Here is a 288358-nt window from a genome sequence, read left to right on the forward strand (position 1 = left end):
TTTATTTGTAAAAATGTTTTCAATTGGAGTCACATAATGCCATGCAAGAAGCAGACGTGTAGGCGACGAGCTCTGCGTACTTTGCTAGTTTTTAGTTATTTAGTGTTATAATCCGGTGAGATTTGTTACACCCTGCTACATATTTGCACTTTCAAGTCAACATGTAAAACAATCCCAATCATCGTGCTCTGGAGATTTTATAAGACACTTACGTGCTCAAGCTGAAACCACTGATGGGACTGCAGACCGGGGACTCTGTTTGAATGGTGCGGCTGGGGAAAATACAGCATCAACTGTCCGACATGTTTGTGATGCTGACGAAAGTTGTCACTGACTTTGAAGGTCTCATTGTAATACGTCAATCAATTACGGTGATAGAAACAAAATTCTCTGAGTTGGTTACAAGAGTGGCAGATGTTGAGAAGCAGATCGATTATCTGGAGTCATCAGAGAGGGAATTTTCTGATAATCCGCTGGTGACCAAAGTTGATTTGGAATACATTTGTGAAAGACTTGAAGATCTTCAGAATAGGAGCCGCAGGAATAACATCCGAATTGTTGGAATTCCTGAGCATTCCAGAGGATTGCAAGAAACTCTTACTTCAACTTAAGATTGCTCTTGAACCGATGTTCATTGGCGTGAGTAAGCTATTTGGTGTTTCTCATCTGAGTGGATTGACTTACTGTACTTACTCTTGACTGTCTGAGGAAGCTGGGTGCCATTTTTGTGTTGGTTCCACCTAGCGGCTGGAGTTTGTTTTGTGGAGTGACACTCATTCAAGAAACTTTTGCATTGAGAGAAGATCGCTTTTACACTGAAGTTCCCGGCCAGTGATAAGGATGACCGCAAAATATATACATGCCTACAACAAGTGATGTCTTTTATAGAGTTGATGGACTTAGGAAATCATGGTGTTTCTTATGTGGCCTCTGATTCAACTTGACCCGTTAAATATCACTTGATTGTCCGAGGAACCGGGACACCTGTTTTGTTTCTTTTTGTGCTGGTTCCGCCTAGCGGCTGGAGATTGTTTTATTGAGGAACATACCTTCGGTACTACTGTGGATGAATCTGCTTGTTCTTTGTGCTTATGCCTTCTATTGGCTGGAGTTTGTTTTACAAAGTATTTTCTGTTATGTAATTTTGCCTCAAAATTTGTATAGTAGCACTGGGATTGAGCAATCTGATGGAAAAGTTGTTGCGGGGACTCTCGTAGGCGTGCATTGACTCTTTGAGTTTAGAGGGATCAGCACCAGTTGTGCTGTCATGTGCAGGGTTAATGTGCACTTTTTTCTTTTTTCTGTTTGTTTTGTTCGGGGGGAAATTGGGGGTTTTATTGTTGCACTAATTCTGAAATGTGGTCTTTATAATTTTGTTTTTGACACACAATTAATTTTTTTTATATTATATCAAAATGGTAAATGTTAATATGAGTGGATTGTCTCTCTCCTCATGGAATGTGAATGGGTTGGGACACCCTATAAAAAGAAGGAAGGTTATTTCTTTTCTTAAGCGTAAGAAATATTATATTGTGTTTCTTCAAGAAACTCATCTTTCCCCACAGGAAGCTGGAAAAATTGGGAACATATGGGGTGGACATTTTTTCTTTAGTGCTGGCTCAAGTAAAAGCAGGGGAGTCATTATATTGATAAATAATCATCTACAATTCAAATTTCTCAAACAGAATAATGATAAATTAGGAAGAGTCATTATTGTTTTAGCTGAAATTCAGGGGCAAAGGTTGATTTTGGCTAATATTTATGCACCTAATGCTGATGATCAGGGATTTTTTTATTGATCTTGAAGGGATGTTGGAAGCTGCTGGCACTCCTCATGATATAATATTGGGAGGAGTCTTTTAATCTATTGATGGCATCATAGTGAAGCAAAAAGAGTGCAAGCCCCCTAGAGCAGCATTGACGCTTCACAGGATGTGTAAAAATATTTTGTTTCTTCTAGATTTTATATATATATATATATATATATATATATATATATATATATATAAAATCTAGAAGAAACAAAATATTTTTACACATCCTGTGAAGCCAATTTTCTACAACAGCGATCAACAACAGATATATATATACATATATATATATATATATATATATATATATATATATATATATATATATATATATATATATATCCCTAATTTCATCTGTTGTTGATCGCTCAATTGGTAACGTTTTAACTCAAATCATGCGTAAATCGTGAGTTTAGAGTTGTTGGAGAAAATATGGAGAAAATAAATCATATAGTTGGTGCTTTAATGTATCCCTTTTGCAAAATCCTGATCCCAAATTGGCCCGGTTGCTAGGGAGGTTAGAGTTACACGGGGTAACCTCCTCATGATCACTATGATGTGGTTTGCTCTCGGTGGGGCACGTGGTGAGTTGTGTGTGGATGCCACGGTGGATGGCGTGAAGCCTCCACATGCGCAATGTCCGCGGTAACGTGATCAACAAGCCACGTGTTAAGATGCGCTGGTTGATGTCTCAGATGCGGAGGGAACTGAGATTCACCCTCCGCCACCCAGATTGAGGTGAGTCACTATGCCACCATGAGGACTTAGAGCACATTGGGAATTGGGCATTCCAAATTGGGAGAAAAAGGGGAATCATAATAATTATTAAAAAAAGCACCAAAGTACGAGAACTCATGGAATTGGAAGTGAATATTAAAAGTGCTGAGGCAGAGCTGAAGCGCCAAACGTTGTCTGATGGCCTCAGAGAAATGACCCGATTGAAATACAGATATAATATTATTTTGAAGGTGGAGTTTTGGCTATTCAGAGCAAGACATACTTTGAGTAGGGGGACAAATCAGGAAAACGTTTGGCTAGATATATAAAACAGAGAGAGTCTTTTTCTACCATTCCCTCAGTGAAATCTGCTGGTGGTGAAATATTTACCTCGGCCATTGATAATAATAATGCTTTTAAAGAATTCTATCTTGATTTCTATAGTTCCGCATCTTTATCTACTAATAAAGATATTAGAAACTTTGTGGAGCCAATAGAACTCCCTAAATTGATGACTGAGCAAAAAATTATCTTGTTTCTGAGATAAGCTTGGAGGAGCCAAAGAGAACTGGCTCCACTTTTGTTAGAAGTTTATACGGAATCATTAAAGAATGGAAAGCTTCCTCCAACCATGACACAACCCCAGATCATTCAGATTTTTTTTAAATACTAGTGAGTGTAAAAGTGTCCATCCAATTTGCCTGATCAAGCTAGATGTAAAAATGTTGTCAAAAATTCTGGCTAACCGATTAAGTAAAGTTATGACTTGTCTTATACATATAGATCAGGTTGGGTTTATTTGGGGCCGAAGGTCTTCTGATAACATCAGGCATCTTATTAATATCATGCAGTTAGTGGCGAACGATCAGACTCCGGTCGTTGCCACCTCACTTGACACCGAAAAGGCATTTGACATGGTAGAATGGGATTATCTATTTAAGTAAAACATTTTTTTTATTAATTTCAGATTATTTTACTCTGGATAGGGGCACCCGGCAGGGTTGCCCTCATTCCCCAATATTGTTCTGTCTTGCCCTGGAACCATTAGCAACCGCAATAAGAAAGGAGGATGATTTTCCAGGAGTGATGGCGGGAGGTCTGGCGTATAAGCTTTTGCTTTACACAGATTGCATTTTATTATTCATCTCCGACCCTACTAGATCTATGCCTTGCCTCCACAGAATTATTAATTCCTTTTATAAGTTCTCAGGATACAGAGTCAACTGGTCTAAATCCAAAGCTTTGGCTCTGACTGCGTACTTTCCAATAACAGCCTTCCATCCGGGCGACTTCCAGCGGCCCAAACAGGACATTAAGTATTTGGGCATTCTATTCCCAGCAAATCTGTGTGATTTAGTTAGAGTTAATTTCGACCCCTTAATAAAATGGTTTTCGAACGATTTGGTTAGGTGGGCTTCATTACATTTATCTGTGATTAGAAAAGTTAAAGTTATTAAAATGAACTATATTCCAAAATTCAACTACCTGCTACAATCTCTCCCTGTAGATGTCCCCCTCTTATTTCAAGCAATTTGATAGCATAGCGAAGTCCTTCATTTGGAATTGTAAGTGTCCCAGGTTACATTTCAATAAGTTACATTAGCCGATTGACAAATGTGGGCTAGACTTACCCCTATTTTGCCACTCCAAAGCCTATCTATTAAACTAACTGGAGAAGTTAAGTCACACCCGTTTTCTCACATTTTCACGCAGTATGGACAAAAGTGTCCTGAATGTTTAATTTGGACATTTATTTAAATGTTGCCTCGAACATATGGTGGAACCTAAAATTATGCATTAATAAGTCCCCTTTCTGCTGGTCAGAGTGAATTGTGAGGGAGGTTAATTCACTCGGTGACCTATATGAGGGTGGAGTGCTGAGATCTTTTGAAAACATGGTTCAACATTTTAGGACTCCCAGATCTCAGTTCTTTAGGTATTTACAGCTGCACCATCTGCTCTGAACTATTTTTGGGAGTAGCATACACCCCCTAAAGCGGCATATACTCTGGAAATGGTGATTATTGCTTTTGGAAAAGGTCTTGAGGCATCAGTGCATTATTCCCTGCTAATTCAGAGTCTGGGTGATGAGCTTTAACTTCTCGCAAGAGAGTGTGGAAGAAAGATTTAAACTTGGTATTGGAGGAGGGATCGTGGGCTAAGATTCAAGAACAGTTATGAATTGATGTGGTTTGATGTTGCATTTTCTTTTATGTCTATGTGATTTGCTGCATGGAATCAATAAAAATTGTTAATAACAAAAACTCTCTCTCTCTCTCTCTCTCTTGTGTTTACATATTTGATGCCACATAACACAAATTATCCAGTAAAATGGTTCTCAATTAGAGTTCTCCGGACATCATTTCCATTTACAGTGGCAGTGCTGCACTCCTACTGTGCATCCTCTCGGTCCTCATTTGGGTAATCTTCTTCAGACCCCTGTAGCAGCTCATCACCAAGTCTTTCGACCAAAGTTGTGTAATACAGCCCCTGCAACAATGATCATCAGTGATGTGTCAAGCTTTGTTCGAAGCCCAATCTGCATGCAAGAAAACCTTTTTTTCCAAACATCAAACACTCTCTCCACAAGACCTCTTGCTGCAATGTGGCAGGAGTTGTAGCGTTTCTACTCTGGTGTTATAGTGTTCAAGAGGGGGGTCATCAGACGACAGGGTTAGCCATTATCGCCTACCAGGTGACTCTGGAATGCATGGCTTTCAAGCAAAGCACACAGGCAGCTATTGTCAAAGATCTTGCTATCATGTGTTGATCGTGGCCATCGAGCCACTATGTTGGTGATTTGGGCATTCTCATCACAAATGACTTAAACATTGCTGAAAAGTAGCCCTTCCTGTTACAAAACAACTCTCAATTTTCTCCAGTGTGCAGTGTGTAATAAAGCCTAATAGTATTTTCATTCGCAGATCCCAGAGTGCTGTACGTCACACTGCTTTGAGGCAGATTGTATTCTACTGCCTAATGGATAGAGAACATGAGATCCCTCCCGCACAGTCTCTCTCTTTTTGCTTCTCTGTCACTCATTTACCATGTCACACTATCCATTTAGCTATGACATCACCACACCATAGCCCAGTTCTCAAATCCCCTTGTCATCAATCCCTCCTCATGCAGCTTTGACCAGTCAGACCTTAGCATTGACAGTCCTGGCCTCACCTGAGGAGTCAGAGATGAAAGCATTCATGGTATCCACATGATTCACAAAATAATCATCCATAACCCCTTTCATAGCACATTATTTAGTTTGTATACACCAGATGTGCGTCATGCCATACACACACCTTGTAATTACTAAATGCTTATGTTGTTACTTATCTGTCATCATAGGCTTAGTGACAAACCCACATGTGAAAGAGAGAAACATCACAAGGCACACTAAGGCTTGGTAGATTATTTTTGTTGTATTATTTTGATATATTCACATTATGGCTGATATAGGCTCATTATAAATGATGCTGTGTTGAAGTTGTGCCTTTTTTTTTTTTACTACCTGTAAGTAATGGGCTATATATACTTTCATGGGTGGATGAAATGTAAAGAAGAAATCTAATTTGCATTGCTAAGTTACATGCTGCTGTGTTGTGTGAAGAACTTGATTAGCAGTGGGCTGTTCTGATGAATTTGGCCTAAACAAACTGGTTCAGTGAGTGCCACACACACACACACACACACACTCACAACCATGAACCAACCTCCTTGTTTGTACAAAAACAATTTTTGCTGGTATGTTTTATTGTTTTTAATACAGTATATACACACAAGAAATCACTGATTTTAGATGTGTTTATGTAATATAATAATATACATAACACACTGTTCTTCAAGTGTGCACAGGCTGAATACCTACAAATTAGCAAACAGAAAGCAGACTGACACCATGGCCCGGATTGTAATTTGGTTTTACAATAAGATTGATCTTAAACCTAATGAATTTTGCTGAAAAAGACCTTGTAACTCTTGATCTCAGATTAGTTTTCTGAGTCAGCATGCTGTACCCACAGCAAACACACCTTGAATACACACATGCACACCCCTGAACCACAGTATTGTCAAAACAGATTTGCCCTTACAGTTATGTAACAACCCCTTGACCTTTGGGTGCGGCGGACAGTGAGTGTGTCTGTGTTTGAGTGGGACAGGTGGGGATTCCAGACATTTATGGCTCCGGCAGGGAGGGACAGTCAACACACTGTTAAGCATTTATCATATATATTGTTGTGAAAGCATTTATTGGCATGTACATACAAGAGATTTATGAACAGGGGGACAACATTTTCCAAATTGGGGGTGCGACAGACTTTGACTGTGCGGGGTGCTTTTACGCTGCTTTCACATGCTCATTGCCAACCTGAATATGAAAAACTAATATTATAATAAAGAGTGTTTTCTTACTCTTAATGATTTTTGTTTTATTTATTTAAAAAAAAAAAAACAGCAACCCCTACTTACCGTGGCACTGCCCTCATCCACACCCACTCCAGCAATGTCCACCACCCACCCATCCTTGTGTTACTCACTCAACCACTGTTTAAGGAAGCTAGTCTCTCCCTCAGTAGACCTGCTCTGCGGGATGCTCGTCTCTCCCTCAGTTTCTGATAGAGGGTGATATCGTATTTTTGATTATTTTTTAGCTGACTTCAGGCCTAAAAATTAGCTAATTGCAAGCTTTAGTAATTCCAGCAGGTTGCAATATAATTGCCTTATAAGTAGGGATGGGTATCATTAGGATTTTATCAATACTATTACTCTGATCGATACTCCTTATCGGTTTGTTTTTGATAAATTATTAAATAATTGATAAAAATATATAATTTTTTAAAAAAATGTTGTTTCTAGAGTAGCAACAGTAATGTTTACAACAGCAAAGTCGCTATATAAACTCAACATCTCACTGGAAACAAATCTAAAATGTCAATAAAATAATTGTATCCAATGGCTGTGAAGCAGGGAAGGCTGTCATCAAGGGGCTGTGTTTGATATCAACTGTGGCGCAACAGACAAAGATGTCCCTCTAGCATGTTTAAAAACAGCAGTTATGTGTGTCATCCGTTACAATCGTTGCACTGTGTCTAGTTTTTTTATGCAATATAGTATGTTCTGGACACATGTGGGTCAAGTTCAGGTGGACCTGTCACTGTCTTTGCTGCCTACATAGCGCCGGGGAAAATTGCGTTGTTTATTTTTTCATTTAGATAGATGTCATATAAAACATTTAAACTTCTCAGCATTGGTAATGTGTCCCACATTAACATAGCTACTCTTTGTCCCACATTTGGTTTGTTGGGATCTGGTCAGCCCTAGAGAGTTTGTGTGTGTGTGTGTGGCACGCAGCTCTGAAACAGAGTAGAGAGGCTGCAGCAGCGTGATTATAAATTACACCAAAACATAAAAAAAAAACGTAATGTCGGAGCTTATTAATACTATGATTTTTAATAAATTAACACCGGGGCCTGTTTAATACCGGGTTTTGGTACCCATCCCTACTTATAAGGGCATTTATATCTATCTATTATATTGATATCTAGTTAAGTGAATGTGCTAACTTTATTTAAATGTTAAACTAGCTAGCTGCAGTTTTATTTGCCAGTCTACACTAGCTCCTCACGTTTGCCTGTCATAACTAGTTCTTCATACTTGTCAATAAATTTGGCCATCGCCTCTGCTTTTTTCGTTCACTTTTGCTCTCTGTTTGCTCGCATTTCTTTTTTGTGCCCCTGATTTTAGCCTTTTGTGAGGCATTTTGACTCTCTAGTCAATCCCCGCTTTGCACAATGCACATTGTGTGTGTTCCGCACATTGATTGGCCAGGTGTTTCAAAATTTTTTTTCGATCAATGTTGATTATCAATTGTATTGAAACTATATTGCAGTGCATTGATATGTACATAGTTTCTCTCTCTCTCTCTCTCTCTCTCTCTCTCTCGTGTTTACATAGTTGACATGCCACATAACACAAATTATCCAGTAAAATGGTTCTCAATTAGAGTTCTCCAGACATAATTTCACTTTTGCTGCCCGCCCCCTAAAATAAAATTTAGCAAACATATTATTTCTTAAAGAATATCGCAAAAGGTCATACCTGTTGTTTACACAGTCAATGAAAATAAGCCAACAGCAAAAACATGCATAGTGTAACAAAATGTGTGCATTTCAAACAAAAGCCACAAAATAGCCTACGAGGAAGCAGTAATATAAATCCATCATGTTGGGACTTGTTGGATGTATAATTTGATGCTTACATTTTAAATAACCACAGCAGACACATATAGCTCAACCAAGCTTTATTTACATATGCACCATTTTTTTTATAAACTAGATTAGAATTCAAAATGGAGTACATAGGAACAAATAAGCACAAACATCTCACAGAGAAACCATATGACTATACGATAAAGAGGTCAAAAAGCAAATGTAATAAGCAGAAGAAGATGCAAAAAGGAAGGCTACGATCAGGGTGATAAGATGCAGGAATTATCACCATGGGTAATCTAAATAACACCTGTAATGTTTAAGGATGCGGCTGGTTGTAAATGGGAAGACAAGTCTCTGTCTCATTATTTGGAAAAACAAGAACTTTGGATTTTTAATTTTTTTTAAAAGGTTCAGCTGTCCTCTATGGATGATTTCCCGACCTATGAATTTATTGCATAAGTTACGTTGTGATTGTGTGCCTGGAAAATGTAATGAATATTAAGGCAGAAGCTGTAGGATGTAGGATCATGCTATAAACCAGGGGTGTCAAACACATGGCTTTGAGAGATGATTTAGGGGGGGAAAAAAAGATTATGTTAAAACAAATTAATTCATTATACCCATATTATGTACTCATATTTATTCTAGCTACAGCAGGATCTTAAAGTGGTAGAGCCTTTCTTTTAATTATGTTCAGCATTAGTAACTCACGCTTACGCACTGTATTTGCGGGTGACAAAACTGTCCCAGGGCAATTCACTTTATTTTCCCACAATTATGTGAGTTGCTTATGGCACTAATGACAACATGGACAGCTGCAAACTAAATTTGGGGGTGATTAATTAATTTTTCAATTGTATTATAAGTCTACACTGAATAATCTAATTATTAGATAGGCTATGAGACATTAATACTGATTTGATGTTGTTATTATAATTATTATTACCAATTTTGTATTTATGGCATCAAAAGGCCTCTTGTAAAGGACATTTGTAAATTCCATGTGCTATATTTTGTTTTACATTAATGTTCATTATCAAAGCAGCACAAAGTTAATTCTGGACTATATTAGCTCAAGAATAGCATGTATTGTGCATGCTATCTCCATGCGTACACCAAGGTTTATCAAATTAAAAGAAAAAATCAGCCCACATAAGGGCTGACATTTAGTCTGATCTGTCCCCTGACTTAAAATGAGATTGACACCCCTGCTATAACCTTATATGGCCAACTCCCAGTGTAACAATTGCATGGTTTTGTTCAGTACATGGATTTTGCCAAATATTTCTGCATTATCAATACATTACATAAGTATAGCAGGATGTACAGTGCTGTGAAAAAGTATTTGCCCCATCCTGATTTCTTCTGTTTTTGTGTACAGTATATCTCATACTAAATTGTTTTAGATCTACAAACGAGATATAACATAAAACAAAGGCAAAATTATCCAATGCAAACAAGGCATGTGTGAAAAAGTATTTGCCCCCTTAGTTACTAAATCCCCAAATCTATAAACTGCATTCATATTGGGGTTCAGCTGAAATAGACACACCCAGGCCTGATTACTGCCAGCCCTGTTCAATCAAATCAACACCAAAATATAACTTTTTCAGCAGCATGAAGTTGGCTAAAAGGTCTCACCCAGTAGCACACTATGCCAAGGTCGAAAGAAATTCCAGAAATGATGAGGAAAAAGGTGATTGAAATACATCAGTCTGGGAAGGGTTACAATGCGATTTCAAAGGCTCTGGGACTCCAAAGAACCACAGAGAGAGCCCTTTTATCCAAATGGAGAAAACTTGGCACAGTAGTGAACCTTCCCACTAGTGGTTAACCTTCTAAAATTTCTCTAAGAGCACAGCGATAAATCATCCAGGAAGTCACAAAAAAACAAGGACAACATCCAAGGAACTGCAGGCCTCTCTCGCATGTTCATGTCTCCATTATCAGAAAGACACTGGCCAAAAATGCCATTAATGAAATAGTGGCAAGTCACAAAAGGACAACATCCAAGGAACAGCAGGCCTCTCGTGCGCATACATAAAGGTCACTGTTCATGTCTCAACTATCAGAAAGACACTGGCCAAAAATGCCATTCATGGAAGAGTGGCAAGGCAAAAACCACTGCTAACCCAGAAGAACATTAAGGCTCATCTGAATTTTGCCAAAACACACCTTGATGATCCTCAAAGCCTTTGGGAGAATGTTTTGTGGACTGATGATTCGAAAGTGGAACTGTTTGGAAGTCAGGTGTCCTGTTACATCTGCCCCAAATCAAACATAGAATTCCACAAAAAGAACATCATACCTACAGTCAAGCATGGTGGTGGTAGTGTGATGGTTTGGGGATGCTTTGCTGCTTCAGGGCCAGGGCAACTTGAAATAATTTAGGGAAACATGAATTCTGCTCTCTCCCAGAAAATCCTAAAGGAGAATGATCGATCATCAGTCTGTGAGTTGAAGCTCATGTGCAACTGGATTATGCAGCAAGACAATGATCCAAAGCACAGAAGTAAGTCCAACTCTGAGTCCAACCCAATTGAGATGCTGTGGCAGGACCTTAAATGGGCTCGAAAACCCTCCAATGTGGCTGAACTAAAGCAGTGCTGTAAAGAAGAGTGGGACAAAATTCCAAAACTGTGAAAGACTGATCTCCAGTTATCGAAGTGTTTGCTTGCAGCTGTTGCTGCTAAAGGTGGCACAACCAGCTATTAAGTTTAAAGGGGCAGTTAGTATTTCACATTGGTGATATTGGTGTTGGATTATATTTTTGCTATAAAAATATATATATTTGTTTACTCGGGTTGCCTTTGTTTTATGTTATATCTCGTTTGTAGATCTAAAACAATAAAAAATGAAAAATACACAACAATAGAAGAAATCAGGAAATATTTTTCACAGCACACTATACATATATATGCATTTCACATTATGCATATGTACATTTACATGCATGCATACATGGCAGTGAAGGGTAAACCTCTTTGAGGAACAAAACACAGAAAATTAGAATTTGTACATGTTGTGATAATTGTGATAATAGTGAGCACAAATGAACAAAAAAAAAAAAACATTTAATAAAGAGACAACCCCCAATAAACACATCAAAAAATTGACAATACAGGATGGATTCCTGTTGTTTTATCTTCTTGCTTTAGAAGAATGTTGTTCATGTTCAAATGTTCATAAAACACTTTTGAAATTGTGTACAGTCAGGTTGCAGTAAATTCAAAGAGTAGGCCCTGATGTTGAAATGGAGGCCCAACTCTCCCCTGAGCAATAGTGATGCATTTTGCATACAGGGACCAAAACGTCCCAGAATTTCACTGTGTTTTGTGATTTTGGCTGCCAGCATCTACAAATTTCAAGTAATTTGGCAAATACACAAAATATAGCTTATTGTTTTTGCTCAGTAAAGATAGCTTCCAGAGGAAAGGCATTTCCACCAATGAATGCTCCCATTATGCTAATAATTTATGTTATGTCCTTGTGGCCAGGGAAACACAGATGCCTTAATAAAGGACAGGGCTCAACACTGATAATTTAGCACCTGTTATGGCATGGAAATGTCCACAAATGCAAGTAAATTTTTATTTATTCATTACTTTTGGCTACATTTAAATGTGAAAATTCCATAGCTTTGCTTTCAAAATAAGATGCCTCCACCTGATAAGCTATCAATTTACCAGCATTTTTTGTACAGTTACAGACATTACACACACGTAATCACTCCTTATCTGGTTATATCCTGCCACAAAATGTATTACTTCAATATTGTTACGAGGCAACTATATTTCAGATTTGGAAATAACTACTGCATGGTAACAGTAAATTAAACACAAAAGCACAGGATGAAGTGCTCTACATTACTCCACCTGAGCTCGGAAATTTTCAAGGATAACTTTCGACCTCCAAGTTGTATTTATATACTGATCAAAGACAACACAGTAAGTGCTTAGAGGATGACAAAACGAACCAATTCTTTAACAAATATGTTAGGTAAAACAGAAAGAGTATAGAGACCCCACCCAAGGAAACTACTTTAATGAAAGAAAAGTTACAACATGCCTCAGTTACTCATTTAAAAATATTTTTTTCTTCTTCACTAACAATGGGATTATTTTAAACACTGCATGTTGTTGCATAATGATCTGTGAGTTCACTGTTAGTTTTTGTTTCTCCATTGGGCAGTCTATTGTTTGAGTCTATGTCTGCTGAACTGTTGGTCCAGTTCTTCAGGGTGTTGCAGTCAGATAGACCTGTAAACAGGAGTATCATCCAGTGCTTAACGCAGACAGCAAACTTGACAAAAAGGGTAGTTCAAGTCTCTGTTTGATTGGTTTTTGTGCAGAATTTTTTTGTAGTTGTCATTCTTATATTTGTTGTTTTCTCTGCAGTTCGGAGCCCAGACAAGAGATAGAGAGAAAGATAAGTAATCTCTGAATTAAATAAATGTTATAACAAACATAATACAAGTCCTGTAGTACAACACAATTTGCAGTAATCTAAAAAGACCAAGAAAAAAAAACACATCAATTTAACAGTGACTCTTGATTATTCATGTCTGTCACCATCACAGTTCTTCATAGTAATATATGATATTAATTTGCCTTTTGTTTCTTCATGACATGTACAGCTATGACTTTGCATTTTTGCTTACCTATGTGACAGCTGTCAGCCGGGTACCCAGCTTTGATTGGACTGCTTTGTCCCGGTGAAGTTTCCCACAGGATTCAGACTAACAGCATTTTGCACCAATGCATCAAAGTTAAAATCCAGTCCATCAGAGTCCATTAGTTCTGAACGGATTATTGAATCCACGTCACAATCCAGACTCCCGTTAAAAATGTCAAGGTCCAAGTCTGAGGGAAAACGGTCTGTTCCTGAGGGGTGACAGATCCCCATCCCATTACTTCCATTCAGCCCACAGTAAAGTGAAGTCTCAGTCATCATCATGGAGGACTGTGGCTGTAAATGCTGCTTTGCAGAGACTAAATTATTAGCATTATTAGCAAGACTTTGCACCCTGTTGTTGGAGAGGGAACACAAAGAACCCTGGGCACTGGACCCCTGATGATGTTGCTTGTTCTGGAGATGGCTGCTTCGCCCATTTAGCACAGAACTGAATGATGACATCATGGGATCATTACGGAGCATGAGGCCATTGCGAAGGCGGGCATTTTGAGAGGTGACTGCAGCACTGGCCTGTGATATGAGTGGGTCTGACTGCGTCATCATGACATCACTATGACTGTGAGAGACCAACAAATCAGAGTTCAGCAGCTCTTGAAGAGAGTTCCCAAAACAAGAAATGCTAGAGAATGATGTTTGCTTGTTTTCCTGGATGGTCTGCATAGGTGTCTGACGTAGCCCTCCAGTCGAAGGCCCAAAAATGGGGTTAGTGAATCCTCCACTGTGGTTGCCCACAGTTTGGGATGAAGTGCAGCTGGGGGGAGATGCTGCATTTTTAGATCCAAAACTAAAAGCAGAAGAACTTTGAACTGCCTGCACTTGTGTAGTGATATTGTCCAAAAGATCGTCCATTAGGTTGTCAGCCTCATTGAGATTCATTGTTCCAGTCAGGTCCGCTAGCCCTGGAAGTTCAGCTGGGCAGGTTTTGGAGTTGGATGAGGAGTACGAGGGAGGAGAGAGGCTGCTGGGGCTGGAGTAGAGCATTGGAGAAAGGGGTGGACCATCTGGGACATCATCAAGCTCTGGGTTGGCCAGAATGGGTGACAGACGTCCACTCAGTGTGCTAGCATTGGAGTTAGTTCGAGAGCGGAAGTCAGTCCAACATGATTCCAGTTCATCACTGCTACGGGAAGTGGGACTTCCTGGCCACTTGGAAAGACCACCACCAGAAACATTCTCCAGTGAACCCTCTCGGGCAGCCTGAAGTGCTGCCTTTTTCTTAGCCGCACGCCCTCGTGCACTCTTGGTGTATTTGTTACCATTGTCCATGGAGACTGCCCGTCGCCTTGGTGCTTTGCCTCCCCGCCCCCCTTCAGGATTGATCATCCACCAAGAGCTCTTTCCAGTTCCCTCATTTTGTACACGGATGAAACGGCTGTGCAAGGACAGATTATGCCGGATAGAGTTCTATAGAGAGAGCAACAGAGACCACAGAAAAAAAGGTGGTTATGAATCAGTCACCAACACATGATTCATAAAATAAGCAATTTCCATTTTATTATTCCATTTATCAGGCATTTCTTTTTTGTTTTCTCTCCAAAGTGACTTTTAGAACTTCCATTAACCTCTTTTGCCTCCTCAGATCTTCCTTCAGCTTTATACTGGTACACAAACAGACACTCTCATATATAGCTTACATCTCAAGTCTTGCGTACGCCTAGAACTGCATGTGTTACTACACAAGTCAGCTTTGTTGAGGAAAGACATTAAGATCTTTACAGATCATACAGACCATTGATGAAGCACAAAAGAGACCAAAATAATGCTCCTTTCATGGCAGCCAAAGTCATCTGAAGAACAGTTACTTTTCAGTGCTAGTGAATAGGAAACCAGTGGAAAATAGATGCCATTGTGTATTAAGTATACAATGTGATCTCGAGAGGCTGAGAAAGCATAATGTGCCCTGTAACTATAGTAACTTAGCAGAGGAAACGTTTTACAGCCAGTAACCTTGGCAGAACAGACGGGTTGCATTTTCTAAAATCTATTTTTCCCTTAGTGATGGGGTAGGCTGCACAGGGCTACACTTTTTTCATTCACTTTGAAATGAAACTGAACAATAGTGATTCAATATATTAGAGTATCATATATTTTAGTATCATTCTATACATTCCAAATTCTAAAAAGTACTAAAAATGAACTAAACTTCAGCTTAGTTCATGTCACCCGATGAATACATTTCATGCTAAACCAAAGTACCATTACATGTCTCACAAGATATGTGTTTGTGTGTGTTGAGCTAAGATGAGTGATGCCACGGATACTAGTGTTTACTGTGCCAAGTCTCTCTAGAGTTTAATGACATAATGTTTGTGTGCATGAGCATGTGTGTGAGGGAAAAGAGGTGGAAGGGTATGACTTAAACCTCAATGGAGCAACATGTTGTGAATGAAGTAATTAAGAACTATTCATTATCTTGCTCCGCTTGTTTGGCAGCTCTAAATGAACGTATGCCAATGACATTCATTTTTCCTTATATTCCACTACTTTGAATGCCTTTACCTTCCCTTTTTTAACTGCTTATTTATCTTTATTACGTTATCCTTTTCTGGGTAGGGCCCTCAGGAGAAGAGCTTTTTAATTGCTTAAGAGTGTGTTTATTATTATTGTGTGTGTGTGTGTGTGTGTGCATGTGTGTGTGTGTTAATTGCCAATGTATCAGTCTCTGTGCCTTTTCTGATAGCAACACTTGCTGTCTTAAAGGAACTCAACTGCCCTGCACTACCATAAAATATAGCATAGCATGCAGAAGCTGCAAAAGGCTTGGATTCCTATCCCTCCTCTCACTCCATTTGTACATCTACATGACATATTGTGTAAGTAGCCCTCCAGCTCAAAATAAATAAATAAATAAAATACATACACAGTACATAGTCAATCAAATTAATGTGCTCAATGTGGTCTACATAAAAATTATGAGATGCAAAAGAGCACACACCGTGCTAAACCTATTATTATCCTCTCATTTGGAAAACAATACTCACTCTTTCCTTAATCTACAAAGCTCATCCCTTTCACCCTGAAACTAATGAGGTTCTAACACATTGCCTTTTTGTAATCCTAAAAGGATTACATCAAATCTAAACAATACCAGTTTTCACATATTATGTTTACATTTCACCCATGTTTTGTGTAAATGTCTAATCAGTTTGAATGTAAAGTATCTTTCTGTGTGTGTGTGTGTTGGGGAGGTTGTTAACTGAGCGCCCAGCTGCACACCGAATCTCTCTGGAACACAGAGACCTTTTTGTCCGTCAGCAACATGTGGTAACAATCCATCAATGTCAGCAGCCACGCAAATGCACACACATGCAACTATGCCTTCACTCACATTATTTTTTCTGCATGAGAGATGAAGAGTAGTGAGTATGTTTTGGTTATCTGGAGCTCTCTGTGAATATATTATTGTGTTATGGCTAGAAATGTAAATATATATATATATATATATATATATATATATATATATATATATATATATATATATTTAATGTTAGGAAGCCAGTGCCTCCACAAATCCGAGAAGGCACTTGCAGATAATTCAACCAAAGCGAACCAAAACTGCAGCAGCCCTTTAAATTGTGAGTAAATCACTCACATTTGTGACCAAAATGCGTGTTATGCGACTAAAATGGTGCAACTAAAATTGGTAAAATTGTTCAAACTTTTCTACGGACTGTTTTCACAACATTCTCAGTTTTAAAGCATAGCTTTCAGTAATGCACCTGTTGGATGTCTGTTAGATGGAAAAAGTGTTGCAAAACTTGAGCAGTTGTATATCTGAATTTGAAGACGTGTATAATAAATATTTGTACAAGCAAGTCAACAGTGACATGCACAGACCTTAGCAGGGGTGAAAGGACATGGACAGAGTGTGAACAGAAATCTGCCGTCAATAGTTGTTGAGTGGTGGGTGGGGGAAAGGGTGGTGCGGCAATAGTTGTTGGGGGGGTTAAAGACACTGTAGTAAAGACACCTCCGCTTAAATCTCTGTACTTTTAAAGGCACCTCCGCTTAAAAGGGTACCGTTAGATTTGTAGCCCCCGTTCTCTGCATGGCAGTGCAAGTCAATACACATTATACAAATAATATTTTCCTTTTGCTTTATTCTGTGTATTGTGTGTCCAAAGACAAGACCCAGGCACTTAAATTTTATGTCTCTTTCTGTTATTTACAGTCAGCTGGTGATCAAAAATATAAAAAGAAACATCAATTCTGATCAAAAAGAAACATCAATTCAAATCATACATTGCAAAGACGAGGGAACGACAACCATGCAAGTTCTCTCTCGTGCACTGTGCTCATTCAACCGTATATATTCTCTCTGAAGCTGCTGGTTCTTTTTAACTCTTTCCCCGCCAAACACGGAATTTTCCGTGTTTTATGAAAAAACGCTTCCCCGCCAAACACGGAATTTTCCGTGTTTTATGAAAAAACGCTTCCCCGCCAAACACGGAATTTTCCGGGTTTCCGTGTTTTAGGTGTTATACGGTAAGGAAGACCCCTCCGCATGTTTTGAAAGAGTACGCAACTCTTTGATCAAAGAAACAGACTGCGATCGTCTCAAACATGAAGAAGTGGAGTATTGAGAAGCTCAAAATATCAGACATAAACATGCCTTTTTATCAGCTTTTTGTCTGAAATGTTTTTTGACAAAACCGACCTCTGTTCAAGTCGCAATAAAAAAAGAACAAATGAAGATAAAATAAAATCGTTTTTTTTGCCTAAAAGCAGAGGCTCAGCTCTTTATTGTGATTTATAGCATCTTCATATATTCATGGAAGAAAATATTCTGCGGGCCATTAAAGTTTAGCGAAAATCGTCAAAAACCCTGGCGGTGGCTGGCAACTTTTTTTTTTTTACCATTTTAGCGCTTGTTATACATATCAAGGTAAGCTCAATGTAAATCGCACAAGTGTATATAAACAAACATGTTAAACATTTTTGTAATGTTGTAAGTATAATCATTGTAAATACATGCATATTTAAAAGGTACAATCATACATTGTGAAATATTTAACTTCAGAAAACACTGTAAATATTAAAGAGTTTATTATTAAGGTTTTGGTAATTTAATTTATTAATTTATTGCATAGTGGTTTTCATATAGTAGCAATTAAATTATAATTTTTCTAATATAATTATTGAATAATTATAATGTGTAATTTTATTTTCATTATTAGGTTCCAACCTTGTGAATATTTTGATAAAAATGTGTATGAAATTTAAAACAGTGACAACAGCTTGTGACATTATTCAAAATGCAATTTCATGACATCATATACACTGATCAGACACAACATTAAAACCACTGACAGATGAAGTGAATAACATTTATCATCTCATTATATTGGTACCTGTCAAGGGGTGGGATATATTAGGCAGCAAATGAACAGTCAGTTCTTGTATTTCATGTGTTGGAAGCAGGAAAAATTGTTAATCGTAAGGATCTGAGCGACTTTGACAAGAGCAAAATTATGATGGCTTGATGACTGGGTCAGAGAATCTCCAAAATGGCAGGTCTTGTGGGTTGTTCCCGGAATGCAGTGGTTATTACCTACCAAAAGTGGTCCAAAGAAGGACAACCAGTGAACCAGTGAAGGCTAGCCCGTCTGGTCCAATCCCACAGAAGACCTACTGTAGCACAAATTGCTGAAAAACATTTTTCTGGCCATGATAGAAAGGTGTCAGAACACACAGTGCATCATAGCTTACATCATATGGGGTTGCGTAGCAGCAGACTGATAAGAGTGCCCATGCTGACTCTTGTCCACTGCTGAAAGCACAGACAATGGGCATGTGAGCGTCAGAACTGGATGATGGAGCAATGGAAGAAGGTGGCCTGGTCTGATGAATCACGTTTTCTTTTAGATCATGTGGACGGCCAGATGCGTGTGCGTCATTTACCTGGGGAAGAGATGGCCTCTTTCAGCAGGATAATGTGCCCTGCCACACTGCAAAAAATTTTCAGGAATGGTTTGAGGAACATGACAAAGAGTTCAAGGTGTTGACTTGGCCTCCAAATTCCCCAGATCTCAATCTGATTGAGTATCTATGAGATGTGCTGGACCAACAAGTCCGATCCATCGAGGCCCCACTTCGCAACTTACAGGACTTAAAGGATCTGCTGCTAACGTCTTGGTGCCAGATACCAGAGGACACCTTTAGAAGTCTTATGGACTCCATGACTTGAGGGGTCAGAGCTGTTTTGGCACAACATGATATTAGGCAGGTGGTTTTAATGTTGTGGCTGATCGGTGTAAATTGATAGAATGTGAAATTTGTGCATCTTTACACAAGCTAAAATGTGATTAAAATGATCAAAAGTGAAATATAAAATAAAATGTACAATATTGCATACTATATTGCGTAAAGTAATATATATGAAAACGATATATATGTGAAGATGCCCCCTTCTCTAGTTAATTAATATCTTTTTCAGTTTTCTGTTTCATTACACTAACTGTTCATGTTGTCAAAAGTCTGGTGAAAATAAAATTTACTAGCTAATAGTGATTCCCCCCCCCCATTTGAATATTGAGATCTAATTGAATAAAGAATAGGGGTGTAACAATCCATTGATCTGCATCAATGCATTGATCAATTAACCAACAATGAAATCTCATTGATACAAAGATCGATGTTTATTTTTTTAAGATGCACCTTTATTTTAACACTCTAATACCAGCCACATCTGTACGCATTTCTGTCAAGCGATACAGCAACCTTATGATATTCATCTCACTTTATAAGTGCTAAATATGCTTCTCATGTGGGACATGGATGGCACGTAGCAGCTCACATACACAATTAAATCGGGCTTCCCTCAATATGGAGGTGCACGCAACACATTTGAATTCTACATGAGAATTTTCGCTTTTAAAATGCTTTGGAGCAATTCAACCATGTCAAATGACTAAAGAGCCCTGATATTCTGAACAGCGCTGAAGGAGAGAGAAAACGCCTGCCTTGTTGCACCAACATCAATTACAAGACTTTTCACATCTTCACGTCAACACCCTTACTAACATTTATCACAGTAAACTAACAGAATTTTTCAATACAACCGTGGAAGATGTAGCCAAGAAAAAACACGGATAGCATAGCACATTCTTCCTGTCATGGGTATGCAAGTATTTTGGATCGAAAGACTTGCTTGACTATCGCATATGGCAAATTGTCACAGTAGTGTTTACCTCATTCAACAAGGCAATGAGCTGTCATCAAATTATTGATGATCACTTGTATGTGATTGTATGACTAATATATATATATATATATATATATATATATATATATATATATATATATATATATATATATATATTTATATTACATTACACATATACATATAGAGTCAGGTCCATAAATATTGGGACATCGACACAATTCTAATCTTTTTGGCTCTATACACCACCACAATGGATTTGAAATGAAACTAAGAAACAACAAGATGTGCTTTAACTGCAGACTTTCAGCTTTAATTTGAGGGTATCTACATCCAAATCAGGTGAATGGTGTAGGAATTACAACAGTTTGTATATGTGCCTCCCACTTTTTAAGAGACTTCAAGACTGAAGTCTGGAACGCATAGACATCACCAGATGCTGGATTTCATCCCTGGTGATGCTCTGCCAGGCCTCTACTGCAACTGTCTTCAGTTCCTGCTTGTTCTTGGGGCATTTTCCCTTCAGTTTTGTCTTCAGCAAGTGAAATGCATGCTCAATCTGATTCAGGTCAGGTGATTGACTTGGCCATTGCATAACATTCCACTTCTTTCCCTTAAAAAACTATTTGGTTGCTTTCACAGTATGCTTCGGGTCATTGTCCATCTGTACTGTGAAGCGCCGTCCAATGAGTTCTGAAGCATTTGGCTGAATATGAGCAGATAATATTGCCCGAAACACTTCAGAATTCATCCTGCTGCTTTTGTCAGCAGTCACATCATCAATAAATACAAGAGAACCAGTTCCATTGGCAGCCATACATGCCCACGCCATGACACTACCACCACCATGCTTCACTGATGAGGTGGTATGCTTTGGATCATGAGCAGTTCCTTTCCTTCTCCATACTCTTCTCTTCCCATCACTCTGGTACAAGTTGATCTTTATCTCATCTGTCCATAGGATGTTGTTCCAGAACTGTGAAGGCTTTTTTAGATGTTGTTTGGCAAACTCTAATCTGGCCTTCCTGTTTTTGAGGCTCACCAATGGTTTACATCTTGTGGTGAACCCTCTGTATTCACTCTGGTGAAGTCTTCTCTTGATTGTTGACTTTGACACACATACACTTACCTCCTGGAGAGTGTTCTTGATCTGGCCAACTGTTGTGAAGGGTGTTTTCTTCACCAGGGAATGAATTCTTCGGTCATCCACCACAGTTGTTTTCTGTGGTCTTCCGGGTCGTTTGGTGTTGCTGAACTCACCGGTGCGTTCTTTCTTTTTAAGAATGTTCCAAACAGTTGATTTGGCCACACCTAATGTTTTTGCTATCTCTCTGATGGGTTTGTTTTGATTTTTCAGCCTAATGATGGCTTGCTTCACTGATAGTGACAGCTCTTTGGATCTCATATTGAGAGTTGACAGCAACAGATTCCAAATGCAAATAGCACACTTGAAATGAACTCTGGACCTTTTATCTGCTCCTTGTAAATGGGATAATGAGGGAATAACACACACCTGGCCATGGAACAGCTGAGCAGCCAATTGTCCCATTACTTTTGGTCCCTTAAAAAGTGGGAGGGACATATACAAACTGTTGTAATTCCTACACCGTTCACCTAATTTGGATGTAAATACCCTCAAATTAAAGCTGACAGTCTGCAGTTAAAGCACATCTTGTTTATTTCATTTCAAATCCATTGTGGTGGTGTATAGAGCCAAAAAGATTAGAATTGTGTCAATGTCCCAATATTTATGGACCTGACTGTATATAAAGTTTACATACACCTTAGCCAAATACATATAAACTCATCGTTTTTCACAATTCCTGATATTTAATCATATACAATATTCTCTGTCTTAGGTCAGTTAGGGTCACTACTTTATTTTAAGAATGTGAAATGTCAGAATAATAGTAGAGAGAATGATTTATTTCAGCTTTTATTGCTTTCATCACATTCCCAGTGGGTCAGAAGCTTACATACACTTTGTTAGTATTTGGTAGCATTGCCTTTAAATTGTTCAATTTAAAACGTTTTTTTTTTTTTTTTTACATTTTGGGTAGCCTTCCACAGGCTTTTCATTTCTTCCAAAATGTTGCTGGAATTTTGGCCCATTCCTCCAGACAGAACTGGTGTAACGGAGTCAGGTTTGTAGGCCTCCTTGCTTGCACGCTTTTTCTGTTCTGCCCACAAATTTTCTATCGGATTGAGGTCAAAGATTTGTGATGGCCACTCCAATACCTTGACTTTGTTGTCCTTAAGCTATTTTGCCACAACTTCAGAGGTATGCTTCATGTCATCCATTTGGAAGACCCATTTGCAACCGAGATTTAACCTCCTGGCTGATGTTTTGAAATTTTGCTTCAACATATCCACATAATTTTCCTTCCTCGTGATGCCACCTATTTTGTAAAGTGCACCAGTCCCTCCTGCAGCTAAGCACCCCCACAACATGATGCTGCCATGCTTCATGGTTTGGATAGTGTTCTTCGCCTCGCAAGCCTCACCACTTTTCCTCCAAACATAACGATGGTTATTATGGCCAAACAGTGAAATATTTGTTTCATCAGACCAGAGATAATTTTTCCAAAAAGTAAGATCTTTGTCCCTATGTGCACATGCAAACTGTAGTCTGGCTTTTTCCTTGCTGAGCACCCTTTCAGGTTATATCGATATAGGACTCGTTTTACTGTGGATATAGATACTTGTCTACCTGTTTCCTCCAGCATCTTCACACGGTTCTTTGCTGTTGTTCTGGGATTGATTTGCACTTTTCACACCAAACACAATTTTTCACCAAACCACATTCATCTCTAGGAGACAGAATGCATCTCCTTCCTGAGCAGTATGATGTCTTTGTGGCCTCATGGTGTTTATACTTGCATACTATTGTTTGTACAGATGAAAATGGCTCCTTCAGACGTTTGGAAATTGCTACCAAGGATGAACCAGACTTGAGGAGGTCCAAAAAAAAAATTTGAGGTCTTGGCTGAATTCTTTTGATTTTCCCATGATGTCAAGCAAACTGAGTTTGAATGTAGGCCTTCAGAAGCTAATTAGTTAATTTCCTAAAGGCTTGACGTGGAATTTTGTGGGAGTTTCCAAGCTGCTTAAATGTACAGTTAACTTGATGTATGTAAACTTCTGACCCACTGGATAGATGGGGATAGATCACCAAAAAATGAAATTTCTCTCATGATTTACTCAGCCTCCTGGCATCCCAGATATGTATGAATTTCTTTCATCTGCAGAACACAAAGATTTTTAGAAGAATATCTCAGCTCTGTAGATCCATACAATGCAAGTGAATAGGTGCCAAAAAGTTGAACCTCCAAAATCCATATGACTCCAGTGGTTAAATCCATGTGTTCAGAGATGATATTATAGGAGTGGGTTTGAAACAGATCAATATTTAAGTAATTTTTATTACTTAATCATAAATTCTTCTCCCTGCTTAGTAGGAGATGATATGCACAAAGCATGAGAATCACCAAAAACAGAAGAAGGAGAAAGTGAAAGTGAAGGAAAAAGGACTTAAATAATGATCATCTGGATTACTTTTATGTTGCCCTTATTAGGATTTTGGAGCTTAAACATGTTTGCACTCATTCACTTGCATTGTATGGACCCACAGAGCTGATATATTCTTCTATAAATCTTTGTTTGTGTTCAGCAGATGAAAGAAAGTCATACACATCTGGGGTGTCATGAGGGTGAATAAATGATGAGAGAATTACAATTTTGGGGTGAACTAACCCTTTAAACACAGCTCAGCTCTCACCACCGTTTTGAAAAATGCAGAAAAAAGTGGGCATTTTAAGCAGTGGAGTTAAAAGGGGGGAAGACAACATGCCAGCTGTCATTTCTCATTCAGTCAGTTTTATTTAGCTTTAACTGAGTTAACAGTATCAAAGTTTCCCACATATACACACTGTACTTTCACAGCTACACATAACAACATGCACAAATTATTCTACACCATTTTTAAGTTCACAATACCATCCACAAATACACACAGGTACATTTATCTCTGTAACTTAATGCACATATAAATGACAAGTCATTTAAAATGTATTTGAATGCGCTTTTGCATCTTTAAAAAATTTAAAGACTGTTATTATCTGCAATGTTGGATTAACAATATAAGTGGTTTGATCGGTTAACGCTCACTGTTACGCCCGTTTCGCACATACTCCGTGTGCAGTGCGTATGCAGTGCGTATACGGTACAGGAGCAGCACGCGCTATAGTGCTTTCACATATGCTGCGTTTGTAGTGCGCTACTGATCAGTTTCTGTGTGCCACAAAATAAAAAATGTGTAAGGAATTTTGATTTTAAATCCAAACGTTAACTTTGAGATTGTTTATGGCATTGAAACAGTATGACAATTAATTTTAAATCATTGTTATTCTTTGTTTTACATGTACAGGTGAAACTCGAAAAATTAGAATATCGTGCAAAAGTTCATTAATTTCAGTAATTCAACTTAAAAGGTGAAACTAATATATTATATAGACTCATTACAAGCAAAGTAAGATATTTCAAGCCTTTATTTGATATAATTTTGATGATTATGGCTTACAGCTTATGAAAACCCCAAATTCAGATTCTCAGAAAATTAGAATATTGTGAAAAGGTTCAGTATTGTAGGCTCAAAGTGTCACACTCTAATCAGCTAAACACCTGCAAAGGGTTCCTGAGCCTTTAAATGGTCTCTCAGTCTGGTTCAGTTGAATTCACAATCATGGGGAAGACTGCTGACCTGACAGTTGTGCAGAAAACCATCATTGACACCCTCCACAAGGAGGGAAAGCCTCAAAAGGTAATTGCAAAAGAAGTTGGATGTTCTCAAAGTGCTGTATCAAAGCACATTAATAGAAAGTTAAGTGGAAGGGAAAAGTGTGGAAGAAAAAGGTGCACAAGCAGCAGGGATGACCGTAGCCTGGAGAGGATTGTCAGGAAAAGGCCATTCAAATGTGTGGGGAGCTTCACAAGGAGTGGACTGAGGCTGGAGTTACTGCATCAAGAGCCACCACACACAGAGCGGGTCCTGGACATGGGCTTCAAATGTCAAACGTCTTACCTGGGCTAAAGAAAAAAAGAACTGGTCTGTTGCTCAGTGGTCCAAAGTCCTCTTTTCTGATGAGAGCAAATTTTGCATCTCATTTGGAAACCAAGGTCCCAGAGTCTGGAGGAAGAATGGAGAGGCACACAATCCAAGATGCTTGAAGTCCAGTGTGAAGTTTCCACAGTCTGTGTTGGTTTGGGGAGCCATGTCATCGGCTGGTGTTGGTCCACTGTGCTTTATTAAGTCCAGAGTCAACGCAGCCGTCTACCGGGACATTTTAGAGCACTTCATGCTTCCTTCAGCAGACAAACTTTATGGAGATGCTGACTTCATTTTCCAGCAGGACTTGGCACCTGCCCACACTGCCAAAAGTACCAAAACCTGGTTAAATGACCATGGTATTACTGTGCTTGATTGTCCAGCAAAATCGCCTGACCTGAAACCCATAGAGAATCTATGGGGCATTGCCAAGAGAAAGATGAGAGACATGAGACCAAATAATGCAGAAGAGCTGAAGGCCGCTATTGAAGCATCTTGGTCTTCCATAACACCTCAGCAGTGCCACAGGCTGATAGCATCCATGCCACGCCGCATTGAGGCAGTAATTAATGCAAAAGGGGCCCAAACCAAGTACTGAGTACATATGCATGATTATACTTTTCAATACGACATTTCTGTATTTAAAATCCTTTTTTTTATTGATTTCATGTAATATTCTAATATTCTGAGATTCTGAATTTGGGGTTTTCATAAGCTGTAAGCCATAATCATCAAAATTATATCAAATAAAGGCTTGAAATATCTTAATTTGCTTGTAATGAGTCTATATAATATATTAGTTTCACCTTTTAAGTTGAATTACTGAAATTAATGAACTTTTGCACGATATTCTAATTTTTCGAGTTTCACCTGTAGTTTGAGTTGTTGACAGAAGAAATGCTATAGCGCTATATCTGTTGCTAATAAGGAGAAGAATGAGATGCATTTGGGTTCACTCTGTCTTTTTTAGGGTAAAAAAATCATATATGATGGCATTTTGCAACTTTTGGGACTATAATCATACTTTTTTGTTTTTCTTGACCCTGTAATTTAGTAACTGTAGAACACATTAACTGTAATTATGCGTATATGATGAAATTATTACAGTTTCTTGACAATCTATGTCTATTTTAATCTGAACAATGCGCTGCCACTTTAATTCAGTGCGGTGCAGCACAGCAAAAATAGACTTGGTCCGTAAACCATCGCTGCACTGCTGTATACGCACCGCAACTGGAACGGATCGACGGACTGCATCTGCATGCAGTGTAAAAGCTCTAACCTGTTAACATGGGTATGGAAAAAAATACGCACAGCATACGCACTGCAAATGGAGTATGTGTGAAACGGCGTAAGGATTGTCAGGCCACGTCTTTCAAACGAGCTCTGATCGGTCTAGCAGTTCAAATCTATTAGCTCTCCCATTAAAACCACTTGTTGCACACACACTTATGATGAAGAGCATGTTGCTGTAAGCTTTGGAGTGGAAAACATGCAGTTCTCTAACACTTTTGGATCATGCAATTGCATATTCACCACCAGCACTTCTGGCTGGCTGAGAAAGCACCATCTCATTAATAATATCAAGAGTAACCAATGATGTGCGATTAAATCTATTGTAAATCTAAAATAGACAAACCAGTCTAATTATATGTGCTTAGGACACTTAATGGCCAAATAAAAAACTATTTTAACTCATTGTGATATTCATAATGTTGCTTAAATTTATATTGCCAACAAAATCATCACAAATAAATATTGTGGATGTGCGATATGTCACCTAGCCCCTGTAGGGATGAAATGCTAAATCCTTACATGTGGAACTGCATATCACATGCGTGCGTCCCTTTTGAAAGGGAGTAGGAAGCGATGAAACGTATACCTTTCTCTTATTTGTGATCACATACTATGCCATTTAACAACAAAGCACAATTCACATCTTCATAAACTCATTTTAGTTTAAAACTCATACTGTACACAAACATAATTCAGTAGTAGGGGCAGTGTATTAGGGGATAAACATTTTTTTTTTTTTTACATGGTCAGAATTTTCCAGGAATCATTTATAGAGTTTAGTTCTTAGCAAGCCAAGTGTTCGCCTTTTGTACATTTTATTTAAGGGTTGTGTCTTTGTGACCAAAAGAAAAGAAAAAAAAAAAAAACACATTCAAAGCAAACTTCAATGTTTATGTATTCTGGAAAATGCCACAACAGGGGAAGTGAGAGAGTTAGAAAGGGACTAAATAAGTTAGAGAGGGAGGCAGAGAGTGAATGAGAGAGGGAGGGAGTACCAGGGCACTTGAGCACAGTTTAGAAAGAAACTGAGACCAGCTGCTGATACAGCAAAGGTGAGGGGAGAGGGAGTTTATCCTCACACGCACACAAAGAATCTTACCCACACTTACTTATACCCTCCTACTTTTGCCAGAGTATGTGAATGGAGCGGAGTGGGAGAAGAGCGAGGAATGGAGCGGCGTGATTTTGCCTGGAGCTAGGACCAGGTTTTTAAAACAGCGGAGCGTAATTTTTTACTCTCGCACCAAGAGCACTACACTAATGCTCTATCATGGGCAAAACACCTGTTAATGGACCTTAATGCAGTAATTCACCATGTGTTAAGCAGTGTTAAACACTATTGGGATGAAGGAAAGATGGAATTTCTGATATAACCAGAAAGAATGTGATAAAAAAAATACTATTTTAAAATCTAGTTTTAACGACGTAAAACACCAACTGAACTAATCAACATGTTAATATTGCGTAGTTTGACTAATCCATTGCCATCTAAATTTATTTTAGTGCTGTAGGCTAAATTATGAATTATATACATTTGCAGATGAAAAAGCTCAGCAAATGTGAATAGAGGAAAAAAAAAAGTGTAGAACTTTCTGAGAATTTTTCTTTTTTCATTCACAGAATTATAGGGCAAGGTTAATTAAAAGAAGTGCAATAATAGAAACTAATAGGCAATAATTAGGCAATAATACATGGGCCTAATAATGTTTTTTTGCTTTTGTTTGATTGTTTGTTTTATTTGGTCATTTATTTAATGTTTTGTTTTTGTTCTGGTAATTTATAAAAATCTATATTTTTAATATAATCTTTTTTTTTTTTTTGCATCTAGCAATTTATTTAATTGATCAAACCCAGATAATGCTGCCGATATGTTTCAAAAGTAAGCTATACAAATATTTAATTTAGTCATGGGCTAATGTTATTGTTCTAATAAAGCACATTGTAGCTTTTCTTCTAGTATTGCGTATTTATTTGTCATTTAATACACCTTCTGCATGGAAGGTTGATTTATTAAAAAGCATACTGAAATAACTTTACAGAGGAGAGGTAGTTAGGCGCTAATTTTGCCATGGAGCGAACACAGAGTGGGGTTTCTCTAATCCAGGAGCAAGGAGTGAGCAATGAGTGGGAAATGGACAACCCGGAGTGGAGCTGGAGGGGAGTGATTAAAGAATGCTTTGAGCACGGAGGGGAAATTGTTGCCACTCCGCTCCACTCACATACTCTGACTCTCGCCTCATTCTATTCCCAGCTGCCTTGACTGCTGGATACAAGGAGAGAACATTCCATTCCATCCTACCAAAATCTACATTTTCCGGCCAGCACAGGATGTCTCTCCTTGTGTGCGTGCATCTTTGGGTGCAGAAGTGTTTGTGTTTGAGAGAAGAGAGAGAGAGAGGTGTGTTTGTATTTAAATTGACTGAAAACTGGAATGGATTGCATGTGGAGTGGGGCTCCAGTTCACACTGAAAGTACATTGAGTGTGTTTTCTGTTCTCTTGTCTGTTATGTTCCTTCAGAGGTCTATAGTGTATGTAATCTACCATGCACAATATACAGTATATGAAAGCAGTGTTGTCAATACCAAAAGTTTAATTTAAAATATCAAATACAAACTGTACAGCTTTAATTCCCAATGCGATCCAAGTCCTTGAGGTGGACGTCCCCTCAATCTGGGTGGAGGAGGACGAATCTCAGTTGCCTCCGCGTCTGAGACCGTCAACCCACGCATCTTATCATGTGGCTTGTTGAGCGTGATACTGTGGAGACATAACACGTGTGGAGGCCCACTCTATTCTCTGCTCCATCCACACACAACTCACCATGCGCCCCACCGAGAGTGAACCATGTTATAGAAAACATGAGGAGGTTACCCCATGTAACTCTACCCTCCTTAGCAACCAGGCCATTTTTGTTGCTTAGGAGACCTGGCTGGAGTCACTCAGCACACCCTGGATTTGAACTCGTGACTCCAGGGGTGGTAGTCAGCGTCTTTACTCGCTGAGCTACCCAGGCCTCAAAACAGAGCTTTACAGTATTAATGAAAACAATCTCATTACCTGAAGGCTGCCATGGTTGAATCACAACATGCTGATATTCAGTACACTTGCTTATTTAACATTGCTTACAGATAACAATACTAATAATCTAACCATTTAATATTATATTATTGTTACTATGAGTATTATTGCGACTGTTTGAATATTACACCTTTATACAGTAGTAGGCTCAGCAAACGGATACTATTGGACACAATGTATGAAAATCAAGCATTAGTGGTGTGTGTTGCATTTGTGTGTGTGTGAGTGTGTTTGTGTGTGGCGATGACAGGGCAAAGAGGTGCCTCTTATTTATACTGTGGCGTGCAGCACATCTGACTGTATATTATTTAATGAAATGACATCCTTCTTGGCCATATAGCGGCTTTTTTATTATTATTTTCAAATGGCCTTTGTTTTTTTTTGATGTCGTAAGGAAGTTAAACCATGTAATATGGAAAATTCAGTATTGCTAGTAAATCCCTGATTTTATATAATACAAATGCAAACGGGGCAACAACAAAAAAAAGCTTGGTGTCCCCTTCAAAAATTGCTCTTGAGAATTGTTATGTTTATTGTCCCCCCAACATTTTGATGAATTTTCGCCCCTGATTGAACCTGGAACATTCCTTTAATAACTAAAATATTTATTTTATTTGAAAATTATATTATTTATTTATTTACATGTTATCTAATTTATGTTAATAAACAAATTGTTGACAAGTTGTAGTGTTAAATCCATACTGTATGGCCTTTCAGAAACCTATTTAACCAAACCAGTGGAAAAAATTATCTCCTCCCTCTAATCAGGAAGTACTGAAGGTGGTAATGAATGACTGAGAGAAATGTCTGGACTAAATCAAAAGCTTGTATATTTAGGATGATGGACTATGTAGGAAAATGGGGATGGAAAGGAGTTAAACAAGAGAAAGTTGATTATGGAAATGTATGCTTGGCCATAGATTTGAAGTTCACTATCATAGTAAACACCTGACACATGTGACATTCCTTTAAACTGATGTATCGTGTTTTGCTTTTCGCTGCTTAACCAACTCCCAACGTGTCTAACCTCTAGGTCCACACCCTCTTTGGCATCACTCTTGGAATACGAAAGACCCAAGACTGACTCGTGCACATAAACAAAACTGAACACACATTGGCCACACATGTGATATTTTTAGCTGCAATGTGGAACACTGTGTCCCTTGATGTCCTAGGTAAACCTGGTCAAATTGATAGAGTAGATTTGTTTATACATTTGGTTTGCTAAATGTTATAATATAGAAGCTTTTTCAAATGTTATTATAGATAACTTTTTCAGAAAATGCAATAATGCAAGCTTACATGGCTTCATAAAATCTGTTCTCAGTTATGGCTGTATTTGGTTCACCACTTTATTGTGCCAGGAACCTGTTTGTCTAGCAAAATGCAAGCAGCATGTATTGGACAAACAATACATATTTGGACAGTTACAACTGCTATATTTACACTAATATAATGGGAGAAAGCTTGTGACATTTCAGTGAATAATTGGTTGTAATCTCTGATACTGTGACATGCACAGTATTCTGTGACACTTTGTGGGTGACTCACTTACTGGATACTGGAAATGCAGTGTAATTTAACAAAGAATCAAATGAGAACAGGTTTCTCTTCTTCTTTTTTTTTTTTTTTTCTAATGTAATAATACTGTCATAATAAATCTGTTCATAGTGGCATCACATTGCTGGCTCTCAGGACTGCATGAAAACAACTCTATCACAGTTTGGCTGAGTCTCTATGCGAATGTTTGTCACTCTTGCACATCTGGGCTTGATTAAAAAATAGGACCTGTTCTGTTATATTTTTGTGGGTGTTTGGGAATATGTGTTTAAAAATCACAGGGGTGCGGCTTGCTCAAGGTCCAAGCCTGTGATTAATTTGGTTTTTCCATTTTAGTGTACATTATTCGGCTACATGTATTTTATGAATTGGTGTTGAAGTGGATTTTTGTTAAGACTGGATAATTTGCAAAGCTCACAAGGTCACCGTTTTATAGGAAAGTGCATTGTTCAATATAAGTTAAGTTCAATGAACTGCATTTGTGGCATAATGTTGATTACCACTAAAAAAAATTTAAAAAAATAAAGTTACAGTAAGGCACTTACCATAGAAGTATATAGGGCTATACATAAATGTCTAAATACACACTTTTTCAAAAGTATAGCCACAAGACATAAGCTTAAACACGTTAACATGATTTTTGTTTGGAAAAATTGCTTACTAACCTTATCTTTGTGAAGTTATATCCAACTTGATTACAGGGTTTTGTAGTTATGACAATGAAGTTATGATATTGGATATAACTTTAGAGATAAGTAAGCAATTTTATCACACTAAAATCGTTAACATGAATAATGTTTATGTCTGTGTATATCTGTGAAACTGTGTATTTTATGGTTTTTGTAACTGTCTTACTGCTATTTATCTTTTCTTTTTTTTTTTCTTTTTTTAAATAAAGGAGGATCGAGTCTATTTTTTTGGTTGAAATCAACATTATGTCACAAATGCTGTTAATTGAGCTTCAATGTATTGAACCCAGAACATTCCATTAAGAGCAAACATGACTTCTCTGAGCTCAAATTTTCACTGAGCTCACTAAACATCATCAGAAACTTATGTTGAAACTGACCCTTAGCCTTTTTCTTCTGTCCGTATGCTTGTGAGATATTTGCGTACAAACACACATTTTTACTTTTCTGAGTTCAGTAGTGTAGGGAGAGCCAGAGCTCACCCTCACACACATTTTCCTGCAAAACGTAGATAACTACAGAGTAGCATTTCTTTATCACTTGCCTTCATGCAACACTAGTGAATAATACTGTATGATGACCATGCACAGTAACACCAGCACTGCAGTAAACATGACAGAGTGTCATGACAGACACAAAAAAGTGACAAAGAAAGTAGTGTTGTTGCCTAAAGTGTGTCATAGGGTTTTGCTGTACCAGCAATTCTCACAGCCCTTGTTTAGGCACACTATACCAAAAATACACTCACAGTATTGCATGTGCATGCAAACACACACAAGCAAATATGGATACAATAATGCTTGATCTTTGATGAAACACTTGTTCTGTGACCAAGTGACCTACTTCTACTGTTAAATCACACAAGCAGCACATAGTCAGCTGTGGATAATCCCCAGGATATATTTACCTAAACTACCAAATATGAATCAAAATAATTTAGGAATTTACTTCACTGACTCTTTTGACATTCTTGCACTTTTAGAGCCTCTGTTCAGCATGTTACCGCTATTCCGTATGTATGCATGTGTTTGGGGCAGTTAATGCGAAAAGGACAGGGAGGATATCAGTGGTTGGTGCAACATGACTTCAGATAAGATAACAAGTTCATGTTCTTTTTTGCAAACAGTGCCGAGTACACACTGAAGAGTTTGAATCTGTCTGCCCTCATCTTTAACCTCTCTGATATTGAAAACAGTTGAGAGTGGTGTGTGCTAATGTCTTCCTTTAAGATAAACAAGCCTGATTAGGTGATTAAGGCTGAGATCATTTTTGCTGTGTATATGTGTGAGTGTGTGTGTGTTTGGATAAAAAGGAGATTAAAGTTCTAAACATAGAAATACTGAGACGTGCAGGAATATGCATAACACACAGACATCGTTCCTCTCCCTTTCTGACTTTTCCTTTCCCATTTCACGCTCTCTCTTTCTTTATGCGTCTTTGTTCTAGTTCTCTGAGGCACAAAAGGCTTAAACACACTCTCACCACTGCTGCAACTCCCCATCATGACAAAATACACTGAAACACACTGTGCAGACATGTCCTCTGAGCTGTGCTTGTCTATCGATTTCCCCCTCCCAGTCCACACTTTCCCTCTTGCTCTCACTCTTCTTCTTTCTCACAGATCTACGATGATCCCCTGTGCCATATTTTTTAACAGCAGTGTATCTACTCTGTGTACATAAACACAGTCTTACAGGTGTGGGTATCAACAGCAGGTTTTTAAGTAGGAGCTTTAACCACTTAACGCTGCTAAGTAACACAAGTGTCATTAACATTGTACAGACCTCTGCCCTTAAATTCATTAGTGTGTCACAGGTCTGGTGTTGCTCTTAGAGCTTACTTCAACAACCATCAAGAGCTCTTTCTCAAACTACTTCCTGTTACAGAGCTCATATATATTATCATATACATTATCCTCTGTATGTGCTGTGGCCCCAAAAAGTATTTGGACATTTCTCCACATCTAAAAATATATGAATCTCATTGTATTAGATAACTAAATTTCAAATCAAGTGACATTTATTTTATGGAAAGATAGCACAATTGTCAAGCAACCCAACTCTTTAGTAAAGTCAATGCCAGGTGTATGCGCAGATTATTCACACAAGGGGTGTAATGATCCATCAATCTGGATCGATGCATCAATCAAATAGCCAAGCAATGTTATCTATGCGATGCGTAAACATTGATGCTATGTATAACTTTAAAGATGTATATTTATTTTGACACGCTAATGCCAGCCATGTCCGCACTTCCCGATTTCATCAGGCGATGCATCAACCTTATGATATTCACTTGGATTTATAAGCGTTAAATATGCTTCTCATGTGGGACATGGATGTGTACGGAGTGATTGAAGCCTGAAGTTGTGCTTTGCTCTATCTATACACGCCTGTCAACAGGGCTGCGAGCTCCACTGACAGGATAGCGTAGAGCTGTTAACATGAGCGATTAAATCCGGCTTCCCTTATGGTAAATGGTCTGCATTATATAGAGCGTTTTTAACCTTAGTGGTTTTCCAAGCACTTTACACAGTGACTCATTGACCCATTCACACCCCCCCCCCCCCCAACTGAGTTGTACATGACAATTTTCTATTTTAAAGTGCTATGTAGCAGTTCAACTATGTCAAACTGCTAAACAGCCACAATATTCTAAACAGTGCTGATGAGGGAAAGAGAAAAAACTTGCACTGAACCAACATAAATTCCAAAACACCCTTACTAACTTGTACCACAGTAAATTGTAACAGAATTTTTCAATACAACTGTGGAATTTGTGGCCAAGAAAAAACACAGATAGCACCATACTGTCCTGTTGTGAGTGTTTTGCATTGAAAGACTTGTTTGACTGTTGAAGAGATGACAAATTGTCAAAACTGACAGACTATGAGGTATCGGCAAACATCAGATTGATGGCTGAGAGAATCTATATAAAGTCGTATTGTGATGAAAGTTGCAATTTGCAACCCTTGTAGACCTTGTTCATGCTAGCGCCATCTTTGATTTTTAATGGGAATTACAACAAGACTGTGACTTACCATCTCTTCAATGGCACGCACGGTAAACCAGTAAAAAGCTCCTTGATCACATCTGATTTTCCACAACTCATGTGGTCTGGAGTTTGTTGTCTAATGAATGTTCTAAGAAAGATAGCTTTTCAATGTTTTTTCTGTGGAACGATCCAAAAACACATTTAAACTGCAATACAGCCCATTGAAGAGACCGTTCAGCCTCGTTGTCATTCCTATTAAAAATCAAAGATGGTGCTGCTGTGAATAAGGTCTATGCACACAGGTGTGAATAATCTACATATGTACAAATTTTGGGCTTCACACAGACAGTATGTGTGGACGGAGCATGAACAAATTTACATCACATGCACTGAGTAACACAATGCAGTATGCAGACAACCGAAATATACTTTAACGTTAAGTGTCCAAATACAATATGGGGGCCACTGTATATGCATACCACAAGACTTAAGAACTTAGAATGGAGCTCATACTTACTAAAGTTGGAAAAACCCATTTTACTTTCATATTTGTTCTGTTCACACAGTGTTATGCCCCTATTGCATTAAATCACAGATCTCTGAATCTAGGTACATAATTAGCCCTGAGATTCCAGGGCAAGCCAGAGTTCCTAGAAGACTGTTTGGCGTAATTTTGGCTGATTACTCTCTGAAATGCATTTCTCCATGGCAGCAGTATCTCAACGGATGTTATTAAAGTTCTCAATAATAAGTCTCACAAGTAGCACATTTGAATTTTTATCTCTTTTCCCCTTTTGCCATTTTGATTGGCTGACTCCTGTAAAGGGCTTTTCTCTAGTGGAACCCAGAACAAAAGCCTTCCAGTAACAACTCACCTACTGCGCTGACCTCTCTGGCAAAGCGCCAATGCATTCACACTCTCTCTGGCAAATTGGACTCCTGCCAGAATCATCACACACACACACACACACACACACACACACACACACACACACACACACACACACACACACACACAAACAAACACACGAACAAACACACGAACTGGGCCTCTCTCTGGAATTATAAAAACGAGGTCTAGCTGAGTGCTTTGGAACTCCACAGACAATCAAGGAATACGTGATTGAACGCATAGCACTGGCACCCATCCACTAAAGAAGACTGATACATGAGCAGGGTGCCAATCCAAGGGATCAATCTCACCATAAAACCCCTTCTTAAGGAGGTAATCCCTTCAGAAATTTAGAAAGAAGGGGGTTTGCTGGGGTAAAAAGTGCCGACAAGTTCTTCAGTTGAGAACTGGAGCACAACTCTCAGACAACTTGAAAAACCTGCATAGCAACCTTCCACCTGATACATACAACCATCCACACATGTCTACCCCATCACCAATCTTCACCCTACTTAAAATGTAACAAAGTAGTGTGTTTATTTAAAAAGTGTAATGTCATTTGTATGCTTATGTTGACCACATCCCTCTAGTCAAGGTTATATATGTACATTTGGTATAAGTGCATTAACTGGATTTGAACTGACCTTTGACACTCATGCACAAATATGATGTAAGAAAGCCGGTGCATTTGCACAGCTGTCAATAAGCTTGCTCAGTTCACACTTTCCCTGTAACAAAGCCATATTTAAACATTCTGTGAATTCATCAGTTTTGCATTCATTGCATCACAAATGCAATGTACTCTGCATTTGCACCCACAGATGTGGCTATTTAAATAGTCATTAGAAAAAGGAAGTGAATTTATGTTCTATTTTTGTTTGCAGACAGACAGAAGTGACGGTTGGATCACGAGACAGACGAAAGCCAACAGAGGTGTGCAGGATGTATATTCTTTGGTTCCTCTTCATCCATCTACTTGCAAGGTCCAAAAGGACTGGCGTAATGAGGTGTCAGTGAAACTCCTGATTAAACATCATGCGAGTATTTGACACAAATATTATGAGGACCTGACTGCTTTTGTATACACACACACATAGATATGCATTCTATAATATGCATACAGGGATGGGGAGAACGGACTCTGAACTACACTTTGTGATTTCTAGAGAAAGGGCTTCTTTAGCTGCGATGTCTGCTTTCTCATTGCCTGACAGTCCAAAATGACCAGGGATCCAGGAAACAAAACTGAAGTTCCTGTAAGTTGTCTACTTTAGTTAAAATACTCAAAATAATGAATTGATCAGTCTCTACAGATTCCAGAGCTTGAAGGCAAGATTTTGAGTCTACGAAGATTACAACATTTTGTCCTTGTTCATTCTTAAAATTTCCCAGGGCTAAAAGCAGAGCACAAGCTTCAGCAGTAAAGATGGAGCATTGTCCAGGAATACAGATTCCATAGTGTTGATCTACGAGAACTGTTGCAGACGAAACTTTATTATCTGCTTTTAATCCATCAGTGAAAAGAGGTTTATGAAGAGGGAAATCACATCTTATATCTAAAAATTGCTGGTGGGACTCATTTGCGGCTGTCTTTGTTTTTTGTGTTGGGTCATTGTCAAAATTATATTTGGCCTTTTCACATCCCACGGTGGAAAAGGACAAATATGAGCTTGGGTTAATAGATATCCAGGTTTTTATATATATATATATATATATATATATATATATATATATATATATATATATATATATATGTGCCTATACATTTTTTTATCATGGTATTTTGAAATACTGACATTCGGTCTATCGTCTAAGAGAAAGGTAGCGTTTGTTAATTGCATTTTTGGCAGGATTATTCTAATAAAGTTGATAATTTATTTATTTGATGTGTCATTTTATTTCTACATTTAGATTTTTTATGTGTAGGTTTAAATACTCTGTAGTTCAAATTAGAAGCATGTCGCATCTGGATGCATGCCTTATCAGCAGGGATGACCGTGGATCGAATACCGTTGTGAGCAGGGAATAATGATCGCATAATCAGTGACGGCTGCTCAGCTGATCTTGCATTTTCACATCTAACATAAAATGTTTCCTACACTATGGTTAAAGTTAGGTTTGGGTTGGGTTGTAGAGTTTATAAAACAGGCATCCCTCAAATGTGCCTGTTCAGCAGAAAACAACTCGCTTCACAGACATAACACCCAGAAAATGGCAATCACACTCACACATACGCCAAACAACACTTACCAATTTGGCCACAGGGGGCAGTGTTCCGGATTTCGGTAAGTATACAACGATTTTATCTAAAGAAATGTCGACCTACTCTTTCCGATCTCTGTTTTGATGATTTTGACAGTTTTTTGCACACAAAGGTTATAGTTGTTAAGTTTATTTATTTTTTGTATAGCCTATTGGTTATCCTACTGAGGTGATTTGCTAAGCGACTGTAGCCTATTATTAAGAAACATGTCTTATTGGTGTCTTGTGGAAGTTACTTTAGCCTAATTATACAGGGCTTTATTGACCGACTAGTCGACTACTGTCAACATAATCCACCGACTAGTTGATTTTTTAAATTATGTCATTTTGCACATTCCTAGTTATGAGTGGTTAGTTCATTCAATGTGGGTAAGCTAAGCAGTTCAGCACATTTTCAGTGCTTTTTGTGGCAAGCCGTAGAGACTAGAAATTCCTCACTGTGCCAAAGGGAAGTGCTTTATAAGTACATGGGGCACACTCAGGGCACAGTCATTAAAGACTGATAGAAAAAAAAGTGTAGTTTTGGACAGCACATAAAGCCCGCTCTTTCCTCTAACCACCCTGGCATTCCTGTTCACTCTACACTTTGATTTTCATTGTAAATTAATTTCCTTCAAAAACACTACAGCATTCCAAGTGTTGGGCTGTTGAAGTGGCCAAAGCTATGGCTGGTTATTAAAGAGCAAGAAACACTGAAAGAGACAGATTGATGTTTGTGTCCTTATGCATATATATATGTAATGGTTTAAGCTAATTTTGGTGCAGAGGTGTTGCAATAGCAACTTGCCATTGTTGACAATCTCTGTGGCAACAAAATACTTTTTATAGTATTACAAGAGTAAGTCTGGCCCCTAGAAAAGTTGTTCCAATGTTTGTCACCAATCGGGACCTTCTCTGAAGTGCAGACTGGATAGAAGAGACCTCACAGTCTTCTACTCCCTCTGTCCTTTCGATCTCTCTCGCCTCCTCTGCTCTCTTCTCTCATGCTGAAAGAGAGAGCTGGAAGACTGCCAGCGTATGGGACCGCACAGTACACACACACACACACACACACACACAAACAAGCCATGCAGCACAGCTACACACTGACCTAGAAATGCTTCCACTGCCCTGATTGAGTGCCCCACTGAACCTTTAAGCCAATCACAGATGAGGGAGGAGTGCTAGTTTGCCAATAGCATTTGCTGCTCTCAGCACAAGATCTCTCAGTGTCTGTACAGTTTGAAAACAAAAAAAAAAGGAAATTGTATGCGACCACATTTTTTTCAGCTTCAGCACAATCATATACTATTTCTTATTTCATGATCCAGGGTTGGTTGCACTGATGTCAAATCTGCCTCTTCGTTCTCCACTCAAGATTCATCTCAATGGTGAAGAGTGTAGTATTGCCCAATCAAATATACACTCAGTATACCCTAACACACAACAACAAACATGAACTCCTGGTTAAACTTTCACACAACTGCATAGATTTGGCAAATGCCAAAACAGGGTCATCAGGAGGTCATAGCATAGAGCCTGAACTGAAATGGTCAGTATGAGTCCTGAAATCCTCAGAAATTCATTCTGGTCAGCCACTAAGAAAAAATCTAAGTGCATCCTTCATCGTCTTTCATCTTTTCTGTTTTATCTGCATGCCTTTTCTCTTCCATGAATATCTCCTCCTCTTTGTCTTTTTCTTTATCCTGGTTTCATTTCTCTCTGCATTAAGCAGTCTGGTGTTATGCATGGTGTGATAGTGAAGCTGATGTAATCGCACATAGAAGATTACAGTGCGATTTGCAGCTTTCTCTATCCTGTTTAATCTCACGTCACTCTCTGTGTACACACACACACACACACACACACGATTTAGCACACTGTATGTGTACATACACACACATTGTACACTCAGTCAAATCATATGACCAGCCACCTGACTAAGTATAGAGATTAATCCTCTCACTGCACCACCTAACACCACTGAGAAATCATATTTACAACAGATAATGTATAAAGCATATTTTTTTTTAAACACAAGTCCTGTAAAAAATAACATCAGTTATATTAAAGGAATATTCCTGGTTCAATACAAGGTAAATTCAATTGACAGCATTTTTGGCATAATGTTGATTATCACAAAAAAAATTCAACTCGTCCCTTTAGTTGAACTCGAGGTTGCATTGAGGTACTTAAAATGGAAGTGAATGGAGCCAATTTTAGGAGTAATGTGAATCTTGTAATTTTATAAAAGCACTTACATTCATTCTTTTATTAAAACTTTTGTGTGTGAACTGTAAAGTTGTTAAATCTTTGTTTTTACAGTCATTTTAGGATTTTACGCCATTATGTCATCATGGCAACAAAGTTGTCAAATTGGATATAACTTTACACAGATAAGGTTATTAAGCAACTTAATCGCACTACAATTATGCTTCCATGTAAATTGCCTATATTCCCAGAATATTCCTTTAAACACAATTGTTGCACCTGAGACAAATGCAATGCTTTCCTGGTAATTACACAGATTGTAAGTGTATGCAGACAAACACTGCAACTCTCAGAAATCTGCTGTGTGTCAAAAAGTCTGAAGAGAGAGAAAAACAGAGCAAACACCTTGGAAGAAAATGAAAAGTAAAACAAACAGGAGTAAGAAGTGGGGAGAGGAGAGACAGGAACGGTACACTAACCCATATTTACGGAGCAGCGCTGAGAATAAAGAAAAATGTGTGCCAAAAAAGGCAAGGGCTTTAAGACCAATAATACACTCATTTTTATAGAGTATATGGTACTGATACTAAGAGCGTCAATACATGGCGATGCCATTCTCACTCGCATATGTGCAAAATTAATCAATCAGTCTAAAAGCCTTTTCAGTCGAGCAGTGATGTCATCCTCAACTAGATCATCAGCAATCCCCTCCCACTGGACCTATCTCTGTCTATCCATCATCTCTCTCTCTCTCTGCGATTTTCTCTTTCTTTTTAATTTAGCTTTATCAGGAGAGTGCATAGTGTGGGCAGAGTACTTCTTAGCATTAATTATGAATTGTTTCACAGAAGGACTCTTATGTACAGCTATTTTTCCGAGTTTGAAGAGCTTGACCTACACTAGCAATAACACTTTGCAAAACTTTGCATACATCACTCAATGCTTTTTTTTACATCATAACACCACAGAGCTCTGACCAGAGTTTTTTTTTATCTATCACTGGATCCAAATAACACACAAGTTACAGTGCGGTCATATTTATAATCTCTTGGACCCAAGGAGATTAAGCCTAGATGGTGAACTTATAACATTCTGCCAGATGAAGATCATGCTAGAGCAAGCCACTTTTTTAAACCACTTTATATACCATGCAATGTCTACACTGAGCCATTCGTATTCAAAGCAATGCAAAGACTTAATATTTCCCTCAAGGTCTACATATAACACAAGAGAGTGTAACCTCACACCCCCACCCACCATTTGGCAGTAATCTGAGAGAAAAAGGAGGGAAACTGAGATAAAGAAAAGAAGGAAGAGAGAGTGAGAGAGACAGCAAGAAAGATAGATAGATAGAGAGCGAGAGAGAGAGAGAGAGAGAGAGAGTGTGTGTGTGTGTGTGGGGGGTGCATTTGGTCACATATGCGCAAATGCTTTCATCCACACTCACATAAATGAAATGCCATATCTTTGAAGCAAATGTAGATATGAGCAAGGAAATGCATCACTGTTACAAGCAAAGGGGGTGTGTGCCTGTCAGGGCCAGCCTAGACTCTGTTGGAGACCTAGGCAAGATTTTAGATTGGCACCCCCCAACCCTATTATGTTAAGGCACAGTATGCAAAATGACATGCAAACTCCATTTGGTAATTTCAAAACTAATATGGTTGTAATTCATGAATACTTTGGACTACCGGCCTAATAATGCTCTCTTTTGAAAGACGACACTTTGGAGTTTATTGTTGAAGGAAAAGCAGCAACAAGTGATATTTATATTAAGGTAATATAAACGTTAATTATTTTATGTGTTTTTTTATTTAATAGGGGGCACACCCTTTTTCCTCAAGTGACTATTTCTCAGGGTAGGTGGTAAATTATTCAACATAATCTAGCAACATTTTTAAAAGTAAAACATTTATAAAGAAAAAAATTCTGAAACAACCATTTTGGTGATTTAATGTTATTGATAAAATACATAATTATTTTTTACATTAAATATTATTGCATAATATTTATGACATATTAAAATATATTATTATAATAAAGTTATTAAATATATATATTAAAATAAAGTGATGCACCTGATATTACCTGTCCTGAGTAAATTTGCCTGAACAGATGCCAATGTGGTTTCATTGTGAAATTACTTGTTTAAAATGACTAAATAATTGCCCAATGCTATATAGCACAGCAAAAGACACTTCACTGCCCACTGCCAAAAGCTTTTAATCTATAGTCTTGCAATTTAATAATTATCAGGACAGTTGCCTTGTTATAACACTGCTACAGACATATAAAAAAATTAGATAACTTAATCTACTCAATGATGAATACATGATCTCTATCAAACATTCTATAGTCAGGCCTAAATAAAATAAATTGTATGGATAATTTTAATTACATGTGTCTAGGTCAAACTCCAACAGCAGTCTACTATCATATAAAATAACTATCCAACTTCTTTACCTTTAATTTTTTTCTTGTATCATGTTGTCGTTGTTTGGCTTGTGTCACTCACTGAACCACTTTTCAGTGTAGGTTCTAGCGTAAGTGCTAGACGACCAGTGTTGCACTTTTCGGTTTGGACTCTTCCATTAACCTTATGATTGACATGCCTGATGTAGAGTGCAGCTTCAACAGGTGGGGATTTTTGACAGCTGCTATTAGTGGTGGGTCATACTTAGCAAGCCCCCCAAAAACAAAAATGGTGACTGAATACTGAAAATAAGCTAATGTTGGGATCCTTCAGAAGTATTTGCTACTCCTTGCTCCTTTGTGCTGTTCAGACCTTTTTTCCAGACTTTTTTTTGTTGAATGCTTATTGTTTTATTCTAGTGTGAGGAATAACAGTATCTATACTTTCTCCACATACAGCACAATGACTGGATGGGTCAAGGTGGAATTGAACCAATAGAAAAAATAGAAAAATAAATAAATAAATATTCAGAATAAAGAACAGAATCCGCAGTGCCAGGACTTGAGTAGTGCCTCACAAATCAAGATTATTTTGAGGACTTGATTCATTGAAGCCAGCGCAAGATGGTGTTTATGGATTGTCTGCTTGTCCTGCTGTACTTAACTGCTTATATCAGGATCATTGTTTTTATATTAATATTAGGTTACTTTGCATTGGAGCTACATTAACTAGCTTGAACATTGTGCTCATTTGTTTCCAGGAACGAATAATTGGCACAAGCAAAGACAGAGAATAATGGGGTTTTTTTTAGCTGAAGAAGGTATATTAAAAGGAAGTACAAATGAGAAACAGACTAATGTAAAAATACAGATAGAGAGAGAGAAATTAACCCTTGTGCATCAATTAAAAAAAGTTACACATAGGTTCATTATGGACAAAAATGTCCATGTCCAAAAACTGTCATAAAAATATTATAGATTTATATTTTTTTCCACTTTCACTGACATAATTTTTTTAACCAGCATCAGCTCTAATCATAATGACCAAACATTCATTCATTTTTAGAATTTTAACCCTTTAAACGCTGGTTTGTTTACATAATGCCACTGTTGTTTTTTTAGGAAAAAATGAAAAATAGTAATTATTTTCAATTTAATAGATGCTAAGCAGAATTTTTTTTCTTTGATTATTAGAGCCTCGGATATGTCAATGATTAACAACAACATTCATTTTGATGCTTTCATATTTTTTATGCAGTATCAGATTTAAAAAAAAGCTACCACTCAGGTCCATAATGGACAAAAATGGCCATGTCAAAAAGTGTCATAAAAATATTATAGAATAATATTTTTTCTACTTTCACTGACTTATATTTTAACCAGCATCAGTTCTAATCATAATTACCAAACATTCATTTATTTTCAGAATTTTAACACTTTAAACGCGGTTTGTTTACATAATGCCACTGTTGTTTTTTAAAAAATATAATAATTATAATTATTTTCAATTTAATAAATGCTAAACAGAATTTTTTTATTTTTATTAATAGAGCCTCAGACACATACAAACCACACTCTGAAATCCATACCAACACACTCACACAATTATATATTCATAATGTATCTAATTGGCTCTATATTATGCATAAGCCAAAAACAGCAGAAAACAACAACAAAAGCGATGATATGCCAAACCTGAAAAAATGGCACGATCTGGTAAAAAATATTTAAAATGTACATTTTGAAGCCTTGCCAACATAATGAAAGCATGTTAAACAAGATTGCATAATTTTATAGTTAAATGGCACTGGGATTAAAAATCGCAGTTTTAATGGGTTTCAATGTGCCATTTTTGTCCAAAACGACGCTAAGAGGGAGTATTTTGTGTAACTAGTGCAAAAAATATATTTTTAAAGAAAATAGGGTGAAATATTAAAATTCCAATAAAAATTCACACCTGTGGAAATTTTTATGCAGTTAGCATTAACACAGACAAAGTTATCAAAAAAACAAAACTGAAAAAGCCAAAAATGTCCACAAGGATGCACAAGAGTTAAGAGAGAGCAATGTGTCAGTGATGGCATTCTGAGTAAGACAGCACACGAGATGCCCTGGAGCTGTGGAGCGATTTCATGCCCCCATAAACACTCTAGCACACATTGGATGGGAGTATAAAAAGAGAGAGAAAGGCAAGCAGAGGTAAATGGGAAAAAACTGAGCTGAATCTAACTAAAAGACAGACAGCTTTATTTAGAGATTCAAATGTTTGTTTCAGATGCGTGCCAAAAGGCATGTGCCACATTACTTCCTAATTTTCCTGATAGACTGCTACCTCACTCTGACTGAGCTGACTGATAACAAACTGCTGACGTATCCAGCAGCTGGAACCATTGCCGACTTTACTGCCAAGTCAGCATTCTGCCCCTATTCAACCTGATCCGCTGGCCTCCTCTGACATCCATATCACCAGAGCTGTCCCCAGGGCAGGTTAACGACAGGTATGTAAACACTGAAGTTGCAGTGAAAAGAGATAAGTCTCTGCTGATAGCGTGCAAGGCAATGGGCTCTTAAAACAGATAATAGGCATGTGCTGATGACCTCACCATCTGTGGAAATTTTGATTGACCCCTTACTTAGAAAATGCTGTATTGGTAAGAGATGCTAGATTGCAGCAGGTTGACAACTTCTTGGAAAAGACTTTCACTTTAGAGAAATTCAGTTTGAGAGAAATTAAAGGAATATTCCAGGATCAATACAAGTTAAGCTCAATAGACAGCATTTGCGGCACAGTATTGATTAAAACAAAAATAGTTTTAGTTGCCCCTCACATTCAAAAATGAGCCCCATTCACTTCCATTGTAAGCTCCTCACTGTATCCCAGATGTTTGCTTTTTTTTAAAAAAGAAATTAATTTAGGTGGTAATCAACATTGCCACAAATGCTGTCAATTTAGCTTAACTTGTATTGAACCCGGAATATTCCTATAAGAACAAGTAATATTTGTACAGTATAAGTGAGCAATCCTAACTGAAATCTTCACCCTGCAAATATACATACACATTTAGATTTTGTCTTGGGCCCAGAATTTACGTGATGACCCTGTTAGGTACACAAGCCATCACAAATTTGATTACCAAATGCTCTGTGCAATGTGGTCACTGCTTTATGTCACAGAAAATAATTTGTTTAGTCAAGAAGGCTAAGCTGTGTAGATCTGAAAGTCTTACATCATCACATACCCATATTTATCACCTGCTTCACAATACACATATATGGGCTGAAATATGTGCCACCAGAAACTGAATTTGAACCATTTATATTTGAATTTGAATGGCTAAACTTGAATAATTGCATTGAAAAACTGAATTTGAATCACATAATTTGAAATTGTATTGTTTAATTAAAATTGAATTTATTCAAAAACTGAATCTGAATTGTATCATTTGAAATTGAATTTATTCGTTTGGAACTGAAGTCCAATAAAATTTGATCCTCACTGAAAATTAAACTCTCTATATATCTTCACATTCACTTCTCACAATTCAGATTCAGTTCTCAATTTCAAGTTACTGAGACAGACATCCGGGTAGTTGGAGGATGAAGGAAGAGCAATCGAGCGCAGATCGATAGATAGCGTTCATTGGCGCACAGGACTCCTCTTGGGCCAATCAGCACCAATGTTTTGGAGCACAGTACGTTACCCGCCATGAAACTATGGAATTACGATTGTGTCAATAATAATGAATGTAACTTTATAAAACTGAACGTAACTTTATAAAACTGAACGTAACTTTTTCAGAAACTATCACAAATATTCCATTACAAAAGACGAAAAACACAATTAAAATTAAAAAAATGAACTCAGTCGCAATTTAACAGGCTCTTCAAATATGCTTCATTTTTTGTTAATGTTTTTCAAAGATTCGTTTTCGCAAATCGTGGATTCTGAATACATTGCCACAGATTTCACTTACGCTTCGCAGTTTTTCGTTTGCTGTTTTGAGACAAACCTCTCGTGGGGGTGGGCTTAACAGTGATCTACTCTGATTGGATAGTGAGCTTTTGATGGACAGGTGCTCTCTGACCCGGATGTACAGACGTCACTCAGTGGCGCGCATATTGGAAAGCTCTCGCGGTGATTTGTAGTTATGCAATACGTCGTGCTTTGTTGTATTACTTACTAACAATATGTAAATAATATTTGACCTATAATTATATAATTTAATATTATATGAGACCTTCGATCGTCTAATAATCGTCTTCGATCAGTCTGTAAAGATGAGCTCTCAGGAGAGACACGGAGCGGCATCATCTTCCTCCTCCTCTTGTCCTTCAAGGCAGCTTGAAGTAAGTTCGTGTTACTGAAGTAACCAATAACATCGATAAAAGTTTTATTCATGTAACGTTACAGTGTGCAACAGTTCTGGCTTTATTTTGCAAATTTATTGTTGTATTGTAAATGCATGCTAAATAAAATGTTGCTGTTTTGTCATTGTCATGACTGCAAAACTGAAACCTGGCCATATCTTGGTCCACTGTTTGACTCTGCCCCGACTGCTGAACGGACTGCTGCTGACCCTGCCTTGTGCTGGTATTGCCGAGCGACTGGTTAAGAATTTCAAGGTTGTTATGTACAGCTGCAGATGCAGCATCTGCACCAAGATTTAAAGACCAGTTTGATTTCTGCCAATAAAGACCAGTTTGATATCTGCACTGTCTACATTGACAGGTCCTTGAATATAATAACTGTGCAAAAGTGCAAACAATCAAACTACATAACATCATGACATGACATCAGTGCATTGCAAACTTGTGAATGACAATAAAAAAATTATTAAAAAATATATAAAAATATGATATTTTATATGTGTTTATCAAAACATTGTGAATAAATATAATAAAATATATGCAATATTCCACCACTGTGTTGAAGCTGTAAAATTAGACAATTTCTATCCATTTACTCCAATGTATGTGGGAATACCAAATACCAGTAACCCCAAAAGAATTTGCTACAGTAATGGGTGCTATTCCCTCTGGTTTATGTATGCTTTTTAAAAACCGTAATTACTTCACCCCAGTATCTACTGCATCCTTTCCTAAACCTTGTGATACTTCTGTTGGTCAAATCTGTTTTTCAGAGTCGAAAACTAAAAACTATAAGATCTTTATTTCTTAAGGATTTGATTTCTGTTCCACCTGTTATTTCCTTTTGGAATAATTTGTTTGGAAAACAATCTGGTCTTTACAGCAGAAATTCATTCTCACAAATAAAGTGAAAGACATTTCCTTTAAGTTGATACACAGGTTCTATTCCGTTAAGAAATGTATACAAAGATTTAAATCTGACATTGAGCTAACATGCTCTTTTTGTGTGAATTCTGATGAAACAGTGGTTCATTTATTTTGGTCGTGTCATTACACTCAGAAGCTCTGGAATGATATTGATGTTTTTATCAAGTGTAAGATTTTGCCAGGCTTCTCAATACATATGAGAAACATTATATTTGGGTATTTTGATTCAGACCCCACAAACGAAAATGTCTGTTTTGTTATTAATTTAATTATTATCCTAAGCAAATTCTATATTCACAAATGCAAATTTTTAAACTGTAAACCTATCTTCTCTGTCTTCTTAAAAGAAATAGAAAATTATCTAAATTTGATTTCAGTATCTACTAATAAGAAAGCCATAAGGACTGTTAGAATCTGCACTGCATTTGATCTCTTCATGTGAACATTTTTGTGTGATGTAATGGCCCTACCTCTTCATTTATTGTTATATACATTATTATTATTATTTTTTTTTAATTATTATTTTTTTTTCCTATTTATTTTTGTCTTCTTTATTGTTTTGGTTGATATTATGTGATGTACGTATGCTTTCTCTTTTGTATGTTCCTGTTCTTTGCATTAAAAAAAATAATACATTTTTTTTTTTTAAATAAATAAAAAACAAGAGGAGGAGGAAGATGATGCCGCTCCGTGTCTCTCCTGAGAGCTCATCTTTACAGACTGATCGAAGACGATTATTAGACGATCGAAGGTCTCATATAATATTAAATTATATAATTATAGGTCAAATATTATTTACATATTGTTAGTAAGTAATACAACAAAGCACGACGTATTGCATAACTACAAATCACCGCGAGAGCTTTCCAATATGCGCGCCACTGAGTGACGTCTGTACATTCGGGTCAGAGAGCACCTGTCCATCAAAAGCTCACTATCCAATCAGAGTAGATCACTGTTAAGCCCACCCCCACGAGAGGTTTGTCTCAAAACAGCAAACGAGAAACTGCGAAGCGTAAGTGAATCTGTGGCAATGTATTCAGAATCCACGATTTGCGAAAACGAATCTTTGAAAAACATTAACAAAAAATGAAGCATATTTGAAGAGCCTGTTAAATTCGTGCGACTGAGTTCATTTTTTTTTATTTTAATTGTGTTTTTCGTCTTTTGTAATGGAATATTTGTGATAGTTTCTGAAAAAGTTACGTTCAGTTTTATAAAGTTACGTTCAGTTTTATAAAGTTACATTCATTATTATTGACACAATCGTAATTCCATAGTTTCATGGCGGGTAACGTACTGTGCTCCAAAACATTGGTGCTGATTGGCCCAAGAGGAGTCCTGTGCTCAATGAACGCTATCTATCGATCTGCGCTCGATTGCTCTTCCTTCATCCTCAAACTACCCGGATGTCTGTCTCAGTAACTTGAAATTGAGAACTGAATCTGAATTGTGAGAAGTGAATGTGAAGATATATAGAGTGTTTAATTTTCAGTGAGGATCAAATTTTATTGGACTTCAGTTCCAAATGAATAAATTCAATTTCAAATGATACAATTCAGATTCAGTTTTTGAATAAATTCAATTTTAATTAAACAATACAATTTCAAATTATGTGATTCAAATTCAGTTTTTCAATGCAATTATTCAAGTTTAGCCATTCAAATTCAAATATAAATGGTTCAAATTCAGTTTCTGGTGGCACATATTTCAGCCCATACACATACAGTAACCGTAACACTCAATATACCATAATCTAAATCTAATCTGGGTGAATCAATCTGATCCTGTGGCTAATCAAAAGTCGACACACACCCCCACACACAAACACTAAAATAAACCACCTGCACCCCAACTAGGCTAATAATCGCCCAATCTTGTCTGGTAATGTTTCTCTATTACCTCTCAAAGGGCTGATATACGACACTGTCAGTAAGGACATGTTTCTTTAAAACTAGAATTTCCCTCTGTTCACTGTAATAATCACTCATTACAAAGCCCCATCTCCTTCCATTATTGCTGGCTATGTCTGCCAAAAGCTCCTGACACAGAAAGCTAGCTTTATTGTACTCAATTAAATTTGAACTGAGAACACTTTATTCGCCCCTGCTCAGCACTCAGGTCAGACAGACATAATTGGAAATGATGGGCCGAGAAGAAAACAGATTAAACTTTCAAAAGCCTCAGGTCAGAGCTGCAAGAAAGCACACCTTTACATAGAGAGAGATAGAGGGATGGGAGGAAATTAATAATATTACAGAAGTGTCTCACATACCCAGTAATTCAAAAAGTCTAGAAGAACTTGGTGTAATAACAGAAAATATAAATACAGTCTTCTCTAGCACTCTTGATATTGTCACCCACCTTTGATTAAAGAAAATAAAAGAAAAAAGCTTGCACCATGGTACAATTATCACACTCATGCTCTCAAGAGAGCAGCTCAGAAAATGGAGCACAAGTGGAAGAATACAAAATTAGTGGAATTTTGCGGTGCATGGAAGGGTCTATAGCTACAGACAGGCACTAAAAGCTGCCAGGTTAGCATATTTTAGCAAACTCAAACTAACCACAACAATCCTAGGTGTTTATTCAGTACTATGGCTAAATTGGTTAGGAATAAAGCCTCGACTGAACTAGATATTCCATCGCAGCACAATAGAAATGACTTCATGAATTTAATTACTGATAAAATAGAAATCATCATAAATAAAATTGGAATTATGCAACCTCAGCACCTCAGAAAACAGTGTCTCATAATTTTCCTCATGAGCAAGTTCAATCATTTGCTGTCATAGATCATGAAGAGCTAACAAAACTAGCTAAAAAAAAAGCCACAATATGTACGGTTGAAGTCAGAAGTTTACATACACTTAGGTTGACGTCATTAAAACTAATTTTTTAATCACTCGACAGATTTAATATTAGCTACAGTTTTGGGAAGTCATTTAGGACATCTGCTTTGTGCATGAAACAAGTAATTTTTCTAAAACAAATTTACAAACAGATTGTTTCACTTTTAATTGACTATCACAATTCCAGTGGGTCAGAAGTTTACATACCTGAAGTTAACTGTGCCTTTAAGCAGTTTGGACAATTCCAGAAAATTATGTCATGTCTTTAGACAATTAGCTTCCGAGAGGAGGTGTTCTGAATTGGAGGTGTACCTGTGGATGTATTTTAAGGCTCAAACTCAGTGACTCCTTGCTTGACATCATGGGAAAATTAAAATGAATCAGCCAAGACCTCACAAAAACAATTAAGGACCTCCACAAGTCTGGTTCATCCTTGGAAGCAATTTCCAAATGACTGAAGGTAAAATGTTCATTTGTACAAACAATAGTACGCGAGTATAAACACCATGGGACCATGCAGCCATCATACAACTCAGGAAGGAGACAAATTCTGTCTCCTAGAGATGAAAATAGTTTTGAGTTAAAAGCAAATCAATCCCAGAACAACAGCAAAGGACCTTGTGAAGATGCTGGAGGAAACAGGTAGACATGTATCTATATCAACAGTAAAACTAATCCTATATTGATATAACCTGTAAGACTGCTCGGCAAGGAAGAAGTCACTGCTCTAAAACCACCATAAAAAATCCAGACTACAGTTTGCAAGTGCACGTGGGTACAAAGATCTTACTTTTTGGAGAAATGTCCTCTACTAATGAAACAAAAATGGAACTGTTTGGCCATAATGACCATTGTTATTTTTGAAGGAAAAAGGGTGAGGCTTGCAAGCCAAAGAACACCATCTCAACCGTGAAGCATGGGGGTGGCAGCATGTTGTGGGGGTGCTTTGCTACAGCAGGGACTGGTGCACTTCACAAAAGGTGAATTATAAAAGGAAATTATATATATATATATAATATATATTATATATATATATTAGGGCTGTCGATTTAAAGCGTTAATTCAGTGCGATTCGTTTTACAAAAATAACGCGTTAAAAATAATTAACGCATTTAAATCGCACTTCCCCCAGACCATAATTTGGAAGATTCCTGAGAAATTCAAGCTTGTAGTACCACCTGTTTAAGTGAAACTTCAGCTGTATGAGCAACGAGAAGTTTATTACAGGGAAGAAAACACTTCAGTAGGGGTTCTTGCGTTCAAAACACACGTAGGGCTGGGACAACGCGACGCAAAAAATACATCGACGCAAAATATGCGCGTCGATTCGTCAGACCCAAAACAAAGATGGCGGCGACGGAGAGTAGTAGCAACACGAGTGGCTCCAGGAGACTATCAGAAGTGCAAGGCACTCGTTCCTCTAAAGTATGGGAATTCTTTTAAATTAAAGGAAACAACTCCGTGATATGTCGTCTTTGCAAAATGGAGATGGCCTTCCATTCTAGCACCACGGTAATGCACCAGCACCTGAAGAGGCCCCGCACACACACACACACACACACACACACACACACACACACACACAGTATTCTTAAGGTGAAAGGAAAGTGTCAGAGTGTAAGTTGTTATTTGCATGTGAATGAAGATGCTTTTTTTTCAGTATGTTCAACATAAATGTTGAATTCTGAATGTTTATTTTCATTATTTATTTTTTGTTGGAAAAGCACTTTCTGTATTAGCTTAAAGCCCTCAAGTTTACAATAGTTACTGTATTCTTTCAATTGCTCTAAACAAGTATTTTGGGTGACCTTTTTATTTTTTTATTGAATGCTAGACATCAAGTTGTTGTTATTTTATTCTGAAAGAAGAATTACAAGATGCACTTTTTTTCAGTAAGCTAGGCCTATGTGGTTTCAAGGCTTCAAGGTTTTATTGAATGCTACCTCTGACTAAGAATGCATTACTTTGCACTTGTATAGTCTTTTATTTTGGAATTTTAAGAGCAATAAACATATATTGCAATGTTAAGGAATTCATTTTTTTTTCCATTCAGATATGTAAATCAACATGTATAAATTGCTATTAGTCAATTAATGGGGAGATAATCGAAATCGAATCGGACTGGGAAAATGAATCGTTAGATTAATCGATGCATCGAAAAAATAATCGCTAGATTAATCGTTTAAAAAATAATAGTTTATCCCAGCCCTAGAAGGGATCTCAAGATGGTTTAAAGATTGAGTATTAAACTATATTTAACTTAACACAGTGACTTAAACATTTTATGTTTATGATGCAACACACCTGAGACGCGACGCAAGCATGTCTAACGCAGGGTGTGGCTGGATTGAGATGGTGCAAAATTTGGAAATTACCCCATAAAAATCTAATCACAATTAAAATCAAAGAAATTTCCTTCAAACTTATTTAAGTACTACCTCACTAATTATTTTCTTGTAGATAGATTTAATTGTGATGTCGATATATTCTGTACATTTTGTGGTCTGCAGGCAGAAACATTTTTTCATTTATTTTGGAGTTGTCTCTACTCGACTTGTTTTGGTCTGATTTCTGCAAGATTGTTAAAGATCATATTATTCCCAGCTTTCAACTTTGTTTTGAAAATGTTTTATTCGTTTTTTTTTAGCTATGACATGTCTCTTCATAAGGAATATTATTTGATTCATTTTCTGCTTTAGTTGGCAACAGGCCCGCCTGCTTTTTATTTGTTTTCTTCCTAATTGTCCTTGAAATAGTGGTCAAGAACCCCCGCCCACCCCCAAAACAAAAATGGTTTGGCCACTGATCAAAATTTGATGTTGTCATTTGATTTGAAGTTCAGTAGACTAACGTTACGATCAAAATGTCCGGTCAGCACAAGTCTGGTGCTCAGAAAAGAAAAGAAAAGAGAAGAAGGGAAGAAGAAAATAGAGGCCTTCGAGATGTCCTAAACAAATATTTTAAAAAAGGTGGTGACGGAGAAGCTGGAACTAACGTTAGTAAAGTCAACGTAGAGCAAGGTAAGAAACAGCGCAGCCAACGTTTATGAGTGTTGTCAACTTGGCAAAGTTTAGTATTCATTAATGTAAGAATGGTGGTTATAAACCAATAGTTTTAATTCAGATGTTTAGCAATACCTAAGAACAATTTCCAGTTTGAGTAACAAGAAAGCTGTAAAGTGTATTGAAATATGTAAACAATTTGATATTTTTATTTAAACTGTTTATTTATTTTCCTTTTTGATGTTGTTTGTTTTAATATACCTCTTGGCTCTAGATGTAAAAGTTTTGTAAGCATTAATTTAAAGAAATCATAATAAATCCCCAACTGATTGACAAATTCACTTGTGTAATGGATTGTTGTGAACTGTATGCCAATGATTGACTTATGATCAATAATATGGTAGTAAACAATACATTGTATTCTAAAGCTACTTTTTATATTGTCTTATCAATGATTAACTCTTCTGCTACAAGAATGTCATGCATTTTAATTATCTGAATATTTTATATATATAATATATAATTTTAAAATATTTAAAGATAACTATGTATAATTATATATTGATATAAATATGTATAATCATTATATATTGAATTATTGTTATATGAGGGGCTTTCTCAGCAAATATTTGTATATGCGATTAATCAAGCGGGTGACAATATAATTAATTCGATTAAAAATTTTAATCGATTGACAGCCCTAATATATATATATATATATATATTTATATATTGAAGCAACATCTCAAGACACAGCCAATAAGCTAAAGCTTGGTCGCAAATGGTCCTTCCAAATGGACAATAACTACAAGCATATCTCCAAAGTTGTGGCAAAATGGCTTTAGGACAACAAAGTCAAGCTATTGGAGTGGCCATCACAAAGCCCTGACCTCAATCCGACAGAAATTTTCTGGGGAGAACTGACAAAGCGTAAGCGAGCAAGGAGGCCTACAAACCTGAGTTAGTTACACCAGTTCTGTCTGGAGGAATGGGCCAAAATTCCAGCAACTTAATGTGAGAAGCTTGTGGAAGGCTACCCAAAATGTTTGACCCAAGTTAAACAATTTAAAGGCAATGCTACCATATACTAACAAAGTGTATGTAAACATCTGACCCACCTGGGAATATGATGAAAGAAATAAAACTGAAATAAAGAATTCTCTCTACTATTATTCTGATATTTCACATTCTTAAAATAAAGTAGTGATCCTAACTATCATTAGGACATGTCCCAAAAAACTTTAAAATAGCAGTTATCAAACTGCTTATTAAGAGGCTACAGTTTGATTGTGCTGAATTGGCTAATACATACAGATTTCAAATCACCCATTTATGTCAAAAATACTAGAAAATATAGTGTCCTCCCAACTATGTTAATTTCTACAGAGAAATGGTATATATGAACAAGTTCAGTCAGTATTTAGGCTCCATCACAGTACACAGACTGCACTTATCAGAGTTAGAAATTACTTGCTCTTATCATCTGATCGTGGCTGCATTTCATTTCTAGTGCTTTTAGATCTTAGTGCTGCCTTCGACAACATAGATCACACCATTCCATTGAATAGGCTGGAGAATTATGTTGGCATTATTGGACTTGCATTAGCATGGTTTAGGTCCTATTTATCAGACAGCTACCACTTTGTATGTGTAAACGAGGAATCAAACAAAACAAAAGTCAAGTATGGAGTGCCATGAGGATCAGTTTTAGGGCCTCTGCTTTTCTCCTTATGCTGCGTTCACACCGGACGCGAATAGCGCGTCAAATTCGCGCCTACCGCGTCTAGTTATACGCTTGACCACTTTGAATCCATTCAGCGTCAAGAGCTGAAATTGACGCTGCGTAAAAACAAAAGTTTGAAGCGAAATTTACGCCGCGTGACGCCGGCCAGAGGCTGAAATCCGTTGACGGCCATCTTTTTACAAGATGGCTGATGTTGATCGAAGCATTCGTGGAGAGAGTCACCGCTCTGTATTTGCTCTGGAGAGCAGAACAGCGGCGTATGGGTCGTCGTCGCCGTACTTGGGTCCACCAGACCCTCCGGAGGCGTTCCCAGTTCGGCGAATTTCATCATTTGCTCCAGGAGCTGCGCCTGGATGACGGCCGCTTTCAGCGGTACTTCCGCTTGTCCCGCTCCAGTTTGATGACCTGTTGTCCCGCGATCGGAGCGAGGATACAGGCGCTCTATCCCAGCCGCGGAGCTCCTGTCCATCTGTCTTCGGTTAGTAAATGTATATAAAATGTTAAATACAGTATATTAAATATATGTTAATTTACGCTATGCTAGCAATGTTTTTCAAACTGTGTGGTACGGATACCACTGTTGGTGCTCTTTCTAGTGATACTCAGTTAACTGCTGTAACGTTAACCAAAAAAATAAAATATTATTTTGGCAGACGTGATAATGTCTCTATCTGTAAGCAATATGTAGTGCTCTTTCTAGTGATAACGCTACTCGGTTAACTGCTATAACCTAAAAATGATACTGTCATGTCTCTATCTGTAAGCAATATGTAGTAACATTACTCTTTCTTTTGATAATCAGTTGGTTATTGGCACACTAGTGATTTAAACCATATACACATATACCCTTTTGTTTTGAAGATTCAAAACTTTGTTAAATTGCTTGCAAAATTGCTAGCAAACAAACAAATATGGTGCATTAAAGTAAAACAGACTGGTTATTGTATATAGTTGAATATGTAACTACAAGTGTACTTATAAAAATATTTTCTAGGTTTCTTGCCACAGGGGACTCATTCAGGACCATAGCGTCCAGCTTCAGGGTTGGTGTCTCAACAGTGAGCCAGATCGTCCACCAGGTTGTGACTGCAATCTGGGACTGTCTTGTGGAGCAGTACATGGCTGTGCCCACCACTGATGACTGGAGGTCCATCGCAGAAGGATTCCAGGAGAGGTGGAACTACCCTCTATGCTGTCCTCCAGAGAGGCGTGTCTTCAACTACCGCCTCTCAGAGCCAGGCTGGTGGTGGAGAACGCTTTGGCATCCTCTCCTCACAGTGGAGGATGTACCGCCGCCTCATCGAGGTCCACCCAGAAGTTGCGGAGAAGTGTGTGAAGGCGACGTGTCTTCTCCACAACTTTCTGAGGTGTTCGGAGGGAGAGAGGCACCTGCTGCGAGGGGCGGGACATGCTGGAGAGGAGCCACTGCCAGGTCTGGGTCGGGTTGCGGCCAACAACTCCTCCAGAGAGGCACTCCGGGTGAGGGATGTCTTCATGGCACACTTCTCGGCGGAGGGAGCAGTACCATGGCAGCCGACGGAGTAGCGCTTGAAGTCCTCCTCATGACTTCCCCACAACGGCTCTTTTAAGAGCCACCCACAAACCTATAAAGAGCTAAACTATCTAAAAATAGTCCATTATTATTATATATATATTTTTTTTTCCCAGGTTGTCAGCCCCAGTTCCAGGATGTCAGGTCCACAACATGCACATTTATTAAGTTGAGACTTTTTAAAAATGTCAGGTTTTCCATGGTAGTATATCAGGTTAAATTATTTATTTATTTTTGTTTTGATGATAAATGGAGCCAGCCTCAAAAAGTAATTAACCTGTCCTGTGTTTTTTCCTTATTCAACACTGTCCAGACACTAATGTTGGTTGTCTTTACATTACAATAATAATGTTTCATATAATCTAGATTTAGATATGGAATAAATAGCAATCAATACAAAATCAAAATGTCTCATATATTGAAATCAAGTTATGTGATAAAAGATTTGCTTTGTTTGTGCATTAGAACCACACCAGGCATTTAGTCATATTACAAAATAATTTATTGAGGCCAAACATATGAAGTAATTTTAGGTATAACATTAAAAAACATATTTAGGCAAAACGTAAAAAAAATTATTTAGGCAAAACATATAAAATAACAATATGAACTGAAAAAAATGAACAATATGTGCAAACTATTTACATTAAGAGACAGGAACAAAAAGGACCTCGCTTGGAAGGTGGAAGAGCCACAGGAACGGCATAGGAGAAGAGGAAGGAGGGCAGCAGGCAGCTAGGCTCCTGATTGGTTAACGCGGCGAATTGACGCCAAAGTTCAGATTTTTCAACTCGGGCGGCAGACGCGAATTGCGTCAAACGCGTGAATGCACAAAATGCACCATTCGCGCGTAACGCCAGACGCTCAATTCGCGCAATTGCGCGAACTTGACGCTGCGAATGAGGCGTATTCGCGTCTACCGCGCACGCTCTACGCCTCATTCGCGCCGCAGGAATTTTTTACGCGCGTAACGCGTCTTTGCATTGACTTAACATTGAAATCACTCGCGCCTGACGCGCTATTCGCGTCCGGTGTGAACGTAGCATTATACATGTTACCCCTGGGAGATATTATCCAGGATCGTGAAATAAGTTTCCATTGTTATGCTGGTTATACCCAACTTGATATTTCTTCTAAACCCAACATAACTCACAATTCTCCAAATTAGCAGAGCGTATCAATGAAATCAAAATTGGATGACCAGAAATGTCCTTCTACTTAATTCCGACAAAACAGAGGTACTAATTATGGGACCAAAAACCTCTAGAAATAAGCTGCTAAAATATTATTTGACTCGTGATGGATGTACTGTTTTGTCGTCTTCTACAGCGTAGAACTTAGGTGTTATATTTGATACCAATCTGTCCTTTGAAAATTTAATTTACAACTTCCACCTCAGAAATATAACTAGTTACGACACATGCTCTCTGTTGCTGATTCCAAAAAACGAATTCTAGACTAGATGATTGTAATGCATTACTGGGAGGATGCACTACATGTTCAATAAATAAACTTTAATTGGTTCAAAATGCAGCTGCCAGTGTGCTGACTAGAACAAGTAATTTTTCTATCATTACATTGGCTACCTGTTCAATTTCATATTCATTTTAAAATTCTGTCAACTACATACAAAGCTTTGAATGGTCTAGCTCCACAGTAATTAAGTGACCTTCCACCATGCTATATTCCATCACGTTCATTACGATGACATAATTCTGGCCTGTTAATAGTTCCTAGAATATCTAAATCCACAAAAAGAGGTAGATCATTTTCCTATTTGGCTCCAAAACTATGGAAGTCTCCCTAACACTGTTTGGGACACAGACACACTCGCTCAGTTTAGCCAGGCATACACCTAATTTATCCATCAACTCACAATTATGGGGCTTTTCCACTGCACAGTACAACTCGACTCAACTCGGCTCTGCTCACTTTTTGGGGGTTTTCCACTGTGGATAGTACCTGGTACTTAGTACCACGTCGGTTTGGGTTCCAAGCGAGCAGAGCCGATCCTAAATGTGATGTCAAAACCCTGCAGATTACTGATTGGTCAGAGAGAATCGTCACTACCAGCATCACTGGATTTGGGACACGGAACATCATCCCGCTAGTTTTAAAGTTAGCTACAGTGATATCAGTCTCATTTGTTCATGCGACTTTCGAATTGTAAAAAGAAATGGCTGTGCGAAAAACCACGCCATGATCAATAAACGAGGTGCAGACGTTCCTCTCGTTAGCGACGAAGCAACGCAAAACGAAAAAGTCTTTCAGGAAGTGTCTCAGCTTTGGCCGCACACGGCTACCGCTGGACCTACAAACAGTGTAGGGAAAAGTAAAAAAAAAACTTAAACGTGACTACAGAACCATCAAGGAAAAGTGTAAGTGGTTCGACCAAATGGACGATATCTACACCAGTGAGCAATGGGAGGGAGAGTGCCCTGGACTCAGCCATGGCAGGAGTCCACAATGGAGGATGGCACGTTAACTCTATAATCTGCTTGAAAGCTTCACTTTATTTAGTTGACTAGCTACTGGAAAGCTTGCTTCTAAAACAACGACGCCAATTTAAATGTTACACTTGTGTAAAATCACCATGCAACAACTGCTTTATGCAGCACAATGAGTTAGTAGCTAACAGCTAGCGGTCATGTTATTGTTTATTGTTTTGTGTCCCGTTTAAGAAGATGTCACGGCAGTAGAGGCAGCACAACTATGACGATCAGCCTATAATCCCACCCATGTTGAGGCGGCATTAAACAGCAGTGGAAAAGCAAGCTCAGTAAAGTGAGTAGAGTCGAGTCGAACTGTAATGTGCAGTGGAAAAGTGCCATTAGGCTGCTTTAGTTAGGTCTGCCAGAACCAGAATTATTTCTCATAATCTATAACTCTGCAATAAATTGAATGGCATCTACGCTAATATTATTCTATTTGCTTCCCTGTCTCAACCTCCGGATTCATATCCAAAGGTTACCAGAGCTGGCCAGATCCAGCCACGTTCCTGCTTGTGTCGGACTCCACTGCTACATGTTACTGAATGATGATGACAATGATGTCTTTTACAATGGACTTCAGAGGATGAACTGATGCCAACTAGAACTGGAAGACATTGGATACTTTATTTGATACATTGGATTTAGGATGGACCTCACCGAAATGACCAGCCGGTTGAACTGCGATGCACCTCATTGATCTCTGCCTGCATCACCTTTATTTATTGATGGACTACACTCTTGAAATGGAATACAAATACTATCAATTAATTGCCAACAAAAGCCTTCATCAGCGAACAATGTGTCCATGTGAACGTCTGCAGTTAATCCCGGATGGACATCAAAGACATTAGTCATTAATCTTCCAGTTTATACAAAATCTTTGTTTAAACACTCACACTTAACACTTACTTAGTTTGAACATTTTAAACCATGACTTGCACTGCACACAAATAACTAATATTGGCATTATATTCATGCTGTTTAGCCAGAGGGGAACTGGCCCCCACAGTGAGCATGGTTTCTCCCAAGGTTATTTTTCTCCATTAACCAACATCGTGTGGAGTTTTGTGTTCCTTGTCACAGTCACCTATGGCTTGCTCACTGGAGTTCTAAATAAAATTATTATTTAACAATTTAATTATTTATTTTTATACACAATTTACAATTATATAATGATGACTAAGACTTTAGAGATATTATGGTTTAATTTTCTGTTAAAGCACGATTTCATGCAAATTTGTTTTGAAACGATGTGTGTTGTGAAAAGTGCTGTAAAAAAAAAAACATTATGAGTTGAACTGTGATGAAATATGGGCTAAACTAGAAAGGCATTCAAATGTCCTTACCACAGCATAGCTGCATCTGATGGGCCGCTGTAGTCGCCACCCAGTCAGGAAGTCTGTGTTTTAATGAAATGTTCTCAAATATGAAAATGTCTGCATGTTGAGGGGAAGAAAAAGATTGTATGCATTTGTAAGAGTTAGAGTGAGTGTAAGTGGTCATGGTTGAATCCATCAAGCTTTGGTCCATATGCTTATCAGGCTTATCAGTGGTGTGTTCTGTCAGTGCAGTGTAAGGAGAAGAAAGCAAGCAGGCTTTCACCTTATCAAACAACACTCAGCCTACCTGTGCATCCATGTCAACAGCCTTGCATGTAACCATAGCGAATCATCTACAACTCCTTATCAACAACCTTCACTTAAATGTATTTCAATCATGCCCCTAAACACACAGAATGCCTCATCATCTGTACTTTCCTGGCCTGTCTCTCTGGCACTCATACTGTATTTGTAGATTCAGTACTAGACAGAGAAGTATACAAACCATCTCAGCATTTTGTAACATTACACAGCACGAAGATTCATGCCAGCCATGCACACATAAAAGCACTTAACACCAGTATTCACAATGATTCAACAGAAGAATCAAACACACTAAGTGGATTCCATGAGTGGACAATTATAGGAATTGCAGTGTGTTGGCAATCATACAGCCCACACATTTCCTTTGTGCTTTGGATGAAATAGCCTTTAAAGATACAGATTTAATGTATGGTACTTCTTCTAGTGTAATGCTGCTTGCATCTGTGCATTTATTAAATTAATGTTGCATCTTTAAACGGTTTACCCCACCCTCTTGACAATAAATGGATAACAAGAAACACTTAAAATAGCCCCAATCTACACCCTGGAACTTTACCAAGTGTAATTTTCTTAATATGGACCTTCTGGAAGGTGATCCTTCTATTCTCATTGCCGTTACTGAAACATTTCAACTAGGTCTAGCACAGCTGCTCAGAATTGTAAGTGTTCCAGGAACAAGAATATTGCAAAATGTTACAATTGTAGTTTGTTATATATATGTTGCATAATCATATTATTTTTAAATGTGAGATAAACAGAGGGGTTATACATGATAATAACATAGGTAAGAGGATACAGATGAATGTGTATGTGTGCGAGTGTGTGTGACTGTGAGATACTCTCAGCCAAGAGCTGACTCTTAAAAATGTAATAAAATGACCTGAATTAATGCTTGAATCATTAAATAATTAAAGGATAGACTATTTAGAAAGAGTAAAGTACATAATTTGGCAGTGGATGTGCAATCTGCCACTGCTGGAGCACATTGTGAAGAGGAATGCATTTCTGACTGTACAGCCAAATCATTAAATTAATACATAGCATTTTCATATGGTCACCTTTGCAGTAACAGTCAATCCACCTCTTTTTCTCATGCAGTCACAACAGTATGTTCTACAGGAACAAAGGAACCTCTTTATGAGATCAAATGAAATTCAAACCCTCTCATTAGAACAGAGAAATGACCAACGATCTGGTAGCCATAGTGATGCAGTTTCTTGTATTTTTTTTCATCTGTATCTGGCCATTCCAATCTTTGTGCTTGTATAAGCCATTTTAAGCCTACTAATCTTTTGTTCTTCCAGTGTTGCTGCAGAGTTTTTAAAATCAAATTTAAGACTTTTTAAGACCTTTTTCAAGATCTGAAAAAATAAAATTAATACTGTATCCCCATACCAAAATAAACCAACACAATCTCAAAATAAATCATGTTTCACAGACGGTTGCTTAAACAGGCAGTCACACATTCAACATGGCCTTAACATTGCTTATCAGTAAAACAGGGTAGGCTATATGCTAGACTAAAATACTCTAGACTTTTTTTCCACATATATATCAAATTAATATTGGTTTATGTATCATTATATAAATAAATACAAATTAGAAGTTGACCAATACTAATTGTGATGATTCCATAATGTGTTGAAAGAAAGCCAGTTAGACTACCAATAGTTTTTTTTTAATTGGTAGCCAATGATGGAGAGGGCCAGACAGAGGCTACAAAAGACCAAATTTATTTAAATTCCAGATGCACTTTATGGGGGTTTTGGGGATTTGATTCATAGCATGGAACTTTAAAGGCAATTTAACTTTGAAACACACCAGGGACAAATGTTTGCACTTTACATTTTCCAGCTGCTCATTCAAACAAATAAGGGAAATAAAGGGCGAATTCCAATCTAAAGTGATCATCCCTATGCCCTACTCACTACAAAGGACAAAGCTCTTGATGTGGGCTCTCTATAGATAGCATGGCTTTACAGTTTGAATTTACTCTTCACAAAAAGTCCCTTTGTTTAAAAAAAAAACTTCTTATTTTTGTTTGGAACAACACTTCAAGGGTGCAAAAATGCAGTTTGTAAAACACCCACAATGTGCACTCCTACAATAATCAACAACATATTACAATAAAAGCAATAAAAACTAAACATTGTCAAATTTCATCAGCACTACATCATCAACAATTGATCACTAGCTTGTCATAAATTTGATTCCGGTATGGCTTAATGATTGTGAACCTCGCCGCAACAGTTGAAAACGCTCACAAGCCCCTGCGTGCTTGGAGAAAATACAACAGTCATGTTTTCACTTTGAAAGACACATGCATTTATTTTATTAAATCGTATTCTTTTGAAGTTTGATAATCACATTAGGTCATATCACGATTCCTGTCTTTCTGCCACAAAATGTAATACTTTTTTTGACTTAAGGATCCACGGGATCCCTATCTTCTTTCAGTATACATTTTTTGTTTCTCAATTTAATCTGCTTGCTTACTCTTTTTTGTCTTTCCTTTATTTTCCTCACTGCAGTCCTAATTAGACAAGCTGGCACAAAGCCAGCCCTGTGTTACAGGTTTTGCAAACATGTCCTAAAATGCATAGGGCATCACTTTGGTGTTCTCATATGTTCTCTCGCATTGCTATTGAGATTACAATCTGCTCACAGTCAAGCAAACATAGTATTTTACTTTTATAAAATACAGACATGAATAAATTGTAATACATAATTTCAGGGGGTTATGGACCTGTGAAATCTTTATTTATTTATTATTAATGATTATCCAATTGCATTGGTTTTGATAGATATATATTAAATAATGTTTGTATTTGTGTGCACATATCTGCATACTGTGTACATATCAGTTAAAAATTATTACATTTGTATTTAAATGTGAATCTACATGTGAGCAGTTTTCTCAGTGTATTACAGCATTGTTTATCTGTGGCTGTGAACACAGGTACACTCACTTTGTACAGAGATCTGCTCAGAGTCCATCAAACGTGTGCTGGAATGTGTCTCATATTTACAGCTTGAGTTAAATAAGACAGGAGAGTAAAGTTCAGTGGAACATGGTTAGAGATTTTTCTAGATGACAGAAATGGGAACAGGCACTGTACAACTCGTCTGGCAAAAAGAAGAGGGGAAGGTAACCAATGTTGAAGAAAAATCTAAGACCTTGAAAAGTTTATTTGTGTGTATTCATGCTAGAATTGTGGTTATAGTATTTGATCATAAAACATGTTTGACTGTTGAATAATGTTTTGCATAGCTGTTTGAGAAATATGATCATTTTGGCTGGGGTGCATAAAAGATCCTGTATGCTAGAGGAGTCGATTTGCAAACAGTTCCACAATGAGATGGAGTCCAAATAGTTTGCTGTTGCCATAGTCCTAGCAGTAACTCATCTTTCTCTATTATAATTCATTGCTATTTACAGCCAATGGGACAGGCGAGCTGGGCCTCCTGCAGCAAACTCAGCCCTTGACCTTGGACCCACTACCCCACCTCAGCCCCATCCATATAACCCCTCCCCCAAGCCACCCTGTCTCTGTCAGTGAAAGGCCCATATGTCTTGTGTTGGCACTGGCCCATGGCCATAACACTGCCTTTGAAGGCAGTTGTGCACACTGACTGCTCAGGAGAACCTTGCACCATTCTGAGTTGTTACGCAATTCCTAATGCCATTCAACACCTACATAAACAATCTGGGCAGCTTCTATCTCAGGTAAATTTACTATGGCAAGTTTTACGTAAGCAGTAGTGTGTGTGTGTGTGTATATGTGTGTGAGCGCGCGCATATGAACATAGGCGTGTTTAAATATATGGACATGTTTTAGGCGTGGCACTGTGGATATTTTTAAGGTTTTAAACATAATCACACGAATGCCCTGTCTATTCCACAGGACATGTTATGTTTCTACAAAATAACAGGGTGACGTATTGCACGAGCCCATCTAAATAAACTTTTCAGTTGAGCACAATGTTTTGTTAGACGGAATCTCCATACCGACAATGGGTAATTCGCTATTTATTTTACGCTGGCGTTCGGAGAAATTGTTTGTTTACTGGTGACATCATTAAGCCCGCTACACCATTCAGTCATGTGCACGCGAACACAAGAAACCTCTTCCGGTACTGCTTCTATGCGCGTGAGCACGCGTGGCCAAACATGTGCGAACACGCCAGGACATGTGTTTCTTGTTGCTATATAGAGTGACATCAGTTCAAAATTGAAGAAAAACACAGAAACATAAACACATGCATTCCTTTTCACACGCGAGCCCACATAGACACGCGCATGCGCGCGCGCGCGCGCACACACACACACACACATTCTCTCTTATTCTAGCGGAGCGCTTACCTTCCAACCAGCTGAGCTGTTGCTGTCGCCTTTGTCCTTAAAGTACGGGACGCTTCTGACCATCCACTCATAGATCTGGGACAGTGTCAGTCTCTTGTCCGGGGTGCTCTCTATGGCTTTAGTAATAAGGTCTGCGTAGGACAGGTTGCCCCAAGCGTTCCTACGCGCGGATGACTTTCGGGGAGTTTGCTGTTGGCTGCCCTGGCCGTTTACCCCCGGGCTCGCTGTGGTCGTGGGTGAGGACTGAGAGGAGAGCGGGGAACCCATGTTCTCCTGACCGATTGTGGCAAGCAGTCCCTCGACCATGCTTGGACTGCCGCTGTCCTCTCCTGTACCCGTGCCATTGGCGTGTATTGCCATCGCGCTGTCATCCTCATCATCCTCTTCCTCGGGGATTATGTCAGTGTCGTTGGACGCAGGCTTCACCGAGCTGGACTCTGGCAGCGGCCAAGTGCATGATCTCGGCCGTTTTTGCGGCTCAAAGTCCGGATCAATGGCAACGTCCATCGCGGACAGTGGCTCCAGGCTCGTCTCCGCCATCGCTTAGTTAAAGCTTTCTCCGTCTCTCCCCGGTACTCACAAGTTCACAAGTTAGATAAGCAGTGGGACGCGGTCACAGTCGCATTCCATTAATGCGTTTTTTCTACTCTAAATGGTGCTGAACGTTTCTTGAGCGTCTAGTGCAAATATCAACGAACAATAACACCTCTCCCTGTGTTTCAGAAAGACAAAAATACAATATGCAATTAAGAAATATATCATAATTATCATAAGCAATTGAATATTATATTGACAAATTACTAAATCAGTTATTAATTTACCTCATGGAAACATCATTCTCCGTGCAATATTAATTAACTACATGCGTGAGTATATATAATAATGCAATAACGTTTACACTCACACCATTAACCCAGACCTGGTCAGATACCGCTGTCTTCCTCCTCTCTGTGTCGCACTCCCAGTCACTTGGTGCACTGATGTAATACAACTATCTCTCCAGCGAACCTCGCCAATAGCCACGGACAAAGCGCCACAACGTCACCGCACACAATCATCACAAGCAGTAAGTCACTATAGTGACAAAAGAATGGTCAGAACCACAGCACATACAACGGGGCTATGAATCAAAACGCTGTTATGTCAAGTCATGAGCAACACGAGCGCGAACAAACAACGCGTACTCACAGAATGCAGTGATATTTTGTTGTCAGTTGTCAGATTGACCCGATGTCCCTTCTAATTCCAGAGTCTCTTTAACCGTTAAAGGTAGAGACGCAACTCCCGCTCATTGTCAGTGTCTTGTTAGAGCGCGCGCGTGAACCGCTCGATGTCACGCAGAGTTTTGTTGTAGCCTACTTTGCAGAAATGGCCCTTCCAAAAAGTCCCTAGCTATCTGCAGACACAGGAGGGCTATCAGCTTTAATTGTCTGTCAGCATTCGAGCGAGCTCAACTTTGGACTGACTGTGGTGGAGGAGGGCGAGAAGAGAAACGCAGCTTCTACTACTGAGAGGGATCTGCCCCCTAGAGTCCGCGCGTGGGATCGCCTCTTAAAGGGCCCCTGCTCCTCAAGTACAGCTGCCAAAAAGCGAGAGGACATGTTCGAACAAGTCACACAAGTGCCGGTATAAATTTAAAGCATTTCCAAATATAGATTCAGTTGTTAGAAATTATTGTTGCAATCAGCCTTATCTAGAAATATGACGAGGAATATACTATTGGAGACAAAATTTCAAGGTATAGTCAACATGTTGGCACAGAGTTGAAAGAGTTAGTGTTTCAAATGCAGTAGCAATTACAAGTCTGAAAAATATTATCTCTTTTTTTTTTTATCATAATCTCAGTGTAGTAGAATTAAAATGTTTGTTTACAGCAATTAAACAAATTCTACTTTTTATTACAAGATGGTCAAATAAAAAAACCACTCATACACAGACACTCTGAAATTATCATAACAACAGTTAGTGGTATAAAGTTGCATATTGAAAATCATAGCTTGCTAAAGTCACACAATAGTCAGGAATATTCTGAGTTCAATACAAATTAAGATCAATCCACAGCGTTGGTGGCATAATATTGATTACAACAATTATCAATTTAGATTTTCCCTCCTTTAAAAAAAAGCAAACATCTGGGTTACAGTGAGACACTTACAATGGAAGATATGTGGCCAATCTGTAAACATAAAATACTAATTGTTTTAAAAGTATAGCCACAAGAAGTAATATGCGGGTTAACATGATTTAGTGTGATAAAATCACTTGCTTAGTAACCTTTTCTGTATAGTTTCAAATCAAATCAAATGTTATAACTTAGCAGTTATGCCAACATAATTCCTTAAATCCTGTTATCTTGCAGTTTAAACAAATTTACAGTTAAAATAATAAACAAGTTTTTACAGAAAATGGATGTAAGTGTTTTTATAAAATTATAAACTTAATTTGCCTTTAAACCCTTTAAAAAATTGACGAATTCACTTCGATTGTAAGTGCTTCTCTATAACCTTGATTTTAGCTCCTTTTTTTATTTGTTAAAGAAAGAGGATGAGTCGACATTCATTTTTGTGGTAATCAACATTATGCCACAAATGCTGTCAAATTAATCTTAAATATTCCTTTAAAAATCAAGATTTTCCCGTGGACTGCCACTGTTTTCTAAAGTCACAAAATTCACCTCAAAACAAAATATGGTAAATAATCTCTATTTTAAAATCAGTGGATGGTACACAGTGGACTGTCTAGTACTAGTGGAAATAGCAGCAGTAATGATGAGAGTCATTTAATAAAATTCGGTCTACTACAGTATGTAATAGAGTTATGTTCATCAAATAAAACTGTTAATAGTGGGACCTCTTTCAGAACACTCGCAGTTTTAGATGTACGACACATGTAGATGTACACAGTATGACATATATTTATTTGTCTTCATGTCTTAGCCAAGTTCCCCACGTTGGCCCTTTAATCCTGTGTGGGGGCATGACACGCCCCCTGCTGTCAGCATGATTTTATTCAAACACATGACGTAATTCATAATCAAAATATGTTATACGCCTTTCTCTGCTCTCTCCTTTCCTGTGGCGCTTCACTTCTACAGTGACGTTCATTCCCGCCTCCCTCGTCACAAGTCTTACCAAAACACCAGCACGTCTTTGTTCTTACAGAGATGCGTGTTTCTGAATGACGCAGTGATGTCGACGGTGCGCGCTACTGAGGTTTCTGAAGGAATGCGCGCCCATATTACACCTGTGCGCATCAGCGAACAATAGCATTAATTCAGAGGTTAATCATGCTACATTTATGCGAATTTTGTAAATATTATGCTTTAGACTCAAATATCTGTAAAACAAGCATATATAACCCATATTCCATTTGTGTGCATGCATATGAATTGTGTGTTCATGCACCCACCAATCTGATATTTGAATGTTACAATTCTGTGATACTATTGCATGTCCAACTACAAGTAGCTCTATGACAGAAAAATACTGTTGCTCATCCACTCACAAAAGATTTCACTGCATTCATTGTGTGGACGAACAAGTACAGGTTTCGGCTTAAGACCCCTCCTTTATTCACACCATATCTTTTCAAAATCAACCCTCCCCCCTCCTGTTTTTCTAGTGCCGTCTTCTCTCTCTCTATCCTTTGTTCCTACCTAACCCTGTAAAGATGGGAAAGACTGCAGGTGAACCCTTACTTTGCAGACCTAAAAGCTCCCAAATGACCCTTCCAGAAGACTATTATTCAGTTCCTGAACTATTATTCATCTTATTTTCCTTTTATTTCACTGTAGAGATCAGTGCACCTGTTGTCATGCACAGTAGATGATATAAAATCAGCCCAAAGTCTCTTGTTTAATATCTTATTGTATGATTTCATTTGGAACCCATTCCCCTTATGTCTTAATATTGGTTAATATTCATGAACATGAGGATATAGATGGAAAAAGGGGGAACACACAAAGAGCTGCCTGTGCTTTACTAATGCCATCTTAAAATAAAAACATAGAGCATTTGAGTATACAAACAATAGAACTATCTTCTGCTGCCAATTTGAGACCAAAAAGATAAATGACAAGAAAGAGTCCTTATGATGAGTTGTGTTGCAGTGACCCTAGTGGTCTCAGAGGAAATGCCCAGATTTTATGCTCATCGTCATCAAGGCTGGTCCAAAGAAGACATATACATGAATTTAAAATAATTGCAACCATTTTATTTTCCAGTCTAGAATTAAACATTTTCAAAACAAGTGCAAGATGATGTCTTAATTAAACCATTTCTACAATTTACTGTAAGCAAGCATAACAGCAGAAATTCACATTTGTATATTATATTTATATTTTGCCTTTACATTTTAAATACCATTTCCCTCATATATCCTTGAATGTTGGGACTCTGTTTTTCCAAACTAAAACCACAAATTGCACAATCCACAAGAGGGTGCTAGACATCTTCCCATTTTCCACGTGTATCCCTCTACAACTATGCAACTGTGCTTTAGATTTGCATATTAATAGAACTGTGAGCATATGGATGTTTCCAATTGCTTTTATGATGTGGAAGCAATAAAACAATCCATAAAGTTTGCATCTATTTATGGTGATATATCTGTACTAAATGTTTTGGGAGGTCATAATAAGGGTGATATAAAGATGTTTAATCTGGGTTCTGTTATTAAGTGGTAGTTGACAGCAGGGGAGTTATAGTATACATTTGACTCCGATCCCCACCAATCCAATATTGTTCAGTTTGCATCTCTGTGAGTCGAGACAGCGTCCTCTGGGAAGAAAAAATCTCCTCCTCTGCTGTGAACAGTGTCAACCGCTCACTGGCCTCCTGAACACAATAGAAAAGAAATTAATGAATATTAAGAAAATTATATACAAGAAATCAATAGTAGCTGATTATAAGCCTTATTCAAGTAGCCTTTAAGTAGCTGTATAAGCTGATTACAATAATATCTGCATTAAATTTGATGAGCTATGCTCATTAATTTGATGAGCTATGCTCATTATTTTAAGGCTAAATCTAAAGCAAACCTACCATCTATATGACAACTATCTAAAATCCAGGCAACATTTTGTTTACAGAATGTGGGACATGAATACACTTTCATGTTTTGATTGCGAATGTAAGTAATGAATCAATATTTCTAAATAATCATATATCTTTAAAGGAATAGTTCACTCAAAAATGTAAAATCTCATCATTTATTCACCCTCATTCCATCCCAGATGTGTATGACTTTCTTTCTTCTACTGAGCACAAATGAATATATCAGCTCTGTTGGTCCTCACAATGCAAGTGAATGGTGGCCAGAGCTGTAAAGTTCCAAATGTCTCATAAAGGCACCATAAAAGTAATCCATCCAATTCCAGTGGTTTAATCAATGTCTTCTGAAGCAATCCAACCGGTTTAAGGTGAGAACAGAACTAAATGTAATTCCTTATTCACAATAAATCTTGACAACAGTCTCCTTGGCAATCATGATTTCAAGCTCGATTACACTTCCTATAGCGCCATCTAATACTCTGTGCATACTTCAAGCACTAGGAAATATAATCAAGCAGGAAATCATGACTGTTTGTTAAAGCAATTTTATGAAATCTTCTATTTTTATGAAATCTTCTAATTTAAATATAAAATTGATTAACTTATGCATTGTCAATGTAATTCCTGTGGGCAGAGCTGGCCCAATGTAAACAGCACTTTGGGTTTTTACATGGTCATGACACAAGTTGAAATATTGGATAGATTTTTAAACCACACTCTGAAGTGACTATACTTTTGAAACAGTGTATATTTCAAATATTTATTCTGGTGCAATACGTTGCCCTTTAAACTTCCATTGTTAGTTCATTACTGTACACATTATTTGTATTTGTTTGTACAAAACAAATGTTGATAGAGTGTAGCTTGTATTAAACATGTAACATTCCCTTTAATCTATTTGTGCTATTGTTATTGTAATAGGTTATAATGTAATGTCTGCAGGTGGCATTGTTTGGTTGTCATTACATCTGTTAGGCCGAGTTCATCTAGCATTAAGCGATCTCTCGCCTCCTCTCCAGTCATCGGTGCCTGATTGAAGAGACGGTCTAATGGTGCATCAGCCAACATTACCACTCTAACCTGAACAAGAGAGTTTTGGGCAAAGGCTGAGTTAGTTAGTGTAGATGTTTTGGTCCTGACCTGATTTTACACAGGAGATTATGATAAAAAGATTAGGAAACTGAAAAGATATTATGGAAACAAATGTATTTTATGATTGCACATGAATCTTAAGTGTTTTTAATTTTGTTGCAGAAATTAATGTCAGTATGTGCTACAGAGAGTCAATGTTACCTTTTGGTTATAAAAGCTGTCAATGAGAGTGATGAGGCGTCTGGCTTGGTCCTTCATCGCAAGTCGAAGTTGAGGAACATGCCGTATGATGACCGTGTCAAACTGCCGTGCGATTTCTATATAATCCCCAGCACCCAATGGCTTTAACAACAAACAAATACACACACACACAAATTATGTAACATGAAATATGGTGATGATAGTTAGTGGGTTCTCTTGCTTAAAACATAACATACACATAAAGGCATAAATTAATTTGTTTTGGCATCAGAGCCTCTCCTTCTTGACAGTGAATAAGGAAACTTCACTGAGGTTGTCTCTGAAGCCTAGGCGCATACATTTTTACCCATCCATCTCTCTTATCTCCTGTGCTCATTCCCTCTTCAAATTCTGTCTCTAATCTTCTATTTTACCCTATATTCTGTATCTTCTCGGGGTAACATGTCTCTCTGTGGTAACTAAGTGGAAAGGCACATTAACACATGCTTACATAGTCCCAACTGCATTAGTCTGACCATGAAGATGAAGAAGTTGAGGACTCTTCAGACAAACATACACACGCACACACTCTCAGTACATTGAAGTGAACAGCGCTCTCAAAAAGCACTGAAGGACACAGAGACAGTGCCTCACCTCCATTAGAGAGCAGCATGCTTGTTCTTTCTTTTCCTCACAAACAAAAAAGAGCATCAAACTGGTAAACCAAATCCAAGGTTACATACATAAACAAGCACACACACAAGTTGGCTTAGACTGGCCATTGACAGGGCTGCAATGATAAAATGAAAAGTGCAGATGGACGGATGGATAATACCTTCTACATTGATCAGGGATTAGCCTTGCCTACCAGAACCCACATCCAAAACTTTTTTTTTTGGTAAAGATACCACAAAAAAAGATCTCAGATCAGTGTTTTACATCAAATTCTGACTCACTCTCTCGCACAACTCTTGGAAGGTGCAGTCTGCGATGGTTCCACAGGTCCGGCTAAGGGTTACTTCTCTTCCCTGCACATTCAACACTCTTGGCCTGGTTACTTTAAACACAAATATAGTTAGACATACAGGTACTACGTTGAATGGTTAAATGATCAGGCAAAAGAAAGATCTTCCAGTGTAACACCAAAATGATAGGGACTACACATAAAGACAGTCATGACTAAAAGATCAAAACCTCACACATCCACCCACAAACCAAGTCAAGGAAACATACACACTTAACCTGAAAACCCCATCTATGCAAAGGCAAATGAACTTACTTACCATCATTTTGTCTGTAAGCCAGTTCCTCAAATAGCGTATTGACAGCATTCTCAGCATCAGGCTCACTTGATCTATGGAAAGCGAGTGAAAGAGAGAGATAATGGAATATGAAATTAACCAGGTTTGAAGTGTTCACATCAAACAGTGCGTGCTGATGGCCTGTGTTTGAATTTTCACGGCCCCTCAATGGAACAGGATGTTGGATTCAAAACACAAACATTAAGAGAGTGTGAATAAGAGTGAGCAACAATCAGGTGTCAACACAAACATATGCATATTAACAACCCCTAAAAAGGCAGCTGTTGAGATAAAGGGTTTATAATAAGCCATCAGAAGACACGGTGTATATTTTATATGCACTCATGACATGTGAATATTTTCTTTGCCTGTTATTATCATTTCCATTTTCTCTTCTTTCAGGCAGAACAGCTTTTTTTAATTACCACTTTACTGTTTTGTTGTTTTGCTCTGATACTTTTATTAAATCACTTTTTCACTCATCTCTTGTGCAATGGTCCAAAGTAGATTGAGTTTTCTTACATGTAGTATAGTCTTCCTGCAAGCTCCATTTCTCTCGTCCGGTAATCTATTCCAGTGTCAAGATTTATTGCATGACAGTGCTCCTGTATACCAAAGGCAGAAATATGGGAAAAGAGACTGCTTAAAATTAAGGACAGGGAAAGGTTAAGAGTAAGTTGTAAATGACACCACTGTTTTGTTGGTGTGGCATCTGTATTGGTTGGCAAAACAGAGCCACCCCTAGGGGGTGACAATGCCACATGTAGGTCACTAATACCAACTGGTATAACAAAATAATAGGTCACATCATGGGATCCATACTGAACTGTTTAAGACAAGTTGAGCTCAATCGATAGCATTTGTGGAATGATATTGATAACCCGAAAACTTTTTTAGACTTTTGAAGCTAAATTGATATTACAGTGAGGCACTTACAATGGAAGTGAATGGGGCCCATTTTTGGAAGGTTTAAAAGATAAAAAGTGAATCTTATAATTTTATAAAAGCACTTACATAATTTCTTGTTAAAACTTGTGTATTATTTAAGCGGTATATTTAAAGTAGCGCTTTGGCAGGATTACAGGTTTAATGGTGTTATATCGTCATGGCAACAAACTGTATTATCAAATTATAAATAATAAATATAAGGTTAGTAAGCGATTTGATTACACTAAGTCACACTAACACTCATATTGTTTACGTTTTGTGGCTATACTTTTGAAACAGTGTGTATTTTAATGTTTACAGATTGGCCACATTCACTTCCATTGTAAGTGCCTCACTTAAACCAAAATGTTTGCTTATTTTTTTAAGAAAAGGAGAGACAAGTCGACATTCATTTCTGGGTTAATCAACATTATGCCACAAATGCTGTCAAATGTGCTTAACTTGTTTTGAACACCGAATTTTTCACTTTTTCTATGACTCTGAACTACTGTAAACATATATTAGCCAGTTAAAGGATTACCTAATATGTGACCTTATATAGATTGAACAATAAATACATTCTTACAACTTCCTTTTAAAATACAACTTATTGAGAGATTAAGGCAAAACATTTCAGTCATAATGAAAAAAAAATCTATTTTTTTTATTTTATGAAATTGTTTTACTGCTTAACTAAACTTGACAAACAACAATTAACAGATATTTAGGTAAGGGTAAAAAAAAAAAAAGCACAAATTCTAACTTTTTTACTACATTTAGACCGGTCAGCGACTCTGTATGTGGAACCAGTGTATCAAAATGACAAAAAAATAATATAAAACATTCAAACTGAACAAAATGCTAGAGGCACAATAACTAAAATGACTGATGAAAAGGAAGGTAGATTATTTTTATCAGGATGTGGATATTATGAGGTATTTAGGCGAGAGGCCTTTGCCTGGATCAGTCCTCAATGACAGCTCCAGCGAATTATGAAATCAGTGAATTTTCCGCTACCCTCCTCCTTGAACTAAAGATAATTAGCAATCACCACACAGAGTGAGAGAGGAGCGATCTATTCCTCTTCTTCCTGGATCTCTCGCCTCTTCCCCCATTCTCCAGCGCTGTCAACTTTTCTCTCTCGAGCACAGAGTTCCGCGTCCGAGCCAATTGGCTGAATCAGCCTTAATGACAGGCTGACAAACCATGAGCAGAAGAACACAAAAGGAAAAGTGTCACTTCATCAACCCCGCTCGACCTCATCACCAGGCCGCCATGTAAACAGCCACCACGACCACGGCAACCACACTTCCCCAACAACCATCAAACTGGGTTATACATCTGCGTGCCCCATTCTGTCTATTTTTTTTCTTTTCATAAAACTTTCATCTCCATGAGTATATCTTAACGGTTGATGGGCCATCTCAAGGGAAGGTAATAGTGAGGAGGGAGAGGGGGAGAGAAATACAATCAGTAATGATGCCAGCGCTTGGTTCTGTATAATCAGTTGAAGACACGTCCTCTTGTGGATCATTGCATGATTATGGCCTTTGATGGGTTCATTAAAGACTCATAACTCCTCAAAGATCTTCTTCGTCAGCCCTTCACGACTCAGAATGCACTTTGCCACACACAACTCTAATGCACATCATTAGCCTTCAACAATAATTGGGTGTCGCCAGACACCCAACCAATGTGCAGATTCTCCTAACTGACTGACCTTTTAATAAAATAAGTAGAAATTTATATTTATCAAAATGTGTGTTCCTATGGATTTAAAATTGAAACCAAAAATGATGGTTGGCAGTCAGCTAAGCAGTTATGATAAGTTATGTATGGCTATTGTTTAGTGGACATCTTAACTGAATATTGAAATTATGTAATCAGGTCACAACCTCATTCTTGCATCAGCTTAGATTTAAAAATGCAATTATTACAGACAACAAACTATGTTCAAATTTAAAATCAGTGATGGAACCTACACATGCAGAAGTATGCAACCTCAGCAGATTTCTGCAGAACTGCAATATCTGTCATTCATAAAAGTTCTACGCATCCCTCACCAATGCATGTTTGTTTATTGTATATTTTGGCAAATTTCATGATACTTTCAGCTACAAATAAGAGTATAGTACTACAGTTTCATATAATTCACAGCTGCATGTACTGGATGCCCACAGCTTCCCTGCACAACAATTTAGAATAAGAATGTAGTGTGGAAAAAGTCTCTCTATCTGTCTGTCTTCCTCTCTTCTACACTCCTCAAAAAAGTTGCCTTTGAGTTTTTCAAAGCAAGGGTTGCCATTGAGCTCCAACAAAAGCCAAGGATAGCTGGCGATTGGACCCTGATGAGGTCCACTACCTCATTACTGACAGCCGAAAACATTTGATGATTTTTTTCCCTCCTGTTTGTGAGGAGTGGTTTGACAGAGCCTGGCTTAAGGAGTGTGCGCTGGGAGACTGAAAAAGAGAGGTGGCAGAGGGGGACGGGAGGAAAGGTTGTAGTCCATTCATCTTTGTGTGTCTTACATCCTCTGTGCTAGCAGAAAAGAAATGGGAGGGTGGAAGTAGGGACGGGGTAAAAAGAGAACGGGAGACAGCTTAAAACAGTGCCTTTATGCTTTGAGTCCAGGACGACTCCTCTTACATCAAAGTGTTTTACCACTGTGGAGTGTGATTTTGTCTCTCTCAATGTGTGTGTGTGTATTGTGAGATTAGGTGACTAGTGAGTGTGTGTGTGTGTGTGGGTGTGTGTATGTGTGAGAGAGAGAGAGAGCACTATGGAGGTGGTTAACGACGTGAACGCACTAATTACGCCTAATTATCTATTCCCTTTACATGTAACCGTCTTTGTTATTTACTCAGAACACTCTCAAAACATACTCCAAATGTTCTCACAACCTCTCCAGGACTCAGCGTAACATCTCCTTAGGAACATCTGTCTTGCTTTGAAAGCATGGACCCCCTCACAGAACTCCACAGAGGCCAGAGGCCACAGCCCTCATCCACTCCATCACAATCACTCTCTCCTTAGTCTTTCCTAAAACATGACTGACCAACTTTAGTGATAACTTGGCAAAACAAGATCTTTTGAGTTAATGGTGTAGTAGACTGTTAACGAGTGCCAAGACACCTCTAATTTTGGTTTTAATGCTTATAAGTAATCCAATTAGTAATCCAATACATTTTCAATTATTGGATTACATTTTTCAGACGTCGTCTGTCCTTATTAACTGCCTCCTCTAATTAAATCAGCCACAAAAAGAAAAAGCCAGTCTAGCGAAATATTCATAAAAATATATATATTGAGTTTAAGTTTCTTTCTTAATATTCTCCATGCAGAAAGACACATTTATTTGGGAAAACTGGTTTCAAAGGAAAGGATAGAGAAATAAATACTAGAAATTGGAGGTTAACCAAAGGTCAGGGGAACAAAAGCAGCCATCCAACATAAATTGCCTCTTTTCATTTTTGTTCCATCTTCATGTCATTCAATCATCATCATACAAACATCCTTATCCAACAGAGACCTTCACCATGAAAACACACACACACACACACACACACACACACACACACACACACACACACACACACACACACACACACCCTAGCTAAACCAATGTAGGGAACAGCAAGTATAAGCTATTAGGCAAAACGAAGTGAGTCATTTAACCAAAATTAAGGTTATGGAATCTCTAAGATCTCATTTAAATGTGTCTGTCAGTGCAAAAGGTGCATGCAAACAGGTTAAAGCACAACTAGAGTTGGATTTTTACATAGATAAATGAGTAGAAAAGCAGAATGTGGTGTTAGAATTACAAAAAGTGTACCATCCCAAAGAGAGGTAAGTGATAAAGATGTAGAGGGATTCACACACAAGCCAGTGTACCCCCACCCCCACCCATCACACATTATTAGGGTTGATCAGACATAAGAGGAGGCACTTGGGCCACCCCAGTTACCCTGAACTGGGATCCTGCGTTGCCCCAAAACCAGATGGCTTAACAAAGACGCTTGAGCAGTAGAGGTGCAAGGCAGGGCAAGGGGTATTCAACACTCTTACCAGGCAAGATTATCAGAGGCCAGAATAGAGGGTGACTTTAAGGACCCCAGGGATTTAACAGAGACTATGTGAACCAGAGTGACTGTGCTGGGCCACTGATCATAAAAGATCCAGGGGTCAAACTTAGAAAAATCACAACCTGAATGAAGCATATAGCAGCTTTTTAGCAAAGTCTGTGGACCAGCACCCTGGTCTATGAGGGTGAATACTGACACTCAATATAATGTGCATTATAAAAAGGCATTACACTGGCAGTAAAAATCTTCTAAATGTATTGTTTTTCAAAATCACAGAGAGAAAATAACAGTGGGACTAACTTGTTTTATCATTTGTGGTTTAACTGTTTCCCTTTCCACTCAAACAACTGAAACATAAAGGAATAGGTTACCCCAAAAGGATTTGTTTTTTAAATATCTGATTCATCTTTTTCATACAATTGCAGTTATAAGGACTCAATTTAAAGCTTTATAAAGGACCCAAAAGTATAATAAATGTAGTCCAGGTGCCTGGGTAGCTCAGCGAGTATTGACGCTGACTACAACCATGGAGTCACGAGGGCATGCTGAGTGACTCCAACAAGGTCTCCTAAGAACCAAAATAGCCTGGTTGCTAGGGAGGGTAGAGTCACATGGGGTAACCTCCTCATGGTTGCTATAATGTGTGGTTCTCGCTCTCACTGGGGCGCGTGGTGAGTTGTGCATGGATGCAGCGGAGAATAGAGTGGGCCTCCACATGTCTCCAGGGCAACGCGTTCAACAAGCTACGTGATAAGATGCGCGGATTGACCATCTCAGACGCAGAGGCAACTGAGATTCTTCCTGCACCACCCGGATTGAGGTGAGTCACTATGCCACCATGAGGACTTAGAGCACATAAACAACTTGGCGAACACAAATAAATAAATAAATAAAAGTAGTCTATGCAGCTTTTGCATCATTTTCCAAGTCCTCTGAATGCATTCAGTATTTTGGTGAGGAACACTCAAAATTAGATATTTTTCAGAGAAAATCTTGACATCCATTGCACATTCATGTGTGCACGAGAGAAACTTGTTCACAGTGGTATACGTTCACCCGAGAACTTGTTTAGCCCTAAAAACTAAGCAAATTTTCACGTGAACATGCATGCCACTGTGAACGAGCCTTTCTCATAATGCACATGAAGATACAAAGTGCCCTTTTTTGATAATTTTGTGTCTTTTATTAGCTTTAAAGTGAGTCCCGATAATCTGCTACTGTATTGAAAAGATGGATCAGAATAGTCATTAAAATGTGTACTTTTGTGTTCTACATAAGAAAGTAAGTCCTACTGGTTTGGAACTACATAGGGTGAGTAAATTATGACACAATTTAAATTTTTAAGAGAACTAATTTAACAGCATGCTCAATATCTAACAAGCTGTATGTGTGTGTTACAGAACCAAAAGAGGGCGAGACTGAGAGAAAGAGGGGGAAAGTATGTTACCTGTCCTATAGTTACCGTGTCACTGCCACAAACAAGTTCTTCCTCTGAACCTTCAAGTTTCAACTCATTTAGCTTTTGCTTTAGCTCAGTGTGCCGATATCAATCAAATGTACAAGAATGTGGGCAGCTGTAAAATGCCTGAAAATGATTGTCTGATTATTTATGATGGAAAGCTGTCACAGGATGATGGTAATTGCCCAGACAGCACACAGGATAATACCAATACCTGCTTAAAATAATACAATTAACTTGCAAAGCAGATCAGAGCATTGCTGGCGTCCAAGGCTGGGCTCACTTTGAAATGCAAGCAGCTTCATGTAATACCGTCTCATTCCAGCCAACCCACGCCAGTCATTAAATGGCCTCCTCTCTCTACCTCAATGTCTGTCTCACACTCTTTCTCAGTCTTTTGCTCTCCAGGTATGATCAAAGCTGCCTTTTCTGTTTTGTGCGTTTTTGCAAACACATGGGGTTGTGTGTTTTTACCTGCGGATAAAATACATCAAAAACCAGACAGAGAGGAGGAGGAAACATAAAGAGCTAGGGAGTAAGATAGAATGAAAGGATAAATAAATTAACAGAGAGAATGACTTTGTCTTTACCTTGAGTACACCAATGAAAGGCACAAAAGCAGCCCTCTGAAGCCCATTTTTGTACAGTTCTGAGAGATAGAGAGAGAGAGAGAGAGAGAGAGAGAGAGAGAGATGCTAGTTAGATTCACTCTTTAGCCTCCCCATAATGTCATTTTCCATCTGTGATTGGCAAATAAAGTGTCTATTGATGAAATGAGGGATAGGAAGGGAGGAGGGACAAAAGAGACTAGGAGAGACGAGGAGAGGCAGAAATTGATTTCTGTGGGCAGCACAGGAGAAAAGCAGTACATGAAATTCATTACATTCCCAAACAATGAGCTCAAGAGAAGAAGTCTCTCTCTTTCTGCACATACAATAAACCAGCATTACAGTGAATAGAGGCATCTTCAATTAGCCACACAGGCATGATAAGCCACACACACAAATGTAAAGAGACGATGAGGCGTATATGCTTCTCTCAGTGATGTAAAAGCTTGTTTAAAGCTGCAGTGAGCAAAAAACTTTAAGGAAACAGAAATGGCAAAACAGACAGATGTTGAGTGGTAAACATTCCATTGAGAGGCATTCAGCGGTTTTGTAAAAAAAATCCAGTTCTCACCTAAGAAAATCAAATTTCATCACAACTCACACGCTGTTGGCAAACAGATGAAAATTTACCCCAGGGATATGTTTCACTTCTTTAGGGAGACCACTTAAGGTATGCAGTTATAAAAAGGGTAAAGCTGGGTCCAAATTAGTGTAATGATTGTCAGACAGATAATTCTTAGAGGATGGAAGTCAATTGGCACTCCCTCATTTCAAGAATGTTTCACCGAATTGAACAGGGTGGCATTTGAAAAGATGCCATATAAACAGCTTGGCAAAACAGACATCCATGTTAAGAAATAGATATTTGGCCTTTCTGGAGGGCTCTCCATGTGAGAGAGAAACAGAATTGTGGTGGTAATTGTAAATGTTATTCTTTTTTTTTCTCAGTTGGAATGCCCAATTCCCACTACTTCTACTCACCTCAATCCAGGTGGCAGAGGACAAGTCTCAGTTGCCTATGCTTCTGAGACCATCAATCTGTGCATCTTATCACGTGGCTCACTGTGCATGACACCGCAGAGTCTCACAACATGTGGAGGCTCATGCTAAACTCAGCGATTCACGCACAATTTACCACGCGCCCCATTGAGAGCAAGAACCATTTAATTGCAAAGCACACCCAAGATTCATTTTAACCAATCATTGACATTCTTTGGACTTGTATGGAACTAAATGAAGCCTGTTCGACCAATAAGTAAAAATAAGCCATTTTCAGGGACCAAAACGTAATTTTAGTCTAGTGGAAAGGAAGCATTTCAGTTCTGAATGTTATTTATTTTCATAGTAAATTTAACTCATACAGTATTTCAAGAGATTAGGGAAAAATACCTCTCATTTCATGACTCCTGTAAGTTGACTGCAGTATGTATAATATTACATAATAAATCTTAAAATGCATTTGACCCCCATATGTTTGGATCATCCTTTCTACCCATTCAATAGTACAATAATGTTTATTATGGCGAACATACTGTAATTACTATAATAATGATCATCATTTAAGAGTTTTTATCAAATATTTGTCACGTTATGTCTTTAGTGACTCATTTATTCAAGAGCATCTAGACAAATTTTCCATGTTTATAAAAATGGACCAACACTTTCAGATGCTCCAGTACAAATTCTACAAGATATTCTTTATAAGTTTATTGAACCATTTTCTCCCAGTTCATAACTAAAGCTTTAATATGTAATTTAAAGATTAGGAAGTGAAGTACATCCTCTTTCACTTTTGTTCATCCATTTCCCTCACTTCACCTGAGATACATCTTTGTATCAATAAGCGAGCAATCTCTTTCTGTCACATCTCTCTCTCTACCATCTTTCATGTGTACCCGTCCATCCATTAGTCACTTAATTAAAATGGAATAAGATGCCTATTAAGTTTTAGCGTAGGCTTTGTTCTCAGTGGCTGGTTAATGTTAGGAGGGGGTCTCTTTATGTAACTGCCGCTCACCGTTTTGTACTCAGCACACAAGGCCACTTCAAGCAATGAGACATTTGCAGCACGACAGAGATGGAGAGTAGAAAGGCAGAGAAGGACTGTCTTATCTCTACCCTTATCACTCTCTTTTACATGCTCACTCTCCAGTTTAATGTAACATCATAGCAATTGCAAAAAAACGGCATCTGTTTAATCAACAATGAGGCAGTGGAAGAAAAAAGTGGGATTGGTGTCGAGAGATAAGAGTAACTGCGCACGTTCAAGCGGGTATCAAATTAAGTTGTCTTGTTTAATGACGAACGGCGTTCAGGTGAGAAATCGTTGATGTTACAATATGATTTAAGGTTAAATGAAGATAACAGACAAGCTCTGTGTGTGCACCTTGAAAGCTTTACGAGCAAAAACGAGCCAGTTTTCTCCATTCTCTCTGTTTCGCTTTAACAGTCACCTCTAGCATACACCAAAAAGCACATTGAAAACAAATTCTATAGTTTATTAAAAAAAACAAAGAGGTCGAAGATCAGATGGCATCCTCACTGTATTTTAACCCTCAACACTCCTCAGATTAGTTTTGCGTAACCCACCGCAGAATAGCAGCCAATGGCAGGTGTTTGTGTGCGAGTAAGAGAGGGAGAGAGCAATGAAAAGGCAGAAAAGGAGTTAAACACTTTTCTCGGACTCTCAATCGACTTAAAATATCACGGCATCAAAATACACAGATTTTCCAATTATCTGTTGTCCAATGTCTGTGATTCTGTCCACTCGGACCTTTTCTTTTTGTTTTTCTGTTTCAAAGTGGCTTTTTCTTTGCAATTCTTCCCATAAGGCCTGCACCCCTGAGTCTTCTCTTTACTGTTGTACATGAAACTGATGTTGAGTGGGTTGAATTCAATGAAGCTGTCAGTTCAGGACATGTGAGGTGTCTATTTCTCAAACTAGAGACTCTGATGTACTTATCCTCTTGTTTAGTTGTACATCTGGCCTTCCACATCTCTTTCTGTCCTTGTTAGAGCCACTTGTCCTTTGTCTTTTAAGACTGTAGTGTAAACCTTTGTATGAAACCTTCCGTTTTTTGGCAATTTCAAGCATTGTATAGCCTTCATTCCTCAAAACAATGATTGACTGATGAGTTTCTAGAGAAAGCCGTTTCTTTTTTTTTTTTGCCATTTTTGACCTAAAATTGACCTGAAGACATGCCAGTCTATTGAATACTGTGGCAACTCAAAAACAAACAAAGACAAGGTTAAGCTTCGTATGAACCAAATAGCTTTCAACTGTGTTTGATATAATGCAAGTGAATCGCTCCCGCTCCAGAGTACAGGCCTCGGTGAAACGCTCATTCCTTCGTCAATAAACACGAGTCCGACCATCAACCCCGTTGAGACAGAACCGCGAATTGTCAGAGAAGAGCACTTTTTGCCAATCCCGTCTGGTCCAGTGAAGGTGGGTTTGTGCCCATAGGTGATGTTGTTACCGGTGATGTCCGGTAAGGACCTGCCTTACAACAGGCCTACAAGCCCTCAGTCCAGCCTCTCAGCCTATTGCGGACAGTTTGAGCACTGATGGAGGGATTATGCAGTTGTTGTTGCTAGGGCTGAAACGATTAGTAGACATTATCGACAATGTCGACAATAAAAACTTGCCGACAAAAATTTTAATTGCAAATAGTCGTCTGATTTAATTTAACACAAATTGAGATCTATGAAACGCTAATGATGACGTGGGAGAGCTGCACCTCAGATCGCACTTCATTGAGCAGAGGAAGAAGGAACAGCTCACAGTCCAGACACACTCCAAACTTTCCAAACAGATTAAGGTCATGTAGATCGCAGAGTATTCTAATACTCAATACTAATGCTTATATGTGTCACATGAAAAACAGCGCGAGAGAGTGTCAAAATTCTCCCAGTTGATACACTGCCTCGTGCGGAGACACTCATCACTGGCGCACGCTTGCTGAAGATAGATTTTGTTTATCGTGATTGCTCACGACATAGTAAATTATGAGTGTCACGGTGTGTATCTTATGGTGAAGAAAATCGGCGAAACACAGCTCTATAAAAAAGAAAGAGTTTGTTTTTTGTGAGTTAAAGATGGATCGAAATCAAGTGAACAAAAAGGTGAGAGAGGGTGTAGTCTTAGCCCATTATACAATGCAACATTTGTATCTTTTTGGTTTGTTTTCTAATATAATATCTAAATCTCCTTACGTACATTTACTTTAGCAGCTATACTGCAGAAGAAAATTTTTTTAATTAAATAATATTTAATTCATTTTAATATTTTAAAATATCGAAAAATCCTTAAAACAAGATACATTTACATGAGAAGCAACATATAAGATATTTAGACTTGCTTTTAGAGCAAATATCTTGAATATGAGTATATTTTTTCTTGTCTGCACTGACAGAAGTATGAACAAATGAAAAAATTCACTTATATTTAAGATACATTCTCTTAAAGCAAGTCTAAATATCTTATATGTTGCTTCTCAAGTAAACGTATCTTGTTTTTTAGACAATGTTATATGGAAAACAAGACACAAACATTTGATAACAATAGGATTTTCTGCAGTGAAATGTTTAATTAATAAAACAATAAAAATCTAAGTAGTTTTTCCCCTTTAATTCAATGATTGTCATTTAGAGGTAAAAGTAAAGAGAGGAGAGTTGTGGCGAGTCGAGTTGTACCGTGCAGTGGCAAAATGCCTTAAGGCATGTTCATGCAGATGAGCAGGGACCATGTGCATCTTTCTATTGGCGAGTCAGCAGAAAGGTCTCTTTAGTGTTCTAAATTTTTATAACTGACCTTAATTGCTCACCGTCTGAAAGCAACACAGGTGCGTGTTCATTCATTGTTTTTGGTTCATTTAAAAAGCATGGAAAACATTGTTTAAACCTTTTACAACTTGTTATTTTGATATATATATTTTAGTATGCATGATATTTTATATATTATATTTAAAATGTGTAACAAAAATATTACATTTTATATAAAAAAAAATGTAGATATTTATCATTATCACAATATATGTATTTTAATAATAATGTCATACTGAATTTCAGAATAGTACAGCTAAACATGTATATTAATAACCGTAATTCCTTCAACATTACCCAGACTGTCTGGGACAGACACCCCACTCACCTTCAGGTGGTCGGTTTGAGGTGGCAACAACTACGACCCCACACTTGAACAACCCCTCAAATAACTGCTTCAGAATCATAGCATCTGCTATGTCCACCACCTGAAAGGCAAAAGACATTGTTCTTTTCACTTTGCATGGAGGACAGTTTCATTTGGTTTGCATATGATCACCATCAGCAATTCCTTCTTTCCTGCTCATGTGATATACTGTATAGCATACCATCAGTGCATTTCACAGGATTAACTGCAGTTGAGTTCTTAACATTTATCGACTAAAACCCAAATATTTTAGCACAGATTTCTGAAAAAAAAGCTGAATTCCATTAAGGTCTGTAATCAGCCAAACTGACTGAATTGTCCCCAGTCTTGTATACTGTCACAATGTACATTGAGATTGACAATAGAGCAAGATGATTCATTTTAAAATCAACACGTACTGGTGTTCACAACCCATTTTTTTTTTTATCCATTGGCAATTGATTGATTGGTTTGTAGACTGGTCGATGGATTGGTTTGTGGAAACCAGTCTCTATATGACAGGTGGTTGAAGGGGAGGGGCTGAAATATAAGTGGACTTGGAGAGAAAAGTCCTTCAGAGGCAGAGCAAGTTATTACATTTTGATTAAAGATTACAAATTTGGAATGCCATTCACCAATGAATCATTCACAATAAGACAAGGAATGTGTATTAATAAAGTAAATGAGGTCAAATTGGTTTTCATGCTGACTTAAAAGATGGCTATTGCTGCTGTCATTTCAATTCTGTCCTCTCAGCATGTCTGTCAGAGACTATGGGAGCAGGCACAGGTGTACGAGCTAAAGATGAGCAAGGCACAACACTCTCCCCTTTGCCCTTCCTCTGCCTGGAGCTAATTACCACAATTGTGTGCATGTATGTGTACTTGTGCATTTGTGTACATGCGAATGAATGAATGAAAACCAGGTGTCATTACATTTTAAAACCGAAACATCGGCCAAGGTCCTTTGACATCACCCTCCCCGACACGCTCATGCATACACGCAGAACACACACAAAGCCACTCCACCTGACTGTAAAATGGCCAGAGCCGCGGCTTTCTGCTGGAGACAAGGACAAGTGGCCAATGCAGCTTGAAAAAAGTAAATAAATGAATACATAAATAAATAAATAACTAAACAGCGTTTCGAGGTAAAATCAGTGGCAAAATGACAGCCAGATGGCCACCCAGAAACAAATACACACACACAGATGCGCTCCCATTGTGCTCTTGAGGGCCTGGCATGGCTGTCCCTGAATCTCAGAAGCGAGAGGACGAGTGGTTCTTTCATTATTATCATTTTCATCATCATCATTCATTATTATCATTTAAACGTTGCCTTTTTCACAGCAGCGAGCTGTTGCCTCACACACATCTGCAGCAACACAGGGGCTGCTGACCTTCCCTGACAAAAGGAGCCCTTTAGTCAATAACACTCAATGAGATCTTCCTTCCATCATTCTCTCTTATCTTTGACCATGTTTTTACTACTTTTTAAGGGTTCCTCAGAGTTGACATAAATGTAAACATTTAGGCAAAAGACTGATCTTAATGCTTTACACAGTATATGGCCTTATTAGCATTTTGATAGTACATTGTTGCATATTTGTGAGGTGCAATGAAGAGCCAAATGTGGGGCCAGGATGTTTTTGTCATGTAGAAGATCTCTTTCAGAGCTCTACTATTCTTAGATGGAGACACTTATGACTGCCATACCCCCAGCATATGCTGTTTTTCTTATATTGAAGTGTTTCCCTTTTTTGCATATTAAACCTTCGGCCTCATCAAACCCAATTAGCATGTCCTATAGTGGCCTTACTTGCAGAAAAGACAGGACGTGCATATGTGTGCATGTTGTTGGAAGGGTGGTCTGTTACAAAGACGAGGTTCTATCGCATAAATTGGATCACATTTCCTTTAACTGTCCGCTTCTATTCTTCAATTCAAAGGAGTTATTTAACTATGACCTTTTCATCTACCCTGTATTTGTTTTTTGTTTGTATGCAGGCACTGCGACACTTGTGCACGTGTGTACACACACACACACACACACACACTCAAAGTCTTGGGGTATTGATTGCCAGGTTGAGCGCAAGAAAGCCCTCTGTGTTGCTCATTGGCGTTGTTGTGGACAACAGTGAAAACAACGCCGTGGATATTCAAATGAGCATCCAATTACGCCAGCAAAGAGTCACTTTTGTGTGGTGCACACGGGTGCCAAATTGCACTCTTTTGATCTTAAATCTTTACTTACACAACTGTGTCGATGAGTAATTTCACCCGGCGACTGACAGGGGCCTGAGACAATGCCTCAAGCATTTTCTACTCTCTCTTCCTCTCCCTCCTGCTCTTTCTATATCTCTCTTGGTGCTTCTCTCAATAGCTTGCATTCATTAAGGGAGTGGAGAGGGACAAAGGGGGAAGGCTACAAATTACTGATAATGATGCCGGACTAATGAAGAGAATGGAGAAATTTCATTAGCATTTAAGAGGCATGGATGCATGCGACCCACCATAGTCGCTCTCCATTACCCCTCACTCAAGGAAGCAAGAGGGGCTTCGATGCCTCATCTGCATGCTTAAGTGGCAGTGGCTCCTGATTGGTAAGGGGCTGTCAGCTCCTCATTTATGCATCATAAACAAAATGTGTGTGCTTTCCTTTTTGCTGCTAGCAACGATTTGCAAGCACATTGATGGAAAGCTCCCAAGCAATAAGATGCATAGATAAAATAAAAGCGATCACATCTGAGGTAAGCATTTCAGATTTAAAAGCCATTAATAAAAGGAGCTGCCCTTGATCCTTAAACAGTGAGAGAATGTACAATGAGACTCTTGATTAGTAGAAATTAGTCTACACACATGTTAGTTGCATACTGTGTGTAAACATCATAGACCTTCTGAGAGCGGAGATTAATGACTGACACCTTGTTAAAGTGCAAATATCAGTATCAGCCCTGATACAGAATTTATTATTTTACAGAAAGACTATAAAGAGTTATAAATACTATTCTTTCCTATAATTATATAGATTAAGGAGTGGGTTTATAGACTAACGCAATTTGTTGCTGCAAAATGTGTTGAAAAAAATATATGTACTGTATTGCTATCCATCAATGACTTCATGATTCTTGGGTAACTTAAAATGCAAACTGGTTTTCTAAATACTGTTTTCTGCTTAATTATCTCCATCTTCCTTGGTGGGTGGTCACAGCTTGTGTGAAGGTATCTGACTCCACTAGATGGCTCCAAAATGAACAAACCTTATATCTTTGAAATGCTGGTAGACACTTCGATCAGATGAACAGTAGAACACATGTATTTTGTGGACTGGAGTAGAGTGAAAAGGTGTCTATGTTATAAACATACAGTACACATTTTGAAAACTCACTAAATATCTTTCTCTACTCCTGTTCTTACCTGAAACTCATCAAAGCATATGAGACAGGTTTCCTCAGCGATCTCCATGGCAACCGGAAAGATGGGGTCATACATTGTCATTTTACCTATTCTTCGATTTGGCAGGCTCCGTTTCAGTTTGTGGATCCCTGAATGGAACGCACATATATTTAAGTCAACTGCTCTCAAACTAAACATTCATGTACAAAAAAAAACTATTTTGATCTTAGAGGAAAGCATTTAACTTCTATTTTATTCTGTAACATGCCTTACATTTTGTTTATAGATTATAAATAGCACTATTAATAATAATGCTAATCTAACTCTACTCAGTTGGTAGAGCGGGTCGGCCACTAATCGCCGGCCCACACGACTCCACATGTTGAAGTGTCTTTGGGCAAGACACTGAACCCCAAGTTGCTCCCAATGGCAGGATACCTTACATAGCAGCTCTGCTGCCATTGTTGTATGAATGTGTGTGTGTGTGTGTGTATGGGTGAATGAGAAGCAGTGTAATGCGCTGTGAATACCGTTAAGGCTTAAAAAGTCGCTATATAAGTGCAGACCATTTAACAATATGAAATGAACACAGAACACATGAAAACCGATTTCCGATTTTTCCTGAAATTGTCCCACATTTGAGCAACTTTATCCTGGTCTTAGAGAACTTACTTCTATGAACATCTAACATGAATGCATTGAAATGAACCCTCTTTTTTCTGCTGTTTTTCACAAATGAGTAAAAAAGATCCATCAGCATTGTTTTTCCAGTACCTGTTAATTACAAAAAGCAAACATTAAGTTGCCATGATTAAATTCAATCGTGATGAAAGTTGTTACTTTACAGAAGCTAACTGTAACTTACCAACATCACCATGAATATAGAAACCACGGGGAGGAGGTGACTTTGGAGACTCCTGTAAAACAGAATCATGAAATAGGTTTGTATTGTAAATGTGTTGAGAATCCTTCTGGTAACCCCTGAAAATAGTACTTATCATGTAAAGCTAAAGAGTCATGTTTACTCAAAGTTTCCAAATAATGTGTGCAGTGCATTGAAGTCTCAGGGGTACACGGCATTTGATGAGCCTGTACAGAACGGTCTGTTACTGCAGACAAAAGAATATTCAGGGAAGACAGAGTCAACACCTCTATGCCCTGATTCACCTCTTACTCACTCTTTTTTTGGGTGAATGCTCTTTGAGCAGTGAGGCACAGCGTCCTTGGATGACAGCGTGTGACTTCGCACTGACTTCCAGATCTCTCTGTAGCTCATTATTGTGGCTGGTGGCAGTGGTCTAGTCATGGTATTGAACAAACACAGAGAAGAGACTGAGCAAGAGAGGACACAGGCCCTGTCTGGGACGGATCCACAAGGTGGAGTCATGCTCTACTCTTTCACAGGGGGAAAAAGTTCACATGCCAACACTCTTAGCCATAAAGGCTTTGTTTTACACTCTTTAACTCACAAATGAACTGTTGTTTGCTCTGGTAATGCTTTAACAATGACAGCTCAATCATAGCTACCTCTTATCATCTCAACATAACAACAACCACATTATAAGTTATTAAACTTAAAAATATGAATAGATTGTTCATTCCATATGCAGTACTCTGTTCAAGACACTTTACGCTCTATGCAAGTGTTTTTCCACTTTTCTGCTTGAGAAGTGAAAAAGAGAAAAGACTGAAGGTAAATAAAGACAGTAACACATAACTGTACATGTTTGTGTTTGTGGAGCTGAGAATCTCTCTCCCAGACAATGGTGACCCCTCATTACTGAATCGAGGGATGAGCTGCATGTCCTGACTCAGTAGGGGGCTGTGCTGTGATCCAGCAAGTTGCGAGTCTGGTCTTTCCTCCCACTCTCCACAAGCACAAAAACACAAACAGGTTGAAGCTCCTTTGACCTAGAATTAATCAGCCCCCCTCATATTAGGCAATGCCAGGGTGAAAGTTCTGAAGCCTGACTGAATATTAGATTCCCAAGCCTTTTCTTTTACAGAGTGCACAGCTCAACTTAACACACAACCATACCTCCTCTGTGTCATTAGCATCATGTCCTTTTTCCTTTGACACAATTTCTTCTGGACTGCAAACTATTCTGTCTGCCCCCCTTCTCCTTGACTTTCCTTTATTCTCCAGTTCTGAGTCATTGTTGAATTGACTCTTTAAAATACAGTCTTTAGGATGAGGGAGAGAGATAGGGATGTTGGTATAGGCTCCCATCACTCCATTTAACTGTTCTAATTGAAAAAGTGCAGCTCTCTGCTGGGCATCCTTTCGAAGTGACCCAGACTGCACCAGGCTTTCATAGTGGCTGACCAGTCCACTGTGTCTATGGGCAGCCCAAGGTCCTGACAGGGATGAATGTCCCAGAGATAATGTTGAACAACCTTAATAAAGAAAGATATGATAGTTGTTGAACAAGTATTTGACATCTGTTTAGTAAAAATAATTTTTTTATGAAGCAGAACACAGTTAAAATGTAAAAAATAGTTGATTTTTAAACTTTTTTATTCCTGTATAAATATAAATATATATATATATATTTAAAATAAATAATATAGGGGAAAAAAACAGGATACAGCCAAGGACAAATAAAAGAGGTCATGACAAGAGGAATCAACATTTATTTGATCTTTTCACATGTTAGAGTTCACTGTACTATAAAAACATATGGTAAGTTTCAGAACTCAAAACTTCCTCCTTACAACAAAAAGAGCATTTGTTGAAACAAAGCTGCAAAAATGATTCATTCTCTACTTCCTCTTCATTGTGATGTCACACTGTGGTATACATTTGCATTTCACTGCCTCCACAACAACACACCAATGACTACTTTACCTTATTACTTCAGTAGCCCCGCCCAGTAGTGGTAAACAGTGAGATCTACAGTGCGACCGAAAATTATTGTGTGCGACTGTGAAAAAATATTTAGGAGCACCAGTGTAAGTAACTCGACTGAAGGGGTGGGAAAAAATATATATTCTGTGATTCATGGATTCTGAGAATGCGGCGTCGCAGTGGCACTTATGCACACGCCAGAGACAGATGTTAGAAACAGGCACGTATACTAAAGCCAAGCACATCCTACAAAACTGATCGTAGACTGGCTGAATCAACCACAACATGAACCAAACAATTTGTCTCCTAATGAAACTACTATTCCGAAATAAATTCACAAACTTGTTAACATGGCAAAGGGAGAATTGATTTTGTGATTACATATCAACAAAGAACATAAAATATGAGCTTGCACCTGTTATTGCACTAATGAAAATAACACCTGAAAATAATGATGAGACAGCGGTTCGGGAGACGTGGGTGATGTTTATACTTATTTTTTCAAATAATTTTTTGCCTGCTGCTTCCCAATGTCTTTTACTCCTCTTGAGCTCTTTCATTTGCTGTTGCTCATTGCCGGTGTTACAATATATTCAGTTCCTAAGACATTTGGTTCCAGTGGGCGGAGCATACATGAATATTCATGAATTATCCTGACATGCGTGTTGAAGTGGAACTGAAAATGTTAGCGCACTACCATCGTGGCTTAAGTTCAACATGTCTGAAGGATTATTTTGAAACGGTAATTCAATGTTAATAAAGTTAGACTAAACTACAACATTTACATTTCTGTAACATTTGATCATTTGTGCTTTTGATTAGTCTGTGCGCTTTGCATTCTTGCACGAATGATTACAGCCACTTAAGGATACAGGAGAGCAAGCTTAAGCCACTAAACCGCCCCGTAGCTTATTAAATTCTTAATTATGTTCTTCTGTTGTATATTAAGTTATTTCTTGCAAAAATGTATAGGTTGTGTAAAAAGTTTTAATGCTACTGTAATTGGCTGTCAGAAAACAAGAAATAAAAATAAATCAAGTTGTACTTTCAGTGAGTCGTAACACTTTATGGCAAATTTGCTTTATAAAGGATGTTTAAATATTTCTACTGGATACAAGAAACAAGTTTCTGCCTTTATCACAGTTAATAACCTGATTGCAATTCATGTGGGTCACTTATCAATATATGCCATAATATAATGTTGCAACAAAAATTTTTGATTTATGCTTTGTTTTTGTGGCATGTTTATTATTATTATTGTAGTGTGTAGAGGCACCAGTTCTCATGGGAACTGATGCAAAAAAAAAAAAACACAAACAAAACGTATGATAGGAAAAAGTACATCAGTTATCATTACTAATATTATGAATGTTATGTTTTAGTTTTGTGTTTGTGATGCACTTGTTTCAACTAAAGACAACAGATTTGTTTAGTATTTTGGTACAAATATAATTTCACAGAAGACACAGTGAGTGGACATTTTAGTGTGTTAATATGAAAACTAATTTGGAATTTCAGTTTGCTTTACAAAATTCAAATGTGTATCAGCCTGACATGATCTTGTATGAATAAATTCATACTCATGTGATGTCATTGTCATTGTCTCAGATTGAATGTAAGAGCTGCAGTGGCTGGTACCACTGGCAATATGTTATCCAAGCAAATATGGAGGCCATTTCATTTGTTCAGTGTGCCAAGTTCATGTTTTAATAAACACATTTCTGGGGCACTCGATAATCTTGTGTTTAATATCATGATAATAATATTTTTTAAGCTTTCATTATCTTACCAAGAACAGCTATGCTCATTGTGACAGCTTCCTTAAATTGTTAGGCTTTGGTAACATTGTTTCATGCAACTAATATTTACATGACTTATAATACAGAGGCAGAAATTGGTGCACCATGCCTTTGGTGTGTGCAGCAGATAATATTGTCATTGTACATAGAGTAGGCTAAACTTGAAAATAAGAGATGAGAAGAACACCAGTGAATGAGATCTGAGTATCGTTTTGGATCATGTATTTAATCATTTATTGCTTGCTAGTCACTATCAATTATTTTCCTAGGAAAAGTGCAGTGCTTAAATTACTTTCACAGCTAGATTATTGAAGCCATTCTTTCTGTGATCACTTGTAGCAATGTCTGTAAGTGTTTCTGATAATTGCTGTTTTTATTGTTTATATAGCTATATGTAATTAAATATTTAAACCATTTCAACATATTCATTGTGATGTTGAATAAAAGGAATGTTCACTCACAAGCATATGTGTGAAGAAGTTTACCTATTTGTCTAACTGAGGAAAAGTACTGCAAAGTGAGGACAGAATCAGTATTTTAAACAAGTCAGAACAGGGTAAGGACCCCATCACCTTGGATCACTAAAAGTTGGAAGCTATCATCAAACAACATTCCACAACAGTATATATACACCTATATATATGTGTGCCACATTTATGGCAAATGCTACTGGAAGCATGGGGTGAGATGTCGCCTGAGTATCTGGACAAACTAACAGCTGGAAAGCCAAGGATCTGCAAAGCTGTTATTGCTGCACAAGGATTTTTTTTTAGGTGAACTCATTGTAGTTTAAGAAATTTGAAAAAGAAATTCAAATTGTAATAGTACATTTTCACGTTATTAATGTCCTGACTATACTGTACATTGTGAACAGTTGAATGCAACTTTGGTGAATAAAAGTACAAATTTATTTCCATAAGTGCAAAATCTGTACATTATTCCAAAATTTTGGACATCAGTGTGTGTGTGTGTGTGTGTATATATATATATATATATATTGATGAAGACCTTTTTAAATGTAATGACTGACAGAGGTTGTGTATATTGTCCTCAGTGCAACACAAAGGACAGACAACAGGGTTTAATTCATGTTTGCATGTGGTACTAAACTATTAGCCCTATAGTCATAGCCTGTTTACAAAATGAGCAAGAAATAAAGTGTGACACAGAGTAATCACACCAAGGTAGGTTACGAACATTTTATTAAATCACAGATACTTCTGCAGGTTTATTTTAGTCGTTGTTGATAATGATAACAACTAATAGAAACACAAAATTAAAGGTATGAAAGAAAAAAAAATGCATGACAACTGTAGACTACTATTTGTATTTGCTAAAGTTTGATGTTCAACTCTAATTTAGCCTAATACCTAATTCAGTAAATGCTGTATTCAGGAACACAAAACTAATCAAAACACATACTGCACTTATAAACTGCAAACTGTTATGAGAATCTGAATATTGTAGTTATTACAGCGGTCGACACTAAAACTTAAATACCTTTTCATAATAATCCTTTATACAAGTTGAACTTGAGCCATGATGGTGGTGCACTAACATTATCAGTTCCACTTCAACACATGTGTCAGGATAATTAATGAATATTCATGTATGCTCCGCCCACTGGAACCAAATATCTCAGGAACTGAATATATTGTAACACCGGTCTCTTGCTCTTCGGCAAGTGTGCGCACACCTGACGGCTCATTAAATACATGTTAAGCAGGTGAGACTTCTACTCGCAGAGCAAACAGCGCATAGTTATAGTTCAAATAAAAATAATCAAAAGGCCTTGGATTGTTTTATTCTAATTAAAAATGTAATACTATTAAATAAAAATTATTAACATATAAATATAACATATAAATGAAAAACATATAAAAGTTATTTAACATAATCAGTTGAATTATTTAATAGTATTGTTTTTTGAAAACCAATAGGCCTATTTATTTTCTTTATTTTCTTGTGTAAAGAGGTCAGTGTTTATCACTTTTTATGATGACAATACTGCCATACAAAGGCTGCACACAACAACAAAACAGTTACTTGATTTTAGAGGGGATTTTGTAGTTACTGCAATTTTTTCAAAACCTGGTTATGGTGACAGCGAGACCTGTCTGTCACAGGGCAACTTACGGTCAAAGTGAATATGTGAAGTTACAGTGTTTTGCCTTTGCACAGCAGAATAATAAGAAAAACATGTAGATGCATCAGGAATTGTTTTGAAATCAGATCTTGACTCTCAGAATCGAATCGTGAGGTGCCTAAAGATTCCTGACCCTAGATTGAAGCTCATGAAGTGTTGCATTTTACAATCGGAATAAATATTACAACTCCCTGCGCAATAGTTATGTTTCACACCGCAATTGGCTGCTTTTCATCCCTTCAGTCAACCAAGCAAGCATGAAAAACTTATGAGAATTTTAGTCAGCTTGAATGAAATGGGAAGCATCAAATTTTACTTTAAAAGTTTACAAAGCCTGGCCAACTGAAATATGCAGCATCTGATTGTTGTACATTGTGAGACAGGAACATTAATTGTGTTCAGCGGTGCAATTTAGAATTCTTATATACATTTAAGAGGACCACATTTCAAAGACTGAACATTGTGTTTTTGTATATTTATGTTCACAAGGTAAAACAGGTTAACATGAGCGGGTTTTTTTTGTTGTTGTTTTTGCAGAGAGTCAAATTAACAGAAAATTGTAAATTTGGTTTATAAGAATGTAAACTCCTTTGTCATGACTTGCACTATGTTCCCGAATTTTGTTAATATTGATGAGCTCAGTTTTCTCATGCCTTTTTGTGCATGTTATAATGTGGCACATTAATGTTACATCTCTAAAACAAACTGGTCAACTGTACGCATAAATTTGTGCCTGTGCTCTTAATTATTATTATTATTATTTTAATTACGAGCATTTAAGAGTACAGTGCTCTTAAAAAAGTGCTCCTAAAAAGCTGAGCCCTGCAAGGAGAGAGCAGGTCAGTCATAACAGTGGGTTTACTGCCATGTCTTAAAAGGAGAAACAGCACCAAAACTGAGCGTTTCTGACAGAGGGTCACAATGAGGGTGGAAAATGATCAGGTTTTACAAATTGTACTTTTTTTTTAATAAAAACCTTCATAATATTATAATTGACACCGAGTAAAGACAACTCCAAAATAAATGAAAAATTGTTTCTGGATGCCATACACAAAATTCCCAAGATACATCAAGGAAAGCGTTCCCTAAAGTATTGTGACGTGTATGACAGGAGAATATTCATACTCACCTCTAACAGCACAGCAAACGCCTTTCGACCAACATGACCCTTTTAATATAAATCTTAAAACTCGTCCCGTTGTCAAGCGCGAAGCGTACGCCGCCATGTTGATTCAAAACTGATAACTTTATTGATCTCTGTACATAGACATTAAGTGAGATTTCAGCCATAGATTTCAGCCCTGCATGTTAGTCTTACATATTTTAGGTTTACTTTTGCTACATTACATTAGAAATATATATGGATCACATTTATATTTTAAAAAAACATATAAATTACTGAAATGTATACGCAATCAAAAACGAGAATGGCATTGCATAAATGCTAGATATTACTCAACGGAAGGTTATAAATAGTACATTTAGAACCTATCAATAAATAAATAAATACATATTTTTTATCGTTTTTAAACATTACCGTCGTACACCACAATTACCCAATCACATCTCTGCATATTGGCACGTGACAGTGTTGGTATGTCACGTGTCAGCTGTTCCTCAGCTGATCGGAAGGGAAATCGATAGCTGCTTGTTTGCCTAAATCTGTAACTGTGAGCGATGGCTGATGCCATAGCAGATACGAGAAGGCTGTATACCAAACCACAAAACCTGAACGATGCGTACGGGCCTCCGAATAACTTTCTCGAAATTGATGTGTCCAACCCCGAGACTGTTGGCGTCGGTCGGAACAGGTTTACGACATATGAGATCAGATTGAAGGTGAGCAACGAATGCTGGCCTGATCAGACTAACATTGGGCACACTGATCTGTCCTTGTTGGTGCTTAAAATGTCTCTTAATACGACTAAAATGAGCACTAACGACATATATCACAGGTACAATATGTTGTAACAGTGTAGCCATTCTCATGTCAGTTAGTAACCATATGTCTCTTACACAGCTGGTAGGCTTCAACTTTGTTGATGGCTGTCAAAACATTTGCATCGCAGAGTAGCAAGTTTTATGTTCATCTTTGTTTTGATTCAGGTTCATTGAAAGCAAAGTATTAGTCAGCAGGTCTCTTTTTTTTAAGGTAAATTGACACTGATCTTTAATAACTGTCAACTTGACAGTTTAATGATCAACTGCATTTTGTACGGTGGAGTACACAGTTTAATTTGGAGGCAACAACGGCAGATTTTTTTAAGAGAACCACATAAGTGTCCAGCAGTTTTCACTTCTCAAGTCTATAATTTGGCTGACCACACCCATTGTGCAAGGCCAAGATGATAGTGCTTATAACAGTAATGATGAACCTGATTAACATTACAGTACTTAACTATACACATTATGCTACCTATTATTTTGGCTATATAGAATTTTATGTGTGTGTGTGTGTGTATATATATATATATGTATATATATATATATATATATATATATATATATGACAGTTATTGTATTATCAAATTCTTCTGAGTTAACTGAGTAGATTCAGTTTATTGCTTAAGTGAATTTCCCATGCTTACGCATGGCATTCCTTAACATGGCACAGCTTGCCCAGATTTGCAAAGACAAAATGCTTGCACTCATGAGTTGACCAAATATTAGGACGTTTTTAACAATCAGTGGAAGGCACATGGCTTTCATTCTCTTTGCATTTTTTTGTGCGTGCTTGTCAAGGAGTCACAGGAGCTATGAATAGCTATGTATATAGTGCCTCACTTTAAAGCTTAAAAAGGACCAAAAAGTGTCATAAAATTATCTATGCAACTCCTGCTTCATATTCCAAGAATTCTGAAGGCATACGATTAGGGATGTGACGATACCACTTTTTCTCTCCCGATCTGATTCCGTTACCTGGACTCTTAGTAATGGGCTGTCGGCACTGTCGATACCAATGTTGTTGTTTTTTTCTTAACCAGTTTAGAATATTTTTACTTCACTGTGTGGAACTAGTTGGGCTTACTCTTTTATATGTAAAGAACCGCAAATGTCTAACTGCACATTATTTCATAATAAATGGACAGCCTATTAAGAAAAACGTTTACTAGCCTACTGAGTAATGTAGTGGCAAAATAAACAGTAATTCCAATGAAAATCTTCAGTTAAGGAAAAGAAGACAGTTTTCTTTGCACATTTTATTTTCAGCTTGTATCTGGGCTTAAAAAAGATTTCAGATCTCTTGTTTTATTCAATTTAGTTGGAAGATATCAGTCCACTTTTCATTCACACAGCTATTTTTTGGAACCCAGTCAACTTAAATATTGCTATAGTTTGTACATGGCCGGCTGTGGCTCAGGTGGTAGAGCGGGTCAGCCTCTAATCGCAGGGTTGGCGGTTCGATTCCTGGCCCACATGACTCTACATAATAATAGTTATTATTAACTTTTTTACATTTTTTCAAGCAATAGTAATATATTTCATTTGTACATCTTGAACTAATTTTCATGGTCTGAACACTCCAGGAAGGCCTGTAAGTGTCTGAATGTAGGCTGGTATTTCACAGTAGTTTAATTAGCTTCTTATTTAAAATCTGGAGAAATGTATTGCGTGCCACTCTGAGGACGGAAAATAGCAGTCTATCACAAGCGTGTGTGTGTGTGTGTGTGTGTGTGTGTGTGTGTGTGTGTGTGTGTGTGTGTGTGTGTGTCAACAGCTGTGCCATTCACTGCATAGTGCTGCGCATGCACTTTAGGGCTGGGTGATATACAAGAAATATTTAAAAAAAAAAATTTATGAAAAAGATATTGCGGTATCCGATTACATCGTCTACCCCCGATTGGAGATAATCTTTTGATTTTGTTTTAAAAATTAGATTAATTTAATTTATTGAAACACCAAAGATATTTCTATATTAAAATTGCTCGTTAAACAGAATGAAAAAGCAGTTAAAATTGGTTCAAATCTTTTTTTTTTTTTATTACCACTTCCCCAAATTCAAACATTTACCGACTACAAACAAACTTCCTCCAGTATGGAGGTGTCACGCAAGTATCCACCTACGACAACAGATGGAAAATTACTGATACAAATTGACAACTAAAGACAAGAGGTTGACCGATATAATGGTTTTACTGATTAATCGGCACCGTTAACAGATTTCTGGAACTATCAGTTATCTGAAAAAATCCACACCGATAGTTTTTGCACCTTTGCGGTGCTGGAGCGGCTGGGAGGGGTTCGCTGTCGCTATACAGTATGAAAGCGGCCTCTAGAGGCGAAATAAAAACTATCACTTCACTAATGCCTTGTGCTGTTTGTTTTGACACGTGAGACTACACTGCATTGAGCGGAACACTTCAGATGCAGATTTAAACCATCAAAAATGAAAAGGTATGTATACAGTACACTACAGTTAACATTGTCATATCATTATAAAGTAATACATTTGTTGACTAGATGCTGCATTAGTAGAGAACAGCAGTTTGTTTTCAGACAAGGCTGAGAGGACAGTAACATTAAAGCTAACCTCAAGCGGTTAGAACAATGTGACAAAAATACACGCATGTCCTACCCAAATGTTTAAATGTCACGATAGTTACCATCTATTTGCATTCGTTTATATACAGCTGGTCACATTTATGCATTCATTAGCCAGCAGTTGCATATTTAAAGTTAGTGATGTGGCCAATTAAAATGTATAAACAAATCGTATACACATCTGATTTCAGTTAAACATTTTTAATCCTCACTATAATACAATGGCTTCAGATCGATCATATTCTTGCACTAAAAAATGCTAGACACAGTGCAACAAATACAGTTTAACAGAAAGCATGTGTCAATAAGCTTTTAAAGTTCTAAAAAACAATAAGCTTTTTCATCTAAAAAACAGTGTTCCTGCACGAGTGCTGAATGAGCATAAACTAAGGGAAACATAGACATTAGTCTAGCGCACGTTTAAAGAAAAACAAATGGATGGTTGCAAAAGCGTTCGGTATGAACAGCCCCTTACAGTTGTTGGAGATCTTTGACCGTTGCGTCTTGCGCTCTTCTAAGCAGTTGTTTAAATGCTTGTCAGGAAAGATGTTCAACATGGAAATATGTGTTTCGAGATCCTGAGCTCATATTCTGAGCTGCTTTACCACGAGTTCAGCTGAATACCACTGTTATCTGGGAATATTGCTACTCTACAGACAACTGTACTGAATAAAAACAATGTGGTATTTCACTGTTGTTATTATGAAGATTGAATCTGGAGGAGTAGGAATCAATGCAAGTCTAACACCATGTGAACTCTGTATTGAAGCATTTTCTCCCCTCATTTTACTTTTGACTTAACATTTGAGAACATGGACCAACTAAAGATTTTATTTAGTTTATGTTCATTAGTTTATAAAGATATGCTCTTTTTTTTGTTTAACTGCCGAGATTGGAATGTCCTATGCAGTAATAAAATGGGGCTGAATGGTTTATGTATTTATTGTGGCCTCTTGTGGACTAAGGAGACAACGTCGATTTAAAAATCAGCTGCTTTAAAATTCAAATATTAGTTCATATATATTTTATATACAGTACAGTGCAAAAGTCTTAGGCACATAAGATGTTTCACAAAAACATTCATTTTAAAATGGTTATTTATATCTTAAGCTTTAGTGGGTCAATAGGAAAAATACATTTTAGACTCCCAAACATTCCTTTTGCAAATAGAAAAGATTAGAATAGAAGAACAAGGTGCTCTGCAAGAGATGGTATTGCCACCACAGATTTTTCACAAGTGCCTAAAACTTTTGCACAGTTCTGTATTTATTTCATTAAAAACTTTAAAGTACTGTTTATTTTTGTAATAAAGTTCAACACTCGGCAGTTACTGCCCACTTGGTTATCGCTATCGGTAAAAATCCTCTGTCGGTCGACCTCTAAAAGACAGTTATAAATGTAAACATAATAGTAATAATAACAATGATAATTACACTGTAAAAAATGTCAATAATTTTAACAGTAAAATAGTGTAAAAATGCTACAGAAATAAAATGTTAATTGAGTAACAAATATTAACTGTAAAATATACAGTAAAATGTTTTAATATATTTTAAAAGTCAATACAGTAGCTTTTACAATAAAATTATGTAAAAATTAAAAAATGTAAATGTAAAAAGAACGATTTTCCTGTATAATTAATGGTACAAAGAACAAGAGAGTACATTTACTTTTTTACAGTAAATTATTGTTAATATTACAGTAAAAAACAGTAATCGGGCATTCCCACAATTCCCTGCATGGCCCATTACATTTTATTATATTTTATGGGAATAGTTATGTTTCTTCTTGTTTTTAATATCAGTTATGTACACTGGGGTATTCTGTGTTATATTTTATGTAGTTTAGTTCATGTTTACTGCATTATTTAAATCTCACATGTGTTACCATGATGGTGTTTAGTGTTTGTGTGAGTGATACTGAGCACTATGCCTAAGCCTAAGAAATTCCCTTGTGTTCCCCAATTATTACTTTTTTTATTTTTATTTTACTTCTTTAACCACGGCCATCTTTGTATCATGACACACTTGGATTTTGGTTATAGAAATGTTTGCAGAAACCTCAATAACTCAGCACAGTATGGTCCTTACTCCTGGGAACAAAAACTGATCTCTAGAGCACATTTCAAGGTACATGTATAATCATTTTGCTCATTCTTGTTCCTTAGGCTTAGAACTTAATTCCTAATGTAATGGTCGCTGAAAGTTCCACTTTTAGGGTAAATTTATAATGGGAAGGGCTCCAGTCTCAGTCCTGATGTTTTTAGGGGGTACCTAGGTAAGTATAGTGTGTACACAGAACATTTAATGGTTGAGACTTTTCTTTTTGTATTGGAGTGAGAGAGTGATTTTTTTTTACTTTTCCCTTACTTTTGGGGGACAAGGTAGGAACCTGACATTTTCACAGATATAAGTCCTTTGTGGTAGCATTCTGCTGTAAAAAATTTGAAAAAATTGAGTTTGAGATTCCACTGGTTACAGAGCTAGGGCTAGTAGAAACTACTTTATTAATGTATTTTGAGAAATTAACAGAGGCAATATAAGCATAACATATAAAAAGAAATTACAGTATTTTACAGTAATTATGTTTATGATTGCCACCACAATTTCAAGTAAGTACATTTTATATATAGCACCTTTCAAGAACAGACGTCACAAAGTGCTTCAAAATAAAATACTAAAAAAACAATTAAGACACTAGTAACAGATATTAAATGCAGACAACCAGATAAAAACATGAAACAAGACAAACAATATTTAAACAAAAGTAATTCTAAAAAGTGGATCTTTAGCTGCTTTTTAAGAGTGCCAACAGATCTTAAGTCCAAGGGGAGAGAGTTTCAGATTTTAGGAGCTACAACCTCAAAAGCACAGTCTCCCTTTTTCTTTAGCCTAGAGTGAGGAACAACCAGCAAACCCTGATCAGTGGACCTCAGATTCCTAATGTTATTGTATGGCTGCAGTAGCTCTTTAATATAGGCAGGTGCCTGACCATGCAAGGCTCTAAATGTAATCACAAGAATCTTAAACTGGATTCTAAATTTAATAGGAAGCCAGTGTAAAGAAATCAGGATTGGTGTTACATGGGACCTTCTAGATGACTTGGTCTAGAAGGTCCCAAAGCTAAATTTTTGACCACTTGTAATTGGTTCAGTGATGTATTGCTAAGATGGCAGAAGATGGAATTACAATAGTCAAGGTGGGAGAACATGGGAACCCACGCTTTGTCTTCAGAAGATAACTGGAATGATGTTCTTGGTCCATGTGGGTGGAACAATTTTACATAACATCACAGTTATCCTCGCTGATGTCCTCAACCAAGCCTAACCACCACTGGTCATCATAGACACAAGAGACAGTCATTATTCAGTCAGATCAGGGGGACAGATTTCATCGCTGCATGTTCTTCAATCTCTTGTGATGCAGATGTAAAGAAGCACCTGATAGTACTCCCTGAAACTACTCAGCCTCAAAACGGATAGTACTCAGCCTCAAAATGCTGAAATATTCTTGTATCTGGAATTCTCTCACACTTATTGAACCTGTCCTTGATTTTCAGTTCATGAAGTTCAGTTACTGCCTTGCTTTTGACTTGGGTGTATGTAACCCCTTAATCTTCTCATTGCAAAAGCGGAACTTCTCTTCAGGTGTGAGGATTTTACCCTCTGTTTGTCCTCTGTTTCCCACTTTGTTGTTCCTCCAACCCTGGCACACACATTTTTGCCAATGAATACTGTTCACTTTTGTTATTTGTAATGCTTATTACATCTGTTCATTTCTCAAAACCCATGAATAAAGTAGGCTTTTCCCCAGATTTCTACAAGGCTCTGTAACAGTGGAATCTTAATTTTTACATCAGAATGCTACCATAGAGGACTTATATCTGTGACATTTTCAGGTTCCTATCTGATCCCCCACCAGAGATAATCAACCCGAAAGTGAGAGAAATATTGAAAAATTCACCCCCATAAAAACAAAAAACCCATCCCATTATAAATTGACCCTAAAAGTGGAACTGCGATCAGTGATCTTCATCATTACATTAAGACCTTTGTTCTAAGTCTAAGGAACAAGAATGTGCAAAATGTTTATACATGTACATTGTAATGCGCTCTAGAGGTCAGTTTTTTGTTCCAAGGAACTAGGACCATCCTAAGGTGAGATATTGAGGTTTCTGTATACATCTGTATAACCAAATGTTTCATATGCCATGACACAAAGATGGCCGCTGTGGTTAAACCAAGTAAAATACAAATTAAAAACTGGTGGTTTTGCAATACTAATACATTGAGGTAATCACTCAAAAATTTTTGGAAAATTACAAATGTCAAGCAAACAACTTATTGGACCTGTAGTATTGTGTTTTGTTGATGCAATAGTGGTGCCTAAAATGAAATGGAACTTAATTTTAGGTTTATGGGGAACATGTTTTTGTATTATTTTATGATTTAATATATTTAATCTTTGTTTCTTTAATACAAAGATGAATATTAAAAATATAAATGTATACAGTATACAAAGAGACATTTCTAGCAATAAGTGTGATAAGCACTTAAAATTTTGGATTTCGTTTAGGTCCCCTATATGCTCAGAAACAGCCCTGCAAAGATTTATATGAAGTTAACCTGCAGAGTTGCATTCACAATGCATGTGAACTGTGAACTGCTCCATGGAAATAAAGTGAACTAAACTCAAAGCTCCTCCTTATGTGATCTGAGGTCATTTACTGCTTTCTCATAGACAACACTATTCTTAACCTTTTTTCAGATTACTAAAACAGAAAAAGGGACTGGGATGGCCATGGCAGAACCTTGATTTTGTGGTCAGTGAACCATTTTTGTGTTGATTTTGATGTTTGTTTTGGATCATTGTCCTGCTGGAAGATACAACCACAGTCCATTTTAAGCTTTCTGGTAGAGACAGTCAGGTTTTGATTTTTATATCTGGTGGTATCTGGTGATGCCATGTATCCAAACAAGATGTCCAGGACCTCTAGCATAAAAACAGCCCCACAGCGTTAAAGATTCATCATATACTTATCAATACTGGCTACTTCTCTGTGTGCACCAAACCCATCTCTGGTGTTTGCTGACAGAAAGCTCTGTTTTTGTTTTATCTGACAGTAGAACCAGGTCCCTTTTGAAGTTCCAATAGTGTCTGACAAACTGAAGATGCTTGAGTTTGTTGTTGGATGAGAGCAAAGGCTTTTTTCTTGAAGCCCTTCCAAGCAACTTGTGGTGATGTAGGAAACATCTTATTGTAGTTTTGGATGATATTCAGAATTTTTTTAATTATCACAGCGTCCAATATTTTTTCCTCTTTGGACGATTTGTTTCTTGTGGGAGCTAAGATTCACCTGCTTGCATGAGAAGCGACTGCGACATGTAAACGACCAGTCATGGTTTGTTTTGTTGTTGCCATCGTGTTACTACAATAATAGACTGTGTAACACAGTGGCATTTAAATGGTCTGCATATCAGAGCCACTCCAGGCGCGTTTGAGCTCCTAATGTTAGTGTTCACCTGTTTCATTCTCTCTCTCTCTCTCCTCAACAGTTCCCTGTAACTTTTAACTGTCTTGTCTAATGATAAAAATACAAATATCAATAAAACTAATATCATATACCATCTAAAATGCACATATCTTGTTTAAACCGATGCAATAAACCAACCTCACACAACTTCAGCAGATCCAGCATCCTGTGGAGCACTTATTTATTTACCTCTAAAGCACGTATTCTAACAGTCTCTTCTCAATAGTTCCCTGTAAATTTTCTAATGATAAAAAGCAAATATCAATAAAACTTCTATTATATACCGTCTGCAGATATCTCTTTAAAAAAATGTAATTACGAACCTCATGAAATCCAGCATTTTCTTCCCGTCGAGCGCTCATCTAATATCTTCCTCTGAAATGTGTATTCCATCAGCCAGAATCAAAACTTCAGGATCAAGAGACGGTCAAAAGACAAATCATGACGGTCACGCCATGACGATCCAGGCTGTTTAAACTTTCAGGAGATTGCTGCTCACGCTGGATCTGCGTGAGTGCATCTTCAAAGTAAAAGTGCTTCACGTTGTGCTATAATTATTAAATGTCTTATTCACTATGCACTGTATGTACAATTGGTTTTATTTGGTGTTTGAGAAAATGCGATTGCTAACATGGACAAACATCCATGGTTGCTGTACTACTGTGTGTACTGTTATTTCCTTCCTGATATATTAACAATTTCCTCATGTGCAAATAAATTACTAAAATTTGATGATTAAACAGAAATCAGAAGAAACAATTAAATTTGTTCGAAGTTTGGTGACATTTACAAAAAAATAAATGCAATTTGCAAAACTATCTTCGAGACTTTGAATAAAATGCACAAGTCTTATGGACTACTTTAATGGTGCTTTTATGCTTTTTTTATGTCATTTTTTGAGCTTGACAGTAACGATCATGACTACCACTCAGTATCGAGTTTGGATTGGGCTCATCGAACGGATACCCTATCCATCTAAAAACGTTCTACATTCAACAGAGTTTGGGGAGAAACGACCACAAATCATTTAAGTAATTTAAATGAATACATTTTTTATGTCCGTTTCACATTCATGAGCGTTGAGAGAAGCTCGTTCACAGTGACACAAATTTTCACGCTAGAACTTTGTTTTTAACGCTAAATAAACCATAAAGAGTCAGTCACACTACAATTTGTGCTTCATTCACTCCTATAAATATGCATCCGAGTACTGAAGTGAACAGAAATGCAAGCTCATGTGAAGAAATTTTGCTCTGAACGGTGAATCTGGATGTCGAGAGGACGAGTGACCAATAGAAGATTGAAAAGTCACACAATGACCTCTTGGCTCAATTCAAAGGATATATATTTCAAAGCTGTGTTTTTTATTATTGTTAGAAAGTTAGTAGACTGTACTGTATATTTTAACATTTTAAAGTAGCCCTTCCACATGACATAATGTCCTGGTCCATTGCAAAGCCTAGTGACCCTTTATATGGGTTTTGGACAGTGCTCTAGTGGTGGTGCTAAGTTACAAGTTCAAAGTTTTACAAGTTTTCCTTGAACTTCACCATTGTGTGTTTAAACAAGGCACATAACCTCAGGTTGCTTCAGGATTGGCCCTGTCCCTGTAACTTAACATTGTAAAATTGTTTGAAAGTTGTCTTTCTATTCTATAACTGTCACGGTCTTGTCAGTCTGGGTTTTGGTCTGGACCGTGGCATTATACTCCCATGTCTGTCCTGTGTTTCGTTGTCTGTCTTTGAGTGAGCACGCAGTTTTGGTTGTATTCCTTGCCATGTCATGTGCTCTTCAGTCTGTCTTGTTTCATGTCTTGAATGTGGTGTCTATGTCCTGACGTCCTGTCTGGTTCAGTTTCTGTCTGTGTAGGGATCTGGACACTCATGCTCCATGTCTGTCTATTATTGATGTGGGTGCATCGTGCTTATGTCATCTTGGCATGCTCTCACGTCAATAGTTATACCTGAAAACCAAGAACAAACTATGCAAGATAAAAGGAAATGCAACCCAGGGTACATTAAATACAGGTTGCGTTTTACTATGGTGGGTCACCACTTGATTTTCAACATAAAATCTGGGTCCCGAAGCAAAACTAGTTGAGAGCCTCTTTGTTTGCCCATTAATAGTTTATTAGTCACACCTGCCCTGTTTTGTTAACCTGTTGATTTCTCTCCCTATTTCAGTCTCTTCGTGTTTGCTGTCCAGTGCCAGTTTGTTTTGTATCCAGTCTTGTGTTCTTGTTTTCTAGTTGGTCAAGATGTTTATTATTCCCATACCTACCTCGGTCCAGCTTCTTGTTTCCCCTGCCATAGCCTGGATTATATTTCCTTTGCTTTTCCCCTTCAGGTAGTTTATGTTTATTGTTTTCCCCCCTTGTGGGAGTTTAATAGGCCAGTGTCTTCCCAGCTTTCCTATAGTATTTATAGCTTCCCCTACATACAGAGTGAGCCACCGCCTGCCATTAACCCAAATCTAAAGCTACTGTACTTGATTAGCCTATAATAATTAGCATATGCGTGTAATCAGTATTATTGTGTGTCTCGGAGTCGGCGGTGACCCTGCTTTACATAAGGAAACACCCCACTCATCCGTCTCACGCTATCACTTTCTCGCTCTAGCCCTCAAGACGGAGAGAAAGAGAGGAGCTGTCAAATTTTGATTTGCTTCTGAAGTAGACCAATCCCAACAATGAGAAGAGAAAAAGAGATTCTGTTTGTATTTGTCATAGTAACTGTGCCTGTGTTGATTAAATGCTTTTGTGTGCCAAGGGTACCATCTTTCTTTTAAACTCTTTTCGCACCATCCACGCACACTTTTTCTCTCTCATTCGGTGTCCAACCATTATCCTTTCCATCACCAAATCCCGCATCCCATGGATGATTCTGGCATGGTGTGTAAGAGAAAGAAGCCAAGCCATATTTTTGTTCTTGGAGAGGGAGAGAGAAGCTTCTTAATCCCTTCATTGAGAGTGGAATGTGTGAATGACGATGGGGGTGCAGACCTCATTTTAACCCCCTGCCAAATGCCCCCCCTCCGGATGGCACAAAAAGTGCCCATCCCCCTTGATCTGCTCCTCTGGTCTTGTCTCAAGATGGGCACATGTCTTCCTCAGTTTTTGATAGTGAGAGATTCTTACAGTTCTGTAGTGTTATTTTTAGTCTGTAATATTGCATTATCTTAAGAGGCCTGTTGACTCAACACAGGTGTTTCATTTCACTTGAATGTGTCACTAACTACGTTTACATGCACTAAACATTTTATTCCAAATTTTGTGCAAAAAGTGGCATTCTGAAACTTCATGTGAACAAGAAAGCTGTTTTATTAATTTAAGAGATTAGGAGGAGGCAGTTAAACACACTTTGGCTTCTCTTGTAGAACACAGCCTTTGTGGCCATGTAAATGCATTAGCTTACAGGTTTTTGAAGAGTATGCATGCACGTGGAACAGACCGGATAACATCATAGGAAGGAGGCCTACATCATATCAACACAGCGAAAAGAATTCAAAATTTCTCGGAGTACAACTGGAAAAGCCCATACATTATAAACTATACCCATTTATGCACACCCGTTTAAAATGTGTGGGAAACCCCACTAAATTAGCGCAATTCTGCTGCAGGTCGTGATGAAAAGTTAAGGAAACAAACATGGCCGCAACTCTGGAATATCTGTAAATAAAATGAAGAAATCAAATGAAAATCAAAATATATTGTATGACTTTGCTCATACAAAAAGATGTGACTTTTATCAACCTAGAGAATTTTCATAACTGATAAAATACAGGAAGACCAGATTGCTTGAAATCATATGTTTAGGTAAGTAATTGAAAACGCTTAATATTGCCCTCTTCTAATCGTTCTCTTTATGGATTATGCCATTTTTAAACTGTGGCTCTGGCTCTGCCTCCGTAGTTTTATTGGGTTTGTCACAGACAGTTAGAGCTAATGTTTTATATTCAAATGACTGGAGAATGCAACTGTAACCAAAGCAAATCAAATGTCAGTGCAATACAGTAACTTGTATTGTTTGCGCATGTATGTTAGTGTAAAATTTCATATAAATTCCACTTTGTTATATTTTCTCTATGCTCATTGTCTGTGGCATTGGCTCTCTATTTGTGGTCAACTTGTTTACAGTGCTAAAGTTAAGTGTCATGAGACCACTGACCATAATAATAATATCCATCTTTGGATTCAGTGTTGTTTACAGACAGGAGAATTCTTTTATATACACCACTCTCTTTCCATACCCATCTTTCACTCCCCATCTCCCTGCTTCACCACCTCCTCTTCATCCCCCTTTCATTCTCTTTTTCTGTTTCCAAAAACCCTCTATCCCTGTCTGCCATTAATAAAAATGGCTTGCTTGCCTGGTTGTCAGTCCCAGTCAAGTGTAATCCAAAGTCTACAGCATCCTCCCCGACAACTATTTTAATGGTAATGGGTAGCATATTGTATCAAGTCTACCATATCCTACTTGAGATGACAGTATCAGAAGTGGGAGTTGATGCTGTGGGAACAAAGACGGGGGGCAGCTTTTTGCCAGAGTGAGGGTGTTGGGGTGCTGGGCGGGTGCGTTTGCGTGCATGTGTGTGTGTTAGAGAGACTTGTGTGTAGAATGTGGAGGGGGGTGATGGTGGTGGGGCGTGAGTGCTCTTATTGTCCCCCTGTCCTCTTCTCTTTGGAGCTATGATGCGATGAGATGGCATTGTGCTTCCATTTTCTTCTACTTTTATTTTGAAAACGAGTAAGCAGGGCGGAGAGATGAAATGCTCGCTCTTAAACTTGACTTGATCCGACTCGCTAAAAGCTAATGCATAGCTGGTGCAGAGCCCTTACGGTGGGTGAGGTGACCTCTCTCTGCTGTTTTTTCACTGCCCTCTCTCTCCTCCTAATGAAGATGCACCATTGTCCCCAGCACACACATGCATCTGAAAAAGAGGAGAGAGGCCTGGATTCTGCCATCTCCTCATATCGGCATAAGCCATGTGAAAGCTTTTTACAGTGCTTTTAGTGCACCTTTCACACAATTGACTATTTTTGGGTGATGTGCATAACGTGGACCTGGTCTCTCTCTCTCTCTCTCTTTCTCCTTCATGCTTTTCCTCACTGACTCACTCATTCTGCCCCACTCTGTCCAGGTTGGTTTGCTTTTATTTTGATGTTTTTCTCCACTGTCGTGTTGTCTTATAGACTTTAGGAGACTTCAAGATTCACGTCCTACTCTAGAAGAGCTACCTATGTTCGTTTTTTAACAATATTTATATTGTTAAAAAAGTGTTTGGAGTGCAACAGGTCCAGTTTATGGGTAGGTGCAGGATGTTGATTTTATATATAAAGAACTTTCATATTTTTTGTGGCTGTGCTTTTAAAGGGAAGGAATTAAAAGACACAACCTTACAGAGTGGGTTTAAGCTTGTCTATCCAAACTATAAGCAAGATAAAGCCCTCTCAGAGAAGTATTGTCTCTAATTTCATCTCCTTTAAAACACTGTTGCTACAACCATCCAAGCACCGCTCAATTCATTTTGTATTATTTTTGTTTTATTTTATACGTACAAACACATCCCTCCCTCTAAGAAATGCATCTGAATATGCTGTTTCCTTAAAAGAACATTCCAGGTTCAATACAAGTTATCAACATCAATTGTGGCATAATGTTGATTACCACAAAAATATTCAAACTTTATTGGCCCATCCTTTTCTTAAAAACAAAAAAAATACAATCATGCACTTAGAATGGGTGTGAAAGTGGCCAGTTCTTTAGAAGGTTTAAAGGCAAGCATTTTACATTTATACATTGAGTATTTTATTTTAAATGCCTCATTAGATTCTATCCACTTTTCAAGCTGTTTTGTGAAAATGTGAAAACAAATACTTGCAAAATTTGCCGTCTTCTGCCTGTTTCGATTCAAATGGACATTTATCGATAAAAATTGTGTGCGTGATGACGTCATGCTTTAAAGAACACTTCATCGCATTAGTTGTGTTTATCGCAAAAGAAATCTTCCCTTAAGCCGTTTCCATACAGAAATGTGTGTATATCCCTAATAGTGTACCTTTCACCTCCAAGATGTCCCTATTTCCCCCCCTATTTGTTAAAATGGGGAGAGTATTGAGACAATTCATTGAAATTAGCCAGCTTACTGTCATTTTAATTTTGCAAATAAATGCAATCAGAAGACGAGGAATTGCAATCAAAAGGGAGCAGTTGCCTTTTTGATAGGACTGTAATATTAGTCCTGATGTTGCGCCTATCGCAGGTTTCCACCGATTCTGACCCAAAAGGGAATCGTCATGGCCCTGTTCAAGCTGGCAACCTGCACCAAGTATTGAGGGGAAACTATCGGCCTTAGTATAAGTACCATCCATTGATATTTATATGCTGTGTGCACAGCTATTAAAGAAAAATCGTGATACATTCCTGATATTCAATAGGCTATTTTGAACAATCATCCAATCTAAAGCATTGCCATCACAACTGCATTATGTCCCACTAACAGTCTAAAAATGGGCAAGGAGGAGGCGGAACTGGTTGAACAATAAACTTTAATTATATAAATGAACTTAAAACAACATAAGGACACAGACGCACATCTCTCTCTCGAACCGGCATCTCCAGCTGCCGCTTATCTTGCTCTGCCGCTGATCACCTAATTCGGGCCGGCCATGTTCCATCGTGGCCCTGCCACACCCTCCTCCTCGTCACACTCCTCCCCCACCCGATTCAGGCTGGGGTGCCACTGGTCTGATTTACTGTTAACCTTGGTTATCGGTATCAGCTAAATTTTATTTCGGACTACCTCTAATTCAGACAATCCAAAAACTATTTATTTTGATTTTGAAAATGTGTAGTTTTGCATCTCTAGACCTGTTAGTTGCTGACTATAAATAATTTATTAAATAGACATCATTAAAATGGCCTGTAGCTTACACTATTAATATAAAAACCACATAATAGAACATAGCTGACCATCAGAGAGTCTCTTAGCATTTGTTTGTCTTGTTTAGCCCTGTGTCTCATTACCTGCCATCATACCATTCCCCTCTCTTATCAGCTCACCAGTATGCACCCAGGTATTGATGGACCTCTTGAAAAGCCCCGTCTTTGCCGCAGCACGAGGCTGCTGTCTTAATGAATTGGGCTGTTTTCATCTGCTCGTTGAGTGTTTGATGTGTAAGGGCTTCCGTCTGTGTGGTTAACTTTGGTTGCCACGGTAATCAGGGCCTTTGTTGGGCTGTTTTGTTTGCTTGTCTTATGTTTGATTGAGATCATTAGCAGTGAGAAGAGGACAGTCAAACTCCTCAGAGTTTACATCTGCAGCTGTATACAATGTGATGCACCCCCCCCACACACATGCACATACAACACACAAGTGTGATCAATGGTACTTGCATCACTTTATGGAATTAGAACAAACCCTTTACCCTACGTATTAAACTCAATCTCATAACAAGAATTGCAGTGTTTGTGCTGTGTGACTGATACTTAAAGTCTTGTTGAGGAGGGGAGTGCTATTACTTTCCCGAGCAAATTAAATCCAATCCATATGTAAGGACCAGAATATCATGAAGATTTTGGGGAGTGTTATTTGGGGAGTGTTATATACTTGGCCAGTAAACATCTACCCATAAAAGCCTAACTAGCACATTGCAATGCCCCAACGCACTAGCAACCGCATGGAAACCATCCAACCCAATACCTAATATCTTGGTGTCTATTTTTAAAAGGGCAAGCACCACAAGTCATATTTTCTTCATGAAAATGTAGAAGTTATTGTTGTAATTTTAGATAGGCTTGTGTATTATCTGTTCAACAATGAATAACTACTCAACAATGAAAGACAGGGAAAGTGTTTGGAAAATCTCTAAAATAATCTTTATTATTACAATTCTACTTGGTGCTGCTATAGGTGCAGAAATTTCACCTGCAAGATATAGATGGCCCAATTTTACAATATCAGTTAGGTCAATTTCATATCCCAATGGTACATTTTTATTAAAAAGAGCTGATATTCTGAAAAAGAGCTGATTGTCTATTTGTTGTATGAAGGTCACATTAAATCCTGATTAGAATGTTTTTTACAAGCCTTTTCCCTTAATTTTTGGTACTTTTCAAATGCCTTTTATGAGTAAATTTTATTGTTTTACCCTTGTCCCAGACCGAGACTTAAATCCATTATAACATTTATTTTTTTACATGTTTAATACTCGGATGATCTAAACAAGAGTGAAATAACCATTGTAATATTTAACGTGTGAAAATAATAATAAATGTAAACTACGTCCGTCCCACAGTTTACTTTTTTTCTCAAGTCCATACCAAACAAGTTTGCCTCTAATAAACTTTTTTTTTTTCCTACAATTAGTGTACTTTCAACAAATTGCCAGTGAAGATTATGCTTTACATGAGAAATGAGACGTGATATTTGGAGAAAACAATTAAAAATCAAGTGAGCAGAATTCTTTTACTAGGCGTCTTTACCATCAAGATGTTAATTATGTCAAATTATGTAAAAAGTGTGCCAAATATCATTTAAATGTGTGTTTTTGGAATAAAACAGTATGTTAGCTATAATATTAGCATTAGCAAGACTTTAAATAGGTCATTTCCACCTGGGTATTCTATCAAACACGATTATGAATTTGAGATATGGTGGAAAATTTCAGAAAAATGTACAGATCTTCTGTGTTGCATGTACATACACTGTTGGATAACGTTAGTTGACAAAATTAAAAAAAACTTTTGAGACTCTTCACAGAAATTCACAGGGATAAAAGAGTCTGAAGTTGAACAAACACCCATATATAACTCTTGCCACTATGTTCTCTCACAAAACATCCTGTTTAGGACTTGACAGGCTTGTTCTTTGACCTGGAATGCAAGTGCCACTGGAATACTTAAAATATAATTATAGGCTTTCCACTATTATGAGCATTGAACTTATGTGTTTGCAGTGACCTCTTGTGTCTTGGACTTCATGACTTTAAAATAGCTAATCTATTTGAAGGTAATGAAAGGCTGATGAATTTGTTTGCCAGGAAGGGGAGGAGATGACTAACCTATTTGGATGTTTTAAATATTATCCCCTCCTTCCCCTTGTTATTACAACCTATTGACACCTTAATAGTTCTTTATCGTGTGCGTGCGTGTGTTTTAGTTTAATAACAAGTTTTCAAGATTAATGGGCTTTCAACTTTGGCCCAAGAGCTAATCCTGCTCAGTAACTAACTGTTCTTCCAGTGTGACCACATACTAGTTCAAACCCATGACATTATTATCAAAAGTGTGTGTATTAAATTACCTGTAACCATGATCATTTGACATGGAAATTATACATTGACATTTCATTATACGTTGATATTTCATTTGACATTGTATATTGGAACCCAAACCCAGCGGTCCAACCATTTACAAAGTATTAGCAAGTTACTCCGCAAGGTTACCGTGCTAACATATTTATTGTGTTATTCCCCATTTCATATGACTGTGCTGGTGGGGAATGGGCTAGATCAGGGTTAAAAAGATGTAAATGGGATTGGAGATTGCAGAAATACATAGTATTTGGAGAAGTGGTACCATGGGTTGTTTGAGGAAGTTACAGCAAAGAGAAACTCAATATTAATGAAACCTTTCAAACAAAGTTCACTCAAGTGATAAATGTATATGTTTAGAGAAGGGTAGGTTTGTGAAACTGTTTTAATGAGAATGGAAGAAAAAGCTGGATTTGGGTCATATAGATAGAGAGGGAGAGGGTCTGGAAGAATAGAGATGGGAAGGGATTGGGGAAAATTGAAGAGGTTGGTATTTCATTAATGTTCCTCATTGTGAGGCGAGATCTGCACTTTCTGAAGGGGCCCTCTCAAGGCTAAGACCTGACTTGAAGCAGCTGAAAGACGGAGGCAGGGAATAAGCGATTGAAAAGGAAGGGGCTGGGGGTAATCGGAGATCGATGAGAATTTCCACTCTTCATCTCCAATTAGGGCCCACATAAGACATTTTCCTCAAAGCACACATTCATTTATTCGTTTAACTTACTGTCTCTTCCATCTTTTCATTCATTCATCGGTTTTATGAGTCTGGGTTGAGCAGATATGCGAATGTAGGTGTATTGATCTGTACTTTTATTTCTGTCTGCGTGTTGCTGTTCCTGCCTTTTGCCTCTTCAGCCTCTCCTTGAATGCTGTCATCAGGCTCTTCTTTTATTTGATAAACATCTACCTCTCCAGTGACCCTGTTATAGTGTCTCTGTGGGCCTTTTTGTGGACTTCACTAATGTGATGTTGAATGAAGTGTTGCTTACATCGGTTTTATCGGATTTAATGCTTTGCTTTAATACCGAGCTCAGTTATATTGAAGCATTGGTGGTGTTCAGCTGCACAGTAAGTATATAACTGTCCATACAGTACCGTCCATGAGCTCATCTGGTGTATCACAAATGCATTTGTCTTCAGATGGTTATTGATATCTTCTGCTTTAGTGTGTCAATAGAAAATATAAATTTTACACTCCCAAACATTACTTTTGCAAATAGAAAAGGTTAGAATAGAAGAACAGGGAGCCCTGCAACAGATGCCATGGTCTCACAGAGCCCCCCAATTAAACATTGTGTCTGTCTGAGATTACATAAAGAGACAGAAGCAATTGAGACTGCCTAACTAGATAGAAGAACTGTGGTAAATTCTACAAGAAGCTTGGAACATCCTATCTGCCAACAACCAAGAAAAACAGTGTCACGTATAAGTAGGAGAATTGGTGCTGTTTTTGAAGACATCCTCACTATGCAACATTTTTCACAAGTGCCTAAAACTTTTGCACAGTACTATATATATTTTCAAAATGTCTTTCTTAATCTGAGATGAATCTGAGATGGTCGATCATGCTGAACATCATGTACTGATTGTTATTTGTTCTTGATCTCCTCAGACAAACCTCCCTATCTTCAAGCTGAAGGAATCCCGTGTCCGAAGGAGGTACAGCGACTTTGAGTGGCTGAGAGGGGAACTCGAGAGGGAGAGTAAGGTGAAGAATTGGAGAAGAATGGATTTAATGAAATAGTACTGTGGGTATGAATAGTTGGTCAGAAATTGCACAATTTCTCCAACTGTAGTAGTTTGTTCTCCCTTTTACTGCATAATGCCTGTGTTATTGTAAGGGTCCATTTCAACAACATCGATTTAAGAATAATGATTTTTGATCATTGGATGCTTCAGATTATCTCTTATATAATTCTCAGGGTTCCCACGCATCCTGGAAAACCTGGAATTTTGCAATGCAGTTGTCCAGTCATGGAAAATTAGAAAAATACCTAAATGTCATGGAAAATAATGATTTGTCCTGGAAAATATTAATATAACCATTTGACTGTGTTGCTAGCAATATTTCCGTTACAAGCACAAAACCTAGTAACGATCTGACTCGGAATAGAAGTCAAATACACACATTTGTATAGTTTTTCACTGCTGGTGGCTGCGCATTGTGAAACAACATCTGCGGTTAAGGGCGCTTACACCCTCATGATTGATTACAGCAGCAGCCAATCGTGTGCTTGGCAATCATGGTCCAACCGAGGCAGATCTCTTGATTGGTTACAGCTATGACCAATCACGTGCTTTACTTCAGCGGCGCATGCAAAGTAAGAAGGGGCATTCGTGAAAATTCTTATTCATAAACAAACTGAATGACCTGGTACTTGTACAGACCGGCTGAATGAGAGGTGATGTTGTTCCTTTACTTCAGCATCGGCGTGTGAGTCTACCTTGTTCATCTTGGAGAGAAAAGGGCGGAAGAGCTATTAATGTGTAAAAGTGACTGATGTTTCTGCACGTTGAAGGGATGCTACATGACTTGTTTGAGTGCTGCCAAATACATCGAAGTCTATGAAGTAACGCGTCAGCACAACCTCGGTTCCAACTTCACGTCAAAGTGTTTTTCACTCACGTTTTATCTCACAAATGATGTCTTTGAGAGTACAAAGCTACATTAAATATTTTAAATGGTTTAAATTTATGAAGAGATGTTGAATGTCTCATAATTTCCCTCTTCGTCCTTCGTCCATTCCCTTTAAAATCAATGCATTCGCAGCATTCTCTGAAGCAGCATAAACTCTAGGCACCTTAATGTGGAGGATGAAGCGCCGCTTGATGCTGGTGTTTAGCGGATTTGACGCCTCAATTCATGTGAAATGCATTTCACAATGACGAAGAGACATCATTGAAACTCAAAATGATTGTTATTACGCTATTGTTGTTGACTTTTCTGATAAAAGTTATGTCAACAGTTAAAATACTGTAGGAGAATGATACAGTACATCTACTTTCTTCTTATAATGCTTAAACATTCTACTGAAGTCAGTAGATTTGACATGCACATTTTAATAATTATTAGTTATTGATACTCATTATTATTATTATTAGACTATTATTGTTGTCTTTTTGGATGTAAAGTTATGCTCGGCCATTCACAAACTGAGTGGAAATTATAGATCTGCTTTGTTCTTATAATACTTAAACACTATTAAGTCTCTTGGCAGATTTCGGTCGTTAACATTTAAAATGATTCAATGACTCACTCAAAGCACATTAGACTTTCATTTTTTTCCACCTAGTTGCATCTCCAGAAGCTGTCACTATTACACTATGTAACACAATTTTTGTTCCTGGGTAGTAAGTGTTTACCTAATTGCTTATGCCTCAGAAGTATAGAAAATGTCAATTATTCCCCACAAACTTTGCTTTTGTGACCAGGACAGTGATATTTTGAAATGTACTTATTTCCAATGAGAAAACGGGTGAATTTATGTCTTTTCGATCACATGAAGTCATTGAGCATAATGCCTATCTGGAGGTGAGGAACTTCTATCAAAAACACACAGAAACTGCTAAATTAAAGCTCGATTTAAATTGCAACATGTTTTTGCTTAAATATTACACTTGTTGGGCGCATAAAATGTCCTGGATATGTCCTGGAAAATTGTGGCTTGAAAAGAGTGGGAACCCTGATTCTGCAGTACAGGCAATGACATTTGACAGGTCTTGTTTTTCAAATAGGTGGTAGTGCCCCCCCTTCCTGGAAAAGCTTTTATCAGGCAGCTCCCATTCCGTGGGGATGATGGTATATTTGATGACTCTTTTATTGAGGAACGGCGGGAAAGCCTGGAGCAGTTCCTTAACAAGTAAGTCACAAAATCTTCCAAAAATCTTGCAAATCTCTTCACCTGAATATAAATGGCTACGGGTGCATCAACCAATCGGCCACCGACTGAAATTGGCCGATATCTTAAATCTATGATCGGCAGTTGGCCGATTGTGCCTAGAATCAGGGCAGATCTTTTTTGCAACACACAGGGAATCACATATTCACGGCACCTCAAATGAATGAACGTTTGCTCAGCCATTGAAGCATGAGAGAGTGGCCTTTGGAGGGTGAGTTGTGAGTTGGCAGATCTAAGCATTCACGTATTTAAACTTTCAAACATGATTTAATTAACATGAATATTGTGTTTTTCTTTTTTTTTTTATGTATTAGAATTAGACGTGTATGTATATTAAGTTGACCATTTTCTAGAGACTTTACGATAGTTATTCTGTTCATCTGTATTAACAATAGTATGCAAGTATAAACACCATGGGATCATGCAGCCATCATACAGCTCAGGAAGCAGACACATTCTGTCTCCTAGAGGTGTAGTTTGGTGCGAAAAGTGCAGATCAATCCCAGAACAACAGTGAATATTCTGGAGGACACAGGTAGACAATTATCTATATCCACAGTAAAACGAGCCCTATAACAACATAACCTGAAAGGCTGCTCTGCAAGGAAGAAGCTGTTGCTTCAAAAGCACTATAAAAAAAGCCAGACAACAGTTTGCAAGTGCACATGCGAACAAAGATCTTACTTTTTGGAGAAATTTTCTCTGGTCTAATAAAAAATAAAAGCTGAAGTTCAAATGTATTTGGCTAAGGTGTATCTAAACTACTGACTTCAGCTGTAAAAACTATAAAAGGGGAAGGAGATGTATACTTAGTTTTATAACAAAGGCAATTTTAATGTGGATTTGAAATATTTAGGCTACAGGATTTTATTTTTCTTTAAAAAAACAAAAACAAACAAACATTGACCTATTCAATAATGATGATGGTCAAACATGTGGTAATTCTTACAAATAAATAAAAGAAAATCAAGGGCTTTAAAGCCTTGATATTTTTGAAGTATGAACCAAGCCATCAGTTTTTCTTTTTACCTGTATAAAATCTGTTTTAATCTAATGGGGGAAAAATATTGGTCTTGTTTGCCTTAAGATAAGAATGACTTAACCCTAGAATGCATATGTAACTTCTCCCCTCTTTAATACATTTGTGAAGAGGTGATATCTAGGGTCTTATTCTTTATAAATCGATTTTTTTTTTTTTTTTAAGGAAAATTATCTCCAATTATAATTTTATAGGTAATTACAAATTTTTAATAAGCAATTTATGTTTTGTGTAATGCTGAAGACTGTCATGGAAATTATCTTATAAAAAAATTCAAATACATTTTTAAAAAGTTAGTTCACATGATAGAAGACACCTTAAAAAGACCACATCATTTATGTTGCGTTTTAAAAACTAGACGCTGCATTTTTTAACCATATGCATTCTAGGGTTAAATCAACATTTAAAACAGTAAAAAGAAATCCAATATTTCCATTAAAAACACAGTCCCAACTCAATAAATTTACATTCAAACATTCTAATATATATGAGTGTATATATATACACTGATGAGCTTAAACATTGACCACTCACAGGTGAAGCAAATAATGTTGATCATCTCTTAACAAGTGCACATGTCAAGGGCTGGATAGATTAGATGGTCAGCGAACAATCAGTTCTCAAAGTCAACATGTTGGATGCAGAAGAAATGAGCAGGAGTAAATACCTGAGCATCTTTGACAAGGGCCAAATTGTAATGGCAAAACGACTGGGTCAGAGCATCTCTGAAACGGCAAGGTTTGTGAAGTTCTCCCGGTCAGCAATGGTGAGAACCTACCGACAGTGGTCCGAAGAGGGACAAACCTCAAAATGCCAACAAGGTGTTGGAGCGCCCAAGGCTTGTCGATGCGCGAGGGGCAACAAAGGCTATCCCGTCTGGTATAAACCAACAGAAGGTCAAATGTGGCACAAGTCATAGAAAATTGTAATTATGGTTATGGTAGGAATGTGTCACACCGCGCAGTGCATTGCACCCTGCTGTGTATGGGACTGTGTAGACGCAGACCAGTCAGAGTGTCCATGATGACACCTGTCTACCCTCGAAAGAGCCTACAATGGGCATGCGAGCGTCTGAACTGGACATTGGAACAGTTAAAAAAGGTTTTCTGGTCCAATGAGTCCCCTTTTCTTTACATCACGTGGACGGCCATGTACGTGTGCACAGTTTACCTGGGGAAGTGATGGCACCAGGAAGCACTGTTCTGCTGGAAAACCCTAGGTCCAGCCATTCATGTGCAGGTAAATTTGACATGTGCCACCTACCTAAACATTGTTGCAGACCAGGTACACCCCTTCATGGCAATGGTATTCCCTGTGGCCTCTTTCAACAGGATAATGCGCCCTGCCACACAGAACACACAGTTCGGGAATGGTTTCAGAACATGATGAAGAGTTCCAAGGTGTTACAGGACTTGAAGGTTCTGCTGCTAATATCTTGGTGCCAGATTTCTTTTAATGAAAAAAAAAAAATGTGCGGGTTGCAATAAGATATGGGCCCAAAATGCCTTAGGAAAAATCCTAATGCCGCTCCTGCCTCTGGATAAAGACTGTGCCAATAATGTATGTGTAAATATGTCCGATAAAATCATTAATGTGTGATTTTGTTCTCAAGTGTATCTGATTTAATTTTGAAAAGGTATTAGGTATTGCCCATTTACGTAGAGTCCCCTACAGTATGTCTTTATTCTTCTTCTGGCCGACGCACATCTGAACTTTTTTTGAAAAGAACAGTGAAGCGGTTACCACAACAAAATACAATAGTTTTTCCTCTCTGTTAATTTTAAGTTTTTAGGTTAAGGTACTTCAGTAAAAGAGAAAATCAGACACTTGCCAGCCTGTGTGTCATCCGATATCTTTAACACTTTTTTTTTCCATCCTTCTCTCATAATTACCCACAGAATGATCAAAACTGATGAGAGGCCGCAAGTGCACCAGCTTTACTTTTTACATTTGTTTTATTTTTGATGTGTAATTTATGATAATTGCGAGTGAAATTACAGGCATGCATACATTTTTTCCCTAAAAGATTTTGTGTGCACTCCTGCTTATTTTTGATCCGTGGTGCCTTTCCCTCGCCAACTAAGACAATAAAAGTTACAGTTCGATTGTAATTATTTGCTGTGATTGCAGACTTTGCCATTATCTTTGTTTCATGTGCAAATGTGCCTGCTCTACCTGTTTGAATTTTAATACGAGACGAACAGCTGTAAATTAGGTTTGAAGAAAGACAGGATATGGAGGTAATTAAGATTTGTTTTTTCTTTTACCAAAAATTCCTGAATTAAATGTCATTGTTCAGTGCCTGGGGAGCAGGGTGGGGGGTGTGTGTGTGGGGGGGGGGGTGGGTGGGTATCCTCGCTCTGTCATACTTCTATACTATGTGTGAGTGGATTTGTACAGCATGTCTCTACTTTGCTTGTCTCAAACTTGAAAATGATCTTCCATCATCTTGACTCGTAACATTGTGAGCTGTATAATTTAAGAGGTATGCAGGTTTTTTTATACACCAGAACACTGGAATAGATTGAATGGTTAAATGAATGCGTCAATTTATCATGGTGGGTCACAGATTCCGCAAAATGTCATAATTTCCTAATAATATCCAAAGGTTGCATCTTGATTGGGGTTAAAGTTGATTCCGCCTCCACTCTCTCATTCTCTTTTTCTTTATAGTATGCGTCCTAGCCTTATATCTTTATGATTTCATACCATTGTAGCTAATGTGCCTTTTTATGGTCTTTTTTTTTCCAGAGTGGCTGGTCATCCATTGGCCCAAAATGAGCGCTGTCTGCACATGTTCCTACAGGATGAATCTGTGGATAAAAACTACACCCCTTCCAAAATTAGACAAGCCTAAACCAGTCTGGACTCACACTTTAAAAATTCTGGCCCACAAGCAATGAGAGAGATTTGAATCATTTGTAACTGGAAAAGAATCTTAGCATGATCCATAGGACATCCAAAACAGTTACCCTGAGCACAACAGATCTTAAAAAGAAAACAAATGTGATTTTGAAAACGAACTCTTGAATTAGTCATGTCATTGGATCCTTTCACTCATAATCTGTCCTCTCTCTCTTTATAAATCGCCTTTTTGCTTTGAGTTATAAAACCATAACGTGAATTATTAGTCAATACCACTCGAAGTCTGATCAAACATGTTCTTGTGTGTAATTAATTGTGACTAACAATTATTTATGATAGTTTTGTCTAAGAGCACCACTTTAATATTTTTATTGCAGGATTTGAAAAGCAAAACAAATCAAAACAAACCAAATATTTATATCACAATGATGCAAGCATTATCTTACATTATCAAGCATTATATCTCACACTGACATGTGTTTTTGCTACTACCTGCTGGTGTCGCTTTTAATGCTGAAGAACACATACTGCAGCCTCACAGCCAAAGTGCAGGATTAACTTAATTGGGAACCTCCTTGAAATATGATGGTTGTTTGTATGCTGTGTGTCCCAGTTAGTTGCAGACAAGCCTGTTTTTACTGTATTATTACACAGAAACACAGGGAGGTGTTGCCTATAAAGCATGTTTCCAGATTTGTATACTGCTGTGTCATTTGTTTTGTTTATGAACATTTTCCAATAAAACAGATCAAACACACATCTGTATGATCAGATTTGAAAGACTTCTCTGCTTGGTTTCCCTAAATATCTTGCCATTTGAGATTGTTGTTCAACTAATAGAATAAGCATAATCTTAGCACTAGAGCACCTGTGCGATTTTAGTCTGACAACCCTGTAAAAAAATGTTTAATATCTCTTCAACCACCAGTAGTTTATAAAGTGATTAACCTTTTGATTAGTTGCCGTGTTAGATAATGTGGACAATCTCAGTTCCATTTAAAATAACTTTTGTTACTTCTATTGGATATGTTTTTCTTATAATAAATAGCATGCCATTAAAATAACGGAAACATTTAGGGGCAAGTGCTAATACTTTTCAGTAGTCTTTCTCATTGTGCAATTCTAAATACATTCTTATAATGCGATTAAGTATAGGACAAAGCAACAAAATAAATGAAACCTTAAAATGCACTTTGTGCTTTTGTTGTTATTTGAGAGCACTCAGTAATCCATTACTCTAAAAAACATTAAGTAATGATAACAGACCACTGACAAATTAATTTACACCCATCAAATGATGTTCTACGAAAAAAGAGCCATAACCACCGTGAACAGTGAGGACATGCTCTCAACCAGTATTCAGATTACAGTAGTCGATCAATATTTTACATTTGTGCTGAAATCATCAAAATGACCATATTCTCCAATGATAATGAATTATGCCCAGGTAGTAATAGATGGGGTGCATGGCCTCATAAAATGTTTTAATTATTGCATGTTTGTTACTTGTCCTTGACCTTTTTAATCAAAAGTGATTTGATACACAAGCTAGGATGTTTTGTGGGATTGATTTAGATCTTACATGATAACACCAAATTCAACTTGTCAATAGTGCTTTATTGATATTCTAAATAAGACTGAGACTGGTGGTTCTGAGAGGGACAAAATAGTTTCATTAAAAGCATTTACTTGGAGTAGAAAGAGGACTGGAGGGAGGAATGACAGAGGTCATTGGGTCCAGGATGCTTGGGTATAGAAAAGGAATCTTTGTCTTTAAATAATGAAAAATACTGCGCTGTGAAGGTCAAGTGCTTGAATGTCCTCAAGAGCAGTCTCTCCCAGATGGAAAGAGCCTTATCTGATACTAGTGTGAAGTGAGTGTGTCCAGTTTATGCTATGAAGCAGCTATGATGATATCAGAGATGCTTCTCCCAAGCCTCTTTTTTTTTTTTTTTTTGGCTTGGTTCTTTAGAGAACATTTTGTGTCTGATAATAATTTGTCTGGACTCTCGATTATTAACACAAAAGCATTCTTAATTGTCGTTGACCAGTCATTTGCCTAATTTGTGATTGTACATCAGGGGTTGTATTACAGAATGGCCTTAAGTTAAAGGGATAGTTCACCCAAAATTTGTAATGAATATTTTACACACCCTTATGTTGTGCCAAACCTCATATTACTTTTTATCTTCTGTGGAACATGTGTAGAAATTTTGAAGAATGTTGTCACTGCTTCTCTTTCTTCACAATGAATGTGAATGGTGACTGAGGCTGTTAGTTTCTAACATTGAGCCTTAAGTACATACGGATATATACTGACATGAAGATGAGTAAATTATAAATTGAATTTTCATTTTGGGCCAACTATCCCTTTAAATTAAAATTCCCTTTAATATCTGACATATCTAGGGTTCTAATATACAGGCTATTTAGCATTTATGTGGTCTACTCGCACTGTAAAAATTGTTTTTATCATTTTAACGGTAAAAGAATGTAAAAATGCTAAAGTAATGAAACATTGATTTGTTAAAAGGTAGTACAGAATACTGTAAAAATTATAATAGATTTTACAAGGCAATCCATGTTATTTTACGGTAAATTATTGTAACAATTTTGTCTTTTTAGATTGAAAATGTATAAAGGGTAAATATTTATATTATGTTTAACAAGAGAATGTGAAAACTATTGTTAAACAATATGGCAATAAATTAATAAATAACCGGGCATTCCCAGAAGTTCCTGCATGACCCATATGCTTCTTTTTATTTATACATTCCTTTTATGCTTTACATTTGGGTGTTCTGTGTTATATTTCAATTTATGTTTATTACGTTATTTTAGTGTCACATGTGTTACCTTGATGGAGTTTTGTGTTTTGGTGACATCATGTACATTTGTAATTTGTAGTTACTAGATAAAGACTTTTATTGTTCTAGGAGGTATATCACGTTTATATCATCTAATAATATAAATGGTAGTGAACCCTAAAATACACAGGCAACAAAATTAGACCCCTTAAAGAAACATGGACACCATATTTTTTATGGTAAATTTCTGTCAACCTCAGATGCCGGTGTTTTACCATAAATGTAAAAAATAAAAAATAAATTATACATTTGCAGTATAGAATAGGCCTACACATTTTCAATGAATAGCTAAATTTTTACGATAACATTCAGTGATTTAACAACTAGGTGAAATATTAATAATTGGTAGGCACTAATTGGTATCCATTCAGCACCTCTGAACCTGAAAGCTCCTTTTACATTTATACTTTTTAGAAATATATAGTACTATACTTTCATATACAGCAGGCAAATATGCACAGTTACGTATACAGTAATCTTAACTGCATGGTCAGCAATGTCATTGGGAAACAGCTGTGTTTGCATTGTTTAATTGTTGTATAAGACGTTGCAATCTCATACATTTTTATTTTATTTTGCTTGTGAATCTAACATTGTCTGATTCATGGATTATTATTTGGTCTTCATTGACGGATCGTGCTGAAATGATTTTTGATGTGATGCAAATATTGTAGAGAGTAACCGTGTGACATTACTGGCGAAGGTAAAGAGAAGGGCACAGTTGCTTGGCTCATGTAACCTTGGAGTTCATTCCACGTCAGTGCAGCACATTAAAAAGAAACTAGGCATAACTGGATTAAAAGTTGTCATTGCAATCATATTTTTTTCTCTATTGTACCCTCTTGATAAAAAAAAAAAATGCAATTTAGGCAAAGAAAGCCCTTGATTTATAAAAGAGTGCTTGAAACCCTGAGCTGTGCTAGGCACAGCAACTTCACTCAAGGTCCAGTGTATTGTATCGGCAATGGTTCAATATGCACTTACGCACAGGCATGAACCTCTCTCTATCCCCATTTAGTACCCTGTTTGGGGTGAAATAGACCTTTTTCTGCAGTAGAAGGAAGCCATAGAACACCTCCCCAAAAAAAACATTGCAGTGGTTGAAGTCCCAAGCGAACAATATTCAATATTTATTCTAATATTTTAGAACAACTTTCACAAAAATTATCACTGTACAACAAGAAATGTATTTACAAACTAAAACAAAAATCCAAGTGCTGATTGTGTTTCTTTTCCAGAGTTAGTAACTACTCAAAGAAAGGTTTTAAATGGTGACCTCTGATATGGCCTCTTATCCAGCAGAAACAGGTTTTAAACATCAATTTAATTACATTTGTTGTGTGGCTGCACAGAAAACACAATTGCAACAGAAATATCCAGAGTATTTCAAATGCCCTGTCTGTGAACCCTAATCTTATGTTAAGGTCACAAGGGTGCTGTGGCCTCCCAGTCACCTGAATATGTAATTACGTGATGCATGAAGTCAGTGGTGCTCAGTCCTTCAGAGTTTAATTCCAACCCTCTATACTCCTGCCTGTACCTTTCAAGTAACCCCAAGACTTTGATTGGCTGCTCAGGTGTATTTGATTGGAGCTGGAACTGCTGGAGGAATGACCTTAACATGTTCTTATAACAGTTCTGACTCATGGGCCTTTGGTTTTCAGCACTATGTCAAAGGGACAGCAACCTACTTCCCTGCAATGCTAGTTCATGGTTTATTTATTTTTGGTTTCCTTCAAAGTTTGTGTGGACAGAATATTAATCATGAAAGTAATGCTGAAATAAAACACCATTGGTCATAATGGTAGCCGGTCAACTGGACACAATGATACATCCCATCATAGTGAATGATTGTACATTATATCACGGACACTCCATTTAAACTGTATGACAACAAACTAAGATTATTTTGTATTTAATCTTGATAGAACGAGAACAGATTAAACTTGTTAAGTTACTTCCATAAACGAACTTAAATAGATTCATAATAAATCAGTTAGAAAATTACTGTTTAGAATTCGGTTAAATTTTCTTTTTTTTTTTTCCCCTAACCAGAGATTCAGTCTTTTCTTAAATTCCCTGCGAAATAACATCTGGACATTGGTAGAGCTTTATTATCCAAACAAGTGCCTGTAGTATCACATTAGGGCTTCAACTGACATCCACAGCGTCTCAGCGTCCATGCGAATGCCAAGGTCAAAGATACATTTGTTTCTTTCTCGGTCGTCGGTAGCTCATATATCACTAGACTTGTACATATCGGAGAGCAATCGTGTGATTGGGACATTTCCAATGGTCTTTTTGAAGAACACCTCTTCAATGGTGGATGGACTAATTGAACGTAGAGCAGGCAAGAGTAACAACAGTTTCCCAAAGCGACATGGCTGAGTGGGGTACCTGAAACGCAAACATTACGTTAAAACCAAGGGCGTAGCCACGGGTGCGCTGCACTGGACCCAGGCCCACCCAGAATATAGATTGTTCTCTGGCTTCAAATATTTAGGCTATATAATGTGAAATATATATATATATATATATATATATATATATATATATATATATATATATATATATATATATATAGCCAATGATAGTTTAGAGTTATTTTACTAATTTATTTACATTTAAAATACTGGACAGAATTGTGTGTGTGTGTGTGTGTGTGTGTGTGTGTGTGTGTGTGTGTGTGTGTGTGTGTGTGTGTGTGTGTGTGTGTGTGTGAGTGTGTGGAGTGTGTGAGTGAGTGAGTGAGTGAGTGAGTGAGTGAGTGAGAGTTTCACAAAGTATTAGCCATACCTGCTATGAATGTAGCTGTTCAGAGTCAGCTGGGCCTCGTCTTGCAGGGCTGCAATGGCACTTGCGTTGCGAAAGCTTCTTAGTTCCGTACCACTGTGTGTTGGAACTGCAAGAACGAAAGTAGGCCTATGTTTTAAACTGATTGGTTTCAGCTGTCATTCGCGTAGTAAAAATAATAAAAAGCTATTAACTTTAAATAAACTATCATGCAAAACATGTTTTGAATATTAGGCCTATATATCGTCCGTTTTATTAAAGCTACTGTGTTTTTATATTTTCGGGGTTTTGCAGAAGTCTACCTGCTTTGAAAGTGACGATGCACTTTAGGCACGCAAACTCCGTTGCATCCAGTCTAAGCTGTCTGAAACGCGTCACTACCTCCTGCAGCGCCTGGATCTCAGAGATGATCTTGTTTAGCCTTTGGGAATCGGTGTTCTCTGTGTTCATTCCTAAGAGATGACCAAACATGTTGGAAAATCAAAGTATGAAAACATGCTTGCTAATAACAGAAGCCTAAAATTGTAACGACAATTGCCCTTTGTCGAGTATTTAAAAAGATGCCTGTTTTAACTTTGATAAAGGCCAAGCTACATCATTGCTGGTGACATCACATGTTGTATGGCCTACCTGAAACAGCTAGGAGAGTGCTGGAGTCCACTGGAATGGCCCATTGCGCTATGCCCAGTACGAATAGTTCCCTCCATGCGTCTTCTAATAGGATCAACTACAAAAATAAATAACAATAATAATAATAATGGATGAAATTTAAAACACTTGTTTCGCTCTTGAGAATAGTCTATAATTAAGCTGTACTTAAATAATGAGTGAAAAAACACATAATTTAATCGCTTTAAATTTGTGTAAAGATGCAAAATGGTGGCGTAAATTTCACCCGAATCATCCAATTTTAAAACACTAATGCTTTAATATAGAGGGACTTGTTTACCTGGTCAGGTAAAGGGAGCGTGGAAAAGGCCGGGACACTCTTGGCCCATTTAATGCTCATGAAGAGCAGGCGCGCGGCTGACTCGCACACAGACTCAGTTGCCACTTCATACAGGTACATGGGAGTGCCACTAACTTCATGAGGATACTGCAAAGCAATCCGATAATCATAGGGATTAAGTTGACTATCGAAATAAATTAATAAACATTTGCTAATTAAAAATACTACATTGTTGTATTTGTATACGCAACGTGTTTTACCTTCGGTGTGGGCTGTGCGAGACCCACAATGGCCTGTCGCTCCGGTGTACTTGCAACCGTATTTAAATCCAGATTGTGCGGCTCCAGTTGCGTGACTGTGGTGAAAAATGGCGGCCCCGGGATAGACGTGGATGGAAAGTGAGCTGACGAACCGTTCACCTCTTTATGCCCTCGGAAATACAGTGCCACCTGCTTCCGAATGGTTGAGGTCCTCGGTCCTCTCTCATGCTGCACTGCTGTTTTGATACATTTACGAGTGAATAAAAACTTAGGTTAATTTGAATCGTATGGAGAGAACAAAAGGGTCTTGCAACGGGGGAAAAAGATCTCAGCGTCTATCAAAGGAGGTTACAGCCATCAAATAGGCAAAAACAAAATGTATGTTAGCATACTTGTGTCTTGATAAGAGAAAAAGAATAAATGCACTCACCATCTTTATTCATATTCACTTCTAGGCACTTTTTCAAGCGACAAGCACGACACTGATTTCTGTGTGTCTTGTCTACTGGACAACCGCCCTGAGGAAAAAAAGTGAAGAAAAGACCGAAAGAATAAGAAAATACAGAAGGTTTCGTTTAGCTGTAACAACACACAAATAGGCTACAGCCTGCTATATTCTCCAATGGCCTCCACTCCACAGGTATGTGGGAATTGCAGAGTAATGACGGCTATTGACTTGCTCCCCCGCCGCACGACCAATAGTCGCATTCCCGCCTACCGCTCTCCAAATCCACCCATTCCTGCCGGTGCGTTAGATTGGATTACACCTGTTACACTAGACGGGGCAAAGGGCCCTCAAAGGCGCGGGAGGGGGCTCACTTCTGGGATAATCTTTCAATTATGAAAATCACCGGAGATGTAATCTAGTCCTTAGACGCGCTTGCTTAGATCAAATTAGCTGATGCTGTTATGGTTCAAACACGTCGCTGTATTTGATTAGTGTAGCTCACCTGTGTACCAGATTTGCAGACATACGTTCTGTTCCTCCTGATGCTTCTCTTGAAAAATCCCGAGCAGCCATCACACGCGTAAACACCGTAGTGCTTTCCAGAACTTCGGTCGCCACACACTTTACATGGAATGTCCAGAATCCGACCTGGGATAGAATATATAATTCAGTCATGTCATAGGCCTAACACGTAGCTGTGCTGAAATGTATCCTCTTTTTCTTTTTAACTTTTCCTTTTTATTTTATTTTTTTATTTTTTTTCAAAAGACGGTCAACACATGCATCACATTAGGCGATTTTCAAAAACTCTAAAAATAAATAAATAAATAACTTCTAAAAAAGTTTTTAGAAATCCCTATTAAAACCCTTTCTGGACCGCCCTCAAGCATTGGCCCAAAACTAATCGTGCTAAATATTGTGTTAAAGGACACACTTTTAATGAGTCAGTCCATTGGGATTTGTAAACCACAGGCCTGCGTTGGTGGAAGCGTCATATCGCAGGTCTCATAAAACAATGTTCAGTAGACGCGCACAATAGCAACATTAGGGAGAGTGTTAACTTAATGATTTCCCCATTGAGCCTCGTCTGACTGGCCTGGTCTCGACAAGCTGCCAACCCCGCTTCATAATGAAGCTCGTCAACTGCTTTCTTCGCGCCGTCTATAGGCTCGCGGATTAGGGAGTGACACGGGAGAGGAGAATAATACGCACCAGTGCGTTTCAGCGACTCAAATGAAGTGTATGCAAATTAACTTGGGAGTAAATGAAAATTGTGATTTTTCTTGTGTGTGCAGAACACTTTTTTTTCTGTATTTAAGTCTGTCAATAGAGGTATATTTGCATGTATATGGGGGAGTCGTTTAGAGACACGGCTATGTAATTACACTGACATATGTCCACCTGCTCATTGATTTTCCAGTGACCCGTCAGAAAGGGTAGCATGGGAATTCGGATATATAGACCAGTAACGTCAGAGCAGGAAAACGACTTCATGCACTCTGGCTTGTTTTAACAAGAAAGAACGATTGAGCATTTTTAGGGGGGAAACATGTTTTGTAGGCTTTTTAGTATGCCATTGTAGATCCTCGTAGTGTTTTTTTCCCCCCCTTCCATTTCAGAGTTCAATATATATAATGTCGTTTTGTTTCATAATATGACTTTACTGATCACTTAACAGGAAAGTGACAGAAGATTTGCATAAGTGTACATATAACCTATTTTGAAATGCCAGAGATTTGGGAAGCTCTCCCATGTGACAGTTAAAAACAATAGATTAAATTGACCTTAATGTTTCATCAGCAACATTTTGCATGGCCGAATAAAGAGAACCTCTCTTGAGATGGAGACAACTTGTTGCTTTGTCACTGGATCATTTGGAAGTTGAATAGGCCTACTACTCCAGACACACGATTTCAAATTATAAAGTGCTCAAAATCCGTGAGCGCTTTCTATTTTAAAATGCATTTAAAGCTACGGTTGGTCTGTTTTATAACATAGTCTCAATATATGTTATTCATATCTGTTTATTTGTGACGGTAAGTAAATGCATTAAACCAGACAGCTAAGTCACAAATCATCCTCATCCACGCCAGTGCAATCATCGCATAATTTGACAATGTTGGAACAAGGTGTAAAATTTAAATGGCTAAATGAGTTAGTAAGAAACGCACAGATTAATTGACGGCGGATTTACTTAAGCGAAGGGTACACATTTGTAACTTTGTTCCTGTGGGGGGCCCAGTGTGTTGCACTGTGCGCTGTAATTGTTTAAAGACATGGCATATTTCATTACTGTAATCAGCATCAACCATGGAACCTGCTGCACTGGGTTGCGTACAGTTGTGAGAAACTCTGAACTTAATGGGCCTTCGACCACCCAAACAGTGCAAGTGCGTGCACATTTACCCCCATAATATAAAGATTTAGACATAATGCCACCGTTAATTATAATATAATTTCTATTTGATTATATAAAGTGAAATACGCGTTAAATGTCACCAGAAAGTTGAACTTGGCTAGATGTTCGAAATAATGGACGAAAAGTTTAGGCCTCAAAGAAATCTTTTTTTTTTTTTTTTTATGGTAGGTTATAAATTAAACTGGCCTACTAATTTGGGCTAATATAGTAGACTACATAAAAGATCGTGTTCTATTTAATCTAAAATAATTCAAATTCTGTAAATTGGAAAGTATTACTAATTAGTGTGCTTTAGAAATAATTGTGATTGAGTTGCATAATTTGAATGCCTTACCCTTGACATTTTTGAGCTATTTAAAGGTTTCTATTCACGTACATTCAAACTTTCAACATGTTTCTAAATTTCATTCAAGGCTAATAAAAAGCCAAAAAGAAGTGCACCTATTTTTTTTATGAGCACAAACATTGACTATATGATTACCGTCCTCAATGATCATCATTTTCCAAAAAAATTTACCCTGTCATGCAATTTTGAGAAATGTATCTGCAATTGTAATAGAATGATTTGCCAACACAATATTTATTATAGCTGAATATTAGAGCACTTCCCTTGACATTAATTGAGACCCATAGAAATGCCAAAAGAGATGCTCAGAATAGCCTAATGAGGAAAACTAAACAGTGCTTTGCTGTCACATTATGCTACACAGGCATAGTTTACGCATGCCTTTAGAACAAATTATGACATTTTAGAACTGTATAGTCGGTTAAAATTTTAACTGTTAAGTTTTCAGAATTTAAATAACGCGCAATTTATTTGTTGCAAAGCAATTTTGACGGTACAAAAAAGTCTGTCAAGAGATATTAGGAACAGGATAACTAAACACTATACTTTTATTTATGTATTTATATTTATTCATTTGTTTATTTATTTATTTTTGCGGCTAATTTCAATTGTATTTTTATTTGTCACGTTTTCACATCTCAGTTTTAGAAAAATATTAATATATGGAGTGTTTTGCCTGATTCGAGATGCTTACAGAGATTTGACAGTTTACAAACATTTCGATTTGCGATTGACATCTCTGAGTTGGGGTGTCTTTTGTCAGCGAACATTTTACACAACGATTTTACTTACATTACTTATTTCCTATACAAAAAATGCTAACAACATTATACTCGCGAAAGTAAAGACAAACTACTCACTAGATTTGACATTTAAAATATCCAAACAACCACTTGTTGAACCAGCAGGCTTGCTCATATTGAAGACTTCTGCTCCAAGAAAACTGCGTTGAAAAGTGAAACTTTTCAGGCCCAGGAAGTGTAAAACTTTTAACGGTGATTAAAAAAAAATTACGAGCATGAATGAAACATCAGATTTGCGGTGACCGACGGGTGCGCTGGTTTCTATTAGTGTGTCCTATAATTGTGTCCAAGTCGCTCCTCTTCAGCAAATAGAATCCAGATTTCGTCTGACTGTTGATTGAGGAGACAGATGCAGTCCCAGTGACAAGATGCCCAAGCCGGTCCCTGGTCGCTCAGTGCCACGGAAAGTTGGTGCACCTTATGATGAAACACCCACACTGTAGACTACAGTTAAAAACAGTAGCCTACAACATGAATTGTGTCTCAGCCCTGAGCCTTGGTGAGTGACTTTGTGATGTGTACCGTCAGATTAAAGGTTTGGTAATATGTATGAGATGTATTAGAGTAGGAGGGCGGGAGAGAGGGTGTGCGGGAGGAGAGCCCAACTTCCTTTGACCACTTAGCTTTTCCCTGCCTTCTGCTTCAACTCCTGCTCACGCATGACGTCACGGAGGCGAATAAAGTGATATTCCATACACAGTGAGTACGACACTGTCAGAGGCTAATGGTGCGCTGTATAGGAATTGATTAGTCGGGTTTAAAATCTGCAAGGCTGTTTAAATGACAGAATCAAACGTTTGCGTATAGCCTCTTGCCTGCACTTCATTTCCACTGATTGGATAAGAGGCTTCCGCTGAGCGTTCAGTGACTGCTCACAGACTATAGTAAATAATGTAAACTATTCTATTTTAATAACTCATATAAACTATTAGGCTTCTTTTAATTTCAGCGAAGTTACTTTCTGTTTGGCGATCGTTCTGTATTCGCTCGTGCTTCCCTCTCCATCACGCTCGAGCACCTGTTGCGTTTTTAGTATAACTTTTAGAAATCACTACAAGCAAGAACTACCGAATGACTCTCTCTACCTATTCCAAATATTACACATGGCGTTCCCATCTTGAGAGATTTAAAATAGAGTATTAAAAAATATATATTTTGTTTAAATATATATAGTTTGTTTTCATATTTAGATAATCGTTTGCCGAATAATTAATATCATTAATATCCTATATCTTTTGCACTGTAGGCTAATGATGCGAACCCTTTCTCTTATTTATATATAGCTATAGTACAGTATATATATACTGTCTTTAGCCCTAAAAGTATTCTTATTTATCTGAGGATGTTTAAATATTTATATAATATCAAGGAGAATGAAGAATAAATGTAGTTTACTTTTTACTTTTATTCTAAAAAGTAGCTTATTATGGAAAACAACAATACGACAAGCCTTTTTGAATTAGGGCTCCTTGTTTCTAGTGGTTAAGAGAAGAAGCACACAAAAAAAATCACTATTAAAACAAGTGGTTGGTTTTCGTGCGCGCTCTGGGTTGAAGGGGACACATGCGTGCGACTTTCCCTGGTGGACCGGGAGAATCACAACTGTACCCCTTTGAGAGCGTGCGCGCGATGACATCTTGACCTTAACAGCGTGCCGTGTTTTGGCCGCCGCCAGTAGACACCCATATTTTAGGTTTAATTATGAACATTCCCACGGTAGCTCTGAGCCATATGGGAGCCCTAAATCTCGGTCTAAACGTGGCGAACGGGGGCGTAGCTAATCGCAATTAGTAATTGTCATGTCCTCCTTTAAATGGTGGTCTCGGTGCACTGAAAATAAATTAGGATTTTGGACAGGTGAATGACTGCACATCCAAATGTTAGTTTTTCAGGACGTTTTGTGACAGTCTGAAAAAAAAAATAATAAAAAAAATGGATTTCTCTCTATGGGGCATCACCAGCTAAATCAATGCCATGAGAGAGTGAATCAAAAGTGAATTTGAGTCAGTTGACTTTTAGATAGGCCCATATGATCTGTAAAGAGCTTATAATGTTATTTTTTTAAATTATGCATTTGATTGTAAACATATTAATTTGTCTTATTCTGTCCCATCTCTCATTTTCTCTAACTGTGTGTGTGTGTGTGTGTGTGTGTGTGTGTGTGTGTGTGTGTGTGTGTGTGTGTGTGTGTGTGTGTGTGTGTGTGTCAGGGGTGGGGTGGTCTGCTCCTAGTAATCTGCTTAACTCACTCTAATCCTGTCATTCATAGATAGTCTTTACACAAACATAACGAACATCATGGTTGCCCTGGCTGCTTGCTTTCACTTTTTGTGTTTGTGACTCTCCTCTCAATAACAGTCAATGAAAATCTCTGACAAAGATTTATCTGATTGTGAATCTAGTTGTTGGCTTGACAGAATCGGTATGCAACTACTTACTTAGCCCTTAAAGTGGAGAGGGACAGCAACACCATCTCTTATCCGTAACCACTCCTGTAACAGCATGTTAGAATAGTATGTCTTTGAGACAAACACATGCAGTACAGCATGTCTCAAAAAGGCAGCATCCAACCACGGGAAAGATGAAAGGACATGTAGATTGCTGTCACCCAGAGTGTTTATGTCACTAAACCATATTTATATCACTAGGCTAAATATATCTAATATTTTGGCCACTCTCAGTGCACTTCAGTCCCACACTTGACTTTATCAACTAGAACAACATTTAGAGAATTTAACTACTACAAGAATGTACCAGAACAAAAATTATCGTGTATTTAATATTTATATTTCTGTTATGAATTAATCTGTTTTCAATGAGTTGGAATTCTTTTTAAAAAAATAGCAGAAATATGATTTAGAATAAAGAATAAAATATCTCATGAGCAAACCAATCATTTATTATGAACATAAGAATAAATGTTTCCTTTCTAATCCTTGATTTGGCAGGACAAATGTAACCCAAACACAAGTTATTGCCATTCAATGAATTAAAAAATGACTCATCGTTATTAGGTCACTAAACATTATATTACCAGGGCCATTAGTTCACCTCTTCACATTTTCAGAGCAGTTTTATGTTCAGAGGATATAAATGAGGTTCATGACTCATGAAAATGTCACGTTGTTGGAGTGTTGTCATTACACAAATCCATGTGTACGTATGTGATGTATGTTAATTTGGCTAGAAATATGTTGGATGTCTAGTGGACACCTGATTTTGGTAAATAAATAAATTCATTCTGAAAAACATTAATCTTACATAATACTTTTTGTTCTCATTCAAGAGATGTGAGATGTTTTTCAATCTGATGTTTCTAGTATTATCTTATTTCTTTAAATTATGTTATGGCTGCGTTTATGGCTAGTGTTATGAAATATGCATGTATGATCAATACGTTTTGTACGCATTGGTGAGAAATCAGAACAGGCTGAAGTGCAGCCTTCTGCATTTTCAAGTGAAGTTAGTATATTTTATATTAAAGAAAGAGCCTCTTAAACCTGACATCAAGAGCCAAATTTTATTTAACTAGAATATTTTGGCTCGCTTTCTGTTCTGTATGTATGGCACTATCATTTTCTTAGTGAAGCTCACATGTGATTACTTCTGGCTATGGCATTCAGTCACACATACACTTTTTCACAAACTTGGACAGTATATTGTATTTCCTCATTATACTGCTTACATTTCCAAAATAATAATAATAATAGTAATAAAGGCCCAACAACACAACCTCACCCTGTCTAACTGGCAGGTCGATGGATGCTTTCTGACAAATCTATTTGGGGCAAATTGTCAGTGAGAAACTTCCGCCTGAGCTGGCCCGGACAAAACTGGCTGTTGGACGGACTAAATCCTACTGCAGGAGAATCGGGACAATGGGCTCTGAATGTGTTGATGTGCTGGCAGTGGCTTGGGCCTGACAATGGCCGGATTAATTGGTCCCTTGGCTGACTGATTTGAGATGGCTTCACTCTGGTCCTCTCCATGGGGAGCCCCATTGTCCTTCTCCTGATTCCCACTTTTCACAAACTCCAAACAAAAGTCAATTTCTTTCTCAAGGGGGTTTGGGAGAAGAGGAGAAATATCAAGACCTCATGGTTCGACTTCACGAGAGGTGACTTTAAAAGAGAGCTCTTTTCTCCCCTCATCGTCTAAGTTTTTAAATGGATGACTTAACTCATTCCATTTCCATTTCTCCCTGCCCTCCCTCTCTTTAAGGCATGGTGCTCCTCCTGAGACTTAGAGGTGTTATCATACAAGTGTATGCAAGGCTCCTTCAGCAGGACAGGGCAGAGGTTGCCGTCCTATGCGGAGAGGAGCAGAGGCACCTGTTGAGAGTGCTGGCAGGCTGAGCTGAGGAGCTCTCGCTCATTAATATTAAAACATCAGAGATGCCATCATGTTGGAGCGCTGAAATCGGTCTGATGTTGCCCCCCCGACGCGACTCCCTGGGGATCGACTCTCCGCTTCCACAGTCACTCACGAAGGGCACCCCCTCTACCCTCTCTCACTGCCTGTCTCTTTTTTTCTGTCCTCTCATTATCATTCTGTTTTTTTATGAAAAGGCTCGTTAACAAATTATGACAGCTGGCTAGAGAAGCTTTGGCCGTTCACACCATTTTGACAAACAGTTAAGGGGCTCAAAATGACAAACTTACTTTTGCTGGGACATCAAATTTCTTATTTGTCTCTTCAAGTGACATCTCATCAATTAAAATATTTAACTAATCATTTGCCTGCCAAAACCCATCAGATCCTTTTATGGCTATAAAAGCTTTTATGTTATCAGGATGGCTCTGTATACTGATTTCTTTTATGTTTTTGACCTGTGCTTTTAGTTTACTCATAGTAAGACTTAAGGAGTTGGATCAAGTTCACTGAATTAGATCATAGTTATATTAAAATCTGTATAACTTTCTGCTGACTTTGAAGCATGTACAAACAACAACAAATATTGGGAATTAAAATGATAAAAAAAAATATATATATATATTTTTTTTTAAGATTTAAAGATTATTTTACATGGGCCAAAGCCTTCTCTCTAAAGATCAAAATGCAGACATCCCTGCCCTACTGATTTTAGCCTTATTTAACTTTCATCTGAGTGCATTTCTAGTGAGTGGATTTGATTTAGTGCATTACATATAGATTTATTACCATTCAGTATAAGCCTAATTACATCTAATTTTGCAAATTTTAGCCAAATTAGATGTATTTAGGCTTGGTGAATGGTATTTCGGTACTTATCATCACTGACTATCATATTTATCTTGATACTTTATACCTCTCACAAGAATTTTTTGGGACATTCATTCAAATTTTCATGACATTTCTGTTGTTTATTTATCAACATTTAATCAAATTTGTTAATAAGTAATTGACAATGTCCTCTGCACAGGCATGGTAGTGTTTACACAGATAATGAGAGATACTGGGAACAATTATAATAATAAATTAATATTACATTTATTTTAAAATTAAATGAATAAATTCTTTAAAATTCTGATAATATAAATATTATTTTCTGATAATATAAATATAAATATTATTAAATATATTTATTATTTATAAACGTATTTATGCACTGTAATATTTTATATTTGACAAGTCAAATAAAGTGCACAGCTATAAATAAAATACAGAGAAGAGAAAGTAATGATTTAAATGAAAGATTATTTAAACATTAAGTTTTGAACTGTACACCTACAGACTGTATTTTCTAGAATGTTTGAAATTGTGTTGTCACAAAGAACTGATGACCTATTATTATTTCTTACTCTTGTCTAGTGCATTTAATTGTTTCATGTCACCAATTATGGAAATTATTATTGGATAATAAATGCATTTAACTGAACTGAACATACATAAGTTGAATTAAAACTGAGCTAACAGTTAATATATATTGTATTGTGCATGTAATGTATTTTGGATGGATGCATATTGATTGGATGTTGTCAAATTAAAGGTAAACAGCTTAAATAGCTGGCTGTACATGAATGATGTTATGATGTTGAAGCTGGCCTCACTGACTGTGGGAAGATCACACCCCACTCATTACATGAGAAGGCTTCATTTTTGGGATCAGGGAGAGGGAGGGAGGTAAGGGGTGGTGAGACGATATCGGGGTGGATGGTGTGCAGGGGGTTGGGGGCATTGGGGGATAAGGTGTAACTAAGGAATTCTTTGTTTTCCATAAAAGTTATTTGGGTTATTATATTCATTCTCCATGACTGACATTATGTTCATTAAGCTCCTTGGTTGCAATTAATGATATTCTTATGTTGCATTTATGTAAATTGCAACCGACAACAATTACTGTTGCCATTGTAGGCTGTGGGGAAGAGAGTTGGGTTTGTCTGTAGGTGGCCAACCTGAAAGAGATAATAAGGCTATAGTCCAATAAGTGTAATTATAGTAACATTTAAAACTTTGAATTTCTTGTCTTCGTAGTGAGAAACGATAAATACAGTTGCCAGACAGACTAGAAAGACCCCATCCACCCCCAACTCGGACTTTCTCAAATGGTTCAAACATAAATGGTACACTGAAGACTGGCCCTTGCCCCTCACTCCTTAGACCCCAAACTATCATTCATAACCTTTCTGCTTTGCTCCAAAAAGGAAAAGAGAAGAGAAGAGAAGAGAGAGGGAGGGGAGAGGAGGACTGTGGGGAGGACCATGAACGCTTATTTAAAAAGACTTCCTTTATTGGACCATGTGCAGGCAGTTCACTCACAAAGGCCTTAAATAGGATATTTTCTGTTCCCTATAGTTGCTTTCCCTTTTAAGTGCCGAGGCAAAAAAAGTAAGTTTACAACTCCTCTTACAATAAAGCTCTTCACTCCCAGGTTGCTGAGACCCGGGCTGACCTGGGAAAGTTAATTAGGAGGCCAACAATGAGCGAGCCCGAGCAAAATACCTCGCCTCTCCTCTAGCCAAAGATGTCATCCATTAATTAGGCAAATCTTTAAGGTGGGCTTATTGAATTTACAGAAAGGCCGCAGTTTGGGCGGGCCGCGTTTTTTGATCAGGCCCTCGCCCTAAACAATGCCTTCTCCTGGTTACAGAAAAAGGGAGGGGATTGGTGGAAGAAGAGGAGGAAGAGAAAGAGGAGGGGAAAAAGGAGAGGGAGAGAAAGAAACATATGGGTTGCAGAGGCTCAATGGGAATAAGGATGGGGAGATTCACAGGGGCTTGGAGGGCATGCTTCAAAGATGATGTCATGCAAAGGCAACCTGGAGGCTTGGGAAGAGTGGGAAAGGGGGGCTTCAGCCATGGGGGCCACTCAAAGTTAACATGGCTGCATCTGGGCCAAGTCCTCTCTCTAAAGGACCAAAATCCCTACACACCCCTGCTGATCAGAGCCTTCTTTCACCTAACATCTGTTTTCCACCATTTTCTAAAGTCAGTGTATTTGCTTCAGTTAATTAATTATTGGTTAATTACCACAGAACTAACACTAAATACATCTCATTCAGCTCAAATTAATTCAGTTGGAAAAAACATTTTGGATCAATAAGGTATTACCAACAAAGGCTTCTGCACAGGTGTGGTAGCTCTCTTCACACAGATTTTTAAGAAAATTGACTTTGTTTCTATTTCAGTTTTTGTCCATATGTGATTAGCAATCTAATCACATCATGATATTGAAAATCAAAGAGAGTTTATTATCCAGAAATGTGAAGAAATAATACATTCTATTAATTTATAGAAGAATGTGTTCAAAAAATGTAGATCGGAGGAATAACATGTTTCATTTTATTAGTCTTGATTAATCCCTTAAGTTTCAGATATTGACATGCATACATACATTAGAATTGCAGCAGAATTAGATGGCATTTGTCTGACTAACATTACAGGTCATATGGGGGAATTTCCTCCAAAAAGTATTTATGCCAAGCTACTCTCTAATTTGATGCTTGAAGACAAAATCGCAAACCAAAGCTTTATATTAGTCTTAATAGTCACATAATAATATCTTATGCTAAGTCTTTAGGTAGTATTTTTTCTGCATCTATGTTGAGATCCAGCTCTCTTGGAATGTGATTGATTCAGGAATTCCAGGTTGTGATAAATAGCTTTTATGCTGACTATTGTATAGAATCAGGCAGTGGTATAGTTTGTAGAAAGTCTTGAGCAAGAGGATTCTTGAGCTCCTCCTTTTTGACATGACCAGTCTTTGTAAGCATAAAAAACTTCTCTTGAAGGCCAGATCCCCTCTCATAGTACCCCCCATCCTAATCGGTGGGGAGGATCTATGGGTTTTGTTGCACGTCAGAAACAATCACTCTTCGGACCATTACAGTTGGTGCACGTCCTCCTTTAATTGGTGTAACGCACGGAGGAATGAAAGCGAGGGCGGCCCACAAAAGCCAGGCAGTGAATGAGAGCCGACTCGCACTAAACTGCTCTTCAGGGCAAAAAAAGTTCATAGTTGGCAACTAACAAGGAGTTGTAGGGGGGTCTTTCATTTGGTGATATCACAGGAGAAGCTGTCAGCCACCAACCCCCCAAACATTTGGGCCTATAGGTGTGGGTAAAAGCAAACATAGTTTCAGTCATGTGCAAACAAGAATTTGATAAATGGTAAAAATATTGGAGGCCATGTCCACTGTCTGGAATACTGGTGTACCTCTTAGTTTATAAATGTTCCTGACGAGGCTTTCTTTAAATGTACTTAGTAGGTTACACTCTAAACTGCTGTGAAACTCAAGGGTGAAGCAGAGAAAGTTAACCGTGAGCCCCTTTCCCCTCTCTGTTCTGCCTGTGCTGGATGTTGTCAGCCAGGTTTTATATCCGGTTCGCTGGAGCTGAAAGAAGTCAGCATCGTGTCTTGTTATGAAACAAGATGTCCTTGCCTCCCGTTCCGGGTGAACGATGCCTGGGCTGACTTGTGTGGAGCGACGGCCACGCCGTGGCGCTCCACAGAGGCAACCAACAGTGAGGAAGTCAATGCGGCATTGTGCATCGAGCTCGCCGGCTACATTTTTGATAATTATCCCGTCTGTTCGTTGGAAACTTGGATCTGTGAGCCAAGCGGGCCGAAGTGGAGCACAACACATTCAACAAAGATGAACTTCTTCATGAATCGTTGACATGTAGTCGAGGGAGACAAGCTCAAAACGTCACTGTTTAGTGCTAGGTGTTAACAGTGAATTAATTAACAGAATCCACTGTGTGTTTTGTGTGTGCGCGTGCGCGTGCTTTTTAAGGAGACATAATGCTTTTCTTATTTTCATTGGCGGTAAATTACATTTCTCCGTTGAAAGGCAGATTGCCTGTAAATGCCTTTTTTGTTGAGTAACGCCATATTTAGCTGCCCAACTAACCTATTGTGTTCTTAAAACATTTTACATACGTTACATTGTGGTTGTGGGAACATGGAAATGGCCTCTTTTCACTAGAATGCACTTAAAGAAAACTTAATTTGACTTTATACTAATAAAATTAAAATTATTTTCCTTATCATACTTGGGGATGTTCCATTAACTTTATTTAAACATCCTTTGTCCCTAACCTTTATATAGGCCTAATGTTAGCCAAAGTTGTTGTAATGTTCCCAGTTAGGAGGGTAATTTTGACGGGAATGAAGACTGTGAGGGATATCGTTTCTTCAAATATTTGTACTACAATGCTCCCAGATAGCATCTCATTTGAACAATTCATGCTTTATGGAGTTTTTTTTGACTGCTGATTTTTTTTTTTTTTTTTTTTTTTAAAGATAGGCCTACTTTTCAATGTTTTGTCCGCAGAACGATCAATTCCAGTTTAAACAACAATAAAGAGAGTGTAAAGTTTATCTTTCACAGCCTCGTTTTCATTCCTGTCAAAAAATTAAATAAGGCGCTATAAGGTCCATCAGGGAAGCACAGGACACAAATCCAAGTCTATATTTTATTTCCTGACATTTTAGGATAGTCATCCCCGCCATTTATTTCATGCAAATTAGTGAGGTCCTTATATTCAAGTTTTAACGAGAAAGTTAGGCGTATAGGCCTAATTAATTAGGCCGCAGGGCTCTCAAGGCTATTTAGGGGCATCCGTTTATTGAACACTGAGAGCGCGTTTCTCCTGTCCAAGAGCTTTTCTTCTGTCCAGCTCTTCTCGGTTCACATCGGCTCTCAGAGGGTAGAATAGCCCAAGCCTTGATCCTCATCAGTTGTCATCCCCAGTTCTGACCACTTTGGCCGCTGCTAGTGGGGAAGTCAGGCCTAATCCCTGGACGGAATCAGGGCAAAAGAAAAGTAACAATAACCAAGTCAACCGTAAAAAATGAAAGCGAAATCTCTATTATCAGTCTCAACATTTCCCAGCGATGCAGTGAAATCGGGCTGGTTTGTCATTCGAGTCAGACACCGGGGGGACAATCTGGGGTCGCTTTGGGTTGGTAGACTCACACGACGTTTAGAGAGCAATATTTCGGCGAAAGGGGGCCTCGCATTTGCAAAATCCCCCTCACATCCCGCCATAAGCATTAAATGCAGTCTGACTTTATGTTGTATAGGCAGCGCAAAACAAGAAAAGAGGCACAGTTCTCGCATAAAAGAACGCGTTTTGGGGGGATTAGGGACGGCCCAAAGGACGGAGAATAACTTCTGCATAACTTTACAGCTCCTCTCTGTCGTATTTCGGGAGGGAGCCAGGTTTAATCTACGACTAAAAGCGCACAATCTTTAGTTAACCCTTAACTGGTAGTCTATGTCACGAATTACCAAAAGCAAAAAAATAGCGAAGCGTAATACAGAGGCCTAATGGAAAAAGAGTCCAAACACACTTTTTTACTTATTTTCTTTGATTTTATTTTAAAAGACATATTGAAAAGTCATAGTGTAACAACAACATTTGCACAACACATTTTAATCACAAGCGCATGCCCAGTTTGAACAAATCTCTACATGTGTTATTAAAAGAATAAACCGTCTTTCATACAAATTAAACTCAATCAACAGCATTTTTGGCAATACATTGATTACGACTCCTCCCTCTTTTTCTTAGGCTCTACTGGAAGTGAATGGGGCCACATTTTAGAGGGTTTAAAAGCAGAAATGTGAATCTTAGAATTTAAAAAGCATAGGCTGCATTCATTCTTCTGTTAAAACTTGTATATCATTTGTGCTGGAAAGTTGTTTTAGACAAATGTTTTGGTGGATAACTCTTAAGTTGTCAACAAAGTTGTAAATTTCGATATACTTTTACACGAAAATGATGGTAACATGTATATTGTTTATGTTTATACTATTAAAACAGTGAGTACTTAATGTGGATTTGCCCCATTCACTTCCATTGTAAGTGCCTTACTGTAACCCAGATTTATTATCATTTTTTAAATTTAAGAATAAGAAGAATTAATCTATATCAATTTTTGTGGCAATCAACATTATGCCACACATACTGTTGATTGAGCTTACATTTTATTAATCCCGAAATATTCCTTTACGCATAATGTTCCTCAAGTGATTTGAAGAGATAATCAAAATTGCTAAATTCAATTTAACTGGAGTATAAAATAGGAAATGTTTTCGGCTACTTTATTTTAAACGGCAAATTGGAAGAACAAAATAACTGACCCAAAGATAATATCATCACACCCCTCTATACAGGCATAATTTACCTCAGAATTTATTGTGATGGTTAGCTGACCCATGAAATAATTGTCTCTTGTAGTTCATTGAAAGCATGCATTTCGTTTTAAAATTGAATCGTGAGTCACACACGTTTACATTTTCAAAATTGAAACAAAGTTACCCAGGCTCATGCTCTTGCTTAAGAGCTCTCCAGTCGATGAAGTTTCTTCACGTACACCGGCTAATTAGTGATTTTTGTCCTCGCTCAATTACCTGTCTCTGTTGTGCATTCAAATGAAGCCTTAATGCGCTCAGTAATTGTACGCCTACCTGTGTGAAACCTGAATAGTTTGACTCTGATCAATAACCTTATTTGTCTTTTTTTTTATTTTTCTATTTTATTTATTTTTCCAGTGCTAAAAATAAAGGCCTTTTTTTTTTTTTTTTTTTTTTAACCAATAATATACTTCTGTGCCTGGTGTCACAATAACCAAACATTTTGAATGGCCTACTAAACTCTGCTTGTAAACCCTTGAAATCAGCTGCTGGAGGAGGGGTATGACTTGGATCATCCAATTTAAGGCTATCACAGTAACATAGCTGCTATACTAGTAGCGGCGAGCTAATGCCACAATCCACGACATAAAACCTGCGAATTTACCCTCAGACATCACATCAGCTCGTGCAGAATAGCCCTTAATGCAAGGCATTCTGAGTCTCCCATTTCCATTAGGCTCTCATGACTGCAGAATTGCTGCGGACTGCAAGTTATCAAGAGGCACTAATTTCACATTAAAGACCATTGACTGCAGTGGCTTGATTCGAGTGTTTGCGACAATTAACACAATCAGAATCGGAGCCCAGATCGTTTACCTTCACTCCGTAATTATTTATTTTTTTTGGCCGCACGCCCTCACACATTCGAAAATTCAAACTGAATACGGTGTCAAAAACCGGAGCTGCGTGATGAGAAAAGAGAAGATGCTACTCTTTTTGTTATCAAACCACTGTCTACACACACACGCACGCACTCATTCGTTAGTGCAGCTATCTTTATGAGGACTCTCCATAGACATAATGATTTTATGTACGAACTATAGATTCAATCCCCTAACCCTATACCCCTAAACCTAACCCTCACAAAAAAAACTTTCAGCATTTCAAAACTTTTACATTTTCAAAAAACAAAAGCAAAGATCGTTTAGTATGTTTTTTTTAATGATTTGAAACCCCCTCTAGACCCTTGCTCATAAAACTACATTTATAGAATGATACCCTTGTAATTACCAGTTGTAAGAAAAATAAATTTGAGTCTATTTAATTTTTATTTGGCCAACAATAAAAAATTTATTAACAGTAAAAATGTATTCCCAAACGCCCATATATATAGGCCCATACACTCTCTCTTCTCCTTTTTATATTAATAATATATATATATATATATATATATATATATATATATATATATATATATATATATATATATATATATATATATATATATTTAAAACATTACACATTATATCAACATAAACACAATAAAAGAAACAGAAAAAGAATACAATTAAAATAAACAAAACGGCATTACACAAACATGATATGCGATTTCCATTTGATCAAATAAAAACAATACAAATAAACTGTCAGGAATGGGGTGAAATTGGGTTTAAGCACCCAGCTTTGCTTGATTAGACGCATAAATCTGGACAGCATTGGCGCGCCTGTGAGTTTAAATCCCGTCCATCGCGAGATTACTCTAGCCATGTGACCGAGACGTAGGGGAAAAAAAAAGAAAACAAGAAGCTGTGCAGAGTCTGGAAAGGCAAAAGCGTATTGTATTTGTGATTAAAAAACAAAACAAGAAATGGGTATTTGTACGAAATTTGCATTTATAGTATCATGTCTATTTTCAGGATGGGCTACTGTGCAAATAACATTTGTTAAGTGCTCTGTTTACCCACCGGAGACGAGTGGTGGTGAAGGTGCACTAAAGCTTCCATCTCCAGTCATTCCGATGCCACCGGTTTTCCAAGCAAACCGTTTGGGATTCTTCTACTCTCTCAGTCTTTCATCTAACTATCCAGAGAACTTGGAGGTTAACGAACATTGCATTGAACGGCTCCACATCTTTGGTGAACGCTACGTGACTTATACGAACTGTCTGGTGACTAATGCAAGACCCGTCAAAATCTGTCAGAACTGTTATATTGGCTTCAACAGTCTGGAGGAAATATATACAAATATATCATCTGACGAAGTAAGTGCTGGCTGTTCAGTTTCGGGTCTATAGATGTTCTTCTATCATTTAAAGGTTGTTTGGCAGAATGTCCACACGGCTGGTCACATGCACTCATGTCTCGTGATTGTGTGTGGTCTGTCTATATCAACAGGCCTGGCTCAGACGAATCTGGAGTGTTTTAGTGAGCTTAAAGCACGTTCAAGGTTATTTTAAATAAATGAAGTGCAGTTATAGAAAGCTTTTATGTCATGACACTACATAGCACGTAGGTTTTATCTTTGTAGATATGTTGTACTGTGCAAAAAAATTAGGGACTTGCGAATAATATTGCATAGTCAGGATGTCTTCTAAAATAATGCTATAAATAGTTCTCATTTATCAATTGGTATCATACAAAGTCCAGTAAACATAAAAAAGCTAAATCATTATTTGGTGTGACAACCTTTGCCTGCAAAACAGCAACAATTCTCCTAGGTACACCAGGAAACAGTCTTTCTTTGTTGTTGGCAGATAGGATGTTCCAAGCTTCTTGGATAACTTGCCACAGTTCTTCTATATATTTAGGCTGTCTCAATTGCTTCTGTCTCTTCATGTAATGCCAGACTGATGCAATGATGATGAGATCCGGGCTCTTGGGGGGCCATATAATCTGTTGCAGAATTCCTTGTTGTTCTTCAATTCTATTTGCAAAGGCAATGTTGAAATCTAAAATTGATATTTCATATAACGGTATAACCTATATACTGTACAAAATAACTATTTTAAGACAAGATTTTGTGAAAAATATAATTAGCCTAAGACTTTTGCTTAATGTATTTGTTTCTTTCCGTATTACTGTAAATTAATCAGTAATTGATTAATTAATTTGAAAATAATTTCCATCTGATTATGTGTTGTTTCCTTAGCTGGGCCCTGGAAATGTCAGTTGCCATGACAGCTTGATGCGTTCTGATAGGCTGATGCTTCTCTATACCCTTTACAGTAAATTAGATGAGATTTGGACATCAGCAGGATGCAAACGTAAGTAAAATGACACAGCATAAAACACTGGCATTGTGCTGTTTCATTGAGACCAAAAATTCTCTAATAATTTTATTTCCCTAATGCCATCCCAGATGTGTATGACTTTCTTCTGCTGAATACAAAGTTTTTTAGAAGAATATTTCAGCTCTGTAGGTCTTCACAATGCAAGAGAATGGGTACCAACATTTTGAAGCTCCAAAAAGCACATAAATGAAGCATAAAACTAATCCATAAGACTAGTGCAGAGGTATTAAATTAAAGTTCAAAGAGGTCCGGTCTCAACATTTCCTTCCCAGCAAAGGTCTGGATAATGCATAGTTTTCATGGTGTCAGTAGTCATGTGGCTATGAATTTATATTATATATATTTTTGAATAGTTTGCAACAGCAGCCTTCTTTGTAAAGAAATAAAAAATAAATCCTAAAAAGTCAAAACTGGGCAGGAATGAGGACTTTGGGGCCCAGAGACAGCCAAAGTAAAGGGGGTCTGAGGGATCTTCGATAAAAGGATTAAAATATATTTATCAATACTTCAATAGTTGAGGGCACTTGGATAGGAATTTCTGTTCTCCCCTTTTCTCCGCAATTTGGAATGCCAAATGCGCTCTAAGTCCTCGTGGTGGCGTAGTGACTCGCCTCAATCTGGATGTCAGAGGACGAATCTTAGTTGCCTCCGCATCTGAGACCGTCAATCTGCGCATTTTATCACGTGGCTTGTTGCGTGCGTTACTGCAGAGACATTGCGCGTGTGGAGGCTTCACGCTATTCTCCACGGCATCCAAACACAACTCACCGCTCGCCCCACCGAGAACCACATAATAGCGACCACGAGGAGGTTACCCCATGTGACTCTACCCTCCCTAGCAACCGGGCCAGTTTGGATGCATATGAGACCTGGCTGGAGTCACTCAGCATGACCTGGATTCAACCTCGCGACTCCAGGGGTGGTAGTCAACATTTTTCCTTGCTGAGCACTTGGATATGAATATTAAAAGATAATATCAACAGTTAGTTTGAAGCTGAATGACAGCAGTCCAGTTTCTGTTTAAATATTTTTACATTCAGAATATATAGTATGTGTATGGGATATAAGAGGACTTTTTAAGGATAAAACTACTGTATGTCGGTTCAGGGTTGTCCCATGAAAGAAAATGTATAAAAATGTAAAAGTCTGAATTGACCATTTTTATATTTTACTTTAATTGAGACTCTACACTGGCGGCAAATGTTTGGAATAATTTACAGATTTTGCTGTTTCGGAAAGAAATTGGTACTTTAATTCACCAAAGTGGCATTCAACTGATCACAAAGTATAGTCGGGACATTACTGATGTAAAAAGCAGCACCATTACTATTTGAAAAAAATTATATTGCTCAAATCTAAACAGGCCCCATTTCTAGCAGCCATCACTCCAATACCTTATCCTTGAATAATCATGCTAATTTGGTAATAGAAAATCACTTGCCATTATATCAAACACAGCTGAAAGATATTTGGTTTGTTAAATTAAGCTTAACATTGTCTTTGTGTTTGATTTTGATTTGCTACAGTATGCAATAGACTGGCATGTCTTAAGGTCAATATTAGGTAAACAAAATGCAAAAAAGAAACTTTTCAGTCAATCATTGTTTTGAGGAATGAAGGCATCAGCTTGAAATTGCCCAAAAAAGAAGATTTCATACCAAGATGTACACTACAGTCTTCAAAGACAAAGGGCAACTGGCTCTAACAAGGACAGAAAGTGATGTGGAAGGCCAGATGTACAACTAAACAAGAGGATAAGTACATCAGAGTCCCTAGTTTGAGAAATAGACACCTTACATGTCCTCAACTGACAGCTTCATTGAATTCTACCAGCTCAACACCAATTTCATGTACAACAGTAAAGAGAAGACTAAGGGGTGCAGGCCTTATGGGAAGAATTGCAAAGAAAAAGCCACTTTTGAAATGGAAAATCAAAAAGAAAGGGTTTGAAACTCAGACATTTGACAACAGAAAATAGTGTTATGGATCTTAACCTCATTGAGCTTTTGTGGTTCAGCTAGACAGCGTGAGTGCCCGACAAGCCTGAATTGCTACAGGAAGTGTGCTGTGAAATGTCTCCTGGGTATCTGGACAAACTGACAGCTAGAATGAGAAAAAAAAAGAAATCTTTCTTTGCTGCACATGGAGGATTTTTTGATGAGAATTCTTTGAATTTTTTTTCAAATTGTAATAGTAAATTTTCATGTTATTAATGTCCTGACTATACATTGTGATCAGTTGAATGCCACTTTGGTGAAGAAAAGTACCAATTTCTTTCCATAAGAGCAAAATGTGTACATTATTCCAAACGTTTGGCTGCCAGTGTACTAACAAACAAAAATTTACATGACAGTGAAGCATTAAAATACTGTTTGCTTGAAGTGTAAATAGACTTTTGTTGCCATCCATGCCATGATAACATATGATTTATTTTCACAAAATTAGAACAAAAATTAGATTTTTATTATAAAAAAGGCTCAAAACATACTTATCAATGAAGCTAAATTTAGACAGAAAAAGCATCTTGACACAGACCTTGTTTAGCTGAACTTTCAAATTCACATTTCAGACAGATGAAGGTTGTTTCACTTTGCTTCATTTTCGTTTTCTACTGGGCGTTTAAGCAAAAGATGGCAGTATCTGTAGCAGGGTTTCTGCTGAAATAAATAACCTGCAACTACATAATGTAAATCAGGCTTTATGGTGCATCTCATGTCTATAGCAGGGAGAGAGGCAATGCATGGAGAGCAGGAATAAGCGCGTAGCGCTGGATGCTCTTGAAAATGCATATGCTTACAAAATCACTTAGCCAGGTGTCGGATAACTAGCACAAAGATTTAGATCACGGTCGTTTGGTCCGGATCAGGACCGGAGTCCACCTATTGAATAACTGTTCTAGTGGTTAAATCCATGTCTACAGAAGTGATATGATAATTGTGGGTGAGAAAAAGATCAATGTTTATGTCCTTTTTACTATAAATTCTCCCTGCCCATTTGGAGGCAATATGCATGGAAAAAAAGGACTTACCGTAAATATTTATCTTTTTCTCATCCACACATCTCATATGTCGCTTCTGTAACCATGGATTATACCGCTGGAGTGATATGGATTACTTTAATGCTGCCTTTATTTGCTTTTGGAGATTTAAAAATTCTAGCCACCATTCACTTGCATTGTGAGGAAAACCAACAAAGCTGAGATATTCTTCTAAAAATCTTCATTTGTGTTCCGCAGAAGAAAGGATCTCATGCCAACTCTCTACAGACACGTTTGAGAAAGAATCACCATTTGCTATAAAATTTGTGTTCTGACTCCCCAGACTTTTGACAACATGTAAGCATAATGCAACTGAAAACTAGATAAGATGTTAAGAAAACAGAGAAGGAATAGTTTTCAAAAATATGATTTAATGCAATATAGTATGCAAGATTGTACATTTTATTTTCATATTTCGCTTTTGATCCATTAATCACATTTTAGCTTGTGTGCAAATGTACAAATTTCACATTCTATCTATATATACATGATGTCATAATTATAGAAGCTGTTGAAATTTCATATTCATTTTTTTTCCTATTAACATTTTTTATTTATTCAAATAGTTGACAAATACAAACAAAACATATATACACTGAATAAATATTTAACTCCCTCTACTACCCCTCCACAATCACCAACCCCACCCTGACCCTCAACGAACATCCCTGTGTTCATACTGAAGTACACACACAAAAATGTTTAATAATAAGAACAAAATAAATAATATTATAATCATACACATCTAAAAATATGCCTCTGTCTCCACAGCCCCACCCCAAGAGTCCCCCAAAAACTCAAAATAACTGCCTCATTTCCATCAAATGAATACCAGATCCCTAGCCTTCTATATGACACCTCCTCGAAAGCAGCCAACATCCCCATCTCCATGCCCCTCTCCTGAAATGAGTGCGCTCCAGCCGACTTCCATCCCCTCATAACACTGGCCAGAACCACATTTTTTATGTGTTTATCCCCTATTTTGTTGACCGCCCCATCGCCTAAAATACAGAGTCTAGAGCTAAACGAAACCCGAGTGCCCAACACGTCATACACAACACTCTGAACCTTCAACCAAAATTCTTGGCTCTTATATAAATTCTTGGAATCTATGTAAAATCTTAAATTGCATAAGGCACAACCTTGCATCTCTAGAGACAGATGCATTTTTTGAATCTTAGCCCACACTCCCTCCTCCAATGCTAAGTTTAATTCTTTCTCCCATAATCACTTTATAGAAGTTAAAACTCTGTCCCCCAGACCCCAGAGCAGGAAGTAATACACTGATGCCTCATGAACTTTTCCAAAAGCAGTAATCACCACTAGAGTATCTGCCGCTTTAGGGGGCTGTGTGCTACTCCCAAAAATAGTACAGAGTAGATTTGTGGATCCAAAATGTTGAACAAAATTTTCAAAGGATTTCAACATTCCACTCTCATATGGGTCACCGAGCATATTAACCTCCAAGAGGTTAAAAGAGCCAAATGTCTGAGATCAAATGCATAATAATAAAAATAAATCTTGGGTAGGCCTAGCCCACCTTTGTCAATCGGTCTATGTAACTTATTGAAGTATGCTTACCATTCCACATGAAGGAATTTGTTTTGCTATCAAGTTTTTTGCTGAGAGGATTATTGGTTGCCTCCTGCCCCCCCCTTCAAGAACTATACACTTCCAGAGTGAGGGAAAAAGGCTGGAAAAATCAATCTGGACCCCACTCACCCAGTCATTACCTTTTTTAACTGTTGCCTTCTGGCTGACGCTTCAGAGCTATGAGCACCAGAACCGTCAGGCACAGGAACAGTATTTTTTCCCACAAGCTATCCATCTCATGAACAGTTAAAATTGCCCCATTGAGAATAATTATGTGCAATACACAGTTTAGTCTTTTTATATTTATCCAACACATCTACCTCTTCTCTTTCGCCATTTCTGCCATTTTATTCCTATTTAAAAAAGAATTTGCGCTGTACATAACAGATTTGTATTTTTCACTGTACATAACAGATAACAGATTTGTATTAGAATTGCACTATGTATGTGTGTATCCATATAAGTGTGTGTGTGTGTGTGTGTATGTGTATGTACATATGTGTATAATTATTTTATATAATTGTAATTTTTTTATCTATGTCTTGCTGCTGTTTTTGTATTGTTGTGCACTGGAAGCTCCTGTCACCGAGACAAATTCCTTGTATGTGTAAGCATACTTGGCAATAAAGCTGATTCTGAATCTGGATTGCTTGAAACAAGAGAGGGGACATCTACAGGGAAAGTGTGACAGGGTTTAAAATGGGAAAGGAGGCGGTGGGAACTGGACAAAGCATCAAAGTATTATTTTAATGAAAACGTAAACAAAAAGACAAACATAAACACATGGCAGCTGCTTGTGGCTCTCTCTCTCTGCCGTACTGCCACATCCAGCTCGGCTTTATCGCTCCACGTCTAATTAGCACTATTAGTGAATGACGTACATTCCCCCAGAAATTACCCTGCCTTTCGAGACCTGAGAGGGAGACAAGGGGAAGGAAAAGAGCAGAGGGAAAGGGCAAGGCACAGCGACAGTGAGAGCAAGAGAAAAAAATTACTCGCTGGTTCCCAGTCACGCCGTCACCTGGTCCTCGACCACTCCTCCACCATCTGGCGGACGACTGCCACTCCTCCCTGGGTGGACAGCAGCAAGTCCTCCAACCCCTGTTAGATGGAATGCCCCTCCGCGTTCTGGCAGCCGGTAGCGAGCTCCTCCGCCCCTGGCAGTGGCTCCACCGCTCCAGATGGCCGGCAGCGAGCCCCTCCTCCCCTCGCGGATGGCGGCTGTCCCTCCACATCCAGGCGGCTGGCAGCGGCGACTCCATCCCCCGGCGGACCGCCGCGGTTGCTCCTTTGGGCTCCACGATGGTGCATCCCTCCTCCTTCCCGGGTTTCAGAACCAATGTAACGGTTTTTAAATGGGCAAGGAGAAGGCGGGAACTGGATGATGCATCAAAGTAACATATTAATGAAAACTTAAACAAGAAGACACAAACAAAAACGCACATACGGCAGCTGCGTGTGTCTCTCTCTCTGCCGAACTGCAGCATCCGGCTCTGCTTTATCCCTCTCCTCGGCTGATTAGCCCGATTGGGGGCTGGCTGTGCGCCCTCACAGCCCAGCCCCACCCTCCTCCTCATCACAGAGAGATTGTAGCAGGTAGTTGAATTTTGAAATACAATACATTTTAATAACATTAACCTTACCAATCATAGATAAATGTAATGAAGCCCACCTGCCCAAATTGCTCGAAAAACTTAACTTAAAATGAACTGGGCAATACACTGTCAGAGCCAAAGCTTTGGATTTAGACCAATTGACTTTATCCTGAGAATTTAGAAAAGGAATTAATAATTCTGTGGAAGCAAAGCATAGATCTAGTAGGGTCAAAGACAAATAATAAAATATCATCTACGTAGAGCAAAAGCTTATGAGCCATACCTCCTGCAAACACCCCTGGAAAATCATCTTACTTTCTTATCATGGCTGATAATGGTTCCAGAGCAAGCCAGAACAATAATGGGGAATGAGGGCATCCCTGCCAGGTGGCCTTATCCAGAGTAAAATAATCAGAAATTAATATTTTTTTTTTGTACTGCCACTACCGGGTGTCTGTAAAGTAACTTAATTCTTCCAATAAAAGTATTCCCAAACGCGTATATTTCCAAAATCTAAAAAAAGATAATCCCATTCTACCATATTAAACACCTTTCGGGATCAAGTGAGATTCGCCACTGACAACATGATGTTATCAGAAGAGCTACAGCCCCAAATAAATCCCACCTGATCTTTATGTATAAGAGATGTCATAACTTAACCGGTTAGCCAGAATTTCTGACAATATTTTTACGTCTAGCTGGATCAGGGAAATTGAATGGTAACTCTTACACTCGCTTGGATCTTTGTCCTTTTTAAGAATCAGACTGATCCGAGCTTGTGTCATGGTTGGCGGAAGTTTTCCATTCTTTAATGATTCCGGATAAACCTCTAACAAAAGTGGATCCAATTCTATAGTATTAAGATCTGAAAAATCCGGTGGCAAAGCCATCTGGCACCGGAGCCTTGCCTGTAGGCAAAGCCTTAATTACCTCGCAAAGATCTTCCAAGTTTATCTCAGAATCAAGATAATTTTTTGGCTCAGTTGTCAGTTTAGGGATTTCTAATGGTTCCACAAAGTTTCTAATATCTTCATCAGTAGACAAAGACATGGAACTATAGAGATCAAGATAGAATTCTTTAAAAGCATTATTATTATCAATGGCCGAGGTAAATATTTTACCACCAGCAGATTTCACTGAGGGAATGGTTGAAAAGACTCACACTGCTTTATGTATCTAGCCAAAAGCTTCCCTTCTTGTCCCCTGACTCAAAGTATGACTGTCTTGCTCTGAATAGCCAAACTCCACCTTCGTGACAAAATAGTTTTATATCTGTATTTCAATCGGGTCACTTCTCTGAGGCCATCAGATGACATTCGGTGCTTCAGCTCTGCCTCGGCACTTTTAATATTCTCTTCCAACTCAACGAGTTCTCGTGCTTTGGATTTTTTGGTGAATGAGAAATAACATATGATCTGACTCCTAAGAACCTCCTTAAGTGTCTTCCAAGCCACGCCCACAGAGGATACTGAGGACCAGTTGATCTCCATATAAACATTTATTTCAGCCTTTAACATTTGTTGGAATTTTTCAAAAGGGATACATTAAAGTGCCAACTATATGATTTATTTTTCTCTGTATGTGTCAACATTTCTAAACTCACCAGGGCATGATCTGAGAATAAGATGTTTCCAACTGAGCAATCAACAAATGAAATTAGGGACTTAAATATATATATATATATATATATATATATATATATATATATATATATATATATATATATAACAATTATATTTTAGAATAAATCTTATGGACTGGTGGAAAAATAATGCGTAGACCCTACCAGATGGGTTCAAAAGTCTCCAAATATATGTAAGACCAAGATTTTTACTCATCCTGTGAAGCGTCAGTGTTGCTATAGGGAACTTACACACTTTTGCTTCACTAAGAACGAGGACTGAGTCCATCAATAGATAAAAGTCTCCTCCCAATATCATAAAATGAGGGGTGCCAGTGGCTTGCAACATCCCTTCAAGATTTATAAAAAAGCCCTGATCATCAGTGTTAGCTGCGTAAATATTAGCCAAAATCAACCTTTGCCCCTGAATTTCTGCTAAAACAATAATGACTCTTCCTAATTTATCTTTAGTATGTTTGAGACATTTGAATTGTAGATGCTTATCAATGTAGTAACTCCCCTGCTCTTACTTGAGCCAGCACTAAAGAAAAAATGTCCATCCCATATCTTTTCAGCTTCCTGCGGGGAAAGATGCATTTCATGAAGAAACTCCATATCATATTTCTTTCGTTTAAGAAATGAAATTACCTTCCTTTTTATGGGGTGCCCCAACCCATTCACATTCCATGTAGAGAGACAATCCACTCATATTAACATTTGACATATTAGTAAAACTTGTGTGTCAAAAAGAAAATGATAAATATCTCATTCCAGCATTAGTGCAACAATAAAAACCTCAAACTTCCCACAAACCAAACAAACAGAAAAAAGAAAAACGTGCGCATTATCCCCACACACGACAGCGCCAACCGGTGTCCATCCCTCTAAATGCAAACAGTCCACATACGCCTACGAGAGCCCCTGTGAAACCTTTGCCATCAGATTGCTCAAGTCTAGTGTTTATATACAAATTTTGTGAGACAGAATAAAAGAACAGAAGATAATCTATTAAACAATGTCCAGCCAATAGGCGGAATAAAAACACGGAACGTGTAGATTCGTCCACATAATTGTCCCAAAGGTGTGTTCCTCCACAAAACAAGCTCCAGCTAGCGGAACAGCACAAAAAAAAAAAAAAGCTGTTCTGTTTCGTCAGGCAGTCAAACGAAAGTTCAGTGAGACGGCCCATTCAACTGCTACGTGAGTGCAACAAATTAACCAATTACTCTAATGTCCTGCAAGAAATACTCCACAAAACAAACTCCAACCAATAGGAGGCATAAGCACAAAGAATGTGCAGGTTCATCCACAACACTATCCCTAATGAGTGCTATTGCACAAAACAAACTCCAGCCGCTAGGTGGAACCAGCACAAAAAGAAACCAAAAAGGCGCCCAGTTTCCTCGGATGGTCAAGTGAATGTTCAGTGATTCAGGCCACTCTGCTGCACTTTTAGTATGGCAAAATAACTTACGCCATTGACTTTATGAATGACATGGCTTGCTGGGGACATGTAAATATTTTGCGGCCATCCTTAGCATCTATTCTCAATTTGGCCGGGAACATCAGTGCAAAAGCGACCTTCCGGTGAAGTAAGAGTGTGACAAGGAGGAGAATAATGGCAGCCGAATGTGGCAGTTCAGGAGAGAGGGATCCACACGCAGCTGCCGCGTGTGCATTTGTGTTTTGTGTCTTTTTGTTTAAGTTTACATTAAATATTACTTTGACTGTTCAGCCGCTTCCCGTCTCCTCCTTGACCATCCTTATACTGTTACAAAGAGTTTCTTGCATTCCTTGAATTGACCACGTTTCTCTCTTGACGAAATTGCAAAGTCTGGGAAAAAGAAAATGTTGTGGTTCTTCTAAGAAAGCCTTCCTTTACTCCTTGCCTCACATAACACAAGATCTTTATCGGATGATCTCCGAAATTTGGCCAGAATTGATCGGGGCCTGTCTCCCTCAGCAGATCACTGAGCCGGAACTCTGTGAGCTTGCTCGATTTCCAGCTTATGGCCTGTTATGTTGAGCAGACTAGGTAAGGGCCCTTCCAGGAATTCCACCATATTCTGACCCTCTGCTCCCTGAGGAATTCCAACTATTCTTACGTTATTCTGCCGTTTACTATTCTCCATATCTTGCAACTTTTCCCAGATGTGCTCCAAATCCGCCTTGGTCACTATCATATTAGCAGCTAATTCCCTTTCTGATGACTCCAGATAATCGATCCGTTTTTCAACGTCCGCCACTTTTCTATGTTTTTAAACAGGGGAACCACTCTGAATTGTGTTAAGACTGTAAAGACACATACAAAAGTTTGAATGAGCTCTATGGAAGCATGGAGAAAAACCAAACACTCTGCATTGATATACAGGATGCAGTAAGTCTTTTTGTATGCACTAACATATACAGGTTCAAATCTACAACCTCTCGATTTTAACAACAGGTTACTGGTCTGTAGCCATGCTGTAAAATGGAGAATTTTGTATGAATCGTTCAAGGAACCTAAATTAGACTTGACTTAAATGCAGTGTCAATGCCATTTCATGGCTGAAATAAAGCGATGGTGACAGCGTGATCACAAACTCCAGTCAAACAAGGTACATTTCCATCAGGGTGTGCACTCACGAGATGCAACAAGCAGTAAAAGACAAGACTGTTTCCAACTTCTTATTCGCCAGCTTCTTATTCAGTAAAAGGATCACTGCGCTTAAGTTCTTCTTCGCCACTACACAACTCAATCTCTGGCTAGTAAATATGAATATTTGTTGAATAAAATGCATATTTATTCATATAGCATGAAATTGAGCCTGAGGATGAGTAAATGATTTTTCATTTAGAGTTTACATTTTTGGGTGATCTATTTCTACTTAGACTGTTACCTTTCACTTTCAGTCTTAAAGGAATGGACCTTATTTAACTTATATTAGATTTTTGATGAATGAAAATGAGGATGTGAGGGATAGACTTGCAGTCTCCAGTGGCATGCGCTGTGTAAAGCTGAATAAAGCTTCATAGAGTTTTTTGGTCTGCTGAAATTTTTGGGAAATTTGTTTATTTTTCAGTGTTTCGTCAGCAGAGTGATCCACAACACGGTACAGCCCATTGAAGAGACTAAGGCTATGCCTCGGCCTCATTGTCATTACTGTAAAAAAAAAAAAAGATGGTGCTACTGTGTATAATGTCCAGAGTTCATCCAAAAAGGAAACTTCTCTCAACATTTACTAACCTTCATGTCATTCCATGACATCCATTCTTCATGTCATCTGTTTCACTTTCTTCTGCAGAACACAAAAAGAGAATTAAAATGAACATCCCAGTTCATCTTGTCAATACAATGGCACTGGATAGGGATCCACTTTCAAGCTTCAAAAAGAATGCAAATGTACCATAAAAATAGTCCATGCATCATGACTCATTCATCATATTCCAAGTCTTCTGAAGAGATATGATATGGTTTTATGAACAAGTTTCTCTCATTCACTCATGAATGCAAAACAGATGTCAAGTAATGACAAAGAAATTTGTCATCCTGTAACATCATGGCTTTTTCATTTAATTTGATTAATTCGACATTATGGTTATTTTGAGAATGGTTGTAATATTTTATTTTTTTTTCTCATTAGAATGCCTAAGTGGAGATCAACAGACTCTGTCCAATGATACCATCTACTTCATGATTAATCTGAATAAGTCACTGACCTGCTTTGAGAAATATCAGGTAACATTAAGCGACTCGTATAGAAACATACAAGCTCTGCTCAGTTAATTATATTGAAATCATTCGACAGTTGAGTATAAAAGTATACTTCATTTTCAATGTTTTTAAACAGGGCAACCACTCTGAATTGTGCAAAGACTGTAAGGACTCATACAGAAGTTTGAACGAGCTTTATGGAAGCATGGCGAAAAACCAAACACTCTGCATTGATATAGAGGATGCAGTAAGTCTCTTTGTGTGCACTAACATACACAACCCTTCTATTGCTCATGAATGAAGCACGAATATAGTAATTTTTATTTAATGTTTGAATAGTTTTTTTTTTTTTTTAAATGAATAACAAAAATGCTTTCCCATTTTAGGCCAGATATTTGCAAGAACATGCATCAACTAAAATGCTTATCATAACGAATGCTATCTGTACTATAAAGCTGGAGTGTGTAACTTTTTTTGGTCTTAAAATATTTTCTCCAATGCCAATTTTACATGCGGAGACAACCATAAGTAAGCCATTCGTAAGTAAGACTGTTTTTGTAGCGCTATGAAAATTCCTCAACAACAATGACCATTTTGCTTGTGAATTGGGGGAGGGACTATCTGTTTGGTTGATGAACAGTAGAAGGGTGGCGTATTCGGAATGTTGTTTGAAAACTATGTTTATTTTTACAATTCCATTCGGTGGCGCAGAAATGACTCACTTCAGCTGTAAGAGTTATTAGCCAATATAGCTGGGCATTAATACAGATTTACCGATTTCACAAGCTCTCGATTCAATTCCGATTTCCTTTCGATGTCTATTCATATGGGTGTATTTCAGTTATGTCGCTTTTCAGGGTTTTCCCTGCATTGAAAAAAATTTTGGAAGCCGCCGAAGCAAATTTTATGAAATTCATCTTTCTTTTGCACTTTATAAGCGCTAAATATGCTTCAAATGTGAAACACAGATGATTGCAGGGAGAATGAAGACTGGTTTCACGTATGTGTTGCGAGAATGAAAATCCCAGGAGATCAGCAGTTACAGAAATACTCAAACCAGCCCATCTGGCTCCAACAGTCGTGCCACAATCCAAATCACAGAGATCACATTTTCCGCCATTCCGATGGTTGATGTGAACATTAACTGAAACTCCTGACCTGTAGCTGCATGATTTTATGCACTGCAGCCACACGATTCGCTTATTAGATAATCACATTGTTGGTGCCAGATGGGCTGGTTTGAGTATTTCTGTAACTGCTGATCTCCTGGTATTTTCATGCACAACAGTCTCTAGAATTTACTCAGAATGGTGTCAAAAACAAAAAACATCCAGTGAGCGGCAGTTCTGTGGATGGAAATGCCTTGTTGATGAGAGAGGTTAACAGAGAATGGCCAGACTGTTTCGAACTGACAGTCAGATAACCACTCTGTACAATTGCGGTGAGAAGAATAGCATCTCAGCTATTCTTCTCGCATCTTGGTGGCACAAGTGGAACCTACACTTACCTATATACCCCTTAAACTTTTTTTCGAATTTTTTTGAACCCTTCCCATTATAAACTGATCCTAAAAGTGGAACTTTCAGCAATCTTGATCAATGCATCAAGACTGTTGACTTAAGGTCAAAGTCTAAGGAACAAGAGTAGCAAAATGTTTATATATGTACAGTATATGTACCTTGTAATGTGCTCTAGAGATCAGTTTTTGTTCCAAGGAGCTAGGACCAAGTAAAATAAAATGTATTAAAAAAAATGGTGGTTTTGCAATACCAATATGTAGAGGTCACTCAAAAAAAAAAAATTATAATTATTTATATATATATATTATATATTTCTGACGCTACACTCGGTGCTTTACACAGTGAACATGGGACACTCCTCAACCACCACCAGTGTGCAGCTTCCACCTGATGATGCGACAGCAGCCATAGGGCACCAGTACGCTCACCACACACCAGCTATTGGTGGAGAGTTGAGAGTAGAGTGATGCAATCAAGTCTGTTAAAATGAAATGATATCTGTCAATCTGTAGGAAACAAACATTTTCTCTATAGAAGAACAGTCCCAAATCAGTAATGTGTTTTACACATGAAAAATATATATTTAGGCCTATAGAAATAAGGTGTTAAATTAATTTGATTTCACACAGCACCTTGAAGTACAAAAATAGTTGAATTCAGAAGTATTTAGATGGTCAGATGATTTCTACTCATTGTAGTGGAGGGTTGCGCATAGAGTAAAAGATCGATCTTAGGATTTAAGAATTTAAATGAAGATCATGATGCATCAGAAAATCTATATTTTTACCCAGTCCTATTAGCTAATAATTACGACTCATAGGTTTTAGAGAACCTTAAAATGGTGCCCTCTACACCTGTACAAACTGTCTAAACAGATGGAAATAGATAAGCCTTCATAGAAGACGTAATGCAATGAAAAGCAGGACAGAGGGAGAGTAATGGTTCATAACAACAAAACTATCAGAAACATCCTAATCATCACCTTGTGTATTCCTCAGATGAACACGACAAGGCAGTTATGGAGTAAAAACTTTGGTTGCTCATTCCCTCGTGAAGAGACCGTGCCTGTCATTGCGGTGTCCTGCTTCATGCTCTTCCTTCCCATCATCTTCTACTTAAGCAGCTTCCTGCACTCAGAACAAAAGAAACGCAAGCTCATACACCGTGAGTGACACACCTAGCCATCCCAGTTGTCTCTGCAGAAGGTTGTAGGAAAAGGGCAGAGGTATCATACTTTGTTAATTTTGCAGCAGAGTAATGAGGGACCTCTGAATAGTTGGGAAATAGCTGTATACTTTGTGTTTGCTATCTGTACGTTTGAACAAATTGTTCCCACCAGAGCCAGAAATTAACAGGGCAAAATGGAAATTATGATTCCATTTTCCGTAATTAATTCCTAAATTGAACTTAACTCATGTAGTTCCAAACACTTGATGCACTTTCATCCGCGGATAACAAAACAAGATGGAGACTGAGACTTCCATTCTGCCTAACATCTCCTTTTGTGTCCACCATAGAGGGAAAGTCTTACAAGTTTGTAACTTGATGAGTATATTATTGAATTTTCACTTTTGGGTTAACTTTCCCTTTAACATTCTATTATGCACTTTATTGCATAAAATGAGTCAGAGTTTATTTTTATATATACATTTTAAAAGGTATTTATATTTAAAATGATATAGTAATTTATTTATATGTATTTTAATAGGTACTTTAATAGATAACAGCCTATAACAGCCTCCTAAAATTGAGAATTTATTTTAATAAATGTATTACATTTAATTATTTACAATGAAATGGCCCTGTATATGTTTGTTGTTAGAAAAAAAAATGGCCTCATAAAGGTAACAAATGTCCTTGGAAAAAACAACTTCAGGTGCAGATAATGCCCCTCAATGAAAAACACTGACACTGGTTCCTACTCACAAACTGTATTTGATCCTTACTGCTAGAGGCTTCTTGTTCAATCACTTTCAGACAGTCCTTAACCAAGCAGCCTCAGATCAATGGTACTACTAATTTTTGCATTCTTTAAAGAGTATAGTAAACAAACTGTGCTCTTAATGCTCTGAGTGAAGTCTCTGCATTGAGCTATGCATTGGATATTCTGTTATATCCCCTGACAACTGATTTAATCTATTCCATTATCCTGATCCACAGCCAAGAGAGCCAAGTCCAGCAGCAGCCTAATGAATATCCAGGACAAATTCAGCTGAGTGGGGAAGATGGAAATTGGGGGCACTGACTGAATCTTAAGGCACTTTCTGCATGGATGGGTGGGGTGTTTTTCTTGAACTCCAAGGACATCCTGGATCAAAGATTTTACAATGCTGCCCCACTGCTGCGATCACATTCTAGCATTCTATTCAAGTAGGATTGTTTTGCACTATAAGATTTGCACAATTCATTTGAATATGCTAATAGGCAATTTTTCACTGATGTGTTAAAAAAGAGCTGTTTTTCCAGTGAGGATTTATAATAATCAATATTATGAAGGATGTTTGTATTATATTGTTGTTTTTAATGAATTAAAGATTCAGGGAGGTTTAACTTTTACATGAGACTGGTTATGCTGCCTTTTTACTGCACTAAGAGAGCATGTTACATTTTAAATTCTCTATTTTGCTAGGAAACAGTGAATTAAAACCGAATGCACAACATGGCAATGGTACCACTTCTGAAAGCACTCCATGGACATTAGATAAAAATCTGGTAACAAATACTTGATTCAAGGTTAGTGGTGTATGCATTTAGTAGAGGAGAAAAGCAAAGGAAAAAAATACAAATTAAGTGAAAATGAAAACGTTAACAGGTTTTAGGTAGTTGTTTTCATTATATAAATGGAGTTAACATAGTCTGGCCAATTATTCTAAGAGAGTTAGACAAGGAAAATGTAAGTATAAATTATAGTGTTGAATCAGAAAAATCTTTTATTTGCTCAGCCAAGATTTTGGCCATTTCTGAAAGTATTATATAAAGTGTAATTTTAGTAACTTGCAGTAATTCGACTCTGAATCCAGTATGTTTATTCTTAAGATCTGTTCAGTTTAATATGTACAGCAAAGTAGGACAACACCTTTGATATCATTTTCTACCCAAAGCTTCCTCATACCTCTCTATTAAAATATGTTATTTAACTTAACTTAATCATTTCCTTGGTGCGATTGACAGGCTCGTTGTTTTCAGGGTTGTATGGACTTACCTTGGATTGCAAAGAGCCCGTTTCCCCCATCATTAGCAGCTAATCTAAATGTAGGATAAAGTTACTTGGCCAAATAATCGTAACAACACATCCGCTTAAGCTGCCTTGGCTTTTTGGTCTTATGGAGCCAAGCCATTGCCTATAACACTGGCCGTTAAGCGCATTTCACTTGATTTGTTCAATCATATGATCATGCAGGAAGATGTGGGAAAAATAGCCTTTTCATATTGGCTCAAGAATGCAACGTGTATCAAGAATGACAGCTTTCGTCGCTGAAATGCTGTATCCGTTAAGCGGTGGTGAAAGTCATTACTCCTGACCTGACTGGAAATTGTTGTGAGTAGGGTAATTTTAAGGCCACGTGTTGGAGGAACTGAAAGAAAAGCCGAAATACCTTTGAGGCGCATGACCCAAGCTCTACTTTACCTGACAAGAACCTTAGAGAGGATGAGGGGAAACTGGTGGGGGATATGAGATTATCCCTCATCACGTTTTGCCTCAGCAAGAATCAGAGCAGTGACTTTGGACCTTAAGCAATGAGCCTATTATGAAATATCCCTCTTCGCCTGAAACTCAACAGGGGCTTAGAAATCCACCAAACCAAGGTCTTCAGTAGAGTTAAGGAACTCTTTTGGAAGTTGCCATTACATTTTAGCCATTTTACATTTCTGTCATGATGAATATCATCGACTTCTTAAATTATATTATTTTGCTATCTGTTTGTGCTCCTTCAGAAGAACTTTCACACTTCTCAAAAGTCTGATTGTACTTTTTTAATGCTGTGATTTTATTATTAATAAAATGACATACTAATTCTAAAGCTACTTGGTGTTTTATTGACTTTAATAATTTCATTAAAAAGAGTTGAGAATATGCAATTTCAAACCATTCTGTCCCCTTATAATTCACCCTCTGGCCTGTTTCCATTCCCCATAATCTACCCACAAGGAGCTTTAATAGGAATTGACTGTGAACATAAGTCTTTGTTAAGTGTGTGGGGTGGGGGGAGTATTTGCTGTTTTGCTAGAAATAGGTTTAGTAGAATTTTTTTTTTTTATTTGTAACAATTTACAATAAAGATAAATGTAGTCATGTTAGTTAATGCATTAGGTATTATGAACTAACAAACTATTTTATAGCATTTATTTATCTTAGCTGATGTTAATTCAGCAAAATACTAATGCTCATTATTTGTTCATTTAGTTCATAATGCATAAAGTAATGTTAACGGTAACACTTCACAATATGGTTCCATTCGTTAACATCAGTTAATGCATTACGTATCATGAATATTACGTATCATGAATAAACAATCAACAATATTGTTTTGGGGCCTGGATAGCTCAGCGAGTATTGACACTGACTACCACCCCTGGAGTCACTATTTCGAATCCATGGTGTGCTGAGTGACTCCAGCCAGGTCCACATGGGGTTTGTTCATGATTAGTGGTTCTCACTCTCAAAGGGGATCACGGAGAATAGCATGAGACTCCACATGCCGTGAGTCTCTGCGGTGTCATGCATGGCCAGCCAGGTGATAAGATGCGCAGATTGACAGTCTCCGAAACAGAGGCAACTGAGACTTGTCCTCCACCACCTGGTTTGAAGTGAGTAACTGCACCACCACGAGGACCTAGTAAGTAGTGGGAATTGGGCATTCCAAATTGGGGAGAAGATTTTAAATAAATAAAAAAACAATCTATTTTTTTAATCATTTATTAATCTTTGTTAATGTCAGTAAAAAAATGCAGTTGTTCATTGTTAGTTCATGTATGTTCATAGTGCATTAACTTATGTGAACAAAAACAACTTTTGATTTAAAAATGCATTGGTTCTGTGCATTAATGTTGAAATTAACATTATCAAAGATTAATAAATGCTGTAAAAGTAGTGTTTCATAGCTCATGTTAACTGATGTTAACAAATACAACCTTATTGTATAGTATTACCAAATCATTAGTTAGAAAATAATGTTATAGATAAGTAGCTACAAAATATTGCAAGTATCATCAAATGATGTTGAATATTGTTGTTGTAGCATGTTTAAATAATTATTTAGAGGTTAGGTGTTACGTTGGACACAGTTTTACTTGGGTCAGAGTATTAAAGCACAAGAAAAAGTTCAACTGTCTGACTCCATTATTTCCTTGTGCAATTTATTGTTCCTTCACCTATATATATCTGCTTTTCCATTCAACAACTATCACACATGTATTGTTTTTTTGTGCTGCTTTAGTAGTTATGCAAACTTTGTAACTCATTTTAACCCCTTTAAAATTCAGTTAACTCTGAAAATTAACATGGGTCACTGTTGAAGAAATATAACACATTGAACTATAATTGGAGAACTCTCAGTAAGGAGTCAACATGTGTTACTGAATGAAAGGGGAGCATTATGATCTCATGAGGGTCAAAGTCTGAAGATCATGGGATTATGGTATTATGATAGATTAGAGAAACACTTCATCAAGATAGATACTTAGCAAGCCTGATTACTGCAGAACTTTCAAAACCTAGCTCCATTTGCTGCTGACCATTCTCAAATGCTCCACCCCTGTAACAAAGGTCGTTTGAGAGGTCAGCTGGAGGAGACATCGCAGATGCTGATTGGTGTGTCAGAAACCTAAGGTGGATAACTTCTGTCCTCTGTAGCTGTGGTCTTTTAACAAGAGGACAGGATCACAGCCTGAAAACCTTACATATACCCAGGGGTCTGACAGAATAAAGCATTTGAAAAAAAGAGACCATGGCATAAGGGCAGAAAAACATCTGACCCTGTTGTGCACCCCTGCCCACTCAGCTCTGGGTACAGTGCATGGCCCATCAGCTGGATAAGACGGCTATAAAGCTTCTTGAGGAGGATAATGGACAAGGGTTCATGGAGGCAATAGGTGCCCACTGTGGTGCTTTGTGTATCAGAGATTCAGTTATCATCTAACGATAGGTAAAAAAATAACAAAGACTAGATAACAAAAAACACTGCATAAAGTAAAACCAATAACAGTTTACATTAGTGTTCCCTTTAAGGGTTATGAAGGGGGTTATTAACGACTAATAGGTCATTTACAAATGCATTAACAATCATTGATATGCAGATAGAACAACATAAATAGATAAGGTGACTTTCATGCAAAACTGGCCAAGTAGTGAGCATCTTAAATTGTTAGAAATGCTTAATAAATACACTAATTATGTTAATCATAAACTTAAAATGCCCTAATTCATGAATTGAATGCAGAAACAATAAATTATTATAATGAGATTAAAAGGAGGAATTATGTAATTTTGCCTCATGCCTTTTTTTTATATTAATGACATCTTGACTCACTTGTGTTGTCACTTTCCTTGTGATGATGTTAAAAGTATAGCGCTAATCTGAGTGGTGTCCTCTATACAAAAACACTTTTCAGGTCTTCATGCTCATTCACAGCATATATCATATAATAAAGCCTGATGTCTGTTAAACCACACAGAACTTTATGTATAGGTTTTTTAATTTTGGCATCTCTTTAATATAATTTATTTGTTCATTTTACATTAAAGTACAATTTTATAGGTTATTAATGTTGAATAAGTGTTGTTAAGCATTTATAACATATAAGGTAAAATAAAGTATGAAAATTAATGTTACCCTTTTTATTCATGTTGTTATAACCGCACATCAATGATTTATAATGCATTTGTAAATTGTTTATTTGTCCATAACGATCCCCTTTATGAACACTTTACAAATGGAACATTAAAGTAAAATGTTACCATAAAACCTTGGCATTACAGATATGTATTAATGTCCATGATCTTAGACACTCAACTCAAGGTGATGATAAACTAACATTTTGATCTTGATGAGAAAGAGTCTATAGACCTGTTGTGTGTCAGCTACCCTTTTACTGATCTCTGAAAATGGTTCTTTGGTCTGTTTGCTCTCAATTTCATATTTAGGCTGAAAACAGATGATTGCACATTGTATTACATTTTTATGGATATGACCTTCATTATATAAGTGGATTGTTATTTAGTAATTCTTCTTCTAACCAATGAACGTGACTCAATTGTAAAAGCAGTTCTTTGTTGAATATCCACAGATATGATCCTACATGTTAAAGTAAATTATAAATAGCAATGGACAATCATGACCCTCTCTGCAAAACTGAATATTTTTTATAATATATTTGGCCATAAAGCAAAGCTAATGTCATATTCTTAATTTCTATGAAACTCATTATAGTTGATTTCTATACAGATTTCTGGCCTTACCATGCATAACGTTTTTTTAATTCATGTAATAATGTGTAAATTAAGATGTGGGGTTGTGACCTACACAATTACTCCCTGCATATTTAACTCTGTCTGATTAATGCTTGATGGCAAGTGCATCTCTCAAATTTGAAGTAAGCAGTCTCATCACTATAGCTCTTATTTTCTATTTCGTACTGCCATCATCATTCAGGTCAATGGGACTGAAGAGGGAATGGCAAAGGTTATTGAGGAGGGTTTTTCAAGGCTTAAGCATGATCACTTTCTCTTTCATATCAACATACACACTTGATTTTTTTAATGCAGAGGAGTTGATTAACAATTGTTGTGAACTGACTGTTTTGAAGGCCATAGTGTTGCAACCTCCATGGAGATAACTCAAATTAGGTTCAAAGTATTACTCTGGTGCCATCTATTGATGCAATATGGTACTCAGGCATTTTTGTCCATTGCTTGATTCAATTGATTGATTCTATTGTAGACTGAGACAGAGGATATAACATCATAAGGCACCTTTAAGAGGAGAAATAATTTTCTGGTCTATACCTGTTAGTCCGAACCAGTACATCCGATTTCAAAAGTGTTAACATCTTTACATATGGACTTAAAGACTTGCTAATTTTGTTTGCTGAAATTATTGTATAGTGTGCAAATTTTAAGAGTGACAGTGATAATATTCATAGACTTTCTTTCTTCTGCAGAACACAAATGACGATTTTTAGAAGAATATCTCCACTCTGTAAATCTTGACATTAGCAGTCTATAGGCATGATCATGATTTAAAGCAGGATTACACTTCCTAGTGCTTGGCATATGCTAAAAACGATAGATGGCACTAAGAAGTGTAATCGGCTTGAAATCAAGGAGACTGCTGATGTCAAGATTTATAATGAAAAGGAGTTACGTTTTGGTCTGTTCTCTCCCAAAAACCAATCAGTTTGTTTCAGAAGAATTGGATTAAACCACTGGAGTTGTAGGGATTCCTTTTATGCTGCTTTTATGCACTTTTGGTCACCCTTCAGCTACATTGTGTGGAACTAGAAAGCTGAGATATTCTTCTAAATATCTTTGTTTGTGTTCTGCAGAAGAAAGAAAGTCATACACATCTGGGATAGCATAAGAGTAAATAAATGTGAGGTAGGATGAATATAATGTGCTTTTCAAACTGTTCTGAGTACAGTTTCTTTAAGAGTTCCATTCATTCAAAACGCTGCCGGTTAAACCATTAACTGATGAGGCAGCTAGTCAGCAGCCTAAAGTTTTTGGATGCAGCCATTTCACAACTGGAAAAAACAATCACATTAAATTGGTCATGACATGAGGAATTAAGTTTTCCTTGATCTTTTGACATTGTACTATAAAAACATACTGTAAGTTTCAGAACTCAAAATTTCCTCCTCACTGAAAAAGAGCATTTGTTGAAACCAAGCTGCCAAAATGAATCATTCCCTCCACATTGTGATGTCTCCACTGCGATATACATTTGCATCTGACCGCCTCCACAACAAAACATGAATACCTAATTTACCTTGTTACTTCCATAGCACTGTCCAGTAGTAGTGAGAAGTGAGATGGCCAGGAGAAATCTTAAAGGAGAAGCAACACCAAAACTGAGTGTCAAAGGAGGGTCAGAATTAGGGTGGAAATTGTCATGTTTTACAAATATAGGACTGTTTTGTTTTTTGCAAAAACAATAAATAATCTAAAAATAAAAAACCTCAAGGAACATATTAAGGCTGAGGTATGTAACTTTCTGTATTAAAATACTTTCTCCTATCCCAGCTTAATATTCAGAAACAACTATATGTAAGCCATTCATAGTTTAATTTTCTAAAAACAATGAAAGCACTGTGTGTCTTTAGTGCCATGAAAATCTTCTGTTTGTTTTAAGCCACCCGTCTGTACAAACCCGTTACATGTATTCTACCAGTGTCGTAAATTGGGGGCGGGACTTTCTCTTTGACCAACAGCAGACAGGGGGTGCATTCAGAAAGCTGTTTTGCAAACAAAGTTTATTTTTGCAAATCCATTTGGTGGCGCTAATGTCTCAGAAATCACATCCTTCAGCTTTAAAATAATAATAATAATTAAAAAAAATGCATGTCGTGACCCCTTTAACCAAGGCTGTGTCTCGTTTCGAAGGCTGCGTGCTAGGTAGGACTGCAAAGGAGTGTCCACCTTTAAATAAGTCTTATTTAAACGAGACGCCCTTTGTAGGACAAACGGAAACAGCAGATAACATGGTTGCTATGACAGCACGTCACTCTTTAACAAGCATGAGCGCGCGAAGGGAACAAAGTCCCACTGGAAGGGAATGCATGAGGTCAATTTTAGGAGAGGTATAATGATGTGAAGGAAAAGAAAATAGATTTTACAGGTGTACATTTAGTCTAATACTTTATTTTAATTATATATTCATATAATTATACATATTATGTACTCTGCACCCATCGACTGAGGCACTTCAACTTTTGAAATTTACTGCTTACACTACTTTTTTTGTAAAAAAAAAAGTAGTGTAAGAACATTCAACAAAAATGTGTAGAACATTCAAAAATTTAATAAACGTACAGTACATAATATCAACAACAAAAATAACAATTATAAAATAACAACAATAAAAAATACAATTGTAAAAATTATTAAAAAGTTAAAAATAAGAGGGCCATTATATCACATAAAAAGATCACATGAAGAGCCCAAAAGCAGAGAAAACACTAAAAGTCCTTATAGCTTTCTTATTAACAGATACTGAGATCACATTTAAATAATTTTCCATTTCTATTAAGAAGACAGATAAAACAGGTTTACAGTTTGAAAATTTGCATTTGTGAATGTAAAATTTGCTTAGGAATTTTTATTTATTTATAATAAAACAGATATTTTCTTTTGTGGGGTCAGAGTCAAAATACCCAAATATAATGTTTCTCATATGTATTGAGAAGACTGGCAAAATCTTACATTTGACAAAAACACAAATATCTTTCCAAAGCTTCTGAGTGTAATAAGTGTCCCATTCTTTCATCAGAGTTCAGACAAAAAGAGCATGTTAAATTAATGTCAGCTCTAAAATTTTGTATAATTTTTTAACAGGGTAAAACCTGTGTATCCGCTTAAAGGAAACTTCTTTCACTTTGTGAGAAAGAATTTTTGCTGTAAAAACCAGATTTCTTTCCAATTAAGGTAAAAAAAAAAAAAAAAAAAATTGTTCCAAAAGGAAATTAAGGTGGAACAGAAATCTAAATGTTAAGAAAGTAAGTATAATTTTTGGTTCTTGATTCAGAAAAACAAATTTGACCAATAGGAGTATAGAGAAGGATACATTATATACTGAGGAGTGACTACAGTTTTTAATAAGCGTACACAAACCAGAAGGAATAGCTCCCATAACTGTAGCAAATTCTTTTGGGGTTATTGGTATTTGGTATTTAGAGAGAAACTCTGAGTACCTGAACAAAAGACCTTGACAACTGCTTCACCAAAAACAAGCCATTACTAAACCAATCATCATAAAACAGAGATTTATTCTTGAATAAAATGTTCTTATTGTTCCAAATAAAACACCTTTGTGGTGAAAAGTTATGTTTATAAATAAGAGCCCATGCTAAGGGGATCTGTCGATGAAAGTTGGAAAGATTGATAGGGAGTTTGGATATGTCATACTTACACATTAAGAGAAAATTAATGCCACCAAGTTGTGAGAAGACAAGTTGAGGAAAGACATTCCAAATTGAAGCTGTTTGGCTAGATATTGATTCAGCCAATTCATTTTAAATGTATTGTTAAGGGAATCAAAATCAATCAAATTCAGACCACCATTATTATAAGAGTTTAATATGACTTTCTCATATAATGAGTTTTATTTTTCCATAAGAATTGTATTAAAACCTCATTAATTAATTTACACGTGGGCTTATACACAAAGAGAGACAGCTGCCTACGCTAAACGAGACAGACCCTCTGGCTTAGTGAGTAGTGTTCTGCCTTTTAAGGACAGATCCCTTTGTAACCAGGACTAGAAAGCTTTTGGAGGCCATGTATTTATACTGCTATCTAAAGCCACATTAAAATCTCCACCAAAAATAATTTGGGTATTTAGTCAATCATTTTAAAACTTGTTCCTCTAAATGATTAATTAAGGCTTCATTTTCTTTCTCCTGGTTATAACCGTAAACACAAACAAGAATACAAGTCAAATTGGAAATTTCAAGAACAAGGCAGACATAATGTCCACCTAAATCACTTTCATTGAATAACACCTTCCCTTTAAACAGATTTTTTAGGATGCATACACCAGCTGAATGTGTCGTACCATGAGATATCCATATGTCCAGACCCCATTGTGACCTCCAGAAATTAAGATCTTCTACAGATGAGTGACATTCTTGGAGGAAACCAAAATCAGATTTGAATTAGACACAGCCCAAGTGTATCTGTCTGGTCCTGCAAGACTACATCACACACTTCATGATACGCCCACTACATGTAACGCCTCCTTGGATCATCAAGCGATTTTATTGGCTACAAGAACTTTAAAACTCCTATGCAGTGACTTATTTTATCTTAACTCTTTAATATGACAAAGAAAACATTTTAATATATGTCACATATCATTAAACCGAAGATAAATGTAAACTGAACTTTTGTAAAAGTGTTCTTTAGGCTATCCCTGAAGGTGTTTGTACAATTTCTGCTTATTCAATAATAAATACAAAAAAATATATAAATGGTAAAATACAGAGGTGGGGGACTCGAGTTACATGACTTGACTCGAGTTACATGACTTGACTTGAATCACAAATTGAAGGACTTGTCACTTGCTTGACTAAATTCAGAAAAGGTTTTGATTTGACTTTGACTTGAGAACCAGCGACTCGAGACTTGACTTGACTTGAACGGAATGACTCGACAATGACTTGAATGTTTCTAATTATTATACAATAACTTAATATAAACGGTAATGAAATTAATTTATATGCAAAAATGTAAGCCCGCCAGCGCCACTGATCTGCATCTGCACAATTAACACTGTGCTCACAATGCGCCACAATTACAGATGATTGTCAAATTCCCAAAATAATCTCCTTTGGATATAAAGATTTCGAATTGGACCATGTGAATAAAAAAGTATGAAAATACGCAACGCAAAAATATCCAATACAATCGCCGTAACTTCGAATTTCATCAGACGTTTAAAAAACCACAATGAAAGGTAAGTAAATCATTTCATAATAATTTCATTATCCAGAAAGATGAATATGTAAAATTACTGTTCAAATGTTTGAGGATTGTCAGTAAATTAAAATGATTCACGTTTAATCTCTTGTTTTGTAGTGCGACAAGTTTGAAATGACCCGACATTGTCTCTAAATGTGTGTGTGCCTTTTCTAAACCTTCTCAACAGTCAACAATATACCATAAACATTCGTTGGCAATATAAAAACATAACAGGCATATTTGCAGTCACAACACTTTATTTAAAACTTGACAAGCAGTATAAAATATACAGAATGACTCTTGACTAAAGTGCTCTCGTAGTGATTATGACTTCTGAAGACTTTAACTAAAGCCCTTGAACGCAATACCTTTATGACTATTTTATTTAAATTTATCACTGAAGGAAACTGACTGTCTTAAGAAAAGTTTCAATGGCAATTTCTTTTCATCTTACCTCCATATAAATGTATTGTTTATAAGCGCAGGGATGCTTTTTATAATAAATGTATTGTTTATAAGCGCAGGGATGCTTTTTGTACAGGCGTTACCAGGGTAACAGCTATATTTCTGCTGCATAAGCGCCACCTACTGTCAGAGAGCGAATTTGCAATTTCATTCAGCCCATCTGCCGTTTTTGTTAGATCAATGTGAAAATCTGACCACATTTTTACACAGCATACATGCAGTGTTATAAATTATAAACTGGTTAATTAAATAAATTGAAACAATTCGGATAATAAGGTATCTAGGAGTATTCACAGTATTTACAATATATATATATATATTAGTATAACACATTAATTTTATACAATTCATATATAAAATGTATGTATAGATATGTATATAAGTTCATATTTTCAGAGCAAAAATAAATATTTATTTAAAAAAATAACATCTATTTATTTTTGTACTCATCAGGACTCGACTTGACTTGCTTGAGGTGATCACTGGACTTGCTTGATTGGTCTGCACTGCATTTGAGACTTGAATAGTGACTTGATGGTTAAGACTTGAGACTTGCTTGTGACATGTGTGACTTGCTCCCACATCTGGTAAAATAAACATTTATCTTATGTTTTGCCAGTTAGCTTACAAGCTAATCGATTAGCTTATTAGCTTAGCCAGAAAGACAATTGGCTTAGCATGCCACTAACTTCTTATCCTCTAAATGTTCATCACATTTCTCTGCACGGTCACCACTTAGTGATATGAATTAATTAAAAAGAACTTAACATTTGTGTTATATTTAATGATTTGACCAACTTTTAAGTTTTAAAATCTTTGTGGTTGTGGTTAGGTTTAGAGTTATGGATAGGTGTGGGTGTAGGATTGCTGTGGGACTCCAAATATACACAACATACACAATGTATGAATGTGGTATCCAACTGTCCCAAGAGACATCAGGATGTCGCTGGTTATTTGGAGGAGGTAACTTGTAGAGGGCGTGTCTTTTAGTAGTCTTGCAGGATGCAAACAGACCCCTCTCCCTTTAAAGGGAAAAGAGGGCTAAGCAGATTTGCCACAAGAGGGCGACATGATGCATGGCAACAAACAGGCATTGCTTTTTTTATTAACAGACAGTTATGATTTTTAATCCTCAAGACAAATGCTGTTTGTAAATGCCGGAAACCAGGTGAAGAAAAACATTGTTTAAATGTCGCCAATGATTTTCTGTTTCTTCATGTAGTAAGCAAATATCACCATCATGCCATCGTTCCTCCAACCAGTGATGTAACTTATTCTTTTGATATTCATTTGTATTCCTATATGAAGCAGTAAATTTAACAAACTGACAATATGTAAAGCTAAGATGATGAACAGAGACTTTAGAAATTATGCTGTGAAAACAATGTTTAAAATTATATCAGATTTTTTTATCAGAGATGATGGCGATAGACACATTTTCAATACAGTGCTACAAAGCCTGTCAATAAGTGAGTTTAAGAGTCACTTCCTGCTGACACCAACCCAAGTTGAGGTAGTTTAATATGTTTTTGTGACAACAGGGGTCATTTTAGCTACTTGACTTCAGAACATCCTAGAAAGTGGCATAACTCAAGGGCCCTGTTAGCCACAGAGATTGGCATTGGAAAGGCAATGCAGGAAGACCCAGTGGCACTGCTACATGGCAAACACATCATAGGTGATTCCACCTTCCACTTTCAGAGCACTTTCTTACCCTGTTCCCTGATTATGGAACAATTGGAAAAAAAAAAGTGTGTTATAACCAGAAAGTACAGGTAGCTCTTACAGTGGTACAAGGCTCCATCCATACTCTGAAGTCTTGCTTTCAGAGAATTAAATGTCTGCAGAAGAATTCCATTTGCCAAACCAGTATAGATGTAAAGGCCTGCTGTATTCTTTACAACTTGTTCCTGGAGACCTATAATGAGCCAGTGGACTGCATGGAACAGCATAACACAAGAAACTTTCCATGAACTATTTTATGGGTATGCTGGAATACTTGGTGGAATATCTACAAGACAAGACATTGCAGCCTCACTTGGGAGAAGCACTAAAAAAGACAATACATGTATAAGTAGACATTTATTTGAAATTCAATCTATTGCATTATCACATATGAGGTGGCATGAGATAATAGGTGGGAAACTATCCTATCTCAGATTGTACTTTAATAGTTTAACATAATTAAAATGTTGTATGTGTAAATAAAGCAAGATGCACAAAGGTATATTTATTTTTATTGTGTAGGCTACATTAACACTTTAAAACTGTATTTAATAAACTGGAGTGAATTAAATTGGACAATTTTACCTAAGTACAAGATTAAATAGGACAGCCAACTATGTGTCCCATCTGTAAGTAACTTAAGGGTTTGAAACAGGTTTTTGTTTATGTGTATGTGAATTACACAATGACAGTGTACTAAGTTTGAAAGGGATCTGCTTCACACTGTTTTTAGTGTTTTTTTTTTGTTTTGTTTTTTGTTTTTATTGTAACCATGGACAAATACAATAACAATCAGCATAATAAAGCAAAATTGTCACAGTACATATGAATAACAAGACTAACTAAAGAAATAAGAAATATCAATTGAGTGACAAGGAATTGAAAGTAAGCAATTTATACATAAACGAATTTGTTAAAAGATTGAAAGCAGATCAAGTTAAGTACAGTAGTGGCAAACGAATGACAACTGGAAAGCGCATGCGTAGAACACGTACACCGCTCTGAAACGGCGCACAGATTTTTCGTGATTCACACCTACGAAATACAACAAGCATATATACTTTGTTGTGAGGAACACAATTAAATCGCCAAAATACAAGTCGGTGGCCTTATTCGCGAAATACGAACAGACTATACTATTTAATATAATGCCTATAATCAATTATTGTGAAAACCCATAGAATTGAAATGTTTTTACGTAGCCTACAATGTAAACAGAAATTATAATGCCTGCCTGTTTCATAAATGAGGGCCACTATTTTGTCGAGCTAAGAAATGTGTTTGCCCGCTAATCTACCACTGCACAATTGATGACGAGGCATAGGAAAAGAATTAACAAATTAGTTACAGTGCTATAAACATGGTGCATGTTTGAGAACAAACAATGAGAAGAATTCTGATCCACGAAGCTAATCAGGCAATTGACGGACTTTTATTTTGAAAGCGATTGGTGTCCGTGGCAGAAAGTGCGTGGCCGCTGGCTTCATTCTCCCGCATATGTGACTAGTCCTACTGTGGTGCGACTAATAGAGCGGTAAAGAGGCAGTCGAAATCGGGGTTTAGAGCCGCCGCGACATGGCGGGACAGCAGTTTCAGTACGACGACAGTGGCAACACTTTTTTCTATTTCCTCACGTCATTTGTGGGACTAATAGTCATCCCAGCCACATATTATCTCTGGCCCCGGGATCAGAATGCGGGTAAGGCCCCATATGCTAATGCAAGTCCAACTAAGCAGTTACCTGCGGCTTTTTGATCAGCTCTGATAACCAGATTGTCACCCTTGTGAGGAGCAATTGTTGATGTTTCATCGTTGATAGTTAACTAAATAAGGGCCTGCTGTAAATCTAGTGATGGTTCTAGTGTTAACACTAAGGGATCACTAGATTGTTTATTTAGCATTAGCAGCTGACCCCCACTCAGTTTAACTATAACAGAGAGGATCTTACCAGTATTACTGAAGTGTTATTAATGGGCCATGCTGATTTGCATACGTTAATCATGAGTATTTTATTATGCTGACGCTTATTTGTGGTCCTGCACAGTTAAAGAGCATCGTAATATGGAAGAGCTGAACTTGTCAACCTGCCATGCAGCTCAATTGAAACAGCACCATGCAGAAGCTTTTTAGAGTGTCTCGTGTTTTAGGGAGTGGGTCAAAGAAAGATTTTCTTAATTTATATAGCTCCAGACCCTGCCCCACCAAAAGCATCATTATATCAGGCTGTTGGAGCTGGTGTGGTATTTGATGTAACTTAAGAAATACAATGTCTGAAATAAAAGATGCAGTTGCATACATATGGGCCTTATAATTGTACGGCTATTGTCACTAAAGGTTTTCTTAAATGAAGGACCTAAAGGAATAGACCTCCCAAAAATAAAAATTCTCTAATTGTTTACCCTTATGTTATCCGAGATGTTTATGACTTTCTTCTGCAGTACACAAATTAATATTTTTAGAAGACTATTTCAGCTCTGTATGTCCATATAATGCAAGTGAATGGTGGCCAGAATTGTGAAGTTCCATAAAGCACATAAAGGCAGCATAAAAGTAATCCATATGACTCCAGTGTTGAAATCCATGTCTTTAGAAGCTATATGTTGAGTTGCGTGTGAGAAACAGATAAATATTTAAGTCCTTTTTACTATAAATCTCCACCTTTGACCAGCCATGACCAGTAGGTGGTGATATGATCGAATAATTTTAATTGCCAAAAAAGAATGTGTAAGTGAAAGTGGAGATTTATAGTAAAAAAGGACTTTTATATTGATCTGTTTATCAACCACACCTATCATATTTCTTCTGAAGACATGGATTTAACCATCAAACTTGAAATGAATGGACCGATCGAGCTGAGATATTCTTAAAAAAAATCTTAATTTGTGTTGTGCAGCAGAAGAAAGAAAGTCATACTCATCTGGGATGTCATGCGGCCGAGTAAATGATGAGAGAATTTTCATTTTTGGATGAACTATTCCTTTAAGTCTTAAAGCAGAAGTCAATTCTGCATCTAGTGCCACAAACGGAAAACCAAATATCAACAATTACAGTGCTGCCCCCTAATAGTCGACCAAACGTTAGTCGATGAGAAGAGTCTTGGTCTACAATGTTTGGATTTGCCGGTTCGTCACCAAAAAAATACAACAAAAAAAAACACAGGAAGTGGCAAAGTCACGCAGTCACAGATGGACAGACGTGATCATTTACACAGCTGGTCCATGCGGTAATAAATCATTTTGGGCTGGAAATCCAAAGTGTTGGATAATTTCGAGAGGATAAAGGATGATTGGCTTATTATTTGAAACATGTAATAGCCTAACGCTAGCCACTTAGCATAGCTGCTCGCTCTAACATTAGATAACCTAAATAAATATGCACTATTTGGCTTATCCAAGTGTTCGTGGGGAAGCTAAATTAGTACCTCGCTTTCTGCATGTTCAACTTAACGTGCATTACTCTTTATAAATTCAGACAGTCTCCTTGCTGGTTTTTCTGACACATTCAGAATCACTACCTCTTTTGCCGGTGTTGCTGCTGCTCCCTTCGTGCTAGCGCTTAAATTATATTTTAAAGGCTCATTATTACGGTTCAGTATATCTCTGTTATGAAGAACAGTGTTCGTATGTTCAACGTTCAATGTTACATATAACATTCTTTCTCAGCCCTGGAACTCAAAAACATTTTGAGATTAAAAAAAAATAAAATAAAATTAATGTAATAAATTTGCGACAACAAGTCGACTAATGGCTTAAACTAATGACCACTAGTTGATTAGGAAACATTTTGGTCGTGGGCAGCCCAACAATGCTATCAAAAGAGCTTTCCGAATATATCCTACTGTTGTTCAAACTGTCAGAGATTCCCGGCCCTAACTCACGCCACTGGTTGAATAACATTGTTGGGGTGGGTCTAAGCGGGTCGCTCTACACAAACACAGGAATATTATAGTGCCACAGAGATAAAGCATTTAAAATTCTTGAGAAAATTAACTTGTAGTCACTGCATATTAAGCTGGGATAGAAGGAAATATGTGAACACTGAAAAAGTTACATCAGCTTTAAGGGGTTTCTTGCAATTGGCTGCAGGCATTTACAGACCTCACAAGTTTTTGAGAACTACTCCCAGCACACTTGAGCTATGTCTCAGAAGAGTTATGTTAAATCTTACGACTGTCCAATTCTTTTGTAAGGACTTTTTCGTGTCCAAATGGCATGATCTTAAAATTTGCTCAAGTTCAGTGCACTCGCCCTAGGACTTTATGGGATTCTGTGCCACTCCCTTGCATTTTTCTGGGTGGGTTTTGAATTGTTGCGAAGGTATCTGTTTATTTAGCTGTTCATGATGGTAGTTTCACCTATTTAAGAACCACACTCTTTCTAACCTATTTTTATGCTGTGAGTCAGCCACCAGAATGCCATTCAATGTTGTGTTTGTTCTGATAATGTATAGGCTAATATTGTTTAATCAGTAATAAGCATATCAGCATATTATTGTAACAACTTTTTATTTTTATTTATCTGTAGAATGGTTCCATTGGGTCTTAAATGTACAGTTAATTTGTGGCTAAATATTTTCCCTACCAGTCCTAAAAACACTACAATTTTTTCAGGCTATAAAAGCCTTTAGATTTTTAAAGAGATTTTATTGCTCAAAGATTCTTCCTGTCTTGTTCATTCCTGTTATATAACAAAAGTGTTTTTGGCACACTTGTGAGCAGTTTGTGTAATCTGGTGCTGAACATTAGAAGGGCGCACAGGAACACCAGAATCTGAATGTGATTTTATATAAATTCATGAGTTTGTTTACCCCACTAACAAAAAAGGAACAAATGTACAATGGTACTTACACTAATATTTGGACATTGTAATACTGACACAATTATTGTTGCACATGATCTCTTATTACCATGACATGAATATGGTAATCACTGTGTAACGTGGAATACATTACAGTAGCATGGAAGGTAGTGCCATTTGATATCATCACTGTACTATGGTACCACCACAGTCATTTTTTAGAAGTGGATGTATATTTGGAAAGTGGATGTAAACCAGGTTGCATGACACTTACAATTTTCTGACTGTTGTCTGTCATACACAGAGCAATTACGTTTGAAGAGTTTAAGAAGAGTTCATGGAAGATGTCTGTGGTATCGCCTTCGGCTTATGAAATCACAGCAGAGCATTGTTCCAACATTTAAGTGAGTGATTGTGAATTGTTTGATTATTATTAATGGTGTTTCAGGGATTTGTTTTTATTATAACACACTGCACTAAGTCTTTAAGAATTTAGTTTTAACATGATTACATGTGTGGAGTATTTGTGACACACTGTCTTATGTCTTAAATTTGAATTTTTACATGTACTTGTACGATAGTCTGTCACCATTACATACATGTATACATCTACTTCATTGGACATTAGGTTACAAACTAAAACCTACTTATCCTGTGTCATCTTAGAAAAGCAGCCCTGTTGTTTGGGTGGGCAGTATTTCTTCTCCTGGCCTATAAGGTGTCTAAATTAGATCGTGAGTACCAGGAATACAACCCCTATGAAGTCCTCAGTCTGGACGCAGTAAGGATCAGTTTCTTTCCTTCCCTCTTGATAATTGAATTCTCTCTTATTTTAATCTCTGAAATGCGTCCTTTTAAGATTTATAGATATATATATATATATCTCTGTTTAGGGGGCATCTGTTGCGGAGATAAAGAAGCAGTACAGAGTGCTGTCTCTAAAACACCATCCTGATAAAGGTGGAGATGAGGCCATGTTCATGAAGCTTGCTAAAGCTTACTCAGCGTAAGAATGCTTTCACCACCCATTTTGTTCATTGTTGCACTTTTAAAGGAAAAGTTCACCAAAAATATGAAAATGATCTCATTATTTTCTCACCCTCATGTCATCCCAGATATTTATGATTTTCTTATTCTGAACACTAAGATTTTTAGAAAAACACCTCAGCTCTGTAGGTTCATTCAATATAAGTACATGATGGCCAGAATTTTGAATCTCAAAACAAGCACAAAAAGGCACCATTAAAGTAATCCATATGACTCCAGTGGATAAATACATATCTTCAGAAGTAATACGATAGGTTTTACTATAAATTCTTCTCCCTGCCCAGTAGGTGGCGATATGCATGAAGAATACAAATCACCAAAAACAAAAGAAGAAGAACACTTGGGAGAAAAGAGAGCACTTCAGAGGACTGGTGAAAGTGGACATTTATATTAAAACATAACTTACATTGATTTGTTTATCACCCACACAAATAGCACTTCATAAGATGTGGTTGTACAAATTAATTTGTGCTTTTTTGAGCTTTAAATTTCTTATCACCATTCACTTGCTTTGAATGGACCAACAAAGCTGAGATATTTTTCTAAAAATCTTTGTTCAGCAGAAAAATAAAAAGTCATACACGTCTGGGATCGCGTGAGGGTGAGTAAATGATGAGGATTTAAATTTTTGGGTGTACTATCCCTTTATATTTAATGCCATGTTAATTTTAGTGATCACAACTAATTTTTCATTATACAGTGTGTAATTAAGGGTGCATCACAATACAGTTCTTAGAAACTAGTCATAAAAACACTGTGCCAAAACCTTTCTATAACTTTTCAATATAGTGCAGCAGTTAACTGTCAAGGGTTCTGACATTTTTGCATTAATTTGATAATATTTCACAGCTTGACTAATGAGGAATCCCGAAAAAATTGGGAGACCTATGGCAACCCTGATGGCCCAAGAGGTGAGATGCCTTAACCTTCAATTTTACTTTCTAAGGGTTGATCCTTTATCATTTGTCACAATGAAAATACTCTATTCTTTTCTCTCTCTTGTTCAGTGACAAGTTTTGGAATTGCTCTTCCGGCATGGATCGTTGACCAGAAGAACTCTATGCTCGTAAATTCCCATAAACATTGTTTTCCAGCTGGCATTTACAATCTTTACAATAACTGAATTGGCAAAATATCCATGTCTGTGCTCTTCTCAGGTGCTGCTGGTCTATGGATTGGCTTTTATGGTCATCCTTCCTGTGGTTGTGGTAAGACCGTCTTCTAGTTACAATCAATCATTTTCAGGGGTTTTTGTACATGCATTTTGTAAACTGTATTATTGAAGTCCATTCAATGATTTCCATTGGTTAATGTAACAATGAACACTATAGTAATGTACATGCATTTGTGTTTAGGGCACATGGTGGTATCGTTCCATCCGTTACAGTGGTGATCAGATCCTGATCAACACAACACAGCTTTTCATGCACTTTATGTACAAAACACCTACAATGAACATGAAACGTAAGTGCACCACCACCTAGCGTGCATGCTTGTTCGACAAACCTTTCAGTATGCATAGTTACCTGTAAGAAAAATACTTCAGAAGGGTCTTGAGTCCAAGTCTCTCCTCTATTTGACAGGTTTGGGGATGGTGCTGACCGCAGCATTTGAGTTTGATCCTCGTAGTAACAAAGAGGCCATAATAAGACCAACAGACAACGTAGAAGTTCCCCAGGTAAAATTTTCAGTAGTTTGAAAACATACCAAATATACAAAAGTTGTGAAATGTGTTGCAGACATTTTCATGTCAACGATTTGAAATGCACAAAGAAATGTCCTGTGGATGATCTCTAAGCTATAAGTTTCTTTTGCTTAGTCTTAAATATAATGCTGATTATGCATACGTTTTTTTGCAGTTGATTCGGGAGCTGGGAAACATTAATGTTAAGAAGAAGGAGCCTCCGTTCTGCTACCCCTATAGCCTGAAAGCTCGAGTCTTATTACTTACACACCTTGCCAGGATGGAGGTCTCTGAGAACATAGAGGAAGGTATGCCTTCACACATCTTTACAAGTATCTTCACACCAACTACCTCTCTGACAATATTCAAAGTGATTAAAGCGCCTCAAAATACATGTTTATTTCGTTTTTGTTAAATGTTCTGTAAGCAAAGTTTCTGCTCCCTGAAGATGGCACTGAAATAATTGTCCACAGATATTTCGCCGGTTGCTGTGACAGCTCTAGACTCTGCAAACAGCAGTCATAAATCATAAATGGGTCTGCAGGCCGCAGCCTTTGCCTGTCAATGATTTTGCATGTTCTCACAGTGTTGTAATTGAATTGGATCATTGAGGCTTAATGCCATATTCAGATTCATAATAGTTGCCAGTTGAGCGTACTTTTTTAATACTGTTGTATTTGACAACCGTGGCAACATGCCTTAATGCTGCTCTTCTGGGGGGCTTGGGCACCTCAGTGAGTATTGATGCTGACTACCACCTCTGGAGTCACAAGTTCGAATCCAGGGCATGCTGAGTGACTCCAACCAGGTCTCCTACTCAACCAAATTGGCCCGGTTGCTAGGGAGGGTAGAGTCACATGGAGTAACCTCCTCGTGGCCGTGATTAGGGGTTCTTGCTCTCAGTGGAGCACGTGGTAAGTTGTGTGTGGATCACGGAGAGTAGCATGAGCCTCCACATGCTGGGAGTCTCTGCGGTGTCAGGCACAGTGAGTCACGTGATAAGATGTGTGTATTGACAGTCTCAGAGGCGGAGGCAACTGGGACTTGTCATCCACCTCCCGGATTGAGGTGAGTAACTGCTCCACCACAAGGACCTACTAAGTAGTGGGAATTGGGCATTCCAACTTTGGAGAAAAGGGGATAATAATTTTTTATTTTTTTAAATGCTGCTCTTCTGCTCTGTGACTGTGTGAACTGTACATTTAATGTGACGGTGTTCTGTCGAAGTCTGTTCCTGCTATATTTCCCATTAGATTAGTGTTCCCCATAGTGCCATTAAACATAGGGGGAACAGACTTTGACACTAACCTATATACCTATAACACACACACACTATATATATATATATATATATATATATATACACAGTGAGGAAAATAAGTATTTGAACACCCTGCTATTTTGCAAGTTCTCCCACTTGGAAATCATGGAGGGGTCTGAAATTGTCATCGTAGGTGCATGTCCACTGTGAGAGACATAATCTAAAAAAAAATAAATCCAGAAATCACAATGTATGACTTTTTTTTACTATTTATTGGTATGATACAGCTGCAAATAAGTATTTGAACACCTGTCTATCAGCTAGAATTCTGACCCTCAAAGACCTGTTAGTCTGCCTTTAAAATGTCCACCTCCACTCCATTTATTATCCTAAATTAGATGCACCTGTTTGAGGTCGTTAGCTGCATAAAGACACCTGTCCACCCCATACAATCAGTAAGAATCCAACTACTAACATGGCCAAGACCAAAGAGCTGTCCAAAGACACTAGAGACAAAATTGTACACCTCCACAAGGCTGGAAAGGGCTACGGGAAATTGTCAAGCAGCTTGGTGAAAAAAGGTCCACTGTTGGAGCAATCATTAGAAAATGGAAGAAGCTAAACATGACTGTCAATCTCCCTCGGACTGGGGCTCCATGCAAGATCTCACCTCGTGGGGTCTCAATGATCCTAAGAAAGGTGAGAAATCAGCCCAGAACTACACGGGAGGAGCTGGTCAATGACCTGAAAAGAGCTGGGACCACTGTTTCCAAGGTTACTGTTGGTAATACACTAAGACGTCATGGTTTGAAATCATGCATGGCACGGAAGGTTCCCCTGCTTAAACCAGCACATGTCAGGGCCCGTCTTAAGTTTGCCAATGACCATTTGGATGATCCAGAGGAGTCATGGGAGAAAGTCATATGGTCAGATGAGACCAAAATAGAACTTTTTGGTCATAATTCCACTAACCGTGTTTGGAGGAAGAAGAATGATGAGTACCATCCCAAGAACACCATCCCTACTGTGAAGCATTGGGGTGGTAGCATCATGATTTGGGGGTGTTTTTCTGCACATGGGACAGGGCGACTGCACTGTATTAAGGAGAGGATGACCGGGGCCATGTATTGCAAGATTTTGGGGAACAACCTCCTTCCCTCAGTTAGAGCATTGAAGATGGGTCGAGGCTGGGTCTTCCAACATGACAATGACCCGAAGCACACAGCCAGGATAACCAAGGAGTGGCTCTGTAAGAAGCATATCAAGGTTCTGGCGTGGCCTAGCCAGTCTCCAGACCTAAACCCAATAGAGAATCTTTGGAGGGAGCTCAAACTCCGTGTTTCTAAGTGACAGCCCAGAAACCTGACTGATCTAGAGAAGATCTGTGTGGAGGAGTAGGCCAAAATCCCTCCTGCAGTGTGTGCAAACCTGGTGAAAAACTACAGGAAACATTTGACCTCTGTAATTGCAAACAAAGGCTACGGTACCAAATATTAACATTGATTTTCTCAGGTGTTCAAATACTTATTTGCAGCTGTATCATACAAATAAATAGTTAAAAAATCATACATTGTGATTTCTGGATTTTTTTTTAGATTATGTCTCTCACAGTGGACATGCACCTACGATGACAATTTCAGACCCCTCCATGATTTCTAAGTGGGAGAACTTGCAAAATAGCAGGGTGTTCAAATACTTATTTTCCTCACTGTATATATATATACATAGAATATATAGAGAAATCAGAATCAACAATTCCAGAGGGTTGTGTAATAATTTAGCATCTATTAATTGGAAGTTTTATTTCCTCTTCAGATCAAAGGTTTGTGGTGAAAAAGTGTCCTGCCTTACTACAGGAAATGATCAATGTTGGCTGTCAACTCACCATGATGGCAACCAGTAGAGGAGGTGAGTTGAACTAAGTCTTGAACCAAGGCTCACATTAGCCCCTTTCACCCATACAACCTGTTAAATTGCAGTAAAATTTTTGAATTCTGGTAAATGTACCACATCTGCTATTCACACATGCAACGGTTTCCTTAATTTTTCAGTTTTGAGACCATTCACACGTTAGCACCAAAATGCTGAGATTTAGTTAGTTATCTTATCAGCTGACAAATTGCTTCATCCGCTCGGATGATGTGACGTGCTTTTAGGCTGGATTACACAAAACCACTTCTAAAATATTAACAGAATCTAATACTTGGTATTACGCACTTCCCAACTATGGACTCCCCCTTGATTTATTACAGCAGCAGTCAATCGTGTGCTTGGCAAGTACTGTGTTACCGAAGCAGATCTTGATTGGTTACAGCTATGGCCACATTGATTCTGTCTGAGGAATGGAGCATGAAAGGTTTTGAAGCGGTACTCATGAAACTTCTAATTCCATCCTTTTTCTTTAAAAAAAGCAAAAATCAAGGTTATTGTCAGGCATTTACAATGGAAGTGAATGGTGCCAAATTTTGTAGGGTTTCAAGGGAGAAATGAGAAGCTTATAATATTATAAAAGCACTTACAAAAATAAGTCCTGCTCGGCTGTTTAAATACTGTAGGAAAATTATATATCTCCTATGTTCTTATGATTCCAAAACATTCTACTGTCAGTAGATTTGAGGATATGCACATTTTAATAAAGGAGACAGTAAGGAAATTATTGATACTCACTATTATTGGACTTTTCATTTTGGATAAAGTCTTTCTCAGCTGTTCACAAACTGAAAGAAAAATTATAGATCTGCTTTGTTCTTATAGAATCTCTTGGTAGTTTTGGGTCATGAGCAACTCAAAATGATTCAATGGCTCACTCAAAGCACATAAGACGCTCATTTGTCGCCCCCTAGTGGCATCTCACAGAAGGTGTTGCTGAACTAATCAGTTAATCAAAAAATGTGTGAAACAGAAGCAAGTCACACCAAAATATTCTTAATATTTTGCTGCTAATTATGCACAACTGTACATGTAATCTGGTATACTTGAATCATTAAAATAACTGGAATTGTTGCTTTTAGCTTATCCTATCAACAAAAAAAATATTATCCCTGGAAAAACATTTTGTTGTCCAGTGATTGTCTCAACTTTTTCACCCCTCATGAGTTTGCATCCTTGTAAATGGATACAGACAAAAACATCACACACTAAACGACTGAGGATCACTCCTCCGGTGTTTGATTTCCATTGGCTGCTCACCATATAACTTCAGATTTGAGTCATACGCGACAAGATTTCCTCTGTTGTCTGCTCTAAAATATCAAAAATGTATTATATTCTCCAACTAAATGGAATAATTTCACTATATGTCCAATTTCAAGACATTTTGTTTGACTCCAGAGGGATTGAATCATCTCCGTCTTATGTCAGCACATCCTGTCCTTGTACGCACTCAAACTGTTAATCTTACGCCTCTTTTCACACATAGCATAAAAACTGACATTTTCAGGTTATGTTACAACTTCTCATTCAGGGAAATATCCAGTACAAAATATACCGGTATTTTCTGACGGGTCGTTTGAACTGAAAATTGCAGTTAATTTTTTTGGAAAATGCTGTATATGTGAAAGGGGCTATTTTCATTAATATATGGGTAGCGCTTTATTTTACAGTACTGTTGTATATTTACTTACTATGTAATTACAACAAGTACAGTAATTATGAGGTACTAACCATTAACCTTACCCCAACCCTAACCTTAACCCACATTAAGTACTTGTAGTTTATGATTAAATGATTATGATTTTAGCTGGTGTTTGTTTTTATAGGTATTCGAGCTCCTAGGCTGACTTCTATAGAGAACTGCATGAAGCTCTCTCAGATGGTGGTTCAGGGACTGCAGGAGGCCAAGTCTCCGCTACTGCAACTGGCCCATTTTGAAGAGGAGCACCTCAGATACTGCATTTCTAAGAAGGTACAACAACAAATAGGGAAGAGTAAAATAAGTTATGCCACTTTTTACTGGTGACATATATGTAATGCAAGTTGTTGGTAGGCATGGAAAATGAAGGTGAAACAAATACACCTAATTATTTTTCAGGATACCTGCTTAACTGAAATAAGATGAAAGTGCCTTTAACTTAAGTGATCCAGTGACACAACTGTGTACAGGAAAAAGTGTACAAATTACTTTTTCAAATAAAAATATTAACGCAAAAGTATTGTTTGTACTAAAAACAATTTAATAATAGACTGTCCCATTCCAAAAAGGGTTTTTATTTTATTTTTAAATTTTTTGCTGCATATTATTCATGTTTTCATAAGCCAAGAAAAGACGGTTTGTAATAGTTTTTCCTGCATTTGTATGCAAAGCTGAACAATTAACTGTTAATTGAAAAATGTACTTTTTAAACTATTTAAGAAAAGTTGCAATGACAAAATTTTTCCCATTTCTGAATATGATTCCTGCATGTTCCCCCTCTCTCTCTCAGTATAAGGTGCGGACGCTGCAGGATCTGGTCAGTCTGAAGGACTCTGACAGGAGAAACATGCTGAGATTCCTCGGGGAGGAAAAGTATGATGAGGTCATGGCAGTCCTCGGGAGCTTCCCTTACATCAACATGGAAACCAAACTTCAAGGTGGGATTGCACAAAAATCAAGAGTTCAAGATTGACCATTGCTTGGGATTTAAAGATTTGAACTTTGTGTGTATGTGTGTGTTTCATCACTCCATAGTGCTGGATGATGAAGATAGCAATAACATCACAGCTGGATCCATCGTCACGGTTACGGTCACCTTGACAAGGAAGAGAATGTCTGTAAGTAGCACATGTCTCATAGGCCACCATCTCCCATTCCAATGTTGATTGTATGTTTAACTCGTACAATAGCAGTTGATCTGTTGTATGTATGTTGTGAGATGATTGTCATGAAATGTTATATGTTGCAGTAGCAGCAGGCATCCACAAGAGGTCAATGCTGAACTTGTGTGATTTATCGTTTAAGGATCAGTTATAGAAAGACGGCTGTGTTATGATTTCTGTTACCAAGTTGTATTATTTCAGAACAGTCTGTAATTGAATTCTTAACAAAAAATAATATTACAAATATTTTCTGTTTAGGAGATGTTTGAGAGAGAGGAACCACCACACCCTACAGAGGATGCTAATACAGAGGAGGTGCTGATTTGTCTGCTTTTAATTATCTGCACATTTTAAATCACAAATTAATGATTTTAAAATGCGTTAGCACTTAATTTTGTTACTTGGTCATTGTGAATAGGTAAACTGACTATTGAATAGTTGAATGATTAATTTTTTCATTTTCAGCAAGGTGATGCAAAACACAAAACAAAAGTTTGGCAAAACAAGAATAAAGGAGCTAAAAAAATTGCCAAGTCCAAAAAGAAGAAACTGACTAAGAAGAAACCAGTCACCCAACAGCAAACAAAGGGAGACAAGGCTAAACAGGTCAATGGCAATGTGGCAGGAAATGTAAGGAGCCCATTAGAACTCCAGATATGTTTGACTGGTTGTCTTTTTGAGTTTGATTTAATATAAGTGCTGTTATTTCCTTTACAGGAAGTTGCTGCTGCTTCAAAAGAGGAGGAGGACGAGCTCTCTGATAAAGGCAGTGAATCAGATGAAGTGGAGGGAAACAAGGACTCGCCCAGTGAGAGAGACGAGGAGAGTGACAAGCAGAGTGACACCGAGGTGGACGAGATTGCCGGAGACGATGAGGAGGTGTGTTTGTGCTACTGTATATAAATTGTTGTTCTTGATTTATTACTTGTATATAGCATAAAGCTATCAGTTCAATTCAGTACTGTCCCCCTAATTGAGATCTCCATTACTTTTGAACTGGTGGTGGTGTAGTGGTCTAAACCACAGTACTGGTAAACTGGTTATCAGAAGGTTGTTGGTTCAAGCCCCACAGCAACCACCATTGTGTCCTTGAGCAAGGCACTTAACTCCAGGTTGCTCCGGGGGGATTGTCCCTGTAAGAAGGGCTCTGTAAGTCGCTTTGGATAAAAGCGTCTGCCAAATGCATAAATGTAAATGTAAATAATGGGCCCTTTAAATAGCCACAGTGTAGTTTGCTACTTTTTGAAAGCAGCTTAAAGTGTTGCACACACTTTTCAAGAAAGTCATACACACTTGGGATATCATCAACTATCCTTTAGTTCACCCAAAATTTCTCTCATTATTTGCTCACCCTCATGATATCCCAGGTGTGTATAACTTTCTTTCTTCACCAGAACACATTTGAGATTTAACTTTTTAAGCTCCAAAAATTACAGACAGTCAGCATAAACGTCATCCATATGACACCAGCTGGTAATGTCTTCTAAAGCGACACGATCGCTTTTCATGTGAAAAAGATAAATATTTAAGTACTTTTTTAACTCCGAATCATGCTTCCAGTCAGCAGCAGTATGCGCGTCTGACGTAATCACATTGGCATTTGAAACGTGTGAGAACTGAGGCATTGTAACGCTTTAGAAGACATTAATTTAACCGCTGGATTCATATCGATGACGTTTATGCTGACTGTCTGTGATTTTTGGAGCTGCAAAAGAGAAATCGCCATTAACTTGCATTTTAAGGACCTACTGAGCAAAGACGTTTTTCAGTTTTTCTTCAAATGTGTTCTGGAGAAGAAAGAAAGTCATACACATCTGGGATATCATGAGAGTAAATAAGTAGAGAATTTTCAATTTTGGGAGAACTATACCTTTAAGAGGGTAGATTGTCAATAGTTTAGCAACTTTAAACAACGAGTAGACTGTAGTAACTTCTCTAGCACTGCACTGCCAGTGGCAGTGAGGGCAGTACAGTTTTCTATAACCAGTATGTCTTTCCTGTAGGAATGGGAGGCACTACAGCAGAGTATTCAGCGCCGTGAGAGGGCACTATTGGAGACCAAGTCAAAGATCACACACCCTGTGTACAGCCTGTATTTCCCTGAGGAGAAGCAGGAGTGGTGGTGGCTTTACATTGCAGATAGGAAGGAGCAGACACTGGTGTCTATGCCCAACCATGTGTGCACACTCAGAGACACAGAAGAGGTAAGTAAGGTTACAACCACCTATTTACTGTTTACCACAACTTCTTTATTATCGACGAAGGAAAAGAGTGGAAGACATTGCCTTGCTCCTCAAAAAAATATTTTAATTGGTTCTTTACCCAAAAACATTTGGAACGATTCAAGAATTTCAGTCTATTCATTAGGTGATTTTTTTTGTTTTTGCAATTCTTGCAATGGGAAAACGAATGCATTTAGAATCAGAATTAATTATTCCAAAAGCAAATTACTGTAATGAATTGCAATATGGTGTGCTTTCATTTGAATGTAGTCAAATGGAAGGATAAGTGAGTGTGCATGTGTGCGAGAGAGAGAGGTGTGTGTGCGAGAGAGAGAGAGGTGTGTGTGTGTGCGTGAGAGAGAGAGAGAGAGAGAGAGAGAGAGAGAGAGAGAGAGAGAGATGTGTGTGTGTGTGTGAGAGTGTGTGTGTGTGTGTGTGTGCGAGAGAGAGATAGAGATGTGTGTGTGTGTGTGTGTGTGAGAGATGTGTTTGTGTGTCTGGCTGTGAGTCTTCTGCACAGTAGTTTTCCCCATAGCCTGTTGCCAGGCAACCTCCATACTGCAGTCTCTGTCTATTTAAGGTACTGGTTACGAGGCAGCCAGACACCCATCATGATTCTGTCTGACATAGTGGGTGCTTCCTCTCTGTGAGGAGCATGAGAATGTAAACATAAGTGTCATAAATCTCCCCCACATGTCAGAATTACTCGTTGTTTGCAGTCATATTAGATTTTGCTGTGTTTGCAGATGTGTAAAGTGACCGATGATTGTGTAAACCTCTCATTTGTCCCAGGTTGAACTGAAATTCCCCGCTCCATCCAAAACCGGAAACTATCAATATTCTGTGATTCTCAGATCAGATTCCTACATGGGATTAGATCAGGTCAAGCCTTTGAAGGTCAGTTTTTTTTCTAATCTCACTTTAGAAAATGCCCTTTGCTACTTTATAAAATTATGTCTAAATGCACTGGTGGCCAAAAGTTTGGAATAATGTACAGATTTTGTTCTTATGGAAAGAAATTGGTACTTTTATTCACGAAAGTGGCATTCAACTGATCACAATATATAGTCAGGACATTAATAACGTGAAAAATGATTACAATTTGAAAAAACTAATTCAGAACTTCTTAAACTACTTCAAAGAGTTCTCATTAAAAAATCCTCCACATGCAGAAATGACATCTTTGCAGATCCTTGGCATTCTAGCTGTCAGTTTATTCAGATACTCAGGAGACATTTCACTCCACACTTTCTGCAGCACTGCAGTCTTGTCGGGCACTTCTCACGCACCGTACAGTCTAGCTGATCCCATAAAAGCTCAATGGGGTTAAGATCTATAACACTCTTTTCCAATTATCTGTTGTCCAATGTCTGCGATTCTTTGCCCACTCTAAGCTTTTCTTTTTGTTTTTCTGTCTTTTTGTTTTTGTTTCAAAAGTGGCTTTTTCTTTGCAATTCTTGAGTCTTCTTCTCTTTACTGTTGTACATGAAACTGGTGTGTAGCGGGTAGAATTCAATGAAGCTGTCAGTTGAGGACGTGAGGCAACTATTTCTCAAACTAGAGACTCCACATCTATTTCTGTCCTTGTTATATATATTGTTATTAGAGCCAGTTGTCCTTTGTCTTTGAAGACTGTAGTGTAAACCTTTGTATGAAATCTTCATTTTTTTTGACATTTTCAAGCGTTGTATAGCCTTCATTCCTCAAAACAATGATTGACTGATGAGTTTCTAGAGAAAGCCGTTTCTTTTTTTTTTGGCATTTTTGACCTAATATTGACCTTAAGACATGCCAGTCTATTGCATACTGTGGCAACTCAAAAACAAACACAAAGACAATGTTAAGCTTCATTTAATGAACCAAATAGCTTTCAACTGTGTTTGATATAATGGCAAGTGATTTTCTAGTATCAAATGATCAATTTAGCATGATTACTCAAGGATAAGGTGTTAGAGTGATGGCTGCTGGACATGGGACCTGTCTAGATTTTATTAAAAAGACTTTTCAAATAGTGATGGTGCTGTTTTTTACATCAGTAATGTCCTGACTATACTTTGTGATCAGTTGAATTCCACTTTGGTGAATTAAATACCAATTTCTTTCTGAAACATCTAAATCATTGTTTAAAACGTTTGGCCGCCAGTGTATATAGCCTAATCTCAAAATCTATGTTTATCCCATCCATTCAAGGGCTGAAATGTACATTTTTGTTAAGGTAATTTCTAGAGCGTTTGTGACCTTGATTTTTATTTAAAAAAAATTTAGTTGGAGGTTCACGAAGCGAAGGCCATGTTGGATAACCATCCACAATGGGACATCCCAGAAACTGAGGAAGAGGAGGATGACCAGGAGGACAGTGATGGTATTGAGGAGTCTGAGGAAGATGATGAAGACAACGACTAAACAAACAAACCAATCAATTCATACAAACTTGAGTGCAGCTCAAACGCAGTGTGGCCCACTCATGTTCAAACAAACAGACCTACACGCCCACATAGCCCCAGACCGCTGCAGTCTTCATGGCCACCACCATGACATTGACGCCCCATGTTCCTGTTTAAAACACTCATGAATCACAAATCTGTCCAAACCTCTTATTTTTCAATTCATAAGACTTGAGAAACTGTTAGTTATCTTTCCCTGCATTCGTCCAGTCATTATCGATGGGCTGTCTGAATGTTTGTTGGTAGGGTCCCGCTGTATCAGATTCCACTACACTACAGGTGTCTGACCAACCAATACATCAGAAAAATAAAAACCAGTCTATTGTTGAAAAATAACACACCTTATAATTGTCAATTTCCAATGTTGTAGCATATACATTAAGGGTATTTTCTACCTTCATCATTTTGTAGTTTATTCGAATTCAGACTTATCAGCTGTTCCCACTTTTACATGTGAAGCTTTATCTGGAGTGTGTGTGTGTGTGTGTGTGTGTGTGTGTGTGTGTGTGTGTGTGTGTGTGTGTGTGTGTGTGTGTGTGTGTGTGTGTGTGTGTGTGTGTGTGTGTGTGTGTGTGTGCTGAGCTTGAACAGGAATTGGGGGGCACCACTGTGGGTTGCATTTCAATTTGACTCTATGGTCTGGAAGTAAAGTGCTGTACATTATAAATCTCATCTGTTTTAACATCCAACTTCTCATCACCAGTGCAGGTTATCTCATTTTCACAAAGTAATAATAACTGCAGACATTCCATAGCCAGGTCTACAATTTAGTCCTGATATAAGGCCTAATGTTGCTTAAATGGCTAGACTGCCATTCCACACAAGGTTGATATAAGGCTGCTTTCTTGGTACTCATGGATAATTTTGCATTTGATTCAATTGTAGTGTTGTTAGTTTTTTTGGAACTCCTCCTAGGACAATTTAAACATTATATTCTAACCCCTCCCCCTTTCCATGTAATTATTTGACTGACTTTTTGAACTGGAAACAGGAAATCCCCCACGGTTGCTGACTGCAACTGTTACAAAGAGACAGTGTCTGTAGTAGACTAGTCTCCTATCAGTTAGATTAATCCATTATCTGTTGGCCATAGTGCAACGATAAACCATTTTTAAAAAATGACTTCAAAACAAATAGTTTCTCAGTTGGATCCATCGGCCTACATGCCTCAATCATAGAGCATAGTTTAGAATGTCTTTTTTTTTTTTGGTATTACATTCCACTCAAACCCTTTATTGTACAGATATTTTTTAAATGCATCAAATAAGGTTCCATCCTTTATTGCAGATGATCTGTGATACAGAAGCACCAATATGAGTGCAGGGAAATTGAGGGTTTGTGTTTTTTTTTTCTGTATGTTTTTCTTCATCATTTTCTTTTTGTGGGAGGGAGGGGTGGTAACAAGGCTTTAAAATAATCAATTTGGCATCTTTGTGGATGTGTGTATTTTCATCCCACTTTTTTCCACCAGTGGAAGGTATGACAGCTTATTGAAGGCGCTAATGTAGTGGTAGTGAAAAAATTGATTTGGTCTGTTCTTTTGTTAAGCACTGGGAGAGGTTAAGCCAACAAAGATGATATTATTTGAAATGTAGAAATGTGTATGAAATGTAATCTCTCCATTCATTGTCGATTTGCATTTATTTTTTTATTTCTGTCATAAAATTATCACAAGAAATTGGATTTTCTTGTTTGTACCCAATAGCTAATGTATGTATTTTATAACTCTGTTTGCACAACTGCAAATGTTTAGTAGGGAACCTTAAAATTCTTTTACCCCCCCCAAATTAATGCAATCTTTATTAGCAGAGGAAAAGGGTATTCTGGCTGCATGTAATTTGTTCACTACCAATTTTATAAAACGATCAAGGTTCTACAGATAAATAGACAATTTAATATTATAGCTCCAACAAAGAATGTAACCTCAGAATTCATGTTGTGTACTTAAAGTGGTGATTCAAGTGCACAGAAGTCCTCTCTCTCTCTCTCTCTCTCTCTCTCTCTCACGCACACAGACAGACTCACCGGCCAGAGAAAATGGTGAATTGCCTAGGAAACGGTATCTGCCACTTTTGTTTACAAGAAAACTGTCATTGTAAATTGAAAATATATATTATTTGTATTTAAATAATTTCAAATAAAATAACTTTCAAAATGACTCTTTTTGGTTCATAAATACGTAAATAATTTGGTGTTTGTATATTTGTAGCCTCACACTTAGTGATAAACAAATACAACATGTTAAGAACTTAATAAAATAAAGTCAAAAATCCATTATTTAAAGAGACAGTTTCTGCAGCTTCTGCTGGAGTCTAGAAAGCAAGTATGTTCTTTTACACATTTTATTGGATTCTTGAAGTTGCAATTTGTCCACTTTGAAAGCTTTCATTGAATAGTGAATTTGCCATATTGAATTATACGACTGCCTAGTGCTCATTAATGTTTAATGTATGTAGCCTATATTGAGAAGCTCTCCAAGCCTTTGCATCTCATGAGTGTGGATGTGTCTTTAATTTTATTTAACAGTCCTGAGTGTAAATATGTTCCACAATTCTTAATGTTTATGACATTTTCGTCACTGATGAAAAATAGTTGCCATTGGGAGAAATTGAATTATCCAAACAAACCCAACATCTAAATCCAACACTATAGACAATAACTTAAAAAAAATGTAGCCTAATGTTGACATTAACTAGATTCGCCCCATAAGTGTGATGCGACACTGAATTTGGTGGAGATTTCTGGCTTAGGCCTTATGTGCGTCTGGTGACGGTCTATATAGCCTAGTGCTATACCAACATCTTTCATGTCATTATTTCACTAACCTTGTGTAGCGTCTTGAACAGGTGGTGGCGATACATATTCAACACGCAAATCAAACATATGCGAGTTTTTCCTCTTTTTTTTTTTTTTTCTTGTCCATCTGATTTTGAATAGCTTTCAAGGACGTCAGCAAGATCACAGAGCACAAGTGGCAGATTCAAAATAGATTTAAATAACTGTAAATTTGATTTCTTTACTAAATTAACCACATTAATCAAGAACAACGGACAACTTAATGCATACAATCATGACAAATTAATTGTAGCATTTGAAGTTTCTACCACAGAGTTGGTAAAACATTTAAATTAACATTCAAATCAGCACACAATTTCAACAAATTATATTTTAGAATATTTTATATTCTTTTTTAATTCTGGACGGTCCACTTTTTCCAGAGGGATGCGGCAGAGAAGGTTGAAACATCTAATTAGCAAAATTCTGCTTTAACTTTTGAGTAAAAATATATATTTAACTTAATAGCAAAAATTGATGGGATCTAGGCCTATGTTTAAAAATCTCTATGTTTTTTTTATTTAATTATTTATTTTTTTTTATGTAAAGGGCTGTTTCGATGATCTTTGTTTAACAATCTGTTTCAATGATCTTCATGAAGACAGTTGTTGATGCAATGCATTTATCTTATAAAATTACGAATTACAACGAGTTATCCGTATATGTTGTTACTTTGGAGTGTCTGGAAAATATAAGAAACAACACTGTCAAAAAACGTTGCATTAAAATATGCACGCAACACACACACACACACACACACACACACACACACACACACAGAGACAGCATTATTAGTGGAAATAACCTGATAGGAAACATTGATTAGAATAGCCCTGCATCCTCTTATGAATTTCAATAAAAAGCTTTATGTGGGTTTTCAAGTTGGCTTTTTCCGAAACCTAAGAACCGAAGAGAGATTTCTAGCTCAACATACAGTTTCAGGGGCTAATGCAGTATATTTAGGCAATAGATTTTTTAGGATACGATCGGATATCCTGTGTGGATATTTACTCGACATATAGTTTTGCATACCTAGAGAAATAGCCTATAGGTATAAGCGTTTCACCATACGCCCCCGTGCCCTGCCATTTAATTAGATCCCCGGGGTGCGGATCAGCTTGGCACCGTCACTACGTGCAAGCGAAACCGGTTGTTTGTTTGTTTTTTGCTCCGGGAACACTGGCCACGGTCCTCGCGCGACTTCACTTCTGCACCGGCGGCGCGGGAAGAAAATCGAGCCCGCAGTCCAGCTGCAGCTCTTGGGGCAGTTCTGCACGACTCAATCGGATAGATGACGATCTAACTGTTCGGCCGCCGACAAATGCAGAGGTAAACGATTTTGGCATGAGCTCATTTACCCAAATGGATCTTTGCTGATCTCAAAGTCATTTGAAACGGCAAGTTCATCGAGGTAAAAATGAAATGGCCACAGCAATGCTGTTTGTCTGGTGATTAATCAATATTTTCGGCTATAGCCTAATAACTTATACTGTTCGGTGCCTGTCGATATTTTTTTAATCAGATGATCAAAGGGAATGCATGAAGCGAATGCATGAAGCAGTCAGTCAGAACTCTTTTTCACAATAATGCTGCGCACAGGTAATTTCTTTTAAAACGTATCATATCGACAAATCTCTGAGGTACACGTCGGGTATAGTCGTCAAATAACTCATTTTTAGGGCATTATTTCCCACCATCTACCGCATAGGAAATTTGAGTTATTTATTTTGGGCTGAGTCAGTACATTTACCTTAGCTGAATGTTTTTAAATTAAAATCGTGAAGATCTATTTTTTTTTTTTAGTCGTTGGGTTGTTTTGTTTAGTATATGGTGTTAAGATCCCCTGGGACAATATACCTGCCCACCTGTGCCGCCACTTGTTTTGTCGGCAATTTCCCTAAAGCCCCATTCAGCCTGGGAGTGTTAGTCAGATTTGTGATAAATAAATGTGAATATAATTTGCACTTTCAGGTAAGTAAACGCTTTTCAAATAAAAATTGTTAAATTGTCAGAGGCATTTGTAGAGAGCTATTCATTTCACACTGTTGATCAGCTTGAAGATTTGACATTATGAAATTGTCATATTTATGGGATATAGTAGGCCTAATGTTTATGGAAAAGAGCGACTTTGAGACACACACACACACACACACACACAGTGGTGTGTGTATTAACAGACCCCCAGGCAGTGTGTCAGAGTGAATAAGTGGATACACACAGACTTTATTATTGGTCCAAATAAGCCACACATGGGCTGTGTGAAAGTGTGTGTGGTTACAAGGTTAGAAAAACACACTCCAGTCACAGAGCACCATCATGGTCATTCAAAAAACAGCCCTGCCCTTTCAAAGTTTGTGGTATGGTCCGTGCTAGGAAATACCACTGCAAGATAGATAAATAAATAATTCAGTACAATTCAATAAAGATCTTGTGGAACCTGTCACACACAAATTCACACTCCTCACTGGTCGGAAAATGGGCCTGAAATAAGACATGATTGTCGAGTAGTGGCTTCAGAAGTGGCTAATCTTTTTGTGGTATAGGTAGAGTGCTTTTCCATGGGCCAATATGAGCATGGTGATTTTCTGAAGTGATTCTTGAGAGTACGAATATGATTGAGACTTAGCTGGGTGAAATTTGAGATTAACCGCAAGGTCATTTAGATGGGTTTCAGCATTCATTTACAAGACCTTCTGCACCTGACCATTCAGTATTGCCATTGTTAGAAAAAATATTTTTAACTTCTGCTCTCACTTCAAAGTATAGAAGTTTAAAAAGACCCAAACAACAGTATGATTTGCTGATAAGTCAAATTGGGGGTATGGATTTCATTATCATGTGCTAGAAAATGAGTACATCAGAGCTGGGAGTGGTTCACAGTGTGTTATCACAAGTCTGCAACCAAAACTATACTGGTTGAGAACACCAATTGCAGCTTCCTCCTTTTACTTTTTGCTTATTGCCCCATGGCTCAATTCCCTAATTTAAACTGAGATATTCAAATAAGTCTCCTATTGAGGATACAAGTAAAGCTAGAGGGAAGTGTATTTGAATATCGCTGACCAAATGCAGTCCAGTATGATATTCAATCATCTTGGTTTTTTACTAAAAGTTAGCAGTGAGGGCTTCTAAATTTTAGAACACAAGGCATCAGAACGAAGGGTTATTTCATTTATTTAAGCTGTAAAAATAGGCTCATGACTGTACACTGTATGCAGTGTGTGTACGCTTTCTTTAATACAACATGTCCCATTTAGATTATCATTATTTTGCATTTCAAATGTTTTAAGGTTGTTTTGCATTTAAAGGTTTTTAAGGATTTTAATGTTTCAGAATGATCATTTGGCGGTGTCTCTTTTGCTTTTAAAGTAATTACTCAAGAGGAGCCTAAGCCTTTCTCAGCCTACAAAGCACAAGAGCAAATACGAATAAATATGATAAAATATGGATGAATGCATATAAAGCATTGGCCCTCAGTGTAGCCCTCACTAAAAGGATTATCTGAAAGGGCAGCCATTATTACGGGGGGAGCTGGGTGGTGGGTGTGTGTGTGTGGTGGTGATTCCAAATGAGAACGGCCCCAAAGTTGTTGACAAGACGACTGCAAGATCCGCCACTGCACAGAACTTGGCTCACTTGCACTGAATATGACCAAGACCAATAGCCACAATGATTCAGCTGTTAAACTATTATGAGTAATTAAAAACTAAAACCACTGCAATACTTGCCTTAATACCATACAATTTCAGCAGTGTTTTTTCTTGGTTTCTACTAAGATGAAAACAGTGTATCTTAAGCCCAATTCCAAATGTTTCCCCTTGCAGGAAATTTGCACACATGAAACATTATCAAAACCTTATGTGTAAGCTTTGGAAAGGGCCTGACTTAATTCATTAATTTAAAACCTCATCTCCTTTAACAGGATCATTTTCATGAAAGCATGTATAGAGAAACATCTCTGAAAAGCCACAAAAGGTACCAGCAAGTAAAATATGCATTCGTGACAAATAGGATGCTTGCATTTGGATATACGCTAAAATAGGAAGAGGGAGAGGATGGAGCTTTGTCCAGTTTACTTTTTTCTTCTGTGGTAAAAAAAGAAGTCGTCTCCAGTCCAGTTTTCTTAACAATAGCCCTATTGATTGGAACAGTCAGCTAATTTGCATAAATATTTTTTTAATTCTGTAGGTCATTCAGTAGAAGTCATAGCTTTATCAAATCCAACCACACATTACATGCTACATCTTTTGTTTGGCCACTGAGAGGGATGAAAATAGTTATTTATGGTTAAAAAAAAAAAAAAAGGACCGGTGAATCCACTGTTGGAGTTTTTTCACTTTTATAGAATTTTGTATTATGCACAGAGGCTGTCACTATGTCTAATAGATTGTATTTAAATAAACTGATTAAAGATTGTAATTCAAAATTATACCCTGCCCTCATGAACATAGAAAATGTCATCAAGATCAGTAATACGATGCTTTAATTTGAATAGCTGCTGTTTGTACAATATACATTTGAAAAGCTCCGATTGACTGATGCATTAGTGAAGACCAGTACAGTGACAGTGGTGAAATTGTAAAACCCTAATAATTTGGCTCTATTCAATTGATTGAGTAAACTCATTCCCTCAGTTGAATTGAGTAATAGTATCTCCAAAACTTGTGTAATAAAGTTCACTTAACTTGATGTTCATTTAGATTGAACTTAACTTTTTAAATTAAGGCAACTAGATGCAAGTGGACTATACTCAGATTTGCTATTTAAATGTTGTTGTTTCAACTTAATAATTTTAATTGAATAACTCAAATTTAGGTCATACACAGTTTAAATAATGAAGATTATAACTGATTCTAGGCCAATCATTAAAATATTCTTATTTCCCCACATAAATGCAGATATGCCTATATTTCAGTTGCACAAGCACAAGGAGAACTGAGAAAGTGTTAAAAGAATGTTACAGGTTCAATACAAGTTAAGCTCAATCAACAGCATTTGAGGTATAATGTTGATTACCACAAAAATTTATTTGGACTCATCCCTCCTTTTATTCAAATAGAAAAAGAAGCAGCAAAAATCACTTTTGCAAAAGGATAGTCACTGGATATTAGCAATATGCATGTAAACACTTGACTTGACTTGACATGATTTTTCTGTGAATTTATATCCAACTTTACAAATTCCGGCCACCCACCCGACCTGTCTTGAAACATGGACCAAGGAGTCTAATGCACGCGTGAGTCAGAGGGCGGCCGAGAGCCTCCACGGTGCAATGAAGGTGAAGGCTGGCATGCACCGGCCCATGACAATGTAATGTCAACAAATCCTAAAATGACTGTTAAAATGACAATATAATCAACTTTACAGCTAAAATAATACATGAGTTTTAACAGAAATATTAATGTAAGCGCTTTTATTTTTTTTTATAAACTACACATTTCTGACTTCAATCCCTCCAAAAATGGGCTCCATTAACCTTGATTTAAATTTTATTCAAAATGCTGTCGATTGAGCTTAACTTGTATTAAACCCAGAATATTCCTTTAACGGGGTCCAACTTGACTAAAGGGGACAGGATACAGATCACCCTAATGGCGACATCACATGAAACAACTATTTGCAACAAAACATAAATAATAAACTACAAAAGAGTTTAAAAACTCTTTGAATTCTTAAAATTTAAATGCCCCCATATGTTCCCTTTGACCAAGGAAACATAATTACATAATTCAAGCGCAAGGCAGTGTGGGCAAAGCCTAAATTTTGTACTCAAGTTGAGTTTTTAACACAAAGTCTTAAGTCTATGGATTTTTAATGAAAAATAATTTCAAGGAACATAAATATTTGAGTTATGAGTCAAAAACTTGGCATTTCAAGTAATGTAATGTTGTCAAGAAATTAAGACTATTGATTTTCCAGTAATGACAACATTGTGGTTTACAGTGTATATTAGTTTATTATTATATTAAGTATATATTATTTATTGATCAGCACCCAATTTCCAAAAAGGACAGTAACCATAATTTAGTTATATTTTTTTATATGGAAGTGAGAGGCATTGATATTTTATTAACACATTTAATATTTACAACACATTTGTACCTGAAGACTATTCTAAAACACCTGCCCCAGCACATACACTGATACACAAACGATAATAATGCACACATGCACACTTGGGCATAAGCCCCATCCCATGTACACACAACACTGACAAAATGGTGCAATGGTGTCATTGTGCAAATCGGATCTTATCAACATCAAACTCTCCAATGAATCAGCCAGAAAGAAACACCGCCCTAAACATGCAACACATATCAGCAACAGTTAATTACCCTCTGACACTTTGCAACATGATGCCAGTGTTGTTGTTTTTTCCCCCCTTTTCTCCCCAATTTGGAATTATTCCCTAATTCCCAATGCACTCTAAGTCCTCCTTTTGGCGTAGTGACTTGCCTCAATTCGGGTGGCGGAGGACAGATCTCAGTAGCCTCCGCGTCTGAGACCGTCAATCGGTGCATCTTGTCACATGGCTTGTTGAGCGCATTACCGTGGAGTTGTAGCACATGTGGGGCTTCACGCTATTCTCCGCGGCATTCACGCACAACTCACCATGCGCCCCACCAAGAGTGAGAACCACACATTGTAGCGACTCTGAGGAGGTTACCCCATGTGACTCTACCCTCCCTAGCTACTGGGCCAATTTGGTTGCTTAGGAGACCTGGCTGGAGTCACTCAGCACACCCTGGATTCAAACTCGTAACTCCAGGGATGGTAGTCAGCATCAATACTTGCTGAGCTACCCAGGGCTCCATTATGATGCCAGTGTTTGACTGTTTTGCACAAATGGTTGCACCTTTACAGCGGTCCAGAATACCTGTTCAGGATGATCCGATTACTCAACATCTTTGTTACAGTACCATTCATGTATGTTATGATGTGATTATTAAACAACCATTGATAAGTACATGCTTGATGGGAGCTGAGGATATGAATGCAGACCGTATGAGAAGTGCCACAGAATGGACAATTGGGCACCTTGCCCAGAATTTCAGGACATCTTTGCCACTATGCTCTTTAAAGATATCAAATATATGTACTGGTGTGTGTGTGTGTGTGTGTGTGAGCGTGTATTTATCACTTTGTGGGGACCAAATGTCCCCATAAGGATAGTAAAACCCGAAATTTTTGACCTTGTGGGGACATTTTGTCGGTCCCCATGAGGAAAACAGCTTATAAATCATACTAAATTATGTTTTTTGAAAATGTAAAAATGCAGAATGTTTTCTGTGAGGGTTAGGTTTAGGGGTAGGGTTAGGTTTAGGGGATAGAATATAAAGTTTGTACAGTATAAAAACCATTATGTCTATGGAAAGTCCTCATAAAACATGGAAACACAACGTGTGTGTGTGTGTGTGTGTGTGTGTGTGTGTGTGTGTGTGTGTGTGTGTGTGTGTGTGTGTGTGTGTGTGTGTGTGTGTGTGTGTGTGTGTGTGTGTGTGTGTGTGTGTGTGTGTGTGTGTGTGTGTGTGTGTGTTTAGTAGTTAGCCAAAAAAGCTGTGTGTACCTGAACGGGAGGCACTCCTCTTCAGATGATTTCATGGTTGAGTGTCCTCCCTGTTTTGCATATGCTTTTGTTGTCAGAGTTTCTGAAATAAAAAAAATTATGAGAAAGTTATGATTGAAAAAATAGTGATTTTATAATTACTTGAAAGTACTAAATCTTCACAGTGAAGCAACCCATTTATCTGTTACACAGGTTTTAAATTCACAATTGCCTGCAGTAATGTGTGTATAATACCAGACACTTTAGACACAATTTTGGGTCAACTTTACCATTAAGATGCATTGCATCCCCACTTGACTGAATTTCAAGCATTCAGTGAATTCCAAACTATGGTTCAAGAATGACAACAAAGACATATTTACATTTGCATCTTAAACAATTTGCACTTGCCTTAATCCAGTAATATACTTTAAGTACTGTGTATGTGTTTTTTCACATGCTATCAAAACAACAACAAAAACAAAAAAACTGGAAATAAAATTTTGTTCTATCATTGTGTGAATTTTCATCCCTAGTTTAATAGGTCCAGAGGATTGCAAAATCTTATGGAAAATATTCACTCTTATTTTAACTCATGCTTTCATTTACCAGTGGTTAATATTACACATTTTATAATTGCAAAAAACAATGTCATGCTGTAGCCTATGTTAAAGCACTGTTCTTCTAAGTGTAGTGAATGGATATCTCTTGAATATTTATTTGTAATTTTGTTTCAATATGGGATAAGACTAAAGAAATTAAGTTTCTTTTAAATAAGAGGTTGATTGTCACCGCTGACTTTGTTTTGCATTTCATATATACTGTATTTTGTACCCTTTATGCTTATTACAGATGACATCTTATTTTTAATCTTTGGTATTTTCACCTATTAAGGCAGTAATAATTCTTTAAATAATTTTTCATTGTTATGTTTTATGCACTCTGGATTAATGGTCTTTCTCTTCATATCTGTTTGTGTCTCCCAGTGTAATGTTTTGGTCGATGTGTGAGTTGCTGTGGGAATGAGATTGCGTGGCAGGGATTTGGAGGATTCCACTGTCTCCTGGATACCAAGTGTCCTGGGTGTGCAGAGTGTCAGGCTCCGCCTTCGCCTTGATCGGCGTGACGACGGGGGGAGGGGCTTTTGGCAACTCGTTGACCTGGAGGGAGTGGAAGCACAGAGTGGGCAGCAGTTACGGGATAGGACACCACCAACTTGTTCACAAAGTAAGTCATTAATTCACGATAACTCTACTTAAATAGCGGAGTATACAATCCCGGACTTCCTTATAATCCAGACGGTCCTGAATTTTCAAGGTGTTGTTTGGAATTGGACATGTCAGAACTTAATGCATGTGGCCATGGGTTATCCTAGCATTCTGAAGACTTTGGTTTTAAGTCTTTATCACTCTTAAAGGGATAGTTCACACAAAAAAATTCCCTTATCATTTACTCAGATATGTATGACATTCTTTCTTCAGCAGAACACAAAGATTTTTAGAAAAAATATCTCAGCTCTTTGGGTTCATACAATGCAAGGGAATGGTGATCAGACATTTGTAGCTCCAAAAATCAAATAAAGAAAACATAAAAACAATCCATATAACTCCACTGTTTAAATCTATATCTTCAAAAGCTATATAATAGGTGTGGGTAAGAAACAGAACAATGTTACAAAAAGTAAATAATAAAAAACTATATTTTTTATTCCAAACCCTTTCAGATGTGAAAGTGAAACTAAATGGGCACCACATCATGTGACTTTCAGATGTAAAAGTGAAAGTGGATATTTAGAGTGAAAAAAAATTTTTTTTTAATAAATTTCTCACCCACACTTATTATATTGCTTCTAAAGATATGGATTTAACCACTGGAGTCATATGGATTACTTTTATGTTTCCTTTATGTGATTTTTGGAGTTACAAAGGTCTGATCACCATTCCCTTGCATTGTATGGACCTACAGAGCTGAGATATTCTTCTAAAAATCTTTGTTTGTGGTCTGCTGAAGAAATAATGTCATACACATCTGGGATGGTATGCGGGTGAGTAAATGATGAGAGAATTTTCATTTTTGAAGTTTCCTCTCAAAAGCCTGTGGATTGTGCTATATATGCAAAGAAGGACTGTATTTTCCAGTTATGGGGAATCGGTAGAACCTTCCTTTGGAGTGTACAGAGACCTACATTTACAGTACCAATAATTTTTACCTACTGAATTTAATAGGAATTTGGTTGGACAGAATTTTCACGATGTTAAATGTAACCATAGACATGTGAAAGAAGAATAATTGGGAACAGGTAAGATAAATACAGTATAAGAGAGGATGACATGGACAAAATGACAGGAAAAGAGAGCAGATGAGATCCTCAGTTTATTACAAAGAACTCTTCGCTCCAAAAAGATTAATGGAGATTAATGTGTGCCATTTTTAATTATTGCTGTCCCTGACCTCAATGTGGAAGGAAAAAAAGAAGATATTTCTCTCTTTTTATTTTTGCTTTTTGGGATATGGTGTATGTGTTACACAGTCATTAATTAGGGCCCATGCCTTGAAAAGATCTCATCGTTTCATATATCCTTCATACTTTTACTTTTTACCTCAGGCCAACTGGAAATCATCTATTTAGGGTTTTTTGGAAAACGCATGCAATGGAATGTGAAATACTCCTAGAGAATTCCACCAATCGCCACGAAACTCGGTCAGCATGAAGTCAAGACATTGAGGATGAAAAATTGAAAGCGGATTTTTGATATCTCGAACGGTTTGGCCGTGGCGAGGAAACGAAATTATGCCGCGAAAAGTGAAACAGGAAGTGTGTTATAACTTCTGCATACATTTATTGATCTCGATGAAACCGCAGCAGTGTGATCGCTGGAAGAAGCCGATCGCATGGATGTGACTATTGTGAGTCAAAGTTATAGCGCCACCAACTGGCAGAAGGAAGTGTGTCACTTTCAAAATGCTTTAAAATCACTCTCTTATTGTTACACGATTTACATGAAACTTTGTGTCTAATGTAAACACACGGCAGATGTAGACGTGTGAAAGGATTATTGAGATCTTAAATACTGTTGTCGTGGCAGCGCTTCAAACTTGAATATTCTTTTTTGATGCCTGGTGCAGGGGCTCAGTAGCGCCACCTTTGGACAAAAGTGGGGTATTGGTTTCATACTTCGACCTAGAGTAACAAAACTCAGGAATTATATTGTTCTCATCGAGCCGGACAACTTTCTAATTTACAGTCATTAGCTCAGACCAACAGAAAGTCAGATATTTTGGTTTGAATGTGGAACACATTGCAAAGGAAACTTTGAAGCTCCAAAAACCCCATAAAGGTAGCATATAAAGGGAGCAAATAGCAAGGAAGTGTGTTATAACTTCTGCATACATTAACTGATCTCGATGAAACTTCAGCAGTGTGTCACATGGATGTGACTATTGTGAGTCAAAGTTATAGCGCCACCAACTGGCAGAAGGAAGTGTGTCACTTTCAAAAAGCTTTGAAATCACCTTCTTATGTCTCAAGTGAACAAACAGACCAACAGAAAGTCAGATATTTTGGTTTGAATGTGGAACACATTGCAAATAAACTTTGAAGCTCCAAAAAGCACACAAAGGAAGCATAAAAGCAAGGAAGTGTGTTATAACTTTTGCATACATTAACTGATCTCGATGAAACTTCAGCAGTGTGTCACATGGATGTGACTACTGTGAGTCAAAGTTATAGCGCCACCAACTGGCAGAAGGAAGTGTGTCACTTTCAAAATGCTTTGAAATCACCCCCTTATGTCTCAATTGAACAAACAGTTGATAAAGAAATCGGGTATCAATATACTGAATTATGAATTATTGCAGTGATCAACTGTGATGTCCGGTTAAGATGAAAATAAACTATCGCTCTGTCTAAGCGATTATCTTTCTGAAACACGTCACAAAAACTTACAGAAACGGATAACACAAACATGATGTTGGAAATATACACTTATCAGAATAGTTATATTAAACTTGTCTATTTCAGTTAAAGCCATTTAAGTTATAAAGCTGTCTCATGTGTAATTTCTCCTTTAATTCTATAATATAACCACTAGGTGGAGGTCTAAGCCTATTTTCTGTATTCTCGTTGTTTTAACGTATGAAGAAGACTTACATGTTGTTGAGAACGCAGTAAAGTGTGACGCATATTTCGTTCTGTGAGTTTTATGAGTACTCCGAGTCTTTATTAAAACCAACACATGAAACATATGTCTAAAGAAAGTAGGGATGGGCTGATCGATCCGAACGTATCAAAACTTCCGAGAATGATGATCAAATTTCAAAATGCTTTGAAATCACACTCTTATATTGTAAACCTGTGATAAAACATCGATGCTTGTGTTTTACATTTTTAAGAAAACAACAAAAATGGCAGCAAACAGCCGCTTTTATAATTATTGTTTTGCGATCTTTGCGATTGTTTTTCTTTCTGATTAGTTTTCTGATAAAACTACCTTTTGTTGTTGAAATGACGTTGTTCCAACGGGAGCGCGAAGTGGAGGGCGAGTCCACCTTCTTCATGTAGCCAATCAGATGAGCTAATCGCTAACTCTCGATTTACACTTATCTGATTGGTTTAAAAACACGCCAGTCACCAGAACACATCTTTAACATAATTTGGCTCACACCCGTTCTCGTTGCTGCAATGGTACTTTTAACGCACACATACATGTTAAATAATAAATAAATGAACAAATGAATAAATAAATGTATAAATAAACCATGATTACTTAAGGTTACAAATACACACACACACACACACACACACACACACACACACACACACACACACACACACACACACACACACACACACACTCACACTTCATCATTGCAATCTTGACATCGCAGCCTGTTCATTATAGCCGCAATAAAATATAATAATAAAATAGTAAACCTAACATATATAAATTACTCTGTTTAAATTAGGGCTGGGCGATAAAACGATCTCGATATGGCATCGCGATAATATTTATTTAGACTACGATGATAAACTTTTGACATGTTTACTCGATATGGATAGACCTAACAGCCTATTACAAAGCAGAAATAAACGGACAACAGCCAGTCAGAATGCAGATTTTGGCTTGTGCGTCTAAGTACACGCCCATTTGCTAGCGGAGCACTGTTTGAGCTACCGGCAGTGAAGAAAGTGAATGTAAAGAAAAAATGAGTGGAAACGACGAACTCGAACTATCTTCCAAAGCTGAGGAAATTGTTAACAAAAAAGGTATCAAGACGTCAATTATATGGAAGTGGTTTGGATATCTGAAAAGCGACGACGCGCAAATAAAGACGGTCTGCGAAATATGCCGTCGGTCGGTGAAGACGGGAAACACGACAAATAAAACCTTTTCGTCACCTGAAAAGGTACCATCCCAGCGACCACACCGAGAGTATGAAAATGCGGGCCCATGTTAATGTTACTCCGTCCAAAAGTTTTGCAGACTAGTCTTTCTGGCAAAAAACCTATAATAGGGTAATTAGGGTTACATGAGCACTACCTAAAAGGTGTAGCATAGTGACAGGTTTACAATGTTTACATTTTGCACTTTTTACTCAGATTGCTACCTCTAAAACATTTGAGATATATAAAACCAGTACACAATTAATAGGGACTTGCCAGGAACTTTGTGGTTCACTTGTTTACATTTGTTGTCTTGGTTGTACCTCTGCAAACATTTTGAAATGTTTGCTGCCCTGCCAAAGAAATTTGATGTGATAGTACTGTAGTCACGGCTTTTAGTTTTATATTTTATAATAAGTTACAAGGCAAGCTAACTTGCATTGTTTTGTCAAGGCAGATAAAGCATGTTTGCTAAAAGTAAAATGTTAACATTTAGATTTAAAGTTTATCAATATTCTTTTATAACAAAATATATTCTCAACCAATCCATGTTTGCACAGTTAAATGTTTGCATTGTTATTTATTTATTTTAATAAACTATATTGTTCAACTATTGATCCTTCTGGTTTCTTCAGGCATCATTATCAGTATACTTTTCAAACGGGCAGCATTATTAAATTATATATCGTAACAAATATCGATATCGATCAATATGGAAAAAAATATCGTGATAATATATTTTGCCATATCGCCCAGCCCTAGTTTAAATAGTCAGTAGTACAATTCGTATCATTCACAGTAAGCACCGCTCCACTGTGACGTTTCCAAGCATATTTTTGCGCATGTAAAGAGGATGATTTTCTACGTCGGTATTAGAGCGTGAGTAAAGTACAAAGCCTATAATATAGAATAGTTTAGCATCCAAATACATCGCAAATGTAAAAACATTTTGATTCTAAAGAGAGAGTTTTTTTTATTCGTGGTCTGTTCTGAATTTAAATTTCAAGGATTTGTTGTGGAATGTTTTGAGAGTACCATCAAATAAGAATAATTCAACTCTCGTTTTAGTGATTCCCTAGTTATTTTTTTTTAGTTTTTTCATTGTTCTAATCAGGTAAGGCAAGTAATATTCTCTGTGTCTTTATATAAATAAACCAAAACCAAAAAGTTTGAGAACCGCTGCTTTATGGCACGTTTTGGATTGTGGTCAGCACAGAAAACAGCGCACGATTCTTGAATGGTTTGAAAGTTATATTGAAATGCTTACAAAGGAATGGATAAGAGGAATTGACATTTTTATTTAAAAACAAGTCATCTGAAACCTGACATCAAGTAAGGTGAGGAACAACGAATTTCACACACTTGGAAAATGCTTTTTATTTGAATGAGTGAACGTGGCTCTTAAAAGAGCCATTGTTGCTGCCCTTAAAAGGACATTTGTTGCTTCATCTTCTGAGTTCCACCTGCAGAGCTTCTCGGAGGTTGCTCGGCAGAAGCTGGTTTCCCACTGGTCTCAGGTGGACTCCGTCTCTGCACAGATGGAACAAGCCGATGTTTCTGTGGTGAATGCAGCGCATCTGCCTCTCTGCCAAGAAGCCAGACATGGCGCCGTTGATCCACCGCCGGCTTCATTCAGTGCCATAGCCAGTCCTGCCAGTCTGTCCTCTCCAATTTAGATGGGGTAAAATGCCAGAAAACACCATCCTGGTTCTGGGAAACATTTGTAAGACTTCGGTCAGGTCACTCTTTATTTCCGAAGAAAATCGAGGCGGTTGCGGCCCACCCGACACAAACTGTTCCCTCCCAGGTGAATAATGAGAATATCTGGAGCTGTAGCTTTGGCCCTGAGAGAGCGCAGAGCTGGAAACAGCTGCTCCCAGAGTCTGGCTCCTCTGCCGTCCCAGGTGATCTCACACTGAAGACCGAGGTTTCCGTCCAGGCGCTGCTCACAGAAGCGAGTATGCAGTGTGCGGATGATGGAACTGCCGACGATCCAAACACGTGAAGCCATCTCAAAGACGCAGTGAGGGAATGTGATTTACAACCGGTATTTATGAGTGTTGCACGTTTGGTTCCTAAAGGTGTTACAGGCCCCACCCATTTCCAGATTCAATAATCGGCTCGTTCTTACATAGTAGAGCACGTTCAGCACATGCGCAGTCTTCAAAAACGGTGCTTTAAATCTCTTGACAAACTAAAAAACATAAATAACATTTGTATGTGTTCTAAACAAAAGACACAGGTTGTACTGAATGTCAGCTTGTTTATTTGGCTCAAGATAAGGATTTATTAAGTCCACATGTCATGCAAACAAGAAATGCTTCTAACTAGGTCGAGAGCTGTCGTTGCGAATGTTCGTTGGAGCTCTACAGCACACATCTTCTCGACAGTCAAAGCGAGGTTACGTTATTGCCCATCGTGCACAGAAACCCTAAAGGCACAGGGGTGGCGGTGCCACCGGCTTGGGCCCGCCATCGCTGCTTGCAGCTATATTTTGTTTTGCTATTTTTCACCTTTAACAGGGTCTTGTTGCAGTATAAGGTCTGTCTGTTGCTATGGCAACGTGCCATGTATGAAATAAATAACTTCTTGCCATTGTTTGTAAGGTGTAACACATCCATTTCGATTTTTTTTTTCTTCACAACACAACCTTCTTTCAAAGCTAGGCGTTGGCTGGAGGATTTGGCAAACAATGCTGGCTTTTTTTCTCTTGTTATTTTGGTGTTAGCTGGTTGATGCCATTAGGTGTTTGTGTGTGTTGTTTGTGTGAGTGCACATTATATTGCACAATGTAAGCATGTGTACAATCAGTTGGAATGATGGAAATTATTATATGCCCAAAAGTGGTCAACATTCCACCAGGAATAACTATTGATTCATGCATCATGCTTTTGTCCAACTTCCTCTCCTTCTCTCTTATTTAAATAGACACATGTGCACACTCAATGTATCTGTCTCTCACTTGAATAGACACATGTGCACACTCACAATCGTTCTCGCTTACACGCACGCGCCCACACACACACACACACACACACACACACACACACACACACACACACACACACACACACACACACACACACACACACACACACAGTGGTTGTATCTCTTCTGCAGTGTTAATGGGTTTGAGATGATTGAGTTGCCACCACAATGGATATGTAACTTTAATTAACTTTTGATTTATTGGCTTCTGTATTCAGCCATAATTAGAAATTAAATATAGCAATCAGCTGGATGGGTGAATGACACCCAGCTCGGAATCAGGCTATAACTTGAGCTGAATTTCACAGAATTCAGTGCCCATTGTACAAAGACTGCCCTGAATGACCTCCTTCTGTAAAGGTTTATGTTTCTCTAATTTGTATAGAGGCTTTGATTTTGTGAATTCTGTTTGTCACAGTTCCAGGAGTTTGTTCATTACCAATGGTTTGCTTCTTTTTTGTGGTCAATAATATGGCTCCCCAGAAACCACTGTCTCTCAGCCATTTAAAGGGAATGTTATTCCTGTGATAGCAACTTATGCTGTGCCAACAAGATTATTCAGTGAATCAAGTCCTCATATATAGACATTAAAAACTTTTCTTTCTTTCTTTCTTTCTTTCGTCATGGCAACCCACAGCTGATTATTGATCTTGCTGATGACCCATTTGATTTTGTGTATGTCTGATGTAGTTTGCACTGTGCTGGTGCTGGCATTTCTGTGTTCATGCATTCTTCTTTTGTTGTGTTAAAAGCATGTTTCTCCGTGTTAAGGGATTGTGTTATTACAATATAATTACGGTCTTGTTTATTGCATTTTCCATTTATTTTCTTTTGCATTTTGTACATTCTCTGAATTTTTTAGATGCACAATTGGGTCGCCGGTTTGTTCTGATAGGGTCATGGACAGCAGGGAAATAACAGTGCTAAATGCAAAAAAATAAAATGCAACTAAACTTGTAATCTTGGGTGGGATTTAAAAGGCAAATCACCTTTTAAAAAGGAGGGAAAAGCAACCCATACCTGTTGTTGTTGATGTCAAAGCTGTCCATCCTAACCAAACTCCACACTCTAAAGTATTTGGCCACTTGGTAGAAACTAGGCAAATTAGGCAGATACCAACATGGTCAGGACAGGACAGGTTGAGTGACACCTTTAAAAACTATGTACAAAACAATTTACTATTAAGCTTATGCAATTTACTGGTAAGTACTGCTCATTCTAGTTTGTGTACTTTTGTACCATAAACTGTTGGATCTCAACCTGGGGGTAGATACAATTATTTGTCATTGTTTTATATATATATACATATATAAATATGAATAAGAGTTATGTCTTCATTTTCATTGCTTTGCAGTTTGATGATGCTGAACATGAACCCAAGAATTTTTGTTCCAGAACTGTGTGTTTGTGTCTGGTTGGACAGGGTTAACGACAGGGATTAAGAGACAATTGGCTTGACCTTCAGTTGACCTGGAAGCTGTTTATCACATGCAAGTATCCAAGTGGGAGGTCAGGGACAGGTCTGTTTGAAAGATAGTCCCAGGAGTGTGTGTGTGTGTGTGTGTGTGTGTGTGTGTGTGTGTGTGTGTGTGTGTGTGTCTGCACTTGTGTACAGATGGAACCAGGAGAGCGTGTATTCGAAGTGCTTGTTAGTATTCCTGTAGCTGCAGAGTGCTGATGTAGGCTAAAAGGAGGGAAAAAGTAATTTAATGCTTGATGGTTTAACCTATTTATTCAAAGAATTTGGTTGGATGTAATTTCAATTGTCCAGTCTACATGGTGCTCTGGCTTGTCTTTCAGCTGTATATCTAACAAAATTATACTGTACAGAGCAATCCAGAAGACACATGACCTATGCTGTCTGTGCACTTGCCAGAATGCAATACGGTAACCCCCCATTCCATTCCGTAGCACACTGAGGGAGTGCTGTACATTCCCAGCGTTCCTCTGAGGGGGGGAAGAGGCAGCTTCTTTGACTCTGTACTATGCAACGACTCAAGTCAGGAGACAGAGACAGCAGTGTTAGGATTATCCCTTAGTTTCAGCCAAAGCCCAAGAGTGGGGGGCTCTGCCCAACTGCACCTCAAAACATCTTCTGCTTGGGTTTATCTGGTCTAATGTATTAATGCCAAGAAACCATTGACTAGTGCCACCGCCGATGAGCAAAGTTGGAGAGAGAAAACTGACTAAAATAAACTGCTTCATTTTGGCATTCAGGCAATGCTGAAATGTGCCATTGTTTCAGTGTTGGGTTTTTAGCAGTATGCTTTGATAAAAACTGAGTGTTATATTTCCACTGGTTTGCCTTTCTATTTATCAAATAGAAAGCTTAGCTTAAATGTAATGCAGGCACATGTGAAATTATATCTGCTGCATTTCTTGGATTTTATTGTGTTGTATGTGATACTAAAACTACGCATTTTGCGCATATTTACATCCTATGACAAAGCCATATCAGGTCATAACTTTATTTTCATAATTTTAGAGTATTTACTATATGCCTTATTATATGATTTGCAATAAAGCACCTGAATTTTAATAAAAGAGATGCAGCATGCCACATTCATCCAGACAATACCTCATTCACTGCTTCATATGGATCCTTAAATTGCACTCATTTGTTTAATATTGTTCTCTTAGCTTACATAAAAATAAAAAAGTCCAATGTGGTTACATTCATGTTGCTGTTAAAAGACTCATGATCTCTGTATAAGATTATTAATTAACCTATGTGATCTTATTGGGTTTTTAATGGGTGAAGACAGGCTAATATTGCATATGTGGGATTTTATTTTTTATTATAAATATGTAAAAGTTAAACATTTACAACACAAGGTTGATGTAGGGAAATGTAGATTATTCTAGATGTTCAAACGACCCCATTTGTAGATTTAGAAATCTTGGTATTTTGCATGCATAGGCTAATGATTAGCATATAGCTTGAAACGTCATGTTTGCCTTTTCTGTGGTGAACTCATAAAATGTATTTGGGAGCAACAGTGTGCCGACTTTGTTGTGAGTTTTTATGGATATACAGTATATATACACTCACCTAAAGGATTATTAGGAACACCATACTAATACTGTGTTTGACCCCCTTTCGCCTTCAGAACTGCCTTAATTCTACGTGGCATTGATTCAACAAGGTGCTGAAAGCATTCTTTAGAAATGTTGGCCCATATTGATAGGATAGCATCTTGCAGTTGATGGAGATTTGTGGGATGCACATCCAGGGCACGAAGCTCCCGTTCCACCACATCCCAAAGATGCTCTATTGGGTTGAGATCTGGTGACTGTGGGGGCCATTTTAGTACAGTGAACTCATTGTCATGTTCAAGAAACCAATTTGAAATGATTTGAGCTTTGTGACATGGTGCATTATCCTGCTGGAAGTAGCCATCAGAGGATGGGTACATGGTGGCCATAAAGGGATGGACATGGTCAGAAACAATGCTCAGGTAGGCCGTGGCATTTAATCGATGCCCAATTGGCACTAAGGGGCCTAAAGTGTGCCAAGAAAACATCCTCCACACCATTACACCACCACCACCAGCCTGCACAGTGGTAACAAGGCATGATGGATCCATGTTCTCATTCTGTTTATGCCAAATTCTGACTCTACCATCTGAATGTCTCGACAGAAATCGAGACTCATCAGACCATGCAACATTTTTCCAGTCTTCAACTGTCCAATTTTGGTGAGCTCTTGCAAATTGTAGCCTCTTTTTCCTATTTGTAGTGGAGATGAGTGGTACCCCGTGGGGTCTTCTGCTGTTGTAGCCCATCCGCCTCAAGGTTGTGCGTGTTGTGGCTTCACAAATGCTTTGCTGCATACCTCGGTTGTAACGAGTGGTTATTTCAGGCAAAGTTGCTCTTCTATCAGCTTGAATCACTTGGCCCATTCTCCTCTGACCTCTAGCATCAACAAGGCATTTTTGCCCACAGGACTGCCGCATACTGGATGTTTTTCCCTTTTCACACCATTCTTTGTAAACCCTAGAAATGGTTGTGCGTGAAAATCCCAGTAACTGAGCAGATTGTGAAATACTCCCCGTCTGGCACCAACAACCATGCCACGCTCAAAATTGCTTAAATCACCTTTCTTTCCCATTCTGACATTCAGTTTGGAGTTCAGGAGATTGTCTTGACAAGGACCACACCCCTAAATGCATTGAAGCAAATGCCATGTGATTGGTTGATTAGATAATTGCATTAATGAGAAATTGGAACAGGTGTTCCTAATAATCCTTTAGGTGAGTGTATATATTTTAGTCGTGCACCTGGATTCAAAACTTTGTTTGGATGTGAATTTCTATGATCTGTGATTTTGTAATTTACACATTTTTACTTGACATACATGCTCTACTAAATACTAAAATGTTATTCTGTTAGGTTGTTGTGGGATCAACCAACTCCATTTTTAAATGTTAGAGTTGGCTGTCCCACCAGAGATTATTTAGCAGAGATGCGCCAATTCTATTAAAATGAATGGGAAAAATTTGAACTCAACCAAGGAGCTCTGAGCCCAATTGTCCAAGGATTTTGACAAAAAGAGTCAATCACCTTTTTAACAGTTAAAAGAGCCAATACCCTTTCAGAATCGGACATCGCCTGTCAATCAACTCACTAATGTACATTAGCTATACAAGTTGGGAATTATTATTTATTATTTTTTTTTTAGCATAGAAGAGTTAAAAAAATATCACAATTTATGATTCCAGTGTTGTCAGATATCATTGCTGATTTGAAATATATTCTTTGATTGTAATCTTGACCGACCAGTTTTGAGAATTTGGTCTTTCTGCACTGCATTGGCATGACTGGAAATAGCCTCCCGAGAGCATTCCAAAGATGGCTGACAGTGGACTGACTTGCTAGAAAGACAGTACGTTTCAGGTTTTGGGCTAAACTTCGTAATATGTAGAAAGCATACATTATTTTGAATATTAAGTCACCAGAATAAAAATGTTGTCCTATTACATTTATTTAATACGTTGTCCTTTGGTATTCATCATGTCAGCAAAAAGTTTAGGGCAAATAGGGCAAAGAATTAAAATGCACACAGAAAAAAACAGGAACAACGATTTGTTGATGAAGGTTTTTGAATTGTACTGTAACTATTAGGTCTGCGATCCTGGCCTTCTGAATTTATAGATAAAAAAAAAAAAATGCATGGAGAATCACGTACATTCAGTTTTACTCATCCCAACTGTCAAGCGCGTAGATTCTAATCTAGTTATTATATAGTATATCATATATTATCCTGTATAGTATATTATGTATATAATATAGTTATACTATATCTATATAATATCTAATCGACTGTGAGTTTGTCATAAGACAAAAAAACTAATGCCACCCCCCCTCTGTTGCACAAGTTGGTATTGCCCAACTAATACAGCAATCTCACCTAACAGAACTCTTCATTGCTGCTGCTTGACTGGGAGAGCACAGAGTTTAACTACTTACAAGATGAAGAGAAGCGCTGCCCAGCAGACAGTTTTGCATTTCTGGGCAAATAAGATGGACAGTAAATGAAATAAATCATGTACTCAAAAGGAGGTAGGATAGTATTGTGTAATTTAGCTAATGACACTATCACCATATCCAGATACTTCACTGGTGTGTAGTCCCATACATCAGTATAAATTAACAAGTTAGCAAAAAAACAACTTAGAGTTATGTTTGTTATAAGCAACATGGAAGCCCCTTTTGTGTTGCGTCACGTCATGATGGACTGTTGTAGTCCTCTGGCTTGTGGTTTCTGAAGTGAGGCGAAGCTTCGACGCTTCCGGTGTGTGAACATCCATACACTTCCAATTTATTTTTTACTTTCCACATTTTTCCTCCACTTTTACTGTAGTATGTGTTCATCTTTAGTGGAAATGGTTTGGACATGTTGTTGTTATCAGATCAAAGGTGAATAAAGCAGAAGGGTAGACCAGTCAGAACAGGGGCGTGCACAGGCATTTTGGGGGGCAAGGGCTCAAGTGGAAAAAAGGGTACTTATAATTATCTATTTAAAAAAAAAATAATAATAAATACATATATATATAACAAAACATTAAATATATTAACACAACTCTGACTTCCTTATCAATTTATTTTAATTTCCTCACCCTCACACTATTGTTTCATATTCCACAGATTTCTTCAAAATATTGAGATTTTGGTCTATTTTGCTTCCATGTCATCTTTTACTCTAATGGAAAGAAAACTTCCCAAATACACATTTAGATGGTGTTTCTTTCAAGTCTACTACCCTCTGTCTGCTTGCATCTGTAGATTTCTTCTAAATTAACAAAACAAGCAAATCTGCATATTTAAACATAACATTTCAGGGGAAAAGACTTTTGATGTAAGTTATTAACTGGGGAAGTTCTGTGGTGATATGCTTTTAGTTATTTAGTTTATCCTATTCACCTGCTACCCCTTGACAAATGTACGCAAATTAGCGCATTTTAAGTAGATAACGCCTAATTTGCATATCAATGTGGCGATTGTGATGACGTTATTAGACACAAATGTTACTGTATTCACATGTAGTGTCTCCATTAAGTACAGTACATTTGCCTGTATGGCCATAATACATTGCCTTAGCTAAACTTTCTAACTTATTACATTAGCTATAGCTCATGAGTCATGCATGTCAGCAAGACACAAGTTAACTATATTTTTCTTTTTAAAATATAAAAAAGCACCCCAGAAAAAAGGGCACATTTTCTCAATGAAAAAAAAAGGGCAGGTGCTCAATCTCCCTTTGATGTCTATTTGTGGATGTGCCTGAGTCAGAATAGAAAGAGGAGGAACAGCTGATCAGGTAAAGATGCCATTCATGAAATAAAATACTGAGGCAAATAAACACAATTAACAAGATGTGATCAAGTCAAGTCCTTTTTAATGTGGTATTTTTCACAATATAATTTCAAAAACCACTTTACAGAACGTAATGCCTGACTTAATGTCAAATCATGTTTTAAAGTATCCAGTCACAGCTCTTGAACATTAAGTTTAAGTTTATATAAAAGTGTCCTCTCAAATGAGTAGTTGTTTAATCTGGTTTAAGTGGATATATCCCAGTGAGGGACAGGATGAGGACGGCAGCCAGACAGGCATTTCAGATGAGCAGGTAAGAATTAAACATTTCTAATAGGGAAGAATGTTTGATGTTACAGAATCTACAAAAGTGTACACCATGAAAGTGGCGTTTTATTTAATGAGATGTATTTGGCTTGTACGGATAAGATGTATTTGGATGTGTTTGGGCAGTTCTTTGACAGTGTTTCTTGTCATGTCAGTTTCAGGGTGAACCTAGTAGCTATTAGGGATCAGCTTAGCACACCGGAAGGGACCGAGAACGATTTGAAGATTCAGATATCCCCATTGCTTCTGTAAAGGGTTTTTAGTATTTTAAGCCAAGGCTCTTTAAAAGTATGTCATAATAGCAATCAAATAAAGGCTGAAGGCTATTAATTACAAATGTTTCTTAAATTATTTAAGAAAATGATATAAAATGCGTACATGAACAGCTGTGTGCACCACTGATAATATGTTTATTTAAATCAACTAACACAATTCAGTCCATTTGTTTTTGGCTTTGCGTTTTGTGAATCTGGCTGCACTAAACGCTGCTGTGGTGTAAATCATTCCGTAGGCTCTGCATCACATCAGCATATGACTGTGGCAAAGGGAGGATGTTAGGCGCCCAGTTGCCATGACGACAGGAAGGGGACGATGTAGCGACTGTGGAGCGCGCCGTGACATCGAGAGCGCGCGGCGGAGGCTCACAGTGCTGGCGGGGGTTTCAGAAGCGCAGAATTATTGAGGCCGGTCTGGAAAGCGATAGAGGCACGGAAGCGGACGAGTGAGCATTTGGCCGGACGCCTTTGCATTATTCGTGACATTGTTGATAACAAATCCGCTCCAGCGCCGAGTGGTCGGTGAGTGTTTATAAATGGAATATTTCCTTTGAGTGCCGCTGACTTTGCTGTAGATAAGAAGACGTCGCGCAATGCAACACTGCTCGTAAATATGAATACAGACGCATGGTGGACTGTGCTCTATATTTAACGGCTCTCTCATACAGTTTTCTGGACGTTTTGCTGGGCACCGATTTTTTGCATTTGGAATAAGAATTTAGGACTTTTATGTGGCTATTAGAAACATAGAAATAGATTAATGTAATTACGCCTGGCCTGGCTTTTGCATGAGAGAGAGAGAGAGAGAGAGAGAGCGCGTGCAGGTGAGTGGCTATAATTTGATCTATAGAAAGTGCTTATGAAAATAATGAGGATTTATGGTCGTGCACATGATATGCAAACAATAATTATAGAAATAAATAATTTCGAAATATTTTGTCACAAAATGTTACATATGTTGCTTGATGTTTTGTGCAAACAACTTTTTGTATTCTTAGAAATTCATCTATTTTATAGATTGAGAAGATTAATACGAGTTGTGTGCATAATTAATTTTATCAGTATTATTTTTATTTGCATAGCAGAGCTTTCTGTCTATTGTCTGCAATGATTACAGAGAGGACTGATGAAGAATACTGCATATTTATGGCATGACATTTTTATTTACTATCCACCTTTTTAAAGAAATGAATTACAAATATTTGTGTGATTCTATATTAAAATATAAAAGATTCTAATACATCATAATATTGTTAGAGAAATAAATATACACTTATTTTAGTTTTTGTTTTTTTCTGTAATTTTAATTTTTTTTAAAATTTATTTTAGTTTTAGGAAAATGTATAAACTGATTATTATGAGTTTCTTGTCCAAAATAAATAAATAAATAAATAAAAACAAATACATAAATTATAAACCATAACTTAATGTTTACAAGCTCTGTACTCTGAGGTATAGAGTTCAAAGGGACACCTAAAAAAAGAGGGATGAGAGAAGAGCAAAGAAGGGGAAGCGTCTGTCAGGCCAGGCGCCACAGCTGGAGGGGGAGGGGAGGAAAGTGAATCAAGGTTGGGGGAGGGGGACTGACTGAGAGAGAGAGAGAGAGAGAGAGAGAGAGAGAGTTGTAGAGCAGAGGATAGAGACGATGCTTTTATGTGGCTCAGTGTCTATTTCCTCCACACTCACAGTGTGCACAGTGTAGGTTACCTTACATCATCATCATCATCATCATCATGCTATTGTTCTTTACATAATTCATACCAGGCCAGTTTGTTCAGAATCCCATATATTTGGGATTTATGAGTATGTTTGTCCAGTATTTGCCCATTAAATATGGTATTTTGGTATGCAGTATGGGTTATGTTTTTTGTGCTTAATATTTATCAATTTTTGATAGCACTTCATCTTGTCTGGGTCAGTGTGATGTCTCCAAGAACAGCTGCTAGTTTGCTGGTTGCATGACAGGTTGCATTGTTTGGGCTGTGGACATGCATAGTTTTGACCTCTAGTGCTGTTGTTCTCAGATGTATTGATGTTTATTCATATTCAAACTATTTTAGGTTAACTTGCTGTAGTTTTACAATGTTCATGGTACTGTGGATTTAAATACGCATTTAACAAATAATACAAATTAACTATACATCCTAACTGGGTAATTATTTTGTGGAGCTTCTTGTAGTTGCATATTGTTTTTGCTATTACTCTAATAATGAATAAAAGTACCGTAATAGGGGCCAGGGTAGCTCAGCGTGTATTGACGCTGTCTACCACCCCTGAAGTCGTGAGTTCGTATCCAGGGTGTGCTGAGTGACTCCAGCCAGATCTCCTAAGCAGCCAAATTGGCCTTGTTGCTAGGGAGGGTAGAGTCACATGGGGTAACCTCCTTGTGATTGCTATAATGTGGTTCTTGCTCTTGGTGTGGCGCGTGGTGTGTTGTGATTGGATGCCACAGAGAATAGCGTGAAGCCTTCACACATGCTATGTCTCCACAGAAACACGCTCAACAAGCCATGTGATAAGATGCGTGGATTGACTGTCTCAGACACGGAGGCAACTGAGATTCGTCCTCCACCACCAGGATTGTTGGTGACGAGTCACCACGCCACCACGAGGACCTAGAGCGCATTGGGAATTGGGCATTCCAAATTGGGGAGAAAAGTACCATAATATTAACTTAACAGTGTTTCAGAATTTCATACTGTCTCCACAAATCTGTGTGTGTGTTGGAGAGTTAGATGATGAGATAATGGTTGGGTATTATATAAGTTGTGGTTTTGTGTTTTAGTTTCTTTTTATAACATAGTTATACTGTAGTTCTGCAATTGTCATTAGCAGTAATATAAATCATTAATTTAAATTTACAGACACACTGTCTATAATGGAACCCCTAAAAAAGTTAATTTAAGTTTATTTTGTTTAAACAGACTAATGTGCTTCTTACAAAATTAAAAGCTCTAAGTACAATCTACATGACATGATGTAGATGACATAGAATAGGGAGTCATGTCAGTAATTGACAGTTTAATAGGGTGAATACAAGTCAAAGTGAGACTCAATCCTGTATATTTTTCCATTAAATATAGCAATAAATTAATCCTAACCTAGAATGGGATAATATTTTCTGTTATTTTAAAAACTATGCCAATGAAAGATAATAAAAAAGTGTCCCAATTTACCTTTATTGTCCTTACTTTTGCTTTTTACTTTCAATCAGAAGTTGTCTAGATGTTTGCACTGTACTAAAATGAATAATATTAATGTAAATACACTGTAAAACATTTCTTGTGCTGTTTGTTCTCTCTCTCAGGTCTGATGAGTTTTCCTGCTGCTGTATCAGTTCAGTCAGGGGGTGGAGAGATGCAATCACCTGGGGCCATTAGCCACTCCTTCCTCCCGCCCCCCAGTGGAAAAATTCCAGGTCGCAAGAGGGGTCGCCCACCCTTGAAAAGGCACCCGGAATATCAGAGTCACTATCCAGAATCCCTCCCACCCATTAAAGTGCCTAAGAAGAGAGGGAGGAAGCCTGGTTTTAAGGTCAATATATATGAGAATGTTTGTGTCTGCTTTTTTGTAGGCCACAAATATAAGGCTTTTCCCTTTGTCATTATGTTTGCCTTGAATGCACTGAAAGCCATTTGGGTTAAATCATCTCTCTGCCAAATGCATAAATGTAAATGTCATTGAGTGATACATTTGAATAGTCTAGAACAAATTGTGTGCATGTGATACTTAGGACTGTTTAGGCAGAAGAACAGACCAGACTAAGGTTTTGTGTGTGTCTGTATATGGGTACTGTAGGTCCGTGCACAGGTCTGGTGGTGACTGTGAAGAAGGCAATGATAGAGTGTGTTGCATTTTGACCGATGTATCTGCAGTGTGCTGCTGTTGAGTTATTTTTAGCCATATGTGCCAGAGCACACACACCTCATAATGTTGCTGCTGCTGAGTTAAAGATCAACACACCACCATAGTCTGTGTGTGTGTGTGTGTGTTAGCATGTTAGCATGGATGGAGCACGATACATTCATGCTTCCCCAAACCAGATGGCTATTGCTTTTCTTAGCAACCTAATGTTAGGGACAAAACATGTTTTACACCATTTTATGATTCATCAAAAGCGTTGTTTTATTATCCTTAATATCAGGATATCTTTTAGCCATATTATGTACATATCTTTAATGATCAAAAAACCCAAAAAATTGTTAATAGCTAGATATCTTAGTCTTGTATGAATGCAGCAATGAATTCACTAAATGACCTTTATGTGTGTGTACACGCACGTGATTGATATGATAACCAAAGCAACGTTTTAGCTTTTGCAGCTGTAAACAAGAGACTTGGAGACCATTTTAACCTGTTTAGTGTTAGCTTTTTTTGACCAAAGTAATATTAGGGACTGGAGACATAATATCACCCAACCATTATCTGCGATATTCCTAAGGCAATTGTTCATAGCAACTATGATAAGAGAGACAGACTGGCATCAGAATATGATAATGAGTCACGACACATACTTTAGCTTTAGACACATACTTTCCAGCAACACATTTCAGACAAGCTGTCAGTGTCCAAAAGAGAGTGGTGTCACTGTCTTTACAACTAGTTGTTCAGTTCAGTTCTGCACACATGGAGTGAATTTGGTTGTAGAATGTAGCTGTCACTCCAGTAAATTACAGAACTCTGTTTGTTCAGAACAAGATTAAACACTCGGAAGAGGAGTATAATTTTATGAGATGTTTTTATGTAGTGGACAGTATAAATGGAGTTTTTATTTATCTCATATAGTAATATAACTATGCTTTTCGATTGCAGCTGAAGTCTCGTTTGATGACACCCTTGGCCATCTCCCCTCCCAGTAGCACCCCAGAGCCAGACATGAGCTCCATTCCCCAGGATGCTGCCACTGTCCCACACTCAGCCACGCCACAGGTCCTCACAGGTAAAACACACACACACACACACACACACACACACACACACACACACACACACACACACACACACACACACACACACACACACACACACACGTTGGTCTACCTATCATTATGAGGACTTTCCATAGACATAATGACTTTTATACTGTACAAACTATAGATTCTATCCTCTAAACCTAACACAACCCCTAAACCTAACCCTTACAGAAAACCTTCTGCATTTTTATATTTTCAATAAAACATTGTTTAGTATGATTTTTAAGCGATTTGAATTATGGGGACACTAAAAAATCCTCATAAATCACATTTATAGCATAATAACCTTGTAATTACCAGTTTGTAACTTACAAAATTATCCTCGTAAATCACAAAAACACGCACACACACACACACACACACACACACACACACACACACACACACACACACACACACACACACACAGCTCTAACTAGTAAGGGACCAATAAGATGTGAAATATAGAGCAATATAGAGAAATAGACTGTCCTCAGAGGAGCCACATAATGACTCAATCCCATATCATTCTGTTTTTTACTGGTCAGTGGGGACTGTAACTCGACTCATATATCCGAATTATGATAACTGTTATTATGTCAACATGATATGATGGGATTTGTGTCTCGAGGTTAGAGAGGACCAAGATAGATATTTTTCTTCTGTTGTTTAAAGGGTTAGTTCTGCCAAAAATGGAAATTCTTGCGAGCCGGAGCCAGTAGCATTTTATCTCGAGCCGCGAGACCAAAATCGATCTGCATTCCCACCATCAGGCCAAAAGCCCTGCAGCATTGCTCTAAAACCTGCACTTAGTACACCGCTTTAGAGTAAACATCACACACCCCACCCATTTCACAAGCCAAACCAAATACGCATGTTATATATTTATCTCAAATATCAAGAACACTGGCATGCACAGAACGGGGGCTCCTTTCATTCACAAATCTAAAGGTGACCATTTAAGCGGAGGTGCCTTTAAGAGCACGCAGATATATGCGCCCCCCCACCCCCCAACAACTATTGCCGCACCCTGCCGCTCAACTATTTGACCAGATTTCTCTTCACACTCAGCCCATGTCCTGTCGCACCTGCCCCTGCTAAGATCTGTGCACATCTCTGTTCTAGAATATGCATATCGATGACTTTAAGACATTACAGATATTACAGCTTCCTTTTCTGTTAAAGCATGATTTTCTGTAAAGCTAAATTGGGTTGCTAGAAGACGTCTCTGGAGACAGTCAAAGGCCCTGTAAAGCAAACGGGAGCATTGCAGTTTTCATTGTTTAAACATCATCTTCTGAGTATCTGGCAATGGAATGCCTTTATTGTCAGAGAGAGGAGATATCAAGTAGGAATATTCCACAACTGCCTTGAATGGAAGGCAGCACGAGTATCTCACTAAACTCCGCCGTTGACAATGACCACGCCTTAGTCCCCAGTTGGCCTTGTTTGGCCCAAGGGTAATTGGCAGGCCACAGGCGCTTGGGCGTTGGCCCCGAGGAGGCATGATGAAGCCCTGAAAGTGACAGTGGGAACGCAATTGGCCCTGGCACGCATTAGCATGCCCTCATAATGCCCAACAGTGAAAACGCAGCTGATGTAAGTGTATGGTGACTGAGGCTAAAATCTTGCTTAACTTTGCGTTCCATGGAAGAAAGAAAGTCATATAAGTAGATTTAGAACAACATAAGTGTGAGTAAACAATGACATAATTTTCATTTTTTTGCAGTACTGTCCCTTTAAAACAACAATAATCACAACAACTGTTTGAATTGTTTACTTCAATTTTACTTTAGTCTGTTTTGTTTCATTTGTATTCATGCTTCAACCTTATCTAGCCTTACAGAAAGCACTTTACAACAAACTTCTCCCTTTCATGTGTTTCTTAATTGTGATTCTTTAATTAAAATATTTAATGCAAAATGCATAAATTTCATAATCTGCATTCAACATCAGATGCGTCAAAACAAACACACACACACACACACACACACACACACACACTCTCTCTTTGAGGTCAGGACCCTGTGGTCCGAAGGGCTACCCTCTGAACTGGCAATTACATCCATCACTAGAGAAGAGGGAAAGGAAGAGAGAGAAAGAAAGAGTAGTTACATCACTTATTTTAAAGTTGAATAGCTATGAATGTCTCCGGGGACATTAATGAAGAGACCTGACATCTCTTGGCTAGGAGACATTATCTTCCAATTTCTCCACATTGCAATGGAGAGTTCAAATCTGTTCCTCTAAATTAATCAGAATGGATTTATTTGACCGAAATACATTTCGTAAATACAAAGAGAATATGATCCAAAGAAGAACATTGCGTTCAATTTCAATTCTGTCAATCAAATACAATGGAGACATTACTGAATTTCCAATAATCCATCTCAATGCACCTGTCTGGTTCTCCAGGACCATGCTGATTTGGGTCTACTTTAAACAGTTGTGAAGGTATAGCTGAACATGTTCTTGTGTTCTTAAAGCTTAATCCATTTACTGTGGGGAGCAGTAACTGAACAAGAGGCTTTTGTCTGCCTTCCAGGTTTGTAGACTTTAAATCTGTGTGTAGTGGAAAAGTCATGGTTTCATTTAGTCACACTCTAATATCATAAAAGGGGAATTCCACCTTTTTTTAAAGGCAGAGGCTATTTGTACTAAAAAGAAACAAAAAGCATCTTCTTTGCAATAAGTGCAAATATCGTTAGATGCTATTTGCACTCTAGTGCAAATAGTGGCAGATACTCATACACCCCTGTTTAAATAGTAACATACAGTATAGTGACATCACTGCAGCATTTGTATTATGTTTATTTGGAGTCCAACAGACACCCTACACCAACCCCTAACCCTACCTTACAAAAATTAACCATGGTTTACTATAGTAACCATAGTATGACCATGGTATTTTCTAGTAAAATCATGGTAACTTCAAAATTAACAACATGTTACTGTAGTAACACCATGGTTAGTAAATCAGAACTATATAGTTTCCACCAAAACACATGGTTACTACAATATTACTACAGTAAAACCATGGTTCATTTTATCCACATCAAATCCTTCTTTCAACTCCCAGATCTTCACTGTGACCAAATCACTGTGAGGAATCTCTTTTATTTATTACTATAAGTAGTATTATAGGAAATATTATGAGTAGAGACATGGGAAAAAATATGTCAAGGGGTGGGATACAAATCCGGATCTACAGCATGACAACACATACACATACCGATGTTACACCCAGAGCTGCTACAGCTGCACATGGGTGCACAGTTTGTCATAAAATCCTGTGTTTTCACCAGACTATTGGAGCGGGTTAGATATTTAGTAGATTAAGAGATTAGATAATTAAGTGACTATTTGCATTAAGCAGTTTAATGTCTCTGCCCCATTGTGAAACATTCAGATATACCCACCTTCATTTGATCAGCAGCTGACCCCAAATAAAGCTGTCGTGGCTATCTTGAGTTTGGTCTGAGCAGTGGTGTTAGTGTAAATAGCCTCTGCCAACAAGATGGGCTATTTGCATTTAGTGTAAATAGACACTCCGTATTTCGCATCAATGTTCATTATATACAGCTTTACACTAATGTCTGTATATCAATGCAGCATTTTGGTTCTTTAGTTCTTTAAAAAAGGACATTTGATAAGGCAGAACTATGACAGTGTTTAGTGGGGTATTTTCCAAACATGTACTGCCTTCCTAATAAGTTCAAATCACTTTACGTATTCACACGCTTATATTCCATTGTGTGTATAATTTGTGGGAAATGTCTGTTGTGTGGGTCGCAGAGGAAATTGTTTCTGCTGCTGGTGAGGGTCATGATCCTAATGACCTGAGGTCATTATTAGCAGGTCTGGTGTTTCAGCTGTATGCGTCTGCGTGTTCACATGGCTAGTTGGAATACACATTTGTGTACTCACAGTTAAATCTCATAATGCCCTTCCTTAGTGTGCTGTCTGTAAACCTACATGTCTGGTATGTCAGTTATCTTGCTATCAATTATCTATTTTTAGCTATGTGTGTCATATCACCCATTTTTGGAAACAGTCCTCCCCCGCTCCCCGTTCATTGTAGACTTTATTCTGCTACACACTCACACATGCACATGCTACTTCTTTCTATTATTTTTGCCCATGGGCAGCATTGGGAGTGTTGTGTGTGTGTGTGTGTGTGTGTGTTTGTCTGACTCCTGGCCATGGCGCTTGGGTATGACAGACGACGAAGGAAATCCCTCAGCATGGCAGTCTGTCAGATTAAAGCATCCACATGCTGTAGACGAGTGAGTCAGGGCAGTGAGGACAGATTGTGTGGGAGGAGGAGGGAGGGGGGATTCCTACACACACACACACACTGCTCTCTCTGGCTCACCTTTTATCTCTGTTATATTCCTTTGGCAAGATATATAAAAGCTGTATTGTGTTTCTTGTAATTGATCCCTTGTTTTATTTTCCTCATTTGTAAGTAATATTGGATAAATTAATAAATGAAAATGAAAACATACAGCTCTGGTTTGGCTCGATAACTGGAGCAGATTTTTAGATTTGAGTTGTAACAGGTTTATCACAAAAGTTATTGCTGACATTAAGGTGCGAAGATTAAAATTGCTGTGTCATATTTGAAAGATTTTGTTGTGGTTGTACTGTGAAACTGAATTAAAGTGCAAAAGCAAATATGTGTTATAAGTTTGTGTCTATCATTTGTATTTCTGTGAATTCCAATTTACAAATTTGGGACTTTGTCTGCCACTTCAAATTCAGAACATGAACGTTTGTGATTATTATCTTAAAGTTAAAATTTCTAAATCTAAATATTTATTGTCATTTTCTGAAGTTCTTAGATTCAAATCTACAAGCTCTTGAGTTTTTCTACAATTTCACCTCCATAGATTTGTGTAGTGCAGTGTTTTTGCATATGTTTCATGAGGGACTGCATAGGAGTTTCTTTAATATTCTTTGTATTTCTTGTGATTGAAGTCTTATGGTGACCAGTGCCTAGCCTGTACATCGTTTATTTTTAATTAGACTTTAAAATAAGATTTAATCACAGTGCAATTTAATCACTTCAATTGCAGATAAGCAAGAATTGAAATGCAAAGGATGTAGCACTATTGATTCTTCACAAATACAAAGCTGTCACAGAAGATGGGATTTTCTTTTTTCTTTTTCTTTTCTCCTGTTCAGCCCTCTCCTCCTCTTTTCTTTTATGGGTTCCAAAACATTTGAGAGCATTTCTTAGATATGAAATGCAGTTCTCCCTTCATGACCTCCAGAAACCATTTATAAATGTGGTCTCAAATATTTGAAGATTCCTTCCCAAATATTTAAGTGAAGGATTTAAATGTGACACCACAAGCCATTTTTAGTGTCAATAAGGAAGACGTGCACTGTGTGTCAATATGTGTATGTTTGTGTGTGTAAATGCCCATTTACACATTGCCTTTATATATAATGGTTTATATTGATGCAGTATCATATATGTTTTTAATTATGCTTATGTAACACTGTATGTAATTGTATTTATAGATTTATTGTCAGAGTTATTAAATCTGCTATGCTTTCCAAGTTACTTATTACTTATTATTGTGCTAATTAACAGTTAGCTGTATCAATTTAAGCATGGCATGAGGCACTGCAACCAAAACAAAATAACTCCATTCCCAATTAATAAGATAAGTAAAAGCAAGAGCAGAACAAATGCAGAGAATTACCCTACATGCAGGCGTAGGCAGCAGCGCAATTAACTGCAGTTATACTGTGCTTTTTTTTTTCTGCTCTAACCTAATCAGACTTTGCCCTTAAGATGAACTGTTAAAAATATGTACAAATACTGCAGTTTTATGTTTTGCCTATTCAATTATAAAGGTGTGCTCTAAGCAAATGTAGGATTTTCCTTATTATACATCTCTCTCTCTCTCTGTCTCTCTCTCAACCCAGTTTGTATCTACGTGAATAAGCAGGTGAACACGGGTCCTAACCTGGACAGGCAGAAGGTGCTGCAGTTGCCAGATCATCTAGGTCCGGCGAGGCCTTCTGTTGTGCTGCAGCAGGCAGTACAGGGCTGCATTGACAGTGCATACCAGCAAAAAGCCGTCTTCACTTTGCTCACTGAGGGCTATGGGGGTGAAAAGATATCAGGTTTATTTGCGTGCAAACACACAAATGCATGGCCCATTCTAATTCTCATTCTGCATTCTGATATCCATTTGTAGCTGTTATGTTCATGTCCTTTATATTCAAAATATGGATCCAGATCCAGTGTTAGATTCCAGGTCTTTTTAAAAAAAAAAAAAAAAAAAAAAAAAAAATTATTTCTTCCCTTGTATTGGAATGCCCAATTCCCTAAGTTTTCATGGTGGCTTAGTGTCTCACCTCAATCCAGGTGGTGGACGGTGAATCTCAGTTTCCTCCATGTCTGAGACGTCAATCCGTGCATCTTATCACATGGCTTGTTGAGCATGTTACCGCAGAGACGTAGCGCGTTTGGAGGCCCATGCTATTCTCCATGACATCCATGCACAACTCACCACGGGCCCCACCAAGAGCGAGAACCACATATTATATTGACCACGAGTAGGTTACCCCACGTGACTCTACCCTCCCTAGAAACCAGGCCAATTTGGTTGGTTAGGAGACCTAGCTGGAGTCATTCAGCATGCCATGGATTTGACCTTACAACTCCAGGGGTGGTAGTCAGCATCAGTACTCGCTGAGCTACCCAGGCCCCATTAGTTTCTGGGACTTGAACATTTTTAAATATTTTGTAAAGATGGTCATACTTTTTTTTTTAACAGTGTTACACTACAGTATGTATTGTACATACATAAGTACATACTATTAAATATTTATTAAATTGCTTATATTAAAATGTTTTGGTTATTAACATTATCAATTAAATTAGTCAAGTCATATTTTATTTGGCTTTACAATAAATGTACATATGCCAATATTATTTAGCTATATTGCATGAGTAACACAAGTATTTATGTGAAGTTAGCCAGTCATTATCACAAAAACCCCAACAGGGCAATCAGGACCCGACACAAAGCTTATGACATATATTTGAGATTGTTATACCATGTGAGAAGAAATAGACTCCAGAGTGATACGAGAGGCTTGAAACTAGCATAATGTTAGATTATTATACCATGTAAGAAAGAGGCTCCGGAGTGATACGAAAGGCATGAAACACGCATAATTTAAGAAATTAGATACCAGACTGCTGAATGTTCTTATAAAGTTCACTTTACTTGTCCTGAATTTAAATACTCTTTCTCTGTTCATCAGCCACCTTTGACGGTAAGCAGCATCTGTTGAGCTTGCCAGTGGTAAACAGCGTGGGCTACGTCCTGCGCTTCCTCAAGAAGTTGTGCCGAAACCTGCTGTGTGAGAACCTCTTCAGTGACCAGCCTTTTGCCCCTTCATCATCCCCCTCCTCCTCTTCCTCCTTCCACACTGAAAAGCACTCAGATGGCCAGCCCAAGTCAAGTGTGTACTCATTAAGCTCTTGCATGACCTGTATTCTGTTAGCCTTTGTTTTTAAATGGTACAGATGCATTTCCATGTATACCTACTTTATCTAAATGTGCCGTGGCAAATGTCAATATAGAGTGAATTTTTTTTGGCGATTCTTGTTTGGTCTCTTTTGGTTTGGGTGTTTTGTAATTTGGCCATTTGATTATTGAGACAATACTTTTCCAATCTGCCCTTCTGAAAATGCAGAGGAGGTCTTTAGTACTAGCTGAGCTGTTTAAGTGCCTGCAAAAGGTTGAGTGCCTCTGAGTGGCCTGAGGTTTGAGTGTTTGAGTTCTGTTGGCTCTCTTGTTCCCTCCATGTGCATGTGGTTTTGGAGCTCTAGAGATTAGAGCATTAACCTTACTATGAAGCAATTTCGTGGCTCTTGGCTACACAGAAAAGGCTTCTGTCAAGATTTAATCCCATTTCAATGGTTAACAGGGTTAAGGGAGGAAAACCTACTCATAAGGATGTCTACATTTCTCATGCCACAATTCCAAATCTTGCAAGTAAGTTCTGAATTCTAGGTTGTGGAGTATGCAGGAGACTACTGCGATCTGGCATACTTGCATTTGTACAGCATCACTCCACCACTGTGGTTCAGACACTTGAATTGGCTTCTCTTGCATTTGATCAATTGTTGCTGCCATAATCAACAGAAAATTTACTCAAAAATCTCTATTTAATTTCTAACCAATTTCCATCCTATTTTCTGAGGATGGTAACAGCATGATGTTAATTGTGCCAGACAAATAGTGCTCACTTTTGTGAATAAGGTGCTCCAATAAGCCTAATTTACATAGAAAAGAGGAGTGTTTGCACTGAAAAAAATGACATTACATTAAATACTCATGTTGTAGTGCTATTTCAGCACATTTGGTGCTTTGTTAAACTGGATTGTGGGTGGTTAGAGACAAGATGCATGTTTTACTGCTGTTTAGGAAATGTGCCTTTGTAATTTTGACCATGCAGGCCTATGGACATTTCAAGAAAACAATTTGAAACCACAGCCAAATTAAGCCTTTAAATTTATTATTTCCCCAAAATTATGATCTTTTTGTGCAGCAAACTCGATGGTGGATGACTACCATGGAGATTCAATGGACCCTAAGCGCTATTCTGTTGACCCCAGTGATTCTGCCTTTGGTGCGATGTCCTTGCCATACACAGCTACCAAACCTTCTTATGGTTTTCGTTCTGGCTCCGCTTACTCTTCTGGAGGTGTTTGCAGGCAGGCAGCCAGTCCCAGCACATTCCAGGAAGGAAATAAAAGTGGTAAGAAAAAGGAAATTGCTACTTACAGAAATCTGCTCAAAAGCAGCAATAGATTCCTTAAAATATAAATTTCTGGTAATTCTCTTTGTATATGCAATGATTATAAGATACAGGTGGTATATTTAGAGAATCAGAACACTGTAAACTAAATGTTACAGTGATATATTGCTTGACAACCAGCCTTTTCACCCTCTAAGTGTAAATACCATAAGTTTATTTGTCTGAAAAATGGGGGCCATTCGTGTTTACCATCTCTATTGCATATACAATGATAAATGGCAAGGTATTTCTAGCTTCAACCAAAACTGTAATCCTTGCTTTAGTCTCTGAATCTGTCTTCTCTGTCTAGCCTACAGTCCATGCCCAGAGGGAGGGGAGGCAAAGCCCCCACCAAGTAAGGACCCCTCCAGGTGGAGTGTTGATGAGGTGGTGTGGTTTATCAAGGATGCAGACCCTCAAGCGCTGGGCCCACACGTGGATCTCTTTAGAAAGCATGTGAGTTTGGCAAACAAACACCATGTGTAGAACATGTTGTATTAACCCTGTGTAGATAATGTGCAGAAGGTTCAATTTAGAATCAGTTGATGAAATAACCTCCAAGCTGAACAATATTAAATGGGCTACACTCCAAATGTTTGTACAGTCATATTTAGATCAGAACAAATGCAAAGTATTAATTGAATAGCACTAAACAGATTACATTTAAATTACTCTTGCAAGTAAGGCTCCACAATTAATTGAATTAAAAACAAAATAGTGTTTTTGACTTGTTTTGTGACAAAAGGGATCACATGCTAGTTTGTAGATTTCAAATACATGACAGCTGCTGTATAAATATGATTTTATGCCTTTGCTCTTAGTCTTGAAATCTAAGCAACGGAAATATTCAAGTCACAATATTTGTCAAAATGTACACAGTATGATTTTTGGCCAAATTGTGCAGCCCTACTTCTAATATATATATATAAAACAAACATTCCAAAGTCCTGTATATTTGTACTGTAAAACATTGTTTCATGTGTATATAGTAAGCATTCCTTTGTGGACACTGTGATTACTTCTTCAGGAGATTGATGGGGATGCTCTCCTTCTTCTGAAGAGTGATATGATCATGAAGTACCTGGGACTCAAACTGGGCCCTGCTCTCAAGCTCTGCTACCACATCGACAAGCTAAAACAGAACAAGTTCTGACCTGTCTTTGACACATCATACCCCCTATCCACACAAACACTTATGGATTCTCTCACAGTATTTACTCTCATGACAACAGTCCCCCCCTTTATGTACAGGATGTTTTGTCCTCTGGTCATTCAAAGACAGGCACCAGATCTTCTCTAACATTTCACCAACCACAGGATTTCCTTGTGCTAATATAAAGTGTTCGAACATTTAATTGGTCAACTGACATTGGATCACTGCTCTAATCGAAAAGCTGCATTCTGAGATTTTAGTTCTCCTTAAGCAAGTGATCAGTTTTAGTTTGAGTTTTAAGTGTTAATCACAAATATTCAAACGGATGTAATTGGAACAAATGTATTAGATTACAAACAAACTCATTCATATTTTCCAGAGGCATGGACACATGGTCTAAAACCATATGAACTTCAGCCACCTGCTGGTGAAGTGGAATCATTGCAACTCCATTAAACTAACCTTCATTGTAACCAGGTACCGTTCAGCTTTTATTTTCAGAGAGCAGCTACTTCAAAGGCCAACAGTGTGGGAGATCAGTTACAATCAGAGTTTTGCATTCTACAGTCACATCTTTTGATTGAACAGATACGCACACAGTCTGAACCAGCAAATCACAGGCACAAATGCAACTTGGCTCAGCAATGGACCAGTCACATCAAGTGTTTGAAGTCCACCCAAGTCAGAACTTAACAGGATGTGCTACAAGGAATGTATTGCTATGTTCATGAACAACAGTGCATTAAAAACACAGTAATGCACACCAGGTGCTCAACCATCAAGTGAAATTGTACAAAAACAACAATACTTTACATACAGTGAACTGGAACACTGATACTGTATGTTTCGCACAGTGGACCAAATGCATGGAAAACAACAACAGAGAGGTCTCATTACTTGGAGGATTTTGTCATTTAACCTTCTCACTCACAAAGGAAAAGCCCTAAATGGAACAGTTGCTCAGATACCACAAAAACATTTACAGATCATTGCAAAATGTACAGATTATTTTTTTAAGTTGTGTAAATTGTCATGTTTTTAGATGAACATTTTCACTGTGCATATTATACTTGGTTTAAATTGATTGCCTTTCATAAACTTAGAGTACTTAGGTGAACACAAGATGAGGTAATTTAGATGTGCTTTGACGTTATTATTTTACTGTTACAGCCATATTTCAATGTTTCAAAGTCACTACAGCTTGGCCTCGAACACCATACAAATTTGCAAGAGAGACATATAAGGACATTTAAGTGGCATTCAGAATACTGTGTTATTTTTCAGAAAAGAAAACTTAAGTTTGATCTGATGATGTCATCTCCTTAAGTGGATTACACCCAAGTGTACAACTTTTCTGTCCGTGCAATCATGTGTAAATATTATAATTTATGTTGAAGTCACAGATACAATCTACAAATTAAAAGTTTCAAAAGGAGTACATTAAAACTATTTAGATCCATTTATCTGATGCATACAGTATGTTCAACATTTACATGTAATCAGCTACCAGTTAGCTTTGCTGTGCTAGACTTCATTGTTGTACATTCTGCCTCTTAAAGCAACTGCTATGCTAACTTGTGCATCTGTACAGAATCATTGTCTATAATTCTACATTATAATTAATTAATAATATATTATTATTATTATTATTATTATAATTCCCCATGTTGGAGCAGTTTGTAATAGTGCTTTCAATTTAAAATGTGCAAGTGAAGAATCAGCAACATTTTTGGCACCAGAACATTATAAATGGAATGAAACCGTAAAATCTGGTGTTGCTTAATGAATTCTCTTAAGGTTCTATGGAATTCGAAAGAATGATCCAGATTAATTACCCCAAGGCTCATGTTATGAATACAAGTGGTATTAGCTTTAAAGCAGACAGTTTTTTGATTTACAATCATGTAGTCAATCAGTGGGAATATCTTGTTGTTTCAAAAGCCCTTTAACAGAGTAATAGCAACACAAGCACTCCTTTCTCTGGCTACACTTAATGTTATTTCTAGTAGGAAGCCTTGACATTTCCATAATAATCTTTAATTATTTTGGGACAGCTTATGCCCTCATGCAGATATTTTGCTGACATAGGCAGGCTCAGAAGCTCCTGGCTAGATATTACCAATGATTGTGTCAGAAATATGAGTGAGGTTTTTAGGATATTATGCTCTTCCGTTCTGCTATGGTTTAAGCTTTTTTGTATGTGTGTGAGTATGTTAGGCTTGTATGTTTGCCTCCACATCATTCCTTGCCATTTCTTGTTCCATTAATTTAATATAAATTAATGGAAAATGTAAGTGTACATTTATAAATGCTGCTCTTGATGATAGTCCCATGCAAAATAGTCCCCTGTTGTTTTAGAGAGACATTTGTTAACTGAAGAGTTTTAATGAAAAAATGTGTGTATAAATACACAACTAGATGGGGACTGCAACATGGACCATTCATGTTGGTGCTACAATATGACTGTGTATTTAACTAATAATGATTTTATGCAAACATTCTTATGGTTGGTTTGCTTTATTTCTTCAGTTTGGCTTCAGTGTTGTGACTCTTGTGACTAAGGACAGGCTCTGCATTGCGTGTCTGTTTGTTAGATTAATAATATAGAGCATTATGAAAGAGACTGAATAAAGCATAATGAACACCCTATACTGAACTCTAACTGTATTTGTAGTTCTATATATTGCTATATCACTAAATAGATTGCTGTTTGTACTTCTTGCTCTTGTGCAGACAGAAACAACTCAGTGCTAGCCAGAACCCATATACAAATGTTACATCGTGTACAAGGCCATTCTTAAACAATTCAAATAAAGTATTTTCTGCACTTGAGAGAATGCAGAGAATATTCTAACACCTTTCTAATTTAATTCTTCAAATCTCAAAAGTACAGTGTGCCATGGCCATGATGAGGTATTATTATTTTCTCCAAGATTTAAGATAATAAAAAAACATGGCAACTCTTGTCCTTGTTTCTTTCCATGTCTCATTGTTCAAAATAATTTAGTCAAAAATCTACACAATTTAAAGTTTGTATTTAAAGGCAAACCTAATCGTTTCAGGCCCTTCTGATAAGACAGAGAAATAAGCTATTTGTTTCTTATATGAGATAAGTATGAAAGAACGTACTTAAGTTAGGCCTTGAATATCAGGATGCAGACCATTTTGCATTCATTTTTTTAGCTTTACTGTGATAGTGTGCTTCATGGACCTATCCTGTGTTGCTGTGTTAACTGATTTCTAGATATAGGTGGCACTGTTGTATCTTAAATGTGCCATAAGTCTAATATACCATTTCACCCTCATCTCTGTGTAAACTGATTTCCACAAAACACCCCTTGTGTGTTTTGCTAAAGCTTAGTAATCACTGAAAAAAACAAGTTGCACTACTGTATATTAAATATCTGCAATTTGAGAAATGTAATTAACACAGTAGTTAACATGGACAAAAAATGAATAATACTTTTACAGCATTGATTCATTTTGGTTTATGTTAATTTCTACATATACTATAAATTGTTTTTACATTTCAAAGTTGTAAACATTAACATTGCATATGTTACTTAATGGAATATACCGTAAACTTATATGAACAAACAATGAACACTAGTATGCCAATTTTGATCAATTAAAATTAACCAATATTAATAAATGCTGTAAAAATAATTGTTCATTTTTAGTTCATGATACCTAATGCATAAAACAAATGCTAACAAATAGAAGTGTATTTTAAAGTGTTGCCAAATTTATATTCACTTTTACAATTCATTTTTCACCACCGTACCAGCAATACAAAGCTTGTTCATCAGGATTGTGTTTGTGAAAATGTATTCTTTTTTTTTTGTTTATTATTGGTTTCTGTTTATTTTGAGACTCCAGAACATCATGACTGAAAAACTGGACTAGTCAAACTCACTCTATTCTCTTTGAAACTGAAGTGTCCTTAGAATACAGATGCACTGAAATAACTGTGTATTGTGTAGAAGGAGAGGCACACAAAATCTTCTCAAGGCCAACAGCCCATTGAAGAGAACATGAAAAAGTATGACATCACCAAACAAAAGGGCATAACTAAAAAATACATGTGCCTCCAGCTGTGTGTCTATGAGTGGAAAACAAATAGAGAGTTTAGAGGTGCTGGGGAAGGATAAAAAAAAACAGCCCTTAAATTAATGTTGAAAAGATACAATGCACACTCAAAGGGCTAGGAAAAAATCCATTGATAAAAATATTGCAGAAAGACACCAGTGAAAATGTAAACATGCCTGCACACAATACAAAATGAAAAAAATAAAATACATTTAAAAATGATGACTTGTTTTTTACAGTATGTGCCTGGTAAAAGTAGATACAAGGATATTAAAACTTGAAATCTCTGGCATTATGGACTAGACAACTGTTTCGACAAGGACAACGGCTAAATAATGCCTTAATGAAAAGGCGGAAAGGTTTGTGTAAGGGCTAGGGATTTAGGGTTAGGGTTAAGACATGCTTAAGACAGCATAAAAACAATGGGAAATCCCCTCAAGAACAGAAACACAAACAGATGATGTCATTTGAATGGCCTCTGTTTATGTAAAGAAGTCAAAAACTTAGTCCAATAAACGTTATCAGGACATCATTTTCCAGAAGCTGCAGAGTGATTAGTCACATGACACTTACTGCTCAGGTGATTTGGATAAAACAACATGGCTCTTGAACTAAACGTGCATAAATTGCAGATTTCCAATCACATACTTCTTGGTGTTCTTAGCCAAGAATGTTCTCAGGCAAGCAACTACCATTGAGATGAATATGGGATATTCTTATGGATAGTTTTGTCTGTTATTATAGACCAACAAAAAATTGAGCAGCGTAAGATGTATCTTCTTTATCATATTCTCTATATCATATGGCTTATCACAGCACTGTGAAATGTATAAGTATAACATCAGATGGAACAGGCTTCAGGAAAATATGCCCCTAGCAGTGCAGACGTAAAAGCAAGTTAAAAGCGCTGTAGCCTTATCTGTTGACTCTGATGAGTTAATCTCAGTGATGGCAGAGTGTCAGCACACTGACTGAAAACATGCCTCTCATCTGCAGCTTATCTCTCTAGGACGAGAAGACCTCCAGAAATCTTACTTTGGCATGAATGTGTCCCTAAAAGACATTGAAACATTTCTGTCTGTCACTGTGTGACTGCCATAATGAGCTATCATATGCCTCAGTGCTACGCTTCAGTATCTCCCTTCTTCACCATTAGTCTAGAGTTCATGTAGAATTCTTCTGGAGATGTTTTGAAATGAGGGGACAGCAACAGATGAGACAAGGGGAAGTAGCTTATTGGATTTGACAGACAGAGAGTGGAACATGTCATACCCTCCCCGTGGGATTCGTCTTGAGTCTTATTTGGACTAATCAGTTCATTATGAAATAATTTGCAATTAGTGGTGTTTGCTAATGCAAGCATAACATTAATATTGTATATACTTAGGGTAAGAGAGTTGAACAAACCCCTACCTCTAAGTATTACAAATTTGGGGCGTAAATCGTCCCACATCATTTGTGCTATGGACATGAATAATTTCTTAAATTGTGTGGCTTCTTGAGGAGGTGTGTTATTACTTTTCGAAGCAATCAGACTTAAGATATTCACCTAGGATGATAAAACAGATGAAAAACTCTCATAGACTTACACGGAAGGAGGAACTACAGATATCCAGAGGAAACAAATGCCATAGAGATTTGGGCTTTTTGGCTAGGCTAATAAGCAACCACAGAGAAAACCTTAGCAATCACATAGCAACACCCTGGCAGTGTGGCAGTGACTTTTATATGGGCAAGCACAACTGAACATTTTCTTCAGAAAATGTAAAAATCTTTTGGTCACTGATTTTTTATTTGTTGCTTCTTCATTATTTCTTTTGGTTTGACTTTGCAACTTGACAACATCTAAAAAAATGTGGTGCTCATGGCACAAGATGCCGAAAGAAATGGTTGTTATGTGTGCACATGTCTCCATGGTCCAATACTTCCATTCTAGTTCATGTTTAAATGCTAAGTTCACCCAAAATTCTGTCATCATTTTCTCGCCATCATGTTTCTTCATTTAAACACAAAAAAAGATATTTGGCAGAATGAATTAATTCTCATTTTTGGGTAAACTATTTGAAAAACTAATTGAAAAAAAAGTAGTACAGACGGATGCAAGAACACTCTAACAGATCTAGGATGTGAATGAGTTGGAGGGGAGCTAAAAAAAAAATGGAGGAAGGGGGGGGGGGCTGTGTCCTCTCTCCATCAGAGGGACTGATTGCTTTGATTTGCATAATTGGTATGAGGTCCATCAATGCATGTATGACTGCACACATATGTTTGCTTTCATCAGAGCCTGTGATTTTCTTTTCATGATTCAAAGCACCAAGGAGCAAAGGATAAAAAAATAACTAAACCAAGACAAGATTACAGCAATGACAGGCGAAGAAGAGTGACAAAAAAGCAACTTCTTTGAGTGTCTGCTACTTCGGATTTGGCATGAAAATCGGCTGTCTGTTGTGTGAGCTGAAATGATGATGTTAGCAAGGTTTGACTGGCAGACTGACGGTCTTCCAGTTAACATTTTGAACATTAACTTAACAGCTGCTCCAGGCCTGATGGATACATCTACTCCCTCTGTACTCCCACACCTTCACATGTCTCATCTGTTTGAACAGTAGGGCCAATCCGCTCACCAATGGTACACATGGTCAGAAACCAAAAACAGTTGTGTCTGCAGTTGTTTCACTTGTGAAAGGATTGCTTGAGTGTTTCAGCGTTGTGAGACTTCAAGCATAAGACTGCGAAAGCCATTTAAAGAGATGCTGTAGTTCACCCAAAGCAGGTGCAAGGCCACATAAGGGCAAGAGAAGCACTGGTCCACACAGATTGAATGCTGATCCACCCAATCATATCTGCAGGAATATAAGAACAGTTTGCAAATAAAATTGCATGTTGTAGCACACAAAATAGCTCACATGCAAGACAAAAATTATATTTCTGTTATAAATATATTTTGATTTTTTAAAATTTTATTTCAGATAAAAAGTTTGATATGACTATGATGAACTGAAATAGGTTGTGGTGTGCTTTGCTCATTTTCTCTGCACTGCTCAGCTCTCTACAGTCATGCCTGTAAACAGATCCGCTTACTGTGCTTAGCCCCAAGATAATGCATCCATGTTTTGTCTCATTTAATTTATTATTATAATTTTACGTGGGAGTGAGTTTGATGTTTCTGTAGATGACATGGCAGGTTATAAAATTAGAGGGTAACTTTGGACTCACTCACTCACTCACTCACTCTCTCTCTCTCTCTCTCTCTCACACACACACACACACACACACACATACACACACTCACTCACTCGCTCACACACACGCACACACGCACACGCACACACACATGTTGTGTTTCCATGTTTTATGGGGACTTTCCATAGACATAATGGTTTTTATACTGTACAAACTATATATTCTATCCCCTACCCTTAAACCTGACCCTCACAGAAAACCTTCTGCATTTTTACAGTTTTAATAAAACATTGTTTAATATGTTTTTTAAGCTATTTAAATTATGGGGACACTAGAACCACATAAACCACATTTATAGCATAATACCCTTGTAATTACCAGTCTGTAACCTAAACAATTGTCCTTGTAAACCACATAAACATGCCCACACACACACACACACACACACAAACTTGTAAACTATATAGTTTGTCCATTAAAAATTTATATTCAATGCTACATTACCCACCCAAAAAATATTTGGACCACCACCTGGATGTTTTGAGGCAGCAAATAATGAGCAGTAATGTCCACTCTTGAATACTGAAAACATACAGTTAAATGTTAGCTGTGTTTGCAAATGGTACATGCGGTTAATAGCATATAGTACGCTACAATATGTTTACTACTTAAAATGTTATTGATCTTGTATTCCTTATGTAAAAAGGATAGTATGGTGTCACAAAATGTGTGTTTTTTCTGTGATAAAACAAATCTACACTTTATACCATAGTCAAAATGACAGGCCATTTTGTAAAAGAAAAACAAAACATTTAATGTGCTCCTGGGACGAGTTAATTGTTAAATGGCAAGGGATATTGAGAAAAGACCAAACAAATTATTTTTCCATCTACATAAGACAAGATAAGATAATGCTTTTAATAAAGTTTCACCACAGCAGCCATACATACAAATAAAAAACACATCTAAATCCATAAATCATATTCATTATTTAGGGACACTATTAGCATACTCTACATTTTGTTGCAAACATTGAAGAGCCTGAGCCTCCACATAAAGCAGAGACTGCTCTGACCCTTCCTGTATGAAGCCAAAATTTTATTCTAGTTTAGGTGCACTCCAAGGCTCTATAAGACAGAACCAAATCAACATTCTACGACACAAATTTCTAAGAACTGTGTCAGAGTTTATTATGAGAACTTGTGTTTTCTTCATGTTGTACAATTTAATGAGGAAAACCAGCCTGCATGAAAAACACTCTTGTTGTGTGGAATGGTTAATTTGCCCTCCATTCCATTTTATGTCCACCCAGTCATTTTTACCGAGACAGTTTCTTCTCATCTTGAAGTACTCTCTTGGCAGTGCAAATAAAGAAAGACATGAATATTGTTTATGTAAATAACCTTTTTATTTGTTCCTACTTTGTTGAGTCTAAATATACTGAAAGGTGACAAAATGAAAGGAAAATCCTGATTGCTTGTCTCCTACAGTTAGGGGCCTGGGGCTAGATTCATGAAATGCTCTTAAGAATAAGATTATTATTTACTACCAATTTCATCTTAATTTATCACTTAATTTCTAATTTCAGATTAGGAATCTTTTGTATTCCCAATAAAAAAAGGATTTTAAGATTGTTCTTTATAAACAGAGTTGTATCCTAGTGGGCTGCGCTCATAACATGGGATATAAATGCATCGCGTGTGACCCGGGTTAGTTTCCGGGCTTGTAGGGTCCTTTCCCAATCACATCCCCACTCGTCTACCCTATAATGTTCTGTCAATTCTTGGAGAAACCGGTTCAAGTCCCGTACGGCTCTGGTAGAACAGGAGTGTCACACTTGCTACTTACAGTAAAAGTTAACTTTAAAACTTAATATAAACTTTAAAAGTAAAAATTTTAAAACTCTAAAGGTTGTGCATTATTGCTGATACCTAGATGAACACTTTAAAGTTGGTTGTATGAATGTAATTCATTCTCTTCCAATGCTATTGAGCTGCAAATGATAGTATATTTTGTATGAGCCTCTAGAGTAGGGATATACATAGCAATGTTTACATATGATTGGATAGTTTATTTTAATAGATATCACAAATCTAAAAGGTGTGCATTATTGCTGACACCGAGCTGAACACTTTGGAGACTGTAGGAAATATGCTTCAAACGCTATATGTGTACACTAATTTCGTATGTAAATTTAGAGACGGTCCCTAAATTTGCGACTGAATATCGAACGTCCAACGTCAAGCCAACTTTATGAGTGGCAGGCGACCTTTAAGACTTCTCGGTGTGACAAATGACAAGAAACACTGTTAGAAACTAATACGCACGATTGAAGAAGCACGCTTGATTGAATTTTGGAAACCAGACTAAAGAAAAGCCGTCGATGCGCGTCTCTGATTCGCGGTGTGTTTAGAGGTTTATCGGCACTCACGCTCGCGAAACACGTGCATATGACAAGTTCTCACTATTTCTTCCCTATTCGTAATCTGGGAACAATTTGCAGGAATAGTGTCGTCTATGATATCTCTGAATATGACCTCAGACCATCTCAGGATGCAAGGACATTGGGACGACAGGTGAATTGTCATATGTGTCATTCAGCAAACATTTAAGTTGTTTGTAACCTTGTCGAGGCTATTACAGAATTCAATTAAATAAAAATTAGGGCTTTGGTAAAACAGGGTAACAGATGTTTGCTCATCTTATAGAGATTAATACATGTGACGCAAGGGGTGCATGTAACGTGAATGCACCTGAAGACCTTCACATCATATGATCATAATAAGGGGATCTCATAGCTTTAATAACTTTTTCTTTGTCATAAATACTGCATACGTCTCTTTGGTACAGATAATATCACTGATGTTTGCACACTGGTCTGGATAAAAATGTCTTCTGTATTTATATGCAGGCCTACAGAAGATATTCACTACATTATTATACTGTACATTACATTTTATGCTATTTTACATAAGATACTGACTGCATATATGGCTAATAGTCATAAAATACTTTTGGGCACCTCATACATTATGTCTACTCCATCTAAAACTAATTTAAATAGCTCTTTGCTGTTTAATTATTTCATAATTATTATGCATGCAACTTTTATGATCTCATTTGAATTCAGAGATTATATGTAATATTTGCACTTCAAATGTATAAAATAAAGATAATAATAAAATAAATCACGGCTTTAAAATGGACTAGTGAATGCAAAAAACTATGAAAAACTTGATTCTATCGTGACACAGCACCTAAAATATGTACGTTCTCTAACACATTCATGTAAATTTTAACCAAGAATCTTGATGTTGATAAAAAGAAATGCACATGTTAGGCTTAAACAATCCACATACATTACATACATTAGGAAAATAATATTATACTGCTCTCTCTAAATGTATTTCACTTTAATCTCAGTAGCAACAAAGGGAACAAAACAAAGTCTATAAGTACAACAGCCATTAAAATATGGTGCTACCTGCCAACATTTCATCAAACTAATATGACATTTTAATATTAACTCTACAGAGAGAAAAGGTTTAGATGTGGATTGTCATTATGTATATGCTCTGACTGTAACCCACAGAGCAGCAGTTCTATAATGAAGTCTGCTGAGAAATGTCCTACCAGAGAGTGTTAGTGCCAGAATCCTCCCACAGTCCAAGTGACGATCACACCGACAGCTTAGGTGAGATTCCCCATCTCCAGTTTAATTGAAATGCCAAAAAAAGAACTGTTTTACATATGTGAGAATGACAGGTACAGTTTCTCAGCCCCCAATTTTGCCTCTGTGCCTGAGAGATACTCAGTGGTGGTGGCTGAGGTAGGCCTCACTTTTTTCCCAACAGCCAGTCCCTGGGCTGGGAGTTTGGGATCTGTTGATGAAATAACGCAGCTGAATTCCAAACCAAAGAATTAGCATTCTTGTTTTGTTTTCTGTGAGTTACTTAAAGGAAATGTACATTTTGAGCTTAAAATGGTGTGATAGGTTGTCAAATTCAGAGCTTTTCAGCTTCAAATTTACATATGAATAAGACATAATCAGAGTGGATGGTGTTCACTGCTGGGAAATTATTTTAGTTATGTAGTGCAGGGTAGTTTCAGAAAGGTTAAGTTTATCACAATTTTATGATGAGCAGTGAAGTTAATCTGATACATTCTAGGAGTTTAGCACAAAGATTTCAGTAGGCCACTACATGATGGTTTCTTTTTTTCTTTTTTTTCTTTTTACATAGAAAGTTAGTTGAAAAGCAGCATATCCAGTATATAATCTAAAAGAGTTGCCTGGTGCCCTTTCAGTGTTTGACACACTTTCATAGAGACGTATCAAGGCTGCAGTTACATATGCTGGTTTCATATTGGCTTTTATTTGATACCAGTATTTCATATGTACATTTTCCCCTCTCTCTCACACATCGTCTACAAAAATGTAAGTCCTGATACCTCAGAAGGACACACACACACACACACCTGAGAGGATCTGAGTAATCCCATGCTACCAAATAAGCATTTGATGAGAAAATGTCTGGAGAAAATAAGAATGCAGGTATATTTGGGTGATCAGGAAGTGTGTGTCTTCAAAGCTATTAAGGGAAATGGGGCTGGTTTAAAACTCTTAGCACACTGGACAGTGTCAATCTGAGGTTAGAATTCAGTAGTTTGGTCTATTGGAGAGAAAAAAGTGTCTTGACATCTTAAAAGGCCCTTAAAAGGCAAGCTGTGAAAAATGTGCTAAACTGGCTAGTAATGTGTGCTGTCTGGTTTGTGCACTCACTATAACACCTTTCCCATTGCAGCACGTTTTAATTCTAAAGCTATAATCAGGTATGAAGAAAGGTGGTTGGCTACTCAGTCTGTATCAGACTTTTACAAATCCAAAAGACAGCAGAAAATAGAACAAACTTGTTAAATAAACTGTTTACAAGATTTATAGGCATACCCCGCACAAAATCTGCAGACTTTAAGCATTTTATGCACTCTTTTTGTGTGTGTGGAGAAAATGTAAAATGCCTAGGAATGGATTTACTGTAAACATGGTGGAATATGTTAAACAGAGCTCTGAGGCCATGTTTACATCTGGTATTAAGATGCGTTTTGGGCCATTCGATCACAAGTGGACAGGGGAGACACATCACTGCTTACACCTGGTTGCCATATGCATCACTTTTGACCACCTGTGTTCAGATTTCGAGGGGAGGGGCTCTGATTTCATGATGACACACATCAATCACAGCGTCTGTTACCGCATTATTACAAAGCACATAGTCATATAAAACAGAAGAAAAAGAAAGCACAAAGCAACAGCACACTGTTTCACCCATTTGCATTTAATCGAAGCACAAACATGACTACATGTTTAGAGCAGAATTCTTTGTTATTTTAGTGGCCAGTTTTAACTGAGCTTCAGGTGTGTGTGTGCGTGTAAGTGTGTGTTGTATGTTGATATTAGGTACACTGAAGAAGGTCTGTGAAGATCTTGTGCATGTGCAGTATGCACTTTTGTAATGTTCCAATTGGACTGTTATTTAATTTCAAAACTGCACAAAACTGGCAAAGTTTAAAACTCTTGTTTTTGGACAGTGGTTGATGTACTGGTGTGTAGATGGCACTTAGTTACTGTTCGAATGCATTCGAATGGATAGGCGTTTACTTATTAGATTGGGCACAGCACAAGCCCAATGTGGTCAAATGGATTGTAGCATGGGGGGGTTGGTCATCTGTCTGTCTGTGGGAGAGGGAAAGTGGTAAGGCTCGTCACCTGGGCTGTAATTACTCTGACACCTGTCTCTCATTATAGTGATGGCGGAGGGAGACCTGATAAGGCTCGCCAGAGCGGCAGAGGGGAGAGAGAGAGTAGCCAGAGACAGACCACAGTGAGAAAGCTATTTTGAGTTGGCCACCCAGAGCCGTTTTGCTTTATGTTTGAATGTGTGTGTGAAGCTGATGATAAAAATAAACACTCAACTGTTCGCGGTCTCCTGACTCCTCCATTGCCTACGAACCTATCTTTATCACATTGATTTTCTACAATATTTGATCACCTCAGAATGTGGTTGAAGTGGAAAAGTGGACATTCTGGACCCTGTTTACAACACTCTTTAGCATTGCCTCATTTCATATGCATATTTATGCAAGGTGTAAACAGGACTTGAGAGTACTGTACTCTTGTTGGTAGCCGATAGCATAGCAATTGCATGTGTTCTGCATGTGCACAGATTCTGTGTGGCCCTTAATTATTACCACTGAATCCTTTGAATAATAAAAAGGACATAAATTCAACCCCGGTTCTCTAAGTCTTTTATAGCCATTACAATTGAGGCCTAATTTTAAGCATCTTCCATTAATGACTAGAAAGAGGCTATAAATGTTGGCTTCAACTCACTAGTCTGTTAGTTACTAGTCCTGTTTCACTGACTGTATTGCCCTTTACACCCAGCAGACCCATATTTTTCCATACACCACAAATAACTCTGCCAGGCTTTTCTCTCCTCAATCTCTGTCTCTGTGAGTCATATAAGCTGACCCAACCCATTCACATTCATCTTGAAACAACGGCACTTCATCTCCGCAACCATCAAACATTCCCTTATCAACTGCCTAAAATTCATCCTGCTCAGCCACCTCGTATAGACACTCATTCATCAACATTTTGTTTGACAGCCACATCTTATGAGTACCAGTTAGGTCTCATCACCCTCCACAAATGGCCTATCTGTTCTTAACGTCTCAGCTGTTAGACCTTCCAAACAAGGCAACAGCATTCTCATATCAAATATTTCCAGTACCCACCATGAAAACATGCAAACACACACACACACACACACACACACACACACACACACACACACACACATGTTGTGTTTCCATGTTTTATGGGGACTTTCCATAGACATAATGGTTTTTATACTGTACAAACTTTATATTCTATCCCCTAAACCTAACCCTACCCCTAAACCTAACCCTCACAGAAAACATTCTGCATTTTTACATTTTCAAAAAACATAATTTAGTATGATTTATAAGCTGTTTTCCTCATGGGGACTGACAAAATGTCCCCACAGGGTCAAAAATTTGGGTTTTACTATCCTTATGGGGACATTTGGTCCCCACAAAGTGATAAATACACGCTCACACACACACACACACACACACACACACACACACACACACACACACACACACACACACACACACACACACACAGAGAGTCTGGGTAATGGGTATGAGGAAACATACTGGGAACACTATCAGTGTGTTTGGAGACAAAGCAAGATGACAGGTCTGATAGAGAGAGTGAGCGACATGATGATGTGGAGCGAAGAAGCAGTCTTGCAAGAAAGAAGAATGGAAAAAATGAGTGAGCAAGAAAAACTGCCAGGAAAATATGTACTGTATCTACTGTATGTCTGGTGCAGGAACAGCCAAATACATTAAACAGCAATCTTACCTGTAAAAAATAAGATCCAATGAAAACCTATTTAGATTTTTTTAAGTGTCTTTGATGATTAAAACTGATATTTGTCATTTTTCAATTTTAAAATCCTTTTTATATCCCAGCTTAATGTGCTGAGTCAACTTCAAGGAAGAAATATGTAGGGTATTTACACCTAAAAGTGTAATACTTTGGTACTATTAAAACCTTTTTGGGAAGTTTTGAGGTGTTTTGAGTTGGCTCGACCAATGGTGTGAGTTTGGGAAGGGAGTGGGACTATCCGCTTGAACAACCAATGGAAGATGGGTGGAGTTCTCTTTCTAACATTCATTCAGTATTTCACTATGGGAAATGCCTCAATCACAGCAGTGATCAGGGAATCACACCTCCCTTTTATAATCCACTCTCATAGGTGCCTACATTATTGTCATTCTCTTCCTTATGAAGCTCATTGGAAACTATCCCCCCTGTCTGGGGGTCAGGCATGCACAAGCTGCACACGCTAATCCCGAGTGTTGCCCACATTGCTCCCATTTAGTTCAGAGAGTTTTGGAAAGGGGGTGCGGGTCGCGTTATAGAATAATGGAGATTCCTATTTTACTCTGCCGCCAGTGGAGAAAGATCCCCACCCCAGCAGTCAAACTGGAGTGCTCTCATGGACGAAGTTTCCCCTGATCTTCCTCCCCTCTTTGAATCAGCCCCTTTGGTGGGAGATAGGGAAGAGGAGGCAGAGGATGACACTGATGCTCTTCTTTTGGAGGACGATGGTGAGGAGGATGAAGATGATGCCATTCTCCCCGCTCTTCCTCCTTCCTGGCTGGGTAGCGCGATGGACACGTCCCCCTCTCCTGTCCAAGGAGAGCTGGACCTTATTGAAATGTGTAGGAGGACAGCAGCCAAGCACTCCATCGACTGGCTGTCACAGCAGACTGATCAAAGTACAGAGAGGGATCTATAGGACAAACAGCTGTAAAGAAAATGGCTGCCATCTCACGCTGCCCCTATCAAATAATTTATTCAAGCCATCCCAGCATGCATCACGGAGATGCGTTGTTTTTGGGTCTCTAGCACATACTTGGCCAAAAGCGCTACGCTACACGTTTCCTCCACTGAGTCTGATCATTCCAACTCTAAAAAGAGTACGAGAATATGGCCATTCTATCATTCTGATTGCCCTGAACTGGCTGGGGAAACTGTGGCTGGCAGAGATAATTCAACTTTTGTGCTCCCAGCCTTGGCCGTTTTAATAGGGATCGCCTGTTGCAAGTGCAGGGGGAAATATTTCACCTAGTAGCTCTTTGGGCCTTGAGCAGTGCTGTTGGACACATTGTTCCATTTTTATGTTCAGTGGCAGATATTTTGTGTTTTCGGCAGGAACTTTTAGATTAAGGTGTATCTCTCTGCCATATCGGCTTGTCATGTAGGAATTGACTCAAATACAATGGGACAACACTCGCTTGTTTGCAGGTTTATGAGGGGCACTCAGCGGTTTAACAGTGTGTCAAAACCACTGGTTCATCATGGGATCTGTCTGTGGTTCTGAATGCACTTTCTTTGTCTTTTGAACAAGTTGAAAGTATAGAATTGAAGCTCCTTTTGCTTTAGGCAGCTTTATTATTGGCCTTAATAACTGTGAAGTGAGTTAGTGAACTACATGCTTTGTCAGTTCATCACTCTTGTATGTGCTTTGCTGTGGATTTATCAAGAGTGTTTCTTAAAATGAATCCAGCCTTTGTGACTAAGTTGAGCTACTGCAAGCTCAGCTATAAGCCGGTGGATTTGCTAACTTTTCACCTGTCACCTCACTGTTTGTGTCTAGTCCTTACTCTAGGTTTGTAAGTGGAAAGAATTAAGACATTGCAGAAGAGTAATCAGCTTCTTGTTTCTTGACAACATTGATTCTTGTAAGGGCAGACCCATATCACCACAGAGCCTGTCTCATTGTGTAGTAAAGGCTATAATATTAAGTTATAGTCTAGGGTTGTGACCTCCGGAGGGCTTTAAAGCTAATTCTAGCAGAGGCATGGCTACATTGTGAGCACTATTTAGGGGCATTACATTCCAGGACATATGTGCAGCTGTGAGTTGGGTGTCACCTCACACATTTGTCTGATTTTATAGACTGGATGTTACAGAGCCATCACTAGCTCATTGAGTCCTTGGTGTGGGTGCGCAGTCTGCCAATGTGTAAAAAAATGTTAAAAGCACAAGTGTGCTTTTTGTTCCCCCCATCCATTCTTTTAGAATTTATGGGATTCTTGTATTTTGGACACCTCGAGTCAGTTGACTGGTCTGCTTCGGACAGCATATCAGCAATACTGGAGTTGCCTATATCCCATTGTGAGATACTGAACAAATGTTAGAAAGAGAACTTTAGGTTACTCTCATTACCCTGTTTCTCTGATAACAGGAGTGAGGTATCTCACCACACTTCCTGTCTGTCTGTCTGTCTGCCTGTCTGTCTGCCTGTCTGTCTATTAGATATGAATCCAGATCACTTTGCATGGCAAACAAACTGTACATTTATACTAACACTCTGTACCTTTATATTTAAAGTTAAGTTGTTAACACTGCCAAAAAAAAAACTGCCTTGTTGCCCCTGTGTAGTGTAGCAAGAAAGTGGATGGGAGGAACTTGATATGGAAAATGATAAATATAATAAAAAAACTAGAGAGGTAGGAAAAATTGGAGAGGAAAATGCAGAAACTGCATAACTCCAGAGCTAAGCAACATGCCAGCATGGTACATTTCAGATTGATTAGCATGGGGAACACACTTACACATTCACACTGAAAAATGGCTGATTGAGGATAATTGGAAGGTATTCAGGGTTAACATAAAAACTAGTCACCAAATTGTGCAAAAACCTCTTGCTGTGTCCCCATGGACATTTTACCTGGAAAAAGGGGAATTGCTCTGAATGGTTTCACAGTGTGTGCCGAGCAAATCAGATTCTTGAAGCATCGTGACTCATGAGCCGTGAGTGAGTAAAGGGCCAAATAAGTCTCATTCTCAGTGAAAAGCAGGGAACAGTGGGGGCATTCCTCTTCAACCTGAGTGCTCTGTAATCTGTGCCCAATTTAAACGTATGCTCCATTCACGTCATGCAAGTCCAAAACTGTTTTTTAGATAAAGCTTTGCCCTTGGGGGAGAGTCCAAATTAGATATAGGCACTTCAGCTTAACCATTTTAACTATATATATATATATATACTTTTTTGAGTAATTAAATACTCAGACAAATGCATCAGGAGCATAAAATTACAAACAACATTTTAAAAAACAGTTCAATAGATTGGTGATGCAAAAGTGCATCTGCAACCAAATGAAGATCCAAGGAGAGGAGATTATGTCCTCTGTGAGGGGCGATTGATTTCAGGTCTTTATTGGAGCAGGAGCGGATAATAAAACTTTCCCTCTAACACTTATCTCTTACCACAGCAGCCAGGGCTTCATTATTGAATTACCAAAGAGGAAATACCAACTTTGACAAGCAGATTCAAAAGCTAAAGAATACTTTGAAAACAGTGTTGTTTATTTTCAGCACAAAGTACATGTATACACATATCAGTGCAACACCCCCCCAAAAAACACTAAACAATCTATCAATTTTATTGCATTAGATAACAAAACATCAAAGAGGCATGTATTTTTGACATTTTTTTAAATCCTACCCTTCTCCATCTTCCAGTACTAAATTCAAGTCTCTCTCCCATAACTTCTTAAGAGATGTTAAAACCTTGTCCCCTAGACTCTGAACTAGCCAGGAATAATAAGCTGAAGCGTCATGACCTTTTCTAAAAGCAGCAAGCACAATCTCAAGAGTGTCTGCCGCTTTAGGGGTCTGCGTACCTCCAAAGGTGGTACAGAGTAGATGGCGCAGCTGTGGAATCCCCAAACTGCTGAATTATGTTTTCAAAGGATCTCAATGCTCCAATTTCATACAGATCACCCAACGTAGTATCACCCTTCTCAATCCATTCTGACCAGCAGAAAGGGGACTTGTTATTGAACAATTTAGGGTTCAACCAAATATTTGCGGCAACGTTCAGGTAAATGTCTGAATTGAACACGCGGGAATCTTTTGTCCACACTAAATGCATGTGCAAGATAACTGGATGTGTCAGCTTCTGCGGGCAGCTTGTTAGAAAGACTTTGCAATGGCAAGATAGGGGCAAGGACTTCCTGTTCAATAAAGAGCCAGGGAGGGTCTCTCTCAGGTGGAAGCAACCAATGCACCAAATAGTAAAAGCATAATAGTAAAAGAAAATCTTGGGGAGACCTAACCCACCCTTGTCAGTTGGCCTATGTAACTTACTGGAATGCAACCGAGGGCGTTTACCATTCCAAATAAAGGATTTAGCTATACTATCAAATTGTTTAAAACAAAAGAGGGGAACTTCAATAGGGAGAGACATTAGTAGTTAGTTGAATTTTGGAATACAATACATTTTTATAACATTAACCTTCCCAGTCATAGATAAATGGTCTGCACTTATATAGTACCTTTTTAACCTTAACAGTATTCAAAGCGCTTTACACTGTGACTCATTTACCCATTCACACACACACATTCATATAGCAATGATGCTAGCCTGCCATTGGGAGCAACTTGGGGTTCAGTGTCTTGCCCAAGGACACTTCAGCATGTGGAGTCGTGTGGGCCGGGATTCAAACCACCAACCCTGCGATTAGTGGCGACCCGCTCTACCAACCGAAGCGTATATATATATATATATATATATATATATATATATACATAAAAAATCAATTTTAGTGTAAATCTAATGGACTGATGAAAAAAATGTGTAGTCCCTCCTAGATGGGTTCAAAAGTCTCCAAATATCTGTAAGACCAAGATTTTTACACATCCTGTGAAGTGTCAGTGTAGCTCAAGGAGGCTTGCACACTTTTGCTTCGCTATAATCAAGGACTGAGTCCACCAAAAGATTAAAGTCTCCTCCCAATACTATATCATGAGGAGTATCAGCGGCTTGCAACATCACTTCAAGATCTATAACAAAGCCCTGATCATCAATGTTAGGTGCATAAATATTAGCCAAAATAAGACTTTGCCCCTGAATTTCAGCTAAAACAATAATGACTCTTCCTAATTTATATTTTTTCTGTTTGAGGCATTTGAATTGTAGATATTTTCTTATCAGTGTAATGACTCCCCTACTCTTACTCAAGCCAGCACTATAGAAAAAATGCCCACCCCATATCTTCCTCAATTTTTCAGCTTCCTGCGGAGAAAGATGCATTTCTTGAAGAAACACTATATATTTTTTTACACTTAAGAATAAAAATAACCTCTTTCTACAGGGTGCTGCAACACATTCACATTCCATGTGGAGAGAGACAATCCACTCAACAATCCAACAATCAAAGCTCGAACATCCCCAGAACAACAACAACAAAACGGAAGACAGACAAACGTGTGCATTAACCCCACAAATGACATTGCCAACTGGCGTCTGTCCCTCTAAACTCAAACAGTGCATGCACGCCTACGAGAACCCCCACGACAACCTTGCCATCGGATTGCTCAAGTGTGGTGTTTCTATACAAATTTTGTGAGATAAAATTACACAGAAAAAATACTATCTATAAAACAAACTCCAGCCAATAGACAGAATATGCACAAAGGACGTGTAGATTCATCCATAGAACTGTCCTGAAGGTGTGTGTGACAGGGTGGAGGGTGGGGCTGGGTTGTGATTCTACACACCTGGCCCCTGATCAGGCTAATCAAGCCTCCAAGAGGGATAAAGGCCGACTGCAGACAGTGGTGCGACAGAGAGAGAGCGTTTATGGGCAGCTTTCCATCATATGGGTGTGTTTGTGTCATTTGGTTTAAGTTTCTTATTAAAATATTATTTATTTTGTCAAGCCGGTTCTCGCCTCCTTTCCATAACTACAACAAAATTACTCCAGCCGATAGACGGAACAGCACAAAAAGTGCCCGCAGATTCCTCAAACAGTCAAGCGAATGTTCAGTTAGCCGATTCACTCGGCTGCAAATGACATACTCCAAGGACTTTGCAAGAAATACTCCACGAATCAAACTCCAGCCAATAGGCGGAATAAGCACAAATCCATAATCCATAAAACTGTCCTGAAGGTGTGATACTCTACTAAATAAATTCCAGCTGCTGGGCAGAACCAGCACAAAAAGAGCGTGCAGATTCCTCAAACAGTCAAGCTAATGTTCAGTGAGCTGACCCACTCGGCTGCACATGAGTTCAACTAGATGACTTAGTTGACTTTTTGAAGGACAACGCTTGCTGTGGGCATGTAAATGTTTTACGGCCATTCTTTGCATCTATTTTCAATTTGTCCAGAAATATCAGTGCAAAAATGACCTGGGAACAAGAAAATGCTGTGCTTCTTCCATGAAATCCTTTCTTATTCTTCGCCTCGCATAACACAAGATCTTTATCAGATGATCTCAGAAATTTGTCCAGACCGCTTTGGCCTGTCTCCCTAAGCGGATCGCCGAGCAGGATCCCGGTGAGCCTGCTTGATTTCCAGCTTATGGCCTGCTATGTTGAGCAGATTCGGAAAGAGCCCATCCAGAAACTTCACCACGTCCTGCCCATCCTCTGCCTCAGGAACTCTGATGATAGTGAGGTTATTCCGCTGGCTATGGTTCTCCATGTCCTCCAACTTCTCCCAGACATGCTACAAATCCACCTTGGTCGCTAGGGGATTAGCAGATAATTCCCTCTCCGATGACTCCAGGTAATCGATCATTTCTCAACATCCCCCCTCTTGTAACCACATCAGATATCTTCATCTCCATGGCAGTGATCGATCGACATATCACAGTAAGATCCTCCAAGTCAGCAACGACCTTCGTCAGCATTGCTACATGTATAGCATCTCTCACCGCATTTCCCGCACCTCCCTGACTAAGTCGATTCCCAGGTTTGAAGCCTGCTCGGTGGTGTCAGCTTGAGCACTTAAGTCCCCATTGAGAGCTAGAACCACTTATTGTGACCACGAGGAGGTTACCCCATGTGACTCTACCCTCCCTAGCAACCGGGACAATATGGTTGATTAGGAGACCTGGCTTGAGCCACTCAGCACGCCCTGGATTCAAACTCATGACTTCAGGGATGGTAGTCAGAGTCAATACTAGCTGAGCTACCCAGGCCCCCGAGCATGAGGATTTTGAATTCTTTGACATATTGTCCACCTAGAACAGATATGGAACAGAGTGTATGTCACAGGTTTATGTCATTAAAACAAGCAAAGTACGCAGAACTCACCATTCAAATGTCCGATCCTCACATGGCGCCACATGAGCCCCCCTCTTTAAAGTTGTTAACCAGATCTAATGCAATAGAATTTATACATTTATAGAAGTTAATACATTTTTACCATGCAAGTGTGGGTTAAAAGTCTAAATACGTTTTAGGGCCACTATATAAACAGAAAAGCCTTAAATATAGCCTATTAGTCACTTTGAGTTTTTTTTGTCCTGTACGTGTGTATTATATCATAATGTACAACTTTTAATGGCAACTAACCAAAAAGAATCTACAATGAACAACTAACAGTAAAGACATGAAGTGTAACAAATGCAATACAGTACACAAAATAGTGTTAAGAGTCATGGAGAGGTTTTTAGTTAAACAATATCACACGAGAAAGAGTGCGATATGGCCCTACATCAGCACTGCTGTGATTCGGCCACAGGCTCAGTGCCATAGGTAATCACAGCAGTGCTGATTTAGGGCCATATAGCATGTTTGCGAGTGTGATATTGCAAATATTCAACAGTTCAAGGAACAAGTACATAACAAAAACTGAGTACAGTCACAAAAAATGCATTTGTACATGGAACTACTTTCTTACACCATGGATCAGAATCTGCATTTGCTGGATTAAACCAAATTACTTGTCATACCTCCAACAGGAATTAAAAAATATCACTTTAGAACTAGTATCATGGCTTCGGCTGTTTCTTACATGTTATTGAGGAAACAAGGATGTTTGTGTGTGTGTGTGTGTGTGAGAGAGAGAGAGAGAGAGAGAGAGAGATGGAGCGTGTGCGATAACCTGTTGCCTCTTCCAAGTAGAGATGCAGTGTGTTAGTCAGCTTTCTAAAGATAACGTAATTTAGTCAAGTGCATGCTATTTTCTCTGTGGAAAAATAGCCATTCGAGCAGGGGTATTCCTCTCTATTTCACAGTAGCCGGTATGCAAGAGTCATACACTACAGAAACCGCAATCTCCTCTGCCATTTTGAAAAGTATGTCCTCTTCACTGTGGAAACTCCCATAAGAGGTAAGCGCCTATTTCCTAGCTTTAGTAGTGTGGTAGCAGTCCAAGTGATCATGTAGTGCTGATGAATGAAAACACTCATTGCTGACTTACTGCACGTCACCTAACTGGTTTATTTTACTCACAAAAATTGTCTTTTGCCACCACCTGCTGGCTAAAATCGGCATTGTCACAAAAATATATGTAAAGAGACACATCCAGCTCTTTTTACATATGCACTGCTCTTACACTTTAGTTTAGAAAAGCACAAACATAAGCGGAGCGATACAGACAGTGAAACATCCGAGTACTGATGTTCTGAGACAGTACTCATAGACCAGAACTAACTGTTTTATATTGACATATAGCAAAGACTGTTGTATCAAGGAACCTTAAATCTTCATGGACTAAAAGTTTATATTCAGACATACTGTAGATGTGATTGTAATTCGAAGATGTGAATTCCTAAAATTATGATTAAAAATAATATGCTGGAATTAAATTGGTTTTGATGTAGCTTTTAATGTATAGGTGTTTCTGCAGTTCGTGCTCTACACTTTCATGTTTCAGCATTCTCTTCACACGTGTGCTAAGCGTGTCATGCGAATGGCCTTGCTCAACAGGATAAAAGGGACTCTATCTGTCAGGAGGACCTGCCTTCAGGGCACCTTTTAAAAGTGCTTTTCAGATTGCTCTACTGCCATGCAAATTGCCTTATCCAACTGCAGCAGGTTCGATTGATATATGAATGCAACATGGACCAAAGACATATAAATGGACAAAAACAGGAAGTAATTTGCATATCTGTTTTTTCTCATCATAGGAGCTAAGTAGCCCATTACAGTTTAGTACAGGCAATCGCCATCAGCTGTCCTTGCATTATATCTTCCTTTGTGTGTGCAATGGAGGAATTCCTGGCATTGTTTTGACCACCATGTAGACATATTTACATTTATGCATTTGGCAGATCCAAAGCTTACAAACATTCCCTACATAACTGCTGCAGTGTCCGGATAATAACTCTGTGCTGATGTATCAAAAGACCAAGTATTTCTTCGTTGCATAAATCCTATCCTAAAGTATGATTAAACTATGTCCTCCACGTCCATCTCTTGCATTAATGAAGCTGCTGGCTCGGTGTCCATTCTAACATTGTGATTATGACGTTCTGTTTAGTTAAATATTGAGATATATTTAATATAATATATTTATTATAAATATTCTAATTAATTCTCACAATGCTAAGACATTATTATAATAATTTTGTATTTATTCTCAAAATATTATGACTATAATCTCAACACATGAATGCCACGACTTTATTCTAATAATTTTGATTTAGTTCTCATTCCAAATTCAATCTCATAATGCTAAAACTTCTTTTTTGTAATTTTTTATGTATTCGCAAAATATAATTACTTAATTATCGAAATCTTAATTATTATAATTTTTTATATTTAATAAATATAATTTTTTTTTATAAAAGCCAATAAAAGCCATTCTGGGATCACTGGGTAAAGTTAATAATAACTTGAATCTCAAGTTATTGAGACTCCCGACTAAACCTGAATAACAAGATGATTGGCGCATGCATTTATTTTTTATTTTTCAATTACTTGGTGTGTGGATTGTTAAAAACAAATACATTTTTAGAAATGAGGCTTATAGATTATATAGGCTATTTAGAAATAAGGCTTGCATTATAAAACCTCAGTGCCTCTGATACATAAAATCTGCACCCTTTGAAAGAAAATAGAAAGCTCTACACGAGGCGTTCATAATAATTTGTCTGATGAACTTGAGGACGAACAGCAGGTAAAAGTCAGTATGAACTGTCAATTAATGCAAGTTGGGCTCACTGATCAGAATTTATTTACATTTGAAGCCAGAATTGAAGCCTGCTGTTGCTTTTGTACCCTGATGTAAATAACATTAAGCCTTCCTTTTTTTGTCATCACAAAAAAACTTTCTGGGCTATTAACAAAAGATTCGGGGCTTCAGCCCTATCAGCCAGGTTCTAGCTTTGCCGCTACTGTCAATTTCATTTGCACTTTAAAGGGTCAGGAATGAAACCAAAGAGTGGGTGTCTCATGGTCAAACACGTAAATGGGAATCGTTTGTTTGCCCCGCGGTTGTCTCTCTTTCGTTGGCGTCTAGCTGTGGTTAAACATGTAGCATTGATGCTAGCTTATCTCTGCCACTCAGAGGCTAAACACAATCTCTCCGGAGATTGCCCTGGAGCAGGATGTGGAAGGCACACATGAAACTGACAGGATGGAGGAAAGAAAAAGGTTACATCTAAGAAAAAGTGGAAAACAAACTTGTTGGATGCAGAGAAAGGGCACGAAGATCTCCTGGGTGAGAAGTTGTGTTTATTTATGAGTCCAAAGGCTTTGGTAAAAACTTTGCAAAGGCTGTTATGTTTTTTTCTTTTCTACTTTCGTGGTAGGGATAAATAATGGTAAATACATAATTTGAAATTCTTTCTGTTCAACTTGTCTTCCTTATTTATTCTCAACATTTCCTTTTGTACTCTCCTTTTATATTTGTTGTGGTTTGACATAAAATTTGCATCCTTACACTTTACCTCATCCTTCTTTTCACATTTGCACCACCTACAGTAAAATGTTCTATCTCGCATCGTCTCCTCTCTTGTCTGTGCCATGCTGTCTCAATCACAGTTGGCACTGGCATTCCCTATTGACACACATCCAACTCAATTGGCAAACTCATTCCCATCTTTACCAGCTGCAGTTTTTCCCTTCTTTTTGTTTGTTTCTTCTTTTCTCCAACTATATCAGGGCACAATGTGACAATAAACAATAGCTAATTTGCAATATTTGTTATCTGTATTAATGCAATACAGTCCTAGAAGACAACAGTATAATTCTAGTTTTACTGTTTTTGAACAGAAGTGAAGAAATAAGTTACAGTATGTTTAGCATACTAAGAAATAAATAAAGAAAAAACAGATTTGAAATAATTTCCTTTATTTTACCGTTGGGGAGACCGGGGTTGGTTGGATCCATTTTCATTCTTTGTTGAATATTTCTAGTGAAACAAACAAGGACAGCTGACCTTGGTGCAAATGAAAGCTAACGTTCTTGGGCAAAAAACAGACAGATTTGTTTTGTTAATGACATTAATAACTTTTGTTAATGATTAAAATATGTTGTGTATTTGATCAAACCAACCCTTCAAACAGGATTGGTAGGATTCACGTCATAAGAACATAATTTACAGTGTAGAGAGGAAGGCTAATATAAGTTAATAAGTTAAACTAATATAAAAAAAATATGCTTTTTTAATTTAATTTTGTTTTCTCCAGTAGTCGCCTGTTTTTATTATATCGTCAACACTGGGGGGGATTGTAAACTTTTTAAATTTCTTTTAAATTATGTCAGACAGACATCATAATTTATCACAGGCTTAAATATTTCAAAAATATAGCTGGTTCCCACCTCTATTAATTATAGATTTTAACCTCTTAAGATCCTTGCCATTTTTGGGGATTTCCGCCTGGATTTGGCCTACCCAAATTAAAAAGCTTCCCATTCCCACATACTTTGGCCTAAATACACAGTTTTGGTGTCATTTTACAGGAAACCCTTTGAAGTTGCATAAAACATTGTATAAAAATAAAAAAAATTAAATATATGTTGTCTGAACAGTAATAAACCTCCTAAAAAAGAGAGCTTTTTGATTTTTTTTATATAAATTCATTTTTGAAAGTGTATATAACTCAAGCCCTGTAAACCCTAGCAGCAAGCAGACAGTTTTGGCTGTTTCCACTAGATGTCAGCAAATACCTGAAAAAGGAATTTTGTCTGTATCATGTTTTATTTAATATCTATTTCAATTTATTTGAAGGGAGGAATATTACTTTTTTGGTGTACTTTCCGCCTACCCAAATCTAAAGTCTCCCCATACCCATATACAGTGCTATAAATGCAAAATCCCAGTGTAATTTTACAGAAAACCCTTTGTCATTACATAAAACACTGTTGAAAGTGGTAAATATGCGCTCTGGTGTCTGGTGAGATGCGTCTGTGTGTTTTGCGCACGTAACCTACCCAGTGATCACTTCACAGTCTGGATGCAATATCACAGCCCCTGATTGGTCTATTTGATCTTGAGAGACATTGCCGGAAAGCAGAGGGTCTTAGCTTTACGGCAATATATGCTTTATCCGGATCGGATGTTTACATATTTTCCTGGATTGCTGAATATCATATAACATTACTTTGTGGTGTTTCTGCACTCGAGGGATTACTTGGGCACACAACCACAGAAAACACTGAAAAACGGCTCATTTTGCAGAGAATAACCTAAGGTAAAAGATTATGTAGCATTTGTGGCTAACTGTGCTGTCTAGTGCGAGTAGCACGGCAAATATTCAATAATTTCACTTGTATGATTGTATACTTCATGATTCATTCGAAGTGTATTAGATATGTGATTATACCTCAATAAAAAGACTTATTGGAACTTCTTACTGGCAATGAGAGCTTTCATTTGATACATGGTTTGTACATGTGCGTCAAATTTGAGCGATATTAGACATATGTATTCAAAAACGCACATAATTATGACACGACTTTTGATGGGTGGAACTATGTAATTTATTGTAAATAAGTTACTTAGTGTAAAACAAATGCCAAAGTGATGCATATCTCAAGAAAGTAGACATTCTAAGCTTTCAAATGGTACCAGATATGAGCTTATAACTCCTCCGCATACATTTAAAATTGGAAGTACATTATTACTGACGTAATTTTAAATCCCGGAACCGGGATCGTGGATTTTAAGATGTTTTAAATGTCTTTCTCAAAATTATGTTTCTACAATTTTTTAGCTTGAGGGCAATTTTTTAGTTTGACATAATTTTAATAAATTTGACATTTGAAATGTTTCCCTCACCCTGACAGGTGAAGGAAGGCAAACATTTAGAAGTCACCTTCCAACCAACCACTATCTATCCAACACATTGAAGTTCAAGGATGTTACCAACCCAATCTGGGTAGTTTAAATACACTGCTGGCTAAATATAGGCCTGAAGATGATGAATTAATCTAGCCTATCATGTTGAGTTCGTTGGTTAACCTAACTACACAACATTGGGAAAATAACACAACAATCCCCATTATTTGAGTAATTGTGAATGAAATACTATGAACAATACCATGATTTCAGTTAATTGTGTTATGGTGTTACTCTTGAGTATGCTGAGACGATTGTAGCGTATCAATGGACAGCTGCACATCCTTGTTACATTAGGCATGGTGTGATCCCTGGGCAGTTCCCTGTTATGCATTTATAGGCTATTAAATGAGCAGTGTAATGTGCCTCATGGCCTGGGACTACTGATTTGTTTTAATTAGTGTACAATGTGTAAAAAGAGAGATGAGGGAAGGGATGTCATTGCTTAAAGAGAGAGAGAAAGATGAACAAGGTACAGTAGCTTACTGTCCATTATTCTGTTCTTTATGTCCTAAAAGAAGAATCTCATTATGTCATGGCTGCACCTAATAATCATTAATCCTACACTGCAGTTAGACACACATTCACAGGCCTCACACTAATATATAGAAACACTCTCTCTTTGTCAGAGAAACCTCTCATAAATGTGTTTCTTCCCTGAAAAAATTAATAAAAATCCTAGAAAAATTAAGATTTAAACCATTTTTAAAATTACATTTATTTAAATATGCTTCACTTTGACAAAGTATAAAAATTAGTTCCCTTTCTGTCACTCACTCGTCATTGTGTTGATTGTAGTGACACAAGGGGTCTCTTCTGAGAGCCTTGCATACATCTGAACGTGAGAAAAGTCCAATGTCAAATTGGCAGACAGAATTTGCATGTCCCGCCCCTGGACATACGGGTGTAAAGGGGAGCAGGCAAGCATCTGTCAGACAGATTTTTTCTTCGGAGCCGAGTGGTTATGCAACAGCAAAGCTGAGTTCACCACTGTTCCACTCACCTCTACTGGCGTTAAGCACTGCTGTTGGATCTACGGCGCATTCCAGCGGCTTTCTCCTCCCTGCACACTGTGCAGTCCACGCCCCTGGGCACTTCGACAGTGCTTTCACTGCCTGAAAGAGTGTTTGTCCTCCTAAAAGGGTTTATTTCCTCTAAAAGATTTTGAGTTTCCACTCATAAAAGAGCAATACACAGCAGGCGTTAAAAGTCCTTTTCAGGACGCGTCTTTTTCAAGATGCCCTTTCACCTCTGTGTAATTCCTGGATGCGGTCGATTTCTCTCCACTTCTGACGGTCATAAAAGCTGTCTCGTGTGCCTGGGCTGCGATCACAAGCAGGCAGCATTTTATGAATGGTTCATGTTCTCAGTGCGAGAACATAGCCATGGCAACATTGCGGTTGCAGCTTTCTTTTCTCACGAGAGAAAGCCACTTCAGCCGCCCCCCGCATCGTTCCTTCTTCCCACGGGATTGAGTATGACCCGGCTGGCATTGAAGGCGATTCGGGGATGACGACGGGCTCGGTTTCGCCCTGGCTCGGCGGAAACGCCCTGTATTCTCCTCCAAGGCCTGTAGGAAAACGTCATCACTGACAGCAAAGGCCTAAAGCGTCACTGGACAGGCCGCCTCTGCCCTGTATGCCATGGCTCTCCTGAAAGTTCACCAAGCCAGGGCCCTGCCTCCAACCTTGCTCTCAGAGCTACGAAGGTCACAGCGCACACACTCGGGCAGGCGATGGCCACCCTCATGGTCCAGGAATGCCATTTGTGGCTCAATTTGATCGAGATGACGAGGAACAGGTCACCTCAGTGGCTCTTTACTGGCCCACTCTGACCTGGTTCTCGGATCTCATGCTCCTCGCGACAGCACCTCCCTGGCAAATTCCCTGAGGAAGGACCTCCTTTCTCAGGGACGGGGACCCTCTGGCACCACGCCCAGACCTATGGAACCTCCATGTCTGGCCCCTGGACAGGACGCGGAAGACTTAAGTGGTCTACCACCTGCAGTCGTAGACACAATCAACCAAGCCAGAGCTCCCCTAGACAGCTTTACGCCCTCAAGTGGTGTCTGTTCATAAATTAGTGCTCTTCCAGATCTGAAGACCCGCAGATCTGTCTGTAGCAACTCCTCCCTTGTCAGGTAGGATCTACCACCGAACCATGTCCACAGGTGGCTTGACAACCCCTGTGTGTATTAGCCACAAGTTACCTCCCCCAGTCTGGGCAGGTTGTGGTCTCCGCAGGGCCTTTTCCCCCTGAAAGAATAGGAACGGAAAAGGACGCCTTCAACGACGCATCTGTAGAGTTAAGAGTTAAGCTTTTTAACTCTATGACGAGAAACATAGAGGGAGAAATGTGTATGGCTGGCCGGCTGGCCCCATACAAGTCATGTTACCTGTTCCAGTATGGGTACTGGGAACCTAAGAGCAGTATATGACACCTTTTATAGGGGGCATTGGGGAGGGTTACATGCAGCCGACCCAGCCGCTTCTAGCACGCAGCAGCTTGCTTGCACCTGGCTTGGCAGTCACTTAACACGGGTAGTGTATGGCGTTTTGAAGTGGGACCTTTTGTGTCACTACAATCGACACAACGTCGAGGGAGTGACAGAAGTCATGGTTACTGTTGTAACCTCCGTTCCCCGATGGAAGGAACGAGATGTTGTGTTCCCCTTGCCACGTCACTAACCCTACCACTGTAATGCTCCGTAACCTTATTCTCGGCTCCTCAGTGAAAATCAGTCTGACAGACGCTTGCCTGCTCCCCTTGCAATGCAATGCAAATTCTGTCTGCCAATTTGACATTGGCCTATTCTCAAGGTCAGAAGTATGCAAGGCTCTCAGAAGAGACCCCTTGTGTCACTACAATCGACGCAACGTCTCGTTCCATCCATCTGGGAACGAAGTTTACAACAGTAACCTTGATGTTCAAATGCCAAAGCAAATGCAGCTGCTTTGCTGTTTACCAAACTGTATTGTCTACAACTTTTTATTTGTGTTTACTAAGGTTTAAACGTTTATACTTTTGGATTAAATAATTTTTTTTCATTCAATTATTTACATTTATGCTTAATACATACAAAAAATTTATTAAAAAGTTTGATGGAAATGTATCGTACAATTAAAATACGCACATCTAAAATGTTTTTGAGTGTTATATAACCGGAAAAGAGAATTATATATATATATATATATATATATATATATATATATATATATATATATAAATTGTTAATTGTTAGCATTAAGTATGCTATAGCTTGAAGTCAGTGGCATAACTACTGGCAGTGCAGGGTGAGCCTTTTCTAACATTTCTGGGTTAGGAGCCATAGGTTTATAGAACCTAACTCAGAATGTCTATCTAAAAAGATCCCGAGGGAGAAAGTCTGTAAATAAATACAGTTTATAACAAAAAGGACAGGCATATCGACCTTAAACTCAGTGGAGGCTTCAGAGTTGAGTTACAGTAATTCAGTGAAACTAGAAATAAATGTATTTTCCTCCAAGATGCTGCTGTAGGTCATAGTTGTTTTAATTAAATGAATCAAGAAATCTATAGTGTCTATTTTCTAAAAAAGAAAAGAAAATGAAGGATAAGTGTAATACTGTATGAGAGAAATAGAAAGAGATGGGTCATTTGATCAATACCTCCCTGGCTTGAATTCAATCAGTGAGGATAAAAAGCAATTTTCAATATCACCCCAAATAATACATCTCCATTACGGCGCATGAGCTCCCATAATATCTGACCACTCTTTCAATCCACACCTTACACTTTCACTCTTTTTTCCATCTTTTTAATCTGCATAGAATGACAGAGAAGAGGGGTAGAGTTAATGGTTGATTGAGTCATGAGAAATCAATCATCCAAAAATAACCCACATGAATTTGGCACCTATCATTTAATTTTCCCAACCTCAGAGGTGTTTGAGGTTGGTATCTTGAAAACATTGTTTCAAAGTTAAAAGAATATTGACAGTAAAATTGTGCAAAAATATGAATGCTAGAATGTGCACCCAAACATGTGCATAGTAATATACACCAAAACACAAAAGTCAGTTTAAAGATACACCAAGTATTTTTTTGTTTAGGTTGCATTGGCCGATATAGCAGTCATCAATGATCATAGTCTTTATCTCATGTGAGTGTACATGCTTTTGTGATAGTTCATTCAAAACTAACAAATCTGTCATAATTTACTCACCCTCACTTTGGAGGATGGAACACAAAAAGAGATGTTAATTAATTAACATTCTGCCTAACATCTCTTTTTGTGTTTCATAGGAGAAAGAAAGCCATACAAGTTTAGAACAACATGAGGATGAGTAAATGATGACAGAACTTAAATTTTTGGGTGATCTATCCCTTTAGACATAAAGTACTATTCATTTCTTAAGGGGGTAAAACTTAAAAAGAAAATACAGTACTGTATGTAACTGTCTGTCTGATTGTTCCCCAAATGGAACTTGCAAATGTTGTCCATCACTCATATACTTAACAAACCAACAGCAATAACAGTATGGCACGCACAGTATTCCCTGCAGAGCATATTCATACTCAAAATACTGTACGTACCAAAGGCAGAAAACAACTGCGGGAAATGAAACCCCTGGGGCTTCCTTATCCTGAGCCTGTTTATTGTTCATTTCATCCCAACACACATTTGTCATGTTATCTGTTCTCTCATGCATTTAGAGGCTTTATGATATGCATTAAAATTTGAGTATTTTTGCACTCTGGATTGTGTGAGAGGGTGACAGGACAGGTAGATAAAAGCAGACTGAAGTTGCATAATGGCCCGGCTCTGCTTTGCCAAATGAATAATAATCAGGGAGTAATTTTCCCTAAAAAGGGACCAAAGACTAAGGGGTATAAATTTGTAATGCCATTTATATTTAAGGCATTTAGCAGACACTCTTATCCAGAGTGACTTACAAAAAGTACTTTAGTTATATACATATTTTTAAATAGGTATGAAAACAATCTCAACAGAAATCATGTCGATATGAAATCAGTAACGTTCCGTTTCAATTCCAGCATGATTAATCTTGAAAGGGTACAAAATGCACTGCCATAGTGTAGCCTCTAGATATCACATTTATCACTCATTGGCAGAGGCTCTGTAGCTGCAGAACAGCATTTCTTTCACACACAGATTTCACACTTTTTCATTTGTCATGTTTATCTTTACTTACTTTGTGAAAATGGCAAGAAACAAAGCTGAGACCACCTTAGAAGCTTGTATCTAGACGAAACATTGTGATTTGATATTTTTATGAAAACCCTGAACTTTTAAACCCTGCCACCCCCCACCAAAATATAACATTGTTTTCTAGAAAATAATGTGTTATTTGCAATGATATTATAACTGTATTATAGTATTGTAACAAGTAAAGAATGGGCAAGGAGGAGGCGGGAACCGGACGAAGAATCAAAGTAATATTTTAATGTAAACTTAAACAAAAAGACACAAAACACAAATGCAAACACAGCAGCTGCGTGTGGCTCTCTCTCTTCTGAACTGTCGCATCCGACTCGGCCTTATCCCTCTCTTCGACTGATTAGCCTGATTGGGGCTGGCTGTGCGGACTCATGGCCCGTCCCCACCCTCCTCCTCGTCACACTCCTCGCTCCTTTGCCTCAGGCCGTGGAATACCCGGCTGAAGTGTTGTTAAATGTATGGGCACGTGTGAGCTCCAGTTTCTGGGTGAAATGTCCACAAATTGGGGCCAAAAGCGAGTTGTTTTTAGTTGTAAATGCAAATGTAAGTGATGTAATACAGTCAACAGGAATGCATATTTCATTAACCATATGCCCTAACCCAAACACCAATCCTAAACCTAACTGTCAGACTAGTGTATTAAAAATGAAATCTTAGAGGGAAAATGCCACCTCTGAATCATGCTTATAATTGATTAGGTGAAAATGATTACTTCATAGTTTCCATGGGCCTGGGACCAGAACTTGTGTCTTCCCAGCTGTTCACGCAATGTGCTATCAGTCACTCTACAGGAAAAGTTAAACACATTGAAATTTATGCAAAAATGTTTAATGGGAGATGACGCTTGTCAGTAACTCGGCAGAATTGGGTCTGTGTAAGTGTATCAGTGTACCGGTAGCAACATGTCGAATTCTGTGTTATCATGCTGCTTAATATTAGGCATCTCTAAATTACTTTCCTTAAAATTTATGGTTAAAATAGTTCTGCCAAAAAGTCTTGTTCATACACTTTGTGGCAACACTTTCAACAAGGTTGTATCTGTTAATATTAGTTATTGCATTAGGTATCACAAAGATTAATGGTATATCGTGAACGATGTACACATTAACTACACTGTACAAAACATTTTACTGTATGTTTTATAGATACCTAATATAAGTGTTACCGTTTATTCAGATATATTTTTCCCATTATCAACTTCTCTAAAACTATTACCCTGCCCATGATACAGATGATGGCTCTCTCTTGGCCGCCAGCACTCCATGCTATGAACAGAGGGATGTGACAAACCCTTCTAATTAGATTCCTCACCTCAGTCCTCCAATACTTCACTGAAGACAGCCAAAACAGATCATAATCTGACAGGCATCTGGAGGCAGATGGAGAAATCCTTTCTTCCCTTCAGAGACGCACTGAGATGTGGTGCATTTCCTCTCTTCACACCCTATTACCTCTCTATCCCATCCCAATCTCCCTGATGAGAAAGGAGAAAAATCTAGGACAGAATGGAACTTGTGGCTACTCATAGTCATGGTGGTCCAAAAACACAAAGGCAATACTGCCACAGCACACTGTGAAGGTTCTGGCTAAATGGGCAGGAGACAGGTTGCAACATACCTCCCATCCACCTAGAGAGGAAATGGCACATTTAGAATTCAATATAAACTCACATAACACTCACATCTATACTTATTAATAAAACATATAAATATGTCCAGTTGGGTCTAGCCTGTCGGAGAAAGTGTTTAAGGCACTTTGTCTAGGGGGTTGATAGGCTGTGCTTGAGGTGGTTCCTGACATCTGGTGCTTGGGTATGTGAGCAATTGCTATAATGCATTCACTCCATTACATTGCCACAGCGGACAAATGGGTAATGGGTTTCTTAAAGGAAAACCCCTCTTCCTATCCTTCTTACCTTCAAAACTAAACCTAAAACAGTTACTTTACTCTTAGCTTACCTTTTAAGTATAACATATTTAACAAATACAGCTACCGTTGATTATTAGTGTTGTATTTATAGCACATCATCATACTGTACATTTGTGTTATTTAAAAGGGTTGTCTTTACTATAGGCTAAGTGCTGTTTTAAGTAGCTATTGTATGCAGGAAGGTGAGTAAAGCACAAATTGAATTATCACAGTGACAAAATGCTCTCTAGAATGCCTACTAAAAGTGCTAGCCTAATGCATTAAGGTAGAATGTTGAAGATATTACTCTATGTCCAGAAGGACTTGTCCTAATCACAAAATCATTGGAATGCTGACTTAAAAGAATTCACTTGTGTTGTATGGACCAAAAGAGCTGAGATTTTCTTCTAAAAATAATACACATCTGGGATGGCATGAGGGTGAGTACATGATGAGAGAATTTTTATTTTTGGGTGAACTATATCTTTAAAGTCTGCATATTTAAAATTGAGCCTCATTCAGTAGTTAAGCATGTTATTTTTAAGAGAAATTTTACAGAAATAACATCTGATTTGTTTTATAGATATTTTCTTGTTTGTAAACTCTCAGACCATTTTTTTATTTAATTTCTCAATTCCAAGAAATTTAGACATTTCTTGAAATTGAGACCTCAGACCATTTCTGAATTCCAAGAAATATCAGACCATTTCTCAATTTCTTTCTTTCAACCATCTATAGCCCCTCTCTTTTATTTTTCCCCAAATGGAAGGCTTTCAAAATGAGAGTAAAAGCAAGAACACAAGGACAATTGTGTCTTTATTAACACAATGTCTTCTACAGTATATGCCAATGTGGAATTTATTTATTCTCATCCAATCTGGTTAGACTTTCTCACTTTTATTTATACCAAAAGAAAACAAAATCACTGATAGCTCCTATAAAGTCTGTGCACACTCCTTTCTTTCCTTTTCTGAACACAATTAATTTCTCAATTAATAAAGCAAAAGCAAAACAGCAATTACCATCCCTTGATATTTATTAAGCATTAAACTGGCCTTTTGCTTTATTTGCAAAATTGAGAATGTATGTTTTAGAGACAGAATTTTTTCCAGTCATTGCTTTTCTCTAATTTGGCAGCTCCTAAAATATATTATTACACTCAATAGTGAACAATTTATATGAAATCACTAAAAGCAGAACTCTGTAATAACACCCCATTCACTTCCATTGTAAGAACAACAAAAAAGATGCAATAAAGTTAATGGTACATAGTTTATACTCTATATAATATAGAATTTATATATATATATATATATATATATATATATATATATATATATATATATATATAGTTTCAAACACTGTGAGGTTTACTATGACATCCCTTTAAGCAGAGAGAGAAGGATTGGTATACTAAGTGAGAAAATTAGAAAATCAAAAAGAAGGAAAGTAGACTAGAGGGCACAAACACATTTTGAACATCCTTCACTCTAATATGTCAAACAGATATTCATCTTTTCTATAAATGTATGCCTAACAGGTAGTAGACATCAATCCAATTCATTATGCAAGTTACATTCTGGTCTTTAGTCTTAAACTTCAAACTCATAAGTAAAGTATAAATTATTTATTTGTAAACTTTATAAAGTCCATTTGTCCACAATCATTTTACTTCACTAAGTTTAACCAAGAATGAGATAAAGTGTAGAGTGTTTTTTCAGGAATGGATATTAGCACTGGAAAGCCCACACTGCTGACTGCAGACAAAGAGGAAAAACAAAAACACACATTTTGGCTTGGAAGTGGTAAATTATAACAGCAGATGCAAGGCTCATGTTGCACTGAGACAGGGTGCTATTCTCTTATCATCCATGACAAGAAAATCTTTAGACCTTTTTAAATATTGAGTGTGTAGCTTTTTAACAGCCATGGGAGGTATGCTTCTACAAAGGGAACATCTTAAAATTACATACTTGGTGACAGGCAAGTTAAAAATGAAATCAGAAATGCTGATAAAATTAACTATAAATTAGTTTCACTATACACCGATCAGCCACCACATTAAAACCACCTACCTAATATTGTGTAGGTCCCACTCGTACCGCCAAAACATGATTGTTGGTTCCAGACGGGCACATCCAGTGAGGGCCTTAATGAGGAGAGAGGTCATCAGAGAACGGCCAGACTGGTTACTCTGATAACCGCTCTGTACAATTGTGGTGAGAAGAATAGAATATCAGAATGCAATTATGAGATGCAGGTTGGCGCTGTTTTGGCGGCATGAGGGTGACCTACTCAATATCAGGCAGGTGGTTTTAATGTTGTGGCTAATCGGTGTACATTAAGCTGGGATCACATAGCCCAGCAAGACTTTAAACATTAAAAGCATATCTTTATGGCAGGTTATTCCATTATAAAATAGAACTCTGCTTGATATCAGGGATAAACAGATTAATGCACCTTGAAAACAAAAGGTCACATCTAATTTAGTCAGTTGAATTAATAATTGTGTACATCATAAGATCTCCTTTTATATCGCTATCAATTTGCCAAAAGTCAATTCAGTCAATTGTTATGCTGCACTGCAGATGGTATGGTTGGATATCAGGCTTGACATCAAAGAATGAGTAATTGAACAAAGATAATTCCTCAATATAGTCAGCTATTGTAAAAGTAAGCACGAAAGTTGCACTTAATCTATATGGCACTTTTCCGAAATGTGTTATCTAAATTGTACGTAGGTAGGCTATGTAAAAATGTTAGTAAATTAACAAGATCCACAGACCACTTGAAAGATCCAATAAAGTTGCACATTATGGCTTCTAACTTGTTTTTACAAGCTGAAAGAGATGCTGAAGAGATGATAAATGCATTCTAATTATTGAAAAGGTACTGTATGCTTAATCCGAGAATATAATGTTTTTAGGTCACATATTATAGCATAACTAACTAGTTTTAGTAGATGGATGATCTATTCTTATTTCTTTATAATAATAATAATAATAATAATAATAATAATAATAATAATAATAATAATAATAATTTCACAAATATGAGACCATGCAACAGTTTTAAACTAACATAAACTGAAATACATACATTCAAAGGCTTATATAATTCTTTAGGAGGAACTACAATAAGAGAGATTAAGTTTTTTATATATTAAAGGGCAGTTGAAACTGGAAATACAGGAAATATATTTAAAATGTAGGTAATGGAATAATAAAGAGGCAAAGTTAGGAGTAATAAGAACAATATTTTAATTCAGTATATTCAATCAGCACTATTGGGGGAACAATGACCTCTGTGATGGACAGTAGAAAATGCAGGCAGTGATGTGACATTCTAAAAAAATAGGTGGTTCTTGGTGTTCTCAGGGAAAAGTGGTACTCAAGGAAAAATGTGTCTGGGGATTGTTTCTGATGGATAGAGAATTGAATTGATAGACAGAGGAGCAATTCAGGTGCTAAACGGCAGATACAAAATCAAAAGTGCACTGCCTTTTGTACACCACTTTGTAGACAGTAGCCTACAGCACAAGAGAACAATAGTGTTGCATGTGTGCAGAATAAACACATAGTTGCAATGCAGTTTAATGCAAACAATTTATGCATTAGCATTATGCCTTTGTGTCCATGAATGAGAAATAAAAAAAAAAAACTGTCATTGCAGTGCAATGTTATTACTCCTCATGGGGCTATCAGGTGTAATATGTGGCCAAGCAATGTGAGAAGAGGAGGAGACAGTTTTGTATCGTTTGACAGGCAGGAAGCATCATCACTGGTGCTTCTTACAACATCATGGTAGAATAAGCTGGTGGCTAAAGGTGTTCCAGATTATTATATAGCTCATTACAGAGAGGATGTGCACTCTTGTTCATTACAGACTCCAGTGTTGCCACCATCTTCTTCTGCCTCTGCCTCCAGCAGATGCTGGATAATGGTAATGAGTTACAACATTGCTGATCAATTAGTTCAGGCATTCTTGGATACTTGGAATTGCCTCATCTAGTATTGCTGCACCAACAGATCATAGTAAAGAAAAAAAAACTGGACACAGCCTTCTACAAATGGTGAAAGAGAAATTTCAGAGTGTACAGACTCCTTTTTGAACAGTGTAGGTGTGCTGTCCTCTAGTCAAACCCATTTTGCTGTTTAGTTGGAATCCTACACTGTAACAAATGTATGTAGTATTCACAGAATTATTAGTGTATAATGAACAAATGCTTACTGTAGAACCTGTATACAGTATGTTGCTGTAGATCTGCAACGCATCATGGTCAAATTTCTTTGCCGGCTGAATTCTACTGTAAATATATTTTTCCTGTGAATCACAATACAGTAATTATGAGCAGGATTTTTTTTTTCAGCAGTAGAAACAATAATCTGTCTTGCTGATGGTACACTTTGCATTAAATCCAACACAGGTGTTTTCTAGTTTTCTTATCACACAGACAGAGGACCCGACATGTTTATATCCTCCATAATGTTAACAGTTACACAAATGATGGGAGTATAACGAAATACTGATGGCCACCTTCTTTTCTTCACACTATTTTGTTGCAAGAGCTTACTGAGAAGAGCTCACAGTTTTCTCATGCAAAGTTACCTGTGTTTAACTTTAAGAGTGCACTGGGAGAGAGAAGAAGTAAGTAGTAGTACTAGTAGGGAAGCTAGTATGCTGGTGTGCATAATATTACCATAAGAAACTATTTTGACATTACATTTTGATAGATTTTGTTATCTGGTGACATTTAGTTGATAACGTCATCAGTTACATTAACATTATTGGATAAAAGATAAATTATGTGTGTGTGTGTGTGTGTGCGTGTGTGTTGATGTGCAAGCTAGCTCCGTTTGGAGAAGCTTGTTGCTTGTTTTTCTCTTGCTAGCTACTGTGAGGCATGGGTTACCGAAGTACTGAAGCGGGCCAAGGTGAAACAAAATGCAACAATGTAAGACTTTTAAACAGCAAAATGTTGATGATAGGATAGGAACTTGGTGGATGTATTACACTCCCATGGAGCAGCAGCAAATACCACTATATGGGTAAGAATCCAAACTATCACTGTTTCTCCTTGGCTTGGGTAATGTATGATTTCTTTTATATTTACAGATTTTTTATCAGGATAAATCCAGAGCAGAGTAAGTGTGCTTCCAATGTCCAGGTGAGCAGAAGGACTGGAAAGATGGTCCAAGGAAAGAATGATTCCCTCAATCCACATGTGGAATCGTTCATCAGGGACTTTATTTAGTATGAATGGCAGAACAACGGATCCCAGGTGAGACTGTTTATAATTTTTTTCCTTTAAAGGGTAACTAAACCCCTGCTCAGAGTCTGACTCCACCCACTAGCAATATTTGAAAAATGCTGGAAAAGTGGGCAGACACCAGCGGGGATAGAGGGGACGAAACGAGGGCTGGGCTGAGCGGGGGGGCGTGCACCTGAGACCCGTAGTGACGGATTAATTGACAGCTGCTGTCAGACTCTAAAATGGAGAGTGACTGGAGTGGTAATTTTCTCCAGGAGTATTACTATTATGTTATTATTATTCCTCACACGGTCGCAAGACGACATGTACATGAATCTGATGAGTTTTATCGAGTTGATGTCAATAGCGCGTGCTCTGTAGGCATATTCATATTTTGCCGCTGTGTGAAAAAATCCAGCAAATGCGCCGGCGCGTTTGTCTACCCCAGAGGATTAACTTTAGCCTAACCATAAATTGTGATTCAAATATATATGATCACTCACCTCAAGATGCCGCTGCGGTGGTGGAGTCCATGCAGGAGGAGCAGCGTTTGGCACTGCGTCGCTTTTCAGCGCGAGCTGTTTGGAGAAACCCATTTTCACCTCCATTGCGTTGGAGAAGCAATCCCGCATAAATGCAGTTTGCACACTCCTACAGCTCTAGGTGGGAACTCGCAGTCTTCCAGGCCAAGGACATGCAACCACTGGCGCCTAATTTCCAAGTCTGCTGGAAAGCTATACAGTCCAGCAGTGCTGTTGCAACCAGCAACACTACACCTACGTACCATCCTGACCACTGTACTAAATACAGATAATCTACGCTAACTTGAAGCTATCCTAACTGACGCAATACTATGCTACTAACTAACTATGCTTCTAACAATACTACACTAACAAATATGCTAATTAACTACCTAGACTACACGAAATAATCTAAATAACTATATAAATGCTATGCTAAATAGATGCTAAAATACTCTATCCTGATCGTTTTCAATACTCGCAATTCCAACTCCTGACTCGCTACAGTGGTTTTGACGAAACGAGATGGTTTTTATACTGACATGGGCGTGGTAGCTCGTACCAAGGGCGTGATGAGCTGGAACCTGCTTACGTCAGCTGTCACCGGTTACGTCACGAAGTACCGCAAACAGCCAATAGGAAAATTCAACTGCAGTAGCCACCGTTCAACCTGAAGAGGGCAGCACGCAGCCGTTTTTACACCATATATTGTAGAATTAAAACACTTTATACACAAATGTCAAAAAAATTACTTGAATCAATGACCAGTACTAATAAAGCCCCATTCTTACAGATCATTAACTAAAAAAGTTGGTTTAGGGTTTAGTTACCCTTTAATTCTTTCCATGAAGACATTACTCTAGAGTTCAAGTTTATTTATAGACCTTATTCACTGTTACACAGAACACAGGGCAATGGGACTTAATAATGCCCTTTCGTGTGTGTGTGTTTGTGTGTCATTGTACCATGCTACTTCCCTTTTATGCAGTGTTGTCAGTAGTAGACACATATGGTGGTATTTCTTATGGGAAGTAATGAGTCAACAAAAATTGCCATAGAGCCATCAGTCTTGCCTATACATTTCTACATTAGTAACTAATTCCTTCCACTGCAGGGAAGAAGACTCCAGCCCAGGAAGAAATATCCATTTAAGGAATCAGAATCCTGTCCAGGAACAATAAATCAGTCTTAGACATTTTATTGTATAAAATTCTACAGTTTTTGGTTCATATTTAATTTGTTGTTAATTTCCACATTTAATTGAAAATGTTAATAGCTTCCAGTGCTTGGATTTCACTGCTTTGTGTGTAAAAATGACATGAAAATACCTTATGCGACAGAGTTTTCTACAAAGTGACATCTTTGTGTGTTTTTTTCATATTGAACCAATGTTACTAGGATGCATGTGACTTTCAGCGAGTCTCAGAAAGCAAATGTAAAACAATAGAGGACTTGCACACATCTTTATGATTAACAACTCCTTCCCATTGTTTTTCATTTTCTTTCTTTTATATTGTATGTGTCTCTAGAAGAACAGTCAAACAATTAGTCAATTATTTTAAAACTCTGAAATTCTGAAATTCTTAACAAAAGAATTTCAGACCATGCAGTTCACATTGTCAGGGTAACTTGACAAAGAGAAAGGATTTGTATGTTCAGGAATGTAGTGTTGTCATTTACCAAATAAAAAATATTTACAAAATGTAAAATAAAAAAATTATTCCTATTTAGTGCCTAATATTTTCTAATTTAAAATGTTGAAAGTTAAATTAAGTTATAAAACAAATGTCATTTTTGTGAGATAAACAGTGTCTTAATTTTAGAGTATGTTTTATTTTACAGTTATTAATTTACAGTATTAAAATGAATGCAGTAATGACTGTTACAGTAGTATAATATTTGCTGTGATAAAACATACAACATCCTTTTACTCTGATGAAAATTACATTACTGTGAATATTAATTTAATAACAATTACATTATGTTATAGGTACTGTGATTACATTTACATTTAGCATACTGTGTAATATACTACAGCAACTTACTAGATAATTTCTGCCAGCCAGTTACTGTATATTTCACAGTGTTCTTTTTACAGTGTAGTACATGTAAAATGGCACATCTTTGACTCTGTCTCCCTGACTACTACAGATACAGTTGCAGGAAAAAATAGCTCTATATGATATTAAGTAATAACACCCAATGTTACGTCTTCATGTCTTAATTGAACACGCTGTGATTTGTAATGGTTATATTGTCTATCAAGATTTAATAGCATGTTCATTCCATGTTTCTATAGCTCAGTTGGTAGAGCATAATGATGGCGCTAGCCAGGCCAAGGTCATGAATTGACTCCCAGGGAACACACATACTGATTAAATGTTTATCTTGAATGCTGAATGCACTATAATTCATACTGAAGCATCTGTCAAATTAATACATATCAGCATAAATAGAATGTTCTGTTTACTTTAAATGCATCTACCAAATGAATCAATGTAAAATGAGAATGACCAAGGTGAAGAGTCAATTACTTGCCAATGAGGTAAACTGATGAGGTCAAAGACAAGGCAATCAATAAGGTCACTAATGTAGCCAGTGCTGAAATCAGTGACAATTTCATCACTGAGAACCATTGAGATAACTGATGAAGTCATTACTGAGATTACGGTCTCACAGGTCAATAAGCTTCATAGATGGGCCTATTCTTAAAATTACTGAAATGGTTAAATGGACTGACGACATGTTTAAGAGTTGATATACTCTGACAGCTAACCATTTCTTTCATGTATGGAACCATAACATGTAAGAAGATGTACAAGTAGAGGAATGATATCTAAAACAATGATCTGACACTAAAAAACTGAGCTTAACTGAATTCTAAAACACACCAAAACATGGAGAAACAGTTTTTTTTTAATGATTTGATTAAGTAAGAAAATTATTTCACTTTCATTTATTGCATTTGTTTAAAGAAACTAACAGTATGTACCTCAAATACAATTGTGTGTAAAGCTAATGGGACAATTGATTGCATTATTGGGAAGACAATGTAGAAGTGCAATGATGAACTAATTGTCTAGCTGATAAATTGATTGATGAGTTCAAAAATGTGGTCTCTGTTATGGAAAAAACCTTTGCCAACACCACAACCTGGCAACATGAAAACTGTAATCCAGTTTTATTCTTTGAAATTATGAAGCGGAATTGCAGATATTGAAGGTAAATACTATATTACTGTTAAAGGGCAGCCCACATAGAAATGTTATTGTTTTAAAACAGCTTTCTTTCTTTTAAGTAGGTCAGTGCAGTGGCTGAGTGATGAGACAGGAGTCCTCCTGCTGTGAGACGGCAAAATCTTTGATTCTTTTTTGTTGTCATTTTTTAGTACATATATACCGTATATGTGTATACTATATATATATATATATATATATATATATATATATATATATATATATATATATATAAAGTGTATATAAACATGGCAACACTTTCAAAATCTGTCCAAATACAAAGGTTATACATGTGGAGCATTAGGATAACAATTATTTTACACATCCACACTTTGCCCTAGGTGTGGATGTGGATGTGGAGGTGAGTGTGAGTGTATGTCTGTCTATGTGTGGCCCTGCGATGGACTGGCGACCTGTCCAGGTTGTCCCCTGCCTTTCGCCCAATGTTAGCTGGGATAGGCTCCAGCCCCCCGCGACCATGTACACAGGATAAGCAGTTGACGATGGATGGATGGATGGATGGATAAATGTATGGCATCTTCCTTTATTCATAACATTTACTTTGCACTGCTCTCCCCAAGTCACAGGTCTAGCAGACAGAATACCCACAGATGTCGATGGCAGAAAGTGAAAATTGTGAGAACCATTAGAGGTTTCTATTTGTATGTATAAATACAATATGTGCTGATGTCACAATAACCACTTAACATTGTGTGAAATTGTGTGTTTTTACATTTACAAAGGGTCTATATGTTGTATTTCTTTTAGAGGTGTTAACTACACTTCTTGATTAAATGGCTGCAGTAAATCAGTTCTTTCAGTTGGTCATTTTGTAAAAAAAAAAGACTCGCAACAAAATTATCACAAGTGCTTGGAGACATACAGTGGAGTCCATATTGATAATTTGTGATTCAAAAATCTAATAAATAATACAGAATTTTTTGGGATTTAAAAAAAATCGAACAAAGAAACAAAGAAATAGAGCACTATTTCTAGTCTAGTCACAAATCTATTTTCTTTCTTTTTTTTTCCTGATTTAAACCAGAAAAAAAAGAAGAAAATTCAGGATTTTGAAACATTTAATACAAAGAAAGTTTAAGTTGTAAAATAAATAAGAAATGTTTAAGGTTCTGCACGATTTCTAGACCACTAATGAAATACTAGCTATTTTTTTTTTACATTGAACATGTTAACTCGTTTGCACAAAATGTCAGATCAGATTTCCTTGTTTCCATTGAAGCACACAAGATGCTAATTGGAACATTCTTAAATCATGCTGGATAACATGGATCATCAGGTTTAACACACATTTGTGGAGTCCATGCCAGCCCATTGCTCTTCTATGAGATTCTAAAAGTAATATACTATACATACAGTATATATATATATATATATATATATATATATATATATATATATATATATATAAATCAACTTTTCAAATTCTTATGCTGATGATCTAATTTGTAATGAAAAATAAAAAAGTGTTTAATTAGAAAAGAAAAAGGTAAATTTAATTTTCACAAATGGACAAGTGGTCTTTTGAAGCCCACTGTAATGAGACAAACACAGAAATATAAAGAACTTCCAAAAGACAACTTATTCCTAAGATTAAAATGTTTCGTGTATTTATACATTCTCCATAAACCAGCAAGCACTTTACTTCTCCACTTTGGTCACGGTTAAAGGTTTGAATGCTGTGAGAGCCCATTGTTCAGCCCCTCCTTAGTCCTCAGTAGAGGAAGTTATGAGTCATGTCCATGGCGAGTGAGGCACAGAGAAATTTTTCTCAATATTTGTACAATTTATTTATTTTTTTTACTGTAAAATAGAGCAGGCACCAAAGTGAATAAGGCCCTGCAGAAGGCTATTTAAAAGTTCTAGATGTTATTAGGAACTTTGGACTCCGTCTTTCAAGAACAGAACTCTCATTCTCTCATTCTCTCTGTTCATTTCTAAAACAGGTAATACAAATTTCTTTCTTTCAGTAAACTCAAGGATCTTTTTTGTGTGTGTACAGATGGCTAGATAGTTATACAGAAAAAGAGAATAAGAAACCATTTAGTTCTTTAGAATTTGTGATGTCCTTGAAAAACACACAAAATGGGTTTGTCAAAATATTACAGTATGTGTGGACAAGAGGCATGATAAGAAGACTTTAAGAGTGAAGATGTATATATTAAAGCGTATACCCCCGTCATTTAGACTAGCGGTGATGGTCTGCGATGTGCCGCATCAAAATATTGAAGTTTCAAGTGTCTTTGGTCAGCCAGGCGCACAAACTCAATTTAGAAGTAATGATTACTTTATTGACAAGTCTGTGGATTGCTCACTATGGTATTGGAAACCATGCCTCTTTGCAGCTCCAGAAATGCAGGGAGAAGTTAAAGACAGAGACTGGAAAATAAATGATACCTCCAGCAGAAGAAGCACACTATTGTGAATACAGCTGAGGCATTTTTTATTCATTTACACAAGGTTAACAAACAAGCATCTGTGTTTCTACAGAGAAAAATGTGAACCTACTAATTTGTCTGTTTTTATGTGAATATCTGTGATTTATAATGAATTACAATGGTTAGTAACTGAGCATAGGAATATAATCGCATTTGCAATTGCTGTTGATGTGATTCGGATATTCAATACAACAGCACAATTGATAATTTATTATTGCTTTATAACAATAGTTTAAACAAGAAGTTAACATTGAGAAACTTAACTTAGAGCACTACACTATTTGTCAGATTAGAGGACTGAAAAAAAGCAGTTTTGTACAGCCTGATCTCATGAACATTATGTGACTGCGGTGACATTTTTGCAAAATGACATCTCATGGTTCATTACACTTATTGCAGCAGTATCCACTGTGTTGCTATGAATTAGTGAGGTGAATTAAATGTTCTCCCAAACAGATGAGGTTTGTAAAGTTAATGCTATATAAAGTTTGAAATCAAGAAACCTACTAGTACCTCCCTATCTAAAAACCTAAACCTAACCAATAATATAATAAAAGCAAATGTGAGACAAAAAATGCATTTGCTGACACTGTGTGGTGCTTTAATGCATGTTCTTAGTAGCAGCATCCCCTACCCTAAATTGCAGACTACTGTTATGAAATACCACACATTAAGTTTGTCTTAATTCAACTGCAATTTCCCTGCCTTCTACTTCTACTTGCCCTCTCTCTCTCTCTCTCTCTTCTGGAGTGAGAGGTCTTAGAGGACTGAAGAGGATTACTAATTCTTCTGTAAAGCTAAGTCTTCTTCTTTTGAAATGTCACTTTTTAGTGCTGCTGCTTTTGCTTGATGCTTTAGCAGCTGCAAATCCCAGATTAGTTTGAAAACAAAGGAGAACACCATTTACACCATGGTCTTAGGAGAACCATATCTAAGCTTTAGTATCAAGTGTGAGAACATTAATTTGAGAGTATTAATGTGTTTTAGACTTGTATATAAAATGTTGAACTATAATGTCTTTTATCTGTTTCAATATTATTTGGCTTTAAGGAATAGTTCATCCAAAAATTTAAATTATGTTTTCATTTACTCGCAGTCATGTTGCTGTCAACCCATATGACATTCTCCTATGTAATACAGAATGACAGGCAGAATTACATCCTTGAAAAGTGAACAACGAAAGTGAATGGTGACTGAGATGAACATTCTGCAAAACATCTCCTTTTGTGTTTGTGGAAGAAGGAAAGTCACACAGGTTTGAAACAACATGAGAGTAAGTGATATTAATTTTAATGGTGTGTTTTTTACATTTTTATACAAATAGAGTTTATTATGTAATGGATACTTCTGACTTTAAATTCTGATTGGCACACATTCTATATTACTGTAATGTGCCATGTTGGGATGATGAGCTATAAAAGTAGATGGAAGGATTGGTAATTCTGATTATTATTAATATTAGTTTGGACTATTGAACATTTGTCACTTGACATTTTATCATATTGTTTTTTTAACATCCCTTACCCATGGTATGATCGCTGAAACATGCAACCTCTTGTATCTTATTGCTTTATTTCATTCAGGATTAGATGAGAGCAGTAAGGAAAAGACAGCTGCTTGATCAGTCTATCAGAAGGCTATTGGAGAACAAGCCCAAATATATAATTTGTCTATCAATTCAATTTAATAAATATAAATAAACTTACATTTGAGGTGACTGGTTTTTATATAGCTCACACACAATAGCTTTAATGTATTTTGAAGGGCAAAGGACCTTTTCCCACTCAACAACTGCATTATCGTAGCATGCCAAAATGAAGCTAAACATGCTAATGCTAATCAGCAAAAGCTGTTGGATCGATTCTGCCACAATAGATTTAAAAAAGAAAGAAAGATGTAAAGACAAAGGGATAGAGGGAGGAGATTGGAACTGATGTTGCCTCTTGAATATTTGATAACATCTGCTTGTTTCGTTTTAGTGTGCTGTAGCTATTGTTTGCCTAGTCTAATCAGTATTGTAGGCATCACGGGAAGGTAATTGTGATTGAGAGAGTCTGAGTGGGTTTGTGTCACCAGGCTGCTCAGAGCTACATGGGCCGCTCACATCTGATTTGCATAACTGTGTTTTAATCAAGTTTATAATTATCATCCGGTTTTGCACCCTGAACTGTAAAATGTGCAATCTTTTGGAGAGCAATGAAGGGAGAGGAATGTGAATTTTTGTTTTGGGTGGGGAAATGAGGGGTAAAGGTTGTCATTGCATGTTTATAAATTTTGTCTACATTTACAACACATTGTTTTGCACCACAGATACCGCACCTGTCTTAATGGAAAAATAATGATGTGCATGATTGTGTGCTAAATGTGCTCCCACAAGGGCGGTAAACAAGGAAGTGGTGATGTTCTGCATGCAATTTAGCTGTAAACGGTCTGCACTTATATAGCGCTTTTTTAAACTTAGCAATTTTCAAAGCGCTTTCCACTGTGAATCATTCACCCATTCACACACACTCACACACCAATGACAGCAGAGCTTCCATGCAAGGTGCAAGCCTGCTATTGGGAGCAACTTGGGGTTCAGTGTCTTGCCCAAGGACACTTCGGCATGTGGAGTCATGTGGGCCAGGAATTGAACCGCCAACCCTGCGATTAGTGGCCAACCCGCTCTACCACTATGCTCTACCACCAGATCCACAGCCGCTCCAGCTGTTTTATTTAAGAATTAGAGCACCACCCAAGGGCTGATAAGGCTGGCGGGAAAATAAATCTTGAAAATACATGCTTAGGGAACACACAACATGAGATTTGTCATTAAGGTGTGTACCTGTTTTCCCCAGCAATGGTTTGTGTTAAAGAATAAACTAATTTGCCCTAGTGAGTGAATGAGCTTTTCTTTAAAGAGATATAAGATAGATCATCCATAATATCCAGCCATACATGTTATCTCAGAAAACAGGTTTCACAGGGCCTAGAATGGAGATTTGATTTGGATGAAGGAGGCTTCTTTCAAATGTAATATTGTAGTCCTTAAGAGACTTGTCTATGAGAGAATTGCTTTAGAGATTTCCAAAAGGGGTCACACAGTGGATGCATCAGATACACAGTGTCCTAAAATTTGAAACCATTGTTTTAATGAATGTACGCACATCATTGCCCAACTATTACACTCACATAATTTTCCAGTAAATGTCTATAAATTTGACACAAATCATCAAGGGATATAGATGACTGAATTAAGCCTATGCTAGAAGATACTTTGGCTATGTTCACATAGCAGCTGAAAGTGGCCCAACCTGATGTTCTGATTCATTCCTACTGACCGCCAGAGGCAGTGTAAACACTACTGGATTATCACAGCGCCAGCCAGATAGGTCGAGAGAATATACCAACAAAGTCACGTAGTGACGTATGCTGAGCCCTGGGGGTTATAAACCACAGTCGCTCAGCACTCCTCCTCTTTCGCTTTCTTGTCTGGTTGAGATAGGTTGTTTTGGTTAAGTGATATATTGCGCTGTCAAGTGCAGCTTACAAGAGCAGCGAGATATCGTCCTCACAAGCTGTGTCAGCACGCATCTACTCCACTTCAACGGATTTGAAGTGTTTTAGCCGCGTTTTGGTGAGTTTCATTCCTTTTCGTCTGTAACACTCTTTGCCTCTCGGTGCTATCCGGTGGCTGGTGTTTTCCGCGCTATAAGTTAACGGTCTCCCTTTGACATTATCCTCATCCATTCAGTTGTTCTGAACTTTTTTCCTCAAACTTATGTGATAATCTGCGCCCCTCGGTTCAATCCATCAGGCATTTTAGATATTTAGTTCTCTTTTTCATGAGATATTTCTTGACATTACCTGTCTGTTCACCCGGAGGAATTATATAATTATTATTTTCCTGTCTTCTGCTTCATTACCATCATTCTGCTTGACTTAAACCTTACGGTTCTATCCGAAGGTGCTATTAGCGAGTAACTATGGCTCACAGCTCGATTGCCACTGGTTTCCCACTGACTTGTAAGCTGTGCCCTAATAATCTCCTCCCGGATGACGGTCATGACATCTGCCCATCATTTTTGGGTGTTCAACATCTGAGAGACGCTCTCACGGACCCATGTCTGCACTGCAGTCTTTTATCTATGTCGGAACGGCGGCTCCATCTTGCTGAGTTAGACACCAATTCAACAATGAAACTCAGGCAGTTGGACGTAGCCCCTTCTTGCACTCAGAAGTGCAGGGCGTCTGCGGCAGCCGGCGCTCCCCTCCCATCTAAGAGGAGGGCCACATCCCGATGTGATGAACATTCACATGTTGAGGAAATTCACTTTCTAAGACAGTTTCTGTGCTTTCTTCAGAGATGGCGGTGCTGAACGCCTGCTTCACTCGCTTCAGCCTGTCACATCTGCTACACCTGTGAAGATGAAACGGGAGGATGAGAATGTTCAGAATCGTGGAACTGGGGAAGAGTCTTTTGATTCCCCTCATTTTTCACATCATTCTGACTTGGATGTGCTTTCTACGATTGCTTCGGATTCTTTTTTTCATGATCATGGGAATGCTGTGAATGTTTCGGCACAACATTCACCTCATGTTTTCAGTCATCTGGACAGGCCCAGCACTCTTCTGATGATACTTTGGCTGTGCTTCGAATGGCACTTCGCTCGGACGTTAGCATCTATGGCTGAAGCAGATTCCATCGGGGTGAGTCGTGCTCCAGAAATAGAGCAGCCTGTTGCAGCTTTGGTGGTGTCTCCTGACGAGGCTCTACGAGGGAATGGTCGCACAGATTCATTACTAAAAATGGCATACGAGTCTGTTGCCTACATAACTCATGCAGAAAACACAATCTGTCAGTTAATTCTTGCTGCTACCAGTATGCTAGAACCAACAAATGTTGATCCCTCAATTTCACAGTTTCTGCAAATGGCTCTTTTGGCAATGGCCATGTAACCCGCGTGCTGGGTAGTCTTGCAGCCACACTTCTGGCAGCCCGCCGCCAAGTGTGGCTTGCCCAAGCACGGCTACCAGAGGACTGTAAGAAAACCTTGAGAGGTTTGTTCCCGGACATCTTTTTGGTCATAATGTTACAAAGATGCAGTTTGTTCAATGGCCCTCTCTCTGGAAATTCGTTCACTGTTACAGAAGGGAGCCATAGAAAAAGTTAATCCCCTCGTTCAGGGAGACAGGTTCTATTCAACATATTTCTTGTTCCGAAGAAGAACGGTGGTTTCCGCCCAATTCTCGATTTGAGGCATCTGAATTTGTTTCTGAAAATCCTTCCATTTCGAATGCTGCGCACAGCTGACGTTCTTCGGTCTGTGGCAGCAGACGATTGGTTTGTAAGTGTCGACCTGAAAGATGCATAGAAAGTTTCTGCTTTTCAGTTTCCTGAATCCTGAAGCCTACCAGTTCAAGGTTCTACCTTTCAGTCTTTCCCTTGCTCCTCGTGTCTTCATAAGGTGTGTGAGTGCAGCTCTGTCTCCTCTTTGGATGAGAGGTATGCATATTATGCCTTACCTGGACGACTGGCTTCTTT

General features: G+C 37.7%; 7 protein-coding genes across 12 annotated transcripts; 4 read left to right on the forward strand and 3 right to left on the reverse strand.

The window, feature by feature from the left end:
* Positions 1–8818: 8818 nt before the first annotated feature.
* LOC127623855 (forkhead box protein O3-like) lies at positions 8819–67465 on the reverse strand. 4 transcript variants are annotated; one of them, XM_052098423.1, is made up of 5 exons: positions 67204–67465; positions 66935–67089; positions 66016–66727; positions 13398–14836; positions 8819–13128 (listed from the first exon to the last, which is right to left on the reverse strand). In XM_052098423.1, the coding sequence occupies exons 3-4, from the start codon at positions 66553–66555 to the stop codon at positions 13412–13414; spliced, it is 1965 nt and encodes a 654-aa protein (XP_051954383.1). In that variant the 5' UTR covers positions 66556–66727; positions 66935–67089; positions 67204–67465; the 3' UTR covers positions 8819–13128; positions 13398–13411. The 4 variants fall into 4 exon arrangements, with proteins under 4 accessions (XP_051954383.1, XP_051954381.1, XP_051954382.1 ...); XM_052098421.1 differs by having other exon boundaries at positions 66920–67089; XM_052098422.1 differs by having other exon boundaries at positions 8819–13242; positions 66920–67089.
* A 2700-nt stretch (positions 67466–70165) lies between these two features.
* On the reverse strand, positions 70166–97302 carry afg1lb (AFG1 like ATPase b). 2 transcript variants are annotated; one of them, XM_052098427.1, is made up of 14 exons: positions 97204–97302; positions 91320–91678; positions 90460–90579; positions 90147–90198; positions 89954–90055; positions 89303–89430; positions 85869–85968; positions 80699–80757; positions 74162–74244; positions 73622–73692; positions 73295–73395; positions 72360–72500; positions 72033–72146; positions 70166–70850 (listed from the first exon to the last, which is right to left on the reverse strand). In XM_052098427.1, exons 1-14 carry the CDS (start codon positions 97298–97300, stop codon positions 70689–70691), a joined length of 1689 nt encoding a protein of 562 aa, XP_051954387.1. In that variant the 5' UTR covers positions 97301–97302; the 3' UTR covers positions 70166–70688. The 2 variants fall into 2 exon arrangements, with proteins under 2 accessions (XP_051954387.1, XP_051954388.1); XM_052098428.1 differs by lacking the exon at positions 90460–90579.
* Positions 97303–97679: 377 nt separating this feature from the next.
* LOC127623865 (sorting nexin-3-like) lies at positions 97680–124061 on the forward strand. The gene is made up of 4 exons (XM_052098436.1): positions 97680–97913; positions 117074–117169; positions 119197–119321; positions 123151–124061. The coding sequence occupies exons 1-4, from the start codon at positions 97752–97754 to the stop codon at positions 123254–123256; spliced, it is 489 nt and encodes a 162-aa protein (XP_051954396.1). The 5' UTR covers positions 97680–97751; the 3' UTR covers positions 123257–124061.
* A 3292-nt stretch (positions 124062–127353) lies between these two features.
* Positions 127354–134618, reverse strand: nr2e1 (nuclear receptor subfamily 2, group E, member 1). The gene is made up of 9 exons (XM_052098433.1): positions 134207–134618; positions 131084–131229; positions 130564–130651; positions 130134–130369; positions 129874–130020; positions 129555–129651; positions 129227–129376; positions 128928–129033; positions 127354–128528 (listed from the first exon to the last, which is right to left on the reverse strand). Exons 1-9 carry the CDS (start codon positions 134262–134264, stop codon positions 128366–128368), a joined length of 1191 nt encoding a protein of 396 aa, XP_051954393.1. The 5' UTR covers positions 134265–134618; the 3' UTR covers positions 127354–128365.
* Positions 134619–147493: 12875 nt separating this feature from the next.
* LOC127623862 (osteopetrosis-associated transmembrane protein 1-like) lies at positions 147494–166077 on the forward strand. The gene is made up of 6 exons (XM_052098434.1): positions 147494–147972; positions 148860–148974; positions 160471–160565; positions 160678–160788; positions 163060–163225; positions 164222–166077. The coding sequence occupies exons 1-6, from the start codon at positions 147580–147582 to the stop codon at positions 164275–164277; spliced, it is 936 nt and encodes a 311-aa protein (XP_051954394.1). The 5' UTR covers positions 147494–147579; the 3' UTR covers positions 164278–166077.
* A 12333-nt stretch (positions 166078–178410) lies between these two features.
* Positions 178411–197300, forward strand: LOC127623854 (translocation protein SEC63 homolog). Its single transcript, XM_052098420.1, has 20 exons — positions 178411–178626; positions 182028–182127; positions 182390–182504; positions 182617–182729; positions 183620–183681; positions 183778–183836; positions 183928–183978; positions 184126–184234; positions 184354–184448; positions 184630–184762; positions 187531–187623; positions 189474–189619; positions 190137–190284; positions 190382–190464; positions 190768–190824; positions 190975–191139; positions 191227–191388; positions 192513–192713; positions 193524–193628; positions 194997–197300. The coding sequence occupies exons 1-20, from the start codon at positions 178503–178505 to the stop codon at positions 195132–195134; spliced, it is 2259 nt and encodes a 752-aa protein (XP_051954380.1). The 5' UTR covers positions 178411–178502; the 3' UTR covers positions 195135–197300.
* A 1588-nt stretch (positions 197301–198888) lies between these two features.
* LOC127623859 (sex comb on midleg-like protein 4) lies at positions 198889–239235 on the forward strand. Of its 2 annotated transcripts, XM_052098430.1 has the most exons (9): positions 198889–199339; positions 206543–206783; positions 224653–224879; positions 226158–226284; positions 232238–232438; positions 233588–233788; positions 234881–235090; positions 235440–235585; positions 236157–239235. In XM_052098430.1, the coding sequence occupies exons 2-9, from the start codon at positions 206579–206581 to the stop codon at positions 236280–236282; spliced, it is 1443 nt and encodes a 480-aa protein (XP_051954390.1). In that variant the 5' UTR covers positions 198889–199339; positions 206543–206578; the 3' UTR covers positions 236283–239235. The 2 variants fall into 2 exon arrangements, with proteins under 2 accessions (XP_051954390.1, XP_051954391.1); XM_052098431.1 differs by lacking the exons at positions 198889–199339; positions 206543–206783 and adding an exon at positions 210752–210822.
* Positions 239236–288358: the final 49123 nt, after the last annotated feature.

The sequence above is a fragment of the Xyrauchen texanus genome, chromosome 30, assembly GCF_025860055.1.
Source record: "Xyrauchen texanus isolate HMW12.3.18 chromosome 30, RBS_HiC_50CHRs, whole genome shotgun sequence".
Taxonomy (NCBI): domain Eukaryota; kingdom Metazoa; phylum Chordata; class Actinopteri; order Cypriniformes; family Catostomidae; genus Xyrauchen; species Xyrauchen texanus.

Bases quoted from the DNA above. Each gene is read 5' to 3' on its own strand.
- afg1lb (XM_052098427.1), bottom strand. From the start codon at position 97,300: ATGGCGGCGTACGCTTCGCGCTTGACAACGGGACGAGTTTTAAGATTT. The intron at 90,580-91,319 runs GTATGGTTGTGT...TACCATGACTAG, and splicing joins ATGCTAATGACACAGAGGAG to ACCACTGCCACCAGCCACAA. The intron at 72,501-73,294 runs GTGAGTCAGAAT...TTGTTGTTAAAG, and splicing joins TCCAAGAGTTGTGCGAGAGA to CCATTGGGTGCTGGGGATTA.
- nr2e1 (XM_052098433.1), bottom strand. From the start codon at position 134,264: ATGAGCAAGCCTGCTGGTTCAACAAGTGGTTGTTTGGATATTTTAAAT. The intron at 129,652-129,873 runs GTAAACAAGTCC...TTATTTTTGTAG, and splicing joins CGCTCCCTTTACCTGACCAG to TTGATCCTATTAGAAGACGC. The intron at 129,034-129,226 runs GTAGACTTCTGC...TCGTTCTTGCAG, and splicing joins CATCGTCACTTTCAAAGCAG to TTCCAACACACAGTGGTACG.
- LOC127623855 (XM_052098423.1), bottom strand. From the start codon at position 66,555: ATGGCGGAGACGAGCCTGGAGCCACTGTCCGCGATGGACGTTGCCATT. The intron at 14,837-66,015 runs GTAAGCGCTCCG...CTCTCTCTATAG, and splicing joins ACAGCTCAGCTGGTTGGAAG to AACTCTATCCGGCATAATCT.
- LOC127623859 (XM_052098430.1), top strand. From the start codon at position 206,579: ATGAGATTGCGTGGCAGGGATTTGGAGGATTCCACTGTCTCCTGGATA. The intron at 224,880-226,157 runs GTCAATATATAT...TTTCGATTGCAG, and splicing joins GGAGGAAGCCTGGTTTTAAG to CTGAAGTCTCGTTTGATGAC. The intron at 233,789-234,880 runs GTGTGTACTCAT...CTTTTTGTGCAG, and splicing joins AGATGGCCAGCCCAAGTCAA to CAAACTCGATGGTGGATGAC.
- LOC127623854 (XM_052098420.1), top strand. From the start codon at position 178,503: ATGGCGGGACAGCAGTTTCAGTACGACGACAGTGGCAACACTTTTTTC. The intron at 182,128-182,389 runs GTGAGTGATTGT...GTGTCATCTTAG, and splicing joins AGCATTGTTCCAACATTTAA to AAAAGCAGCCCTGTTGTTTG. The intron at 191,389-192,512 runs GTGTGTTTGTGC...TCTTTCCTGTAG, and splicing joins TTGCCGGAGACGATGAGGAG to GAATGGGAGGCACTACAGCA.
- LOC127623865 (XM_052098436.1), top strand. From the start codon at position 97,752: ATGGCTGATGCCATAGCAGATACGAGAAGGCTGTATACCAAACCACAA. The intron at 117,170-119,196 runs GTGAAGAATTGG...TTTTTCAAATAG, and splicing joins AACTCGAGAGGGAGAGTAAG to GTGGTAGTGCCCCCCCTTCC. The intron at 119,322-123,150 runs GTAAGTCACAAA...TTTTTTTTCCAG, and splicing joins CTGGAGCAGTTCCTTAACAA to AGTGGCTGGTCATCCATTGG.
- LOC127623862 (XM_052098434.1), top strand. From the start codon at position 147,580: ATGGGTATTTGTACGAAATTTGCATTTATAGTATCATGTCTATTTTCA. The intron at 147,973-148,859 runs GTAAGTGCTGGC...TTGTTTCCTTAG, and splicing joins CAAATATATCATCTGACGAA to CTGGGCCCTGGAAATGTCAG. The intron at 163,226-164,221 runs GTGAGTGACACA...CCTGATCCACAG, and splicing joins GAAACGCAAGCTCATACACC to CCAAGAGAGCCAAGTCCAGC.